This window comes from Globicephala melas, chromosome 4, assembly GCF_963455315.2.
Source record: "Globicephala melas chromosome 4, mGloMel1.2, whole genome shotgun sequence".
Lineage (NCBI taxonomy): Eukaryota > Metazoa > Chordata > Mammalia > Artiodactyla > Delphinidae > Globicephala > Globicephala melas.
The window spans coordinates 1,605,068-1,836,951 of record NC_083317.1 but is presented as its reverse complement, the minus strand read 5'-3'; the positions used below and the strand labels follow the sequence as shown (position 1 = coordinate 1,836,951).

General features: G+C 59.0%; 7 protein-coding genes, 1 long non-coding RNA gene, 1 other non-coding gene and 1 pseudogene across 14 annotated transcripts; 7 read left to right on the top strand and 3 right to left on the bottom strand.

Moving 5' to 3' along the window:
* Positions 1 to 1,480: 1,480 nt before the first annotated feature.
* AIRE (autoimmune regulator) lies at positions 1,481 to 11,528 on the top strand. Its single transcript, XM_030835707.1, has 14 exons — positions 1,481 to 1,627; positions 2,156 to 2,330; positions 2,687 to 2,842; positions 3,209 to 3,283; positions 3,832 to 3,945; positions 4,743 to 4,888; positions 5,060 to 5,140; positions 6,059 to 6,174; positions 7,191 to 7,290; positions 7,866 to 8,048; positions 8,669 to 8,790; positions 8,928 to 9,024; positions 10,374 to 10,442; positions 11,448 to 11,528. The coding sequence occupies exons 1-14, from the start codon at positions 1,481 to 1,483 to the stop codon at positions 11,526 to 11,528; spliced, it is 1,662 nt and encodes a 553-aa protein (XP_030691567.1).
* A 9,349-nt stretch (positions 11,529 to 20,877) lies between these two features.
* PFKL (phosphofructokinase, liver type) lies at positions 20,878 to 47,951 on the top strand. The gene is made up of 22 exons (XM_030835564.3): positions 20,878 to 21,036; positions 26,736 to 26,809; positions 29,823 to 29,900; positions 31,627 to 31,816; positions 32,469 to 32,634; positions 33,229 to 33,273; positions 33,529 to 33,637; positions 35,588 to 35,683; positions 36,511 to 36,603; positions 38,063 to 38,188; positions 39,240 to 39,304; positions 39,917 to 39,980; positions 41,381 to 41,527; positions 41,897 to 41,967; positions 42,440 to 42,527; positions 43,216 to 43,368; positions 44,874 to 45,038; positions 45,495 to 45,556; positions 45,712 to 45,823; positions 46,427 to 46,526; positions 46,613 to 46,718; positions 47,318 to 47,951. The coding sequence occupies exons 1-22, from the start codon at positions 20,952 to 20,954 to the stop codon at positions 47,463 to 47,465; spliced, it is 2,343 nt and encodes a 780-aa protein (XP_030691424.1). The 5' UTR covers positions 20,878 to 20,951; the 3' UTR covers positions 47,466 to 47,951.
* A 5,640-nt stretch (positions 47,952 to 53,591) lies between these two features.
* On the bottom strand, positions 53,592 to 64,818 carry CFAP410 (cilia and flagella associated protein 410). 2 transcript variants are annotated; one of them, XM_030835571.2, is made up of 7 exons: positions 64,641 to 64,818; positions 63,189 to 63,207; positions 61,771 to 61,817; positions 58,967 to 59,196; positions 57,823 to 57,991; positions 56,906 to 56,999; positions 53,592 to 54,056 (listed from the first exon to the last, which is right to left on the bottom strand). In XM_030835571.2, the coding sequence occupies exons 1-7, from the start codon at positions 64,715 to 64,717 to the stop codon at positions 53,925 to 53,927; spliced, it is 768 nt and encodes a 255-aa protein (XP_030691431.1). In that variant the 5' UTR covers positions 64,718 to 64,818; the 3' UTR covers positions 53,592 to 53,924. The 2 variants fall into 2 exon arrangements, with proteins under 2 accessions (XP_030691431.1, XP_060153686.1); XM_060297703.1 differs by lacking the exon at positions 61,771 to 61,817.
* A 5,889-nt stretch (positions 64,819 to 70,707) lies between these two features.
* TRPM2 (transient receptor potential cation channel subfamily M member 2) lies at positions 70,708 to 120,710 on the top strand. Of its 5 annotated transcripts, none has more exons than XM_030835576.2 (33): positions 70,708 to 70,921; positions 77,959 to 78,210; positions 78,982 to 79,070; positions 82,598 to 82,766; positions 83,980 to 84,160; positions 84,649 to 84,815; positions 86,353 to 86,533; positions 87,583 to 87,644; positions 88,734 to 88,934; positions 92,877 to 92,979; positions 95,314 to 95,435; positions 95,629 to 95,967; positions 98,044 to 98,181; positions 99,623 to 99,749; positions 99,938 to 100,083; positions 100,669 to 100,781; positions 101,194 to 101,407; positions 102,833 to 102,951; positions 103,549 to 103,681; positions 104,119 to 104,290; positions 108,310 to 108,493; positions 109,571 to 109,752; positions 109,987 to 110,119; positions 110,769 to 110,856; positions 112,452 to 112,539; positions 113,212 to 113,369; positions 113,972 to 114,048; positions 114,223 to 114,324; positions 115,570 to 115,656; positions 116,140 to 116,245; positions 117,768 to 117,869; positions 119,055 to 119,171; positions 119,818 to 120,709. In XM_030835576.2, exons 2-33 carry the CDS (start codon positions 78,037 to 78,039, stop codon positions 119,941 to 119,943), a joined length of 4,500 nt encoding a protein of 1,499 aa, XP_030691436.1. In that variant the 5' UTR covers positions 70,708 to 70,921; positions 77,959 to 78,036; the 3' UTR covers positions 119,944 to 120,709. The 5 variants fall into 5 exon arrangements, with proteins under 5 accessions (XP_030691436.1, XP_030691435.1, XP_069901510.1 ...); XM_030835575.2 differs by having other exon boundaries at positions 77,950 to 78,210; XM_070045409.1 differs by lacking the exon at positions 70,708 to 70,921 and adding an exon at positions 70,925 to 71,039 and having other exon boundaries at positions 77,950 to 78,210; positions 82,598 to 82,757; positions 119,818 to 120,710.
* Positions 117,735 to 117,811, top strand: LOC115841600 (Z6 small nucleolar RNA). The gene has a single exon (XR_004034901.1). It is a non-coding gene; the product is annotated as a Z6 small nucleolar RNA (small nucleolar RNA).
* Positions 120,711 to 131,122: 10,412 nt separating the features above from the next.
* LRRC3 (leucine rich repeat containing 3) lies at positions 131,123 to 133,647 on the top strand. The gene is made up of 2 exons (XM_030835580.2): positions 131,123 to 131,263; positions 132,066 to 133,647. Exon 2 carries the CDS (start codon positions 132,217 to 132,219, stop codon positions 132,988 to 132,990), a length of 774 nt encoding a protein of 257 aa, XP_030691440.2. The 5' UTR covers positions 131,123 to 131,263; positions 132,066 to 132,216; the 3' UTR covers positions 132,991 to 133,647.
* An 11,493-nt stretch (positions 133,648 to 145,140) lies between these two features.
* TSPEAR (thrombospondin type laminin G domain and EAR repeats) lies at positions 145,141 to 205,374 on the bottom strand. The gene is made up of 12 exons (XM_030835585.2): positions 204,734 to 205,374; positions 184,841 to 185,061; positions 169,357 to 169,595; positions 167,404 to 167,494; positions 166,222 to 166,378; positions 164,846 to 164,977; positions 163,950 to 164,176; positions 162,440 to 162,626; positions 161,278 to 161,507; positions 150,679 to 150,866; positions 148,202 to 148,303; positions 145,141 to 145,294 (listed from the first exon to the last, which is right to left on the bottom strand). Exons 1-12 carry the CDS (start codon positions 204,816 to 204,818, stop codon positions 145,141 to 145,143), a joined length of 2,013 nt encoding a protein of 670 aa, XP_030691445.1. The 5' UTR covers positions 204,819 to 205,374.
* On the bottom strand, positions 177,356 to 177,912 carry LOC132597218 (keratin-associated protein 10-3-like). Its single transcript, XM_070045399.1, is given in 2 exon segments — positions 177,356 to 177,856; positions 177,859 to 177,912. Coding segments are annotated over 2 exon segments (555 nt in total).
* On the top strand, positions 196,765 to 197,293 carry LOC115841548 (keratin-associated protein 10-3-like; annotated as a pseudogene).
* Positions 199,373 to 204,196, top strand: LOC132597234 (uncharacterized). Its single transcript, XR_009563636.1, has 3 exons — positions 199,373 to 200,424; positions 203,529 to 203,635; positions 203,883 to 204,196. It is a non-coding gene; the product is annotated as an uncharacterized lncRNA (long non-coding RNA).
* Positions 205,375 to 231,884: the final 26,510 nt, after the last annotated feature.

Below are 231,884 nucleotides of genomic sequence, written 5' to 3'. Positions count from 1 at the left end.
CTAGGAAGACTCCTGGGGCGCCCCTTCCTGGGCTGTGAGCCCCACAAAGACAGAGGTTCCCATGGCCCATACACAGGATGTCTGTCCATGGGGCCAGCTGCCTGCTAGAAGCCTTACTTTCTAACACACCTGGAGGAAGTAGAAGGTGGGTATCAGCTGGGGACTCCCAGTGGAGTGTGTTCATTTTAAAAATGAGAGGACTGGACGCAGCCTAAATGCCCACTGGCGGGTGAATGGATAAAGGAGACGGGGTGCATATACACAGTGGAATGTTACTCAACCATGGAAGGGAACGGAATTGGGTCATTTGCAGAGATGTGGACGGACCTAGAGACTGTCATACAGAGTGAAGTAGGTCAGAAAGAGAAAAACAAATATTGTGTATTAACTCATATATGTGGAAGCTAGAAAAATGGTACAGATGAAACTGTGTTTGCAAAGTGGAAATAGAGACACAGACATAGAGAATAAACGTATGGGCACCAAGGGGGGAAAGGGAGGGTGGGATGAATTGGGAGATTGGGACTGACATATATATACTACTGTGTATAAAATAGATAACTAATGAGAACGCGCTGTATAGCACAGGGAACTCCACTTCGCTGTACAGTAGAAACTAACACGACACTGCAGAACAACTATAGCCCAATAATAAAAAAATGAACAAACAGACCAAAAAATGAGAGGACTGAAGGTCAAGGAAGGAAAGCAACTTGCCCAGCAACACCAGCCTCCAGGCAATGCCCAGCTCTGAACCCACTGACATGCACTCGTCATACCCCATCAGGTGGGTACCTCCTCTTACAGCCCCAGGCTTGAGACCCTGAGCAGCTGCTGCGACGGTGGCAGCGGTGCCCACTCCCCACCAGGGACTCTGCCCCCGCGCAGCCCCGTGGAGGCTTCCCGTGCTGCCTCTCCCAGCTGCTGGGGCACCTGGATAGCCCCTGCTCGTGTCTGACACTGCGCCCCAGGTGAGGGGAAGACACCTGTCCTGGCTTTTCCCCATTCGAACAGGGCCCTGTGGGATGCTGGCTGCAACCGCATTTTGGGAATTGAGTCCAGAGGCTTCTTTAAAAAGGAAAGAAAAGCCAGCAGCCTGCTGGCGGGTGCACAAGGGGGCTGGCAGGTGTATGGGACCATCTAGCACTCGGGTTACAGGGAAGTTTCCGTTCCTGCCCCTGAGGAAGCTCCCTGGGCCCTGATTGGCTCGGGCTGAGCGGCTTCTGCTCTCTACAAGGAGAGCCCGGTATAATAGAAACCCGGGCCGTGAGCTCAGACCCGCGGAGGCCGGAGGAAGCACCTGGGGCTCCCTCTTCCCGGGCCAGGCGTGCCCACCCAGGTGCCCGGCGGCGCAGGGGGTGCGCCAGGGCCAGGAGGCTGACACGGCCTAGACACCCCACAAGTCCAGCGGCACCCCGAGGCCGCGGGACCCCAGGCGGGGAGAGCGGGACCCCAGTCCCGTGTCCCCGACCCTGCAATGATGGGCGAGGCCCGGGCCGGTGGGGACCCGGCGCTGCGCCGCCTCCTGAGGCTGCACCGCACGGAGATAGCCGTGGCCGTGGACAGCGCCTTCCCGCTGCTGCACGCGCTGGTCGACCACGACGTGGTCCCCGAGGACAAATTCCAGGTGGGCCCCTATCCAGACCAGCGACCCAGCAACACGCCCCAGCCTTCCCCACGCCCGCGCCCAGGAGCGGGCAAGGTCGCGGAAGACCCGTTCCAGAGGGACCCTCCCCAGCCCCGCCCCTCCCCACTCTCCCGCCCCCAAGCCCCTCCCGCCCCCAAGCCCCAGCGCCAGGGTAAGGTCCCTGCCGCTAACCCGCAGCCTGCCCCACGCCCCACCCGCCAGCGGAGCGAACGGTCTCCAAGACAAGTTCCGGTGCCCCCCCAGATCCCCAAAGCCCCCTCCCAGCCCTCCCCAAGCCTCCCTCCAAGTTGAGCCCAGTCTCCTAAGATGAATTCCAGGTGGCCCCCCACCTCACCCCAGCACCCCCCTGCCATCCCCACACCTGCCCCAAGCCAAGGGGGTGGACACAGGTGCCCAAGTCTCCAGCGGCCTCCTCGGGGTCAGCATCTGCCCTCTGGTCCCGCAGTGGAGGCGGCAGGAAGGGGCGTACCCGAGAAGGGCGGGGCCCCCATTACCGCTCTGCTTCAGGAGACGCTGCGTCTGAAGGAGAAGGAGGGCTGCCCACAGGCCTTCCACGCGCTTCTCTCGTGGCTCCTGACCCAGGACGCGGCCGTCATCCTGGACTTCTGGAGGGTCCTCTTCAAGGACTACAACCTGGAGAGATACCCCCGGCTGCAGCCCATCCTAGACGGCTTCCCCAAAGGTGGGGGCCCTGGGGGCTGGGTCCCGGCCGCAGCCCATCCTAGACGGCTTCCCCAAAGGTGGGGGCCCTGGGGGCTGGGTCCCGGCCGCAGCCCATCCTAGACGGCTTCCCCAAAGGTGGGGGCACTGGGGCTGGGTCCCGGCCGGCTCGGCCTCCCTCCCTGGGGCTGGCAGCAGGAGTCATCCTCTGAGCCCCAGCTGGACTGTGAGAGGGGAGGCGTGGGGCTGTTTAGGGAGCCCCGGACACCACCTAGACCATCTTGGCTTCTAAGAGCAAAGAGCTGAGGCCTCACCTGCCTGAACGGGGCGTCGGTTCTGGGCTTGAAGCTCAGCCTCCGGCCCTGCACACGCCCGCAGATGTGGACCTCAGCCAGCCCCGGAAGGGGAGGAGGCCCCCGGCTGGCCCCAAGGCCACCGTGCTGCTGCCCAGGCCTCCCACCAAGAGGAAGGCCCTGGAGGAACCGAGGGCCACCCCGCCGGCAGCTCTGTCCCCGAGGGGCACCTCCAGCCCAGGTACCCAGCTTGAGGAGCCGGTGGGCTCACAGATCCCCTCATGGAGCCCTACACCCCCTGACCACTCCCCCTCCCTGACCTGGTCCGGGAGCATCTGTCCCTCCTGCTTGGCCCAGAGTCAGCCTGGCAGAGGTCCCTCTGGGGACTTGGACGGACCCCCTGTATGAGCCCCGCAGCCTTGTTGACCCCCAGGCCCTGTGAGTAGGCAGGTGGGTGTACTTCCTGTCTCCTGATGTGGACACCAGAGCCTGGTAAAGCAAGGGGACACACCAGAGTCCAGGAGACCCCACCTGGCACTCTCCCACCTGCGCCCTGGCGTTGGCCCAGCAGCGGGAGGAGGGCCAGGCTGTCCCTGCTCCCCGACAGGCTCCCACATCAAGGCCAAGCCCTCCAAGAAGTCAGAGAGCAACGCAGAGCCACAGCGCCTCCCGCTGGGCAACGGTGAGCCAGGCCCCAGGTCTGGGGGTCAGGGGTCCGTCTTGGGAGCTGGGACCATGCTGGCCTGGGGTCACCCCACCTATGCCCCTCTGAGTGCCCCATCCTTCAGGGCCAGCTCCGACCCTGCTTCCTCCAGAGAATACCCCCTGTCCCTTGGCCAGATGCAACCTGGGACCTGGAGACCTCCCATGGGCCCCTGGTGCTGGCCTGAGGGCAGGCTCTGGGGACCCTGCCTCCCTCCCAGCCCAGCCCAGGGCCACATCCCAGCGTCTCTGTTCATTCCCGCCAGCTGGGTTCGGACGGCTCGTACACCACACACCAGACCACACCACATACGTGTACACGCACACGCACATGCACTCCATGGCCCGTCTCTGCACTTACGTGTGGGCTGGCTGTCTGTCTGTGGAGGGGCTGGACCCCCTCCCCAGCCTGCCCTGTGTGGAAAGAAGGAAGGATTCTGCTGCCCAGACGCCCCGCACTCCCCACTGCCCGTGCTCAGGAGCCATCGTCCCAACAGGTGACCCCCCATTTGGTGCTCCTTTCCCCAGGAATTCAGGCCATGTCCGCTTCAGTCCAGAGAGCCATGGCCGTGTCATCTGGGGACGTCCCAGGAGCCCGCGGGGCCGTGGAGGGGATCCTTATCCAGCAGGTGTTTGAGGCAGGTAGACGGCGCTTGGGGAGGGGCTGCCAGGGATCCACGTCCCGCTCAGCTCCCCGGTGGCTCCGGAGCATGGACAAGGCACCCCTACTCCCTGCAGTGGGTCTGCCGTCTCTGGAGCGGATGCTCTGGGCAGGGCTTGGGGAACTCCTGGACTCTAAGCTGGACAACCTGCGGCCCCAGCCCCGCCCGCCCCATCCTTGCAGCTCCTCCTTCCTCCACTCCCTGTGCCGCACACCCTCTGGGGACGCCGAGGACCCTGGGAGCTGGTGCGGGCTCCAGGCTCACCCACAAGGGACGGTCCCAAGTAGTTTCCTAGGGCTGTTATGACGAGTTGCCACAAACGGGGTGGCTTAAAGCAACAGAAACACCAAAATCAAGGTGTGGGCGGGGCCGGGCTTGCTCCCTCCGAGGCTCTAGGGCAGAGGCTTCTCTGCTTCCTCCAGCTCATGGCAACCCCCATGCCCCGGCTTGTGGTCACATCACTCCAGCTCCTCGCCACAGAGGCTCCTCCCTGTGTCTCTCTGCGTCCTCTCGTCTTCTCATAAGGATGCTGTCCTTGGACTTCGGTCCAGTGCAAGCCCATCTTAACATCTACAAAGACCCTACTTGCGAATAAGGCTGCATTCCGAGACTCCGAGTGGATGAGAATTTGGGAGACGTGCTTCCCCCCAGCAGAGAATCCCTGCTGTGTTCAGGACCCGGGGCCCAGAGCTGACTGGGGTGGGGTTTGTGGGGGGAGGAACAGCCAGCTGTAGAGCCTCCCTGCCAGGCCCCCCCCCCCGACCCGTCTCCTCCCAGGTGGCTCCAAGAAGTGCATCCAGGTTGGGGGGGAGTTTTACACTCCCAGCAAGTTTGAAGACCCCAGTGGGGCAAAGAACAAGACCCGAAGCGGCAGCAGCCTGAAGACGTTGGTCCGAGCCAAGGGGACCCAGGCTCCTGCCCCTGTGAGCGCTGCTGGGACCGCCCCTGGGGAGGCCTGGCCCTCCGCCCCCTCCCCCAGCACCCGGGGCAGCAGCGTCCTGTCACCTCTGGTGGGGAGCTCTGCTGGGGCTGGGGACTGCCCCTCCCGCCCGAATGCCTCCCCTGCTGGTGACCCTCTCTCTTCTCCCTGGCAGGGTGGAGGCGATTCGAGGGCAGGCCAGCGGGACAGGGCCCCGGGACCCCCTGCCCTTCCCAGTGAGCCCCAGCTGCACCAGGTAACGCTCAGAGCGCCCCCAGGATCCTGAGGGCGGGGCCTCCTGCCGATTTGCCGCTTGTCCAGGGCAGTCACTCCAGGGACCGGAGGACAGAGGTCTAAGCTTCTGTTCACAGGGTGGAACACTTTACTTTTAATAGCATTTTTTTCTGATAATACGCAATTGTAAAAATTCACATAAGTTAGAGCACGTGAGTCCTCCCAGGCTCTTAAAAGCACAGCGTTCGGTCCGGCTGCCAGCTGTCCCACGCCTCACAGTTGGGCCCTTGGTATGGCTGTGTCCCCTGCTAGGAGCCAGGAACCCAAGCGTCACGTACGCCCTTGGGCTCCCAGCACCGTTTCTGCCAGGGATCCCGACACCCCCGCCAGGCGCTGTGCTGGCCCCCGGGGAACGAGGAAATGAGAAGGACTCACGCCTGCCCCCAGGAGCTCCTGGGCTGCTGGGGCCTGGAGGGGGGTTGCTACAATGAGTGCGCTCATCACTGTGAGGGGCTGCCCAGCCCTGTAGTCCCCGGGGGGCTTCTGAAGGAAGTGGCGTCCAGGGGGGCACGGTGGGTGCTATCCAGGCAAGGGCGCAAGCAGGCCTCAGGCGGAGGGGACAGCGGGTGACCAGGGCCAACGGGAACACCGCTGGGCCTGCCCCTCCGTTGCCCCGTGGGTGTGGCCGTGTGGTCTTGGGGCCGCCTGCAGCACAGGCACCCGCGAGGAACCAGCCTTCCTTAAGGACCGTTCTTCCCAAGAGGGATGGGCCAGCAGGTGTTCGGGGCTAGAGTCTCAGAGGTGGGGGGGCCTTGGGGAGCCCTGGGGAGCAGGCAGTCAGGGCGGGATTTCAGCAGGGAGCCGGCGAGGGGCGTCTCTCGGGGAGGGCGCTGCCCCATCCCGGGTCTTCCAGACGCCGCGTGTCTCTCACCCGCGCCAGAAGAACGAGGATGAGTGTGCGGCGTGCAGGGACGGCGGGGAGCTCCTCTGCTGCGACGGCTGCCCCCGCGCCTTCCACCTGGCCTGCCTGACGCCCCCGCTCCACCAGATCCCCAGGTGGGCCTGGCCCCGCCCAGCCTCCTCACTGGCCCGCCCTGAGTGGGAGGCCGCCCAGCAGTGTCTCCACTCCAGGGATGGGCAGTGAGGCCAGCCTGGGAGGGGGCCTTGGCTCAGGTCGCCGGCCGGTGGGGCTGGGGCCCGGGATCCTCCCACCCATGTCCCCGCGTGGCCGCGCTGTCCCCCCCAGCCTGGCCAGCAGGCCGCTGAGGCCCAAGGCAAGGGACGGCCGTCCCGTCCCATCTCGCCCCATCTCCCCCAGCCCAGAGCGCCACAAGCAGCCGACCAGCGGCACTAAGCAGGGTCTGACTCCAAGTCGGGCTGGGGAGCACAGAGGCCGCAGAGCTGCCCCCCAAGGGCCGGTGGGGGCCCAGGCTAGGTCCAGCGCAAGGCCCCCTGCCCCGGCCCCCCGGGACAGCGCTGTCCGCTACCAGCAGCTTCCGCAGGTCAGGGCGGCCTGGGTGCGGGGCGGAGCGCTGGGCGGGCATTCTCGCCCCGACCCTGCCCCGCTCACCGCACGACCTTGACCAGGTCACATCTCTGGCCGGGTCATCCCTCAGCTCTGCTCAATGCTGCCCGCCTTCCATTCTCTTCCTTCCTGCCCTTGACCGGCCCCTGTTCTACTGGGCACCGTCCCCCCGTGGAATCGAGGGAGGCCAGCCTAGGGAGGCCCGACCTGCAAAGCAGGGCCCGTGAGAGCCAGGCACAGGCCAGGCCGCGGCAGGTTCGCGGGTGTCGGGAATGCTTGGGGCTCATCCGAGAAGCACTCGGGGGACGTGTCAGGCTGGCGAGGGCCGCCCCAGCAGGCTTAGCTACCCCAGCATCCCGGGCTCTCCTGCTCACCGGCCAGGCAGGCCCTTCCCCCGTGGCTCTGCCCGTTCCCCTTAGTTTTCCCATCGGGGAACGGAAAGGGTGACCTGGAGAAGCCCTCAGGCCTCCCCTGTGTTGTGGGCTTGGGAGTCCACTGTCCCCTCTGCCTCACCCTGCATGTCTCTGGCCGGTGACAACGCGACCAGCGGGACCTGGAGGTGCTCCAGCTGCCTCCAGGGAAGAGCCCAGCGGGACCTGCCCCGGGCTGAGGAGCCCCGGCCCCAGGAGCCGCCTGCAGAGACCCCGGTACACACAGGCCCACTCCCAGGCCCTCTGTCCGCCGGCTGCCCGCCTCCTGGCCACTCCTGTGGGTCGGGCCTGCCCCAGCCAGAGAGCCACGTGCCCCCCACCCTGGCCTGGCCCCGTCAATTCCGCTTTCTCCTGTGGGACCACGGGGGCGCAGGCCACCGGGAAGCGGCCCTTACAACGGCCCCGCTTCTCAGTCCTCTGCTTTGGGGCCTTCAGCTCTATCAGCCCAACACAGGGGACGCACCTCGACCACCGATAACATTCTCCAAAAATGTTCTAAGTGTTCTGTTACCGCAAAGTCACAACGGATACGATGCGTGCCCCAGCATATGCCGAGTGTGTACTCCGACAGCCCGTGAGGGCCACAGGGCCCCGCCTTTAGATGGGGAAAGGGTCAGGGAACTTGCTGGGACCACAGAGCCGGGAACGGCACCCGGGCCTTTCCCACCCAATGTGGCGCTCTTCCCCACGACGCCAGCCCCCGGTTCCCAGGGCCCCAGCGGTCACTAACTCCTGGGTGGTGCTGGGCAAGTCCCCTGCAACACCTCTCAGAACCGACCCTCCGGTTCCAGGTCCTCCTGGCACTGAGGTCAGCGGGAGAGGAGGCCAGGGGACCGCCCAGTGAGCGCCCCGCTGGAGTGGATGCTGCGGTCACCTACAAGCACCTGCTGGCCTCACCTCCTGCAGCCCCCCCGCTTGTGCTGGACCCCTCGGCCCTGCACCCCCTCTTGTGTGTGGGCCCTGAGGGGCAGCAGGTGAGCGGGGTGCTGGGGTCAGGGTGGCTGTCTTCAGGGAGCTCAGGGTCTACAGGGGCAGCCCGGTGAGCCTGAAACAGGACAGTGACAGGCGGGGGTAAGGAGGTAGGATTCAGATGGAGGTTGGGGTGGGGGCCGCGGGGAGGGCGGGCGGAGGAGGCTGGAGGGAGGCCCAGGGGCACTTGGGGTTGCTAGATTACCCAGAACGAGGTGCGGGCTCTGCGGGGGAGGGTGAAGGGAAGGGGGCTGCTGGAGGGATTCCAGAGGACGCGACCGTTCTCTCATCACTCTCGAAAGCCCCCTCACAAGGGCAGGACGATAAAGTGGGTAGAGTTCGCAGCCCCAGGTCTCCCAGGCCCTCCTGCCTCCTCTGGAACGGACGCCCTTCTGGGTTCCCTTGACTAGCCCTGAAGGGGGTCCGGGCCCACCAAGGGGGACCAAGACGGGACACCTAGTTTCACCAAGCTGCAGCCCAAAGGTGCTGGGGCGCCCTTGACCTCTCTAGGCCTCGATCCCGAAACCTCGGACTCGCCCCCCACCCCGTGCGCCCCTCCCGGAGGGGTCCCGGGGCCGTGCGCCCCTCCCCGGCCCCCGGTCACCCCGCCGTGGTCCGTCTGCAGGGCCCGGCGCCCGGCGCGAGGTGCGGGGTGTGCGGGGACGGCACGGACGCGCTTCGGTGCTCGCACTGCGCCGCCGCCTTCCACTGGCGCTGCCACTTCCCCGCCGGCGCTGCCCGGCCCGGGTGAGTACGGGGCCGGGACCGGGAGGGGGAGGGGGAGGGCCGGCGACCCCCCAACGGCTTTAAGATTGCGGGGTGCAGAGGGCACTCCCAGCCCTGCCCCAGCCCCGGCAGCCTGCAGCCTCTCCTCCGCTCGCCAGGGCCGCCCTGCGCTGCAAATCCTGCTCCGGAGACCCCGCCCCGGCCCCCGGGGAGGGGCCGCCCGCCGCGACTCCCGCCCTGAGCCCCGCCCGCCCGGCTCCCGGGACCCCCAAGCTCATCGCCAAAGCCGCCGCCGCCGGCCCTGGGGCGCAGGTGAGGGAGGACCCCGCATCTCCAGGGGAGGCCCCGGCCCGGGCGCCAGCTTCGCGGGTGTGCACCAAACCTGACCATGTGTTTATTCTGTACATACGATATATTTGTTTAAATCGACTCCCGTCTGATACCTTAAATCTGCAGAGAAAGGCAACCCTCCCAAGCCACAGCGGCTATGCAGCCGCCGGTTGGGGTTGGTTGCAGGCCCAGAGCTCCGCTAACCGCCCAGCTGCCCTGGCCCCTTCCGCACCCCCCGGAGTGCCCTGTGCAGGGAGCGCCACCCTCATCCTCGCGGTGGGGCGGGGCAGGGGAGAGCGGAAGGAGAGACGTGTGACTCCACCCGTGTCATCTCGCCTCCAATCCTCCAGCAGCCTTGGGCCCTGGGACCTTGGGGAGGAGGGACCAGCCTCACTGGACCTTCGCTTCCCAGGGCTCCCTCAGAGCCAGGGAGGCCCGTGTGTCTCCTCCTCAGAGGCCTGCGGAAGGTGGCGCATCTGCCCCAACTGCCCACAGCAGGGGCCTTCCTGACCACATCCCTGCCCCCGAAGAATCCTTGGGGGCCCGGGGTGGTGATGTCCTACCCCCGTCCATGGTCCGTCCTACCTCCCAGTCCCGCCTCGTAATCCCCTGCATGCATGGTGGGTGACAGGGCACCCCAGGCGCCGGGCACAAGAGGGCTCACACCTACTGGCGTTCCGCTCCTTCTGGAAGCCTCTCTCCGGATCCCCAGCCCTCTGCACTGTGTGTGCCAAGCCCTCACCCAGGGCTAGTGGCATCAAGGGCTGGAGAAGGTCCCGAGGTTTGGCTGATCTGAGCTACAGACTGGGCCATTGCATGTGGTTCCACTTAGCATGGCCTCGCTCCGCCTAGCCCACGAGCCAGGGGGGGTGTGCCACGTCCCCAGCTCTGGCCCTCGCCCCTCAGGGGCACGGTTGGCCCCGCAGGCTTGTTGGGTGGCTGAAGGGTGGCTGTGGGACCAGGCTCTTTCCTGTCTGGGCCTCACGTTTCCCATCGGTGACAGGGTCCCTTCCAGCTGGTCCTTGCCCCAGAGGGGTGGCAGGGACCTGGCCAAGCAGCCTCGAGCTTACCCGCACCCACTCTGCCTCCGGAGCCGGATGTTAGAATTCAGTTCCCGGGGTCCCGCCTGGAGGAGCGCGCAGCACCCCACTGCCCTGGCGCGGACACCGCCTCTAACCGCTGCTGCTGCCTCTGTAGGGAGTCCTGCTGCTGTGGGGATGAGCCCGGCAGGGGTGCGGAAGGTGGCTTGACCTCCTCCCTTTTCTGGGTTCCAGGCGGGGGACGATTCTGCTGTTCACGAGCCAGTTCTGCACAGGGATGACCTGGAGTCCCTCCTGAGTGAGGTAACACGTCACCTGGCTGGGGCCACACCCGCCCCCCTCCGCCTCCGCCTCCGCGGCCTCTGAAGCAGCCAGCTCTCAGGCCACGGGAGCAGCTGGACGCCACAGGCCCACGTCACCCCAGATGGCGCTGGCCCCTCCGCGCACAAACGAGCCAGAGCGGGCCCCAAGCTGCTCCCCTTTCTAGCTGCCCTGGAGGTCCCGGGGCCTGGACCCTGGAGAGCTGGCGGCTGCAGGAACCTGCGCCAGGGCCACTGAAGCCTGATGTGGAGGCCGTGACTTTCCCTGGGGCTAGGCACTCTGGGACCACGCCCCCTTGCACATCCCTCCCTCCCCCTCCTCAACCCAGGCCCCTCCACCCGACGATGAACAGCTAGAATCACTGGGAAGAAAAGGTGGCTTTTAGAAAAGGTTAAAGTCCTCCAGCCACCCCCAGACCCCAGGTGGCCAGTACGTGTCCTCAGGGGCCTGGCGTGGCACCTTGGGGATCCCAGCTGACCACGGGGGCCCTGCCTTGGGTGCTGGGCCAAGCACGGGCAGTCCCAGACACTGAAGCTGTCTCTAGAGGCCCCAAGAGGGCCAGGGGTGACCCGAGGTGCCAACATAGGTGGGCAGAGTGGGGCAGATTCACCAGCCCCTGTGGAGCAGGTCACCTCCATTCTGCTGGAATATCAGGCATTCCCACGGCGCCTCCAGTCCCGCTGGAGCGTCAGGCCCTGCGCAGAGCTGGGCAGAGTGAGGGAAGGAGCTGGTCCTGCCGAGACATCCGGGAAGAGGCCACCAGTTGACAGAACAGCCGTGGTGGCTGTGCCTGGGCTTACAGGAAGCTCGGAGGAGGAGTTTGGGATGAGGCGTGCCCCCTGTTTCCGCATCTCTGTATAGGAGGGCTGGGTTGGATAGCACCTTCCCACCACGATGTTTATGACGCAGGTGGCCCTGGAGGCCAGGGCAGGCACGCCTGTGCCCCGAGGTTCTGGCCCAAGCCCCGCTCTCTGCTCTGTCGTGCAGCACTCCTTCGATGGCATCCTGCAGTGGGCCATCCAGAGCATGTCCCGCCCGGTGGCCGAGGCGCCCACCTTCCCCTGCTGATCCAGGACCCCCGCCTTCAGGCAGCGTGGGAGGAGGCAGGCAGCACCTGAGGACGCTGCCAGCGCCAGAGCAGACCTCACACGCACGGCCACTGGCTTGGAAAGGGACCGAGGGGGAGGTTAGGACCAGGCGCTGCGACGTTCCGAGTGCCGTCGACAGCCAGCCTGTCAGCAGCCGTGCCTGTGGCGGCACAAAGCCGTCGTGTGCGCTGAAATTAAAGTCACTTCTGTGGGTTCGACATGCTCTCCAGTGCAGTGTGCTTGTTTCGGGGCGGGGGGGGGGGGTCTGTTCCCCTGTGTTTCTGGTGCCCGTCGTGTAGGCTGAGCTGGCTGGAACAGGAAGAGAATGCCCGGAGCAGGAGTCCCTCTGCTCCACCCTCTGCTGGAGCCCCAGGGGCTTGCCCTGCCCCCAGCACAGCCCCTGCCCCACGTGGCCTGGCCCCACCCACCGCGCGCTCCTAGCTCCTGTGCTCCTCGAAGGGCCAAGCTCGTCCCCACCCCAGGGCCTTTGCACGGGCTTCACCCTCTGCTCGGAGTTCCTCTGCCTTGGTGCTCCGCATGTCTGTTTTCTCACCTGTGAGATCTCACCTCGTTCATTCATTCAGAGTCATTTATTCGGGAAACCTTTACTGTGACTCTTCTATATGCTGAGCATTAGGGGTCGTGGAGGGACATGCCGGTGACAGGCTACTCACAAGAGGGGGTGACCTCACACAGAAGCAGGAAAGAGGACGGGGTCGGGGGCTGGAAGCTAGAGTGGTGTGTCCGGGACAGACATGAGGTCAGCTGATGGGAGCACCGTGGGCCGCCGTGGACAGCGCTGTGTTTATTTCGCTCGTGGCACCCACTGCTGGGAGACAGCCCGTCAGAATTGAGTCCTTTCCTAGTGGTGTCTGTCTGCCCTTAAAGAGGCCACTGTGGGACCTGGGACCCTGTCTGGCCCTCAGCCATGTCCCCAGGACCTGGCACAGATGCTGGCGCGGTGTTGCTTGAAGGAGATGCCAGGGCTGTCGCAGCCCCACCTGCAGAGCCCCCCGTGATAGAAGCCCTGATGGGGGTCAGAGCCCTGCGGAGGGAGGGGTGGCTGCAGGCCTCATGGGCGCTGGGGGCAGAGGTGGGACGTGTGCTGATTTGGCACCTGTGGCTTTTGTCCCCACCCCAGGTGGGGGGCCGGCAGGGAGTAGCAGCAGGAATGGGGGTCCCAGCTCAGGACACACAGCCCTTGGACTTCTGGGGGCCTCGTGGCTCACTGAGCCCCTCTGGAGCCCCTCTGTGCCGGGCACACATTAGGTGGCCTCTGCGGGGGCGGCACAGGGCGCGTCGGCCCACCCAGGACAGTACTGGGGAGGGGCTGGCCGATGCCCTCCAGCGGAGGGGGTAACTGCCCCAGGCCACAAGGTCGAGCCGTTTATTCAAACAGGGACGCACTGGTGAGGACACTAGCGTCATATGAATGAGTAGACAGCTGTTCCAGGCCGGGCCGGGCTAGGTGGGCAGCAGTGGGGCGGGGGAAGCGGGCAGTGACGGCAGGAGGGACACAGCAGCCGTGGCCGCACGTGGAGCGTCCCAGCTTGGAGGCCAGATCACATCTGTGGACAAGGGAAGGGCCAGAGCGGGGAGGAAACCAGAATTGAGGCTTGGTGGGGGTGGGGGGATGCCCTGAGCAGGGTCCTCCGGGGTTGGGGGGGGGATGCCCTGGGCAGGGTCCTCCGGGCTGGGGGGGTGGGGAAATGGAGCGGAGGCCCTTCCCGACGCGGCGGGGGTGGGGGGGGCCTGCTTACCTGAGAGCTGCTCTTCCCCACAGAGCCCAGCTGCTGTCTCTGCCCCCGGCAGCCACCCACCCACAGGACGAAGCAGGGCTGGATGAAGTTTGCAGAGGCCGGTGGGGACAACGTGGTGTGGGTACCATGGCAGTGGTGGAGGAGTATATCGGGGAGCTGACCAGGGTGAACACAGGTGTCACAGACACCCAGCCCATCGTTGTCACACCCTCCCAGGACCCCCACCGCTGCTGAGCACAGCCGCGGCCGGCCCTCCTCTGAGCCCCCTGCAGCCCGGCACCACTGGGTCTCACGCCAGGCTCTGGAGACCCGGCCTCGTCAGAATCCTTCTGTGGATGGGTCCATGGAGACCCTCCACCGGGGGCTCAGTGCTCCCTTTGGTGGCCTCCACTGCACCCGTGTCACTTTCCACAAGTTCAGGAAATGTCACTTTTGGGAGCTGAGCACGGGAGGCGGGGGGGGGGGGGGGGGGCGGGGCTCGCGGCAGTCCCGAGTCCCATCTGTCTGTCCGTCTGTGGTGTGCATGGAAGGAAGTGTGGGAAGCAGGAGGCACGCAGGGGCCGTGAGCTGCATCCTTCCCTGCCGTCAGCAGCCTGAGTTTGCTGATGCTGTGTTCGTCCTGCATTTTAAGCAAAGTGGACACAAGGACGAGACAACGACTGTCCAGAGCAGGCCCTGCCCTTCTGCAGACCCTGTGCTTTGCTTGCTCCTCAGGGGCCGACCGTCCGTCCACTGCTCCTGTCTGTCTGTCTGTGGGGCCGGAAGCTGGTTTGCACACCCAGCACCGAACGACTGCCGGCTACGTGACACCCTGAAGCGTGTGTCTGCCCAGTGGGTGAGGGGGCAGCAGCCAGCGGTTTCATGTGTACAGCCCATCCCCGGGCTCGTTTCTTGGGCTGCTGCGACAAAGTGCCACAGACCGGGGGGCTCAAATGACAGACGTTTATTCTCTCCCAGTCCTGGAGGCTGAATTCCCACATCCGGGTGCGGCAGGGCTGGTCCCTCGCAAAGCCCCCCTCCTGGGTGCGTGGACCACTGTCTCTTCCCTGGGTCCTCACATGGTTGTCCCTCTGTGCAGGTCAGTGTCCTGATCTCCTCTTCTCAGGGGGACACCGGGGCCCATCCTAACAACCCCGTTTACCTTGGCCACCTCCATGAGATCCTGCTTCCAAGTACGGCCACGTCCTGAGGTGCTGCAGGCTGAGGCTTCAGCATGTGAGCTGGGTGGGGGCACAGACGCTGCCCTTGACCAGACTCCACCCGGGCTCCTCTGAGCTGGCTCAGACTTGGCCTCTGTCCTTGGTCCTTAGTTTTGGCAAGAGTCTTGCCAAGTCAGTTTCGGGGAGATCCCCATCCTTGGACTCTGATGTCTCTCGATATCTGCTGCATTTCTCATCCCCACCCTCAACAGCTGGTCACCTGGCCCGCCCTCAGGAAGGGCCCCGTCGAGGGGCTTAGCCGCATCCCCTAACCTCAGTGTTTGCTCTTTGTAATTTCCATCCACTGGCCTCACCTTTGCTCCTTGGCCATAAATCCCCACTTTCCACGTTGTATTCAGAGTTGAGCCGGACCTCTCTCCCCTCCTGCAAACCCCAGTGCAGGGGTCCCCCTAGAACAAAGTTCCTTAACCACCTTAGCAAGGATCACGAGTACCTGTTTCTTTAACAGGGACAGGATTTGGCCGTGACACCAACGTCGCTCTTTTCATCTGCACGGGGCTGGCAAAGGTCTTATTTTCCCGCACTTGGTTGGAGGCTTAGCTGTCAGTGTTCTGAAGTTGTTAACAATCTGTGAACAAGGGGTGTGAATTTCATACCCTATCGTGCTGGACCCCTGGACGGGGTCGGGGGTCATCACTAACAAGCGGTGAAGAGCCCGGTGCAGGCGGACGTGTCGGGGGCTGGGTGGGCTTGGGAGCAGACAGCGCCCTGGACACGGTCAGAGTCGAGATAACCGAGCGGGGCTGAGCCCTTGGCGGGTGGTCTGAACTGGACTCGCCCTGTCACCCGAGCTCCGGTCATCTGACTGTCAACCTGAAGCTTCCAGGAGGGTCGCCTCACCTCTGTTAATTCTCTCAGGACGTGCAGTTCCTCTGGGAGGTTGGTGGCAGCACCGCAGGCAGGGGTCTCACAGGGGTCCCGGGGACAGGCACTCAGGGGGGACCAGGCCCCCGGGGGGGCTCTGACAGCCGCTCTGCTCCACCTGCGGCTTTTCCTGCAGCCTGGCTCTAAGCTGCCGGGTAACTGATGACCGCAATGGTGAGCTCCATGCAGCCCCGCTGAAGCCCCCCAGCCCTCCGACAGACACCACCCACCAGAGGACGCCCATCCCAAACATAACACACCCCAGTCTCAGGGAAGCCCCTCGTTCTCGCCACGGCCTCCTCTCCATGCCTTTAGGACACAGTCCCCTTTTCCTGGTCACTTGCTCTCTGACTGTCCCCTCCAGACGGTGCGTGCCTGGGGCAGGTTTGCACAGAGCCCAGGCTGGCCAGCGCCGCACAATTAGTGAATCCGACTCTGAAAATGAACTAAACGTTCAGTATCCAAGGAGAAATAATCCCAGAGGTTGGGATGTTATCCAGACAGACAATAAGAATGATAACCAAAGCCCGGTGGGTGAACAAGATACTTATTAAATTATATTTATATGTATGTAAAACCCATGTATACACACAGAGTGCATACGTGTGTACATACACTCTGTCCGTCCATCCCCTTATCTCTTTATATATAGAGCGTGTACGTGTGGACTTAGAAAGTGTCTATCTATCTACCTATCTTCCTATCTATCTACCTATCTATCTATGACAGAGTATGTACAGTTGACCCTTGAACAACTCAGGAGTGACCCCTGTACAGTTGAAAATCTGAGCATAACTTTTGACTCCCTTGAAACTTAATTACTAATAGTCTACTGTTGATCAGAAGTCTTACCGATAACATAAACAGTTGATTAACGTGTATTTTGTATGTTATATGTATATATATATATATTTTATGCATTCATGACGTACTTAACTTTTTCTTAACTTTTTGGATAATTCTAGGTTATGTGGCTCGTCTGCAAGTTTTTTTTAAATGATCACAAATTTCCAGAAGTTTTTCCAATATATTTATTGAAAAAAGTCTGCATATAAATGGACCCACAGTTCAGACCCATGTTTTCAAGGGTCCCCTGTATATGCATATACATTTAGAAAGTGTATATTTATATAGAGACAGAATGTATATAAAAAGAGAGCATATGTACATAGACGTGTGTATGAATATATGTGTGCACACGCATGTAGACATGCATACGTACATGTGTATGTATATGCGTGTATGTGTGTGTATATAGAGGGGAATACTGGAAGAAAACACTGAAAAGATGAGGACAGTTGTGTTGAAACAAGGATTATAGATGATTTTTCCTTTGTAAACTGTTCTGTCACTCTGGTTGATTTTTAAATAACTTAAAAAGTATGAATTCCAAAAGGCACAGCTGCTTGCCACCGTGTCCCTGCGTCCTGGCTGAGGCGGGCTGGTGCAGCAGGTGGCCAGGCTGTGCTCTCCGTGGCTGGGCAGTCGCCCCCCTTCTGCCCTGAGCCCCGGCTGCCTGGCTTCACGGATCCCTGCACGAGCGGATGTGGGAAAGCCAAGGGCGTCTTCCTCCCGTGTGTTGAAGGGCAGCGTTCCATCCCAAGGAGGCTGAACTCCCGGCACCCTGTTCTCTGTAAATGGCTCCCGTCATTCCAAGGGGGGTGGACGTTACTTTACGGGGCGATCAGGGGCAGCCCTGGGCATGGGGGTGGGACAGGTGCAGCAGCAGTGCTTCCAGAGCTAAAGGGGCGCCCGGGAGGGCAGGGTGTCAGGGGGAAGAGGATCTCCAGCCCCGACTGCCCCCCCAATCTCCCACGGCATGCAGTAGCCCCCCTCCCTCGTTCCCCACCTGCACGCCCAGACCCTCCTGCTGGGCCTCTTAGACACCTCACAGATCCGTCCCCTCTCCACCATCACCGCCCCAGAACAGCCATCACTGCTCACGGCCCCCAGATGCGCCACCCCTCCCTCCATCCTCCACTCAGAGCCGTCTTCCTGAAATTCCTACCCTGTCCTGAACGGAACATTCGGGGGGCTGGAGAGGGGGGCACGGGGCCATCGTACTGCTCTCTCTGCCTACGTGCATGCTTGAATCCTCCACGGCAAAATGGAAAAGCAAGCCAACAAACCCCAGACCACAGGCCTTCAAGGCTCTCCCGAGTTGCAGGGGGATGATCAAAACCCTTCTTCTGCTTTCAGCCAGGTCTGCCCTGCCTCTCTCCCGGAGGGGCCATCCTGGGCACTCACGGTCCCCCCGTCCCCCACCTCCCTGGGCAGGGTCCCCTCCCCGCGTCTCTGTCCAACTTTGTACCCCATGTGCAGCACCTGTGTCTCCTGGGCTCACAGACTATGAGCCTGGAGCAGGCAGACAAGGCTTGTGGTTGGAGCCCAGGAAAGGGTCGTCCCTGTGGTTGACGGGCTGGGATCTGAAGTGCTTCTGCAGCCGGTGCGAACAACCAGGCTGGGCCAGTACAAGGTCGGGGTCCCCCAGTATGCAAGCCGATCTACCCCTCACAGTCTTCCAGAAGAACGGCGGGCTTAAACACGGCCCCCCCGGCCAAGCGTTGAGTGGTCCTGAGGCTTCTGCCGATGAGCCTGGTGGGAGAGGAGGGGTCAGGCTGGCTGATAAATGGAGCCCCCATCCGTCCCTCTCCCCAGCAGAGGTCAGGAGCTCTACTCTGGAGGTCGGGCAGAGTGTCTGGACCTGGGAATGCCATAAACAACTGAGGCAAGGGGTCCACATGGAAAGTGAGTGGCCAGATCACCAGGCAGAAGGCTGCATGAGGGGCTCCAGCCCCTCTTCCAGCTCCTGATGCGATCTTCCCTCCAGACAAGAGGCTGGAAGATTCTTTTCTTGAATCTGACCAACCTAAAGGGACAACAGTTCTGGGGGTTACCCAAAAAATGGCCCAGAAAGCTCACCCTACAGCAAGACTCAACAACCAAAAGTCACATTCAGAGGTTCTGCCTCTTAATCACAGATAGCCAAGGATTCCCAGACATTGGAGAAGCCCCTAGGATGGCAGAGACCAAGACAAAAGGAAAGAAAGAAAGCAGCACAGATGAAAAGAGAGACTCAGAAGGGAGGAATGAATGTTAAAAAAACCAAATAAAACTGTAAGATTCTTAGAGAGATAGGCCCTGTATTCATGAAACAAGAACAAGACTCTGTTAAAAGGAACAGCTCTTGGAAATCAAAACTGTGACGGCAGAGACGGAGAACTTTACACCAGGTTGGCGTGGCAAGCTGAAGAAAGCTCTCTGAACATATAGCAGAATGAGTTATAAAATAGGAAAGTCAAGCTAAGACTTTCTAAAAATGGAAAGTAAAGGATAGGATATCAAAATGTAAATACCAGGAGTTCCAGAAAGAGTAAAGGGAAAACGCAGAGAGGAAAGAGTTGTCGGGGAAATGGTGCAGGAACTTGTCCTGGATAGAACACACGCACTGCTGCCGTGGAAGGACCGAGAACGTGCCCGGCCCCGCACTGGGAAGCAGACCCACACAAGGCATTTCCTGTGGAATTTCACAGCCCCTGGGAAAGGAAGGTCCTGCACGCTTCTAGGGAGGAAATATTGGGTCCTGTGCACACACAGAGGAGTCAGGCGGCTTTGAGCTCCCAGTTGCAACACTGGAGTCAAGGAATGATGGAAGCCACCTTCCAAGTTCTGTAGGACGATGATTTCTCATCCAAGATTCTACACACAGCCAAGTCTTCAATCAAGTAACAGGGTCGAGAAAGGCCAATTTCACACAGGCAGAATCTCAAAACGCCCTGAGCCCTTTCTCAGGAACCTCCTGGAAGATGTGTGCTCTGCCCAAACGAAGGAGGACGATTTGGGAGCTGGTGACCACGAAGTCCACAAGGGAAACTGATGGTGACAGAGACCCCAGGATGACAGCTGTGTGCCCAGTGGTGAGGCCACCATCCACACAAGGGCGGGGGGCCTCGGGGCACAGAGAGTTTGAGGGCTGCCTGTGAGACCCTGCCATTCTTCTATCTTCTTAACCTGAGGCCAGGAGGTCAGTCAAGTGGCCCAGATTCTTATCCGTGCCTGACTTGGCACAGCTGTGACTAATGAGGTCCCTCTTTCCCCTCTGTGATAATTTAACAAATATATGCTGTTACTCGTGATAAGAACACTTAACATACGTGTGCCCTCTGAGCCACGTTTTAAGTGTCCACTACAGAACGATTAACTGCCAGCACCAGGCTGGACAGTGAGCTCTGGGACACACTCGTCTTGCAGAACTGAAACTCTCTCCCTTTGACTCATACCTCCCCCTGCCCCAACAATGGAATATTTTTACGTAAACTTTGTATTAGAACATAACATATATAAAGAAAAAGGGACAAATCATAGGTGATCAGCTTGTTGAATTTTCATAAAGCAAACACACCTGTGTCACCACTCAGCTCAAGAAACAGAATGCTACCGGCACTGCCCTGGCCGTCCGGCAGTTAGGCCTCCGCACTCCCAAGGCAGCGGGCCTGGGTTCGATCCCTGGTCAGAGAAATAGATCCCGCATGCCGCAACTAAGGGTCCGCATGCCGTTACTAAAAAAAAAAAAGACCCTGCACACCACAGTGAAGATCCCGTGTGCCGCAACTAAGACCCAGCACAGCCAGATAAAAAAATAAATTAATTAATTCAAAGAAAGAAACAGAATGTTACCCACCCCCACCCCCAGCCCCCCACCCCACTGGGTGTCTTGGGCCCTGTCACGATGGATGCCTTTCCTCAAAGCCCCCGATTTGGTTCACGGGGACTCTCCCACCAGCGACCAGTCTTCCTGAGGGCAAGGGTCCAGTCTGTTTGGTGACTGGGCTGGAGTCCCACCTTTCGGGGGACCTGGATCCAGGGAGGGGCTTCATGGCTCCGAGTGACTGACCCACTGACCACCCAAGGTAGAGCCCCCTGTCCTGACCCAGGTGCCCACGCCACACGATGCCTGGTGTGCAGGTTTCCAAGGGTCCGGCAAACATTTACTGAAGTAAGGGATACATGAATAGATGGATGGATGCTGGCTGGTTTTCCTCTTAACTCTTTTCGCATCTTAATCATGCACCCCTCCGGGTGGGAGGGCCATCACCAGGGGTGCCCCGAGTCGGGGTGGAGCTTCTGTGGCTCCTGCAATGAACGAAGTTGAAACAGACCGGCGCCAGGAATAAGAAATTCCTGCGGGAAGCCGGGCAGGCAGCGATTGGCAATGGGACTCGTCTGGCCTCCCTTGGCTGGCCTTCCCTCAGGTCTGGTCACCGTGCTTGACCAACTTTGCCGCAGGGTGTGACTAACAGACCCAGACGGCCGCGATCCGCCCCCTCAATATACGCGCCCCTTGTTAGACTGAACAGGTTTAGAAACTTGAACAAAAAGGCCGGCGCTGCCGGGTCGAGCCCCAGTTCCGCCGCCCAGGTGCCGGGTGCACGTCGGCCCCGCCCCGGCGTGGACAGCGGTGACATCACACAGCGCGGGGCGGAGCGCAGGGCGCGGGGCGGGGCCAGCGACAGCGGCGGCGCGCGGCGGGAGAGCGAGTGCGGCCGAGTCGGCGCCACCATGGCCACCGTGGATCTGGAGAAGCTGCGGATGTCCGGGGCCGGCAAGGCCATCGGCGTGCTGACCAGCGGCGGCGATGCGCAAGGTGGGCGCGGGCACGCGGGGGCCGGTCGCCGGCGGGCGGGGGTGCTGCTGTCCCCGGGTCCCTGGGGCGCTCCCGCTCCCTCGGCGGCACCTGGGGCACGCGGTCAGCAGGTCCTCATCCCGGCCTGCGCCTCCCGCCTCCTCCTCCCCCTCCCAGCCCCGGTCCCCTTCCCGGTCCGCGTCCTGGACCCGCCCCCGCGCGCCGGGGGCCCGCGTACGTGCCGCCCACCACGGCCTCTGCGTCCGGCCCGCCGGGGGTGTGTCCGCGCTGCCGGCCGTGGCCGGACAGGGTGCTCTCGCCGGCCGCCGCTCCTGCCGACCCCAGGCCCTCCCCGCACCCCTTCCCGGTGGCGCGTCTCAGAAGCACCATTTCCTGGAGGCCAAGCTGAGCGGAGGCCAGTGAAGGATGGGCAGGTCCCCGCAGGCCCACAGAGCCCCGGCTCTAACCAGGTCGTTATGAAACACGACTCGGGGGCACCGTGCTTCCCCCAAACCACTGCCTCCAGGGCCGCTCTGGGGCATTTTCTTTAGTGCAGAGCTGTTCCCACCCCCCTTGTACAGGGGAGGCCAAAGGTGGTGGCCTTCCTGCTGACCTGCCCAGGGTCCTGCAGCTGGGACCTGGCAGAGCTAGATGAGTGCCCCTCCTGGGGTCTGTCCTGGTGCCCTGGACTTGTCCTGACTGCTGCTCTCCTCAGCGCCTCTGGCCTGGGATGGCCAGTGTCACACCTGTCGGGCTTGGCCGCATGGCCACACCACACACCTTGAACCTCAGGAGACACCTTAATTAGCCCAGGAAGCAGGCCTGGAAGGAGCCTAGCCGGCACTCTCAGGCTGCACAGGCGGGCCTGATCTGCCTCCTTCCAGATCAGAAAGTCCAGACGCAGAATTGCTCTCCCTGCCTCAGGCCCCCGACTCCCCGCTCCCCGCTCAGAAGCAGGGAAGAGCTAGAAGGAGCTTTCACAGGAGCAAGCCCAGGAAGGCAGAGACATCAGCCACTGTCTGCGTCCCGGCCTGTGTGGGTTTGGGCTGAGCCCTCCGGACCTGGTCTGGCGGGCGGACAGTGTGCTCCGCTGCACGTCCGCAGCCCCGCGTGGCCAGAGCGCTTGCCTGTTGCTGGGCAGCGGCGGCTCCCTCTTAGGGCACGGCCAGTGGGCCGGGGCCAGGTGGGAGGAGAGTGGTCTTGGGGAAGCATTGCCCTGTGAGATTGGACCACGGGAAGGGCCTGGTATGTGGGGGACAGACACTTCCTGAGAGGCTGGGCCCGCCTCTCCAGAGAGGCCCTTCCTCTGCGAGGCCCCAGCTCCCCGGCTCGAGCAGGCACAGGGGTCTCCACCCAGGCTCCTGTCTGCACCATGGAGACAACAGCACTGGAGGGAGGGCTGGGAAAGATAAATGCACGTTGAGGCAGGGGAGCCGAGCCGGTGGGTGGCACAGACTAAGCAGGACGAGGGATCAGTGGGGGCAGCTGAAGGGCCAGGGAGGAAGAGGCTGCCGGCCTGGGCCGGCGGGCCAGTGGAGGGCAAAGCCTGTATGACCTGTAGGTCTCCCCTTGGCCAGCCCGGCCCTGATGCCCCACATGGAACGAGCAGCGCTTCCTGGACACCCAGGAGTGTGGCCGTCAGCGCACTGTCAGCTGGGCCGGCCACCTCACCTCGCGCTGTGTCCTCGCTTCCCTAGACCCCTGGCTGTAACGTGGTTTTCTGATCGGGGCTGCGAGAGAGGAGGGCTCTGCAAGCTTCCCCAGTTTAGGGCTCGGGCTGATGCCTGGGGGAAGATGCCAGGGCCAGCTGGCTCTCTGGGGGGCAGGGAGCCTTTCTGTATTGTAAGTTCTGAAGGCCAGCCTGTGGGTGTCCGCGCCGGGCCTGCGCCCTCTCGCCGGCACTGCTCCGGGGAGCTGGCTCCAGGCGATGGGTTCTCGGTTTGCCCTCAGGGGCCCCCGGGGCCTTCCAAATAGAGGCCGACCTCTAGGGACCTGGTGGTGCCGGGCGGCCCTCCCCGCGGGCCCCCCCCGGGTGGGCGCGGGGCTGACAGCCGCCGTGGAGAACGGGCACCCACCCCGACCTGCAGTTGCCTCCCCGAGGCTCAGGTCTGCATTTGTTGGAGTGAGTGGAAACCAGCCAGCCTCGCGGCAGTGGGCGGCGGGGGAGCGGGCAGACCCTGTCCCGGTGGGGCCGGCCTCGACCAGCTCTCTGACTTGACCCGAGCACATCCCTCGGGCCTCAGTTTCCCCTTCTGTAAACAAGACAAGCCACCTGGCAGGTTCCTTCCAGCCAGCCTGAAAGTCACGTCCTCTGCCCTTCCCGTTGGCAGGGAGTAGGTGTCCGTGCGTTGAGGGAAGGTGGTCGTTACGGATGTTACTTTGTGCAAAAGTGACTAGAAGACTATAACACAGCCCCGCCGCCCACTGGTTCCGCGCCTCGGTCTCGCCCCTGGGGCGGACCCCACCCTGTCCCTCAGTAACGCGCAGGACCTGCCTTTTCTGGGTGGATCCGTGTGGACGTGGATGTCCTGTATTTGCGGGTGAGGACCGCCCCCATCTCGTTATGTCCCAGCCTGGCTCCAAGTCTTCACATCGACTGATGCTAAGTGTGACTCTGCGGGGCCCCGTGTCCTGCCAGGATCACCTCTTTCTTGTCCATTTTGTTTTCCCGGAAGCTAATTATGAACAAGGGCATCCGCCTTCGGACATCAGTCTGGCGGTGGTGTCGGTTTCCTCCAGCAGGAAGTCATCTGTTGCAGTGTCCCTGGCCCATCGGAGGCTGGAGGGTGGCGTGGAGGGTCCAGGGCTGCTCCTTCAGCGGGAGATGCAGCTGCTCTCCTCCCTGCTCCTCTGGCCCTGTGGGGCTTGTGGCTGCCGCCCTGGGTTTATTTTGAGAAAGAAAAGCAGATTAAAGGGCAATAAAAAAGGCCCTTTCAGGAAAGCAGCTTACAGTGAGGTTTACAGGGAAACCCACGCCCTCAGGCCTCCGTATCCATGGTAGCTGGCACAATTCCATTCTAAGATTGAAGAGTTTTCCTGTGATATGGTCATTTGTTCTTTTCTACAAGACTGAGCACACTACCCTAAGCCTGGGGCCCTTTGCAGTCCCTGGGTCTCCAGCCACTGCCCCCACCCCTCCCACCGCCCCATCCGGAACTGCTGGCCTCCCTCCAGTTGCCAGGGGGTGGGGCTTGGACTTGAGCCTGCAGTGAGCCCACAGTGGCCTCACCCCGGCGAGGGCAGCCGGGGAGGCAGATACCTGAGGGTGGAAAGCCTGGGCTGCCCAAGGCCCCAGAGGCGGCCGAATGCTTCTGCAGGACCAGGGCCTGCTGGGGGCCGGGGGGGCAGCTTTGCAGCTGTCTCATGTCCCTCCGTGCCCCTGCCCTGCCCCCCGCCAGCGAGGGCAGGCAGGGCAGGGAGCTTGCAGCTCGAGGCCCCTGACCTCAGGCAGCAGGACTGTAAGCCCTTCGGATCCGGTTCCTGGGGCAGCCGGGCTGTCTGGGGGTGGGGGTGGGGTACACTCTCTGGGCTCCTACCCCTAACTGCAGTCACTGAAACCCCACTTCCATTCGTTTTGGGGCCGTGAGACTTTTATGATTTCTTTAGAAATGGGGTTCTTTCGCTAAAGGCAGGTGTGTCAGCTGTGAGTGTGGCCATTTCAGGGCCCTTCTGGCCTCTGTGCTCTGCCAGCCGTGACATCTGGGCACCTCGGCCCCGGGAGTCCCTGGCTCTGGACGTCAGAGAGCAGGAGCCTCGGCTGCTGGCTGGGGACAGGGCAGCTTGCCGAGCCCAAGGAGGGTCCAGGGTACATCCTGGCACTGCCCTCACCTGCCGGGGTTCCAGCAGCTCCCCTGCCTTCCCTCTGGGACCTCGGTTTCTCATCTGGAAAATGGGGGCAGTGACAGTGGGCTGATTTCCTGGGAGCCCGGTGCCGTGAGCCTGCACTGGGGTAGGCTCTGCCCGCTGGGCTCTTCCTGAGGTGCCCATATGCTATATAGCCCTCCACGGTCCTCTGGGAGCTACGGGCTCCCCCTGGGCCCGCCTTCCAGGCTGGAGACGGGGTGAGACTAGTGTAAGTACGGTAAAGGTCGAGAGTCTTTACGTCAGGGTCACCCTGTGGACCACACAAGCTACGAGGGACCCTGGGGGTGACGGCACTCCCGCAGGACACCCAAGCTGATGGGCACTGCCCGTCCACCAGCTCAGAGCGCCCGGGGGTGGGCCAGGGCTCCTGGGGCCTCGGCCACCCTTGGCTGGGGCCCCGCCGCCTCCAGGGAAAGGCTTTCACAGCTTAGGGACAGGACCACCAGGAGGAAGCCGGGGGAGCAGGGGCGGTCCTGGGCCAGACCACGTGCAGGTCATGTCCGCGATCCAGCCTCCAGACCCAGGGTCAGAGGCTGGAGCCCAGGGCAGGTGACTGGCCAACTGTCTTCCTCTCTGAGTACGTGGGGGCCGCCCTGCCTGCCCCTTTGTATCGAACCACTGACATCTTTTGTGACGGGCAAGAAGGTTTGAGGCAAAGTGCCTGCAGCCACTGATTCCAGGCTCCTGCCCCCGCAACCCTTTGCCCCTCGCCCGTCCCTGGGCCCCAGCCAGGTGGCAGTCAGTGTGGAGGCTGGGCCCGCCCCAGGTGCCCGCACAGGGCCCCTGACCTGGCACTGTCCAGGCCCGCAGCAGCTGCAGCCCCGGGTGGGGCCGCGTCCCACCCACAGGCAGGGCCGGGCCACGGCGTGGGCCACTGCTGGTGCTCGAGTCTCTCGTGGGGCTGCCCACGTTGTGCCTTGTGAGCCTGACTGTGTGCGAGACCCCGGGGACGCAGCGGGACGGCCCCCCGTGGAGGGACACCTTTCCCTTCTCTGGGTCTCAGTCTCAGAACTGACCACAAGGGAAGGGGACTGAGGTTCCTCTGGGCTCTTCTGAGCATTTCCTGCCCCCTCGTCCTGCCCCACGAGTGTCCGTCTTTCCAGGAAGCCTATACTGCACGGTGGCTGCTGTAGACGGGGGCTGGGGGCTGGGGGGTCCCAGGGCTGGGGGACAGGGAAGAGAGGTGACCCGCTGAGCCTGGTGGCCCCGGCGTATGTTTGCAGGCTGGGGAGCAGGGGCGCCGGCCCACTCAGCTGCACTGGGGCCGTGCAACCCCCAGGAGCCTGAACTTGGCCCTAGGGGGTGCTGTCCTCCTCTCCTGTCTCGCGGAGCCCTGCAGGCCAAGGGGCAGGGGGCTCATGGCCCCAGGGCCACAGGCACCGACCTCAGGGTGCTCCCCAAGCTGCCCCCCAGGGTGGTGGCCCAAGAGTAGCAGCGGCTGCAGGCGCATTTGGGAGGCGGCTGCCCCCGCGTCCCACCTGCCCCGTTTTGCATCTTGGGGCCATGTGCCCGACCTGCTGCGATTCCCCCAGGGCCCTGGGGGCCGGGGCCGGGGGCTGTGCTGGGCAGCAGAGGCCGCAGGTGAGCGTGGTGGCGGGGATGCGGCCGGAAGCGATGTCGCACGTCTGCAGGTGCCTGTGCTCCGGGCTCAGGAGGAGTCGGGCCCTGGCGGGGACCTTCCCGGTTTAACTCTGGGGCGGCTTATTTCTGAGTGTGAAGCCGATACAATGCGGGGGGGCTCACCCCGTGCTGGACTCGGAGTCCTGGCTCGGCGCCCCCCGAGATGTGGGAGGGACGGTCCAAGGCGCCCACGCTCCGCGTCTCCACTGACGGGCGTCTCCCGGCCCCCTTCGCAGGCATGAATGCTGCCGTCCGAGCCGTGACGCGCATGGGCATTTACGTGGGAGCCAAAGTCTTCCTCATCTACGAGGTAAGGTGCGGGCAGGGCGGTCGTCGCCCCACGCTCTGGCAGGGAGCAGTGCGGGGAGAGGGGTGAGGAAGGCGGATGGGGCAGGGCTGCCAGGCTCTGGGGTGTGGATGGGGAGTCCGCCCTCAGCCTGGGCGCTCACGGGTGGGCGCGTCCCCTGAGAGAGAGGAGGGTGTGAAGCTGCTGTTCTCCTCAGAGGCCGGGACCTCAGCCCCACCCGTCCTCCGACGCCCAGCCCTCCTGTACCCTCATCACCTAACCTGAGCTCGAGCTACCCTCGTGACAGCAGAAAACGGGCTCCTTACGCAAAGCAGCAGAGAATCATGGTGCCACTTCGCTCCGGCTAAAGCGGGTGCGCCCTTCGCCTTAGCCCCCGTTCCTGTCCCCCCAGGTCACACGCGCGCACACACACACACACGCGCGCACACGCACACACACTCTCTCTCTCTCACACACACACACACACACACACAAGTCCTGGAGTTCTCTCCTCTCTCTCACACACACACACACTCTCTCACACACACACACGCACACACACTCTCTCTCTCTTACACACACACACACACACACACACACACACACACACACGTCCTGGAGTTCTCTCCCACTGTGTTACTTTGTTTTCACTCTTTGCTAAAGTGTAGCGCATCCCAACCTGCTCTGCTCTCCCCAGAGCTTCCCTCCTCCCACCTTGGGTGTGTCCACGTCCCGTCCCTTCACTCTGGTCCAGGTCCGGCCCTTCCTCCCCAGCCTTGTCTGTATGGGGCTGTTGAGTGAACAGATGGGCGGGCAGTTCTGCAGACCCCTCCCTCCTGCAGAGTCCAGACCCTCAGGCCAGGCTGGGACGACCAGGACCCTGCAGAGCCTTAGGTCATGTTTCAGGAGCACATCTCAGAGTCTCAGGACCTGTGGCCTCAGGAGCTGGGCAGGTGGAACCCATGCCCTGATAATGGTCTAGAACCTTCTGAAGGACAGGGTGAGATTCTTCAGGGAGTCGCCTAGTTTTGTGAACAAGTGGTCTCCAATCAGGGCGGGGTGGGTCCAGGGCGCGGCTCCTGGAGGTTGTACACATGTGACAGGGGCATCCCTTCACCTCCCTGACCCTTGGTTTCTTCTATGAAGTGGGGATGTTAGGGCGAAAAGCTAATGCAACACTGAGAGTTAAGGCACTTTTCACGGCCCCTGGCGCCGAGAAGGGCTCAGTGAACGGGGCTACCTTATTCACGTGACAGCCCAAACTGCACCTGCGGGCTCAGAGCTGCCACAAGGATGGCTGCTGGAAGTGCCCTGGGCCTGCGGCCAGTTCTGAGGCTGCCTGGGTGCCCAGCCAGGTGGGAGTGGAGAAGGCAGAGGAGTGGGGAGGGGAGAGGGGAGAGGTGACACAAAGTGGCTGGAGGTGTGCAAAGACATTCCAGAAGGTTCCCAGGCCAGGAAAGGAGGACTGTGTCTGTGAGACTTTGACTCCAGCCGGGAGCACCGTGGGGCTGGGGTCTTGCGGACTCAGGGTGGCCTCTTTTGTCACTTGCTCTGGACAGCGGCTGTGGGTTTTCAGGTTACTTTCCTGCTTCTCTGTGGGGAGGGGGTGGGCGCGGCGGGGGGGTGTCCTAGTGGCCAAATTCCTGACCGGACAGAGAGGGGGCGAGGGGGGGCCAGGCCTGGCCTGAGCTGGGGAGGGTAGCTTGGCGATCCCTTAGACGGGGGTCTCGTCCTGAGGCCCTTCTCCCAGCTGCTTCCCCCTCTATTCCCAGGGGTGGGAGCATTTGCCCCGCCCGCCCCCAGGCCCCGCTGCCCAGGACCCTGCAGGCCCCGGCTGATCTAATGCCAAGTGTGGGAACAGAGGAGGCGGGTCGCAGAGCCGAACTCAGGCAGGGGTGGTGGCTCGTGCTGCTTCGTTGGAGGTGCTGGGAGGGCTGCACGGAGGAGGTGGCCCCGCTCACTGCAGCTCGGCGGCGCCTCGTCTTCTCACCATTTGTGAAAGCACGTGTCCTCTCTGCAGACTCTATAAAGAGCTCCTGCTAATAAGAAGGGGTTGGCCACACGAGAACAGAAACAGGCAAGACGCTGGAATGGTCGCCCTCGCAGAGGCTGTCCAGGTGGCCTGTGGCTTACGTCATACCCGAAACAGCATGTGTCGTCAGGGAAACGCAGGGGAGAAGCCCTGCGGGGACCACATACAGCCTCCGGGATGGGAGACGCCCTGCAGGGACCACATCCAGCCTCCGGGATGGAGACCAGCAAGGGCCGGCACGGGGGTGGGGCGCTCTGAGGCCCTGGCCGCGTTGCTGATGGACGGGGTGGCCACAGGCGCCTCTGGGCACTGTGGCAGCGCTGTCGGTGGCTGCTTGCACACCCGGTGACCTGGGAGTCCTTTCCCGGGAGATACGGAGCGTTATTTCCAATAGCCCCAAACTGGATCCCTCCAGAGTCCATCAGCGGTGGACAGGTCACAGACTGTGGGAGTGCGCAGGGGACTCCCGCACGGCAGCGAGCGCAGACACAGTCGCACGTGACCTCGTGGGGCCTCGCAGATGCCCGGCCGCGCGAAGGGGGGACGCAGAGGGGACGCTGTGCTGTCATTTCCGCATCTAATCGGCACCCTTGGGAGGCAGGGCAGCGGGTGTCTCTGGCAGGGAGGGTCCTGGAAGGCAGAGGGGCTGCCGGGCGCTGGGCTGGATCTGGTTCTGACCCGGGCACGGTGACCCAGCTGCGGCTCGTGGGCATACGTCCAGGGCTGCCTGCGACAGGAGCGCTGCCGGGCAAGTCGTGCTCTGTCTGTAACGCGCTCCCTGCAGGCCCCACAGATCGTGCCTGGGAGGCGTCTGGGCACCCCGGCCTCTCCCCTGACACCCCTGACCCCAGCAGACCCTGGCTTCGTCCCCCAAGGCCCTGGGGGTGGAGGGGCCTCTGTGCTCAGGACCCCTGGGCCCACTTCCTGCCAGATGGGCTTTTGGCCGAGGTTCTACGTGTCCTGCTGCTGTGGGCGCCCGTCTCACGCCTGTCCCCTCACTTTCAGGGCTACGAGGGCCTCGTGGAAGGGGGCGAGAACATCAGACCAGCCAACTGGCTCAGCGTCTCCAACATCATCCAGCTGGTGAGGCCCGCGGCCCTTCCCGCCATGAGCACGCGTGTGCACCGGGGACATGCACACGGGCACATGGAGGGACGCACGGAGGGATGTGCAGGTGCACACACCACACGCACAGACACACAGGGACACACAGAGGACACAGAGACACACAGAGACACACACATAGAGATACACAGGCACACAGAGGGACACAGAGGGATACACAGGTGCACACACCAGACACACACAGAGACGCACACACAGGCACGCAGGCGTACACGCCATCCCGCAGGGGCTTGGCTCCCGGCTGACTGTCGTCCGACCGCCTTGGGGACGCGGGAGTGGGAGGTCGTGGGGGTGCGATGGCCCCGGAATGTCTCAGCTTCCAGCTGCGGGCTCTGGGAGGGGAGGACACCCTGGAAGAGGCATGCTTGGCCTCAGCGGCCTCTCTGCGCCTCCCCCGCCTTCCCCTTCGTCATCCTACTTACTGAGGGCGGGGCGCTGAGCGCCTCGCTGGGGCCAGGGGTTCCTGGGAGCGGGGATCTTTGAACCAGGTCTCTGTAGGGAGACCCGAGTCCTCCCACAGAGCAGGGCCCGCTGTGGGGCACCTGTCACCTGTGTATCTTAGACCCCCAGCTGATACCTGCTTATTTAAGAGACCTGTCGTCGTCACACGCTATGTATGGGTCAGCGGAGCAGTGGGCGGCGGGCCTGGACCCTGGGTCATCCAGGCACAGCCAACCCTGCCATGCCACCCACCCCTCCTGCCCAGGGTGGACGTCCCCAGGGGACCGCGCGCTCCAGGCGCTCGTGGGAGCGGCCCGTTTGCTGAGCCCTCAACGGTCCAGTGGGGCACAGACAACCCTGTTCTTCATCAGAGCCCCCCACCCCGTGTCCTTCTGCTCTGGTGCGGTGCTCCCTGACCCCGTCATGGGTGGGGCTGCAGCCTGGGTGCCTCGTCCTCCACCCCAGGGGTCCAGGGAGGGCGGCCATCACGCCTCAGGCCTGGATCCAGCCGTTGCTCTGCTCTGAGCCTGTGTCTGAGGACGGCTGTGGCCTCTGTCCTGAGAGACCGCCCGGGGAAGGAGCCTTAGGCGAAGTGTTAGCTGGGGTGTGAAGCTGCATGAAAGGTGGGCAGGTGAGGATGCGGGCTGGTGTTGAGACGGGTGGGGAGCGTAGAGCATGGGGGCAGCGGGGAGGGGCGCAGGGGAGGCTGGGCTGGGCCAGGGCCAGCTCTGATGTGCGTTTTCCGTGAAGCCCGGGGCCCAGCCCGGTGCTCTCGGTGGTCTGGGGAGCAGCACATTGTCCCCACCAGCTGGCCAAGCGCAGGGGCCGGCAGTGCTGCCTGTGGGCAGGGCCTGGGGAGCCTGGGCTGAGGCTGAGCTGGTGGCAGGGGAGGGGGGGCACGCGGACGACGGCATAAGCTGCCCAGGCACATCCCTGCGTTGGTGCCCGGCCGTGTGGGCCAGAGTGCGTGCATGTGTGCGTGTGTGCACGCCTTACAGACCTCAGAGCCTGCTCATCCCTTACCTGTCGAGCTCCCCGAGCCTGACGGTGGACAGTCTCCTCCTTGCACACGTGAGGAGAAAGTCCAGGGGGTTGGGGCAGGGGGAGGTGGACACCTGCCCAGGCTTCCGAGGAGCCCCTGGACTTGGCCCTCCGTTCCTTGGGGTCTCCCAGGCCGCCCCTGCCCAGTACCCGGGTCCCCCTGGCGCGCCCCGTTGGCCCAGGCTGCCCCTCCTCCGTGCAGGGCGGCACCGTCATTGGCAGCGCCCGCTGCAAGGCCTTCACCACGCGGGAGGGGCGCCGGGCGGCCGCCTACAACCTGGTCCAGCGTGGCATCACCAACCTGTGCGTCATCGGTGGGGACGGCAGCCTCACGGGCGCCAACATCTTCCGCAGCGAGTGGGGCAGCCTGCTGGAGGAGCTGGTGAGCGAAGGTGGGTCGGCGGCGGAGCAGCTGGGGCCGGGAACAGGCAGGACCAGAGGAAGCGAGCTGCTGCTTGGCTGCTGGCCGGGGGTGGGGGCCTGGCCTGAGACCAGGCGGACCCTCGGTGGCTCCAGGAGCCACGGGCCCGGGTTTGGCCGGTAGTGAGGCCTGTGGGGACCCAACGTCAGGGACCCCCAGGCAGTGCTGTCCTCCTGGTGCTGGATGGCAGTTCCCAGGCTGACTCACCTGCGCTGTGAGTGATTCATTCCCCAACGTGGCTTACGGCCTTGTCACAGGTTGCAGAAGTGTGATAGTTAAAATTTGGTAACGTAAGACACAGAGTCCTGGGGGGTCACCAGTCGGAAAGTGACCTGCTGGAGCTTCGTTGGTTCTGTGCTGCTCGTGGGGGACCTGGAAGTGAGGGGTGCACTCTCCAGGGCTCCCCTGGACGTCTCCCAGAGGGTGACAAGTCCGTAATCAGCGGTTCGGCCACGGCCGCCCGGCCCCAGGACCCCTGCTGCGGGCCCTGGGGACCTGACCAGGCCGCACTGCCGGGTGGGCTGGGGGAGGGGGTGGGGATCGGGGTCCGGGCCCCGTGTTGTGGCCAAGGGGGCCGGGTGGGGCTGCTGCGGCTGCAGCTGGGCTGGCCTCCTCCTTCTCAGGCAAGATCTCACAGAGCACGGCTCAGACCTACTCGCACCTGAGCATCGCCGGGCTGGTGGGTTCCATTGACAACGACTTCTGCGGCACCGACATGACCATCGGCACAGACTCGGCCCTGCACCGCATCATGGAGGTCATCGACGCCATCACCACCACCGCCCAGAGGTGAGTGAGGCCTGCGGCCCCCCGCCCAGCCAGGCCACCAGGCAAGAAAGCTTGGGATCCCGTCTCCCGACGAGGGCTGAGGCTGCCCTTCTGCAGGGTCAATGACTTGTCAGCGTAATTCCACCCCTAGGAGCCTGTACTGGCTGCCCCCAGCCCCCGTGTCGGGGGAGACTTACAGCGGGGTGAGCAGAGGGGCTTGGGGGTCTGGTCCCCACCCTGCCCTAGGTGGGCAGGGGCTCTGACAGGTCTCCGGCCCTGGGGCAATGGTGCACCCCACAGGGGGTCCTCAGGCTGCTGGCTGGTGACGGCCAGGCCCCAGCAGGGTGAATGGCCTTCAGCCTCAGGAGCAAAGATCGGTGAAAACCAGCGTGAAGCTGGCCGTGAGCCCGAGACAGAGGTGGCCCTTTGCCCAGGGCCTTGGCCGCCCTGGGAATGACAAGGCTGTCTGTTGCTCCCACATCCTCTGTCTCTCCTGGGCACGCCCTTGGCGGAGCTGGGGCCATGGGTGGTGTGGTACGAGAGGCCAGGCTTCGTGGCTCAGCTCCGCTCAGGGGGACTTTGCACTGATGCCATCTGCCCTTTCCACGTCCACAGCCACCAGAGGACCTTCGTGCTGGAGGTGATGGGGCGGCACTGCGGGTAAGAGGGCTGCCCGGGTCAGCCGGGGGGCCCGGGGCTTCGGGGCAGTGGGAGCAGGGGGCAGCGCCTCCAGGGCTCCTGGCACGTGGCAGGTGCTCACTTGACACTGTGGGTGTGAGAGCCGGGGTGTGGGGAGTCCTGACTGTGGGGCTGGGTGCCGCTCAGAGCTGTACCTCCCCTGTGACCCAGGGACCGGGGCCGTGGTGTCGGGTCGGGGCCCACCTACTGCAGCCCCTCCCCCTCCTGCCCCTCCAGATACCTGGCCCTGGTGTCCGCCCTGGCCTCCGGGGCCGACTGGCTGTTCATCCCTGAGGCGCCACCCGAGGACGGCTGGGAGAACTTCATGTGTGAGCGGCTGGGTGAGGTGAGGGCCAGGGGGTCTTCTCCCAGGGTCCCTGCCGTGAGCTGCGTGGCCTGTGTCCCCCACGAGAGTGTCCCTGGGGTCACGTGGCCAGCTTTGGCCGATTCACTTCTCTCTGGTTCAGCAAGCATCTGCACGTATCCCCCCCGGGGGCGCCAACGCCCATGGACACACCCGGGGGCTGCCCCGGAGCGCAGAGGGGCCTGAGGGGCACACTCACCACTGCCCCAGGCTGGGCTCTGCGTGGTCAGTGCTGACATGGGCGAGGGGTGGGAGCAGGGACATGGTCAAGCTGGCTCCCTCGGGCCCCGACCACTGAGCCTGGGCAAGGGGAGGTGGCTTTGTGAAGATGGGTGGACGGGAACCTGGGGCAGTGGCTGCAGCAGAAGAGGCTGTGGAGGCAGGAGCAGATGGGGGTCTGAGGCCTCATCCAGGAGAGATGAGCAGGAGTGCCTGAGACGGGGGGCCTGGAACGCGGCTGTCCAGGCCCTTCAAGGTGGAGCTGGGGGCTCTGGCACAGAACAGGCAGATACTCTGCCCCGGGCATCCCCGAGGCCCCCCAGCTAGGATAGGCTGGCCCCTCGGCTAGGCCAGTGGTGGACTGGAGGGCTGTGACAGGGGGGAGGCGCCTTCAGATCAGGGGTCGGGGGGCACTCGAGGGCTGCAGTCTGGATTCAAGGCAGGGGAGCCCCTGAGACTGTGCACCCCAGTTCGCACTCGGGCCCAGCCTGGGGCCCTAACGGGTGGTGTCTACCCCCCAAAGTCCTCTGCAACCTGGCCCAAGGGCAGGACGAGTGTGGAGGCTGCCCGGGGCCGGGCCTTTTGTTTGCTCTGTTGTCCTGGGAGGTCAGTGCCAGGCCCCGTTTCCTGAGGGAGAGGCGGCGGCTCGGGGCTGGCTCTGGAGCGTCCGTGTCCCCATGTGACCGAGGTGGTGGCATCACTCCCGTCCGCTGCCGGAGGCTGCTCTCCCCACCTCCCACTCACACCCCAGGGTTTTGTACCCCTGCCCAGGGCCGTGGGAGGGGCCGAGTGCCATGACTGGCCTCTGGAACCTTTCCCAGTGAAGACAAGGGTAAGGCCGAGCTGAGCCTGGCAGCGAAGCTGGCCAGAGGTCTCTGTCCTCTCCTTGGGGGAAGTCCTTGCACCCCAGGGTGGCCTTGTGGCCTCGCCTGGGTGAAGGGGGCCTCTGGTGGTGACGGTCTCTGGCTGACCTCGGCCTTGGCCTACTCGCTGAGAACTTGGGGCTGGGTCTTCCTGGAAGTGGCCTGGACTCAGGCCTGGCCTCACATTCTGGTTCTTTGCTGCTGTGTGTAAGGCCCTCGCCCCACCCCGCCCCGGGGTTCCCTGAGCTTCAGTTTCCCCACCTGTTACGTGCAGGTGTCACCCTCTGCCCTGCCCACCTCCTGGGCTGCAGCGAGTGAGGCTGAGGGAGGTGTGGGCTCTTCTGGCTGTCTCCCTTCACTGCACCGGCCCGCCTGCTCCAGGCAGCCCTCTGCTCCTGGCTCCCCCGCCCCTCTGTACCCGGGTTTGCAGGAGCTGCTCTGACCCTATCTTTCTCTCTAAGTCTCTCCGGGTGCTGTGGGGCAAACTTCTGAGGTTGGTGGATCAGAGTGAATCCCACAAACATTTGCTGAGGAAATACATAAACAAAAAGTACTTTCAAATCCCCAAAGAGCTTTGCCTTTGCGACAGTTAAGTGACGCTCATTCGTCCATCACCAGCCGATGGAGGGAATCTTCCCGCAGTCCGGGGAGGGGGAGGGGGAGGAGGAGTCCTCCAGTCACCCAGTCTCTACCCCCAGGAGGGGCAGCGGGGTCCTGGTTCACCCGCCTCAGCCCACCCATCGCCCACGTGAGCCCCGCGGCGTGGACCCGGGGAGGGCTTGCAGTCGCGGCCGTGTCTGGGGCGGGGTCTGCGGGCTGGCGGCTGAGCGCTGCCGCGTCTCTGACCCAGACTCGGAGCCGAGGGTCCCGATTGAACATCATCATCATCGCCGAGGGCGCCATCGACCGCAACGGGAAGCCCATCTCGTCCCGCTACGTGAAGGACGTGAGTGTGGGGGCCCTGGGGAGGGGGCTCCCCTTTATCTCCAGTCCCCGAGTGCTCTTGCTGGGGCCCCACCCCCAGCTCCTGGAGGGAGCTTTCTTGTCCCTAACGATTGCCAGATGTGGGGTGGGTGCAGCCGGGACCCCGAGAAGCCCCGGCCCCTCTGAAGCTGAGGTGTGGCTCCCGCCTGCTGGGAACCCCCAGCCCTCTGGTTTCCAGTCTTCATTCAGACCATCCCCCATCCTAGGGGCCCTGTCCAGCCCCCCACTGACAGGGGAGCCCACTGCCTATCCAGTGCCAGATTCATAACAGAACAACTTTGGGGGGAATCCTTCGTCCCTGTGAGCGGCACCCACCTGCCGGGTTCTGCCCAGGGCCCTGGGCCCCTGTCCCCCAGTGGGCCACAGCCCCTGGGAGCCTCCACGCTCCTCACTTTGGCCGCCCACCCTGTCCTTGAGTCCCAGCCAGGTGCTGCCAGGAGCTGGCCTCTCCGCCGACCCTGTGCGCTCTGCTTCCTGCCACAGTTCCTGGCAAGGCCTGACCCACAGGGGCTGGAGACCACGATGAGCTCCTGCAGCCGGCACGTGTGGGAGCACACGCCCACACACTCACATGGAAACACACACCCACACACACAGGAGCACACGTGCACACGCTCAGGCTGTAGGCGTGAACCCTGGGCTGGCTCTGTGGGGCCCCTGGGGAGCTGACACCCTGAAATCCCTGAGGCAGGGTTGGAGGGGGAGGGGAGAGGGCTGGGGGCCACAGGGTGGTGGGACAGGGGGGTAGAGTGGCAAACTCAGGAACCCCCTCTCTGTCCCCACGAGCAGCTAGTAGTCCAGAGGCTGGGCTTTGACACACGTGTGACCGTGCTGGGCCACGTGCAAAGGGGAGGGACCCCCTCGGCGTTCGACCGCATCCTGGTAGGTGGGGCGTCCCCCTGGTGCACGGGTGGCGTGGTGGGTGTGCATGCGTGGGTGTGCGTGAGCATTTCTTCACTGCTGCTGGTGCTTGTGGGTGAGACCACGGCCTGGCAGCCTAGGCCACACCCTCCTGGCGACGGCTTTGGCAGGACCTTGGGAAAGGAGGGCCGGGTGAGCGGCAGGTCGACGTCTGGTTGTTCTGAGTCTGGCCCAGGGCCTGGGTGCCCAGCTCCGGGGCCTGGGTGCCGAATCCTGATTACCGCTGGTCCCACCCCACCCTCTGCAGGGTGGGAGTCATGCTGCAGCCCCACAGGGCCAGGGCCCAGGGCCAGGGAGGCCCCGAGGTGGTGAAGCGCCTGCCTGTGAGGCACTGGTCACCGGGGCTGGGGGCTGGAGACTGCAGGGCTGGCCGGAGCTGTGCCTGGGCCACCGTGCTGGGTGAGGCCGGGTGGCCAGCGTGGGCCTGGGGGAGCCGCTGGACCAAACCTCTCCCAGGAGGCCTCAGTGCGTCCCCATCCCACACAGAGCAGTGGGGACACTGGCCTCAGAGGGGGTCTGGCCCCAGGGGTGCACTCGGGACGGGGGGTCAAGCACTGGCCCTCCACCAGGCCTGGCGCACAGAAGGGGCTGTCGAGTGCCAGCATGGGCCCCGGGGTCTCACCTGGTGGCAGGAGAATGGGCTCACCTGCTGCTTTTGCAGATGGTGGAGACACCGGAGGCCTGGGTCGGCGGCAAAGGGGCTCCAGAGGCACAGCTTACCGCTGGTCCCCGAGCCCAGGCCCTGCAGGGCGACACCTGCACACAGTGGGTTACAGGAGAGTGGCCGTCACACGGTTCCCGAGGGACACAGGAGCATTCTCCAGGGCTGCTCCCGACACCCACCTGGCCAGTGTGGGAGGCCAGGGGCGTGGTCTGGGGGCGCCAGTGTCTCGCCGAGCTGAGCCGCGGGCCTTGGTCTCTGGCGCGCCTGTCTGTTCCCGTTGGCCATGGCAGGACCCCTGTTTGTGATTTGTCTCCATGGAGGGCGGTCCTTACCTGACCAGTTGTAGCTGGTCCAGCCCACCAGCCCATGCCCAAGTTTGCGCACACACCGGGACAGCTGTGACAAAGGAGCCCCAAGCGAGCAACCTCGTCATAGTGGAGAGAACTCCAGAAACCCCAGTCCAGCCCTGGCCCTGCCACTGCAACCCCGGGGTGCAGGGGCCACGCCCTCCTAGCAGGGCCGGCTGAGACCCGGTGAAATGGTGCCGGGGGGCTGCTGTGAAACGTGGTCATGCTAAGTCACCGTTTCTAGAATAAACAGCATCGCTTACTCCAGAAGCTTCTAGTGTGTGCGTGCGTGTGCGTGTGTGTGTCCGTGTGCGTGTGGCTCTGAGAGCCAAGGGCGTGTGCGTGGCGTGGGGCCGGCTCCGTGCCGGCTGCGCCTGCCTGAGCCCCGCCCGCCCCTCTCTCCGCTCAGAGCAGCAAGATGGGCATGGAGGCGGTGATGGCCCTGCTGGAGGCCACGCCCGACACGCCGGCCTGCGTGGTCAGTCTCTCCGGGAACCAGTCCGTGCGGCTGCCCCTCATGGAGTGCGTGCAGATGGTGAGTACCCGCCGGCCCGGGCGCCGGCACGGGGGCTTCCCAGGGAGGTGCCTGGGGCTCTCGTGCCCCCTCCCCGCCACAGCCCCGGCGCTGCCTGTCCTTCCAGGCCCCTCAGGGCCCAGCCAGCAGGCCGGCTGCAAGCCCCCCGCCCTGTCCCCCTGGGCGCCCGGCTGCTGCTCCGTGCGTGTTACACGGAGCGAGGGGCAGGTGCGTCGCGCCTTCTGTTGTGGCCCCCCTTCCGAGTGTGTTGCTGTGCCCCCCAGCGGGCCTCAGGGTATACGAGGCCTGCAGTCCTCCAGGTGGGGGAGGGAGGTGTGAGCACATCCCCAAGGTGCCCCCAAGGTAAGACAAGCCCGAGACAGGTGTGGGAGCTGCAGGGAGCTGGGGAGCCCGTGGGGGGCCTGTGGGGGTAGCTGGGGGGAGCCCAGGACACTTAGCTTCCCAGAGCCAGTGGGACAGACTGGCTTTGCAAACTGGGCAGGGTGGGGCCCTGGGGCTAGGATGGGAGGGGGAGGGGGAGTGGGTGGCCAGAGCCCCCGGATGTCTCATGTGGTTGGAGCAGGGACCACGGGAGCGGGGAGTGGGGAGCAGAGAGAGGCTGGCTGTGGGGACACTGGGGCACGGGGCTCGGTAGGTTTGGGGGGCCCTGCAGCTGGGGGCAGAGCAGGGCCTGCCCAGGGGAGGTGGGCTGGCGCGGGAGAGGGGCCTCCCTGGCGCTCCTCCTGGAAGATCCTCCTGTGGCGACCTCCCCTGGGCCCCGCGTTCGGGCAGGCTGGTCGCCAGTGGGTGGTGGGTCTGGGGGCCAGAGCAGCCTCACCCTTCGTTCCTAGACCCCAGCTGCCCCCCACCCCCTTCCCAGGGCTGAGGGGGAGCGAGGCCCGGGTGCCCCTTCCAGGGAGGGGAGGACCTGGCAGGCCAGGTGGGGTCCCCTTGCCCCTCAGCCCTCTCGATTCCGACAGCTGCCCGGCGGGTCTGGGTCAGGCCCCCGCGTTGGGCTCAGACGCATGTGCCAGGCCTCCGCCTCCAGCCTGTGCGTCTTGTTTTCTTTAAGACCAAGGAGGTGCAGAAGGCCATGGATGAGAAGAGGTTTGAAGAGGCCATCCAGCTCCGAGGCAGGTGAGGGCCTGGAGGGCCTGGTGTTGGGCAGCTGTCTGCTCAGTGGGGCCACAGCAGACTCCGAGTGGCTCGCACACGGCCACCCCCCGACACGGGGACGTGCCCACTTGCAGAGGTGGCGCTCTGAGACCTTCCTCCTGGGGCGTGCATCGTGTAGGAGGGACAGGGCCCGACAGTGTCGGAGAAGTAGGCAGGCTGTGTGCATGCGCCCCGCGGGGCTGGCGGGGCCTGCAGGGCGCTGGGGGGATGGGGAGACACAGCACACGGAGGGTACCTGGGAAGGGGGAGGGGGGAACTACAGAAGGCAGCAGCGAGGCAGGCCCGGGGTGGCCAGGTCAACTGGCCCTGCAGGTCTGCTTCCTGTGGTTCCCGTGGCCACGCTTCCTGCCCCACTGCGGAGCTGCCGAGACCACACAGGCTGAAAGCGGGCGCTCGCTTTGCGGAGGGGGCTGTTGGGATCGCGTGTCCATGGGGGCCTCTGCCGCCCGGCGACGGCGCCCAGCCAGGGTCCGTGGCGACAAGAGTGGGGAGGTGGGCCGCACCCGTGTCCAGCTCCTCTGAGGCTGTGCTGCCGGCGCCGTGCTGTGCTGAGCTGTCCCGCTTTCTTTCCAGGAGCTTTGAGAACAACTGGAACATTTACAAGCTGCTTGCGCACCAGAAGATCTCCAAGGAGAAGGTGAGGGGCGAGCCGCAGAGCCCACACCTGGCTGCGCCCTCGGCCTCCTCCCGCCTGCCCTGCCACCCCGCCAGGGAGCGGGGAGCTGGCGCCTCTGAGCCAGGACCCGCCCTCCCGTCTGGGGTCTGAGCTGTGAGCTGAGAGGACCAGACCTGGCCTCTGCTTGACCAGCAGGTCCCAGACAGGCCTGGGGATTACGCTGGCCTGTTGCTTATCAAACAGCTGGAGGAATTTAAGTCAGGAGAGGAAGTTTAACTCAGGAGACGAGGGATACAGTGTTATGACACATTCCAAAATAGGTAAAACCCTCAGGAAATGGACTCTCTTCAAAATAAAGATGACAGCAGGCTTCGTTTCTGAAACCACAAGGGCAAGGAAAGGGTCCCACCGAGACAGTCTTGGACGGTGGGGTCCTGGCCCCCCATTCATCCCGGGAGCTGGTCAGGGCTGGGCATCAGCTTCTGGCAAGGCAGGGTGGTCCCCATATCCCCTTCCAGAACCGCCTGGGGCATGACCACCTCGGGCACGTCAGGCTGGTATTACCAGGACCCACTAGAGCCAGGCTGCCCAGCAGAGCCGGTGGCCACACGCGGCTGCGGAGTGCTGGCAACGTGGCTGTCCTAGTGAGGGGTCCCTGCATGCCACGCGGGCGCAGGTTCTGGGCAGCAGCGAGGGAAACGGCTGTGGAAGCGCCCGATAGCAAAATGTCTTACATTGATTCCGGGTTGAGGTGATGACGTGTTGGTTCTATCAGGTTCCAGTAACCCTAGGATTGAAAGAGCATCGCCTGCTTCTTTGCACTTTCTTACCGTGGCTGCGGTGGCCCCCTTCCCTCCACGCACCCGTGTTGCTCGCCAGGGACTTTCTGGGGTGCTGCTGCCCTGAGCCCTGAGCGTGGGGTGGTTGCCCAGGGCCTCCAGGCAGGCGCTGACTCTGGCCTGAGTCACTGCTGCCCCGTGAGCCGCGCTTGGCCGACAGCTGCCCGAGTCCCGCTCCTACCTTTGGCCGAGGACTTTGCGGTAGCGAGCGGGGCCTGCACCGCGGCTCATGTGGTCTCGGGCACAGCCTTGCGGTGTCAGGAGGACAGGCCTTTGTCGTGCCCAGGGGGGAGTCCCATCTCTGGGCCGTGTCCAGGCTGCCACGGGGACTGCGGGGAGGACAGGCCTTTGTTGTGCCCGGGGGAGTCCCATCTCTGGGCCGTGTGCAGGCTGCCACGGGGACTGGGGGGAGGACAGGCCTTTGTCGTGCCCAGGGGGGGTCCCATCTCTGGGCCGTGTCCAGGCTGCCACGGGGACTGGGGCCTCTTCTCCGGAAGCGGCTCTCTGCTGACTTCTGTCCGGGTCGGCGGTCCCCCGCCCCGCGCTGGGGCTCATGCTCTTGTCTCCCCACCTTCTCTGAAGACCAGCTTCTCCCTGGCCGTCCTGAACGTGGGGGCCCCAGCGGCTGGCATGAACGCGGCCGTGCGCTCGGCGGTGCGTACCGGCATCTCCCAGGGCCACACAGTGTACGTCGTGCACGACGGCTTTGAAGGCCTGGCCAAGGGGCAGGTAGGTGTAGCCGTGCCTGAGGCCGGGCGGGGGGCGGGGCCTGCGGGGGTGGGCCCGTGTGTCTTTGGTCAGTTTAGGACGTGTCCCCGGCTTGCTTACGAGCAAACAAGGACCAAGGGGCTCGCCATGTGGGTATAAGGGCCAGGCCAGGTCCTCTCCTTGGGGTGGAGGGGGAGCACCTGGGTCCACTTCAGCCCGGCCCAGGCCCCGAGACCCCGCTCTGACCTGTGGTAGGATGGTCAGTGCCAGGCACGGCCTCTGTCCCCCCTCCCCCGAGGACGTGCGCTCCCCGAGGACAGGTCCATCACCTGAGGGGGGTGGGCCAGCGCCCCTGGCCTGCCCCCCCTGAAGCCGCGCCTCGCCCTGCAGGTGCAAGAAGTGGGCTGGCATGACGTGGCTGGCTGGCTGGGGCGCGGTGGCTCCATGCTGGGGACCAAGAGGTGAGCACCTGGCTGCCGAGGGCAGCAGGGGGGTGGGATGCAGGCGAAACCAGCCCCGTGGCCCCGGGCTAGGTCTCCTCTGGCTGGTGGCCTGTCCAGAGCGGGACACAGACCCTCCTGCCTGGGGCTTCCTGGCCAAGAGCTCACTGGAAGTCACCTGCGTAGAGGAAGGCTGCTCCGGCGGCTCCGCACCTACAGAAGGGACCTCCTCGGGCAGGAAGTGGGGCTCACAGCCAGGCTGTCGGGAGGGCAGTGGCCAGTGCCCAGCAAGGGCGTTGAATAGGCGCCAGGCCGCTGGTGGGCCCTGCCGCCCCCGGGTGCCTCACCTTTGCGTCCACCTCTAATCGGGAATCCCACCGCCACGCCCCAGGCCTGCCTTCTCCCAAGGTCGGGCACGGTGCAGACGTGGGTCCTTCCAGCCTGGCGTTCTGTACAGATGCAGCACGTCCATCTGATTTATCTCCCACTGCAGGACACTGCCCAAGGGCTACATGGAGAAAATTGTGGAAAACGTCCGCATTCACAACATCCACGCCCTGCTGGTCATCGGGGGCTTCGAGGTGAGGGGGCAGCTGCCGGGGAGCAAGCGGGGGTGGAGGAGGCCCCAGGGTGTGGGCCGCCGAGGTGGCCCTTCCGGAAGCCCCATGTGCAGGAGGTTACCTTGAGCCAGCTGGACTGATGGGGCCACCAGGGTGAGTGTGGCAGGGCTGGTGAGGAGGGGGAGGGGGGCGGGGGGGAGGGGAGGGTGAGGAGAGGGAGGGGGAGGGGGAGGAGAAGGAGGGGAGAGGCAGGGGCAGCTCTGGCCGCAGGGGAGGGACAGTGGGGGTGAGACGGCCCAGGCAGGAGGGTCGCGTGGCCTCAGCCTCCCGCTGCCGAGGCGGTGGTCCAGAGTGTCTCTCGGCGGGTTCTGGGTGGTGGGGGCGCGTCGGAGTGACGCGGGGCTTGGTCAGCCCCGCAAGTGGCAGACATCCACTCTTGCCCTTTCCTGAAGGAGCCCAAGCCCCCGCAGACTGCATGGGGTGGGCTGGGGCCAAGGCAGGGTGGGCGGGCCTCCTTCCTGTCCTCCCTGGAGTCCAGTTTCCCCAGTGAAGGCGGCTGCAGAGCTCCAGGATGGGGCCCGCCTGGTCTCGGTCCTGGGTTGTGGCAGGTGGGCCCAGACGCCCATCGCCAGGCACACAGCCGGGAGCAGGACCCAGGGGCCCCTCCTCGTGCCTCGTCCGGCAGCCCGGCCCCCCCCGATTCCTGCAGGCCTACGAGGGGGTGCTGCAGCTGGTGGAGGCCCGCGAGCGCTACGAGGAGCTGTGCATCGTCATGTGTGTCATCCCCGCCACCATCAGCAACAACGTGCCGGGCACCGACTTCAGCCTGGGCTCGGACACCGCCGTCAACGCCGCCATGGAGGTGGGGCGTGGGGCCGCTGCCCCCACTTAGGCCGGCAGTGGGCGGACGGGGCGCCTGGGGGGGAGAGCGCCCAGAGGGTCTGCCGAGGGGTGGGATGGGGTGCGGGGCCCCCACCGAGGCTGGCGGCCTGCATGGGGAGTGGGCAGGACATGGCTGCCCCCGAGGTCTCAAGGATGGCAGAGAGGTTGTGACTCTGGGGTCACCAGGGTGTGATGATGACGGTGGTCAAGGCTACCACTGACCTAACTGAGCTACTGTACTGGTGTGGACGTCGGGCCACGGTTCTGTCCGGTGAAGCAGCCACACGTGGCTCTAGGGGAAACCCAGGGCTCCGGCTGGGACATGGGAGGGTGGGAGCTGGGAGCCCGGTTCCTGGAGGGGTCCCAGCAGGCTGGCGCCACCAGGGGCTCTCTGGGGGCATCCCCACCGCTGTCCCCACTCTCTAGACCTTTCCCACCTTCGACTCTAACCCCGCATGAGCCTAGCTTCCCCAGGGGTTCATTATCTCCGTTTTGGGGGGATCTGAAGCTGGAAGGGGGCGTGTTGCTCAATCAAGTGCTGCGTGTTTTTAGATGGAGGAGAAAATACAAGCGAAACAAGAGGCTAAAGGAGATCCCACCCCACCCCCATCTCCTGACCCAGAGTCCCATGATCCTCAGGGGTTTTCTTTGAATTTACCTCCCATCTGAACTGGCTGTGGGTCGCCCACGGCCCCTCTGAACCTTCTGGTGCCCCTGCCCCTCACCAGATGAGGGAGGACAGGGTTCGGTTTTCATTTGCAGCTCTGATTTCTGGTTGAATATTTTTCTATATGTTTATTGCCCAATTGTCAGGGGTTTTTTTTGAAATTATCTTTTTCCACCATTTGCCTATTTTTCTCTGGGCACGTTTTCTTTTTTATTTGTAAACGTTGTTTACATATGTAGGCTATAGACCCTTTGCCAAACATTGCAGCCGTTTCCTCCACTTTGCTCTTCATCTGTTATCTGGGGTCTATCCTCATAGTTCAGACACCAGTAACCTACATATCTGTTTTATTTCTTTCCTCAGTTCTTTATTTAATGCTTGAACTTCGTTGAACTGTTCAGTTAGGATTGTCATCACTTGTCGTGTTATCATTAGCGTCTGCAGAGCACTCACTTCACGTCGTCAGGGCCCCTATTTACGAAGACCCTGCCGTGGCAGACTGTCTTCCCCCATTGGCACATGAGCCGATTAAGGCCAATGTGTCCCTGGTCCAAGGTCAGGGAGAGCCTCCTAGAGTGTCCCTGGCCCCTACCCACTAGGTGCTGGTGACGCCCACCTTGTCCTGGGGGCACCAACGCCTGGGCTGAGGACCCAGTTCCGTGTGGCCGCGTGGAGGGCGTGTGCTGAGGGCTGCCAGTGCCCTGGGCACGTGGGGCAAGGGCTGTCCCAGCCGCATTGGGAGAGAGACCCGGGTCCCCGCAGCGTCGTGGGTCCCCGCGGTCCGAGGGGAGGGCTCTGACCCGCACCCTGGCCCTCAGAGCTGCGACCGCATCAAGCAGTCGGCCTCGGGGACCAAGCGCCGTGTGTTCATCGTGGAGACCATGGGGGGCTACTGTGGCTACCTGGCCACCGTGACCGGCATCGCTGTGGGGGCCGACGCCGCCTACGTCTTCGAGGACCCCTTCAACATCCAGGACTTAAAGGTGAGCCGAGCCCGTACCCTTCTCCCGGCCAGGCTGAAGGGGCCCCTCCCGAGACGCAGTGGAGCAGGCCTGCAGAGGAGGCGGGGCCCTGCCAAGCAGCCGCGGCCCGGCAGGCTGGGGCCTCGCTGCCTTCGAGGGGACACAGCCCGTGACCCTCTGCACCCCTTCCCCGACCGGGCAGTGCTCCTGCCTCCCTGTGGCCTCCGTGGCTGGCCCTGGCCCTCCCCCCGGGGCTTCACGGTCCAGCCACAGGCCCACACCTGCACCACCCACACAGCCCTCCAGCAACCGCAGCCTGGTCCCCGCGCCCCGCCCCCAGGCTGATCTGGGTCTTCTCAGCCCCACCTGTTGGCTAGTCCGGAATAGGCCCTCCCAGAGAGCCTCAGGCTGCGGGAAGGGGTGTGCAGTGCAGGCTGCTGCCCCCGACTCCGCTCAACCCAGGTCTTCACCCCACAGGCCAACGTGGAGCACATGACCGAGAAGATGAAGACGGACATCCAGAGGGGCCTGGTGCTCCGGTGAGGCTGCCGGCGAGCCCGCAGGGTCCAGCAGGGTGGCAGCTGGGTGGGGCAAGGCTGGGGGGCTTAGGAAGGAGTGGGTGGGGTCGGGCTTTCCTGAGAGCCTGTGGCCGAGCTGGAGGCCTCCCCGGCCGCCCCCACCCCCTTCTTCCCAGAAACGAGAAGTGCCACGAACACTACACCACGGAGTTTCTGTACAACCTGTACTCCTCCGAGGGGAAGGGCATTTTCGACTGCAGGACGAACGTCCTGGGCCACCTGCAGCAGGTACGGGTTCCGTGGAGGGCTGCTCCCTGGCCCCCGGCCCCCAGGAGGCCGTGGCAGGATGAGGACCCCTCTCTGTGCCCCTCCTCATGGGGCACCTGGCTGTAGGTGCCCCTTCGTCCTCACACCCCTGAGCAAGGCTCGCTCCTGCCCAGGCCTCAGCCTGAGGAAGGGGCGGGGCCGGGAGCCACTTCCACCCTGACAAGCCCCTCCCCTTCTGGCCCCCTGGAGGCCCTGCAGGAAGCCCGCGCTGTGGGTTCCAAGCAGACTGAGGGCCGTGTGCACCCCTAGGGCTCCCCTCTCCCGGCGGCCTTTGCTCACTGGTGGTGGGACCTGCCTGCTGGATGCAGGGGCCCACGGAGGCCCCCCAGTCAATGAGTAGGCAGCCCACTGCCCGGCCTCTGGAGGTGGCTTTTAGGGGTTTTTAGAGGTGGGACGGAGAAAGGGGCCGGAGTGCTGCAGGTCGAGGGGACGAGGTGTCAGCCCGGCAGGGCTCACCTGAGGTCACGGCAGGGCCTGGTTGCTGGGCTCGGGCCAGGGCTCGGCTGCCTGAGGCCCAGCTCCTCCCTGAGGGCCAACACCGGGCCTCACCCACTGTGTTTCCAGGGCGGGGCTCCCACCCCCTTCGACCGGAACTACGGCACCAAGCTGGGGGTGAAGGCTATACTCTGGATGTCGGAGAAGCTGCGGGCAGTCTACCGCAAGGGTGCGTGAGGGAGGTGGTGGCTAGCGCGACCTGTCCCCGCCGAGGGCCCTGGGTGTGGGGCTGCCGGCACGTGCCTGTGTCCACAGGGCGGGTCTTCGCCAACGCCCCCGACTCAGCTTGCGTGATCGGCCTGCAGAAGAAGGCGGTGGCCTTCAGCCCCGTCACCGAGCTCAAGAAGGACACCGACTTTGAGTGAGTCCCTCCGAAGAGAGGGGTGGACCGCCGGGCCCAGACCTGCCTGGACCCCTGATCCCACAGGGCCGCCCGGTCCCCACGCCCAGGGCTGACCCCGGGTCCCTGTTCCTCCCGACGGGGCAGAGAGTTGAGGGTGGGGTCAGCCACGGTCGGGTCTGCGGGCGCTCGCGGTCTGCCGACCCCTCCTGGGGGAGGGCCCCGGCACCTCTGAAGCGCAGGGGCCGGAGCTAGCCTCCACATGTCCCGGGTCCCGAGGTCCAGGTGTCCCGAGGGGGCGTGCGGGGCCCAGGTTGGGGCGGCGGCCCGGGAGCTGCCCCGCCCCGCCGCAGGCGCCGCAGGCCCCGCCCCCGCCCCTGACCGTGTCCCGGCCCCGCCGCTGGCACCGCCTGCCCCGCCCCTGGCACCGCCTGCCCCGCCCCCTGGCCCTGACTCCGCCCCGCCGCAGGCGCCGCCCCCGCCCCCTGGCCCTGACCCCGCCCCGCCGCAGGCGCCGCCCCCGCCCCTGACCGTGGCCCGGCCCCGCCGCAGGCCCCGCCTTCCCCGCCCCCTGGCCCTGACCCCGCCCCCGCCCCTGACCGTGTCCGGCCCCGCCGCAGGCACCGCATGCCCCTGGAGCAGTGGTGGCTGAACCTGCGACTCATGCTGAAGATGCTGGCGCACTACCGCATCAGCATGGCCGACTACGTGTCCGGGGAGCTGGAGCACGTCACCCGCCGCACCCTCAGCATCGAAACAGGCTTCTGAAGCCGCGTCCCTGCCCCGCCCCCGCCTGCGCCCGCCTCCTGCCGCCCCCCCCCCGCCCCCACTTTGGAGCCTGGGCTGCTGCCGCCTGGAGCCTGCGGGCAGGCGGGCGGGGGGTGCACCCTGGCTCCGGAACTCTCACGGCCCCAGTTCCAGCCTGCTGTCCGCTCGGCTCTTCCCCAGGACACAGCACCCTGGGCACCCACTTTCCATCCTAGGGGTATGTGGGGGCGTCCGCGCTTGGACACCGCCGCCCCTCTGCCTCGGTACCCATGTGGCCCGGAGCCTCTGCCCGAGCCGGCCCTGCACCCTCACCAGCCCTGGGGGCGCAGCAGCCTGGGTCTCCGTGCCGGAGGGTGGGGAAGTGCCCCGGCGCGCCTCACTGTGCCCCTCTCCCTGTGTGCACTGGCCGCCGGGGCTGAGTAGCGCTTGTCACCTTTTTTAGAAATAAAATCACCCCGACTGTGGGGTGCTGTCAGTCTCTGGAAAGCAGGGCCTCTGGAGCCTTCTAAAGAGGGTGGGCGGGCTGGTGGTTGGTAGCCCCCCACCTGCACACATGGGTCTGGGGGCCTCCTCTGGGCTCTGGGCTGAGCCCGGTCTCAGGGACACGGGCCCTCTGGGGCCGCACCCTCATCCCAGGACCAGCAGCCCCTGTCCATGTGATGAGCTGAGCCCCTCCATCCTGCGGGGTGACCTGGGGCAGGCGGCTGAGGGCAGGCGGCCCTCGCTCCGCAGTGGCGCCGGCGCCAGGGCCCTCGGGAGCACGAACTGGATGCTGACCTCGTGGTCTGTGCTTTGCAGGTCCCCGCCACCCCTGCACAGGTTGTCCATCCACGTGTGTTCCCACTGCAGTCACCTGGCCCTTCATCCAGGGCTGCTCTGCCTGCACTCCTGCCCTTGGCACCCTTAGAGGTCAGGACGAGGTTCTGGGACCCAGGAGGTTTTGTGGGGAGGCCCACAGGCCAAGTTGGGGGTCCCCGGGTGGGCGGGGGTCTCCCTGTCGGGCCCAGGCTGGGGCCCAGCGTCTCAGGCTGCCTTCGTGTGCCCACAGACCCCGGCAGGGAGCCTCGGTGACTCCTGGGCACCGCAGGCCTGGCTGGGCTGACCTGTGCTGGGGGCCCACGCCAGCCTCACTGTGTTGCCGAGAGCCTGGGGGCTCCTGGGTGCCCATTTCTGGAGCTGGGGCCCCTCCGGTCTGCTTTGCCAGCCCTGGGGCAGGCCAAGGGGGGACAGTCCCCTAGCGGTCTGAGCCTCTGTCTCAAAAGACCAGGGGCAAGTTTCCAGGGCCCAGAAACCTGAGTGTGCATGTGTGCGTGTGTGCGTGTGTGCATATGTGAGCGTGCCTGTGTGTGTGTGTGTGCACGTGCACACCTATGTGCCTACATGTACGTGTGCGTATGCGCCTATACACGAGCGGGAGGCTGGAGCTCAGGGGTGGCGTCTCCCTTGGGGGTGACCCTGGCTGGTGGCAGCCGTGTCCCCTCTGTCCTCACCACACGCCAGCCCCAGCCAGGATGCCACGCTGACCCAGGCACTGCCCAGTGCCAGCCTCGCCCTCGCCTGGCTCCGCTTGAGCCCTGTGGTGCTGGGGCCAGGCCCTCCCAGGGTGCCCAATGCCCAGCCTGGGGAAGGCGGGAGGAGCACTGGAAGGCTGCTTTTCCAGGGTTTCCGGGTTGGTTTGGCTGAAATGTGCATTGTTTGCGGATGCCTCAGCAGCCGTGAAGGACCTGGCCCCGTGCTGGCCTCCGACGCGCCCTCCAGGGCTGCCGCCTGCCTTCCGGGCACTCAGCCCTCCCCAGGGCGTCCCACGCGGGGCACACAGGAGGCTGCCTGCCAGGCTGGAAGGACGTCTGCGGCGCCACCGGCCGCCTGTCCAGCAGCTGGGAGGCCCAGGCAGAGGCTGCGGCAGCTGCAGAAGGGCCAAGGTGTCCGGGCCCAGTCCCTGCCCTGCTTCTCCCTCCCTGTCGCCCCCCTTCCTCTTCTCAGCCAGCGCCTGGGCTCCCCAAGCAAGAGGGGGCTCCCCGTTCGGCCGGGTTTGGTCTCAGCTGGATCTCGGCCCTTCTGAGCTGCCTGTTGGTAGAATCCCAGTGGCAGCAGGAGGGTGTCCGCTGCCCCTAGTCTCTGAGCTCAGGGAGGGAAGGCCCATGGCCTCCTTATCCCTGATCCGGGGATGCCTGGAGCGGGGTGAGGTGGGGCGCCGAGGTCACCGGATTAGAGCAGGCCCACCAGGACACTGCCTTCTGTTAACTCAGAGTCACCTGATTAGGGGCCTTAACTGCAGCTGTGCAGCCCCTGCACCTTGGCCATATATCCATCACGTTCACGACTGGCCCCCCATTTGGGGGTGAGGATCTGGTAGGGTGTACACGCCAGGGGACTGGGACCTGGGGCCACCTCAGAATCCTGCCTCCCGCCACAGACAACAAGACTGGGCCTCAACTGCAGGAAAGCATGTGTGCAACAGTTTCTCAGAACGGGATGGGGGTGGGGTGTGAGGCCAAGGGCGCGTTTCAGGGGACATGGCTGGGGAAGGAAGGTGCTGCAGGCCCAGGAACGGGGTGAGCCAGGGACCGGGCATCACTCTCGAGCTCCCTGAGACCAGGACAGGGCTCTGGGAGGGGCCGGGTGGGGTCTGCTGCGCACTGGGGTGTGGTCTGGAGAGCAGGGGTGATGACCCCCCTGCCTTGGGAAGCAGCCGGATCCCCATGATTCCTGCAACCCCCCCTCAGCCCCACTGGTCTAGGGCCACCCGACTGAGCAGGCTGGGGAGGGCTTGAACCCTGAGCCCCTCTCAACCCTAGCAGCACCCCCGAGGCCCAGGACGGTCCTGGAGGGCAGCTCCCCCGAGGCCATGGCCCCCTCCCTGAGCCTGGTGCCCACCGGGGAGGATGCCAGGCAGCCTCTGGGATGCAGGTGACCACAAACGCATCGTTTTTCTGTCTCAGCGTTCTTGCATTCTGTCTCGCTAGGCGGAGACTATAATTTTAGGCCCTGGCAAACACTGCAATTCCTGCGAGCTTTCCGGGGAACACAGCCCACGAGTCAGCCTTGCGGAGGTGATGGAACTTTGAGAGCGTCCACCAAAGTAGACGCTTGTGCAGCAGGTTCAGCTAGAGCCCTGCTCCGTAATTCTGCCGGTGGCAGGGCTCGGCACGTGCTGGAGAGCATCGAAGACCACCCCAGAGGCTCCTGCGCAGGTGCACTCACGACAGGACTGTGGGAGGGGCCTCCCCTGAGGGCCTAAATGCAGGGGGGTGGGGGAGGCCCTCGGACACTGTCCCAGACCCTGGACAGTCCGGCCAGGGGACATCAAGGCAACATGCAGTGTGTTTGTCTCAGTCTGATGGTTGAGTCGGGCCGCTCACCTGTCAGGGCTGCTCACCTGTCAGAGTGCTCACCTGGTGAGGTGCTCACCTGTCAGCAGTCCCGCCCATTGGGCACGTGGGGACGGTACAGTGACACCGCACTGGCTTGCCTACTTGTCATCCTGAGGAAGGGTTTACGCAGGTGCTACACCCCTGGCCTGGCTAAGGTTCATAAGTTTGTCTCTTCCAGCCCTGCCCTGCCCACCAGTCCCTGCAGAGGGGGCAGGGCACGTGTCAGGCCCCTCAGACGAGCTGTGGCCACCCCCCTCCCTCATGTGAGGCTGTGACGGGCAGCTGTGCCCTTTACGTAGAAATAGCAAAAAGTGACAGCCCTGCAAGAGGAGAAAGACGCCGACTTCCCAGGGACGAGGCCCCGTGTTGAACAGGGATGAAGACACTCAGGTCGGCGACAGCAGGACACAGACCAAGCTCGGGCTCCTGCGTGCCCACACCGTCCTGGCTGGCTGAGCGGCCGCAGGAGCGCAGGGCAGGCACAGCTCGTACTGGCGGCGCTGCTGGCCTCACTCAGCCAGGCCACTGTTCGCATCCACTCCTAGCCGGGCCAGCGCTCTTCCTCGGCCCGAGAAGATCCAATGCTCGCCACGGTGGCATCCCGCTCGGCGTCCCCAGGTGCTCCCACACCCTGGCGGGGCGTCTCAGGACCACAGGCTCCCCAGGAAGACAACGGAGCCCGTGTCCATTCACAGCGCCCTGGAGAACCACTGTCCTCAGGGGATGCTGGCAGCCAGGACCCCTTGTTTCTTGTCTAATTTCCCAACTGGTTTGACGGGGGCCCCGTGAGCATCCCAGAGGCCCCACGAACGCTTCCCGGAGGACATGACCAACAGAGGGAAGCCCCAGTGTCCTCCTGCAAACAGGGCAGCCCTGGGCTCAAGGACAGGGCGGGTAAGCGGCCCCTGCAAGGCTCCTCTCCACTCCCGCTCCTCCTGAAACTTGCCCCCAGTCAGCACGATCAGAGGGCGCCCCCACTGTGTCCTCCCCAGAACTCGGGGCTCACCTCCTGACCCACTGCGGGGTCGGGGGAGCAGGCTGAGGGAGGTGTCTGCAGCTCAGCAAACGGGGGGGCGCTCGGGGTCCCCACCCACCCAGCGGCCGGGAGACGGGGTGTCGCCTCCACGTGGGAGGCTCTGGCTGCGCTGCAGCCTGGCCCAGCGCCCCACGTCAGGTCAGGACCCAGATCTCGGCCTGTCCTGCCACGAGTGTTGGACGCTGCGTGCAGCACAGGGGCTGCTGGCGCAGGTGACCCAGTGGTGGGGTCCGAGATGCAGAGTGACCGCCCTCGTTCCTGGGCAGCAGCTCCGTGGGGAGCACACAGTGCGTCTGGCCCACCTCTGGCTGCACTGACCAGCGTTTCAGACGAGCGATGTGTCCTCTTGGGTCTCAGCCCTTTCCTCCTTAAACGGGGGCCAACAGGACAAACACACAGGCCGTAATGCCAGCACCTGCTTTGCTCCGAAACCCCACCTTCAGGGTTACCTGGGGCGAAGTTCAGAGCTGGGACTATGACGTGCCCAGAAAGACCGGCGGCCTGGGATCCAGGCCAGGGGTGGACGCGCTTCGTCCTCGGTCCAGATCGAGGGCTTCAGACGGGCACCGAGGAAGCAGGTGGCCGGGAGTGGGAGCCGGTGAGCTGACAGGAGGCTCTGACTAGGGGGTGGCGAAGGTGGGATGCGGGGGGAGCTGAAGAGTCAAGGGGCTGAGGCGGGCAGCTCACCCCGACCGGGGTCTGAGTCGAGGGTCCCTGACTTAGGCGAACCAGATCGTGGGGCAGGGGAAGTGGGTGTGAGCCGTGCCTCGCGGGTGAGGAGAGGGAGGGTGTTAATGCAACATGAGCACACACAGCTTGTTCTAACCAGGACGGGGCTTTATTGAAGACATCCAGCGTCCCGTAACACGAGAGAAGGCACATGCGCAGGCCACGGCCACCCGTCCTAGACGGCCCCGCGTGGCGAGTCCTCGCTTCCCGCGGCCAGACCTCACCCCCTGCCCTGAGAAGTACAGGGGGGCCCCAAGGTGAACCACCGCCTTCCCCGCGGCCCCCCATGAGGCCAGCGTGAGACGGCTGCACCACGAGTGCGGCTTCACCTTCCCGGAGCCGGTGGTCTTTCGGGCTGGTGTCTTGCACACGCTGTGGTCAGTCCCCCTTGGGTCTGTGCGGCGCTCATGCAACCTGACACACCCTCGGCTCCCACAGGGACGTGGACGTTCCTGTCCCAACAGGACACCAGTCCCTGTCATTTCAAGCCCAGCAAGAAGGGACCTCCCCTAACAGCTCGGAGAGCACGCTCCTCCCCTTGCACTGGGGGCACCAGGAAGGACCCCAGGGCTGTGGAGTCACCGCCCGCATCCTGGTCACCGCAGCAAGGCCTGCAACTCTTCCCAAAGGAAGAGAACATAAGACGCCGTTCCCAGAAGGCTGTCCGTTCCCACGCGGCTGCTTCAGGTCCCCGGACAGAAGCGGCAGGCCTGTTGTCCAGGTCTTCTCACTCGGGCAGCACAGACCCTGTGTGTTGTGCGGGGCTCTCAAGAAGGGACACAGTGCCCTGCAGACAAAACGTCCCTGGAGGCGGCGGCAGCCCACCCCTAAGGTTGCCACCGTTCTGGAAGTCTTCTATGGTCAACAGAAATCCATCCCATGACAGCGTCAGACAACTGGCTGAGAAAACGTGCGCGAGCGACTGCCCTCACCTTTAACAAGAGTGTCAAGGCCGTGCCTGTCATTCAGGAAACATCTGCTTCCAGGTCAGACTTTGGAAAAATATTTATTAGGGAGGACGGCTGCAAAGCCCACCTTCAGGAAGAGGCAAGTCGAGGTGGCCCTGCCATACAGGAGGGCATCTGGCTACGGCCCCTCACAGCAGAGGGCACAGGGGCAGGTCTGCCCAGCCAGCCCCTCCTGCCCTGGGTGCCCATCCACAGCGCAAGCTCGGCTTTCCTGGGTGGGCGAGGCTTCCTAAGGACGCAGCCCTGTGCGCCGAGGCTCAGCCTGGGGTCAAGCAGAGGCCGCAGCTGTGACCCCCACCCTCCCAGGTGTTCGGGAAGACGCCGGACTTCAGCTCGGGGTCCCCGCTGACAGTCACTCCATGGCCTCCTGCAGCTCCTGCTTCTGCAGGGCCTGGAGCCGGCTGACCACGCGCTGGTGGACGGCCTCCAGCCCCTCGCTGTCTAGTTCCCGCAGCAGCAGGAGGACGGCGGTCAGGACGTTGTTCTGGGGGCACAGAGAGTCACTGGGTGAGCGTTACGCCTGCGAGGCTGGGCCGCCCACACCGCGACACATGCGCACATCGCGGGAGCAGAGCCTGCAGGAGGGCGGCCCTGCAGGCAACAGGTGGAGACTCCGGCAGACGGAAGCCACAGTCGTGGCATGGGTGTGGCACTCACCGCCGGCGGGGACTTCCTACAAACTGACCTACCTCCTGTTCACAGCCCTGAGGCCCAGAGAGGCTGGGCGGCAATGGAGCAGAGGCCTGCCGCAGGCTCTCGGCAACACGCACTCAAATGCACACGTGCTTAGTGTGTGATGCACCCGTGTCCACATGGCTACACCTGGTTTCCATCTGCATTTGAGCAGGGCAACATTGCCATTTCTACTAGGAAAATTCTGGAAGGATTTTGCACAGGCGGCTACTTGAGCTGATCCGTCTTGTGGGATGAGCTGAGGCACAGCTGCAAGCCAGAGCGTGTGGCCCATGTGGACACGTGAGGACGTGGCTCAGGGGCTCACGCCTGGGGTGCCGATCCCTGGCTCTGCAACGCCCCAAGACTCCTGCTGCCCTCAAATCTCACCAGCCCTCCCCCGTGTCCCCAGGTCTTCCTGGCCACCGGCACCTTGCACTCAGAGGCTTGTGGGGGGCTTCATGCCCACAGGGACACCCAGCCTGGCCGGGACCCTCGGTGGCAGAGCCAGGCCCCTTCTCGTCTCTGCTTTCAGAGCAGGTGTCCTGTTTGAGCAGGTTTGATGGTCTTTCGTTTGCATTTAGGGCAGGCGCGGAGCTGAACCAGTGTCTTCAATCTCTGGTCCACTCTGCGCCGCAGAGGCCCTGGAGTGGGAGTGAGGGTGCGGGGAGCTTCAGGCCTTAGCCCACCTGCTGGGCAGACCTGCCACTGGGGACGGTACATGCCTCGGGCTCCTCCCAAAACATGTGGGAAGTGTGTGCAGGGACCCTGAGCTGCCCCACGCGGCCACCTCACTGAGGAGAGTGTTGCCACGAGGGGACAGTGACCTGCCGGGGTGGGGCAGGGCGGGGGCGACTGCTGCCTAGGTCGGCCTTCAGCCTGCGGCCACATCTGTCCACAGCCCTGGGGGCTGGTACTTCCAAGGGCGGGGCCTCAGTCCACCCACTTCTGTACCTCCTGTGAGCTCTGCATGCATTTCAAGTGGCCACTGCATGAATGAGAGAGGCCCAGCCCGTGGCTTCGGGCAGCCCCGCTCGGACTGTGGTGCCCCTCTTCACGATGCCACAGGGAGGTCACAGCGCCTGACAGCTCTGGTCAGGCCGAGCCAGGGGCTGGAGCAGGTGCTGGGGGGTCACGGGCCTCCCCACAGACCCTGGTTCAGACAGCTCCCCTTCCCACGTAAGCCGGTGGCGAGGCCCCTCTGGGCTGAGCTGACTGGTGACCCATTCCCCTGCCAACGACCGGCTCAGGGAACCGACAGCGAGCCTGCTGGGGGGCAGGGGGCACGTGGGGAAGATGCTGCACTGGTGAGAGGACACACGGCAAGAAACGGCCCCACCCTTCTGCCGGTCGCGAGCCTGGAGCAGGACATCCCTGTGAGCGCGGGACGAGCCCAAGCACAGGCCAGAGTGACACAAGAGGACTTGGAGGGACCCGGGTCCTCGCTGATGTCACTCAGCTGCCCACACGGCCTACTTATCGCTCAGCCAACAAGCCGTGGTCCATCAGGGGTGCCTGTGGGGCCGTGGGGCCCGCCGCCTGGTCACTGCACTTACAGGGATGCCTGTGGGGCCGTGGGGCTGCCGCCTGGTCACTGCACTTACAGGGGTGCCTGTGGGGCCTGCCGCCTGGTCACTGCACTTACAGGGGTGCCTGTGGGGCCGCGGGGCCCGCCGCCTGGTCACTGCACTTACAGGGGTGCCTGTGGGGCCTGCCGCCTGGTCACTGCACTTACAGGGGTGCCTGTGGGGCCGTGGGGCTGCCGCCTGGTCACTGCACTTACAGGGGTGCCTGTGGGGCCGTGGGGCCCGCCACCTGGTCACTGCACTTACAGGGGTGCCTGTGGGGCCGTGGGGCCCGCCGCCTGGTCACTGCACTTACAGGGGTGCCTGTGGGGCCGTGGGGCCCGCCACCTGGTCACTGCACTTACAGGGGTGCCTGTGGGGCCGTGGGGCCCGCCGCCTGGTCACTGCACTTACAGGGGTGCCTGTGGGGCCGTGGGGCCCGCCGCCTGGTCACTGCACTTACAGGGGTGCCTGTGGGGCCGTGGGGCCCGCCGCCTGGTCACTGCACTTACAGGGGTGCCTGTGGGGCCGTGGGGGCTGCCACCTGGTCACTGCACTTACAGGGGTGCCTGTGGGGCCGTGGGGCCCGCCACCTGGTCACTGCACTTACAGGGGTGCCTGTGGTGCCGTGGGGCCCGCCGCCTGGTCACTGCACTTACAGGGATGCCTGTGGGGCCGTGGGGGCTGCTGCCTGGTCACTGCACTTACAGGGGTGCCTGTGGGACCATGGGGCCCGCCGCCTGGTCACTGCACAGGGACACCGCCGCCGCCCTGGCCAGGAGGGGCCCTGCTTCTAACCGCAGGCGCGAGGCCTCTCCCCAGGCAGCAACCTTCCCGCCCCCAGACCACACTCGGCACAGCCCCAGGCGCGGGGGGGCCCCCCCGCTGCGCACTCAGGCGCCCCCTCCTCCGTCTGCCCCGCCCAACCAGCTTAGATGGAGACACAGACACTGGACCCGGATGGTCGGCTTCCTGCCCTCTAGGGCCTGGCTTCGCCCGTCCCTGTGGTGTCTCCAGCCCCTGCCCCCCGCCCCCCAGCCCCCAATCTCCACATTCCGGGGCCTCTTCCGGCCAGAGCAGCCTCCGTCACACTCACCCTGTTCTTGCGACCGCTTGTGGTAGCCTTCTGCGAGAAGGAAGGAAACGGGTCCCGGGAAAGGCGCTTCAGGCCGAGCTGCCCCTGGGTGCCGCTGGCGGGGGCGGGTGGGGGGAGGACAGCGGGGCGTGAGGCCCGAGGGGCGCGGAGCCCCGCCCGCACTGTTCACACAACATCTGTGGGTCCGGCGCCTCGGGGAACAGCGAGGAAGAGGCTCCTAAAAGTGGACCCCACCCCGTCCGCAGGGAAAGCCCCACTGCAGGACTCCGCTTCTGGGGGGACAGGAGCAGTGGACGGGGGGGCCGGGGCAGCTCTACTTCTCTGACCCCTGGGGTCACCTCCCTGCTCCTGGCGCTCCCCCCGGGGCCGGGGGTGGGGCACTAGCACAAATGCTGCACGAGCCCCGGCCACATGCCCTCCCCCTCCCGCCGCGGGACAGCAAGGCGCGTGGGCCGCATCTGTAAGCAGACGCCCGGCCTGGGCCCCGCTGTGAACAGTGGTCTCCACCACGTTCCCCAAGTCCAGTTTCTGCCCACAAACGTCTGTGACAATCATTCAATTTGAGGTGCCCTGTGGGTCAGGGAGGGAGGGCCCTCCCTCAGCCCACACGCCCCGCCGTCCCCTGGGCTCCTGAGGCCACACAGAGGCTTGGCCGGCCACGGCCATGGCCACGAGGCTTCCCTCCTGCCCAGGGGGCCCTGCACGCCCACCAGCCCACCGCCCTGAGTCCACCACTCCCTGCGGAGGGCTGGTCCCACACTCGCACGAGCTCCCTGCCCTGGGCCTTCTCCTGGCCACGTGGCTGACCCCAGGCTGGGGGCCCCTGAGAGCCAGCCCAGAAACAAACACCCGCAACCCCATCCAGCCCCAGAGGCGCAGCCGCGCGCGGGAGGACCGGGCAGGCCTGCGGGCCACACCTGCTCTCCTCGCCGAGGCTCAGCGGGTCCCGTGGCATCTCGGCGGCGGCGTCCTCGGCACTCAGGGTGTAGGACAGCTCGGGCGGGCCGTTCCCTGAGTGCTGTCTGCTGGGGGCCGTGACCTCCTCTCCCTCCACCAGCGCTCGGGACACCTCCTCCTCCGTCACAGCTTGGGAGGGGGAGGGGGAGGGGGCGAAAGCATCAGTGGCCTCACCGCAAGCGAGCCCCGCGAGCCGTGGCCCCGCCGTCCCCTCGGCGCTCAGCACGGCCTGCTTCAGGGATGAGGCGGCTGACTGTCCACCCCGACGGCCAGCACCCGGGAGCAGGGCTGGGCCCCCCACCATTGCATCCCGCCCTGGAGGTGCTGGAGAAATGACACATGGCCAATGACTGCTTGTGAATCTGAATTTCAGCATTTGCCAAAAGCAGATAGATACTCATAAAAAACCCTAAACTAAGACAGGTTTTTAAAAGGAATAGACCCCACTATATTTCTTCTATTTCACTCACACATGACAGTTTATCTGAAGCTTATTTATATTAAAGTCATTCATCTAGGAGAAAATAATCGTGCACATAAGGGTCAGGAACCAGCACAGAGAACGCCAGGGGATTCACAGGAAAAAGGCCTGGCCCTGGACACGAGCTGGAACCCCAGAGGCAGGAGCAGGAAAGGCCCACACACGTCGCCTCGTGCGTGATGGAGGAGATGCGGGTTGAAACGGCAGGAAGGCGCCCCCCAAACCCCCACCCCACCCCTCCAACAGCAGGGCAACCCGGGGTGGGAGGGGTCAAGGACCGATGGAGCACCCTCACCTGCTGGCATCACCACCTTGGGACCCTGTCGACCAGCAGTGACGCTGCCCGGCCACCCAGACCGTCACGCGCTCCCGGGGCAGGCGGGTGAGCATTTGGAGCAGAGGGTACTTAGCAGCATAAAAAGGAGCAGCAGCAGCTCAGCGCTTCGACGGCGGGACCGAGAAACAACGGTGCGGGTTCAGCTGAGCTCCTGCACTCCGCGAGGGGCCGCACCGGGCGGCAGACGGCACAACCTGGGGCACCCCGAGGAGGCCGGCCTCCCCGGCACCTGCGAGAGGGGAGGGGTGGAGCCTGCCCGCGTGCGACCCGGCCCGCGGGCACCTACCCTGGTTGTCCAGCTTCTGCAGGTGAGGCAGGTTGCGCAGGACGGTCATGCGGTAGAGGTGAGGGCAGGCGCCGCAGCAGGGGTTCTCCGCCAGCCACAGCACACGCAGGCACGGGAGGCCCTTCAGGTAGAAGAGCTCCGCCAGGCTGGAGATGCAGTTCTTGCGCAGGTAGAGCTCGCTCAGCTGCCGGCAGCGGCTCACGGGCTCCAGGGTGGAGATGCTGTTGACGCTGAAGGGAGACGGCCGTCAGTGCCCGCCGGGGCACCCCCGCCCCACGGAGACGAGAGCACTGCTGGTCCAGTGCCCACCTGCCCTTGCCTTAGAAGTAGGTCAGACCCGGCTGTGGCCAGTCAAGTGCAAGGGAGGGCTCGGGCCCAGGAGAAAGCCCTGGGGGCGGGGGAAGCTCCTCCAGCTGAAGGTGGGAGCGGCAGCCCCGGCTCTGTTGAGGCCGCGAGGAGTCAACCTTGGGGGTAGGAGGTCTCAGCCCCCTTACAGGACAGGAGACTGCGGCCTCCCCGGGACACACCAAGCCCAGAGCTGGCAGTGGCCAGGAAAACCCATGTGACCGAGAACCGAGCACTGAACTTCCAAACCCAGGTTCACCAAAGAAACAGCCACAGGTTTAAATGATGAGTGACCCAGAGACAGGACAGCAGCCAGGCGCCCGGCAGAGACCTACAGGCTTGAGCTGACGGGACGGGATCACTCCCTGCACACCCAGTCGGACCAGCCGGCTGAGCCCGAGGGGGGCAGCCGGCAACCTCACGCCCTGAGCCCCAGGCCGCAGGGGACCCTGCCCGACGTGCCAGACCAGTCTAGACCACCCTGTGCTGGACGCCGCATTTGTGCCGGGCAGGCTGTCCCAACTCCTGCCTTAGGGCCGCTGCTGCCCCACCCGACGCTCACTTGTCAACGTGGTTGCTGGTGTGCTCGGCACCACCTTGCCCGGCAGCCGGGATGAGGCTGACGCCGTCTCACCACGAGCAAACCCAGGCTTTGGAATCCTCACATCAGGGAAGCTGCGCAGGCCACGGGGTGAAGCGAGAACTTCAACCTGCAGCGGCCTGGAGCCCCTCCTCACCCACCAAGGCTGCCGCTGCTACAGACCGAACGTGTCCCCCAGATTCAGATGCTGGGATCCTGACCCCCAGTGCAGTGGTGTTAGGAGGTGGGGCCCCCGTGAGTGGGGTCAGTGCCCTTATAAAAGGGACCCCACAGAGCTCTCCGCCCTTCTGCCAGGTGTGAGCCAAGAGGCAGCCCCTCACTAGACCCTGACCTCAGGCTTGTGGCCTCAGAGCTGCGAGGAATCAATGTCTGTAAAATCCCACTAGAGCAGCCAGAATGGACTAAGCCTTCCTGCCCGTGGGCACCGAGACCAAAGCCAAACGCACTCATCTCACAGGACGGCCGACCCGCATCCAAGCAGCAGCCCCCACACGGCGGGGGTCCCACCAGCTCAAGCGGCCAGACAGCCCGGCGACAGCCCTGGGCACTGTCCTCCCCCGGCCGCGGCGGTGAGAACCCCTGCTGCACGACGAGGGAGGCCCGGCAACTTGCCCCAGATTCCTCAGACAGCGCTCGGCAGCGACGAGGTTAAGTCCGCAGCCCGCTGCAAGTTTCCTGCTACTTTTGGGTAATGAAAGTAAACACTTGTTTGTCAGGTAGGGCCTTCTGGGGCATGGGCTCAAATCCCAGCTCCACTGATAATCGTACCAGGTGAGTGACAGTGGACGGCTGGCGCCCCACGTGCCCCACTGCACGTGCTCCTCCTGCCTCCACCCCACCCCACCCCGGGGCCGCTGCTGCCTTCACCCCCGTCCCACGGGCCTTGCAGCCAGGGAAGCCAAGGCACACAGGCCCGAGCTGGGCCCCGGGCGGGAGACCGGTCCTGGGCCCACTCCTTCATTCATTCCTTCATCCCGCAAGAAGGTGCCGGCCTGAGCCTGTCGGGTCGGGACTGGGGGTGCGTGAGCACAAGGTGGGCGGCACGGCACCCACCAGGTGACCTCGGAAGGTGCAAAGGAGGCCGAGCAGAGGGCTAGGGAGGGACAAACAGGATGGCCGGCTGTGTGACGAGGAAGGTAAGTGACGGGATCTGCACGGGACCGAGGGCCTACGACCCCACATGCAGGGCGAGTCCTGCGACCTCTGAGCTGCCAAACAGGGAGTCTGCCTTCCTTACAGGGCTTAAATCTCCCTGAGGTTTTAGGTGTGGGGACCTGCAGAAAGCACCCACCCCGGCATCTGGCAGGGTCAGCTCCCTCCCGGGCCCAGAGCAGACAGGACAGAGCTCAGGGCTGGAGGGCGTTCCTTCCTCCGCCTGACCCTGCAAACTCCCCAGGTGCCTGAAGCCCCAAGGACAGTATTTGGTTCTTTCAAGGTTTCCTTTGTTAAACCGCTAATGATTCTGGAAGAGGTCAGCTATTACCAAGGACAGATCGTGTGATGCAGGGAAGCTGGCAGAGCTCCAGGCAGTGATGGAACCAGGAGGCCAGGAGAGGCTGGCGCGCTGGGGCAGACGTGGTCACCCTGGGGCAGCTGCTCACCACTAGGAGGGCGGCACCCACTGACCCCAGGATGGGCAGGGCGAGCTCAGGGGGAGGCCCGGTGCCCTCCAGGAAGGGGGGCGGAGCTGCAGAGCAGCCAGGGCCTCGTGCTGCCTAGGCCTGGCCTGCAGCAGCGGCCCTCCCACACCTTGGTTGGGAATTTTCAGGTTATCTAAGGGCCTGCAGGAGGGATCTGAACATTCTCCTCCTCTTCCAGCCCCGGTGACTTAAGAGTGGGGCGGGCCGGCATTTACTACCTGAGGGTGATCACTTCCAGGCTGGGCATTTCCCGGCATATGGAGATCTAGGAAGGAAAAGAATGTGATTTTGCAAAAGTCGCTGCACTGGCCCTGTGGCGTCACCCCTCTCCAGCAGCCAAGAGAACCAAGTTGGAGCTGCAGTCCACCCCACGCCAAGGGCCTAAGCGGAGGAGCCTCCCTCGCCCCAGGAGCACGCAGGGCTCTGCATCCCGCTCCCCTCTGCAGCCCAGACGTCCCCTCTACCTGATGGAGAAACGGGCACCCTCTCCACGACTTTAAACAGCATCTTTACTACCAGATGCTGCCAGTCGTCGAGACGGAGCATTCCTAATTTTAGATGCCCTCAAAGGACACCAGTAAGGGGAGCTGAATGGACAGAGGACCTTTCTTCCTGCTGCCCCTGACATCCAGGGAAAGGACAGAAGCCGCTTCTGGCCAACAGAGCTGTGCCGATAGGGAGACAGGCTTGAAACTGGATCTCAGACCATCTTAACACTGAGTGAGTGGAAGAGAGCAGCGGGGCTCAGGATGGACCACGCAGGGCCCCTGACCCGTGAGGCTGATGAACGGTGAAGCTGCAAATATCTGTGTGCCTGCCAGACCCCACGCACGGGCCAGACGGGGTCCCTCCGTCAACAAGCGCACAGTCCCGTCAGAATGCTTCACATCTGCGGTGGATCTGTTCTCTGTGACAGTGGTGTTTGGCTTCGTTTGTTTTTGCTGCTGAATAGGCAGCACTTCGGCCGCAGAATGAGGCGGAACTGGCTCTTCTGGGCAGCCCTGACAGCATCTCCAACTTTGTTTCTCAGAAAAGGTACAGTTCAAGGTACAAAACGGAAGTCAGCAAGAACCCGCTGACTAGCACCCACACTCTGTGCGAGCTGGAGACATTCATCCCAGAAACGGGCGGGCGGGGGCAGAAATCTATTCATGGACATACAGCTCAGCCCAGCGGCCCAGCTCCGTGCTCTGCCCCCACCCAGGCCCCATCTCTTCCTGCCATGGGAGTCGGGGTGAAGCTGGATCTGACCAAGGGGAGGAGCTGAAGTGAAGGGGCTCCTCGGGGACGTGAAGTCCAGGAACCTATACGAGGAACCTCCGGCTGAGTGCACTGCTCCCTCAAGCCAACCACCCAAGCCCCTGGGGCTCTTCCCCAGGTGGGAGCAGGTCTGTGCCCTGGACCTGCCCGCTCCTCCGTGAGGCCTGCCTTTCACCTGCAGGAGAATGGGTGCAGGAACACCACAGTGCACTTGGGTCCTGTAGAACTGTTTTTTCATGAGTGGTTCTGCCTTACAAGAACTGCTCAAGGAACAAAGTTACTGGTCGGTCGCCTGGACCGAATGGGAGCCGTCTGTCAATTTAACCAGCCTCCTGGGGACCAGGAATTGTCTGTAGACGATCAGCATGATACTTACATCAGTGAGGCGGCTGCCCCTGGGGAGAGAAAAAGACATACGCACCTTTATTTTGTTAAAGTTGAATTTAAAACATTAAAAACGAAAATTAATGACAAACGTCTACAGATTTCAAGAGTCTGTGATTTTAACGATAAAGTAAAAGAAATCTCTCCCAGATAACTGACAAAGGTGCCAAAAATCGTTTCCTGGTTGATTTTGGACAAAACTATTTGATACTGGCGGGCTCCTTCGCAGACTAAGGCACGGCAGAGGTTGCCCCATTTGAAGGACACCAAGAGGTACTCATTCTCAAGGCTGCTGCACTGAGGGGTAATTCCCTCACTAATGTGCATAAACAAGGGAGTCTTTGTAAGGGCCAAGTTCAAAGGCTAAACATGAGACTTATGAAACACACTTCAGAAAGCCTGGAATAGGGCTGTTGTGCCTCCCTGCTTAGGGGAAGAATGACCGCCCCATGCAGAACAAAGGCACGTATTATTGAAAACAATGACAGGGATGCCGTGGCCAAAATACCAGATGTGCAGCGCAAAGAGAAAGGCTTTTAATGAACAGGCAGAGCTCACTGCAGCCAGTCTGCCCGACACCAGTGGGAGGACGCTCTACTTCTGGCTGAGCGCCACCTGAACTGTCCAGTGTACAGGGCGCGTGGAGCCGTGCTCTGAACCCCCTGTGAACGCGTGCGGACCTTTCCGGAGTTTCAGAAGTACTTCTGGTCCTTCCTCGGCTCAGCTAGGCCTGGCCGCCCTGCCTTTGAGCCTGCACCTGTATCTCTTCCTGTCACCTCCCGGACAGTAAGTCCCCTGGGGACAACCCCTCTCCGTACCCCCCCGGAGCTCAATTACAAAAATGTTTACTGAAGCAGCACTTTAGAGTCTCAGTTTCCTTTCGTTCCCCAAGCAAGGGTGTCAATCACCTTGCTCTCCCACCTTATCAGCAGACCTGGCTCCCAGGGACTGCTGGCAATGTCAGAAATGAGACCTGTCCACAGCGGGAAACGTCTGCCCACTAAAACTACCTAGAAGTCCAAGAACAGTCTTCAAGGTAATTCCAACCGTTTCCAGCAAGGAGGGTTGCTTTGGAGCTGTGTGTGAAATACCACTGCTCAGGAGTGAAAATTCTGAAACGACCTTTCCCCAAAGGCCCCCTGAGCTTATAGCATCACCTCCCAGAGGCTGTGAGCCCCTGGGACCGGGCACACCAGCCTGGACAGGGGCCAGGAAGGTGAGGCCAGAGGTGCCCCCCCTCCATCCTGAACCCCTCTGCATCCTCCACAGGCCCTTCTCGGTCCCGCCCCAGAGCAGAGGGGGCGGGCTGGGGTCCCCGCTCCAGGGCCGAGGTGCTGGGCAGGGGTCTCCATTCCTAGACGGCTCTTCCCAGCCCTGTCCCAGGGAGGGGGTCCCGGGCAGCGGGCAGGACACGCGGGGACGGCCTCCGGCCTCTGGGCCTCACCAGCAGTTGAGCTTCCGCACGCTGTGCAGCTCCGAGGCCTTGGCCCGGGACAGGACCATCTTCCGCGTCAGCTTCATGACGGCGGGCAGCCCGAAGGCCTCAACCCGGCCCCGCTCTCAAACCGCCAGCTACCACTGAGGCCGTCCGCCAGGCCGCGGGGCTTCTCCAAGGGGCGGGGCCCGCGTTGTCAGGGGCGGGTGCTGAGAGCCCATTGGCCGGCAGCGAGGGGGCGGGCCGGCGCGAGCGCAGTGGGGCCGCCAGGGCCTCTGCTCCGCGCATTGGTTCCGCCGCGCATTGGTTCCGCCGCACATTGGCTCCGCCTCGCCGGCTCCGCTCTGCCCATGCGCATTGTGGGGGGACACCTCTACCCCCACCCCACCCCCACCCCACCCCGGCTCTGACGCGATTCTGGCGCGACTCTGGCGCGATTCTGAGGCGACAAGGTTGGAGACTGCGGCCAGACGCGGGACGCCGGTCGGGTCCCGAATCCCAACCCCCGGCCCCCAGCCCCCTCCCCGATCCCCGAACCATGGACACCAACCCCGGGCCCCAGTCCCCGCCCCGAGTCCCAAATCCCGAACCCCATCCCCTGGCCACAGCCCCCGCCCCCGCCCCGAACCCCAATCCCGGGCCCCAGTCCCCGCCCCGAGTCCCAAATCCCGAACCCCATCCCCTGGCCACAGCCCCTGGCCATAGCCCCCGCCCAGAACCCCAACCCCGGGCCCCAGTCCCCGCCCCGAGTCCCGTGCATTAGAAGTGATGGTCTCGTAACTGCCCTGAATTAGAAAGATTTGAAGTGTTGAGAGGAGAACTCCAGGACAGTCCCAGGGCTGCGTTGATCCTCTCCCTCTCAGCATTTAAGGAAAGGCGGCAGGTGCCAAAGGTACGGGCCAGCCCTAACAGAGACCTCGCCAGTACTTACACATTTTAGAAATCAAAGGTTACTTGGGCTGCAAAGTACATTAAGACAGGTACCGGGGATCTCAGACCCGTTAGAATTGACAAGACCAAGCTCAGCCTCCTCTGGGACCTCTTTCCCATTAGGCCCTGGTCCAGTCTTTGGCCTGCCCAGCCCAATCTCAGCAAAGATCCTGCTAGGTGACCCCCACCCTTGATCTCTGATCGCCCTCATTATCTGTTTAAGCGCCTCATCCCTCCCTCACAAGTGGTAGCTAATCTTCTTGGCCTGTAGTTTGCAAGATCCCCTGCCCTTGAAGTCTCTTAGTAACTTTCCATCCACTGGCCCCTCACCGCTCCTTGGCTGTAAATCCCCCTTTTCCTTGTTGAACTTGGAGTTGAGCACAATCTCTCTCCTCTAATTGCAATATTCTTGAATAAAGTCTTCCTTACTCTTTTAACAAGTGTCAGAATGATTTTTTCTTTCACAGGGGTCAGAGGTTGCTTTCCCAGGGTGTCACAGCCACATCCGAAGCCCAGGGCCCTGGAGAGTGGTGAAGGACCTGCATGTACGAGGGACCCCTGGCAGGACCAGGGGTTGCAATTCAGTGGGGGAGAGTGGAATTTTGCTATAGGATCTCCCATCCCATCCAAGCCCACCATTTTTATTGTAAAGACAATACAGAGAATTCCAAAAACAGAAAAGCATCTCCACCGTAGTTTAACAGCTGCTGCGTTTTCTGTATTTCATCCTGTGTGCTGTATTTTGCTGGGACACACCGTGTTGTGAGGGGTCTACCAGTCAGTTCTTGCCCTGAGCCCCCTCATCCATGCCTGGGTCCTACCGTATGGTGGATGGGCCCGGAAACAATCTTGAGTGAGTGGAACCGGGTGCGAGGGGCGTGGGGCCGAGGGCACAGCTAGCTGGAGCACAGGTGGCCCAGACCCCCAGGCGACCTCCACCGTTGTCCCAGTGCCTGTGGCTCCACAGGGGCTCCTCTGATCAGCTGGTGAGGGATGGCCGGCTCAGTGTGGGGCTGGAAACTGCAGGGAGCTGCAGGATGTCACCCTCGGGTGGCCCTGAAAGACTGGTGAAGGCTGATGCCCGCAACAGGCAGAGTTTCGAGCAGGGTGTCAGCCTGGGCTTTGGTTTGATCCCACTTGCAGGCTGGTAAGTCAGCCTGTTACTCCTTCGCGGGTGCCGGCAGGAGACGGCGGCTCCTGAGTCGGAGACAAAGGACGGTTTATTCCTCGTGGCGCTGGCACGTTTGCGTCAGCGACCCGACCCGAGCTCCACGGGAGCGACGTGAGGGGCTCAGTGGTTGCTCACTGCCCACGCTGTGGGTCCATGCGGCAGGTGCCAGGAGGGGTCAGGGAGCTCTGGATCCACTGCTTTTCCAGCCACAGTGAGCAAGCCTCATCCTGGTCCAGGGGCAACATCCCTCACGTCTCGCGGTTACCAGCTGTAGGAACAACCCAAGGAACCGGCCGTGCAGCCTTAGCAGCGAGACCTGTAGGTGAGCAGCGAGACCTGTAGGTGAGCACGAGGTCCAGGGAGTGCAGGCCCACCACGTGGAGCGCCTGTTCCTCCACTCTGGGGTGGGAAGGGCACTGACTTTGGGTCACGCGTGGACTCACAGGTGGGCAGGAATGGCCTGACCCTCTGGGTGGTGGTGGGACTGAAAGGAGAGAGACGGGAGAATCGGGGACCGGGAGGTCTGGCGGAGACACTGGGGGTGGGCCGCGGTGCAGAGATCCTCATACCCAGCAGTGAGGCCACCGGGCACCGCCCACGGACGAGGCGCTGGACGGCCAGAGAGGGCAATGCCTCGGCCAGATGATGGCCATCAGCCTCTGTCCTCAGCCAGCCCGGTGCTGGCTGGTGAGTCAGACGGGGCAAGGCCATGGTGGCCCAGACGGAGGCCACACACGGTACCATCCCTCGGAGAGACGGGACGGTGACGCACTCGGGCAGGATGGACACGTTCTGGGGCTGGCCTCGGCTTTCCCACCCGCAGGGCCTCAGGCAGAAAGCACCGTGGTCTGAAGGCTCGCTGTGGTTTGATCCACCAGCACGGGGTCCCACAACATCTCGTCAGATCAGGGGACCCACATCAGGGGCACGAAAACCCTGCGTGATCTGGCGCCTGGCCCCTCCCCTCATCTCGTGCCCCACTCCCCTGGCGCACTCCACGGCCACTATGGCCTTCCTGGTGGTCCTCAAACACACGACTTAAGTTCACCTCGGGGCCTTTGCACCTACTCTTCCCTGGGTCCAAATGGCTTTCATCGGATTGTTCTGGTTCGATCCATCACACTTCCTTAGAAAGTGGATCACTTCCTCAATGCACCCTGCTGAGAAAGGCCGTCCCAGCTTGCCTGACACTGACCCTGGGACCTCCAGCTCCTGCCGCGCTGAACTCTCAATGTTTTCCACGCCCTGGGGTGGTTTATGTCATTCTTCCCCTGGACTGCGGGTCTGGGCTCCTCTTTTCCCTAGAGCCCCAGCCCCTAGACAGGGTCTGCCCACGGTGAGGCTGGCTGACCAACGTGCATGCAGGGTGTGCAGGGGCCTTCGGATGCCAGCTCTGGCAGGTCCCTGAGTCACCGCTCCCTCCCCACCCACTGGGGGTGAGAAGGTTTCCTTCCACACTGGGTTTGAGGACTGCCAACGGACGTGGGGGTTAGCGTGCTGCTTGGCAAGGGACGGGAGCTGCAGGGTGGGGGGACCGGCCGAGCGATCAAGCCTCTCTGCCCTCATCCACCGACGGTGATGCCGGCCGCTGCAGAGAGCAGTCCGGACGGACAGACTCGGCTGCAGACCACAGAATGGACTTGTGGAAGAGAAGTGAGGCCTGTGTTTATTCATTTTATTCTGTGTCCTGACTGTCCGGGGCATTTCCATCTCCGTTCTCATCCTTGTCGCTGCAGAATGAATGGGCCACCTGGTAGAGCTTTCTGGGCGGGCACACAGCCACGAGGGTGTCCACGGTCTCTACCCTCCTGGGCAGCACCACCATGCCCACTTACTTCCATGGGCAGTCCCTTTGGATTAGACGTTTCTGGAATGCAGTTCATCCTTTGACCTCAGAAATGAAGTGATGGAGGTTGTCCCCCAGCATGAAGCCCACTCCTCTTGGTCCGCTCTCTAGACGAGGGTCAGCACCCCCCAGCCAACAGGCCAGATCCAGCCAGTGCCTGTTCTTGTAAATAAAGTTTTATTGGCACACAGCCAGACCCATCCGCTTATGTTTTGCCATCGGCTGCTCTCTCGCTGCGAGGGCAGAGTTGAGTAGTTCCAACCGAGACCATCGCCTGCAAAACCTGAACCATTAACCACCCGGCCCCGAACGGAAAAAGTCTGCGGCAGCTGCCCTAGGCTCTGGCCGTGTTGGCTCCCAGCCCCCAGCCCCTCCCCTCCTTCCTCTGCCCTTCTCCAAGGAGCCTGCAGCCTGGCCTCTCTTTGCTCCTGGGTATTATTCATGAGCAGGGCTCGCCACGCTAATCGCTTAGATCACTATCTTTTCAGTGATTGTGGTTTTTCTCTCGCTGCCAGACCAGGGGGCTTTATATCTCGGGCATGGCGTCCGCGCGGTAACGAAGTCTCCTGCGCTGCGTTTCCTTTTTCTGAGCTGGAAACAACCCTCGGTCAAGGTCAGTACTTGCTGCTCTCGCACTGTGCGGTCCCTGCTTCTTACTTTTATGGAAACGACATTTCATAATCGCTCTTGCAGCAGTGAGAAACGTGGGGAGACATGCTGGTCTCTGGGAGGGAAAGAGCCCCACAGGGAACGATGTGGGCACACACGCTTCGTCAGAAGCCTGATTCATGAGATACTTCACCTTAAGCGATGTTCCCACAGAGGCCCTGGGGTACCTGGAAACGAGAGCCAGCCCGTCTGCACCTGTCCATCGGATGATCCTGCAGTTACTTCTGTCTCATGAAATATGAACTTCCCCTCAGTGTGCTTTTAGTCATGATGGCTCTTGGGCCAGAGGGCATCAAGGGAGGAGCCCTGGGTGAGAGTATGGGCACAGCTGCTGACGAGCAGCTGCAGACGCGGGTGGGTCTCCTCTTCCTTTGCCTGTTAACTAGGGTCTGAGATGCCTGTCCGGGGTTGTGGCCGTCCTCGTAGCAGAATACGTCCCGTGGCGGCCACTCACTGAGCGCTTGCTACTTGCGGGCTCTGAGGATGCAGCAGTGATGTCTGGAAGGCTGTGCCCCCTGTAGCGTGCAGTCCTGCAGGCCAGAGCCGTCGGGTAACACCCACTGTTGCTGTTCTTTAACTCCGTGGTGCCAACCACCTTGGAGGAGTGGCTCCAGCTGCCTTTAAAGTGTCTGGAAAAAACGATCAAGTGCCGTACAAGGGGCTCTGCTGGGTTCCGACACGTTCCCCAAGCTGCTTAGGAACCTCCTGATGACCGGAGAGTGAGACAGGGGCCAGCCTTTGGCTGGTGGACCCGTGGCACTGCCGGCTGGCTGCTTTGTGGAGAGGCAGGGGCGGGTGGGGGTGAAGGGCCTTCCAGAGGAGGGTGCTCGGGGCAGGAGTCTGCACACTAGGTCAGCACGCCCAGGGGAGGAAATGAGGGTCAGCAGGCAGACCCTGGGCCCTGGGATCAGAGAGGCACAGGACCCTGTTCACTTCCCTGGACCCTGAGCAAGGGCCCGGGAGTGGCCGTGGGGCCTTGTGAGGTGGCAGCTGGGAGGGAGAGGGCAGAGGGCCTCTGTTGGCTAGGAGACTTGTGGCCGGGGAGTTTGGACCTTTAGGGAAAGTTGGGATCAGTCTTTCAGAATCCAGTCCCCTCTGCCCTCCAGCCAGGAGGACTGAGCGGGGCAGGGCAGCCAGGGTGGAAATCAGGCACCTGAGGGCCCAGGGGCCAGCACGTGGCAGGGTGGATACTGTGCGGTTGCATCTTTCCGGCTCCCTCGGTTCCTGCCTTCCCGGGAACGGTCTCCTGGCTTTGGGGCCCCCAGGAAGACAGGTGACGGCAGGGATAGGCCGGCAGGGGAAGTGGCTCACCCGGTGCGGTGCCGGGGCCCCCTGGGTCTCCAGCTCTGGCTGACACAATCCCCACCCAGCCCTGCGCGCCCCGCCTCCCAGTGCTCTTTGGACTTGGCCAGAATCGCTGCCTCCGGGTTTACACGTGCCGCCAGCCTCTCGGGAGGAGGTCTGGGGAGGCTGACCTCCCAGCTCGGGCGTCTGGGAGACCCCGCTCCTGCGGCTCTTCTCTCCTCTTCGGCTCTGGCCTCGGGCGCGGGACGGGGCGGGCTGCGCTCTCCGGAGCCGTGACGCAGAGCGCGCTGCGGGGGCCCCGCGGGGCCAGGGCTGCAGTCCTGCGCAGCGGCGCGCGAGTGACGCGGGGGCGCGGCCCTCCCCGAGCAGGTAGGCGCGCCGGCCGGGGTGGAGGACACCGGGGTGCGGCGAAGGCGCCGGTCGCGGGGAGGATGCGCAGGGGTCCAGGGGCGCCGTTCGGGCCGGCACAAGCGGAGCACAGGCTGGGGTGCGTGCGCCGCGGGGTGCGGGGACCCAGGCACCCGCCTGGGTGCAGGCGCGGCGGCGGGAGCTGGGGCGCGGCTGGGGTTCGGGGACGACTGCAGGCTCTGGGGTCTGAGTGAGCCGGGGCGCAGAGGGCTGGGCGCGGGCCCGGGCCCGGGCTGGGGAGCTGGTGCGGGGCTGCGGCGGGCGTGTGGGGACGGAGGCAGGGACCCAGGCAGCGCGGGTGCGGGCGTCCGCTGGGCTGCGGCGCGGGACGCAGGCGCTGCGACAGGGCTGGGCGCGGTCTGTCCGGGGGGAGAACAGGGACTTGGCCATCTCAGGCTCTTGCTCCGACACCCGCGCCCCCCGCCCCCGCCCGAGACCTCCCGGCCCAGTTCTGCGGCTGGTACTTCCTTTGCCCCTCACCCCGCGTGTGGCCATTTACAGCCTGGAAAGTGCTTTCACAGCCAGCATTTCAAAGGATGCTGGAGCCGAGCCGCTGGGAGCAGCTGCAGGGTTTAGAGAAGTGCAGAGGGGGGTGCACATAGGGCCGCAGCCAGTGTGCCCAGGCCCGCTTGCGGTTCTGTTTCCTGGTGAGTCTTCCGGGCTGGGGAGGGTGGAGTGCCAGCAGGAGCCCTGTCTCGGTCCCCGTGGTCTGGACCCGCGGTCTTGGGTGGGACATTCACCCCCTCAGTCCCCTCCACGGTAACAGCTTCACCTTCTTGTCAGTGTCCTGTGCTAGGTGACGTTTGCGGTGTGCGTGCTGTGTGGCCGTATATTCAGGCCCATGCAGTCAGATACTCTCTCTCTCTTCTTGGAAGTCATTTACTTTCAGCGTTTTCTCAACAACGCCTGTGCTAATTGCTTATGAAGAATTTTAGCTATAACACAGGGTGGCCAGATTTGCTTTTAGGTGATATGTGAAGAAAGCAACTGATGATAAGATTCTGGGGAGAAGAACCCCAGAGAAGGTTGGACGGGGGGCTCTGTAAGGTCACTGTCAGCCCTGGGTTTCCGGACTCTTCCAGGGCCTAGGCTGGTGGACGGGAAGCTGGGCATGGCGGGGCTGGGTTGGGGGGAGGGACAGGGGGAGGAGGGAGGAGAGGGTCAGGCCAGCATCCCCCCTGCAGCTGGGCATGGGGATGGTTACACACGGCCGGCTCTGTCCCGTGAAGTCTGATGGGGTGGTGGGTGGGAGGAGTGGCGTTTGACACGTTTCCCAGGGGCCTGTTGGCAGCTGGGGTTGGAGAAAATCCGCACAAGCCCCTGCGGGTGAGCTGAGATGGGCAGCTGTCATCTGAGCACACGCACTTGAGTTTCCTAAGACCAAGTCCTTTACGGCTCATCCTTTAGCTCCTTGTCCTGTACAGGACCGAGCCTTGGAGGGGGGCGGGAGCCGCCTCTAGTCCAGGACCGAGCCTTGCGGGGGGGGGCGGGAGCCGCCTCTAGTCCAGGACCGAGCCTTGGAGGGGGGCGGGAGCCGCCTCTAGTCCAGGACCGAGCCTTGCGGGGGGGGGGCGGGAGCCGCCTCTAGTCCAGGACCGAGCCTTGGAGGGGGGCGGGAGCCGCCTCTAGTCCAGGACCGAGCCTTGGAGGGGGGCGGGAGCCGCCTCTAGTCCAGGACCGAGCCTTGGAGGGGGGCGGGAGCCGCCTCTAGTCCAGGACCGAGCCTTGGAGGGGGGCGGGAGCCGCCTCTAGTCCAGGACCGAGCCTTGGGGGGGGGGGCGGGAGCCGCCTCTAGTCCAGGTCCCCTTACAGACTAGCGGCCCGGCTGTACGCTTTTCAGAGCCTCGTTCTCCTCTTTGGTCACCTGGAACATTTCCTGCTCATCTGCTTCCCTGAGAAGCTGGTTGTGAGGCCAGGTGAGCTGCCATATAGGACTGCAGATGGCCCTGTAAGGGCCACACAGGTATAAGGCCCCCTCCGCCATGAGTGCTGTGCCAGGAAGCCCTGGAGGGGCTGCAGAGCCAGCACTGCTGACTGCCGTGTCTCAGTCCATCCAGGCCACTATAACAAAATTCCACGTTCGGTGGTTTATGGACAGCAGGCATTTATTCCTCACAGCTCTGCAGGCTGGAAGTGCAAGATCAAGGTGCCTGCAGGGTTGGTGAGGGCCCCCTTTGGGTTGCAGGGAGATCTTGGGGGTTTCTTTTATAAGTACCCTGATCCCATCCACGAGGGCTCCACCCTCCTGACCTAACTACCACTCAGATGCCCCATCTCCAAATGCCATCGCATTTCGGGGGCCGGTTTCAACGCAGGAATTTTAGGGGAACACAGTCAGACCATAGCATTCTGACCCCCAAAATTCATGTCCTTCCCACATGCAAAATACATTCACTGCATCCCAACAGCCCCCAAATCTTAACTCATTCCGGCGTCCACTCCAAAGTCTGAGTCCAAAGTCTCCTCTAAATACTACCTAAGTCAGGTGTGGGGGGACTCGAGGTAGATTCATCCCGAGGCAGAGTCCTCGCTGGCTGTGAACCTGGGAAACCAGACAGTGTTACCCAGTGCAAGTTCGTGTGCCCGACGGACGCACAGTGAGGCCAAAACAAACCGAAACGTCAGAGTCTGGAGCAGAGAAAGGTTTATTGCAGGGCTGAGCAAGGAGATGGGTGGCTTGTGCCTCCCCAAACCCCAAACTCCCCAATGGCCTTCAGCAAAGCATTGTTAAAGGCCAAGTGATGGGGGGAGTCACAGGGTCTGTGATCAGCTCGTGCACAGCTCTCTGATTGGCTGATGATAAGGTAATGGGCGGGGTCACAGGGGCTCGCATGATCAATGCTCAGGCTCCAGTAGGTCTGGGGGCTACATGCTCACAGTCATCAAGTAGTTAGCGTCTTCCACTTGGTGGGGGAGGGGCCGGGTGGTTTCACAGTTGTGAAACAGTGCAGGAGATGTACAGCAGAGGATGTGGGGAAAGGGCCTGCCGCGGAAGACGCCGTAGGGTCCTGCCTGCCTGCAGCAAGCTGTGTGCCCCCAGGACACAGGGGACGCGCAGGCGTAGGGAGGACGTTCCCGTTCCCAAAGGGAGAGGTTGAAAAACAAGGCAGGGTGGCAAGTCCTGAGCAGGTCCAAAGCCTTGAGGCCCACTGGGGGGTGGTCCTGCCCCTCTGCTGTGCTGGGCACCGTCCGCTGTGCACGCTCCTGGCCCGGAATCACTGGCCGGGGGCTCCACCGGTCTGGGGCTGCCCTGCCCCACACACTGCCCTCGAGGCAGCCCTCTGCCGGGGTGCGTGCCTTGGGCTCTGGGCACCTCCATCCTTCAAATCCGGGGGCAGGTAGCCACGCCAACCCTGGGCCCCCAGGGCTGTGCACGCTTCCCATCGGCAGAGACAGCATCTTGCAGGCGCTGCCACAGCAGACTGGCCGGGGCCACACTCCTGCTGAGGAGTCCAGGACGGGAGGGGTGCAGGGCAGCTGGGCCCCCCTTTGAGATCATTCTGCCCCTCACGCCCTCCCACTCTGGGCCTGTGCTGGGAGGGCAGCCCCGTGAGCTCCAAAATGCCTTGGGGTCAATCTTCCATTGTCGTGGACGTGGGTCCCGGCTTCTGATGAGATGGCTGACCAGTCTCCCCAGCTGGAGGAAGACAAACAGGCCACCTACATCCTTAGAGACCTGGCCACACCCTCCATCTTCCTTCCTGGACAAGCTTTCTCATTCCTTTCCTTGTCTGTAGGCTGAGAATCTCCCAACTCTCTGAACTCCGAATCCTTTTTGATTAGAAGTCCATCTTTAGGTCATTTCTCTCGCCTCACAATTTGCTATAAGCATTCAAGAGAAGCCTTAGGGCTTCCCTGGGTTGCAGTGGTTGAGAGTCCGCCTGCCGACGCAGGGGACGCGGGTTGGTGCCCCGGTCCGGGAAGATCCCACATGCCGCGGAGCGGCTGGGCCCGTGAGCCATGGCCGCTGAGCCTGCGCGTCCGGAGCCTGTGTTCCGCAACGGGAGAGGCCACAACAGTGAGAGGCCCGCGTACCGGAAAAAAAAAAAAAAAAAAAAGAGAGAAGCCTTAGCTGTACTTTCAACACTTTGCCTCAATGCTTCCTCAGCCAGATTTTCAGTTTCATCACTTACGAGTTCTGTCTTCCACAAAACACCAGGAGAGAAGCAGTTCGGCCAAGCTCTTTGCCTCTTTATAACACGATCCCCCTCCTCCAGTTTCCAATAACATGGTCCTCGTTTCCATCTGAGACCTTGTCAGAATGGCCTTTACCAACCACCTTTCTACCAGCGCCTGCTCGCGAGCACTCAGGCTTCTCTAAGGAGGCTGAAGCCCTCTCTCCAGCTCTGCTCTCCTCTGAGCTGCCCTCCCCAGACTTGTCAGCGGTGGAGGCTTTTCCTGGCGCCCCTCCGAACTCTTCCGTTCTGCGCATGGCTCGGTTCCAGAGCTGCTTTTCCATTTGCAGGTGTTTGTACCAGCAGCCCCTACTCCTGGTACCAACGTTCTGTGTTATCCCGGTGCTTTCATGTGAGGGTTTGACTCCTTCTTCTGAGAAGGTGTGGGTGCCTCTGGGAGTGACCCTGGCCCAGGAGCAAGGGGGACGGGAGCCGCCCGGAGGAGGGAATGAGACTGCAGAGGTGAGGGTGGCCTGAGCCCTGCGCACCAGGGACTGGGTGGCTGAACCCCAAGTGCCCAGTGTTGAGCTGAGCGGCCCCGAAGAGGGTGGGCCAGATGAAGTCTGGATGGGTGCCTCACTCCCTGCAAATCCCCGCCCCTCCCCAGGGCACAGGGACCGCATGCTGTTGCTGGACGAAGGGTGTTAGGGAGGGGAAACTGCCTCCGCTGCCCCTCTAGGGTTCTTGTGGCTGGACTAACAGTAAAATTTGCACAAGACAGATTAGCAGGAGAGAAAGAAACTAATTTTAATTCAGAGAAACGGCACCTAAGAAGTGGCCAAAGCAGGCAGCTTTTATACTTTTTAGTATAAATGTGTAAAGAATTGACAGGACAAAGAAACTCAGGTTTTGGGTGCCCAACAAGTGAAGGATCTGAGCAGAGTTTGGGCGTTAGTCAATGAGAGAAGTCATGAGATTGGTTTATACAGTCTTCTCGGCCCCGAATTCCCCATCTTTGATGATAAGGGTGTCCTTCGACCTCCAGGTGCAGGGGTGCACCTTTCACATGACAGACTTATTTCCTGCCCTCAGGGAGACAGAAAGGAGGGTCAGAGTGTCTCTCTTGCATTGGTCGTTTCTTCAGAAACTCGAATTCAAAATAATCAATATACCTTTGAGGCATATTTGGGGCCACCTACACTGGACCTCAACAATGGGCAGAGAAAGGCCTGTCCATCAGTGACCGTGATGTGTGGGGGAAGGTGATGTGGCCAGAAAGGGCTTCAGGGCAGGAGACGGAGGGAGACCTTGTGACCTGCTCTCTGCCCCAGATGGCCCCCGTTCACACCCTTGGAGCAGCTGGGTGGGGGGTGCCTCCCTGGATGACACCCTGGGGTGATAGGGGGTGACATGATGGGATATCATCATGGGCATCATGGCTCCAGGGAAGACCTGTGGGGTTCACACACATTTGCTTTTCCTGTTTGTAAACTGAGGAAAATGGTCGGGCTGCTTACGGAGGTCTCGGTGATGGAGACCAGGTCAGAGCTGGAGCAAAGGGTTTGAGGAAATGAGATCTGTTCTATTTGGAGGACCTGTGTGATGGAGTGCAGAGCCGTGCCCCTCCCTGAAACCAGCTCTGTGGGCAGTGGGGGCTTTTTTCCTTTTTGGAAAACAAAAGAAGTGGATCCTGGGACTTCCCTGGTGGTGCAGTGGTTAAGACTCTGCACTCCCAATGCAGGGGACCCAGGTTCGATCCCTGGTCAGGGAACTAGAGCCCACATGCCTGCTGAAACTAACGAGCCAGAGAGCCACAACGAAGACCTTGCACAGTCAAAAAAAAAAAAGTGACCCATGTCTGGAAGCAGGAGGATGGGACCCCAGCGTGAGCACCACGTGTGATGACTGGGGGGTTTCCCCCCGGCTCTGGGGGCTCCTGGGCACCACCGGGCACACAAGGAGTGGTGGCGGGGGGATGGCGCTCTTCCTCTGGCCCTTCCCAGTGACCTGAGGTTATGAGTGGGGGGCTGGGCCCCAGGGATGCACATGTGCCTCCAGCCTGCCCAGGGCCCAATGGGGCTAGAGCTTGGGCAGCCGGGAAAACGTACAGACCGGCGAGCAGATGGGGCCCTGCATGAGGACACATCTGACTCGTTTCCCCCGATCCACTGCAGCAGCCCCCACGGGCCGCTTCTGACCTCGGGTGGCCGTGGGGTGTGGCAGCTTGAAGTGGGATCTCAGTTCCTTGACTGGGAATTGAACCTGGGCCAAGGTGGTGAGTGTGCCGAATCCTAACTGCCAGACCACCAGGGACTAGTGGCTAGTGTCAGCACCCTGGTTCCTGTCTGCTTTAAAGAAAGGAATCAGCAGACAGAAAGCAGTGAGGCAAGGAAAGAGTTCATGAAGAACAGAATACCTGCAGATAGACACACGGCTGGGCTCAGAGAGTCACGTGCAATGGGGTGGCTTAGATCACTTATATGGGGGCCGTTTTCTAGGTCTTTGTTTTCCTCTGGCCAATCATCTTGCTTTGTTCCCATATCTGGTCTGACTCGGGGCCCTTCCCTGTGTGCGCGCGCATCTTCTAGCCAAGATGGCTTCCGGTGCGAGGGTCTCTGGGAGGTTGACAGGACATATTAGGGGCTAATGCCCTCTCCCTTTCTGACCCCTGAGGAACTTTTCTGTGCATGTGCAGTTGGGGAGGTCTCCTTGATCTCAAGAACGAAAACCATGGTCGTCTTATCTTTTTACTGCATCAGCGCTTAGCTCCCCTCTGCTTCTGCTGTTAAGTTTTCCTTGAAATGTCTAATGGCTCGGACTGATAAGCTTCACCTGCTCAGCCTGGGTCCCCTCTACCGCCTACCTCACCTCCAGGCCCCTCAGCCTTGCAGGCTAGAGAAGAGCCCATTCTGAGGGAGCAGGACAGAGCCTGCTCTGCGGAGCCAAGGTGGGGCTGTCAGGATGGAGCCGGCCATGCTGAGGCGTCGAGATGGAGCCGGCTCCAGGCAGGAGGACGGCTTCGGGGTGCAGCCCAGGAGGGTGGCTGACCTGGGCATGGTCCCCAACCTCCGGCAAAGCAGCAGCAGTCTCTGCAGGAGCAGGAGGTCGCAGTACCCCTTCGGCAACTGTGAAAAGGTAGGTCTGGGGGTCACCGGGTCTGCCAGGGCCCTGGTGGGGTACAGTGAACACCCAGGGAGGGCAGAGACCCGGCTGAGCTGGGGGCTCCAGCCCAGAAAGGCCCTTTAGCGGAGGGGACTTGGAGAGAGCGCTGGGTGGCTGGGTCTGTGCCCGGGGACTGTTCCTGTCCTTGGTCTGCATGGGAAAGTGCTGGGTAGGCACTAGGGTCCCGGGCCGCCCTCACAGAAAGCCCTCCACCCACATCACTGTGCAGTGACTGCATGTCCTCTCCCAACAGGGAAGGTCCCGGGCTGGCTTCATGGAAAGCCCCGGCAGGCCTGTGTTGGAGACACTTGAATGTCACAGCCCCTGGTCGGGTGGGAGGAGGGTGTCTCACGTCTCAGCCCGCAGTCCCACGACACGTAGGCAGGTATCCTGACACTCATTGGCCGCCTTTGCACCACATCACGCTGTTCCTGAGGAAGGTCCCAACCTGGAAGCACAGTGCTTCCCAGTTTATAGGCAACATTGACCTATAAACTGTAAAGAGCTGTGGACATTCCCTGGGGCCCAGGAGGAAGCGATTCCTCAGGCTCACTCTTCCCTCCCCGATCTGCGCCTGAGGGCCTCCAGCAGGTGATGGGGAGAACTCGGTCTCCCATCTCTGCAGAAAGACCCCTGAAGTGTGCCAGGGCGCACAGGCAGGTCTGAGTGAGGTGTGGGATGGGGTCTTTGGAAGAGTGTTGATTTGACTGTCTCAGGATCTCAAAGTGCCCTTTTTACCCTCAGCAAGGAAACCTGAGTTCATGGATTCCTGAGAATATCAAGAAGAAAGAATGCATGTACTTTGTGGAAAGCTCCAGACTGTCCGATGCTGGGTGAGTGGCTTGTTCTGTGTTTACGGCCCCTTCCCTGTTGCCACGTGGAATGGCTGAGCAGAGCAGAGCCGACCGAGGGGCCTCAGTGGGGGACAGTCCCTGTGTCTGTACCGGCCTGGGATGCTCGGAGTGTTTCCAACCCCACAAACAGGGTTGATTCGTGTTTGCATTTCCCCTCCGGACACACCCTCGTCTGCGCTGTGCCACAAATGGGCCTCGCTCTTTCTTACTTCCACTCCTTTGTCACCTGGTGGCGCTGCCTCTGCCACGGAGCCCTCCCTGACCACACCCTGGGATGTAACCTCTCTCCCCCACTACACTCCGTGTTTCCCTTTTATGCCAGTTGCCGACGGCACTGCAATCGTGTGGCTTTGTGGTCCTCTCTGAGCTCTGACCGTGTCTGAGTTACTGTATTACTTCCCTGCTGGACAGATGGCCAGCATCCAGCTCAGACTGTGAACAGTACAGGGAGGAAGGGTGTCCTCTGCGGGGATGATAGAAGAGGACGATGATCTGGAACCAGACGCGCATGATCACCGACGGTGATGCTGTACCTGGGGTCCTGGGACGTGCCCAGGGTGTGATCACAAAAAGTGCCCCGTTTGGGAGTTCACGCTCCAGCTTGGCTCCGTTTCAGACGAGAGCCCTCCTTTCTCCCCGAGGGGTGGTAGGGGAGGACCCTTGCGTCAGAGGAAGTGGCCACCGTGCTCCAGATGACGGCCTCAAGGCTGGCAACCTCTAAAGTACTCGGTGGTAATCAGAGTTCAAGTTCACACCGATATCCCGACAGTATGCAGAGAGCGCTTTGCACTGAGGTCTCCAGTTTTAGTTTTTAAAAATAGGTTTCGGGCTTCCCTGGTGACGCAGTGGTTGAGAGTCTGCCTGCCGATGCAGGGGACACGGGTTCGTGCCCCGGTCCAGGAAGATACCACATGCCGCGGAGCGGCTGGGCCCGTGAGCCATGGCCGCTGAGCCTGCGCGTCCAGAGCCTGTGCTCCGCAACGGGAGAGGCCACAGCAGTGAGAGGCCCGCGTACCGCAAAAAAAAAAAAAAGAGAGAGAGAGAGAGGAGGGAAAGGGTCTGTTCTAGGCTAACTGTTAGAACCTATGAGAAAGTTTTGGGTAGCCTTGGGCCAAGCTGGAGCGTGAACTCCCACATGGGGCACTTTTTGTGATCACACCCTGGGCACATCCCAGGACCCCAGGAACAGCGTCACCGTCGGTCATAAATCATCATAAAAGTGGTCCTCGTCCTGACCCTCCTTCCCGCCTCGGACCCAGCTCTCTCCTCCGTAAATGGAGGAGCTGACACGAGGTGCTCAGAGAGAGCCCGGTGAGTCTGCGAGTGACTTGAGTCCCTAGGGGTCGTAGAGGAAGGTGTACGGGGCGTGCTGGGAGTTCCTTATGGCTGGCCCTGTGCTCCCAGCCCTGGGGGCCCCGGCCTAAGCAGTGGGACCAGGGGTAGCCAGGGACGTGCCTTGTGGGTGGAGAAAGGGCACCCAAGTGAGCCCAGGAGACTGAGGTACAGGGTGGGCCATGGCCGTCTTAACCCGTCCTTGGTTCTCTGCACGGTTAGTTAACCTACACGAATTTTATAAATTATTTCCCATCTAGGACCTCATTTGGCCCTCACGAGTTTTGCGAGCTCGAGGTCAGACAGTGTATTATTTTCCCCATTTAACGATGGAGAAGTTGAGAGTCAGAAGCCCCTACGGACAAGCCCTCCGGAAGCAGCAGGGAAACTTGTTTTCTCTCTCTGAGTCCAGTTGTGTTTCCCCCACGTCATCGGCTCAGCTTTCACCTGCTTTGGGACTTCTTTGCTTTGGTCTCATCTATATCTAGTCTTCCAGGTCGCTTGTTACTAGCAATAGCAGGACGCTAAAAGAAACGTATAGATTTCCGATTAAACAAGCTGTAAAGAACACGGTTGCTGTCTTCTCTCCCTCCTGCAACCCCAAAGAATAGCCGTAAAGGAATAAGACGATTTCAACCCACGAAGACAAGGCAAGAGAGGAGGTGACAGTTGAAAAGGGGTAGCCGGGCGTTCTCTTTGGGGGAACCACGTGTATCGTGCTAGCCCTGTGTCCAGAAGTTTCTGCTTGGAGCCTGCACTGTGTGCTTTTTAAACCTTTTTATTTTGAAATAACTATATATTTATAGGAAGTTGCAAAGATACTACAGGTAGATCCCATGGTTCCACCAGTGGTTACACGGTCACCTCCTCTTCCCCACCATCTGTAACCCCTGGCAACCACTCATCTGCTCTCATCCCTATAACTGCTTCCTTTCCAGAATGTCATATAAATGGAGCCATGCACAGTGTGATCTGTTGAGATTGGCTTTCTTCACTCAGCAGGGTGCCTTTGACATCCATTCGGGTGGTGTGTGTTGATAGTTGCCTCCTGTCTGCTGCTGAGGAGCAAAGTGGCCGCCATCACAATATTTATAGTGAGGTTTTTGTGGACGGCAAATGTTGGGTCTTATTATTTTTTTTACCTGCTCTGCCAGTCTCTGTTTTTTTTTGATCAGTGTATTTAGAATGTTACATTTAATGTGACTGTTGATATATTAGGACTTAAGTCTGCCACTGTATTTTCTTGTTTACATTTCTCTCTGTTTTTCTTTTCCTGCCTTGCTGTGAGTTACTTGGATCATTCTTAGAGTTCCATTTTGATTTATCTATGCTGTTTTTGACCGTATCTCTTTGCGTAGCTGTTTTTTTTTTTTAGTGGTTGTTCCAGGTATTACGTTATATATCCACAACTCATCGCGTGTTACTGACATCTACTTACCTACTGATGTATCCAAAACTCATCAGAGTCTCCTGGTGTTGACATTTACCACGTTGAATCAAGTGTAGAAACAGTCCCACCTTTTACAACACTTTGCCCTTCCCCGTTTATAATATAATTATTTACAAAATTTCGTCCGCATGCACTGAGAGTTATGTTTGATCATGGCGCAATTTTTCTTCAACAATCACACATACTTCAGAAAATTCAAGAGGAGGAAAATGTGCTATATTCACCCGTACTTTTATTCTTCCCATTGCTCTTTCTTCCTTTTTAATATTCCAAAATTCCTTCTTATAACGTTTTGTTTCTGTTTAGAGACCCTTCTCTGGCCAGCCTTTTTGGGGTAGTTCCCTGGTTTCCTCTCATCTGAGAATGTCCTGACGCCCCTTTCGTAGGTGAAGGATAGTTGTGCTGGGTGTAGAATTCTGGGTTGGTAGTTTTTGTCTTTTGAAAAATGTCGTGTCACTTCTTTCTGGCACTTGTTTCTGGCTCTGATTCAAAGTCGGTTGTTGGAATTATTTTCCCCTAATAGGTAAGGTGTCATTTCCGACTTTCAAGATTTTTGTCTTTAGTTTTTAGAAGTTTGACGATTGTGTGTCTCCACCGGCTCTCGGCTGGGGTGCCTCGTTCGCCCTGCTGGGCCGCCAGTCCTGACCCCTCTGGGCCTCCTCTGACGCTCGCAGTGGGGCGGGGGCAGGCGCTGGTCACCCCTGGTGACCGAGTGGCTTTGCAGGAAGGTGGTGTGTGAGTGCGGCTACATGCGTGAACAGCACTTGGAGGAGGCCACCAGGCCCCACGCCTTCCAGGGCAAGGAGTGGGACCCGAAAAAGCACGTCCAGGAGATGCCAACAGACGCCTTTGGTGACATCGTCTTCACGGGCTTGGGCCAGAAGGTGGGAAAGGTTGGTTTCCATGGTGACTCTGTTGCTCTTACTGTGGACCAGAGCCCACTGTGGGTGACCGAGGTGGCTGGGACTCCCTGGGGTAGGAGTGGGAGGCTGGCGGAAACCTGGGGCGGAGCCCACCTGCCCAGCACTGAGGGCGGAGTGGGTGGGGCTCGCATGGCGAATGGGAGACACGCGGTGCCCTCAGGGAGCAGGCAGGGCCACTGCTGGTGCTCTGCAGGGTGTGGGCAGGGTGGCCCGGATGGCTTTTGTCACTGCCAGGAGGGAGTGGGGGGGGGAGGGAGGGCAGTGGGGAGGACCTCGAGGATGGGGTGAGACCCAGGAGCAGAGGCGAGAGTCCTGCCAGTGGGGGGCGGGGTCCCAGGCCTGCCCGGGAGCACGAGGGCAGGGAGGGCGGCAGCAGCCGGAGGCCCAGGCCCCGCTGAGCTCCCAGCTGCTGCAGACTCAGAGGGATCGCTGGACCAGCAGTACCTCCAAGCAGAGTCTTGGACGCCCCCCCAGACCTGCTGAATCGGAGGCCCGGCCACCCTGGTCTCAAGCAGCCTTCCGGAGGATTCCGTGGCAGCTCTTGGGCCGCACTGTCCTGGAGGGTCTGGTGTGGCCACTTATTTCTGTGCTGGGGTTCTGGGACCTTGAGCTTCTTGTTAGCCGGGTGTGACCTTTTCCCTCGACGACTCTGAGTCGCGGACGCTGCCCACTTGGCCCAAGAGGCTGAAAAAGGAGGGTCGGGCTGGGGTGGGCACTGGCCCCAAGCCCTGCCCCTCGTGAGCCAGTGTCGGGGCAATGCCAGGCCCCCCCAGGCGCAGCTGGCTTAATCTGAGAGGGGCGTCCTCTGTGGAGCACTGGTGGGAGCGGGGAGGGGGGAGGTGGTCTTCTGCAGCATGGGGGCGGGGCAGGTGGGCAGCAGCCGGTCAGACCCTGTGGAGGTGATGGCGGGCGTGGCCTTCCAGGGAGACTGGACTCGGGCATGGGGCTCAGGCCGGGAGTGCTCCCAAAACAGGGGCCAGGGGCTGGTCTCCTCTGGGCAGCCTCCCCCTTCCCTCAATCAGTGTCCGCTCGGGTGTGGCCACTTTTACTCGCGGGGTCTGGACCCGGGTGTGAGCGTCCACCCGCCCAGCTGGGGCTCCAGACACTGCTGGTGCAGGACGGCTGGGCTCCGGGGCGGGGTGGCCGCTCCCTGACCCTCTGGGGTCTTCTGACCTCCCCGCAGTACGTCCGCCTGTCCCAGGACACGCCCTCCAGCCTGATCTACCACCTCATGACCCAGCACTGGGGCCTGGACGTCCCCAACCTTCTTATCTCCGTGACGGGCGGGGCCAAGGACTTCAACATGAAGCCCAGGCTGAAGAGCGTCTTCCGAAGAGGCCTGGTCAAGGTGGCCCAGACCACAGGTAGCACCAGACCACAGGAGGGGCTCAGGCCTGGGAGTGATGGGCGGGAGGGAGCGTCCCTGGGAGGCCAGGCCCGGGCCGGGGGCGGGTGTCCGGTCAGACTCACCCCCCCCCCGTCCGCCGCTGTGCTTGGCTTGCGCGTGGCGGCCGACGCAGCTCTCCACTAGTGATGCTTTGAAGTAGACACATTCAGAGACACTTCTGAGATGCCGTGCTCCCGAGAGCAGGACAGAGGGATGCAGCAGGGAGGTGGGGAGAGAGGGCAAGGCCTGCAGTCAGCGACGGGGGTCCTGTCCTGTCCCCGCCCCCGCCTGAGCAACGCGGGGAACCGCGGCTCCCAGCTGCCGCAGGAGGACGTGATCGTGGCGGGGCTTCCCTGAGGCCCTGGTTGGGGTAGAGGGTCTGCAGATGTGGGGCAGTGAGCACCGGAGACGCCCAGGGCGTAGGCGTCGGACGTGTGCGTGGCAGGGCCCTCTGCTCCTTCCCAGGGGCCTGGATCATCACCGGGGGGTCCCACACGGGCGTCATGAAGCAGGTGGGAGAGGCGGTGCGCGTCTTCAGCCTGAGCAGCAGCTACAGCGAAGGGGAGGTGGTCACCATCGGGATCGCCACATGGGGCACCTTGCACAAGCGGGAGAGCCTTATCCACCCCGCGGTGAGCTGGGGGCTGCTCCCGGGGCGGGCGGGGGCGGGGCGCAGCAGCGTGTAGGACCCTAGCGGGTGCTCTGCGGACAGGCCACCACCTGGGCAGCAGGGTGAACGCAGTGTGGAGGGGAGTGGCTGGACAGGGACACAGGAGGCCCAGGCTCAAGCCCCCACGCCATGGAGCCTGGTGACCCCAGGCGAGTAGCTACCTTGGTTGGATTCTGGTATCCTCCCTTGAGATCACGGGATGGGTCCACACAAGAGTCTCTGGAGCCGCCACTGGTCAGGGGCTCCTCCTGACGCCTCCCTGATGAGACATGGACTTTGCAGAAGGCGGAAGCTTGGCCGGGAGCACGCAGCCAGTGAGCATCCCAGGGCCTGGCCTTCTAGCCCCAGAATCGACAACACTCTGGTTCCCCCACTGAGGACAGAGCCTTCCTGCGTCCGTTCACCTGGGTGCAGCCCTGAGAAGCGATCGCTTAAATGTGGGGCTGTGAGTGGAAGAGATCATCCGATTCATTCAGTGAGATTTTGGAGGACGGTAGATGTGACATAATGAGCACATGTCCACCTACTTCATGGAGTCAGGAAAGTTTGGGGGAAACACTGGCCCCAAAGACAAGTCTCCTTGACTTGCTGAGGAGACGTGATTATAGCAGCCCCGTGAGGGGTGGTTTATGAATGAGCCCTTGCCCTTCCCGGCCGGCGGCGGCATGCCTTCACTTCCTGGGGAGGGCGTCCTCTGGCAGGTGATTCCTTGTGTCCGTCACAGACGCTTGTCATCGGGCCAGTCTGCCCCTCGGCCCTTGTCCTTTTGTGTCAGCGTCAGAGATGTGCTTAGTGGACGGGACCGGTTCTGTCTTGAAAGCTTGTCATACGGAGTGGAAATCTGAGGCCACGGGAGACTGGCTGACTTCCAAGATCACTCTGCACTTGTCTCCCCATTTCGAGTTCAGAAGACTTCCTGCGATACCACCTGCCATCCTCTGTGGACGCCAGGGGCCGTGTGCGCGGGTCCGGCAGCCACCCCTCCTGGATCTGGGTCCTGGGGCTGCTGGGACAAAGGACCACAGAGCTGGTGGCTTAAAGCAACAGAAATGTACTCTCTGACCTTTCTGGACACCAGAACTCCAAGACCAGTACCACCCGGCCAAAATCGGGATGTCGGCAGGGCCAGGCTCCCCCAGAGACGGTGGGGGAGGAGCTATTCCCTGCCTCTTCCAGCTGCTGGTTTGTGGCCGCATCACTCCAGTCTCTGCCTCTTGGTCACATGGCCCCCTCCTTCTCCTCTGCACCCTCTTCTGAGGACACCTGTCATGGCATTCAGGACCCACCTGGATGATCCAGGTTAATCTTCCCAGGCTCAGACCCTTAGCCTCATCACATCCGCAAAGACCCTTTCTCCAAATGAGGGAACGTTCACAGGTTCCAGGCATTAGAGCCTGACATCTTGGGGGGGGTCACTTATCCAGCCTGATGGAGCTCCTGTTCTTGGTGGGGAAGATGTAGAGCTTTCCGTCTGTCCGTGCCCACCTCTCCATCCCCAGGGCGGCTTCCCAGCTGAGTACATCATGGATGAGGACGGCCAAGGGCACTTGACCTGTCTGGACAGCAACCATTCCCACTTCATCCTTGTGGACGACGGGACCCACGGCCGCTACGGCGTCGAGATTCCCCTGAGGACGAAGCTAGAGAAGTTCATATCGGAGCAGACCAAGGAAAGGGGAGGTGAGCGAGGCACGCTTTCCAGGGTGCTCGGAGGGGAGAGGGGAGCAGGCTGGTCCAGGTGTCTGGGGCTCCGCTGGCCGTGACCAGGACATTCGGCAGGTGGGGTGCTGGGGGGGGCGTGGTCAGAACACACACTCGTTCAGGGGTTCATCTCCTTGCGTCCCTTTTAACCAGCAGAAGGAAAGTTCGGGCAGGCACTGAGGTCATAGCATCCTACGGTCACTTTACATCACAAACACGTCTCAGTTCAGAAATCAGAGCGTGCGGTAGTCAAAGCTTGGACCTTGACATCTCTTCCCTTGTGGGTGGGATGGGATGGATTCTGGGGTGTTGGGAGGTCAAATACATAGGATTTGCAGGTTGGTTGGACACCTTTGAGCCGAGGTTTTCAAGCTTCTTTGCACATCAGGGGTCCCCAGGGTATGGGTTCACCCCCAGGGTCTCTGATTCACAGGTCCGGGTAGTGAGGACTTGCATCTCCCAGCCCCCAGGGGACACGGATGCTGCTGGCCTTGGGACCACACCTGGAGAACTTGTTTTGACCAAGAGAAGCTGGGTGGGGAGTGTTGGGGGTGTGTGAGTGTGTGGGGACGGCGAGACCATGTGGGCTCTTGGAAAGAATGTTTGCTTCCCAGGGAAAGAAGTTTCTAGAATCGTCACAAGCCCTCCTGGTTGCCAGGCTGGATGAAAGGCTGAGGGTGGGGCTGGCTAACCAGAGGACGGAGTTGTGACGCCGTGCTCCTGCGCCATGCCTGGTGCCCGCTGGCTTGACATGTCCCCAGCCCTGCCCAGATTCGAGGCGCCACGGAAGGGCTGCAGGGAAAAGCAGGCTGGTTGCAGTGGCCAGCCGGGCAGAGCGGACCAGCTGAGGATGGTCTACAGCCCTCGCCGTCCCTCCACCCCAGAAAGCAGGCTGGTTGCGGTGGCCAGCCGGGCAGAGCGGACCAGCTAGGGGAGCCTTGGGTGCCTTCCCTCCACCCCAGAAAGGGGCTGCAGCGGGCAGGGGTGGGCGCCCACGATCCTAAACTGGGCTCTGTGCTTCGTCCTAGGTGTGGCCATCAAAATCCCCATCGTCTGCGTGGTGCTGGAGGGGGGACCCGGCACACTGCACGTGAGTCCAGCGGGGTGTGCTTTTGGGGGTCAAGTCCTGCTGCAGGTGGGACGACTGCCCCAAGTGCTGTCACCAGCCCCGCAGGGGGGGTCATCAGCAAGAGGGGACAGGGATCCTGTCCACTGGGTGGGGGGATCGGAGCCCTTTGAGTGGCCCTGCCGCAGGACGGGTGCTCTGGCTTTGGCCCTGGGGCTTGACCTGCACAGAAGAAAGAGGGGCTCCAGAGGGGCCTCGGGCAAGGGTGGAGTCCATGCCCCCCTCCCAGGACCCCCGGGCAGCCCATGGGGGGTTTCTGCAGCTCTGCACCCAGACTCCCGGGCGGGGCTCTCAAAGTACAGCCCTCGGCTGCCCCTCAGCCCCGTGGGACCAGCAGCTAGATGTCAAGCAGGATCCTCAGTGGCTGTGACATGCTGCCGTGGACCTTTGTTCAGAACCCACTCTCTGGCGTGGAATGGGCCTCCCTTGTGGAACGCGGGCCAACTTGACCTCTGCTGTAGTAACACACGACATTACAGCCTGCAGATTTGGGGCAAGAGCGTGACGTTCTGTTTATGGGATCATCGAAAGTGTCTGTTTATGTTTAGTAACCGCAGGAGGTCAGCGCAGGATCCTGGGGTCCCTGGGAGGACGGGATGCGTCTGGTCCCCACTCCCACCGTGGCTCTCCTGCAGCATCACCCAGACAGGGCGTCCTTCCTGCTGGGGTAGAACCCCTTCCTCAGGTTGCTCACCCTGGGTCTCCGGGGGTCTCCCTCGATGTCCTGGTTAACGAGGGGGCGGAACTCTGGCAGTGCCCCCTCCTTCTGGAGATGGTGCTTCCGTCCACACATCAAAGGGTGGAAATATACAAACCTTTCGTGACAGTGGTGTTGAGTGACAGGCCTGAAGGAGGTGGCGTATCGGGTGTGTATCCCACGTACATCAGGATTAGCCACTTTCCCCTCCGAGCGGTGGGATGCTACCAAGCAAATGCCTTCTGTAAACTTGCAGTAGCCAGACATCAACTCTGTTTGAGCATCTCTGTATTAGAAGGTGTCCGTGCGGGTGTGGAGTCAGGTCCCGGGCTCACGGTCAGCCCCTGTTGTTGCAGACCATCTACAATGCCATCACCAACGGCACCCCATGCGTGATCGTGGAGGGTTCGGGACGAGTGGCTGACGTCATTGCCCAGGTGGCCAGCCTGCCCATCTCCGAGATCACCATCTCCCTGATTCAGCAGAAGCTGGGCCTGTTCTTCCAGGAGATGTTCGAGACCTTCACCGAAAGCAGGATTGTGGAGTGGACCAAAAAGGTGAGGCACACGGGTGCATCAGTCACCAGGCGTGGACCTGCAGCCGGTAGGTTAGACGCTGTCAGCCTGGTAAGCGGGACCAGGGCACGCCAAAACCAGACACGGAGACCCCAGCGGGCCTGGGGCGGGCACGGGAGTGATCTGCAGAAGGTGGGGGGCTGTGAGCCCGGAAGGCAGTGGGCCCAGGGCAGGTGGGAAGCCCTCAGCTGAGGCAGCAGGCTGTCCTCAAGGGAGGACGTGCTCAGCCTCTAGCCTGCAGAACTCCGGGCCTGGGCCGGTACCGCAGGGCATGAGGACCCTGCTGCCCTGGGAGGGCAGGAGGCTGGCGCTGAGGCCCCGGGGGAGGCAGAGGGGTGGGGAGCCCTGATTCCGGTAGAGGGGCACTGCCAGGGACAGCAGTGGGTGGCAGGGTCCGGCCCAGCCTCCAGGCCTGGTGACCTCAACGCCACTGGGGAGATTAATGGAGACCTTCTGGGGTCGGCAAGGCGGGCAGACGTGCCAGATGGGGGCCCATGCGTGGTTCCGGGAACCATGTGGTGATCTGGGGGCTGCTTCACGTGCACCCTTAGATAGAGGCATCGGAGGCTGGGCCCATCCTGGGACCAGTGTTCTGGGGGACCCCCCCCATCTCCAGGGGGTTTGGAGACTTGAGACCTGGGAGGGAGCTAGTTACGCCCAAAACGGGCATCCTTTCTGCCCTGTGGGCAGGAGGTACTGAGTGGAAGCACAGGGAGTTGGGGACATGACCCTGCGGTGACAAGTGCAGAGAGAGACCGTCGGAAGGGCGGCCTCAGCTTTACGTCACGTGCCGGCCTGTCCTCTCTCTGTCTTTGTTTTGTAATAATTTTAGATTTGTGGAAAAGCAGCACAGGTAGTGGAGGGTTTCTGTCCGCCCTTCACCCAACTCTACTGCTGTCAACATCCGACATAAGCCCGGTGCGTTTATCAGAACCTAGAAGTGAACTCTGGTTCATCCCTGTTGACCAAACTCAGGCAGTTCGGATGTCATGTTCATCTACTAGTGGCCTTTTGCTGTGCCGGAGTCTGAACCATTAGCTTGGTCTCTTCATTGTCTTTTTTCTTTCTTTCTTTCTTTGGTTTTTTTTAAGTGTGGCATTTTCTAACTAGCCCACCGGATTCCAAAGGTTTTCTGGAACATCATCATATGAACTGGATAAAAGTGGGCTGCTCTGGTTGTGGGCTGGGCTGGGGGCTCTGGGGCCTCGCTTTCTGCCCATCCCCTCAGCTCCTGAGCCGTGAGCTTCGTGGGTGCTACCATCCCCAAGAGCTCTGGTTTGGTCCTTTCTCCTGACCCAGGGAGACCATGGCTGTTACGGCCCAGGACCATAATTGCCCTGCATTTCAGTATTTCTGCTTTAAAGTGCATTGGTATTTGCTCTTTCATAGCTACAGTGGGAGATAACACTGGTTACAGATGGGTGTAGACTTTGCTAGCATCCCTTATAGACGGGGTCCTCGGTGGACCGGGGGGAGAAATAGCGCAGGAATGTGCCTACGGAAGTCTCTCCAGGTCCTGAAAAGAAGGAATTTCTCTCTCACATCCTCCGAGGCTGTTTGGCTCAGTTGGGTGATCTGGGGCACTTGGAATGGACCTCAGAATTGGCCATCTCCCCAGTCCAGATTTCAGGGGCCCTGGTGAGCTCTGCAGAGGGACACTAACCCATGGCCCCCAGCCTCCAAGGGGGGTAGGTGTGAAGGAGAGCGCTGGCTGAGCCCTGATCACCCACGAAGCCCTTGGCCGGTGGAGAACCGCCGCACCTGTGGCCCCTGTGGTCCTGCTGTTCGGCCGCACTCTGGGCCCCGGGGGCAGGGGCTCACCCGCCCCGAGGTCACCTGACCTCTGTTTCCTGGCAGGATCCTTTGTGGGATGGGGGCAGTCAGTGCCTCTCTGACCCTCGGTTTCCCCAACAAGTTGGGGCTGACAAAGCAGTCAGGGTCTGTGACTTTCATCCAGCTCCGTGGATGCTAAAGCCAGGCTGTAAAAACTCATGGAAATTCAGTTTTAAGTGCCTGACACGTGCCTTTCAGGGCACGTCTGTGGAGCAGCTTAGCCCCCACCGCGTCCCATTTCAGGCCATGTGGACGGTCTGTGCCCAGCAGCCAAAGACCACGGGGAGGGCTGGGACCCCGGATGGGGGCTGGGGAGGGGGAGGGCAGCGGGCCTGCTCCGAGGGGAGCCAGGCGGTTTTTGTGGGCGGCACAGTGACCCTGCTCTTGTCTGTCTTATTGTGGCCTCAGAGGACCTCCTTAGAAGCCAATGTTCTGTGAGATTGTTTTCGCTGTTGGCGTCAGCTCGGCTGCCAATGGACATGGTGGGGATTGGCTGGCCGGCTCTGTGGCCTTTCCTCAGTTAGTCTGTAAATTATTCAGGCAGTTCTCAGAAGCGGATCTAACCTGCCTAGGTTTAAAGGGGCCTGTGTTTTCAATCCCTTGCCAAGTAGAGGCCTTAAAGTGGTGTTTCATACACACCAGTCTCAAGCCAGGGGCTTGCCCTCGGTGGTTGTTCTCGTTCAGTGGGGAGAGGACCCCCAGAGCCGTGATCGCTGATTCACTCCACAAACCTCAGGGCTGGTCTGCCCCATGGCAGGTACTTGGGTGTGGCCCTTGGCGGGTGTGGACATCTGCCATGGGGGTCTCATTGCCAGCCCGCGGCCAGCACCACATACCTGGGGTCGGAGGAGTTGCTGGCCCTCTCTCAGCAATCCCGTTTTCTTATTTGCAAAATAGGGGTAATTGGTACTTAAACGCAGAGGATGGAGCAAGGTCACCTGGGACAGTGCTAAGTGGTTGTCAACACATACACGCTGACGGTAGCTGCTTCATCCTGTGAATCAAAGCAAGGGTTAAATCCCGGAGCGATTTCAGCTGGAAGATGGAATTGGGGTTGGGAAGAGAGACCAGGGGTATTTTGGAGCTGACATGAAAGCTGGACCCCGAGGGGTTAGGGAGGTTGGGGTCTTAGAGGTGGAGGTGGGGTGTGCAAGGGGCCCTCTAGGTGGGAGCGGTCTGTACAGAGGCGGGAGCTGCATGGCCAGGCTGCGGAAGGAGGTGGGAAGGCAGGTGGGGCGGCCGGGAGCTGGGGGAGGAGCCTGAAGCTGTGGGGGTGTGGGGAGCTAGTGGATGGCTCCCCCCCGTCTCAGGGTGAAGGGTTCAAGGCAGGGCAGCTACTGGTGGCAGACACGGCAGCTGAGAGATGATAGATACGATAGGTGATAGCTAGCTAGACGGGTGATAGGCAATAGATGATAGGTAGATAGATAAAATAGATACATAATAGAAAGATAGATAGATAGATAGATTGGAAGGGTGGGTAGCTAGCTAGGTGTATAGAGAAGTAGGTAGATAGATACATAGGTAGATGGGGCGACTAGCTAAATAGATACATGGGGTGGGTAGGTAGATATATAGAAGGGTAGGTAGGTAGGTAGGGTAGGTAAGTAGGTAGACAAGTGGGTAGGGTGAACAGTAGGTACGTAGATACAGACACACACATACCTACATACATACATGCGTACACACACAGACTGATGGATAGCTAGGTGGGTAGGTAGATGATTGGATAGACGAGTGGATGGATGGAAGGACGGACAGGTAGGTGGGTAGGTCCTCCCCCAGGCAGGAGGACCCGGGGAGAAGTCTTCAGTTAAGTGATGCCGAGTGTTGGTCAGTGACCGATCAGTGAGGTGAAGATGCTTTACGCGTGGGCTGTGTTTTCCACCCCGCAGGCCACTCGCAAACACCGTGTGTTTGGTCCTCATGCATCTTTCATCTTCACCGTCTGGGGTGCGGGGGGCGGGGGGCCCTGGCTACACAAGCAGTTAGGACCCCTGCCTGGGGCTCTGGCTCCGTGTCCAGGGCCTTGGTTCTGAGGGTGCCTTTGGGGAGGCGGGAGGCACCTCACGTGGGGACCGTCTTTTGCAGATCCAAGACATCGTCCGGAGGCGGCAGCTGCTCACCGTGTTCCGGGAAGGCAAGGATGGCCAGCAGGACGTGGATGTGGCCATCCTGCAGGCCTTGTTGAAGGGTGAGGGGCAGGCAAAGTGGGGACAAGGGGGAGGAGCCGGCTGAGGGTTCGGGACCCTGAGTCCTGGCCTAGAGGAGCCAGAGATGCCACCCGTGGGCAGATGCGCTGGTCAGAGGGCAGCTGGTGGTGGACCTCGCCAGGCCTACCTCATGCTCCCCCTGGGCAGGTGGGCGCCCACCACCAGTGTTGGGGAACGGGCTCCTTTCTCAGCTTACCTCCTCCCCTGAAATCTGAGTGCCGCCTGCACTGATCTACCCCTTAGTGGTCATCAGTTTCTCATAAAATTCTAGCATAGAAAGAAAGAGCCTTGGAAGACTGCTCCTGTCTCCCCACCGTCTGTCTCATGGTTAACGCCTCTGCCCCCAGCGCAGGGCAGAGTCCAAACACAGGGGTCCTCAGGACCAACAGAGCTCTCGACCGACTTCTGCTCCGTAGTCTGACCTCTGCCCTCCAGCCCGTCCTCCCCGGGCCCACACTTCACTCTTCCCTCTTCTCCCACTTCTTGTGGGGGAGGGAAGCCAGTGCCACCCTGCCCTTCCCGCCGGTGTTGCCATGGCTGAGACATCCCTGGTGCCCAGAAGCCTTTGCTCTGCGCTGAGCAGCCCCTCACCCTGGCGGGACACCAGCCCCAGGCCAGCGCTGACGGCAGAGCAGGGGCTGTCGTAGCAGAGGATAGCTTTCGCTTCTCTGTGCCTCCGTCCACACGCCATGGATGCGGGGCTGGGCTCCTCTGCACCCTTGCCAGCACTTGGTACTGTCAGTCTTTGAAGCTACAGCCCTCCTGGTGGCCGTGAAGGGAGATCTCGGTGTGGTTTGGATTTGCGTCTCCCTGGGCTTCCTGGCCATCTGTATTTCATCTTGGGGAAATGTCTGTCAGATCTTGTGTCTGTGTTTATTTGTCTTCTTATTTTTGAGGTGTATGAGTTCTTGACATATTCTCATACAAATCCTGTGTCGGATCTATGTGTTGGGTATATTTTCTCTTGGTTCATCGTCTGATTTTTTTTTTTTTTTTTTTTTTGCGGTACGCGGGCCTCTCACTCTTGTGGCCTCTCCCGTTGCGGAGCACAGGCTCCGGACGCACAGGCTCAGAGGCCATGGCTCACAGGCCCAGCCGCTCTGCGGCATGTGGGATCTTCCCAGACCGGGGCATGAACCCGTGTCCCCTGCATCGGCAGGCGGATTCTCAACCACTGCGCCACCAGGGAAGCCCTGCTTTTTTTTTTTCCAATAAATTTATTTATTTTATTATTTTTGGCTGCGTTGGGTCTTTGTTGCTGCGTGCGGGCTTTCTCTAGTTGCTGCGAGTGGAGACTACTCTTTCTTGCAGTGCATGGGCTTCTCATTGTGGTGGCTTCTCTTGTGGTGGAGCATGGGCTCTAGGTACGTGGGCTTCAGTACTTGCGGCATGCGGGCTCGGTAGTTGTGGCTCTCGGGCTCCAGAGCACAGGCTCAGTAGTTGTGGCGCACGGGCTTAGTTGCTCCACGGCATGTGGGATCTTCCCGGACCAGGGCTCGAACCCGTGTCCCCTGCATTGGCAGGCGGATTCTTAACCACTGCGCCACCAGGGAAGCCCCTCGTGGTCTGCTTTTATACGTCCTTCGAGGTGTCTTTGGAGAGCAGAAGGCTTGTATTTTAACACATTTTAGTTTACTGATTGTTCTCTTTATGATTCACGTTCTTTGCATCCCAGGAAATCTTCTCCTTTCCCCCAGCTGCACATTTTCGTCTGTTTCACTGTGGAAGCTCTGCAGCCACAGCTTTTATATTAGGTTTATTTTCTGCCTCAGGTTACTTTTTCTGTGTGGTGTGAGGTAAGGGTCCAAGTTCTTTTTCCTTTTTCCCCAAATAACAACCCATGTTTTAAAATGTTAACCCAGCAAGAGCAGAAACTAGTTGGGCAAAATACTTGCACTGAGAACCTGGGTGAGGTGGTGGTTTTGCAAACAGGGCAAGGGAAGGAAACGTGATGGTCTTTGTGGTCCAACTTTTGAGTGTGAATCTGAAACGCCTGCCTTTCAGAGACCCGTGTCTAGTTTAAACTTAGGGTGGGGGCTTGACCAGGAGCTGGGGACAGAGTGGAGGGCTGGGGTGAGTGGGAGTGGTGACAGAAACCCAGAGATTCTCTGATTCTACCACTGAAAGGAAAAGGGATTTTATAAGGGTGCGTGCAGGGGAAGGGTGGGGGATGGCGGTGATTTTGTGACCTTATCTGTTCAATTAAAATGATGGAGACGGGTTGGTGACACACTCCTCCCTCTCTGACTTTGACAGATGGGGCGTGGCTTGGAGGCCCAGATCAGAGCCCCTGACGCATGTGCTTTAACCTGCAGCCTCTCGGAGCCACGACCACTTTGGCCACGAGAACTGGGACCACCAGCTGAAGTTAGCAGTGGCGTGGAACCGCGTGGACATCGCCCGGAGTGAGATCTTCACGGACGAGCGTCAGTGGAAGGTGAGGCTGTGGGGGGAGGGGCTTGCTGGGCCTCGGAACAAGGGCAGGCCCTGAGGTGGCCTCGTCCAGACCCCAGCTCTGCCCTCAGTGAGGGCGGCTGGCACGTCTCCTGGCATCCCCGTCTCGGGGGCACCGAGATAAGGGTTATGCGGGGCGATGACCACATGCACGGCCCCCCACGGCCCGCTCTCAGCCCTCAGAGCTGTACCCCATGATGACGGCCGCCCTCATCGCCAACAAGCCCGAGTTCGTAAAGCTCTTCCTGGAGAACGGGGTGCGGCTGAAGGAGTTCGTCACGTGGGACACGCTGCTCTACCTGTACGAGAACCTGGAGCCCACCTGCCTGTTCCACTACAAGCTGCAAAAGGCGCTGGCCGAGGAGCCCGAGCGCCCGGCGCCCCGTGTGCAGATGCACCACGTGGCCCAGGTGCTGCGGGAGCTCCTGGGGGACTCCACGCAGCCGCTGTACCCCCGGCCCCGCTCCAGCGACCGTCCGCGCCTCCTGCTCGCGGTGCCCAACATCAAGCTCAGTGTGAGTGCTGGCCGTGTGCCATGCGCACCGCTGTGTCCTCGGACCTTTGAAACACGGGCTTTATTTTCACTGGGAAAGTCAGCTTGGGCTGCCGTAACACAGGTGGGGTGGCTTACACAGCAGGCGTCTTTTTCTCCTTGCCCTGGAGCCTGGAGTCAAGGTCAATGTGTCGGCAGTGGGCTTCCGGTGAGGTCTCTCCTGACCTGCAGGGGACCAACCATCTTCTTACCCTGTCCTCACACGGCCTGTCCTCAGTGTGTCTGGTATCGTTGCCTCTTCTCCAAGGAACGCTGGTCCTGTTGGATGAGCACCCCACTCTCATGACCTCATTTAACCTTGATCACATGCTTGAAAGCCCATCTCCAAATTACAGTCACATTAGGGGATGGGGCTTCAACATATGAAATTTGGGGGACGCAGTTCCGTCCATAACTCTCCCTTTCTGAAGACCTCCAATGGTACCAAAAGTTATGTGGGGAGAATGCTCTCGCCTGTGCCCTGTACCCCGAGCCCTGCTCACAGGTGTAATCGGTGTCTGTGTAGCCAGGTCAGCATGTCCCACGCGTATCTCTGTGAGACGCATGTGTGTTGCAACAATAGGACAGGGGCTTTTCTCGTCTGCATCCTTATTTGATGGGAATCCCGCAGCCTCTCGACACGAAGTACGACGCTGGTGTTTGTATTTATGTGAGGGAGCCTCTTCTTCCGACTTATTAAGTTTTTACAAACGAAGCCTCAGTGCCGATCTTTGTCAGATGCCTTTCGAGGAGTTGAACTGCTCTTCTTTGACCTATGAATTTGGTGAATTATAGGTCGTTCTTATTTTTTGATTCCTGTTTTGAATCTCAACTCGACTGCAGGGTAACATGTATTCAATATGGTGTTGGATTCCCAATATTTTCAGGGTTTTGCAGCAGAATGTTTAAGTCTTTAATTGTAGTTTTATTTCGGGGGGGGGGTGTATTTGTCAGGTTCTGGTATCAATTTTATGTTAGCTCTGTAAAAACATTGGGAAGCCTTTCTTCTTTCTCTGCCCTGGAACAGTTTATGTGGCCGGAGTCCACTGCTTCTTACAAGCTTGGCAGACTCCCCTAGGAGTCCATCAGGGCCCGGTGCCTTTTTGGGTAGTAACTGATAACTTTCTCATTTTCTTTCCTGATGGTCCTGATGTTTAGGTTTTCTGTCTGTTCTAAGATCATATTTGATTTTGGTTTTTTCCTGCTAGAAAATTATCCACTTCCTTCAGGTTTGCAAATCTGTCCATTGTCCTGTGTGAGCTCTTCCTGACCCCTGAGAATGATGTGGCTGTGGCTTGGTTTTATATATTTACAGTTCTGCTTTTCTTGATTTCACTGTGTTTAAGATGTCCAGTTGGAATGTGCTCAAGTGGAAGCTTACACAGACCCATGTCTGTAATTTAAGAAGATGAACTAATTTTTCTTTTTTTATAAAGATGAGTCTTCAGGCGATTTCTAAAATCACTTAAGGAAAGTGCAATTTTGTGTGTGATGTGGGAAGTGTGTTGTTTGCTTCTGGGAATTGTTTCCAGACTGTCTGCGGATGTGTTTATTTACTGATGGGCCAGGAAGCCTGGGTTCTCATATCACTGTAGGTTGAGTGTGTCTGGGGTCAGGGCCTTCCCACTCACACATGGCTTTGTCTGTCTGGTGTTTCTTGCTGACCTTCTCTGCAGGAGACATGGTGTAGGTTCCCTTGAGGAGCTCACAGCATGAATCTATTAACAGACCGTGTTAGAATTTTACTTCATAGAAGAAGGCTTTGATGCCAGTAGATAAGAGTAGGAAATGTTGGGGTGCCTGGCTAGCCACAAAGGTCTACAGATATTGGTGTGGGAGGTAACTGGGTATTGCACTATTGGGGCGTGTCTTCACGTCTCCAGAGGGGTGCTTTAAAAACCCCGGTGTGCATGAGAAAGATTTGGGTGTTGCTGGAAATGCAGCTTGCAGGGCTCATCCCCCAGGGACGGTGGGGCTGAGCTCGGGACCCTCCATAGGCCCCGGGGTTCTGATGCTCGTGGGGCCCTAGGTGAGGCTCTAACTGTCCGCTGCTCCCCAGGTGCAGGGAGTGAGTCTCCGGTCCCTGTACAAGCGTTCCTCAGGCCACGTGGCCTTCACCGTGGACCCTGTCCGTGATCTGCTCATTTGGGCCATCATCCAGAACCGCCGGGAGCTGGCAGAAATCATCTGGGCTCAGGTACCCAGACCCGCTTCCTGGCACGCATGGCTATGGGGGGACCAGGGACAGGGCTCTAGCTGGGGCTCCTGGCCAGAGAGCCAACCGCAAGGGGTTGGTCCGCAGCACAGGGCCATGCAGGGAGGGCAGTGGGTGTCCACAACAGCAGAAGGAGCTCAGGGTGTCCAGGGTTGGAGGACAGAGAGCTTGGCCCTAGGCCCTAGGCAAGAAGAGAATTTTTAAAAAGGAGTGCCACGTAGTCTCCCCCTGTGGTCTGTCTGGGCCGCCCTCTGTGACCCACACGTTCTGGTGGTCAGCGCACGTGCTGGGCCCCCCACCCTGCCCCCCCGGTCTGTAGGCTCCGCAGGCAAATTCCATCCGCGGAGGGGCGGCCTCTCTTTCCATTGATGGTTGGGCGTCTCAGACACAATCTGTTACTGAGAGGGGCGCTTCCCAGGTGCCATTGCCCTGAGCTGTTGGCAGGCCGTCTGGGAACGCCTGCTGGCTGGCCTGCCGGGGTCCTAGTCCCTGGGCCTGTGTGCGGCCTCGTCACCCGCTGCGGGGGACTTGCCGGGGAGCTCCCTGAGAAACAGGGCACCGCAGGCCCAAGTCTTCCTGTGTGGCTTTCCTTTAGTTCGAGCTGACTCTCCTCGTAACGGGAAAGTAAAGTTCTGTCATTTTTTCTCAGAGAGGCCCCGCTTTTAGGTGCTGGCATTTCCAGGCTGCTCTCGAGAGCCCGCTCCCCCCAGGGTCCCAGCAAAGGCTCTGGTGGCTCCCCGCTTGTCCATAGTTCTGGGAGGTTTGCCCTCGCGCAAGGTGCTTGGGGGAGGGGTCGGCGACAGAGCTGGGCCCGACTGTGGCCTCACAGTCCTCCTGGGATCAGTGGCAGCAGTGAGGACCCCCGAGAGACCCCCTTGGGGCTCAGGGGACAGAAAAGCCAAACCCGGGTTTCCAGGCTCTGACACCAACCCCTCGCCCGGGCTGGCACTGCCCTCAGACCCAGCGCCTCCGGGCTGAGCTTTGAGACCCTCCATGAGATCTTCCGGGCCCCCACTCTGGTGCCTGGGACTGGCAGTGCCCCCGAGGCAGGGCACCCCGGCTTTGGACAGGGACGTGCGAGGGCCTGGTCCCCGCCTCTCCCCCTCAGGTGCTCCATGCATGAGGTTAGCCGGACCTCGTACTGGCAGGGCTGTGCTAGCACCAGTGTCCAGTCCACGTTCTGGGGAGGCAAGTGGGCTGCCTGGTAAGCAGACCACTCTGCCGGCCCGTGCAGGAAACTGGCCATCAGCAGGGCTTACCTGTGATGTGGGTGAGCCCAGTGGTTTATAGGGAAGGAGCCACAGTACTTGCTCCACAGCCTGTGCTGTCTCGGGGCCTCTGCTCTCATCGCCCTGGGCGGTGTGTCGGGGGCTCCCGGGGCTGGGCCATGCAGGTCCTCACGGTGGCTTCCCCTGGTGCCCAGAGCCAGGACTGCATCGCTGCGGCCTTGGCCTGCAGCAAGATCCTGAAGGAGCTGTCCAAGGAGGAGGACACGGACAGCTTGGAGGAGATGCTGCTGCTGGCTGACGAGTTTGAGCAGAGAGCCATCGGTGAGTTCCTGGGGCCGCGGCCTCGGGCCTGGGCTCAGCTCCTCATGGGTCCCCCTGGGGTCCTCGCCCCGAGTCTCAGCGCCATCCGTGTTCAGGCTGTGTCACCTGGAGAGGCCCTGCTCCGACACTGTCCTCGGCTGTCACTGCTGGGGACACGGCTGCTGTGACGCGGGCTTCCTCCCATCCAGGGGTCTTCACCGAGTGCTACCGCAAAGATGAGGAGAGAGCTCAGAAGCTGCTGGTCCGCGTGTCGGAGGCCTGGGGCAAGACCACCTGCCTGCAGCTGGCCCTGGAGGCCAAGGACATGAAGTTCGTGTCTCACGGGGGCATCCAGGTGACCTTCCAGAAACACCTGCCGCGCTGCTGCAGGGGCAGACGCGGCCTCCCGCTCACACAGACGGCACAGGAGGGCCCTATGTGGGAGCCCCCAGCAGGCCCCCAGGAGGTCCCAGGGACAGGACTCGGACGCCCACCCCCTCTGCCTGGGGCCTCGCGAGGGGCACGTGGGGGGCGGGGCATCCTCCCGGAGCACCGAGTGCAGGGCGCTCTGGCGTTTCCTTGGTGACGTGGCGTGCGTGGCACACAGTGGGTGTCCCTCGGAACCCTGGTGCTTCCTTGGAGCACAGCCTCCTGCTGTCACCACGTCCACAGCACTGTCGTGTGCCGTCCATGCTGGATCCCAGGGACGTGGCGGGGAGGGGGTCCTGTCCACACCCCCACCCCCGGAGAGAGCTCAGAAGCGCCAGCTGGTGGGAGACGGGGGGACGGAAATGCTGGGCTTGAGCCCTGCTCTCCGCCCCTTCTGTCTGGGAGAGCTGGCCCCGCCCTGCCCACAGGGAGCCTCTTCCTCGGCCTCAGGGAGCACGGGGTCAGGGGTGGTGGCCGCCCATCACGTTGACACCGGCGCCCGTGTCCGCAGGCCTTCCTGACCAAGGTGTGGTGGGGTCAGCTCTGCGTGGACAATGGGCTCTGGCAGCTGGCCCTGTGCATGCTGGCCTTCCCGCTGCTCTACACGGGCCTCATCTCCTTCAGGTGCCGGCCTGGCTGCGGGTGGGGGCCGGGGCTGGGGGCCCGGGGGTCCGGACCTTCCATCCCAAGCACCCTCTCTCGGGGGTCCTCACCGCTGCCACTGATCCCAGGACGGAGGGGAACCACGCTTGGGGGAGGGCCCCCCCGGGCCGAGACCTGCTGTCCCCCAGTACCCGCAGGGGGCCGAGCGCCGCCCTGCCCGCACCACCACCGTGGCCTGAGTATTTTGTTACAGCCCGAAAGGAACCCGAGGGCCCTCTGGGGACCCCTCGTGGGGCCGTCTGGCTGAGCCCCCGCTGAAGCCACGCGTGCAGGGGCAGAGCCGCATGCGGGTCCCGGGCCTCCCTTCTCTGCGCTGTGGCCTGTGTCGCCGTCAGGCGCCTCACGGCCGCGCCCCGCCCCGTGTCTGCCCCAGGGACAGGCGGCTGCAGGCCGAGGGGGGCCTGGCCCGCATCCGCGCCTTCTTCAGCGCGCCCGTGGTCGTCTTCCACCTGAACATCCTGTCGTACTTCGCCTTCCTCTGCCTCTTCGCCTACGTGCTCATGGTGGATTTCCAGCCCAGGCCCTCGGGCTGCGAGTGCCTCATCTACCTCTGGCTCTGCTCCCTGGTGTGCGAGGAGCTGCGGCAGGTGGGCCCTGCCCAGCCCCAGCCCCACCCACTGACCCTCCCGCCCCCGGGCAGCTCCCTGGGCTCGGGCACTTTCTCCCGGTGGTCCTTGGCCCAGTGCCGACCCCGGCGAGACTCACGGGGCCACTGAGAGCGGGCAGGGCCCCTTGGAAAGGGCGGCCTGCGGTCCAGCAGCCACACCGGCCCTTGCCCCTCCTCCACCTGGCCACCCCTCCCCAGGCGCTGCTTTTTGCTTGAAACCCTCCCTAATCACCCCAAACGGGGTGCCCTCACCACGCGGCCTCCTGGACTTGGGGGGCTGTGAGACCCCGGCCGCGCTGTGAAGGGCACTGCAAACTGTGGGGTCCCGAGACTGCTCTTGGGTTTGGTGATTCTCCAGAAGCACCCCCAGCGCCCTGAGCCAGCACAGGAGGCCACAGCTTAACATCGGCCGAGGGTCGAGGTGCACGGCAGCGTCCGTCCAAGGATTCTAGACACAGAGCTCCTGTTGCCCCTCCCCTCGGGGGGCAGGGTGTTTCCCGGGGGTCGGTCAGGTGCTGAGGGGTGGCCCACCACAGTGTCCAGCCCCCTGGAGGCCAAGCTGGCCCTGCGTGGCCCAGGCCCCATCCTGAGTCCCGCCGTGAGACGACCTGGTGAAGAAAGACCCCTTCCGGGCTCAGAGGCCTCCTCGGAGGCCCGGGGCAGAGGGAAAGGCTGATCCTCACGGCTCGTCCGCCCCCCCGTTCCCACACTGTCCCCACCTGCCAGTACCTGGAGGCAGCGGTGAACGTGAGCCTCAGCTGGCGTGGGGAGGGGCCGGCCCGCTGAGAGACGCTGCTCAGACGCGCCCCTGCTCTCTGCACTTGGCAGCCACGAGCCCCGAGATAAGGCCAGCTTAGCTCACAGGCATCAACGCCACCGCCTGCGGGGGACCCGAGGGCACCGTCAGGGTCCCCAGGAAGGAGGTGCAGGGCGGGCGGCCGGGCCTGGGGCCGCGCTGGCTCCGCGGGCCTCGCCTCGTCCCGCACGGCCTCCTGCAGCAGAAGCCCCCAGTCCCTGGGCCCCAGCCTCACCGCGGGCAGCCCCAGGACAGAGGGCAGACCCTTCTCCCGGAGTCTGCCCAGCGGTGCCAGGGAGGGGACCCGGTTGCTCCCGTGGGGCCGCCTGCCCCGCGCACCCAGCTGCTGGGGTCTGGGGTGGGGACTCCCGCGGGGCAGGCCAAGCAGGGCCACGGTCGCTCCACCGTCTCTCCCTCCTCTGGGGGCCGCTGCAGGGGTCGGGGAGCGCGCCCTGTGGGAGAGGAGCTGGCCCCTGACGCCTTCGCTTGAGGCTGGGGCGAGGGAGCCCACGTGTCCTGCCCGTGGCCCCTCCCCAGGAGGCCGTGGTTTGCTGGTTGCTGGGGCTGTGAGAGGCATAAGGCACTGGGCCCGCTGTGTCCCCCCCCCAGCTCTTCTACGACCCGGACGAGTGTGGCCTGATGAAGATGGCGCTCCTGTACTTCAGCGATTTCTGGAACAAGCTGGACATCTGTGCTATCCTGCTCTTCATGGCGGGGCTGATTTGCCGGTGAGGAGTCAGCCGCCCCACAGGGCTGGCTCTGGATGAGGCCACAGGCCAGGGACCCCCGCGAGGCTCAGCTCCTCTCTGGACGCATCTGTCCCGAGGGTGCCCTGCCCCCGCCCGGGGCCGGTGAGGGAAACAGGGCGGAGACTCGGGGCTCTGTCACTGCGGGTGGCTGCCGCGTGCGTGCGCCTGCATCCCAGCCTGGGGCTCTGACCTCTCCACTGCCCGTCAAGGCTGTGCGTGTCTGCCCTGCCGTGACCCGCTTTCTCCACCAGGCGAGACTGCCCGGCGCAGCCTCTGGTTCCCGGGACGCCCACGCGGCCTGGCTTCTCTGCCCGTGGCTGGGCTTCTAGACCCTCCTGGAGGCGCTGCCCCTGAGCTCACACCCAGCTTTAGTACTTTGGGGTCCCGGGGTTGCCCCTGGACTGGGGCAGGTGAGCAGGAGGCCGGGGCCAGGCCCTGGGGGCGGCTGGCTGAGGCCCCTGCTTCTGCCCGGCCAGGCTCGTCCCCTCGCTGCTGTACCCCGGGCGCATCGTCCTCTCCCTGGACCGGGGCAGGCCCTGGGGGCAGCCGGCTGAGGCCCTGCTTCTGCCCGGCCAGGCTCGTCCCCTCGCTGCTGTACCCTGGGCGCATCGTCCTCTCCCTGGACTTCATCATGTTCTGCTTGCGTCTGATGCATATTTTCACCATCAGCAAGACGCTGGGGCCCAAGATCATCATCGTGAAGCGGATGGTGAGGGGACAAGGGGCCCCTGACGCCAGTTGCAAGTGAGGTGCCCCAGGGCTTCGGCACACCCCGTGAGATCCCCAGTCCCGGCCTTGCCCCTCGGGCTCCCACCCCCGGGCACGCCCGTCTCGGGTCTTTGCCTGTATGTTGCCTCCTCCAGGCAGCCCTGCCTGATCTCCACAGCTCATTCCTGATCCTGGTTACAGCTCCTATCACTCCCCTCCTGGGTCATGGTGACGTTGGACCCTTCCCGCACTTCAGGGGTGCCCGGCGCACCTTTGAGGTGTTGGGGCAGCCCCAGGGCTGTTCCCCCGGAGCTCCTGGCTCTAGGCGTCCATGCCGTGGGCGTCGATGGAGCCCCCCTCCGCCGCAGGGCACACAGGAGCCCACCTGTGGGCAGTGAGGGTGTGGGGCTGCAGCCTGGTGTCTCCCTGTCCCCGCAGATGAAGGATGTCTTCTTTTTCCTCTTCCTGCTGGCCGTGTGGGTCGTGTCCTTCGGGGTGGCCAAGCAGGCCATCCTCATCCACAACGAGAGGCGGGCGGAGTGGATCTTCCGGGGGGTCGTCTACCACTCGTATCTCACCATCTTCGGGCAGATCCCGGCCTACATCGACGGTACAATGGGCCCTGACAGCCTGGGGAAAAGAGGGGCCAGCCCAGCGGGGGTCCTGCAAGCTCACAGAAGTGGGGCAGGGAGGGCCCGGGGGCCGTGGCCGAAAGAGACAGGTGCACGCTGGGTCCAGCTGAGCAGGGAGGGCGCCAGCTGGCGGAGCCTGAGCCGTACCTCGCAGCTTCGGGGAGGTGGGGCCCTGGGGCATCAGCTGACCCCCACCCCCCAGCATTAAATGCTGCCCTATTCCTTCTGTTCCTCCCACTGCAGTCAGAAATGAGTCCTCCTTCTCTGGACACAGAGAACTCGCTCTGTGTACTGAGCTTGTTCTCTTGAAGAGCTTCACTGAGATTTAATTCACATTACCGTAAGGCTCGGCGGTATGAAATGTTCGCTGCAGTGGTTTTTAGTATATTTACAGAACCTAATTTTAGAACATTTGCATCACCCCAAAGAGACACCCAGTGCCCATTAGTAGTCACTCCCCTTCCCCCTTCCCCTCAACCGTAGGTGACCTCTAATCGACTTTCTGTCTCTATAGAACTTGCCTTTTCTGGACGTTTCGTATAAAGTCGATCATGTAATACATAGTCTTTTGTGTCTTGCTGCTTTTATTTAGCATAATGTTTTCAAGAGTCGTCCGTATAGTGGTCTGTGTCAGCATTTAATTCCTTTCTGTTGCCAAATAATATTCCATTGGTTGGATTTGCCACGTTCTGTTTATCCATCCATAGGTTGGTGAACATTTGAGTGGTTTCTACTTTTTGGCTCTTATGACTAATGTGACTACGTTTTCTGTAAATTTTTGTGTGGACACGTTGTCATTTCTTTTGGATGTATGCCTGGGAGTGGAATGGCTGGGTCACATGGTAATTCTGTGTTTCACTTTTTGAGAAGCTGCCAGACTGTTTCCCACAGCAGCTGCACCAGCAATGTATGAGGTTCCAATCTCTCCGCATTCTCGCCAACACTTGTTATTATCTGTCTTTTTTGATTCGAGCCACCCTACTGGGCGGGAAGTTCTCTCACTGTGGTTTGATTTGCACTTCCCTGATGGCCAGTGATGTCGAGCATCTCCTCATGTGATTTCTGAGCCATCTTCTTTGGAAAAATATCTGTTTCTATCCTTTGCCCATTTTTCAAGTGGGTATTGGTCTTTTCATCGAGTTGTAAGAGTTCCTTACATACGGTTACCAGGCCCTTATCGTATATATGATGTGCAAGTTATTCGCCATTCTGTGGGTTGTCTCTTCACTTTCTTTATGTTGTCCTTTGAAACACAAAAGTTTTCAGTTGTGTTGAAACTCACCTTGTCAATCTCTTTGATCACGTGTGCTTTTGGGCTAGCCAAGGTCAGGAAGACTTATGCCTATGGTATTATTCTAAAAGTTTTATAGCTTTAGCACCTACTCTTGGCCTTTGATCTGTTTAGATTAATTTTGTATACAACGTGAGAGTCATTCTTTTACAGCAAGCATTCAGTTGTTCTAGCCCCCTTTGTTGAAAAGACCGTTCTTTCCCTGTTGAATTGTCTGGGCACCCTTGTCAAAAATCAACTGACCATGAATGAAAGCGTTGATCTCTAGGCTGTCAGTTCTATTCCGTTGATCTGTGTCTACCCTTGTGCCAACACCACAGTCCTGGCTAGTATAGCTTTGTAGTAAGTTTTCAAATCAGGAAGCGTGAGTCTTTCAACTTTGTTCTTTTTTTCAAGATCGTCTTGGCCTCTGGGTCCTTGGGTCCACATGAACTTCTGGGTCATCTTATCAATTTTTCCAAAAAGAGCATCTAGGATTTTGACTGTAAACATGTGATGTCTTCCACTTATTTAAATCTTTCATTTCTTTCCATAATATTTTTTTATTTTTCAGTGTGTAAGTTGCACTTCTTCTGTTAAATTTATTCCTAAGTGTTTTATTCTTTTTCATGCTGCTGTAAGTAGAATTGTTTTATTAATTGGATTGTTTACTGCTTGTGTGTGGAAATACACTATATTTTGTATATTGAACTTGTATCCTGAAACCTTGCTGAACTTCTTTATTAGTTCTAATAGTTTTTAAGTGCACTTTTTGGAGATTTGCTATGATGATGTCATCTGCAAATAGAGATAATTTTACTTGTTCCTTTCCAGTCTGGATGTCTTTTATTTCTTTTTCCTGCCTAATTATCCTGGTTAGAACCTCTGGTACAGTGTTGAAACGTATCAAGAACACATGTCTTTATCCTGTCCCTGATCGTCGGGGAAGCTTTCAGTCCTTCACTACTAAGTGCGATGTGAGCTATGGGTTTTTGTAAATATCCTTCATCAGGTTGACGAAGTTCCCCTCTATTCCTAGTTTCTTGAGTGCGTGTATTGTGGAAGGGTGTTCGGTTTGTCAGATGCTTTTCCTGCATCAATTGAAATGTTCATACGGTTTATTTTCTTTATATTATTAATATGGTGTTTTATATTAATTGATCTTCAGATGTTAAACGGACTTTGCATTCCTGGGATATATTTCGCTTAGTCACGGTGTGTAAATCTTTTCATACGTTGCAGCCTTCAGTTTGCTAGCATTTTGTTGAGCATTTTTGCATCTATATTCTTAAAGGGTGTTGGTCTGTAGTTTTCTTTTCTTGTAATGTTTTTGTCTGGTTCTGGTATGAGAGTAATACTGGCCTCATAGAATCACTTAGAAAGTAGTCCCTCCTCTCTTATATTTTGGAAAAGCTTATGAAGGATTGGTCTTCATTATTCTTTAAATATTTGGTCGAATTCACCAGAGAAGCCATCCAGGCCTGGACTTTTCTTTGTGTGAAGTCTTAAAATTACACATTCAATATCTTTACTTGTTATAGGTCTATTTATATTTTCTACTTCTTTTTCAGTCACTTTTGGTAGTTTGTGTCTTTCTAGGAATTTTTCCATTTTTTTTAAGTCATCTAATTTGTTAGCATAAATTTTTTGGTAGTATTTCCTTATAGATTTTTCTGTTTTTGTAAGGTTGGTTGCAATGTCCTCTCTTTCAGCTATGATTTAGCCATTTGAGTCTTTTTTTTTTTCTGCATCAGTCTAGCTAAAAGGTTGTAATTCTGTTCATCTTTTCCAAGAAAAAGATTTTGGTTGTGTTGATTTTCTTTATTGTTTTTGTCTCTATTTCATTTATTTGCATTCTGCTCTTAATTATTCCCTTCCTTCTGCTTGCTCTGGGTTTACTTTACTAAAATGGAAGGTTATTTTATTGATTTGATCTCTTTTTTAAAAAAATATAGGTATTTCTAGCTATTATAATGAGTTTCTATCTTAGAAAATTAGTAGCACTGTCAAAAATACATTTGATTACAGAACAGTGCATACTGATTGCTAAAAAAATTTTAAATTCAAGTTAAGTATAAAGAAGAATGTTCATAATCCCACCTCCCAGAGTTAACCACTATTAACTTAGTATATTTTCTCAGAGATTTTTAAATGCACAAACAGAATATATATTTATGTTTTGTAATATTATATTCCAAATATTATAATAGAGGATAAATATTATCCTTTACTTGTCTGCAGTTGTGTGGCTATATTTCGTTTTGTAATCGCTCGTTCCACATATAGGAATGCTGCCTCTGCAGCGTTTTTCCTTTCTTGTGTCTCCCTTCTCTTTTTGATGGTTGTTCATTTCCTCTTTGAATTCTTTCCCACCGCAATTTGCTCTCCCGGGTTGGGACCTGTGTCTTATGATGACACAGCACCTCCTGGTGCTGCCCCCGCCTGGGGCCCAGAAAGTGCCCTGGTGGGATGGCTGGATCTGGACAGGGGCACGTGCCCACCTGGAGTACAGGTCTGGCTCCCGGGCTTCCCTTGGCAGCCGCACTTCCTGCCCGCGAGGATGCCTGGGTGTAGATGGTTGCCCCTCTTTGGGCTGCCCTCACGCCTGAGCTGACAGCTGAGGTCACCCAGATGTGGGGGTGTCCAGGTCTGCGGGGTCATCGCCCGAGGACCCTTGTGCTTCCACTCGGCTTTCCTGGTTCACCTGGCCCCTCACTCCCGTCACAGGCGTGAACTTCAACCTGGACCAGTGCAGCCCCAATGGCACCGACCCCTACAAGCCCAAATGCCCCGAGATCGACGCGACCCAGCGGGAGCCCGCCTTCCCCGAGTGGCTGACGGTCACCCTGCTGTGCCTCTATCTTCTCTTCACCAACATCTTGCTGCTTAACCTCCTCATCGCCATGTTCAAGTAAGCGCCCTGTGCCAGCCTGGCCGGGGGCACGCCCCTTGCCCTCCCCCCATCCCCCTGGGGTGCGGGCGGGGTGGAGCGCAGGACCCGGGACCTGGCTCAGCCCAGGTGGACCGTGTGCGGCCACGCTCTCTGGTCACCGCCGAGTCCGTCAAGGCACTGCTGCTGCGGGACCAGTGCACGGGCCACTCGGAGTGCCCAGAGGCTGCGGGCTGGGGCACGTGGACGTCTGGCTCCTCCCACCTGGAGGGAGGGGGTGCGGGGCAGCGACCTGGCCGCCCGACTCTAGATGTGGAGGTGCGTGTCACACGTACTGAAAATCGGACGAGGCAGGATCACCTGTATTTGCCTTCCATGGCTCAGGGCATCGCCAGCCCCTCAGCGCCCCTTCCGGCCTCTGCAGGAGGGCCCCTGGGACCCGTGGTGACCCTGGTGAAAATCCCTTAATTCCTGGTTTGGGCACCGTTTCTCTTCCCTTTCATCAGCTAGCATGATGAGGTCGCCACTTTCTGATTTACCACGTGTTCTGAACAGTGAGAGACCCTGACCTGTGCTGGGCTGTGATAGAGACAGAGAGGTCAGAAGGCCGGCGGGCAGGGGCTGCATCGTGGCCCTGCCTGGCCTCCCTCCCTCCCTCCGAGGGCCTCTCTGGCAAGGATTCGGGTCAGTTGACGTCCATCCACAAGACACACACGTTGCAGAGAATAAATGTGTCAGGCTGTTGAAGACACCGTCCCTTCTGTTTGTCAGATCCAAGGGACGAGCCCCTCTTAGAGTCCAGTGCAGGACACTGTCCCTCTCCCAACACATGCATCTCTGTTTTACTCTCTAACGAGGTTTGTAGAACCTAAACTCTAGGTCTTCTTTCTTCCTTCTCCCCTTGGCTCCCAGGAAGCTCAGAATTCTGGGGCTGGCCGTTCAGCTGCCTTTCCCTGCATCTGGAGTTGCGCCCCTGGGTGATGTGTGTGCTCTTCATGGGCCGTCACGGCAGACACGCCGGGCAGGGACACGGATGTTTTCGTAACCGTGTTTGGGTGGCCCGTGCTCCCCTGTAACCAGTGCTTCCTGCCCCTGCAGCTACACGTTCCAGCAGGTCCAGGAGCGCACGGACCAGATCTGGAAGTTCCAGCGCCACGACCTGATCGAGGAGTACCAGGGCAGGCCCCCCGCGCCGCCCCCCTTCATCCTTCTCAACCACCTGCATCTCTTCATCAAGAGGGTCATCCTGAAGGTCCCCGCCAAGCGACACAAGCAGCTCAGTAAGCTGCCGTCTCTCTCATCCCAGAGCCGCGTCTGCGGCGGAGCCCGGGTGGGGTGGGGGCAGCAGCTCCTTGGAGAGTTCTGGAAGCTCGGTGGGCGTGCAGACCACTCAGGCCACCGACTTCCCACCCTGCCCACTGGAGGCGGGTGCGGACTGGCTCCTCCGGCCCCTCAGGGTCCCGGCCCCTCCCTGCGGGGCCCCGAGTGGGTCAGAGGCTCCCCTCCCCCGACAGAGAACAAGCTAGAGAAGAACGAGGAGGCGGCCCTCCTGTCCTGGGAGATCTACCTGAAGGAGAACTACCTGCAGGACCAGCAGATCCAGCAGAAGCAGAGGCCGGAGCAGAAGATCCAGGACATCAATGACAAGTACGGGACCAGGGCGGTCTCCTCGGGGTTCCTGAAACGTTTGCTCTTTGTCACACAGCACACGCGGCACTGGGCGGGGGGCGGGGGGGAAGACAGCTCAGGAATCCCCCTGCGCAAAAAAAAAGAGCGTTTGGAAGTATTTTTCGTATAAAAACAGAGGCCGCCTTGGGTGCAATTCCTATGTTGTAGCAAAAGAAGACAGAGACCAAACAATTATTCCCCAGACAACGGTGCTGCGTCCTCCTCCTTCCAAAGTCCCCAGTGGTGCCCAGCGGTAGCTTTCCCCATTGTGACTCGGCTGTGGAACTCGTGGCAAATCGAGGCAAGGAGCCAGGCGTGTGCGCGTCTGCACACCTGCGCCTCTCGCCCAGCCATGCTCCCCGCAAAGCCCGGGGCTGTTGGGGCAGCCCTGTGAGCCGGGGGCATCCGTTGGCTGCGAGATCTTCCCCTTGGGCCACTAGGCGGTGCTCATCCTATACGGAAACGTATGGTATAAATACTTTCAAATTAAGAGGAAGATGCGTGAAATTAAGGCCAACAGAGCCTGGGCTGCTGGATCTGACAGGTCACCCACCTGCAAAGAGGCGCCAGGCTTCCTTCACATCCCGCCCCTGGCTGGCCTGCGGGGCTCAGCTGTGTCCTCTTGCAGGGTGGACACCATGGTGGACCTGCTGGAAATGGCACATCTGAAGCAGTCGAGCTCCATGGAGCAGAGACTGGCCTCTCTAGAGGAGCAGGTGGGTTCCGGGCTGCGACCTCTGTTTCTGGGCACAGCTCCGAAGGACCTGGAAGGTCGCTCTGTGGTGTGGTGGCTTTGAGAGTGCACATACTGGGAAACCACCCAGGAGAAGGGGGCGGTGACATCAGGGCCATTGCTCCCAACTGGCAGGGGCACCTTCTCCGTCCTCTAGAGAATTCCACCAAACGCTCCCCTGCCTGAGCTCTGCCACGCCGCACTGTGTGGCGGCCACATCAGGGGCTCGTCTGAGGGAACAAACTCTTGACCTTCCCCTGGCCTCCTTGGAACTGTCCTCTGAGACGCCGCTGTCTCCAGACTGGGCACCTGGAACCTGGGAGGGGGCCGTGGAAATTACTAACAGCCCTTGGCTGCTTTCTCAGGCTGCCAGCTATGCTGGGAGGGAGGGAGGCCACGGGGCCAGCAAAGATGCGTATGGATGTCCGTGTGGACAGCTGGACTGAGGGGCAGCATCAGAAAGCAGCGTGTGGGTGTCTCAGAGCAGCTCCAGATGAGAGAGCGGTGGCCGGTGGGCAACAGGAGAGCAGCCTCCACCCGCCCCTCCCCCCTCAATGTCCACTGACAGCCCTCCCATCAGCTGGGCAGCCCTGAGTGGCCTCACATCCAAGAGTCATTGCCTCATAGGCCAGCTGGGCTCAGGTGCCTGAGTGATGCTGAGGGACAGTAATGTGTATTAGTTCATCCATCCGTCCATCCATCCATCCATCCACCCAACCATCCATCTGCCCCTCCATCCACCCAACCATCCATTGATCCATCTGCCCATCCATCCATCCATCCGTCCATCTATCCATCCATCCATTCATTCATCCATCCATCTATCCATTTATCTGTCCATCCATCCATCTATCTATCCATCCATCCATTCATCCATCCATCCATCCATCCATCCATCCATCCATCCATTCATTCATCCATCCATCCATCCTTCCAGTCATTCATCCATCTATCCATTTATCTGTCCATCCATCTGTCCATCCATCCATTCATCCATCCATCCATCCATTCATTCATCCATCCGTCCATCCTTCCAGTCATTCATCCATCCATCTATCCATTTAACTGTCCATCCATCCATCCCTCCCTCCCTCTATCCATCTGTGTGTCCATCCATCATCTATCCATCCATCCATCCATCCATCCCACGTCTCCTGTGTGCCTCCTCCGTGCCTGTCCAAAGCTGGCCTTGAGAATGTCAGGGTGGCAGGCATTATCTCATCCTTGAGGATTCCCAGTCAGGGGGAGGCACAGACATAAAGGTTCATTGTCACAATGTACTTCAGTAGGCACAGTGAAGGAGGTGGATGCAGGCGCTTTGGTCAGGGAGGCCTTGGGACTCCAGGACGAGGAGGGGTGGACAGGCAGAGGCCAGGTCCCCGCCCCTCCGTGCCCTCCTGCTGTGCCTTGACCCTGTGCCCCCCAACCCCATGGGCCTGCCCTGGGTTCCCCTCCTCACTCTGGGCGCTCTGGCCCCAGGCCTGTGCCTTGCGACACAGTGGAACAGGGTGGGTGGGAGCTGGGCATTCCGTGTGGGGGCAGGTGTTGACCAAATCTTGTTTGGGACGTGCCTTCCAGGTGGCCCAGACGGCCAGAGCGCTACACTGGATCGTGAAAGCCCTGAGGGACAGCGGCTTTGGCTCGGAGGAGGGCGTCCCCACCCTGGGTGAGTGGATGGCTGTACCAGCTGCTGGTCTCTACCACCTGTGCTCTTTTGCGTCCGGGGGTCCGTGGGGAGGAGATGCAGCAGGCCCAGTGCCTCGGGGAGCATGGCCCACCCCACAGATACATGTGCAGAGTGTGGCCAAGTCCCCTGCTTGACCAGGCTGGGGACTTCCAGAGGTCGCCTGGCCCACAGCCCCATCCTCCTGTGCATCAAGGTACAAAGTGGGGGCAGCTCCAGCAGATACCCGAGACCCAGTCACGTCGACTGGGTGACAGAAAGCAAGTTTTTGTTCCTACATTTGCAGTCGGCCAAGAAATGGGCATGAGTAACCCTCCTGGGGTGTTGCCGGCCCGGAAGGAGCAGTGTGCTCTCCTCAGCTGGCCAAGCTTCTGTAAGGGCCTGTGCGTCCAGCTAATTACTGAGAGCTCTGCTGGGAGCTGTCCAAGGTGGTGGTTGCCTGCCCCCAGGTCTCTGTCCTCCTGGGCCGCAGTGCTGGGGGCCCTGGGGAGGGTACCCTCTTTGGGGCTGGCATTCAATCCAGGCTTGGGGAGGTAGAGGCAGCCCAGAAGTTTGGGGGAAAGGACCATAGAGGATGGCCCCGTCCTGCGCGCCTGGAACCCAAGTCCGGGCCCAGCTTTGCCCACAGCTCCGTGGGGCTGTTCCCATTCCCAGCACCCCAGAAGGCCTCGGTGGGGCGGGACCCTGAGCTGGACGGCGAGCTGAAGGTGGAGGACCCGGGCGACGCCTACCACGTGGATGCCAGGCACCTCCTCTACCCCAACTGCCCCGTCCAGCGTTTCCCAGTGCCCAACGAGAAGGTGCCCTGGGAGGTGAGTGCCTGTTCTGCCGCGTCCACCAGGCTGCAGGGGCCTGGTGTCCTGGGGGGAAGCAGTCCAGCCCCCTGGGCGGGATGAGCCCGCTGAGGCCTCACAGGGACATGACAACAGATGAGAAAACAGAGGCACGCGGTCCACGTGGCCAGAGGGGATGGAGCTGGGGTTTGAGCCAGGACGCTGGTGGGCCTCCATCCACACACAGCCGACTGCCCTTCTTTTCCGACCCCCTGTCCCCAGTGAACGGTCCCTGCCCTGTTTCTGAGTGCCAGGGAGGCTGGAGGTGGAGAGAGAGAGGGAGAGATGGTTGAGGCATGTGGGTGCCCCCCCGGTCTTCTCTCTAGTTTTCCTTGGAACATTCCAGGCTGTTACTCTTCCCCAGTCTCTGCCACTGGGACCCCTTCTCCCCTCTAGAGCCCAGCCTAGCCCCTCACCCCCATCCTGGGGGCTGGGCCGGGTGTGTGTGTCCTCAGGTCTGCTGAGCTCGGGCTCCCAGGCCCTTTGGGCCGTCCCAGGGTCTTGGGCTCTGAGGTCAGCCGTCCTGGGTGCCAGCTGACCTGGGGTGGTGACCGACTGAGGGGAGCCCCCATGTCGTGCAGACGGAGTTCCTTATCTACAGCCCGCCCTTCTACACGGCCGACAGGAAAAACAAGGACCTGGTGGACCCTGTGGGGGAGTGAGTGCCCTGCTTCCCGCCTGGACGGGTGGCCCGTCCTCCCTGGGGGCTGGGCCATGCTGGGAGGGCTGCGGCCGGGGAGGGGCCCTCGTGGTGGACCCCCTGAGGGCTCACCACGGCCGCTCTGCATCCCACCATCTTTGTCGGGGATGCGACCTCTCCTCTCGCTCCCAGCGCCCTGGAGCCTCTGTCCAGGATCAACTACAACGCGGTGGATGGATGCTTGGACCGGCGCAGCTTCCATGGGGTCTACACTGTGCAGGATGGGCTCCCTCTGTGAGTGCAGCCTGGCCCTTCTCCGCGGCCTCTGGGGGTTTCCTTCTGGGGTCAGGTTTCCTCTCCGGCAATGTGGGCGCTTTTCTGATAAAAACAAACAAAATACGGAAGAAAAGAAACACCCACATAAGGCGTTTCCTTCGTGGGGAGGCGGGGGCCGTGGGCTGGTCCCGCTGGCCTGGGCGCTGCGCCCTCGTCCCCCGATGTAACCTTTACGGCTTCCGTTCCTGTGGTGTGGAAATGGGGTAAGACGTGGACCGCCCGGCTGCCAGCTGCACCGATCGTGAGAATGAAGCGGGGGAGCTGTTAAAGGGCCCCTGGGGTTACGTGTAGGGGACGGAGGTGTTTCCAGGTCTGTTCTCTGTAGGGACGGGCACTGAGCCCCACTGTACAGGTGAAGAATCAGCATAAAGATGTCAGGTGACCCATGGCGTCAGGCCCAGCAAGCACTTAGTGGACGCCTACTGTGAGCCAGCCTGGGGTTTGGAGGTCAGAGGGCCTCCTCTGATGGGGTTTGCTAGGGAAGCAGCACCACAGGGCGGAGGCCGAGGGAGGGGCAGTCAGCATCTGCGGAGGGACCACAGGTGGCCAGGACGTGGGGGCTCCATGAGCAGGCGGTCGTTGAGGGCACCTGGGGGAGGAGGTGTGTGGTGGGCCTCTGGGGAAGGTTCTGGAACAGGGAGCAGAGGCTGTGGAAGGAGGTGGTGGGAGATGGGTGGGGCAGGAGAACAGACGTGTCCAGGAGCGTCTCCAGCCCTGGACAGGGGAGGGGACTAGGGGGACGTGGTGTTCAGGACGAGAGCAGGACGGAGTGTCACGGCGGGGCTGGGGGAACCGTCGGGTGCCAGGTCACAGGCCGGCTGAGGCCCTCGGACGCAGCACGATGGTCGGTCAGGCGCTCTCTTGGGGGGTCTGCGGTGGGGCTGGGCTTCTGCTCCCAAGAAGACTCCTTTCCTTTCCAACTCACGCCAAGGTGACCTGAAGCCTTGGAGTCCCCCAGGGACAGGATTCGGGGTGGACAGCCCCAGTGGGTGATGCGGAGTCAGCCAGACCGGTCAAGGGGCCCGTGGGTGTCGGGGGTCCTCTCCAGGACTCTATACGGTGGCCTCCTCCCTGCTCCCGTCCATCCTGGGCCGGGGCAGGTGTGGGCGGCACCGGCACGTGCCCCGTCAGAGGCCCCGCCTGCTGCCGCGGCCTGGCTCTCCAGCTGCAGGCGGCAGGCTGAGCAGACCCCTGTCCGTCCAGGAACCCCATGGGCCGCACAGGGCTGCGCGGGCGCGGGGACCTCAGCTGCTTTGGCCCCAACCACACGCTGCAGCCCGTGGTCACCCGGTGAGTAGCCCCGGATGAGCACACAGCGTGCGCCACGCGCCCTACCCCGTAGTGGCCTGGATAAGCACGGGCGCGCCCCAAAACACAGGGCAGGAGTGTCTATGCCCCTAGGAAAGCCCAGGCCCTTCCTGCCCCCAGGCTGCCCTCCTTTCCCTGTGGGTCCCCCTCCCTCAGAGGCCCCTTGGGGGAGGGACAAAGCCAGGGCCAGGGCTCACTGCGCGGACAAAATGAAAGTGCATATCCATCTACCCGTCATTTCCAAAGAGTCCCGGGGTGGAAGGGCTGGGTCCAGGGCGCGTGCTGCGTTAAGGCTTTTGATAGAAAAATACGCTCCCAAAAGGCCTACCCGTTCTAGTCAGACCAGCAGTCATGGGAGCGGTGGTTACTATCTCTGTGCCCCTGGAGCAGGTGCTCAGGAGTGGGGGGTGCCTTGGCCTCCCCCGCAGCGGGGGAGGGGCTGACATCAGACCGTCCCTCCTGCAGCTGGAGGCGGAACCAGGACGGCGCCATCTGCAGGAAGGGCATAAAGAAGATGCTGGAGGTGCTGGTGGTGAAGCGCTCCCTCTCAGAGCACTGGGTGCTGCCCGGGGTGAGCCCGCGCCCGCCGTCCCGGGGCCCTGCGCGCCTTTGTGCGTTCCACCCAGCGAAGGAGCACCACCCGCCTGTGGTCGCTGCCCTGCACGGCTCAGACTCGATCCTTGGTTCTGAATGACAGAGGCCGGTCCTTGCCTTTTAGAGGGAATTCTCCCTCCTAGTACCTTGTTTTGCGGTTGTGAAAATGGGTTCAGGGGCTCTTCGGAGTGTAAGCACTAATTGAGCATGTACTGCATCCCGGGGGGCACCAGGCCCAGGGCTGGGGCTGCCTCGGAGGCTAGACTGGGTCTCCCTGCAGGGCTCAGGGGTTGGGGTCAGACGCGGCTCCCAGGTGGGTGTCTCAGGCGCGCACCTGCCCCTAGCCCTGGGGCCCGAGCTGAGCCTGGGGCTGGGGACGGGGGTGCACAGGCCCTCAGCTCAAGGGCAGCAGCTCCTTGCAGGACTGAAGGCCGGCGTGCACCCCAGAGGCCTTGTGGTGACAGAATTGGGGTATGGAAGGCCCTGGGCCTGTCCTATCCAAGCAGGCCCAACCGCTCAGATTCTGACCCGTCAATCTGCCCTCTGCCCCCCACGACCCTGTCACTGCTCTGGGGTTGGAGTAGGCTGACCCTGGCAGGAGGACCGTGTCGCCCACCAGGCCCCCGGCTGGTCTCTGGGTGCAGCTCTGTCCGGGGTCCCCTCCTCTGAGCCTGTACCCGGGAGTCCGTGATTCGCCCAGCTCAGCAAGAGGCCGTCGGGTTTCCCCACCACCCACCCAGTGGCCCAGCAGCTGCTCTGCTGTGACAGCAAGTTAATGGGTGTGTGGGGGGCAGTGGTGCCACTGAGGGTCTTCAGACCCCAACCAGGATTCCAGGGCCCTGGGCGGCTCTCGTTCCCGCAGCCATAGCCCCTGTGCCCTCGAGCTGAGGGAGCGCGGCTCTGAGCCCAGGCCCGGCCCTCTCCTCCCACGGGTTCTCTGGCAGCATTCAGCCTCCCTCTCTGGCACTTAGGTCTCTCCTGCCGACGGGCATCTTCTGAGCTGTGTCCCTGTGTCCCCGAGAGCCAGCCCCCACCCCCCCAGCGAGGGGCTAGGGCGTCTCCAGGGCCTACGTGGATGGACTTGATGTGGACTGAGAGAGTCCCCTAGATGGATGGAGAGGGGAGTGCGGGTGCAGGCCCGTGTCTGGGGTGTCGGGAGTGGCCGGGAGCCTGGTGTGCGAGAGCAGAGGCTGGACACGGGGACAGGGATGCACGCAGACAGGACACAGCCCAGCTGGTGCGCAGGGTGGTGGAGGTCAGGGGGCTGCCTCCCCACAGTGCCCTGCGCGCCTCAAGGCTGGGCCACCCTCCTGCCCCGCGGGCTGACGTGGACTCTGGGCTCTGGGCAATGTCACTCCAGCCCCGAGGCAGCTGCTGTCAGACACTCGTCCGCCTGTGGCTCCAGGGTGCTGGCCCGCTGCCCACGCTGGGCAGGTGGCCAGAGGAAGCAGGTCCCCAGACAGCCATGCTGACCCGTCCCTTCCTCCCTCTCTGCTCAGGGCTCCCGGGAACCAGGAGAGACGCTGCCCCGGAAGCTGAAGCAGGTCCTCCGGAGAGAGTTCTGGCCTTCCTTCGAGAGCCTGCTGACGCAGGGCATGGAGGTGAGGTCATCTTTCTGCTCTGCTCACACCTGTGCATCTGGGGCCCCAAGGTGCGGGTCGTGACAGCTGCAGGGCGGGCTGCGTGGAGCTAGGGAGCCTCCTGGAGGGACCCACGTGTCCGCGGCTCTGGGCCCCTCGCCTTCTCTCTCTGTCTGGGTTTGCTCCTCCCGAGATCAAGTGGGGGGCCACAGCCTCTGCCACCCTGGGGCCGGGGCACGCCTGGTGTCCGGCCCACACTCCCTCTTGCCCTGAGCACAGCTGGGCACAAAGACGTAACTCACTTTTCAGTTAATTTGCAAAGGCCATATTTTTAGGTCCACATTTCCGAATCCACCTCGCTCTTTTTCAGGACCACATAATATTTTGTGCCATGATTTCTTTAAACAGTCCTCCAAGTGGGCATCCGAGTCGTTGCTGGTTCTGTCTCTGCGGCGTCTCAGGACGCAATGGGCAATGGCTGATGTTTGCGGTTTTGCCCTACAAACCAAGCAGTTTCACAGGCTCATCCCCTGCAGCCCCACAGGGAGCACTGCCATCTCTCTTTTCTCTGCTCTGTAGAAATAAACTTCTTTATTTGTTGAGGTAAAATCCAAACAACAGAAAAGGAACCACTTTGAAGTGAGCAGTTCAGTGGTATTTAGTACACAGACGGCGTGGTGTGGTCACCACCTCTGTCTGGTTCCAGAACATTCCATCACCCCAAAAGGAAGCCCATACCCGTCGGCAGTCACTCCCTTCTCTCCCCCGCCCCGGGCACCCGCGAGGCTGCTTTCGGTCTCTGTGGGTTTGCCTGCTCTGGACGGTTATTATAGGTGGAATCACACAGCGTGCAGCCTCTGGTGTCTGGCTTCTTTCACTTTGCGTAATGTTTTGAGGTCCACTGACCCTTTTTAATCCTCCCAAAGACAGTCGAGGCAGGTCTGGGTAGCAGGCCAGAGACCAGAAGGGAGATGAGTGAGGCTGTGGGTCCCCACGATGTGTCAGTCAGGCTGAAGGTGGTGTTGGGGGCAGGTGGATGGGGTGAGGGAGAGCCAGGAGGGGCTTGGGTGCAGTGGACAGCTGTGCTCAGAGCATCCCAGACCCGGACCGGTTGCAGAGAAAGCATGGGGCCCCTTCCTCTGGGAGAAAGCCGGGGGCCTCAGGGGTCCATCAGGCGAAACAGCTCACACCTGTGCTGCCTCCCAGGTGTACAAAGGGTACGTGGATGACCCAAGGAACACGGACAACGCCTGGATCGAGACGGTGGCCGTGAGCGTCCACTTTCCAGACCAGAGCGACGTGGAGCTGAAGAGGCTGAACTCTGTATGTGGCCTGGGTCTCAGGCTCTGAGGAATGGGGGGACCGGGGGATCAGTGCTCCAGAGAGCCTCGGGGTCTATAGGGAGGGGTCTGAGGGGTTCCGGGGCCTGGGGCCAGAGCTGGCCAGGACCAGAGAGTGGGAGCTGCGTGGGTCAGAGTTGTGCCCAGAGGGTACCAAGGGGGCATCCGGGAGAGGCCAGAGGGCAGCAGAAGGTGGCTGGGGCACAGTCGGGGCTGGCCAGGAACGCTGGGGGCCTCCAGGCTCACACCCAGGGGAGGCTGGTTCCAGCACTTATGTGGGGTTGCCATCCCCAGTACTTAGATCAGTCCTACGTATCCCTAATCCAGAACTGGGACCAGGAAGTCCCAGGGAACAAAACCCGGGCTGTGTCTGCAGACAGAAAACCCCAGAACAAGGCTGCACCTCTTCTCTCTCCTCCTTCAAGGGTTTTTAAGGCTTTGTGGGCATTTTCTGATTCGTGCCTGTGCAGCAGAAGGATAAAGCACGCGGCCATTGGCCAGGCCTGTGGCAGGGCCAGGAGCCAGGCCGTGGGGCCCCCGTCACCCCCTGACGTCTGTAGTCTCGGGGTGTCTGGGTGGGGGCAGGGCCGGCTCAGGAGGGAGTCAGGATCTTACCCCTGTCCTCGCAGCACCTGTACTCCTGCGATGCGGGGGTGTCCATCCGGTGGCAGGTGGTGGACGAGCGCATCCCTCTGTACGCCAACCACAAGGCCATCCTCCAGAAGGTGGCCGCCTTGTTCGGGGCCTACTACTAGCCTGGGGACGCAGCCGGGCAGCTCTGCAGGGGCCGGCAGAGCTGCTCCACCCACGGCCCGCCCGGATCAGCAGCCCCTCTTGCCCAGCTGTTGAACTGGGAGGCTTCGGGGTGCCCTGGGAGGAGAGCTGAGCAGGGAGCAGGTGGACTCCGGCCACGAGGCAGGGCCTCAGGGTTGAGGTGGCCACGGGGACTCCACCAGCCAACACTGCTTCTCCCGAGCCTGCTGGCGGCCAGTGGACACCCTCCTGGCCACATCCTGTGAGCAGCATGTCCACCATCAGAGGCATCTCCACCCAAGCCTGGCACCTCCTGGAGAGTCGGGGTTCCCCTGTGGCCTCCTGCTCAGGCCCACACCCCCGAGAGGGCCTCCACCGGGACCTAACTCAGCCCCTTGCCTGGCCTGGGGCGGGGCACCATGGGACCCATCTCCCTTGGCTGTCAGGGCTGAGCCCCTTAGCAGCGCAGGACGTGCAGGCAAGCTCCGGCCTCCTCCCGAAATGCACACGTCTCTGCCTGTGTGCTGCCCCGGGACCCAGGCGGGGAGGACGCAGACGCCCCGTGCGGGCGGGGGCTCTCCTGCACATGGTGCCCCCAACCCCCACCCTGAGATCCCGGGAGGAGCGGGCGGTAGGTGTGGACTGAGGGGCCACCCAGTTCAGCATCAGCGACTCAGGCCATCAGGAGCCGTGGAATGTTGTGAAAACCCCACATTAAATCCGCTTTCCTACACCAGCCTCGCCCGCCTCTTCTGTGATTCCCTCAAATAAAGTTATAGACACAAGCAGTGGTCAAGGGCCTGTGTCTGGGTCACCAAGACCTCACCCAGCCCACAGCCAAGCTTCCTGGGGCCTGAGGGGGTCTCCTGTGGACAGCCTGCAGCCCCTCCGGTCCAAACTCATGATTTCTCCTCCAATCAACACCCCCCCCAACACACACACACACACACACACACACACACACACACACACTACCTCTTCCTCATTTCCTAGACCCCGGCTCTGGCCCCCAGCTTGGGACTCAGCCCCTTGCGCTTCCCCCCTGGCCCCCTACCCTGCAGGCGCTCAGCCACTGTGGGGGCCTTGGTTTTTTATCTAGAATCTCATATCCAGCCAAACTAGTGTTCACGTGGCAGCACCAAACAAAGACCTTTTAGAAGCATAAGGACCCAGAAAGTGTGTTCCTCATGCACCCTTTCTGAAAGAATTTCACAAAGATGAATTACAGAAAAGCAAAACACACTGTCTTGGTCAGCTTGGGCTGCAGAACAAGGCACCACAGATGGAACATTCACTTTCTCACAGTTCTGGAGGCTGGGAGTGGGGGGTCAAGGTGTGGGCAGGGTGGTTCCTGGTGAGGGCTCTCCCCTGCTTGGCCACAGCCACCTTGAACTCTGTCCTCAGGTGACCTTTCCTTGGAGTGTGCAGGAGAGAGGTGGGGAGCTCTGGTTCTTCTCTTATAGGGGCACTAATTCTATCAAGTCAGGGCCCCACCCTTATGACCTCATTTAACCCTACTTCCTTAGAGGTCCTCCCTCCAAATGCAGTCACACTGGGGATTATGGCTTCAATGTAGGAATTTTGGGGAGGGACAAAAACATTTAGTCCAACACACACACACACACACACACACACACATGCATGCATGCACAGACTGAGCTCTGTGGAAGCAAAGGAACCAGTAAATGTAGGGCCAAGTCCTGCCATTGTTGAGGCATAATATAAAAAGAAAATTTAATGATAGCTTCTTGTTGAAACCCCAGCTGGTCTCCCTGGGAGCCGGCAGGAGAACAAACGCAGAGAATCCAAGTGCAGCGCAGGTCTCCTCTTGCTCATGAGGAAGAAATAGATACTGACCGGGCATAGCGCTGGGAGAGAAACGCAGGCGGTGGGACCTGTAAGTGTATCTATCACAGGCCCAGGGTGACCTCCAGAGGATAGAAAGAGAGGAATAATGTCAAACCACCGGAGGAAACAAAAGGAACGACCAAATCAAGGAAAGAAAAAATATCAATAGAAGATGGTTCACATAGAATAAAATGGCAGGAAGCAATTATGGCACAAATTGTGAGTCATATTGGGATAAAAACTAAATTAAAAAATTTCTTTTCTTTACTATATGTTTTTCTCTATCACCCAAAAGACACATGTACTAGATGACAGCACAAGGGATGCATCCTAGCAAACACTCCCAGAAGGAACACTGGGGAGACAGGTCCAGCAGAGGACAGAGCCCAAGGCTCGAGTTTGTCCTTTTAAGGACAAAGGGGAATATTTGAGTGGGAAAAGGTATAAGTCCTTTAAGAAGGTAGCACTTCTGTGAACTGCTCTCCACCTAGAACAATACCTTTTTAAATATATAATACAAAATTGATAGAAATTCATGGAGAAATGGGCAAATTCACAGTAATGTTTGAGACTTTTCTCTCAGAAATCAAGGAATCAAGGAGTAAAAGAAAAATAGGGCGGAATTTGAATAACGCAGTCAACAGGATTGAGGTCACTCTGTGTGGCGTGTGTGTGCATGTTTACCTACGTACTATGCGTGTGTGTATTTCTCTATAAATACATATTATATACACATATATTATGCATAACTTGCACATACATGTGTTTATGTGTAAGTCGTGTGCAATGTTTCTAGGTACAATGTGTGTAATGTATATGCATATTGGCAGAGTAAATGACGTGTAATACGCACATATATGTACACACAGTCTATGGCGTGTGTGTCATTCTGTACCCACCACCACAACAACATGGCCCGGAAGAGACACATGGTTCTCAGACACGGAACATTCACAGAAGTGGGCGTGCATCACACCCAGCAAGTGTGTGGATCTCGGCAAGTCTCCAAGGGAGCTCCATCGCTGAGGCCACGCTCGGCTCACAGCTTCCGAAGCGTTATGTTAGAACGCAGCTGTGCCCCGGAAGAGGACGTGGTTCCAGGTGCCTTCCCGGGACGTGAGTGACCAGTCCCCTGACCACTGGAAGGGAGCTGAGGCGGCGTCGGGCAAGGCCACTGCGGCGCCCCACCCTCTGCCCTCCCTGGTGGGGGGCTTCCGTCCTCACTCCGGAGCCTCTAGTTTCAGGGCAGGAGGACCAATGGGGAGCGGCAGTGTCTCTGTGGGGAGAGCAGTTGCTGTCCCCGAGCCTCTGGTTGGCAGTAGGTCCAGGGCCACCCCTGCCGCTCGGGATTTGGGGCAAGTGAGGCCTGCGGGCTGGGTGCCGCATGTGATTCCACGCCGTCCACCTCCCGCCCGAGACCTGCACCCTCCTGGGGAGCAGCCAGAGCCAGACAGTGAGAGTCCCAGGTCCCAGCCCAGGGCTGGGGCTGAAAGTCTCGGGAGGGAACAGCTAAGACCCTAAATGCACTTATCTGAAAATGAAAAGAGTGAAAGTAGGGCTTCCCCGGTGGCGCAGTGGTTGAGAGTCCGCCTGCCGATGCAGGGGACACGGGTTCGTGCCCCGGTCCGGGAGCATCCCACATGCCGCGGAGAGGCTGGGCCCGTGAGCCATGGCCGCTGAGCCTGCGCGTCCGGAGCCTGTGCTCCGCAACGGGAGAGGCCACAACAGTGAGAGGCCCATGTACCACAAAAAAAAAAAAAAGTGAAAGTAAATTATCTGAGATTATGACTCAAGAAGCTCAAAAAATAGCTACAGCATCAATCTAGGGGCTCAGGCAGGGACCAAGTCAGCATTTAATGAGCGGGAAAAAGTGAGAACTGGCATGTGGTGAATATATTCAGAACTCGGCTCTTGAAAAAGGGCAACAAAGTGGACAAAACTTGGAGAAGAGGAAGAGTGAGAGACCTGGGCGGGGGACTGTGTGCTGGGGCGGGGGGGGGGGGGCGGGGGCGAGGGAGACTGCCCTGGAACCCAGAACTACTAGATAAGGTGCAGGTGGCCTCCACTTCCCTGGGAAATGGGCCGCCCTCTGCTCCCACACTGAGGCGTGAGGCCCTTTGGTTCCGAAGGGCTTCGGGAAGGGCGCGGGGGGCTGGGCCCTAGCTGCTCAGGCCCAGTGCTCGGGAAACCCTCGAGGGGAACCAACGTCAGGGCTTTTCGATCCAGGAATTCCGGGAGATCCAGGGAGTGTAGGAGGAGGCCGAGTCTGTCCCAAGCTGCTGCGGGTAACGTTGCCCAAGGCAATCCATCCATCAAGGCTCGTTGGTGAGCTCAGGCCCTGCTTTTGTGGTGCTGGGCAGCGAGCGGGCTCTGTCAGGTGCTCTGGGTCCAGCCCCTACCCACGAGCTGGCTGCAGTCAGCAGAGCCTGGCCGGCCTGGGGTTCTGTCTGAGGGTCCCCACGGCTGCACGAGGGCAGGAGGCAGGGCGGCTGAGGGCCACGCTGCTGACTGTGGACGGGCAGGTGGGGGAGCAGGGCGGTGAGCACACAGCTAGACGGCCGGCCACGCCGCAAGGATGGCCCGGTCCCAGGCTTCTCTGAGGTGTCTTTGTGGGCAGGCAAGGTTTCGGCCTTGCCAGGATGTTTTATTCATCCCCACCATAGTGGCTGCAGCAGGCTCTGCTCCCTCCCACCCCCTCCCCAGGGAGGTGCACGCAGACCTTGCTAGCAAAGCAGCCTGCCTGATGGGAAGCAATTAACCAGCGGGAGCATCGTGCTTTCTCCCTGGAGTCAGAAGGCCTGGGTTCTAGGTGGATAAATGGGTGATGCAATCAGCACGGAGCCCAGTCACATCTATAAGGGCAGCTAAGTGGGCAGACCACGTGGCCAGGATGGCATTAGAAGGTTTCTGGTATTTCTGAGAGCAGGCTCGTGGTCTGGAGTAGACAGTGAGCCAGGCTCTCGCGTGGCCCTGCGGCCTGGACCCGGCCGGCTGCCAGCACCTTCAGTGGAGACGCCGACGTCATCAGCTAGTGAGGCCACGGACCAGTGAGGTGCAGGAGGGCAACACTGCACCTGAACGGACCCAGCCATCATTCTATCCATCACCTACACGCGCAACCACCTGGGAACGCACACGTGGCCAGCACACCATTGTTTTCTTTTATTGAGGAGTTACACGCCCTCAGTCGCCCGCCCACATCTGAAGTGTGAGCAGCTTGGTGGGTTTTTTACTTATGTTGACGACCAGCACCCAGATCAAGACACAGAACGTGCAGCCCCAGCAGCCCCCTCGCACCTCCTCCCCGTCCCTGCCTCCACCACCTGATCTTGACCTTTCCATAAACAGAAGCCACAGCATGAACTCGAGTGTCTGTCCCTCCCCCCACTGCATAATGTCTGTACTTTTGGGTGGTGACCACATTCATGTGTTTAACTTAAATATTAAAAATATTCCATAATTTGGGGCTCCCCCTTCAATCTACTCTACAATAACATAGCGGCAGCTGCACGGCTCGTCTTATTTATATCCCTTTAAAAGACTGTTGATGGTAAGATTGGAGGGGCTCCTACCCACGTGGATGTCCACTGCACGGCCGGGGACGGGCACACCCTGCAGGGCTCCCACCCTACGCGGCAGGTGGTCTGATGTGACCTGACGCGGTCTGTGATGAGAAGTGACAGCTGACACCACCCCCTAAAGTGGCCACTGGCATAGCAGTGAAGAGTCCCAGCTAGGAGTCAACTAGAGGGAGAAAATGGGCTCAAAAAGGACTCAGTCCGGAAGAAGGCAGGAAAAGAGGAAAAGGAAACAGAGCAGAGGGACAAATGGGGCAGAAACAGAGGACAGACGGGAGCTCACGGTTCCCGTCACCCTGTGGATGTGGGTTACCAAGCCATCACCTGCACCACCAGCCTTATTGTGCGCCCCGTTTCCCCACTGTGCCCGGGGATATTCCAGGATCCCACATCCCATTTAGTTGCCATTTCTTGTCTTTTACGATCTCTCCATTTTGGAAGAGTACTGATCAGTCACTTTGTAAAAAGTGCCTTTCAATTTGGGTATGTCTGACGTGTTCCCACGATTGGAAAGAGATCGTGCGTTTTGGGCAAGAATACCATGGCAGTGATGCTGTGTCTTTCTCAGCCCGTGGTGTCAAGGGCTACATGATGTCAGTCTGTATTATTACTGATGATATTAACCTTGGACACATATGTAAGGTAGTTTCTGCTGGGTTTCTTCACTGTAAAGCTATTATTTTTTCCCTTTGCAGTTAATATATGGAGGATGAAACTTTGATGCCATGGAAATCCTGAAGGAAACTAAAGACATAGGAGGGGGGAGGGGTAAATGGGGAGATTGGGACTGACATATACACACTACTATATATAAAACGGGTAACTAATAAGAACCTGCTCTGGGCTTCCCTGGTGGCACAGTGGTTGAGAATCTGCCTGCTAATGCAGGGGACACGGGTTTGAGCCCTGGTCTGGGAAGATCACACATGCCGCGGAGCAGCTAGGCCCGCAAGCCACAACTACTGAGACTGCGCGTCTGGAGCCTGTGCTCCGCAACAAGAGAGGCCGAGATAGTGAGAGGCCCGCGCACCGCGATGAAGAGTGGCCCCCGCTTGCCACAACTAGAGAAATCTCTCGCACAGAAATGAAGACCCAACACAGCCAAAAATAAATAAATAAACAAACGTGGGGTTTAAAAAAAAAAGAAAAAGAAAGAAAAAAGAATATTATTAGAAAAAAAGAAAAAAAGAACCTGCTCTATAGCACAGGGAACTCTACTCAATACTCTGTAATGCCCTATATGGGAAAAGATTTGATATACGTATATGTATAACTGATTCACTTTGCTGTACACCTGAAACTAACACAACATTGTAAATCAACTATACTCCAATAAAAATATTTTTTAAAAAGACATAGGAGGTTAAAAGCAAAAGGATGGAGGAAGATATCCCATATCTTATCCCATATCTTATCCCATACGCTAACCCATCAGAACAGAGAGCTGGAGTGGCTGTTAGTGTCAGAAAAGTAGAATTCAAGGCAAAGAATCTGGGGATAAGGAGGCTCTTTTCATAATGATAAAGTGGTTGATTAATCAAGAGGACATACTAATTCGAATATAAGCCTTCAAAATGCGTGAAACAAAAAATGATAGAACTGCAAGGAGTGACAGACAGATCTCAGGAACCTCAACACACCTCTGTCGATAATTAAGAAGCAAGTAGATGGAAAATCGGTAATCATACCGTCAGCAGACTTGACTTCACCAATATTTATAGAATATTCCTCTGAGCAACAGAACACATATTTAAGTACACACATAACAATTTTTAACATGGGCCATATTCTGGTCCTTAAAATGAGTCTAAATAAGTTTAAAAGGATCTGACACATACAGTGTATGTTCTCTAACAACAATGGATCTAAATTAATAATCAAATGCAGAATAATCTCTGCAAAATCCTCAAATATCTGGAAATGAAATAACGTCCTTCCAAACCCATGGGTCAAAAAGATATCAAAAGGTGTATTTGCAAATATTTCAAACTTAATGAATATGAAAATACAACATAGAGTTTTTGGGACACAGCTAGAGCAAGACTTGGAAATTCATACGCCTACGCAGGCATAACTTGTCTTACTGCGCTTTGCTTTATTGCACTTTGCAGATATTGTGTCTCTTACAAATTGAAGGTTTGTGGCAACCCTGAGTCGAGCAAGTCTATTGGCACCATTTTTTCCAACAGCATTTGTTCACTTCGTATCTCTCCGTAACATTTTGGTAATTCTTTTGATATTTCAAACTTTTTCATTGTTATTACATCTGTTATGGTGATCAGCGATCAGTAATCTTTGGTGCTACTACTAGACGATGGTTAACGTTTTTTTTAGCAATAAAACATTTTAAAATTAAGTTATATAAATTTTTTTAGACATAATGCTATTGCACACTTCATAGACTACAGTATAGTGTAAACATAAGTTTTATATGTACTGGGAAACCAAAACTTTAAGCGACTCGTTTTATCTTGATATTCACTTTATTGCAGTAGTCTGGACCTGAACCTGCAATATCTCCAAGATATGCCTATACTAGAGAATAAGAAAGCTCTCAAATCAGTGAGCTCATCTTCCTCCTTAAGATACTAGAAAAAGAAAAGAAAATTAATGTAAGTAAAAGATTAGAGTAGAAGTCAATGGAAAAAAGAAAAGGAAAAAAATAGAGAAATCTATGAAACTAAGAACTGGTTCTTTGAGATTATCAATAAAATTGACACACTTCCATACTGACTGGTCAGTAAAAGGAAAGAGAGAAGACACAAAGCACCAACATCAGGAATGAAAGAGGTGACATCACTTCATACTCTATATTGAAAGGATGAGCAATTTTATGCTGATAAATTCAACAGATTTGATGAAATGGGCAATTCCTTGAGAGATGCAAGCTATAACATTCAGTCAAAGAAAAAAATAACCTCAGCAACTCTGTATCTATTAAATAATTCCACAGCATGTAAAAATAATAATACATCATGAGCCAGTGAGATTTATTTCAAGGACACAAGGTTGATTTAACACTTGAAAGTCAATCAGTATAATCCGTCATATTAATAGACTAATAAAAATATTCTTCATAGATGTAGAAAAAAAGTTTGACAAAATCCAACATCCATTCCTGTTAAAAACTCTCAGCAAACTAGTAATCGAAGGATGCTTTCTTATACTGATAAGGACAGCTGCAAAACCCTACAGTCAACATTATTCTTAATGTGAAAGACTGAATGTTTCCCCTTAAGGTCAAGAGGAACAAGGTTATCTGCTGTCACTCCTCCTATTCGGTATTGAACTAGGGCTCTAGCCAGCACAGTTAGGTATGAAAATGAAGTAAAAGACATTCAGGCTGGAAGAAAGCAGTAACACTCTTTTTATTTGCAGATAACGTGACTGTAAATGTAGAAAATCCTAAGGCTTCTATTAAAAAGTTACTAGAACTAATAAGTGAGTTTAGCAAAGTTCAGATCAGTATATAAAAATCTATTTTATTTCTATATATTAGCATTTAACAAAGATAAATTGAACTTAAAATACCATTTACAATAGCATTAAAAAATCAGAGCTAAATCTGACAAAAGATGTGTGAGATCTGTAAACCAAAAACTACAAAACACAAATGAAAGAAATAAAAGAAGCTCTAAATAAATGAGAAGATATACCATGTTCATGGATTGGAATACTCAATATTGTCAAGATGTTAATTCTCTTAAACTGATCTGTAGATTCAATGCAATCCCACACAAAAGCCCACTAGGCTTTTTTGTTTTTGTTTTTAATTTTTGGCTGCACCCCGAGGCATGTGGGATCTTAGCTCCCCGACCAGGTATTGAACCCACACACCCTGCATTGGAAGACACAGTCTTAAACATGGGACTGCTGGGGAAGTCCCCACTAAGCTTTTTGGGTAGAAGTTGTCAAGCTGATTCTAAAATTCATGAGGAAATACAAAGAATCTTGGATGACCAGAAGAACTTTATAGAAAAACAAAGTTGGAAGAATCGTACCTCACACTGTACACCAAAACTAACTCAAAATGGATAATAGACCCAAATGCAAAATATAAGTGCAATATGTAAGATTTCTTACATATGACACCAGAAGAAACACTGATAAATTGGACTTCATCAAAATTAAAAATTTCTCTTTGAAAAACTTTAAAGAGAATGAAAAGACAACCCACAGAATCAGAGAAAATATATACATATCACATATCTGAGAAATATATACATATCACATATCTGGTACAAATCACAAGGAATTCTCAAAACTCAAAATAAGAAAACAACTCAATTAAAAGTGGGTAAAAGATTTGAACAGAACACTTCCTTAAAGATAGACAGCAAATAAACAGATGAAAAGACACTTAAGTCATGAGTGAAGTACAAATTAAAACCACAATGAGATATACCCTTACACACCTATTAGAATATGTAAAATTAAAAAGAGGGACCATACCAAGTGCTGGTGAAGATGTGCAGCATACGCAGCACAGGAATGTAAAATCGTACTGTCACTTGGGCAGTTTCTTAGAAGTTAAAAATAAGCTACTGTATGATCCAGTCATTCCACTCCTAGATATTTACCTAAGAGAAATGAGTATTTCAAACAAAGATTGTACACAATTTTCATATCAGCTCTCTTTGTAATAGCCAACAACTGGAAACAACCCAAATCTCCATGAGCAGGTGAGTGGATATACAAATGGTGGAACATTCCTGCAATGTCTCATTACTCAGCTCCAGAAGGAATAACCATTGATAAACGCATCAGCACCTGGTGAACCAAAATGAATTATGCTGAGTGAGAGAAGCTAGACAAAACGTACACACCCACGATTCCATTTATATAAATTACAGGAAATGCAAACTGATCTAGTGATAGAGCAGATGAGTGCTTGCCTGGTGATGGGGATCAGAGGGGATGGATTGCAAACGGGAAACTCTGGGGTATTTACTATCAATACTTTAAGGTGGTGATGGTTTCACGGGTGTATACAAATGTCAAAATGTATCAAATTTGAATATGTGGTTTACTGTATATCAATTACACCACAGTAAAGCTGTTATAAAAACCCTAAGGTTGGCTCAATCCCCACATTGCCTACGCGCCTTGGACGCCCATGCATGGACCCTAAGACACGAGGTGGAGGAGTGGGGGTGGGGATATGGAGGGTGGGCAGGAAGAGACCCAGGTGGGCGGAGACCTAACTCCATTAACGCTTTGGCAGCCACTGGCACCATACCTGAGACAGACGCTCTGGGGTTTCGCGCTGACCCGAGGGTCTCCAACTTCCCCGCCCCCGCCTCCCACATCCTGGAGCCAGAGCCAGGGGTGGGGCTGGACACGGGCAGGGGCGGGGCTCGGGGGGGGGTCCCCCCACGACCCCGCCCACAGCTCAGGAGACACACTCCTGTCTAAAATCCTGATCCCAGGCCCGACTCACGCCTTCCCACAAGCTAGGCTCCCAGGCCCCGCCCCGTGTAGGCCCCGCCCAAGGCCACACCCTTCGTCCTCAGGACCCCCTCCCCCCATCGTCCAGGCCCCGCCCCACTCAAGACTCCGGCCAGACCTCGCCCTGGCCCCACGGCCCATCTTTAGGCCCCGCGATGTCCTGGCCGCGTCCTGCCATACAAGCTCCGCCCATGCCCCGCCCCTAATTCTCAGGTCCTGCTGTCGTTCAGGCCCCGCCCCGCTCCGGACTCCGCCCCGCCCCACAGCTCCGCCCCAGACTCCGCCCAGGCCCCGCCCCGGGAGCGCAGGCCGAGCCGCGTGTGTACCCAGCGGCCGCGGACTTGGGCGTAGGCCTTCGGGTCGCCGCCGCCCTCCAGGCGTGGCGCCGGCTCGGACTCCAAGCGGCAGAGAGCCTCATGCACAGCAGCCTCCGGACGCGGCCGCGCAGGTAAAGCTCCCGTCTCATCCCGGAGCGTGGACACCCCCGCCCCCGTCCATCCCCCAGCCGGGAGTCCCGGGGGTCCTTAGGGTCCGGAGCCTGGGGATCCCGAGGTCCGAGGTCTGGGGTCCCCCTGGGGCCCGAGCCCCGCCCGCCCAGGCCCCGCGCGGCCCCGCCACTCCACGCCCAGCGCGGGCCGCGCGCCCAGGGCTTGGCTTTTCTCTTTTCTCGTTTCCCTTTTTCAAACATAATTGAAATAAAAGGCGCCGACCGCGATGCCGGTGCGGGTGGCTGTTCCCATTAGGGCCGACAGAGAAGAGCTTTAATGTTATAATTGTCAAAGGGATTGTCACAATTAGCAAAGCGCTGAGCTTCTGACAGCAGCCTAGCCCCGCGGGGATGAGGGTGCCGGCTCGGCTCCCAGCGGTGGCCGGCGGTCGCCCTTGCATTCCAGTTTCTTATGAAAACCCTGCAGCCCAGTCTTCCTGCTTTCCAGCCCTGAGTAGCTAGGAGGGGTGGACTCCCATCACCCCGTGCTGTCCAAGCCCCTGACCCCCAAGGTGTGCAGTGGGTGTGTCCAGGGCAGGGTGGCAGTGTTCTCGGTCGGCTTTGCTGGGCACAACCCCCAGCCAGCAGTCAGCACAGCCTTACTCTTCTGGGTGGCAGTGGGAATATCCAGGAGTAAGTCACAGAGACCCCCCCCCCGGTCAAGTGTGTCCGTTTGGCTGTGATATCTCCCCCAAAGTCAAAGTGTGCCCCCGGGTCCCCAGCCAGGCCACCGCCGGTGACGCTGACTGCTCCTCTCTTTTAGGACCGAAAGAGAACACCGTTCTTCCTGGCACGTGAGGAAGCAGAGTTTCTGTCTGTGTGGGATGGTCCCTTCCGCAGCGGCACCGGGGAGCGGGGAAGCGTGTAGACCGCAGCACTGAGAGCAGCGTGCCATCTGTCCGCAGGTGGTCAGGATGGGCCCCATGGGCAGACAGGGCCCGTCCTCCCTGCCGGTCCCCACGGGAGGCTCTTGCCTCCTGCTTCTCTTCTGCCTGCGGTTGGGTGCCTCTTGCCCGCAGAGCTGCCAGTGCCCTGACCATGCCGGGGCCGTGGCCGTCCATTGCAGTGGGAGGGGCCTGCAGGAGATCCCCAAGGACATCCCCACTGACGCTGTGCTCCTGAAGCTTGATGCCAACAAGATCGCCCGCATCCCCAACGGAGCCTTCCAGCACCTGAACCAGCTGAGAGAGCTGGACTTGTCTCAGAACGCCATCGAGACCATCGGCCCCGCCGCCTTCTCGGGCCTGGCCGGGGGCCTGCGGCTGCTGGACCTGTCTCACAATCACATCCGCAGGATTCCTAAGGACGCGCTGGGCAAGCTCAGCGCCAAGATACGCCTGTCCCACAACCCCCTGCACTGCGAGTGCGCCCTGCAGGAGGCCCTGTGGGAGCTGAAGCTGGACCCTGACTCGGTGGACGAGATCGCCTGCCACACCGCGGTGCAGGAGGAGTACGTGGGGAAGCCGCTCATCCAGGCCCTCGACTCTGGCGTCAGCTTCTGCAGCGTCCACCACAAGACCACCGATGTGGCCATGCTGCTCACCATGTTCGGCTGGTTCGCCATGGTGATCGCCTACGTCGTGTACTACGTGCGCCAGAACCAGGAGGACGCCAGGAGGCACCTGGAGTACCTGAAGTCCCTGCCCAGCACTCCTGTGTCCAAGGACCCCATCAGCCCTGCGCCCTAGCGCCCGATGGCTCGAGCAGGCCGAGGCCCACCTGTCTCCCGTCACTCTTGTAGTAGATGGTGACTGAGTCCCGCCTTCGATGTTCCCCCAGGGAGGGTGACACGGCTGCTTCTGTCCAGCGTTTCACTCTGACAGAGCACTTTCCACAGGACACCTTCAGGTCAGGCAGTTCTGCCATCAGACCCAATGACAGATGGGGACACGGGCTCAGAGAAATGGAAGTGATCCAGCTGGGATGTAAAACCGGGCCGTCCATCCTGAGACGTCCCTTCCGCGCTGGGAGCCTGCCCCGCGGGGCGCCCGCCTCTAAGCCCCCAGCATTCAGAGGAGAAAGGGTGCGTGCCCATGAGTGAGGCTCCCCAAGGAGGTTGGGTGCATTTTGTTGGTTGTAGGCACAGGTCGTCCTGCCCCGTGGAACTGGTTTGCCTTTGCTTCCCCAGTATTTCCTGAACACCTCTAACCACCGGGCTCTTTCCACAGCCAAGTGGTAGAGACCGGATTTTTCTCGGGAGATAAGTGGAACATGTAACCTTTGAACAACTCTGTCAACTTTGTTTATTCTCAGAATGTTTGTTAAGAGTAACACTTGTACCAAAATTTCAGTCCAGTGAGAAGGGAAAAAAAAAAAATAACAACCCAAAACCAAAAAAATTAAACCATGGAGAGAAACCTGAGGAAGGTCCATAGTAGCTCCTCAGGGGGCCGTGTTAGCAGCCTGAGAAGTGTGGCCGGTCCCCGATTCCTGCTCCTGCGGCTGTGGCCCGCCCCAGGGAGCCTGTCATCTTGGGTCGCTCCATGCCTTGCTTTTCTACTCACTAAGCAGCTCCTTTGCAGTGGATGGGAGGACCGACCTCTGTTTCAGGGCTGTTGGACAGGTTGCTTCGTTTCCTCCAGCGACGGGAACTCTGTCTCCTTTTCAGCTTTGCTGACGGGACTCTCAGTGCTACGTTACTGCTCAGTTTTCTTACCTAATTCATGTTCAGGGTAGACTTTACCTCCACCTGTGTAACCCTGATCTGTCTTTCCAGTTTTATTTTTCACGGTCTTTTTGTATGAGTGTTTATATTTTAAACTACTTCAAATATTTTGGGGGGAAGCAAGTCAGGGGTACATTGCTCATGGATCTAAGGTATAAAGGACAGATGCTTAGAAAGGGTAAAGGTCGAGGGAGGTTTGTACTCGGAAAGTGTCACGGGACTGGCAGTGGGGGACACATTTACGCGTTGGCGCAGCGCGTCGCGATTTTTCAGTTGTGGTGCGTTAAAAAACAACCAACAGGGCTTCCCTGGTGGCGCAGTGGTTGACAGTCCGCCTGCCGATGCAGGGGACGCGGGTTCGTGCCCCGATCCGGGAAGATCCCACATGCCGCAGAGCGGCTAGGCCCGTGAGCCATGGCCGCTGAGCCTGCGCTTCCGGAGCCTGTGCTCCGCAACGGGAGAGACCACAGCAGTGAGAGGCCCGTGTACCGCAAAAAAAAAAAAAAAAAAAAAAAACAACCAACAGATGCCGCTGCCCTCCCACACCCCAGCGCCGTGCCTGCGGTCACCGGGGGCACAGCACGCACAGTGTGAACCGGGGGCTCTGTGCTCTGAGTGTGGGGTGGGCCCTTTTCTGCCCACCGCCCAGACCAGGGTGCAGGAGTGGGGGGCAGGGCTCAGATGAGGCTGCGAATGGTGCCGGGGTCCTCAGGAAACCAGCGGCCCACCCACCCTTCCAGTGGGAACTAAAAACGCCGAGCAGCCGGCCTGGGTGCCGGTCCACTCGTGGGACAAACGCCACGGGAGCAGGTACGTGTGGCCGCCGGCTGACCAGCGGGACACGGGCTCTGTGGGTGAATGGGGTCCCCCTTCCCCATGCATCCCGGGGAGCACACAGTGGGGAGAGGGGTCAAGCCGCACAAGGAGCCGTCACCTGGCGGGTTTGCCCGATGGACGTGACCCTGAGTCCCTGGGTCAGGGGAAGAGAGCAGACTGAGGCCTGGATGGAGGGGGGGGCAGATGTCAGGGTCTTGCCGTTGCGGCTCGTGTCCCATAGGTGCCAGCCAGCCTGGGCACTTTGGGGGGCCCTTTCCTTGCTGCCAGGGAACTCTTCATTTGCTCTTACACAGAACCAGCCCAGAGCCTGATGCCAGCCAGATGCTCTTCTGGGGGCGCATGGGGCTTCTTTCCCCCCAGCCTTTGCTGGTACCCAGCGCCCAGCCAGCCTTCCCCCTGGTGTGGGCCTGCCGGGCTCCTGTTCTGCCCTGCTGGGAAGAGGAAGTGGGCCCAGGAGCCCAGAGCACACCCGAGGGCCCACCCCCTCTCATCCCGGGTCCAGAGTCAGGGCGCTGCCGGGCCCCCTGGCCTTTCTGGCCTCCTCGCCCCTCGTGGGGTCTCCCCGGAGAGCATACCTCTCTCCCAAGCCCAGCAGGACCCGGAAGCTCCTTCCTGCTCATGGCAGCTCCCGGCCCTGGTGTCTGGGAGCCCAGCCCTCCCCTTGCCCTTTTCCCCCTCCTCCTCTCCTCTGTCTTCCTCTCCCTTCCCCTAAGGGACTGCTGAAGGCAACGCCCTGCCTGGGCCCACCCGGTTCCTTGCTGCCCTGTGGGAGTGCAGACGCCCATCCCCAGACCCGTGGGCCCTCGGGCTGACCCTCCACCTCCAGCCCAGCACCGATGGGCCGGCATGAACCGGCATCTGCTGTCTTCTAGTTATGTGGAGGCCGGGGTCAAGCCGGGCCCATAGAGGGGGCCCTTGTTGACAGTGGTGGGGACACAGCAAAGGGGGTGCCTCAGTCGGGGGACATGGGTGGCCCCTGGCTGTCATCGCAGTCTAGGTGAGAGGCCTCAAAGAGCTTCGTGCGCACAGCCCCGCTTCTGCAAAGCCCCTCCTGCGTGCGGAGGTAGCACTTCACAGGGTCTGGGGGTCAGGGTGGGATGACTTTGGGGCTGCTTATGGGGCAGAGGGGCGGAGTGAGTGGACCGTCCTGACAGCCACCCAGCTGGGCCTCTCATCCTTCCCATGGGGGCCAGAGGGGAAGGGAGGGACAGTGAGGGGCTCATGGGCCACTTGGGAGCCCGGTCCCCCTGCCCAGCCGCTCTGGGCCGGCGTGAGACTGCTTGCTCTCTTGGTCCCTGCCCTCACCATGGACAGTCCCCTTGGAAACCAGAGCCCCATCCCCGATCCTGACCCTAGGAGGGGACATCCTACATTCACGGCCTCCTGACACCCCACCTCCCTTCCTCTTTGGACTTTGGGGCCCCCAGACACCCACAGTTGCTCCCTTGGGTGGTCCAGCATTGGAGGATGAGCAGGCATACTGCTGAGCCCCCAGCAGAGCCATCCTGACACACACAGGCTGTCCCTGGTGGGCTGGGCTCCCAGCTCTGCTCCAGAAGCACCCCAGGCCCCTCCTCGAGGTCGGCTGCAAGGCCGTAGGAGGGCCTCGAGGCTGGGGCTGGGAGAATGCCTGAAATGGTTCCTCTCCGGGAAGGGCCCCGGTGCAGGAACCAGGGGCTGCCCCCCACCTCGGGGACCCAGTCCCTCAGTCCCCCTGCAGGGAGGGTGGACGACAGTTTTAAATTAGACGCGGGACTGGCGTTAAACCTGGTTGTGTTTTTCTTAGAGGAAAGTTGCTCCAGGGAGGAGGTGGGGCGGAGGGGCGGGGATAAAGGCGGGGGGTGGGGCGGAGGGGCGGGGATAAAGGCGGGAGGTGGGGCGGAGGGGCGGGGATAAAGGCGGGGGTAGACAGCCCTGTGCCGGGTGCTTCCCAGCCTCCCTTGCAGCCCGCTGTCCAAGATGCGTTTGCACGAGACTTGGGTCCTGGACTAAGTTCCCTGGGGAGGAGGCACTGCAGACTGTGGAGGAGATGGAATGTTCTGGACTCGTGGCAGCCCCCCCCCCACCCCATGGCAGGAGCCTGGGGCGGTTTCTGGAGTCGCCTTTCCTGGAGGCTTGGCCCCAAACCCCATTCTACTGTCCTCCCCACCTACCGACTGCGAATCCTCAATAAACGTTTGTGCTTAAGTCCACTGCGGAGGGGCTCTGTTATCTGTGGCTCTGCGACCCGACCCGGGCCGGACCTGCCCTCGCTGCCTACCCTGCCGTGTTGTGGAGCCGCCAGCACTGCAAACCCACAGCTAGAAGAGCCGGGCCAGGGCTGGGGTGCAGGGGGTGCTGGGCCTGCCTGGAGTGGCTCCAACAGGCTCGTGATGGCCGATTGTCAGGTTTTGAGGAATTTTGTGAGTCAGTCGACACCGTGATGACAGCTTGAGGTTGTCCATGGGAGAGTCTTTACTTCAAGGCCATTGACAGCAGCTACAATCGAGACGCCCTCTCCTGCCCCGAGAAGGCTGTTGGCCGTTTGGAGGTTGTTAGCACTGATGCTGGGGTCCCTCAGGGGCACCGCCTGGCACCCGGTGAGCCAGTTCTGCTTTCACATCACCTCGCCCTTCAGGTCAGTTCTGGGGGCAGAGCAGTGGCCCCCCAGGATGTCCAGGTGCTAATCCCGGGAGCCTGTGAAGATTGGAAATGGGCCACCAGCCAAGGAACGCAGGAAGGAACGCAGGAAGGAGCGCAGGAAGGAACGCAGGAAGGAGCGCGGGAAGGAACGCGGGAAGGGACGCGGGAAGGGACGCGGGAAGGAACGCGGGAAGGGACGCGGGAAGGAACGCGGGAAGGAACGCGGGAAGCCCCTAGAAGCTGGAAGAGGCAGGGAATGGATTCTCTTTCGGAGCCTCTGGAAGGAAACAGCCCTGCATACCTTGGTTTTAGCCCAGTGAGACCCGTTTTGGACTCCTGACCTCTAGCATTTTAAGAAAATAAATTGGGGGCTTCCCTGGTGGTGCAGTGGTTGACAGTCCGCCTGCCGATGCAGGGGACACGGGTTCGTGCCCCGGTCCGGGAAGATCCCACATGCCGCGGAGCGGCTGGGCCCGTGAGCCATGGCCGCTGAGTCTGCGCGTCCGGAGCCTGTGCTCCGCAACGGGAGAGGCCACAGCAGTGAGAGGCCCGCGTACCACAAAAAAAATTAAAAATAAAAATAAATAAATAAATAAATTGGTATTGTTTAGGCCACTAAGTGTGTGGTCCTTTGGTACAGCAGCTTCAGGGGACTAACAGTCTCCCCACTGTGAGAGCGGCTGCTGTGCTAGGAGCAGGTGGCCATCTGAGCTCCACGGCTGCCCTGCTCGTTCTCACTGAGTCCAGTTCTGGGGTCAGTACGTGTTTAATGCCTTGGCTGAATGACCAAGAGTGACCCCAGGAGCTCACTTCACCTGTTGGCCTTAGTCCCTTCCCTGCAAGATGGGAGCTACCCTCCCAGACAAAGGGCCATAGTGCGGGGGCCACAGCAGGGCGGGAACTCCGAGCCCGCCGGCTTCCATGGTCCCCACACACACGCATACTACACACCTGCAGTGGGCACACACGTGCACCACACACTCATACACATGTACGCACGTGCTCACCCAGACACACACGCTCACCACACATGCACGCACACCCACCAGGCAAGCCCACAGGTGCATGCATTCACGCTCACACAGGGCCATACACTGGACACTCGCCCCTGCCAGCAGACGTGCCCACAAAGTGTGTACGCACACACACGCACACATGCGCTCATTTCTCCTTTGCCCAGGGGACATCTGGGGGTCCCGCTCAGCCTCGCCCCCCACAGGCTAGGGTGAGAGGCGAGGCCTTGCCGATCCCTAACCGGGGGCCCCGAGGGCAGGTGTTGGGGGACCCCCGAGTGCCAGGCTGGGCGCAGCATCTTGAGGAGGCCACGTGTCAGGAGGGACAGCTCTTCAGGGACAGCAGCTTGGACCCGGCCTGGAGGAAGGGCTTCTGGGTGGGTGCCCGGGCCCGGAGTTGGTGAGGGTGGGCCGGGGGGCGGGCTGCACACGGGGGACCCCACGGAGGCCGTGCCGACTGATGGGGATGAGGTCGGTCCCAGCGGCGGCCAAGCTGCACGGTCTTGTAGGAAGCGGGCGTGGAAATGAGCGCTCAGGCCCCTGGTGGGCCCAGGGCAGGCTGCCCGCTGGGAAAGAGCAGTGGCCACGAGGGCACGTGGACGGCACGTGACGCCGGGCAGGGCACCTCAGCGGGCTCTCACGGGGGCCTGGCTCGGTCGGGAATGTTTTTATTTTCAGACAAGAAACCCAAGATTCCGAGGTCCAGGGGGAGAAATGGCGGATTCAGGAGTTGGCTTGTTGCGGGCAGAGTGGGGCTGGAATCCGGGCCTTCTGACACCCAGGCCTGGGAGTCCTCATCTGGGCCCTGGAGTGTTGTCAAAACAAAGAGGCAAGTCCCGGGCTTAGCCCCAGATTGAAGAATGGCCAGAGCTGGAGGCAGCGCAGAGCCCGGCCTCCCGGGTCCCGCCCTGCATGCGGCCGTGCCAGCCAGGAGCGGGGATGCCCTCACTGGGACCCAGGTGTGCCAAGGTCTGCATCTGTAACCACGGCAACAACACTGGCCAGAAAGAGGGCAGGCGCGCGGTTGACTCAGCTGTCAGAAGCAGCCACACCTGCCTGAGTTCTGTGCAAAGCGAGACGGAGAGACAAGCCCACCGGCCGACCTTCCCTGTGCGCCCAACTGCTCTTGGGGAGGAGGGGGCCTTTGAAGGAAGGGCTACAGAAGCAGCAGAGACAGAAGCAGCCTGGGAGTAGATGGAGAGTGGCCACCGGGCTAGGACGCTGACCCCAGAGCCCATGTTGACAGCTGACCCTTACTTATGAACGGGGAAACTGAGGCACCGAGTGCTGAGAGCACTTGCCCAAGGTCGTGCGAGATGCCGCGCTCCCAGCTGGGGCGTGACCAGGCTGCCGGGCAGCGGTGGGCGGCAGAGAGACGTCCGGCAGCGGCCCATGAAGCCTCCGCAGCCGGGCAGTGACATCAGGGCAGTTAAGATACGGAGAAAATCCCCAAAGAGCACATTTGTGTAAACATATGACCACAGTCACTGGATTTGTAGCTGTGGCAGGTGTGGCTCTCAGAGCAATCAGGACACTGAGCTGTCACCTGTTCAAAGTCCCTTATCTCATCAAGTCGCACCCGACTCCCAGCGCCCAGCCAGCCCGGGGCAGGGACCCCACAGGAACGTTCACCATGGCTCTGCGCCCTCCTCCCCCTTCCACCTGCCCTGCCGCACACACGCACACGCAGACCTTTGGAAGGGCGGCGATGAGGGCCTGGAGGCCTCTCTGGGTGGGGTCACCTCTACGCTGGAATTCTCTGAGGGGCCTGTTGTCTGAGGCGGTGTGCAGAGTGGGCACCCGGGCCCTGACCCAGGTGCCCCGGCACAGCTCTGAGCGGCTGCCCCTGCCAGGCCCCACCAGGGCGGCTCCTCCGCCCGCACAGGTGAGCTGGAAGCGGCCCCCTTGGGCCGTCCTGCTCCCCAGAGCCCTCGGCACCCCACTGTCTTGGCTCAGCTGGCATTTCCCCTGTGCCCACCGCAGGGCAGCAGCCAGGGCGGGCCTTGCTTGGCCAGAAGGACCGGGTCCTGCTGTCTCTCTGGGGGGTGGTTATCACTGGGGTTAGTGGTGTTGCCAGGGGATAGCCCAGCTTATGTTCAGCAGGACCTAGTTCCCCTCCAGGCTCCCCTGGGCTTAGCGGTCTCGCAGGGGTCACTGGATCAAGGGCACGAGTGGACACCAACCTCCTGTCCTTGTCCTGGGCTGAGAAGTCGCCTTGGAGTCAGAGCCTGTCAGTCTGGGCGTCACAGTAATGGGGACACCAAGACTGAGGTTTTCCAAGCCAGTAACTTACAAACAGAAGAGCTGCTTTGCTCAGTTTTCAACTGTAGAGCAGCCCCAAGAGAAGGACTCGGGCAGGTCCTGGTCACCGCGCCGGCCCCGGAGCACCTGGGGTTGTGACGTTCGCTCCATGACCTGTGGGCGTAGCTCACCAGTTTAGTCTGTTTTGCACCGTTTGGATTTGTCCTGCTGGCAATGTTTGCCCTTGTCCGTGTGGGGCGTCGGGTCTGTACTGGTTTGTAGAGCCTCCTCACACGTTCAAAGTACCGACCGTCCGAGTGACTCCAGTCCTGATGTTTCCTCAGTTTGTGGTGGCATTTCTACTTATTTATATTTTTAAAAGACACAACATTATGTGTTTGACAAAGATATAAACTGTGTCTCTTTACCTCTACCTTCCCTTTTCATTGGCTTCGTTTACTTCCATTGTTTTTACCTTTAGAAAATTTCCCTCCAAAGAGCAAAAGAAATTCTATTCCAGACTTTCTATTTCCAACATCCATAACTTTAACTTTTCCATATTATGCTAAGACCAGGTTGAATTGTTTAATTTGAGTGTAATTCTTACTGGACTCCAAGCTTTCCCTCACTTTTTCAAAGTATTTTTGCCAATTGATTCTTCGAGATGTTCAGTGGGGCTTCATTGATTAAAAAGGGCAGCTTTGGGATTTGATTGGCATCGCATAAAAACTGCATTGGAACTTGGGAAATTTTGACAATGTTGGGATAGCAATTTGAAGATTTGTCCAAATCTTCATCTATCTCCCACAGTCTGATTTTTTTTTTGGGGGGGCCACGCCACGCGGCTTGCGGGATCTTAGTTCCAAATCTTCATCTATCTCCCACAGTCTGATTTTTTTTGGGGGGGGCGTGGGCCACGCCATGCGGCTTGCAGGATCTTAGTTCCCTGACCAGGGACTGAACCGGTGCACCCTGCAGTGGAAGCACGGAGTTCTAACCACTGGACCGCCAGGGAATTCCATCCTGTGGTCTGATTTTTATGGTTTCCTTAGAGTTTATTTCTTTTAATAAACGAGATAATTTTGCCAGCAACACGGCACTGACACACCTGGCAGATGGGGAAGTAGGGGGGCATAGCTGGTGGAAGAGGTGCGATTCGCACATCTGGTCATCCTCCCCCTGGATCGGGTTTCAGGGAAGGGAGCCCCGGAGGTAAGGAAACGCGAACACTGCCGCAGAGTGTTCTCCAGTGTTCTCCAGGAAACCATGACCCTGAAGAAGAAACTGCAAAGAAACGCAGTTTGTGCAAAGATGTGCTTGAAGTGTTGTTTATCACAGAAAAGGCCGTTGCATCTCTGTGGATTAACAAAGGATGACCAGCCCAGCAATCCCCAGGACGTGGCTGTGAAGAAACATGACATGGGTGTCAAAGGGACAAGAATGTGGTCACGTCACACTGCGTGCAAACTTCCGGGAGCCGCACGCGCCTTGGGAGTGTTTATCAACAGGACAGAAGCCCGAAAGCTGACTTGGAAAGATGTAGATAGTGCCATGCTTTCTGCGTTGTTCCCCCTCTGATTTGCATTCATAACTTACGCACATCTGATTTATGTTTTTTGTTTCCGCCCAGTGGAGCAGAGCTCGGACACTGTGCAGGGACGCAGTGGCATCACTTGGTCAGGACGAAGCCCCGGGCAGGGACAGGAGGCGGTCGCTCCCTCTGTCGCTACTGCGCTGGTGGCACTGGTGTCCGTCGTCTGCCTTCTACCTCCCTGGGCACCAGCTGGACAACCGGGTCAGCCGAGGGAGAGAGAAGCCGCGTAGGATGGGTGCTTGGGGAGCACAGACAGCGCCCAGTTGACCCCTCCTTCATGGGTACGTGGGGGCACTGAGGCTCGGCCACGGACTAGACGCAGCCGTCCTGACTCCCGGGCACCTTTGCCCGTTTGAGCACTGTGTCCTCGGGGGCTGGGGCTGGAGGACTCCCCAGGAAAACAGTGTGTAGAGAGGAGACATTATCAGAATTGGCTCGGGGCATTGTGGAGGCTGCGAGCCCCAAACCTGCAGGGAGGTGGGCCTGGGGAAGAGCCAGGAGGGCCGACGCACAGTGCCGGGCCCAGGGCGGTCTGCTGGGGAACCCCTCCCACTGATTGCGCGAGGTCCCACACATCACAGAGGGCGATCTCTCTACCCAGAGTCCACTGATGTAAGTGCTCATCTCGTCCAGACACACAAAAGGCAACCATCCCAGGCGTGGAGACAGGGGTCTGGGAGGCCCTGCTGTGTTCCTGGCCCGGAAGGCTGCCCTCTCCTGTGTGGGTGCCTTGCCTCTGGGGGCCCTTCCGGGGGCCCACCTGTGCAAAGAGCCCCGAGGTGACGTGGCACCCCAGCCCCCAGCCAACCCTGACTGAGGCTGCCTCCCTGCAGGCCCCCTGGCCCGTGACCCTCCTTCTGTCCCTCTCACGGGCTGCTCAGGCCGTGCCTCAAATCCCGGTTAAAATCAGAGCCCCCAGCCGACCAAACATCCCTCTCAGGGAGGGTGGGCAGTTGAGCAAATCAAAGTCGAAACGGGAAGCCTGCTTGAATCTGAACCTCAGATAAGCACCAAGAACTCCTTTAGTATATATTCTATGCAACACTGGGCTATGTATTTTTTTAAAAAGCATTCATTGTTTCTCTGTAATTCAAGTTTAACTAGGGACCCTGCATTTTTCTCTAGCACCCTTGGCCCACCCTCCCTGCACCAGCAGATCCATGACCCTCCGGGCCAGGCCCACTGGCGCCCCCTGCTGCCCAGGGCAGGGACTCAGCCAGGCCTAGGGACGACGACAGCAAGGATATGTGGGTCCAGGAGGGATGCGGGACCGCGGCAGCAGAACCTGACTTGGAGGGAGGGGGCACCTCCTCTTTCCCCAAAGTACGCAGCGTATACAAGGGCAGGGAACTGCCCCGGGGGCGTCCTAGGCCCGGGCCGCCTCTCTCACACGGGTGCCCCGGCCTGGTGGCCCCAGAGCCCCCCTCCCCACCCCCCATTCTTTGCCTGAAGGAGGCAAAGCTACTGGCCTGAAGGAGGCTCTAGAAAATTCTCCACTTTGGGAATTCAAGAGGGCCCTGGTCACAGTTCTCGAGACCCCAAGCCTGGTCAGGATGGCCTGGGAGCAGGCTCACATCGCTTTCCTTCCTGGGCAGTTGGGCCTCCCCAGTTCTCACGTGGAGCCGACACGGAGAGCCAGGACTGTGGTTGCAGCTGCTACCGTGCCCCTGGCTGTGTGATCCTGGGCAAACGTCAGCCAGGATTTCGAGACGGAAAGAGCAGAACATTAGCCCAAGCATGGGGCCTTCCTGCCGCTGAGGTCCTGGCTCCTATATCCCATCCTAGAGCAGGCGGGGCCTGGGTAGTGGAACAGGCCTGGCTTAGCTACTGCCCCGTGGTCTCCTGGCTGGATGGGCACCCCACAGGGTCTTCCCAGCAAAGCTCCTGGCATGGAGAAGTCCCCTTCCACCGGGGAGGCTTCCCGGTGGTGATGGCATCTCCCCTAGGCTCCTGGGGGGGTGTCACGTCGCACCTAGCAGCCGCCCCAGGGAGGCAGAAGGCCCAGGCCTGGTGTAGGCTCAGGCATGGACCTGGGAGGAGCTGGGCGAGCACTGGCACTGCAAGTCCACCCGGTACACCCACAAGGCCAGCCACGATGACCGGGGATACCAGCCTGGGTGCAGAGGCAACAGGGTCCCGTCGACCCGGGGTCTCCCACGGGTGTGGCTCCGGGAGGAGACAAGACGCGTGCCAGGCATCCTTGGGATTCCTGACCTGACCCTACCCCCCCGCATTCATGGGTAAACTGAGGCTGGAGGAAAAAGCTCCTGCTAGGAGAGGCGTGCTGGTGACCAGGGACCCAAGGGCACGTCGGGCTGTGGTGGCAGAGTGCGTGCTACGGCCCGGTGACTGCTATCCATGAGGGTCGAGTCCCCGCCAGAAACACAGACGCAGCAGTGCTTTTTGTAGAGAGCACATAAATACAGTTCAGTCTAGACAGAACACAATAATTAGCTGGCACAGAGACGTCAGACAGCATCAGCCGGTTCCCGTGTCTGGGCTCCCCGAGCAGAGCTGAGCATCTGGCCATGTGGTGGGCACCGCGGGAAGGTGACCAGGCTCCGCTGTTTTTGAGGTAAAACTTCGTATGAACTTTTCCTTTAAAGCGAAATCCCTGCAGGACACCAGACGTGCAGGGGCAGCTCTGGCCTTCCACGTGGACACCCACAGAGCCACATGAGTCCGGCCACCATGGTTACCGGGGTGGAAGTGAAAACATCCTCGGCTAGACAAGAGCCAGGGGCGGCGAGGTGGTGGCTCTGGAAGCCACAGCTTCTCCCAGGCTCTTCCCCGTCCCCGGAGGTTCTTCTCAGGTGAGGTTCTGGGGTGCGGCCAGGTGGGTCCCATTCCTGGGTCCCTGGGCCCATCACCCTGTCCTCAGCTTCAGCACCCGGGACAGCGGCTCCTTGGCGCTGGAGTAGACCAGGTAGGAGCCGGCAGCCGTGCGGAAGGTCTCCCAGTCCCTGCAGCCGAAGGTCGGGAGGCTGTGCACGGCCACGAAGCCTTCATACCCCTGCCACCTGTGGGGAGAGACTGTCAGCCTCGGGACAGGGGCGCCGGCGCCAGGCTGCCCTCAGGGAGAGGAGAAGGTGCCTGGGCGTTGGGGCTCCCACTGTATCCCCCCTGCCGTGATCCTCGCCAGGCCTTCTTCACCTGCTTCTCCCACCGGGCACAGCATGGAGGGGCCCAGCATCCCAGCCTCACAATCCCCCCAGGTTACAATCGCGGGGAGCTGGGCCAGGAGGGGCCTTCTCAGCCTGCAAAGAGGAAACTGAGACCCGGAAGGGGGGACCTGCCCTGTCCGAGACCCCACGGCTGCTCTGATCCACCCAGGGTCCTGCTCCCATCCTAGATTGCCTTCGGATTTCTCCGTCGGGCGGGGGATGGGGAGGGCCTCCTGGTGGGTTAATAGTGGGGTCCGAGCTGAAGCCCCCTCCTCACTGCTGGGGTTGGCAGTGAGGCACGGCCCTCAGACACACACCTGGCACCCATCTTTGGATGCGGGAACCCCACTGCCGGCACACGGCCCTGTGACCCCCGCTCCCACATGAGGATGCTGTACCTAGCCCTTCATCCTGCCCCAGTCAGCGGTTTCTAGGTTTTGCCCTTCAAAAGGGATTTATCGACAGGTAGCTCTGTTTCCATTGGGTGGAGGCCCCAGAGTGGGCCGCATCAAAAGCAGTCATAGTTTTAATTTAAATGTTTTTCCAGATGACTTTCTGGAAAGGTTGGGGTGATTCCTGTCCTGGTGGGGAAGGGCCAGCCCTCCCCACCGAACACACACACACACTCAGCACTGTGGGTCTTTAAACAGCGTCCAAACCGATGGGAGATATGCGTCATCCTCGCGCTCTGAAACAACAATTTCTAACATGTTTATTCACATTGTCCATTTTTAGTTCTGAAGACCCTATTTATATCTTTTGCCCATTTTTCCAGATTCAAAACAAATCTTTTATTAATTTGTGGGGTTCCTGTTCTGCCATATGTGTTGTGGACAGTTTGTCCTTTGATTTTGAATGGGACGCCCTTTCCATAGAAAACGTTTAAATGTAGGTGGTCGGCCTGGCGGCCTCTTTCCAGCCTAGGGAAGGTCTCACATCTTCTCTGCAGAACTTTGAGGTTTTACAAAGTCATCTTAGCTTTTCTTCTAATATTTCTGTTGTTGAATTTTTAACATTTAAGTGTTTTCTCCTTATAAAATTTACTTTGAGTATAATATGAAGCAGAGGTATAGGTGTGTTTTCTTCCAGATGGACAGAAAATTACAGGGAATTATTTTATTAATTCGTCTTTTTCTCACTGAGCTGAATATAGCATTATCACACTAGATGATTGTGAAAGATCGGCTCTTTTCTGGACTGTATTCTACTCCTTCTACATATTTGTTTATGTTTAGCAAAAATCATACTGCTTTATTTGCACGCTGTCAGGACCTCCTTCACTATTCTCCTTTTCAACATTTTCTTGGCCATCTTTGAAAATTTTTTCTTCCATATGAATTTTTAAATTACTTAAATTTTTAAATTACTTAAAATTTAAAATTACTTAAAATTTAAAAATTAATTAAAACTTAAAAATTACTTAAAATTAATATTTTTTTATTACTTAAAATTTTTTTAAATTTTAAATTACTTAAAATTTTAAAGTTTTAAATTACTTAAAATTTTAAAAAGTTTAAAATTACTTAAAATTTTAAAATTACTTTGTCTTGTTGAAAACAGCAATTAATTAGAAAGTCTAAAGAAAATTGATGATTTTTCTAATAAAGTATAGATAAGCAAACTTGTCTCAGGAAGAGACGTAGAACCTGATTAAACCAGTAGCCACGGGGGAGACTGGACGAGCTGCTCCACAAACACTATTGAAAAGGAACCAGGCCGCCGGCTTTGTAACTGAATTTAACCACGTCGTAAAGAAAACAGATTAGTCCTACTGTTCAAACCATCCCAGCCCACAGGTGTAGGTGGTGTGCCTGTTAAGTTAGGTTCCACATCAAGTGTCCAGAAGAAATCACAGAGCCATTTCATTTCCTATTATAGATACAAGAACCTGAAATCGATCATAATGATTGGTAGCCAGTGACATGTTAAATAATTGCACATCCTCGTTAAGTGACGCTCGGACCAGAGTGCAAGGTCACCTCTCATAAATCATTATGTCAACAGATTGACCGGGAAGATGCGCGCCAAGCACTGAAGAATGCCCGCGGGGCGAGACTGCTCACGTCCTGTCAAACTGTGTAACGCCCAGACCGTTTCCATCACATCAGTCAGACGGAACGGCGGTCACTGCTCCTACGATTCCAAATCATCCTGGAATTTCTAGCTAATTGAGAAAACTAGATAAGCAGTAAAAGCATTAGGAAATACAGAGGCAAAGTTGCTTTTATTTGTAGGTGTTCTTATACTTCTAGAGCTCCCACAGACATTTCTTCGGGAAACCATTAGAACTGAAAGAGATAACGTGGCTGGATGGCCAGACACAACAATTAATTGTCAGGATACGCAGATGGAAATGGACATGTGCTTACAACTAGGAAAACTCCCAGAAGTGAAGGTATTGCGAACACCACAGTGCCTCTAGGACGAAGTGTAAAATTTTATTGAAGGACACGTGAAAAACAGAGGGGTCTACCGTAGGCCTGGATGGAAACGTTTAAAGGATAATATACGAATAACTCTCTAATTAGTGTATCCACACACGCATCTCTGGCCAAATCCAAAGTCGTGAGCCTCAGCGAGACTAGTGGTCACCTGGCTAACCCAGGGGCATCATCCAGACTCAGCCTGCACTCCGGTGCGCTGGGTGCCAGGTGACCCACAAAGCCCACTAACCTGTGACTCGCTCTGAGCCTGTGGTCACCAGTGGGGAAGGCAAGCACACGCCACGTGAACCGAGGTGGTGAGGAGGGGCACGGCCTTTACCTGTAAATAATACTGTTTACTGAGAAGGTATTTCCGTCGAAGGAGTTTGCAACCACCAGGAAATAATCTTCTCCCACTGAGAAGAACTCCCAGTCCAGAGCACTGCAAAAGCAAGGAGCAGACGTTAGGACACGGGACTCGGACATGTTGCCATGGAACTCGGGGGGCTGGAGTTCAGCCAGTTCTCCCCCTAATCTCAGAATTCAGGGCGGTAGGTCCCACTTCCAAAATCCACAGAAGGGGGAGCGATTTTCTCAGTCACACAGCCAGTTGGTCTATTCCCGGGAAGTGCAAATTAATTGTTCACTTTTTTAAATAAAAAAATGTAATTGTACTAAAATACACAAAACTGTCTGTTTCACCCATTCTTAAGTGCACAGCTCAGTGGCATTAAGCGCAGTCATACTGTTGTGCGACCGTCACCACCGTCCACCTCCAGACTTTTTCCATCTTGCCAAACTGAAACTCCGCCCCCGTGAAACACTGCCTCCCATCCCCTCCCCCAGCCCCCGGCCCCCGCCGTCCTGCTGTGTGTCCCTATGAATCTGGCTCATCCAGGGAGGGCATATCAGTGGATTCTACTGCATTTGTCCTTTTCTGACTGGCTTACGTCACTGAGCATCATGTCCTCAAGGTTCATCCGTGTTTTCACAGTTGTCAGAATGTCCTTCCTTTTCGAGGCTGAACAATATTCCATTGTAAGAATGGACCCCATTCTATCCATTCCTCTGTCGATGGACACTTGGGTTACAAGTGTCAATGCTGATGCTATGAACATGGGTGCAAAGGTCACTCACTTAGAAGAGGCTGAAATAGAGGAACAGTCTCAAGCTCGTGGTCACTCCATGAAGGCCTGCAGCACCCCCTGGAGGCGGGAACTTGAGGACACTGGCCGTGAGCTCACCCACTCACCCGCTCCTTCCCTGACAGCCGTTCAGGTGCCAGCAGGGTCTGCTGACACAGAGACATTCCCCACATTTGCAAGCTGTGGTTCTTACTGCAAACAGACCACTGCATCCTGCCTTCAGCAAATGCCTCCTGAACTTGCTAAGGGTGAGTCTGTGCTCAGAGATGGCTCAGTTCCCAGGGGTCTGACAGAGGGCTTCCAGGAAGGACATCCCAGAGCCCTGTCTATCCAAGGAGGCCAACCTGGGCATCAGCCATGGTCCCCAGTCACCACTCTGATTACTGCATTACTGTCCTGTGTCCACTTTACAGATAAGGAAACTGAGGCCACAGCCTTGCAGCAAGTGGGAGTCACTTGGATGCCAAAGGTCAGGCCGGTGCGTCTGCCTCCAGTGGCCTCCGGGTTACGGCTTATTCAGGCAGTAGAGGGCCCTTCTCTCTTGGTCGATACTCACCCTGGGTTCCTTCTCAGTGGGGCACTGAGGGCGCTAGCCTAGAGCTCCTACAGGACCCTAGATGTGAGAGGGCCCATGGGGGTCCCTGGGGACATGCAGGGGGGCTGAGGCCAGTGGGGGCCCTGGGGCTCCTCACTGCTTCCTTCTTCTACTGTTTGGAAGCCTGTCTCAGGCCACTTCCAGGCATGGCCAGTCACGATTCGGTCATTAAAGAAGTCGTGGCCGTGACCATGCTCATTGAGGGGCAGCAGGGCAGCCGTGTGGTCCCCGTGCAGCATCCTGCCAGTCGCAGCTGGGTTCTAAAACCGAGGCCGTGGAAAAGACGCCAACAGCAAAGTGCTGACTTACACTGTCTGCGCCACAGCTCACGTCAGGGGCTGCGTTGCTTTAATCCAGGAGGAAGCGAACGTCTGGCGTGACTTCCCGCTCTCCCTCCAGAGCAGCGGGACAGTAAAGCCACTGACGGTAATGGGAGGCACATCTTTATCCTTCAGAACCACACCGTTTGGACAAAAGGTGGAGACGGACAGATATCCACCAACCGACGAGGGACGAACAAAGTGTGGTAAATAACTACAGTGGAACATTCCTCAGTCATTAAAAGGGGTGAAGCACTGACGTACAGCGTAGGTGAGCCTTGAACACATGCCGAGTGAGAGAAGCCACACACAACAGACCACACCCTATGTATTCCATTCACAGGCAGCGTCCAGAATGGGAAAACCCAGAGGGACGGAAAGCAGACTGGTGGGTGCCGGAGGCTGGGGAGGTGGGGGGAGGGGCAAAGGTAGCTGAAGGGCGGGGTTTCTTTTTGAGGCGATGAAAATATTCTAAAGTCACTGTGGTGATGGCTGCACACACCCGTGAATTTAGTTTAAAAACACACACACAAGCCACATCGTTTGAAAGCAGAGTCCAGGTTACAACAGGAGCCACTATCACTCACCTGGCCCTGGAGAAAGGTCTGCAGGGAGTGGGGAGTGAGACCACGTCACGCCTCCAGGAAGCGGGTGGGGCACCCGTGGCTTCCGGGAGGCACAGGCGCGCTGCCGTCTGTGGGCTACCGGGCGGGAAGCGGGTCCCCCTGGATCCCTGCCCCCCACCGCACCCCGGTACCTGCAGGTGCGGATCTCCTGGAACCTGACGAACGTCTGCGCGGTGACGTTCAGCTCGTAGATGACGGAGTCGATGACGTAGGAGTCGTTTTGCACTTGCATTTCCACGTCGTAGCGGTGACTATTCGCGACGGCAAGAAACACCCTCTCCCCGATGTGGAAAACCTCCCAGTCTGCAGCGCCAAACGTCTGGAACGGTGAGAAGGGGGCCAAGAGCACGCGTGAATGGAGACCCTCGGAATGGCCACCCACGCGCTCCAGCCCCTGCGTGCTCCAGGCGCCGGGTCGGGGCCCTCCCGCCAGCACGGCTCTTCCCAGCCTCACTGCACGTGAGTCAGGGGACCATCTGCATAGAGTGCTTCTTACCACCTGTGCCGCCCACTCCCCCATGCCCCAGTGTGCCCATCCAGGAGGTCCAGCTGCTACAACATCTCTGCCAGGGAGCCCTCCCTGCTCCCCCCAGTCAGGCTCTGAACTCCAAAGCAAACTCTAGGGACCTCTGGAGTTTCTCACTACAGGCTGTCCCTAGCCTGAGGCTCTCCTTTGGCTCTAGGGACCACCCCATCTCTGGGTTCCTGTGCCGTCCCTCTGAAATCACTTATCACCCTCGAGGGTGAGGTGTGTGGGGGGCAACAGGGCTGGACCTTTATGTGAATAGCCGGCTGCCAAGCCTTGGTCCCAGACCTCGAGCTGCATGAGCTGATTTGCGGGTGGGACCCAGGAGGAAGTTACGGCCAGCATCTCGGGGGTGCTGCGGTGAGGGTGCATGGGGAAGGGGAGGACCAGAGGGGTCCAGATCCAGGCCCTGGTCTGGGCCCTGAAGAGAGAAGGTGGGGCAGAAACAAAAGGAGTGACCACCCCTGAAGACAGCAAGCGGCAGGGGCTTAAGTGGAGGCAGGGAAGATGTGGCAGCTCCCGCAGCAGTGAGCGGCCTGTGGCTGGTGGAACAGCGGCCAAAGCTCCTGGGGACCCCGAACCACAGCCTGAGGAGGCCGCTGGGGTCTGAGATCCCACGTCAGCAGAAAGGGGTTGACTCTGTTCCCATGGGCTGGCGAGGGCTGCAGAAGCGCCGATGGGACACTTGGCACGAAATTGGCTTTAAATGTTTTGCCTCTTGGCTTCCGGCTTCTCATCCTGGTGGAGACACTTACACTAGACTGAGCCTCCTGCTGATAATAATCGTGAACTCTGGATGCGATGCCTAAAAAGCACACAGTTGTTTGAAGGCGCTGGACAAGGGCCGAGGCAGGTGGAGAGTGGAGGGGACGCGACCCCCGGATGCACGTTTATCTGACGTTTTCTCTGAGGGCACTCCCCATCCTGGGGCGCGTGGGCACGGCACTCGAATGGCGGCAGCAGGCTGGTTGGACATGGGAGTCCAAGGTGAGAGTTTGGGGCTTGCAGAGTCTCTAGCTCTAGGAAGGAGGGAACCCCAGAAGGGGGAGCCCCAATGTCTCCTTAGTAACTTCTTTCAAGTCCTGTCCAGCTCCTGAGGTGTACACACAGGGGACAAGATCCCAGGGACCCAGAGACAAACAACAACTGAGAGGCTGAAGGAACTGACCAGAGAGTTAAGCACCTGGGGAAACAGGCAGGCGAATGTGACCCATAATCAAGAGAAGAAACAGCAAGTAGAAATAGGTGGACACTGCAAATACTGGAGTTAACAGATGCAAACTTTACAGTAGCTACGATCAGAATCTATAGGGAAATATGTGTGTGCTGACCAATGAGATGGGGAGATTTGGGAAGCTAGGAAAACTCTAAACGGAGCCAAATAGAAATCCTACCTGAAGAGGAAAATATCTGTGTTCACAAATCTATTGCATGGGATCAAGAGCTATCAGGACCATCCAGAAGAAAGAACCAGTGAACTAGAAGAGAGACTGATAGACATTGCCTGAATTGAAGCACAGAAAGGGGGAAAAACGTTTACAATAGGGATTTCCCTGGTGGCGCAGTGGTTAAGAAACCGCCTACCAATGCAGGGGACACGGGTGCGAGCCCTGGTTCAGAAAGATCCCACATGCTGCAGAGCAGCTAAGCCTGTGTGCCACACCACTGAGCCTGCGCTCTAGAGCCCGCGAGCCACAACATGAGAAGCCAGCACAACGAGAAGCCCGTGCACCACAAAGAAGAGCAGCCCCCACTCGCCGCAACTAGAGAAAGCCTGTGTGCAGCAACGGAGACCCAATGCAGCCATACATAAATAAATAAATATGTAAAAAAAACATTTATAATAAAGGTGAACAGAGGCTCTATGACTGAGGAATAATATAATGCAGTCTAACGTGCGTGTAATTGCGTCACAGAAGGAAAAGAAAAGAGAATGAGGCAGAAGAAACATTTAAATAAATGATGGCTAATATTTTTCCAAATTTGATTAAAAACCACAGATCCAAGAAGATCGGAGACCCCAACCAGAATAAAGACAAAAAAACCCCCACACCTTGACACATCATATTTAAATATCCGAGAATAGATGGAGAAGATTGCAAAAGCCACCAGAGGAAGACGACACATTCGATATAGGGAAACAGTGGTACCAATGGTACCCGACGTCTCATCAGAAACAGTGGAAGCTTGACATCAACAGAAAACCATCTTTAATGTACACGAAAGAAAAAACGTGAACCCAGAATTCTACAACCAGTGAAAATATCCTTCCAGGTAGAATAAAGTCATTTTCAGATAAAAGTGGTCGAATGAGTTGCCAGCAGACCTGCTCTACGAGAAGTACCGGAGGAAGCTGTGAAGCTGAAGGGTGGTTACACCACAGGGAGAGTCGTGTCTGTGGAAGGGATGCAGAGGGCGTTGGGAATGGTGAGCCTGTGGGTGTAAAGACAACCGACAGCAAAAATGATAAATTGTGGAGCTTATAACCTAAGTAGACGTGTGAGTCTATACATGCTCACAGTAGCCGGACAGACGGGTGGGGGTAAATGAAATCATGTTGTTGTAAGGTTATTACATTAGATGTAAGGTATAATATTAATTCAAAATAGATTGTACACCTGAAACGAACACAACATTGTTAATCAGCTATACTCCGATATAAAATAAAAAATTTTTAATTTGAATTGTACATATTAACAGGGACTCACGGTTAATAAAAAATAGACCATAGGAAGTTGGATACGTATGCCGTAATTACTGGAGCACACAATTACACAACGCACTGAATCAATACGAAACAGAGGAGATAGATGGAAGACTACGTATGTGACAGAGGGCTTGTATCCAGAATATAGAAGGAACTCCTACCTATCAGTAATGAAAGGCAGAAAATAAAATAAAATATGGGTAAAAGACTTGAATAGGCATTTCGCAAGGGGGCTCTAGCAAGCCAGCAGGTGGATGGAAACCCGCCATCTAGTCACCAGGGGATTTCGACTTAAAACCCACACTGCGGGGCCGCTTCACACCCAACAAGTAAAACTGCAAATACAGACAAAACCCGGTGTTGGCAAGAGCGCGGGGCGGCTGGAGCTCATGCTGTGCGGGGGAGTGTGTGAAATGGTAGAATCGTCTCGGAAAACTGCTTGGCGATGTCTGCAAAGTTAAACATCCGCCTACCTTATGGCCCAGAATTCCACTCAAGAGAAATAAAAACAATTTGCCCACGGAAAGCCTTGATGAGATGCCTGTAGGAGCTTTACTCATGACAGTGAAAAGCTGGGAACAGCTCAGGTTGGACGGACAAGGAACCGAGCCTGGAAGCCACGCAGCGCACAGGCTCGGGACCGGGCTGCTTCCTGGGGACACCGTGCGTCCCCAGACGCAGGTGGTCGTGGCGGGGGCAGAGCCAGTCACCCGACGCCCAGCGATGCTGGAGGAACACTCGCATCCCCACCCCACGTGGGAAGCGGCTCCGTTTTTCTTTACCCGGACCGGGCAGGGCGGGTCTGATGACTGCCCCTCCTCGGAGGTCCCTTCCCCGCTTGTAGATGGGTCCGCGCCGCCCAGCGCGCCCTCTGGCCCCGGCGGGTCCGGTACCCGGCCAGGTCGCCCGGCTTGGTGTTTTCTCCACGCCCAGCAGAGGGCGTCGCCGCCCGGTTCGCGGAGCCCCGATCCCGGGCAGAGCCGCTGCCCTTGAAACAGGCCTGGGCCCGTCCTGAGGAGCCGAAACAAGGGAGCCCAAGCTAAAAGTGACACACGAGGACAAGGACAGGGGCCAGGACACCTGGCGTTGCCAACCGCTTCCGGGCCAGGAGCTGGGCTGAGGCCTTTGTGCATTGGCGTCCTCTCCTCACCGCTGCTCCGGAGGTGGCACTATGTCCCCTGGGGTCACCCGGAAACTTCCGAGCTGGTGGGGACACTCGGGCCCGCGGGGCCGCCAGCCTCATCTGCTGTGTGGCCGCTTCATAGTCGACCGACGTTAAAGACCCGCACGAGTGTGCAGTGACACGCGCGCCAGCTCTGGCAGGTCGCAGAAACCACCAGAGAGGCCGGTGGGTGAGATCGCCAGCTCCTCCCACCCCGGTGCTGATGAGACCACGTCAGTGGGAAACGCCCACACCCGCACACACACCTGCACACACGTGCACGTGTGCAGACACACAAGACACCTGCATGCACACACCTGTGTACACACGTGCACACACCTGCATGGACACGACTTTACACACAATCCTGCATGCATACAAGTGTATACATGTGCACATACCTGCAGGCACACAAGCTTTTATGTACACACCCACCTGTATACACCTGTATGCCCTTATACCTGATGCACACACATGCATTGTGTATATACATGCACACGCTTGCAAGCACGCACGTGTACACACCCACACAGGACAAGGGGCCAGGGCTTGTATGAAGAGGGGGTATCCCACAGATTGCCAGGGCTGCCTTCCAGCTCCGACTCACTCCACCCTCCGCTCACTTGCCTTGAGCCCCAGCGCGGAGGGGGAGAGGCGTGCAGATGGGGGTCGGTGAAGGGGCTGTCAGGGCCTGGGAAACGGGGAGAAGGGCCAGGAACCCAGGAGGAAGGACGGGGGCGTGGCCAGCGGCAGGGAGGTGGGGAGGAGCATCCAGGTGGGCGTGGCTTAGCGCGGGCGGGGCGGGGAGGGGAGGTGTGTTCTCACCCTACCTCTGCTGTCCGCGCAGCTGCGTCAGGCGCCAGATACAGCAAGTACGCGGCGCCTCGTTCAATTTGAATTTCAGATAAGCAATGGTTCTTCAGTGTATGTGTATGGACACGCTTTTACTAAACAATGATTCGTTGTTTATCTGGAATTCACATTGAACTGGGTGTCCGGTATTTTATCCGCCAGAGGCTGGCACAGGCCAGCATGGGGCCCCCGGCTCACAGTCACCGGCTAGCGATGAGCTCTCCTCGCAGGGTGGGACCAGCACCTGCGCCCTCAGCCAGAGGCTGCGCTGCCCCCGCTCGGAAGCGAATGGGGGACCGTCCCCACCCAGGGCTGCTCCAGCCTGGGCAGGGCATGAGCGGGCCTGAGGCCCCGCTGTCAGGCCGCTCCTGGACTCTAAGCACATTAGGGACTCATCAGGGAGAGAAGAACCCTGCCTGGCGCCGGATCAAGGAGGCCAGGCACCTGCTGGGCTGGTGGGCCCTTCCCGCCCTCCTGAGCGGAATTCCCCCGGAGCTCTGCCCTGGAGTCCCCTGGCTGCGGGCCTGGCAGGCTCTGGAACACCTCGAGGGACGATGGTGCTTCCAGGACTTGGCAGCCGGGAGCACCTGGAACCCCTGACGGCCTCCCTTGAGGGTGGGTGGGCTCCCGGTAACCAGCGGATCCCTTGCTGGGGAGGAGGCCCTCAGGTTCCGGCTCTGATGGAGCAAAGACCCAAGGTCTGGGAGTGCCTGGGGAGGGAGGGGCGGGGCGCGCTGCCTGGGGAAGGCAGGCAGCCCCCCAGAGGGCCCTGGGGGGACGCTGCCATTCCCACTGTGGGCAGCTGGCTAAGGTGGGTGAGGGTCCCATCCTAGGAGGCTTCAGGGGGTGCCCCTCCCAGCTCTCCCCTGGCCCAGCAGCCCCTCCAAACCTTGCTCCTCCCCAGGCCGCCTGGTCCACTGCCCGCTCCTGCCTCACAGAGCAGACCCGAGGCACAGGAGGAAGCGCCAGGGCCCTTGCCAGCACCTGAGCCCGGCCCCTCCCGGCGCTGACTGCTGAGGGCGCTCTCACACCACCCTCCTTACAGACGTGCCTCCTTTTCCTTCGTTTCTGGACGTCTACATTCCCGGTGGAGACTACGTTTCTGACAAGCCCACAGCTCCACCCTCATCCCCAGACACCCACTGATAGCTCTGGGCAGCGCCTCTGCCCGTCCCCTCCACCTGCCCTGACGCACGGCTTCCTGGGGTTCACTGGCCCTCTCCACTGGGGCCCCTGTCAGCCCTCAGCTGCGCCCCCCCCCCCAGTCTCCCACTGCCCTCGGTTCTCTTTTCTGCCAGCGGCACCTCCATCAGCCCCGCCTCCCAGGCAATAAAGCCCGCCATCTTGGCCCACCATTCCCCTCCCCGCTCCCCCGGCCCCTCCGTTCTGGGTCTACACGTGATGACTGTGACCACAGGCCCCACAGCCAGACAGCTCAGGGAGCAGAAACCCCAGGGGCTGGAGGCTGGATTTCTGTGGCCAGAGCCCATTCCTTCCTGCACACACCCCGCTCGGACCTCCTTTGGTCCAAGATGGTGAGGCCAAGTGGTTGGAGCTGTGGTCTCTGCCACCTGAGGAAGGTTCCAGGATTCCTGGTGGGAGAGGCGGGGAGGTCTGGAGGGCGGGGCTGAGGAATTCGTCCAGGGTGGGCAGCCAGCCTCTCACGTACACCTGAGCCACAGACCTGGCGTGGGCATGGCCCGGGCCCTCCCGGTGAGCTGAACTCACCCCGCAGCCCTGGGACCCCGCCCAGCGCCCCTCCCAGCACCGTCCGTGTGCACAGCTTCGCAAACACCTGCGTGCGCCCTTGCCTGGCCGTCCCTCCACAAAGGTTTCCCTGCGGTGTGGGCACCTCTCCACCCACACATGCTTTCAAAGCACCGGCCTCTCCTGCTTCAAAGCCCATGGCCGTGAGAGAGGGTGCAAAGCTCCAAATCAAGTGGAAACACATGAAGACATCGCCAGGACCTGAGAGGATTAAAACACAGTATGAAAAATGCTGGCAGAACATGAAAGTGGGACCTCGTGGGTTCTGAGGACTCGAGTGTGAAGAAACACGGGTCATAAGAGAAGGCAGCCTTCAGGCAGGGCTCCGCAGTCGTTTGCGGGCTCAGGTGGCAGCAGTGCCCCCTCACAGCCCCCACAGTCACTCTGCCCACTGGCCAGAGACACGCTCTCTCACAGCCACTGTGGTCCTGCTCTCGCCCGCCCTTGTGGGTGATTCTTCCCACTGACGTCCCACCCCTCAGCTGGTTCTCCTTTAGGTCCTGTAACCCGGATGGCCCCCGCCCTGGCTCAGCTGGCGCCGTCGCTGCCCCTTGGCCCCGGCCTCCCTTCTGTGTCTGAGGCCTACGGCAGGGCTGGGTGCAGACTGGAGCTGGATCCAGATGCAGCCTGAAATGCAGAGTTTCCGGGTCTCACGTACCTGGAGCCGGCACACTGGGGGGCGTTCAAGGAGACTGGCCAGAATCCCCTTGGGATTTGGAACATACCGCACGGGGGACAATGGCAGGAACTGAAGACTATTCTGAGAGATCTGCGGTGACTGTTTCCAAATATCTAGCAGACAAGCCGGCGGAGCAGGGGAGCAGACTCCTGCGGTGTCCAGAGAGCACAGTCCTGCAGCCTGGCACAGAGGCCCGGCAAGCGGCCTTCTGGTCAACCACACAGGTCCCTAGCAGGGCTGTCACACCAAGCATGTGATATGAGGAGGGTTCCTGCAGCTGTTTGGGGAGTGCCTCTTGGAGATTATCATCCTGTAGCTGCCAACACTGTGATCCAGCCTCACCTACATCTGAGCAAGAGGCCAGTTTAGGAAGGTCTTCATCAAGGGCCTCAACCAGGTCCCCAGCTCCCCGGGGCACAGCGACCAGTGACAACGCCACCCACTGCCAGGCTCAATGTTAAACATAAACAGAAAACTAAGGGTCCTCCAGATGTTTTATAAAAGACCTAGAACGTGAGAGTCAGGCTACAACATATACATACACTCATACTGGAAGAAACTGAGCTGGTTCTAGGAACAGAATAGAATTTTAAAAAATTATAATTATCAGACTTCCCTGGTGGTGCAGTGGTTAAGAATCCACCTGCCAATGCAGGGGACACAGGTTCGAGCCCTGGTCCAGGAAGATCCTACATGCCGCGGAGCAACTAAGCCGTGAGCCACAACTACTGAGCCTGTGCTCTACAGCCCGTGAGCCACAGCTACTGAAGCCCGCGTGCCTAGAGCCCCTGCTCCACCACAAGAGAAGCCACCACGATAAGAAGTCCGTGCACCGCAATGAAGAGTAGCCCCCGCTTGCCGCAACTAGAGAAAGCCTGCATGCAGCAACGAAGACCCAGTGCAGCCAAAAATAAATATAAATAAAATAAATAAACTTAAAAAGAAAAGAAATTACACAAACTCTTAAAAAAATAAAATTATAATTATCTTCAGAAGTATTCAAGAAGATACCGCATTTATAGAGTAAATACAGAATGCCGTTAAAGGGAAGAGTTCTTGGATATTAAAAACACGATTCCTAGCATTACAAGAAGATGCTCATCAACAGGATTAGAGAATAAAGGTAAGGAAAGCGTCTAGGTTGTAGAAAAAGAAAAGATAGATTCAATCCAGGAGATCCGAAAGCTGGCTAACCGTTCTAGAGAGAGGGGAGCGTGAGACGATCAAGAAAAACTAAGAAAATCTCCCAGGCCTGGGGATGCACGCCTTCAGGTTGAAAGGGCACTGAGACCAATCAGACAGGAAGCACAGGAAACCACTGCGAAGAAACCTGTGGGCACTGAGGGCAGAGAAGGTCATAGGAAAGGCACCTGGGGAGGCAGGGGCTGCCCTCAGTGTTTCCAAGGAAACTTCCCCCCTAAAATCCTGCATGCGGTACATGAGGCAGGGTAAGGGATGCAGCCACCATGAGTGTCCACACTTCCCGCCACAGAAGGTCGCCCTCACTGGGATGAAGCCGGCGAGGTCACGGCTCCCCCAGCCTGTGGCTGTGCTGTCGGGGCACGTGGCCCACGTGGCTGTGGAGGGCGAGGGGTGAGCTCTCACCCTCAGCCCAGGATTGACGTGGCCTCACTCTGCTCAACACCCATTGGCTGGTCCTGGTCACATAACCTGGCTGAGCTGCAGGGACGCTGGGGAGTGTCGGGGAGCACCTGGAAGGCGGGGTGTCCTTGAGGTCAACCAGAACACCGGACATCAGAATTGGACACGGTGGCTCCAGCCAAAGATGGCAGTAAAGGAAAGTTCCAGAAAGGGGACCATTGTCAGTTCTAGAGACAGTCAGCCCGGACAGCACAGGCAGGAGGGCCCAGGAGGGGGGTTATGGGAAAAGAGGGAGGGGTCTTCACGGGCGCACACCGGCCAGAGGCCTTGCAGACGCGATGAGAGCACCAACACGCGGGTGGAAACTCAGGAGGCGCTGAAGACGCAGTGTTCACAGGGGCTCTCGGGGACAGGGATGGCCAGCAAGAAGCTGGGGCACGTTACCATGTGCAGAGACGGGGGTTTTCTTCCCCAAAAAGAAAAGGAGAGGGAGGGAGGGACTTCAGAAAAAGCAATTAGGAGCTTGTTGAAAAACATTATGTGCAGCACATGGGGTCCACGTATGAAGTGAGCCACGTGTGGTGGGCTTGTGGCATGAAAGGAGAGTCTGAACCGCATTCAGAGACTGTCCCCTGGGGTGGCACGAAGGTCATCCCACCACTGAAGCCACTGAGAAGGGAGTGATCGCAGCCGCGCCCTTGGCTCTGCGCGAACGACATTGGGACGCGGCCAGGACGACGCAAATGCCGACAGTGGCTCTCGATTTTAGAATCATCCGTGGGGGCTCGGCCTGGGGTCTGACACTGAGAGGGACAAGCTGGGCGGCTTGGAGGGAGGAGGGCGAGGGAAGGTGGGAGGAGGGTTGGGGCCCCACATCGTCACCCTAGACCACGGTGGGCGTGAAGCGGGGATGCCAACGCCGCCCGCTAGCCCGGGGCCCAGCGGCCCATGCGTGGTTCAGCCGGGCATCTGGGGTCACGCCACGTAATAAAGGCTTCTCGCTGCCTCAGTCAGAGGTCCCTCCAGGCAGCCCACGACAGTGGGGACCAGCTGAGGGACACTCAAGGTCTGCAGGGAAGGTGGACAGTGCTGCCACCACAGCTGACCAGGTCAGAGGCCAGCTGCCTGCTGCTCCAGGGCAAGAGCCTGGCGCCCACATAAAGGTGGGTCAGACCGTGAGGGCCCCCAGGGGCCAGGGGACCCGGCTGAGCAGCCGGGCTGCCGGAAACTCCGTGCCAGGGCAGCCTCCCGCCTCATTTAGGGCTCCCAGGCTATATTCGGGGTCCCAGGGGCTCGGCCTGAGCCTTATTCTGGGGAGGCGCCTGGGTGCGGAGGCCCGGGCTGGGCCCCTGGTCCTGGCTCATGCGGCCTGTGTCCTGCGTCGCCCAGGTGCCAGGCAGAGGTGCGGGGCCGGCGGGGAGTGCAGGGTCCTTACCAGGAAGGACTGGAAGAGCTGGAAGCTGCCGCCCAGCCGCACGTACAGATGGGACTGCAGCTGCGTGGATGTGCCATTGAAGGCGTTGGCCACGGCCAGGAAGGCGTAGGGCCCCACCGTGAAGAACTCCCAGTCGCAGGCACCCGACGTGGCGACGGTCTGGTTGGCCTCGAAGAGCCGGGCCCCTGGGCTCCACTTGTAGATGACACTGTAGATGTTGTGGTCGCTGCCTGGAAGCCGAGCGCCATGGAGGGAGGGAGACGGGCCGCCGTGGCCTCGCGCCGGCCTTGGCAAGACCCTGCCCGCCCGGACCCTGCCCCAGGCCCTGCAGCCCGTCCAGTCCAGCCAGGCCCTGCTCTCCTGCACCCTCCCCAGGCCCCCAGCAGTGGCAACGCCCTTCACGTGACCTTCCTGCCTCTGTGCCCCGATGAGAACCCTCGGGGGTCCCGGCTTCGGATGGCTCCAGAGCCCCCGAGGCCTTGCAGCACGCTGGAGGCGGGACCCCCGCCCTCCCCAGCCTCACCCCTCACGCTGTCCACCATCCCCTTCGCGCTCCCCGCCGCCGGTCAGGCCTGCCCGGAACGTGCTCCCTGGAGCTCCTCACCCACCCCCAGGGCTGGGCCAGCCTCTCCCGGGACACTCACTCCCATGGGGGGTATTGGGTGGCGGGCTCCTGGGGTCCTCTCTGCCCATGAGCGGTGGTGGGGTCTCCTCCCTGGCCCCCCGCCTGCCGCCAGAGTTCCCCGGCGGGTGTAGACTCAGGTGATCGCTGAGCCGCAGAGCCTGCCGAGGCCAGAGGTGCCCTGCAGGGCCGACTGCCCCCCGGGGCCCTGTCCCCCAAGAGCTACAAGGCAGGGAAGGGCTCACTGTGGCCACGCAGGGCAGTCACCTGGCCCAGAGCCAGGTTTCCCAGGCCCTCCCAGGACTGTCCCCCACTGCACCCACTGCATCCCACAGAGTCTGTGCCCAGAATGGAGAAGGGCAGGGACGCCCTTCCCTGGACAGATGAGGGGTGCGCAGGTGCGTCCTCCCTCAGACGCCCCCGTCAGATTGCCAAGCCCGAGGACACGGCCACGTGTGGTTATTACACATTTTTAATGAGATACACTGAACCCTGCAGGCGACCCTGCCCTGGCCCTGGAGTCCAGGCCATAGCCCCTACCTTCCCGGTGGTTGGCCACGGCCAGGAAGTGCTCCCCGGACACCTCGAAGGCCTCCCAGTCCCGGGCGCCGTGGGTGAGGACCCTCTGGTACGGTGCGAACCTCCGCCTTCTCTGGCTCCATTTGTAAATGACAGAGAACTCCTGACCCTTTTCATTCGGTTCAAAATTAGCCACAGCCAGGAAGATCTGGGGAGAGGACCGGGACAGCGTTCTCGTGATCTGTGCGAGGGGTCCGGCACTCGAGGCTTCTGAACACCGGCCTCGGGACAGGGGCTGAGCCGGGACTGATGGCCTGGGGCGGGCCCAAGCGCCCACGACTGACTCTCCGGATCTTCATCACATTAAGACCCGCAGCCGCATCCACATGTAGCAGCCCATGAGCTCCGTTCCTGTCTCCCAAGCCCAGGAAAAGCTTCACGCACGGAAATGTTCTCCAGCACCGGGTGAAGAGGAAAACTCTTAACGCCCTGCTGTCTCAGGAAGCATGTGTTTGTCACGCAGTCGAGGACAACATGGCAACGCCCCACGTGTGACGTGAGCTGGAGGCCAGATGGTGGGTCATGTGATGAGGCAGGAGCCGGAAGCCCGGGGGTGGGGCACACTCACGGCGGCTGAAGCAGCCCCAGGTACACTCCGCCGCTGCTTAGGGGACGGGGCAGACTTTTTTCTTAGTTTTCTAAAGTTCCCAATTTTTCTTTGATATCAGGTTGTTTTTTATAATGAAAAAATATAAACCTTTAAAATGTCATCAACCATAAAACCAGAGGGCTAGTCACTCCTTCACCAGGCTGGCTGGGAGCGCAGGACCCTGAGGGCTGGCAGCGACGGGGAACAGAGGTCTGTCTGTTTCACTCAGTTTTGTCCCCCGTTGGGGGGGATACCTGCCCAGGTGAGGGCAGGGCTGCACCTGGCACACGTGTTAGTGAGCAAGTGACTTGGGGGCGGGCTCGGGGAGGTAAAGAGAAAACTCTCACAAGGGGATGACCCTCTTAGCCACGACCCGTGGGCCACTGCTCAACGCAGCCCTGGTGGAAGGAAGGGGAGGCTGCCCACGAGGCTTCCCACCCAAGGCCTCCGGGCCAAGCTCACCATCCTCACCTGTCCCTCCATTAGGACATCACGTGTCCCCAGTGTGTATGGAGTGAGTAAAGGAAGGCTGGGAATGGAGGCCTATTTTCATTCTGACGTGACGTCCGCCCTGCTGACTGGTTTAGGTCAGATTACCTCCAAGGTTTAAGGAGGCAGTGGTGGGTCTGCACGGAGCTGGGGAGCATCTCAGACATGGGCTGATCTCTATTTTGCGGAAGCCAAACAGACTTTCTCAGTCACATTCTGGACACAGAGACGCAGCCGCGCCTGACTTTAAAAGACACTTAGAACCTGCACGAGGCTTCGAAACCAGTAGAAGTGCCTTTCCCCATAAAATCTACGTAAGGAGCCCCAACCTTTGGGCTCTGTGGGGTTTCCCAAGGGAAAAAGGATCGAGAAAGACTCCGAATGCAGACTTGCCTTTTTTCCAATGGTGAAATGTCTCCAGGACTGCGCTTGGTGCGTGGGAATGTCCTGGTACGAGGAGAACTTCCCGTCGGCCCATTTGTAGATGGCGGACGTGGTTTTCCGGTTGGCAGTGGCCACGAAGAGCCCGGCCCCAGGGATGACGAAGACCTCGATACCCAGTGTCTCCGAGTTCGTGAACAGGCTCTGATGCTCCTCCACGTACTCCAGCCTTTCTTTGGCTTGTGATAGAGACACAGAGACCCAGTTAATGCTTCCCAGGACAGAAGCCTGGACGGACGTCCAGGGGTGCAACCCCAGGGACCTGGGCCATGACCCGGAGCACTGTGGCCTTGAGCGCCGTGCCGCCCTCACCAGGAGGCCCGGCAAAGGAGCCTCTCATCCCCGCACAGGTTTTAGGGTCTGCAGAGCCCCCAGGGATACTAGTTGGGTGGAACTGACACGTCAGGTCCCTACTAGATGTTTCCCACGGCTCGCGGCTTCCACGAAAGGCTGTGCCCTGATGGGAACTAGAGAGTAGAGGCCACGGCTCGGGGACTTTCCCCCGGAGCCAGTTCCCGTTTCCCGAGGACCCCCTTGGGGAGCATCACGGAACCTCTCCTCACCTCCCCGCCAACAGAACCACTCCCGGGCTCCTGGCACCATCGCGTCCAATGTTGACCCGAGTGGGCGGAGAGGGTAGGAGAGCAGGTGGGGCTCCTGGAGCGGGGCTGGCCCCCTCGGGGAGGTTCGAGAGCTGAGAGCCGGCCAGCCTACCCGTAGGGCCCAGGGGGGCACACGTTTCCAGGTGAGGCACGCGGGCTCACTGCTCCGTGGGGGGGTCGTCCCTGCCCCTAAGTATCGCTGGCTCTGAGAAGACCCCGAGGTCCCCAGAGCCCCACCCACCTCACCTGCTAACACGGAGACCCACTCGCTGCCCACGCACAGGTATAGCCCCTTGCGGCCGGCGTCAAACCAGAACTGGGCGTCCTCCGCTTTGGTACACGGCGGCCGGGATCCCAGCGTCACCTTCATGTCGGTTTCTGCAGGGAGGCAGGAAGATGGGTGTCCAGTGGGCACGTGCTACCCGGAGGAGGGCAGAGGCGGGAGTGTCAGGTGACCCCTGCTTTCGCCTTCAGCTCCACCCCCTGAGCTGCCAGGAGCCACTCAGGGTCTCGGGGAGGGAGGGAGACCCGAGAGCCCATGGCCTGCCTGGGGCGTCCGCACGCAGGACGGCCTCCCTCCCACCTAGCTCTTCCCCGTGGCCTCAGCTCTGCTGAGAGCCCTGAGCCATCACGCCGCACGGCTCCCCGTGGCCTCAGCTCTGCTGAGAGCCCTGGGCCATCACGCCGCACGGCTCTCCGCTTCCACCTGAGACTCGCTGGTACGCGTCCACCCAGCTTCCATTCTGCGTAGTTCTGAGGCCCCTGACCCCTGACCCCGGGGCTCACGGCTTCATCCCAGGTCCAGCCCTCACCCCGATGGTGCCACTTGGCCCCTTTACAGCAACGTCCGCGATGTGGCCCCGGCGGCCAGTCTGTGGCACTGAGCGCATCCTCGACCTCTTGAACTGCCCGGCAGAGGCCTGGGGCCAGACTCCTGCCCGAGGCCCGGCAAACAGCCCAGAGGCCGTGTGCCTCTGGGAATCTGGGGACACGGGTCCAGGATTGGGCCTAAGGGCCAGCTTGCTCAGGGGGCTCCCCTGACTCGTGAGGCTCGAGAGGGTCGGGCTGTCTCCCCGCCTCCCTAGTAGGGATGAGGGGTTTCAGACCCTCCATGGCAGGGGATGTGGCTTAAATAAACCGTCAACACCAACTTTACACTGGGGAGGTGCAAACACAAACTAAAGACGGCAAAGCTGGGGACACTCTAGGCTGGGGGATCCCAGAAAACAGCAATGAACTCATGAAGGTCGGGGTCCCCGCGGGGGTGGGGTGCTGACGCTTGATGTCTGTTGGAGAGGAAGGGGGGAAAGGGCCCCAACGCTGCTCTGGAGGCAAAGCAGGGACGCAAGATTGTAGGCTCAGCCCCAGGTCCCAGGCGGGACGAGCAGTTAATCGAGGGCATGGTCCAGGCGGGGGTTAAACAGCCATGGGGGGCGCCCTTGGGAGGGAGGCGGGTCTGGCGGCACCATCTGCCTTCCCTGCGGGGCCGTCTGCGTCAGGCCCGGCGTTCCCTTCATGCATGTGCCAAGCGCCCTCCTGTCTTGTGCCCGGGGAGGTTGGCAGTGCCAAGGCTCCCAGGGTCTACCGTCGGCGTGGGGAGCGGGTGGCTGCGGCCTACTAACCATAGGGGTACTTCAGCACCTCACTATCTTCCAGCTTCCCCGCGAGTCCCCGCAGGATAGGGGGGATGGACAGCAGGGCGAGCTCAGGATTCCTGCAGGGACAGAGCCTCAGGGTGGCGTCTGAGCCGGGCAGCAGGACCAGCTGCCTCACCAGGCCCTGCAGAGAGAGGGACAGCGCGCTGAGACCTGCACTGCTGGAGCGGGCCCCTCCCACTGGGCTCAGTCCCCCCAGCCCCCGAGGGAGGGGTGGAAATGCGGGTGCGGGTCTAAGCTCTAAAGCCAGGAGAGAGGAGTCAGCCCGTTGGGTAAGGGGGGCATTGGGAGCAGTGGTGGAGAGCTGTGCACCATTCGAAGGTGATTACACCACGGAAGGGACCTTTCCTGTGGACGCCCTACAGTGACCAGGTACAATGCTCATCCATCTGTATGTCCATCCACTCGTCTCTCTGTCTACCTATCTGTCCATCCATCCATCCATCCATTTGTCCATCTCTGTCCATCCATCCATCCCTTTGTCCATCCATCCATCCATCCATCCACCCACCCAAATACCCATTCATTCATCCATCCATCTATACATCTGTTCATCTATCTGCCCACCTATCTGTCCATCCATCTGTCCATCCACCATTCATCCATCTATCCATTAGTCCATCCATCCACCCATCCATCCAAGCATGCCATCGGTAAATATTCAGAGCGTGGTTCTTTACACGGGACACGGCAAGAAACAAAAGCCCTAACCCTCATGGAGCAAGGTCCCCCCCGCTCCCCTGCACTCTAAGGGAAAGACAGGCAATGAGCAAACACACAGCTGGTCTGAAGGTGGTCAGGGCTACAAAGACAATCTGGGGAAGGGGGTGAGAGAGCTGGGTGTGGGTGTCGTCTCCTCAGAGTGCAAGGGAAGGCCTCCATGGTATGAGGGCACAGGGCAGGGCCCCAAAGTCACAGGGAGTGTGCCATGGCAGGTGTGGGACAAATGTTCCAGGAGGAGGGCACAGCAGGTGCAAAGGCCCTGTGGTGGGAGTGTGCCCGGCATGCATGGGACTCCACGGAACCTTTATGCTCCCCATTCCCAACTGCACGTACAACAGTGTCAAACTGGGGTGCCAGACCAGTGGTGACAGCCCCCCAGGAGCACTGGTGTTGGGAGGTCCAGGCAGGCAGCTCCTCCGTAGTTACCGTGAACTGGCCTTTGGTCCTCCTCCGGCTGCCGACGAAGAACCGGGCTCCTTGCACCGATAGGGTGGCCGGGAAGGGCACATCAGCCATTCTGAAAACATTGGAGGATGGTTTTAGGGCCATGGGAGAGCAGGGTCGTGGCCTATTTACGTAGAAAAGGATGGGGGCAGCCCCGCCTGAGGCTGTATCAGTATCCGGGGTCAGCCATAACGAGAACCACAGGCTGGGCGCCTCAAACCACAGAAGTGTGTTCTCTCGCAGTGCTGGAGGCCAGAGGTCTGAGATCGGGGTGTGCCCCCTCTGAAGACTCCAGGGGAAGGTCCTGCCGCCTCTTCCGGTTGCTGGGAGCTCCTGGAGTTTCCGGGATTGTGGCTGAATCATGTGGCCTTCTCCTCCACGCCTCCTTGTAAGGTCACTGTGTCAGGGCCAACCTACTGCTCAGCTTAGCTCGGTTATGCCTGCAGAGATGCTGTTTCCAAACGAGGTCCCATTCTCCGGTTCTAGCGGATGTGAATTTGGGGGGAAGCTCTTTGCCCCAGGACAAGGATCTTCTACAAAACCGTGTGCTGCGGAGGTGTTCAGTGGCCCCTCTCCATGTCACGGGCGTCTCCAGTGGCTCCTCCCGGCACGGGGTCCCCAGCCTGCCCCCGTCCTCTGAGCCCAGGGCCGTGAGACAGATGATGTCGGGGCCAGACGGGGTTCACCTCGGTGAGCCGGGATGTGTGGGAAGATGTGGCTGGAGTTGGGTCTTGAGATGCAAGTGGAGGCCCAACTCGGGATGGGGAAGACGTGGGACCTCCTGGAGGGGACTGCGTGGCTGGAGCCTCTGGGGGAAGAGCCAGGTGTGTGCTTCCTCTCCACTGTCCAGCACCTCCCGGACCATGATGCCACGTCCTCTAGTCAAAGCACCTGCTCCGTCCAGGGTCTGCCGTCTGGCTGCCGCCGGCCGTGGCAAGGTCCCAGAACGCCTGCGCTCCGAGCACAGCTCCCAGGCTTCCTGGGTCCAGGTGTGAGCCCTCCGCGGCACCGCAATGATCTCCAGCACCCGCACCGCCAGCCTTGTCCTCCTGCACATGGCCCCCATCACAGAACTGCCCCGCCGCCGGCTCTCCCACCTGAGCCGCCGTCTCCCTATAAAGGCCCCAGTGTATTCGGGGCATGGTGGGGCGGAGTTGTGATAAAGGCATGTTTAAACAGTGTGTACGTGTTAAGGAGAATCTTTTATTCCAACAAGTTTCATAATGACAAAGCAGAGTGAGAGTCTACCTTTGAAAGAAATATTTGTCATAAGGATAGATCTAGTGTAAATGGACCATTTGTGATTAAGAAAGAAAGGGTGGCGAGCCCCAGCCAGCGAGGAGGGACGCTGAGGTCCGGTGGGGGCCGTCCCCGCCCAGCTTACCCGGGAGCCAGGCCATGGGGACCAGGCCACGGCCAGGACAAGAGATGGGCTCGGGCTCTCGAGTGCCCGGGGTTGCGTCAAAGCTATAAGGCGATTCCGCACGTTTATTTGGTGTTCTGGTGAATATTTTCTCCCTCGTCCCAGAAAAGGAAACTGAGTCAGAGAGGTTAAGTGATGGGTTGAAAGTCACAAAGCAAGACCTGGGCCTCATCGGGCGGCAGCTCCTTTTGGGCTCCTGGTGCCCGAGCTCACCCTGACCTTCCTCTGGGCCTTGCCTCGATGCTACCGACTCCGCAGCCCCGTAGATGGGTCGAGTCCCATCCCCCAGCCCCAGCGGGCAGGCTGCGGCCCCTCCCCGCCCGGGCGCTCCCGCCCATCGCCGCCTCTCTGGGGGCCGGGGCCGTTCCACGTCCACCAGCCAATGAGCCTGGCGCTCCTCCTCCAGCCTGACCCCAGCGGCCTTCGGCGGAGCCCCGCGGGCCAGCGTGCGCCGTGCGAGCTCTGCTGGCAGCACCCGGCCCCTGCCACCCCTCCGGCGCCGCGGTACCTACATGCCCACGGGGAGGCCGCAGTCCCTGGTGAGGGAGAAGGAGCCTTCGGACACGGCCAAGACCAGCGTGTGCCACTGGCCGTCCGTCAGAGCCGGGCCGCGGAAGGACACACGGACCTGCCAGGCGCGCGCCCCGTCCTCCCTGAGGAAGAGGAAGTGCAGCTGGGTGGGCGAGTAGCGCAGGCCGAGCAGCAGCGAGTCCCGCTCCTCCGCCACCACCGTGAACAGGTACTCGTTCTTCTGCAAGAGAGGGGCCAGCGGGGGCGGGGCAGGGAGGGGGCAGGTGAGGGGGGGCAGGTGAGGGCGGGCGGCAGGTGAAGGGGGCAGGTGAGGGGGGGCAGGTGAGGGGGCAGGTGAAGGGAGGCAGGTGAAGGGGGGCAGGTGAGGGTGGCAGGTGAAGGGCAGGTGAGGGGGCAGGTGAAGGGGGGCAGGTGAGGGGGCAGGTGAGGGGGGCAGGTGAGGGTGGCAGGTGAAGAGGGGCAGGTGAAGGGGGGCAGGTGAGGGTGGCAGGTGAAGGGTGGCAGGTAAGGGGGGCAGGTGAGGGGGGCAGATGAAGGGGAGCAGGTGAGGGCGGCAGGTGAAGGGGGGCAGGTGAATGGGGGCAGGTGAGGACGGCAGGTGAAGAGGCAGGTGAAGGGGGCAGGTGAGGGCGGCAGGTGAAGGGGGGCAGGTGAGGGCGGCAGGTGAAGGGGGCAGGTGCAGGGGGGCAGGTGAAGGGTGGCAGGTGAGGGGGGCAGGTGAGGGGGCCGGTGAAGGGGGGCAGGTGAAGGTGGCAGGTGAAGAGGGGCAGGTGAAGGGGGGCAGGTGAGGGGGGGCAGGTGAGGGGGCAGGTGAGGGCGGCAGGTGAAGGGGGGCAGGTGAAGGGGGGCAGGTGAGGGGGGCAGGTGAAGGGGGGCAGGTGAAGGGGGGCAGGTGAGGGCGGCAGGTGCAGGGGGGCAGGTGAGGGCGGGTCTCTGGGCCGCAGCGCCTGAGACAGTAACCAGGGTCTGTGATGAAACCAAATGCACCACTCACACCCATGAGGACAGCTACTGTCAGTAAAACAGAAAATTGCAAGTGTTGCTGAGGATGTGGAGAAATTGGAGCCCTTGTGCACTGCTGGGGGGGAAGGCAGCAATAAAATGGTGCAGCTGTTATAGGAAACAGTGTGGAGGTTCCCCAAAAAATTAGTGTGGAATTACCATCTGACCTAGCAATTCCACTTCTGGGTATATCCCAGAAGGACTGGCAGCAGCCTCCTGAAGAGGTACTTGTACACCCGTGTTCACGCGAGCATCGCTCTCAATAGCTAAAATGTCAAGGCAGCCAGTGTCCATCGATGGAGAAATGGATAACTAAGATGTGGTCCATTCATGCAATGGGATATTGCTCAGCCTTAAAAAGGAAGTTCTGACGTCAGCGTGGATGAACCTTGAGGACCTGATGCTCAGTGACGTAAGCCAGTAACAAAAGGACAGGTAGTGTGCGGTCCACTGATGTGAGGTCCCTGGGGGACCCGGATGCACAGGGGCCAAAGGTGGGCAGTGGGGCCGGGACTGGGGGCAGTCGTGGGGAGCTGTTATTTAATGCGTGTAGAGTTCCAGTTTGGGGAAGAGGAAAGGTTCTGGAGATGGACGGTGCTGATGGCTGCACAACAGCGTGACTGTCCTTAATGCCCCTGAGCTGGATACTTAAAAAGGGTTAAAATGGGAAATTTCACGTCACGTGTATTTTACCACAATTTAACGAACCTCGCGCCACCCACCATTGTCGCGATCTCCAAACGCCAGCAACCCCAGCTCGGACCAGGGAGAGACCATATATACTTGACTGTACGTAAGTGCAATTTACAGTCTGTTCATTTCTAGCCTAACACAATAAAAAGCGTAAAGAAATGAAAGTGATTAAACCTGAATGCTAAGCAGATACGTTAAATATAGAATATAGTTTTTTAGCAAGTCTTTGCCCATGTAAAACTATCAGTGAATTCCACGCAACTGTTACACTAAAGAAGTGGAAAAACTCCATGGTCCTCATGGTTAATTTAACACCTAATTTAGCAAAATCAATTTGCACAGCTTGGGTCACATGGCCTCTGGCCACTCCGGGCGCTGAGGGGACACGTGTGGCCCCTGCACTTATCTTCCATGTGAAGGGCGCCTTCCCGTGAGCCAAGTCTCAGGAAGTGCACGGAATGGGTGGAAATGACACAGCAGGACAAAATGCTCACAGTGGTGGCTGGGCCCGTGGGCGGGTGGCTGGGAAGGACGGTGACGTCACAGCCAGGGCCTCCGGGTGGACAGGCGTCTTTACTCCCCCATGTTCACGTCCCAGGACCCCGGAGCCTGAGCAGGCGCTGACCTTCTTGGAGAGGGCAGGGGCCCCACCCAGAGGGGTCAGGCCACTGACCTTTGGGGTTCTCAGTCCCTCACCTCTAGGAATACTCCTGGCTGGAGGAGACCAGTGTCTGGTCAGAACACTGTGTTTCCCCCCAGTGAAGGTGAGAGACAGGAATTGGGTCATGTGATGAAGTAAGTTTATTTATCCGGGTGCCTGAGGAGGTGCTGACAGGATGGAAGTGGAAGCCAAGTGACGCAGGCAGAGGAACTGGGAGGGGGACAGGTGACCCAGAGGCAGGTGGAGGTGCAGCAAGGTCGGGGTTCCCGGGGCAGGATCAGAGGTCAGTCAGACCAGGACAGTGGGGACGAAGGGGACCCTGTCCCGAGTGGGGGCAGCCGCCCAACCCAGGTCAGGACTGAGGGAGGCTGGGAGGACCGAGTCACGGGGGGACCTGAGCCCGGCTGGCCCTGGGGGGACGTGCCCGGTCAGCAGCAGGACGTGCCTGAGGCGGGGACGCAGCAGGCGGGGCAGCAGAGCAGGGCTGCGGAGGAGGAGGGTCTGCGGCAGGACAAGGGGCAGGGGGTGGGCTGGCAGCACGAGGGGGCTGAGCAGGGGGCGGCCTCACAGCACACGGGCTCGCAGCACGCAGGTGTGTAACAGACGGGCTTGCAGCAGACAGGTGTGCAGCAGACAGGTTTGCAACAGACAGGCACACAGCAGGCCTGCTGGCAGGGGGAGCAGGTGCGGCAGGGGGGCTCCCACACTCGCCCTTCCTCCTTGGGGTTGAGAGCTGGCTGCAGGAGCCCCTCATTAGTGCTGGCGTAGTTTCTGCAATAGTTTTCCCTCGTTAAACTTGTGAGTGTAAATATCCTGAGTTGCAGGATGTTTTCCCTTCGCTCCTTTGTTTGGCTCCAGAAAGTCATGGAAACTATTGAGGCAAGATTATGCTGAGTGTGGTTTAGAGGTGAACACCTCTCTACATTGATGCATTCTGTTCCATCTCTCCTGTGTTTGGGGTACTTTTAATATCAGTTTAACTTTTAAGCATTTTAAAATTTAAGTGTAGCCTGCGTCCCACCACTACTGAGCCCGCGCGCCTAGAGCCCGTGCTCCGCAACAAGAGAAGCCGCTGCAGTGAGAAGCCCGCGTGCAGCAACGAAGAGCAGCCCCTGCTCGCCGCAACTAGAGAAAGCCCGCACGCAGCAATGAAGACCCAACGCAGCCAAAAAAAAAAAAAAAAGAAGAAGAAGAATCTTAAGTGTAAACTGACATTGGCACATCTTATAAAATGCAAGTGGTTCAGAAGATTGGACCATAGAGTGGGTCTAGGGTCACGTTCCAGCAGGGCCTGGTGTGAGACCCAGGCTCTGCCAGCAGGAGGTGAGGGATGCCCAGAGCCCTCGCAGCCCAGCCTAGCGTGCCCGAGAGGAGCGTTAATGGGACACGGTCGGACGTGGACTCTGCAATGAAACTTTCTCCAGGAGCAGTGCTCACAGGTGTCTGAGTGAGTCTGGGGCCATGAAAGGGACGCAGGACTGCAGGGTAAATCGGGAGCCGTTTTCATCAACATTTCACCCAAACTCAAGTGCCTTTCGGCACAGGCTGTGCGCCCCACACTCCTCGGCTGGGCAAATTGCCCTTCTTGACCCGAGGTTGCCTCCCTCAGAGGTGATGCCCTGAAGGACTCAGGGACAGGGAGAGGGTCTCCCCCTGGAGACCCCGCGTGCGAGCAGTGGAGACGTGCGGACCCCAGGTAACACCCAAAGTCAAGCCCAGGCAACAGTCAGTTTCCCTCGTGGATGAAGAAGATGTGGTCCTGGGGAGCCCGGAACTGAAAGTCAGCATGGGCTGACTCTGGTGAGGAGGTCGACGCCTGGAGCAGGGATGGTCACGACGGCCCTGGCCACAGCTGTGGGGTTAGACAGCACTGTCTGAGCACCTGTTCTAGGCCAGGCGGGGATCCTCCAAATCACAGAGATAAAAGAGAAAACCCCAAATATGATGAGAGAAAATGTAATCAACGGACCGTGTGTTTCGCCGACGCCAAACATGACAGTCCGTTTGCTAGGGAGGGAGGAGGCACAGCTAGGATACAACAGTAGAGACAAAACTGAGCGTGAAGCGCTCTGAGCTGAGCGCACGAAGGTGTGTGTGTGTGGACTGGAAGGGCTCCATGAATTTCAGGAGCCTCAGGGCTTCAGAGCCCACCCACCCTAGACACGTGCTGGCAGTTTTTAAATGAACAGAATTAATAGCAGCCCCTTCGCCGTGCAGGAAGAAACAGCACGTAGTCCGGAAATGAACCCCCCCAGGGCTGACTCCGGACCCCTCTCCCACCAAACAGTGAAAGACACAGAGCTTCTGGGGGAACATCCGGGATTAAGGCTGATTTGATCTTCTTTCAAGTTATTACATCTTTCTCAAGTAAAGAGAACAGCGGTGTATTTTCATATAAGCAAGAGCTTAGAAAGTACTCCACTCACACTTCCCTCTTGAAAAAAAACACTTAAAGAAATAAGACAAATGACCAAGTGATGAAGCAGACAGGAGCACCTGGGGGGCTGGGCTGGCGTCGGTGCAAAGAAGGGGAAACAAGTCGAAATAGCCAGCGAGATGGGTTGTATGTGCAGAGTCTGATCCTTCCTAGGCAGTGACCCCGGTGAGGTTCTAACACTTTATTAATATCAGATGCTCTGTCTGTGTGAGAGCCACCTGGCTGCCGAGCCCTTGAAAAGTGGCCAGTACCCCATGTTCACTTTTGGGGGGTTTTTTGTTTGTTTTTTTAAGAGAAGAAATTGTTTTGTTCACTGTTGTATCTCTGGTGCCTAGAACAATTCTTAGTATTGGTACAGAGAAGGGCCCATTTTTATGAAAGAATAACAGAGCATCTTACCACAAGTCATATTCCGAAGTAAACAAAAATGTCCACAGACAAAAGGATCTAAAGCTTGTTGAAAACCCGACGTGTGGACGCATAAGAAATGCAAAGTGGATTATTTTTCTATCCCCACTTTGCTCTGTACAGGCAGGAGTGAATTACTATACAATTCTTCAAGGCCCTCACAACTCAATCAAAATTTACTGCAAAACTCATTTAATCAAAATTTACCGTTTAATCAAAATAAAACTCACTTAAGTCATTTTTTTTTCAAATTTACTTTTCAGAACAGTTGGTCACAATCCCTGAATACAAATGCCTTGATCATTTGGAATATGCTACAAAGGCCGGTGGATGAGCTACAGAAGGAACAATGGGAAAATCAAGAGTCTGGACCACCTCCTACTTGGACCAGCAGTGATGAAGCAACAGATGATGACTGTATGCAAATGGAGACAGGATTACTCTCAATTTGATCTTCAACTTGCTGGCCATGCACAACTGATTCTCTTCTTTCAATATAACTGATACGATAAGGATATGGCTACATTAACTTACTAAAAGCAACAAGGTACAAAGATAAAGGTATTAATCTCTGGAAGTATTTTGAAAACACTGATAAACACTAAATATTTAATACTAAAACACTGCAAGATCCCCTCAACAATCTCTACCCATTTTCCCAACTTTTTAAAATTTTTGCATTATTTATTATTGATTGTCACCTCCCCCACCTAGGATGTAAACTCCGTTAGAGAAGAATTTTTCCTGTTGTGTTCAGCCTTCTATCCCCGGTGCCTGAAACAGTGCTTGGTACATAGAAGGTGCTCAATAAATTTGTTAAATCAGGACTTCCCTGGTGGCACAGTGGTTAAGAATCCACCTACCAATGCAGGGGACACGGGTTCAAGCCCTGGTCCAGGGAGATCCCACGTGCCATGGATCAACTAATCCGTGCACCACAACTACTGAGCCTGCGCTCTAGAGCCCACGAGCCACAACTACTGAAGCCCACGCGCCTAGAGCCCGTGCTCCGCAACAAGAGAAGCCACCGCGATGAGAAGCCCGCGCACCGCAACGAAGAGTAGCCCCCGCTCGCCGCAACTAGAGAGAGCCCGCGCGCAGCAACGAAGACCCAACGCAGCCAAAAGTAAATACATAAATTTATTTTTTTTAATATGTTAAATCATTAAACAGGAATATTAACTGGGCTTTTAAATTTTAACTAAGATTGAACAAAATGCCTGGACCTCTCTTTTCCTTCCAAAAATCACTTTAGAAAAATATTGAACAAATAGTGACGCTATAAGCATGTTAAAAGCAGCTTTTAGTAACACGTATTGAAATGGTAACTTTTTGGATATATTGGGTTAAATGAAATATGTTATTAATCTCACCTGTTTCTTGTTTCACTTTTAAATGGAGCTATTATAATAGTTAACAGTTACATTTGAGGTCCCCGGCCAAGGCCCTTCTCGCTGGGGAACACCCATGTCCTCCAGGCGATTGCCTGCCCAGCACCGTCCCTGCAGGGCCAGGGTGACTCCCTCCTCCCTGTATTTCCCAAGAGGGCAACCTGCCTTAACATTTGAATTCCTGAGGGGATCGTCCAGTGAGCACCTGCCACTTCCAAATATCCCTCCGCCCCCTTGGCTGTTGGTCCCTGTGATGGTGAGTTTCATGTGTCAACTTGACCAGGTCGTGGTGCCCAGTGGTTTGGGTAAACATGTCTGGATGTCATGACAAGCTCATTTCTTAGGTGAGAGCAATAGTGAAATCAGTGGACTCTGAGGAAAGCAGATTGCCCTCCAAAACATGGGTGGGCCTCACCCAATCAGTTGAAGGCCTTGAGAAAAGACTGAGGTCCCCAGAGGAGGAAGAGACTCCGCCAGCAGACCATCTCTACACTCGAGCTGCAACACCAGCTCTTCCCTGGGAAGCCCGCCCTGCAGATTCTGGACTTGCCAGTCTCCACAATCACGTGAGACGGCTCCTCAAAATAAACCTCTCTGCATGTGTACACACACGTCTCATTGGTTGTTTCTCTGGAGAACCCTGACTAACACAGGCTCCATCGTCACCGCACATGGCTCTCTCCCTCCTGGCCTCTTCACACAGACAGAAGCACTCACCCTCGTGCCCAGGGCACTGGAGAGCAGCTGGCCCCAGCCTGTCTGAAGCTGTTTCTGGAGTGGGCTTTATGCCTTCAAGGCAGATGCTTTATTAAACGGAGTGTCCCTTGTCTCTAGTAAAGCTCCAAGTCCCCAGTGTGTGAGACCCAGGGCCTGGTTACCTGCCCGCTGCCGTCCTTCACTGGTGGAGGCTGCAGGGGTCTCCAGGTGAGCAGGAATCTCTGGGCTGGAGGCTGCAGGGGACCTGCTAGCACAGGACGCCCAGGCAGAGTGTGGGAGGGCCTGTCTGGCCCTGCCCAGTGGTCCTACTGCCCTGGACGCAGCTCAAGGCCACACTCCACATCAAAGCTCTTCCCTAGGGTTTGCACAGATATGCACTCGGTCTCGGAGAGGGCCTGACAATGACTTTATTTGTTAACGGACCGGCCCCTCACATAGGGCAGAACAAAGTCCACGATCTGACAAGGATGGAGAGGAGGACGCTGCTGAGACCTAGGGTCTAGAGGAAGCCAGGAGCCAGTCCAGGGAGCCAGCTGGGCAGTGAGGACTCAGCCCAGGCTGTGGAAGTGGGTGGTTCTGGGGCAGAAGGAGATCCCAGACTGGGCTCAACGCTGCAGAGATTTCAGATGGAATTCAGGGTTGGCCCTAGGAGTAGCTGGCAATGTGCCCAGTCAGCAGCAGACTGAGGCAGGGATGCAGCAGGCAGGGCGGGAGCACACGGGACGGCAGAGCAGGTACACGGAGGAGGAGGGTCTGCGGCAGGACGAGGGGTAGGGGGTGGGCTGGCAGCACGAGGGGGCTGAGCAGGGGGCGGCCTCACAGCACACGGGCTTGCAGCACACAGGTGTGCAGCAGACAGGCTTGCAGCAAACAGGTGTGCAGCACGCAGGCTTGCAGCAGACAGGCACACGGCAGGCCTGCTGGCAGGGGGAGCAGGTGTGGCAGGGGGGCTCGCAGCTAGACTGCCGGCAGCACGAGGCCGTGCAGGGGCCGGTGCAGGCTGGTTGGCAGCAGGGGCTGGACACGCAGCTCACTGGGGTGCAGACGAGGTTCAGGCAGGGGGCCGGGGTGCAGCCGCTGGGGGCATGGCAGGGGGGCTCGCAGCAGCTCTCTGGGCAGTCATCCACCTGCCAGCAGGAGCCGGTGCAGGAGTCACAGGGACCAGGCAGGCAGAGCCGCTGCCGTAGCTCAGGGCGCTGGAGCAGATGGACAGGGTGGACACGGCCATGGTGGGGGCGGTGGCTGGAGGAGGGTGAGAGAGAGAGAGAGAGAGAGAGAGAGAGAGAGTGTGTGTGTGTGTGTGTGTGAGTGAGGTGCTCAGGGCTGTCCAGCTTTATAGCCGTCCTCTGTGTTGTGTGTTGGCATGGCAGCAACTTGGTGAAGCCTTTCCTTCCTTGTTAGTGTCCTGCTCTGTTTTGCAGCTGTCTGTAAATGCCTTTCCTTCTGTGTTAGTGTCCTGCTCTGTTTTGCAGCTGTCTGTTCTTTCCTTCCTTGTCTGTGTCCTGCCCTGTTCTGGCAGCTGTCTGTAAATGCCTTTCCTTCCTTGTTTGTGTCCTGCTCTGTTCTGGCAGCTGGCAGCTGTCTGTAAATGCCTTTGGCTGGTGAGGCTCCTGGGTGGAGGTGGGGCTCTCCGGACCTGCGTCTGTCTCCAGAGGATAGACAGTAGGAATCTTTTTGATGTTTTTGCAGGGACAGTAGCAGTCAGGTGACTCTCGTTAGTGACAGCCCTCTGCTGCACTGGGGGCAGGGGCTGTTCTTGTAAACAAAACTCCTGCTCCAAAGGAAGGGACAAGCAGGAACAATCCCAGAATCTGGGCTTTGAGGCGAGGGAGGTGTTTTCAGGTGTGGACAGGTCTGGCCATGCCCCCACTGGCCTGGCCACAGGGTGGGATGCACTTGGTGAGCAGATGCTGCTGATTGTGGAGGGAGGTGAGGGGGCCTGTGTCCACAAGGAGTGAGCCCTGGGGCAGGTGTGAGGACAGGTGTCCTCCTGGGGCAGAGACTGGCTCACAGAGAGGGGCAGGGATGCAGACGCAGGCTAGCGCAAAGAGAATGACCGTGGGGGCAAATGCCTTTCGCTTCATTGCGGCTTGAACGTCTATAGAACCTCCCCTGATAGAGTCTTAATGCTCACACCTTCCTCCTATTCTACAATATCAGGGGCTCCAGACAACATCAGGGGTTCCTACAGCCCCTGGGTGCAAATTAGGACAAGATCTCCTCCCTCAAGCACTCCCCCTCACAGGCAGAAGGATGTGGTGGCTGTGACCTGACCCTCTGTTGTCAGTTCCTGGAGTCTCTGTCATAATATACGTTCAGTAGCAGAGCCTTGTTGTCCATGGGGCCTTGTCCACAGACACCTGCACCGTGTGTAGCAGCCCATGCCCCAGTGCTCGGTCTGCACCTGGGACCTAGTGACCTCTGGCCGTGGTCCCTCGTGTCCTCACTCTTCAGCCACTGTACTGTCCCAGGTCTCTGAGGGGCAAGGGCAGGGCCCTTGGTGATGTGCTCAGCTGTAGGCCTCTGCAAGAGTAGCCAGGGCTCCATCGGGGACTTGTTGGGGGTCAGTGGGCTTCAGGGTGAGGCTGATGGGTGGGGCTGGGAACTCTGCTGGAGGACCACATGGCAGTCAGACTGCAATGGAAAGATATTACCTCAAAGAAATAACAGCTTAAAACTGTCAAAGTGAAAAACTCCAATCTACAGATCCAGGAAGCTTGATGAACTTCAATCTTTTCAACACAAAAGATTCACAAACAGGCATGTCATACTGAATATGCTAAACGTCAAAGACAAGGAGGAAATATCAAAAGCAGCAGGAGAAAAATGCTGAGTCACTCACAAGGGAAGCCCAGTAAGATTAACGGCTGACTTTCCATCAGAAACGGTGGAGACCAGAGGCAGTGGGACCATGTACTCAAAATGCTCAAAGTAAAAATTGTCAATCAAGAATCCTATATGCAAAAAAGCTATTTTTCAAAATGGAGGAAAAATATATTCTCAGATAAATAAAAACTGAGAGAATCTGATATTAGGAGACTCATCGTATTAGACATACTAAATGGAGTTCTTCAGGCTAAAAGCAAGTAACCCCAGACAGAAATTCCAACCCACAGGGGAAAAAAAGATGCCAGTAAAGTTAATTATGTAATTAGAAAAGACAATACAAATGCATATTTTTTTCTTGTTTCTTCTCTTACTTGATTTAACACAATTTATAAAACAATATATTATAAAGCATATTGTATAAAACAATATGTATACAATGTATTTTGGGACCTATAGTCTAGAAATTCAATATATTTGACAACATCAGCACAAAGGAGGTACATGGGAGCAAAACTGTACTGGGCAAAGGAAATTACAGCAGATGAGAACTCAGATCCACAGGAAAAAGTGAAGAGAACCAGAAATGATAAAAAGGCTAGGATAACAAAGGTTTTGCATTCCTTTCTTCTCTAAGCTTCTTAAAAATCATAAAAGTATACTAAGTAATAATTATAACAATATATTCTTGGAATTTTAACATTTTAAGACGAAATATTGTAACAGGAAGGACAAAAAAGACAGGAAGGGATAGAGTTACATATAAAAATGAGCAGTGTTTTTATATATACCTGGAATTGAATTGGTATAAATTGGAAGTTGATTCTGATAAGTTAACATAAGTACATGATAGACCCTAGAGCAAAGGGAAACTTAAAAATATATGATGAAAAAATCATTAAAGAAATAATATTGCTACATTGGAAAGTATTTACTAAAAGCAAAAGAAAGCAGTAGAAAAGGAATAAAGGAACACAATTACAAGAAAGACATGAGAAATAGGAAACGGAAAAGTGAAATAGCAGACATCAATCCGACCACAGTTGATGCTCATTATTGTTATAGAAAGTCACTGTGAACACTGGATTAGCAAGTACTCAGCCATTGCTTCTAGGGGAAATAAAGATTTAGGTTCCTGTGAGCCTCTAGCCTCATTTTCATCAGCTAATCAATACATAACCTTGTGTTATGTGAGTTTTCCTTTACTCTCATGAAGAAGCTTCTGACACCAGGTGTGTGGGTCTTCACCCACCCCAACAAGTTCTCTGACACCATAGGAGTGTCCTACAAGTCAGTTCAGTTCTGACCCTAACCAGAGTCAACACAGACCCCACAGGTTAGGTTTCAGTTGCACAATACTGCCCCCGGCTTCAGATGCCAATTACAAGTAGCAGGCACCCGGGTGACCCACAACTTCTGTCTGACTTGGCTACAGATTGGAGGTTCCCATGACTCCTTGAATAAGTTGCTAGAGCAGAACCCAGAAAAACAGTTTACTTATTATTGCTGATTTTTTACAAAGGATATTTTAAAGGATGCAGACCAACAGCCACATGAAGATACAGAGGGTGAGTTCTGGAAGGGTTCTGAGTGCAGGAGCTTCTGTTTCCATGGAGTTGGTGTGTTTCACCCTCCTGGCATGTGGACGTGTTCAACAACCCAGGTGTTCTCCAAGCCCTGTACTTTGGGGATTTTTATGGAGGCTTCATCTTGTAGGCATTGATTAACTCAATTTCTAGCCCCTCTCCCCTTTCTGGAGAATAGGAGATGGGGCTGAAAGTACCAAGCTACAAATCAAGGCTTGGTCTTTCTGGTGACCCTCTCCCATCCAGGAGCCCACCAAGAGTTGCCTTATTAGAATAAAAGACAACTCCTATCCCAGGAAATTCCAAGGGATTAGGAGATCTGTGTCAGAAACCAGGGTCAAATACCAAATATTAGCCAGGGTTAGATAGAGAGATAGATAGATTTAGATAGATATGGTATTATTTCACAGTGTATGTTTAATATTTATTGTTGATTCATTATCACTGAACTCACTTCCAACAGCAACATAATTCATGCCTGAATGGCACTTACCTGATGCACGTATTTTCTTCCTAATGCACATCACAGCCTTCTTGCACTTAGGAACACTAGACAGCACTTCAGCACTATGTTTGGGAGCCATTTCAAGCAGCAAGGTCACCAGTGAAAAGCACAAAAATGTGAAGAACGTAGCTCTAAATGACAGCAAAAGGGCACTTGTTTACAGTATGAGCTGAAGCAAGAAGGCAGAGCATTGCCTTGTCATCCTCAGCTGGAACACGCATGTTGTTCCCATGACATCAAATGTTTTGCAGCTCTATGCATGTCCATGAATGACTTGGGAAGTGCCAAAAGTATTGATTTGGGGGTTACAAATCAATTTTAGAAAGTAGGTGAATTTTCAAATACAAAATCTGTGAATAATGAGGATATATCAGTAATAACATAAAAGCAAATAACGCAATCAAAAGGCAGAGATTGTTAGACTGCATAAACAAACATGATTCAACTATATGCTCTCTGCATGAGACATACTTTAGATTCAAAGATAGAAATAGATTGACAGTAAAAGGATAGAAAAAGATACATCATGCAAACAGCAACCACAAGGAGATATTAATATTTTACTAATATCAGATAAAATAGACTTTAAACAAAAATTGTAACTAGAGACAGGCATTTTATAATAATAAAAAGTCAATCCATCAGGAATATATAACAATTATAAACATACATGCAAATAATAACAGAGCTTCAAAATACATAAAGTTAAAACTGACAGAAACGAAGGGAAAAATAGTTCAACAATATTAGTTGAAAACTGTAAAATACCAATTTCAATAATGTATAGAACAACTAGAGAGAAGATCAAAATGGAAACATCAGACTTGAACAGCACAATAAGCCAACAAGACCTAACAGACATCTGTAGAACGCCCTACCCAACAGCAGCAGAATATACATTCTACAGAAACACACATGGAACATTCTCTAGGGGAGAACATATGCTAGGACAGACAACAAACCTCAATAAGTTAAAAAGACAGAAATAACACAAAGTATGTTTTCTGACCACAATGGAGTGAAATTAGAAATTAATAATTGAAGAAAGTGGGACGTTCATGAATATGTGGAAACTAAACAATACACACCTAAATAATCAAAGGGTCAAAGAAGAAACCAAAAAGGAAATAATAAAATACTTTAAGATGAGTGAAAACAAAGATCAAAATACCAAAACTTATGGGATGCAGCTAAAGCACTTCTTAGAGGGAAATTTATAGCTGTAAGTACCTATATTAAGAAAGAAGAAAGATCTCAACTCAAACCTAACCTTCCACTCTAATTAATGGATCAAAGACCTAAATATAAGAGCTAATTCTATAAAGCTCTTGGAAGAAAACTTTGGGATAAATCTTTATGACCTCAGATTTGGCACTGGATTCTAAGATATGGCACTAAAAGTATAAGCAAGAAAAGAAAACGTAGGTAAATATGACTTCATCAAAATTAAAAAGTTTTGTGCTTCAAAGGACACCATCAAGAAAGTGAAAAGACAACCCATATAATGGGAGAAAATATTTGAAAATCCTATATATGATAGGGCACTTATATCTAGAATACATAAGGAACTCATAACAACAATTAAAAAGGCAAATAATCCAATTAAAAACTAGGCAGAGGACTTGATTAGACATTTCTCCAAAGAAGAGACATAAGTGGCCAATACACACATGAAAAAATACACACCATCATTATTCATCGGGGAAATGCAAATCAAAGCCACAATGAAATACTGCTTCAGGCCCACATGGGTCGCTAGAATCGAGAAGTCAGATAATAACAAGTGTCAGTGAGGCTGTGGAGAAGTTGCAACCCTCATCCAGTGCTGCTGGGAATATCAGATGGTGCAGCTACCTTGGGGAAACAGTCTGGCAGTTTCTAAAAAGTTAATCATAAAGTTACCCTAAGACTCAGCAATTCCACTCCTAAGTATATACCCAAGAGAAATGAAAACACATGCCCCTACAAAAATGGGTACATGAATGTTTATAGCAGCATTATTCATAATAACCAAAAGGTAGAAACAAGCCAAATGTCCACCAACGATGAATGGGGTGATCAAAATGTGCTATATACACACAGTAAAACATGACGTGGCCATAAAAAGGAACGAAGCGCTGATACACGCTACATCACGGGTGAACCCTGAACACGTACTACGTAAGCTAGTTACAAAGATCATATATTACAGTATATGATTCCATTTATATGAAATGTCCACAGTAGGCAAACCCGCAGATACAGAAAGTCAATGAGTTGCTGCTTAGTGCTGGGGGTAGGGAGTGGGGTCGTCGGGGGGGAGCCAGAGGGCTTGGGGCTTCTCTCCGAGGTGATGAGCGTGAGTTACAACGTGCTGTGGTGAGGGCTGCACTGAGCCGCTGACTGCACCGTACACCACTGAATCGCGTACCTCAGACGTGTGAATCATATCTCAGAGAGCCTGTTAGAAAGTTACTGAGCATGACAGTAAATAAAGAGATGGAGCTGACGGCGAGCCAGCCCGCCAGGGGACCCACAGGTTGGAGGCTTGTTCAAGAAAGCAGGTGACAAGCCAGACTTTCACCTGAGAACTGGAATTCACATGAAAAACAAGAGGAAAGTGGAAATCACAGAACTGAAAATGCAATGGCTGCAGCTGAAAGCCCAGCAGCTGTGGGTTTGACAGCAGATTGTTCAGAACGACGAGCCCCCGGGGGGTATCAGGATGGAATCACAGTCGACAGAAAACCAGCTGGGAGAACCTTGGCTGTGAGAGAATCGGGGATGCTGACTCGGAATGGGAAGGATTGGTCACACGCCCAGGAAGTGCCTTGTCCTGGGCCCTGGGGAAACCTCCGGGGGCGCTTCCACCCTAGCCGGGGACGATGGGAATGTTAGCTGGATCTGCGGAGGATGGGACTGCAAGTCACAGGTAAACAGACGCCAAAAGGGTATGTTTTTGTTATTTTGTTTACATTTCCTGCTAAAGGATGTCAAACTAAAAACTCCGAGCCTTATCCCTAGCCTTTGACAGCTTAGCACACCAGAAAATTATAATTGCTGTACAGACTCCTAACAAATGGTCACACAGGCTCTGCTTGCATACTCACAGTGATGGGGACCTCACTACCTATCAAGGCCGGCCACTCTTGACCTCTTGACCGGATCAGTCATGCCCTTCGCACGCTCTGGCGTTGAGAACGTGCAAAGGTACTGGAGGGGGGGGTCATTCTACAGGAAGAGTGGGAAGTGTCACTGACCTTAGCGGGGAGACTGGGAACTTTCAAGGTTACGACGATGGAAAATTCTTCCGGGAAGAGGTCGCATCTGAAGAAAATCCTTGACGCAGGAAAGCTCAGGTCGTGGGGGGCAGCGGCTGAGAGCTGAAGTCCTCGCGCACCTTGGACCTGTGTCACCGTGACCCCGACCGCAGCGCCATCAGGAGGGACCGCCTCTGCCAGGATGTCCAGGGGCCGCAGGTCTGTGTCAAGGAAATCACACGTGGGTTATGCCAGCGCGTTTATGGGCGCGCCCAGGTGTGGGTGTCCGGGCTCTGGTCTCAGTGTCCTGCAGGGTCCTCGAAGGAGCCCTGTGAGCAGGACGTCATGATTATCCCGTGTGGACTGAGAATGTCTCCTGACACATCGGAAAACAAAGGATGTTTCAGCCGTCAAGCCATCACATTACAGCCGCCCCCGGCATGCACCCTGAGGAGACTCAGGACGGGAAAACACGGGATGCTGGCCCCAGGTAGCTGAGGTGCACATCAAAGGAATGATTTCAGGGCTTCCCTGGTGGCGCCGTGGTTGGGAGTCCGCCTGCCGATGCAGGGGACACGGGTTCGTGCCCCGGTCCGGGAAGATCCCACATGCCGCGGAGCGGCTGGGCCCGTGAGCCATGGCCGCTGAGCCTGCGCGTCTGGAGCCTGTGCTCCGCAACGGGAGGGGCCACAACAGTGAGAGGCCCGCGTACCGCAAAAAACAAAAGGAATGATTTCAGTGAGCCCAGACTCTTGCATCTTCCCATACACAGAAACACACTGAATTCCTTAACTTGAGATGTCTGGTTTTCTTTCATTAACAGCATTCTTTTGATGGTCTGACTACCTGGTTTTTTTACAAAACTCCTCTGTACCCTGGCTCCGCCCTGACCTCGGAGCCGTCCCTCAGACCCACCTGAGATGCTGTGTCCTGGTTAAGTCCTCAGTTTTGTCCGCTGAATAAACCATAACTCTCAACTTCTAGGTTGTGCATTTTTTTCAGTCGACGCCCGTCCATCCCGTGAGCAAGCGGGGGCACCAGGGGTTCACGACCCGCCCGGGTCCGCCGTGGCCCCTCCTCCCCACCCTTCCACCCCGGCCCCCAGGGTTTTGCTGCCATTACCAAGTCAACCACCAGGCGCTGTGCTGGTTGTGCTGGGGCACAGGGAAGCCCCCACCCGGCCCCAGGGAGCCCGTGGTCCTGGGAGACAGGCTCGCGCACGGAAAGCGTCCAGGGTCTGAGACAAGGCAGGCACGGCATCCCCGAGCCCCCGGCTGAGCCGTCTGCGACACGGCCCCGGTGGTGCCGTCGGAGGGCAGGGCCCCCGACAGGACCCAGACGCCGCCCTGGCCTGGGCACTGCCTTCCGCACACGTTGTAGAGGAGCAGACCGGCTCCTGCTCCGCAGTTCAAGGTCATCAGAAACAAAACGCACCTGGGCCCAGATGATAGGAAGGGAGAGCGGGCAGTGCAGGGAGCACCTGTGACTAGAGGCGGAAACGCACCTGAGCCCAGATGATAGGAAAGGAGAGCGGGCAGCGCAGGGAGCACCTGTGACCAGAGGCGGAAACGCACCTGAGCCCAGATGATAGGAAAGGAGAGCGGGGAGCACAGGGAGCACCTGTGACTAGAGGCGGGGTTCCAGACGGCCCACCCGGCCCCGCAGTGGAGGGAAGTGCTGGCTCGGAGCAGAGCCCATGGCTGCCCCTTGGACCCTTCCAGACTCGGCCAGCATGTGTCAGGCCGTGGCCTGGGACAGATGGCAGACACATGCGAATGAAACAGCCGTTCCCCAGAGCCGTCCCCCTCGGGGTCTGGCGGTCCTGCTAAAGGGTCTGAGCCTGACACAGGGGTGCTGGCCCTGGAGCCAGCGGTCAGTGCACCACGGGGATCGGTCAGCAAGTCAGCAGGGCTGCGGCCATGAGAGCAGAGGACGCCCCCTCTGCGCTCCCCCCGCGCTCGGGCCTGGCCCCCACCCTCGCCGGGGCTGCCCCTTCCCCCGTCCAGGGACTCACAGCGGCCAGAGGGCGACCAGTGCGGCACCGAGGGGAGAGTGCGGGGGGAGCAGGGGCGTCACAGACGGGGGCCGTCACAGACGGGAGAGTGCGGGGGGAGCAGGGGCGTCACAGATGGGGGCAGGTGAGCTGGAAGACAGGAGCTCATCTTCTCCATTAGTCAAGGGAATTTAGGAAACAAGAGGTCTCTCCGAACCCGTTCAGAGGAAAGACACCGAGCTCACAGAAGAGAGGAGGAGAAAGCAATTCAAAGTGAGAGCGTGAAACCTGGAAGGAGAGGTCAGTGACGAGAGGGGCCAGAGCAACACACTGCGGGGGGAGGGGCGAGAGGACAGGGGGCTCGTATCCAGGACACCGGGGATTCTTACCAACACGGGAAAGAGGATGCACTGTGCACGCAAGGAACTGGGCTCCTGAACCCAGACCACACTCGCTGCCCCGCCCCAGCACTCAACATGGTACAGAGTTTGGGGCCATCAAGCCGGGACACAGTCAGGGACGCTGACGTCCTCCTGCAAAGGGGCATCCTCATGTGCCCGGAGGCACCCACGGGGTGTGGACACGCCCGAGAGTGCGGGGACCAAGGGCAGGCTGGACGGCGGTGGGCGGCCCGGCTGCGTGCAGACCTGGACTCCGGCCCGAGGCTCATGCCAGCCTGGGGGGACAGCGAGACCGAGGGATGTGGCAGCCTGAGCAGTGTCTGGGAGGACGGGCGTGCGAGGCCCTCTGGGGGACGTGGGGAGGGAGGGTCAGCAGCTGCTCTGTGACGGGAGGGCAGGGCACTGTTGTCATTTACGCCACTGAAAGCGAGAAGCAGCCTGGGAGGAAAGAGCATCGTTCCTGGGAAAGCACCTGTGTGTAAACTGAGACGCTCGCAGCTCGGCGCTCTGATGTACTCCAACATCAAGGGCGGCGGCCACCCCGAGGCTGCTGTGTGTGTCGGGGACGGGGTCCCAGAGAGACGCCAGGGAGGAGTCTGGCATCTCAGGGGTGGAGGGGTGTCCGTGTTCTGGGGGACGGACCCTGACCCAGCCTCGGGCTGCCCAGGCCGGGGGTCAGATTCCACATCCTGTGTGGTTGTGCCTGGCTGGGGTCCCTGGGGAGCACGGGGCTCTAAGTAAACACTGTGCATGCTAAATTTACCCACAAACTGAGACACAGGGTACGTGGGCCCTGTCTGGCAGTGGCCCGCCGTCGTGGTTTTAGCTGTGGCCCCACCAGCGTCTGGCCCCTTCTTCAGGAAACGTGGGCCCTCCACCAGGCAGGCCGTTCGGCTTCCAGGACATGCCTCAGCCCGGCCAAGCCCCAGGCACCGGCAACTGGGGGGACCCGAACACGGCTAATCTCAGTGCGAGTCTGTCCCTCCATTGTTTAACTGAAACAGCCTCTTCCTGGTCCCCCCCCCACCCCCCAGAACCCATGCAGGCCCGAGCGGCCTGTGGCCTGGCAGGTACTCATCCACACGGGCTCTCTCCACCTGAGCCTGGTCCACACACCCACACACCTGCCGAGGGTTCTCCAGGTTAACAGAGACAGTGCATTCGTGCCTTCCTGGGAAAGCCCCGCTGGACGCAGGAATGAGTGAGTGACCGAGTTCACAAAGGTCAGTGCCACCTCGGGACGTCCAGATGCCTGAGTGATAGACTCCAGCAAGTTAACCGACGGGACATGTACACTGGCACCTGCTGGACTCATGCTGACGGGCTGGACAGACAGACAGACAATGGCCGAGCCGTAGACGCCTGGCCACAGAAGCCTGACCCACAACCTCGGTCGCTGCTGCCCGGAATGGCCAGAATGTGGCCGGTGACCAGCAGCTTCCCTAACTTTTGTCCCCACGTCCAGTTCAGGACCCCACGGAGAAAACCGGATCTGCTCCCTAACCAGGCACATGGGGCGCCGCTGCTGGTCCAGCCCCAGCGTCCCTCGCCGACAGCCTCCATCAGGCCGCACCCGGGCCTCCCTCTCTCCACTCTGCCACGCCCAGGTGACGCTGGTGGGCCCCTGCCAGAGCCGGCGGGATAAACAGCCGGGCTTGCACTCATTTGCATGGTCTTCGTCTGTTCCACAAAGGCTTCTTGAAATGCCAGTTTCCAAAATAAAGAGTCGTTGCCCTGTGGTGCCTATAATTTAGCAGAGAGACTGTGGCGGCCACAGGGAGATGAACTGAAAGCTGGCTACCAGCAGGGCCCTGACCTAGACCTCAGCATCGTAAGATCTGGCCCACGACTGACCCGCTGCACCTCTCCGAGCCTCAGTTTCCTCATCTGTAAAATGGGAGGGTGGCGACTGTCCATGTCAGGGGCTCAGCTGAGATGGAGAAAGAGCTGAGCCGCCAGGTGTCGGAGGAGCCGATCACAGCAACAGGCAAAGCGGGAGGAGAGTGAAGACTTTAACCCTGTACTGCGACAGTGTCAGCAAGACCCCCCCACCCCCCGGAAGGGCACCAACGGGCGTGCCAGGGAGCCCAGGACAAAGCCACCTGCAGTCTGATGAGCCCTGGGGCCAGGGAGGGAGCGGGAGGAAGGGCCACGAGTGGGAAAGCACTGGGGCGTGGGCCAGAGTGGGCAAAGTGTCTTCACAGGAGGCCTGAAAGGAGGCAGGGGGTGCAGATGTGCCTGTGAGTGTGGCCGTGGCCATGGCCGTGGCCGGTGAGGCTGTGCCCCAGGTCTGGGGGGAGTGGGCAGCGTCCTTGCGAGGCCTGTGGTTGGCCTGCGAGATCTCTCAAAGAAGTTCTGGCCAGAAGCCAGGCTCCTCGTGCCCTGGAAAAGTCCCCCGGGGAGGCCCCCCGTGCTGGGGGCCGTGAAGACCGGGGTTATTTGGTGAAGGGGCAACTGCCTTATGCTGGATGCACAGGTATGAGCCACAGGCCTGCAGCCAGGTGGACACCTGGCCAGCTTCAGACAGTCTCTGAGATGGGCCCCTCCACTGGGGGTGGGGAGGGAGGGAACGAGATGACCAATAAGATCCTCTTTCCTCTGTGGATTTCGTTCCGTTCATTGGGTGCCCAGGGACCAGGACAATTCATTTCCAAGAACTTAGGTGAGGCTACTATTAGGTGTGCCCTGCGGGACAGTGGGACTGATGACACTGCCATAGTGACAGAAGAGTCCAGTTTGGGCCCAAGAAGAGGCAGATGGACCAGTGATGGGGAGGTCCAAGGACTCAGAGACCCACGCAAGCGGGGATGACTCACGGTCCGGGCTCCACGCAGATCCGCGGAGGGTGGACTGATCAGTGGGTGGTGGTGGGAAAGCTGGGCTTTGGTGGGGGGAGAAGCCAGGCCCGATTCCTCCCTGAACAGGACACAGGTCATCAACTCCAGGTGGGGTGGAAAGTGGGACTTCCATATCAGAGGGAGAAGTTGAGGGCTCTCTTTGCGACCTGGGGTTAAGGAGGATTTCTCAACACTGCACACAAACCATCAGAAAGAAGCTGGTCCGTTTGCTCACATCAAAACAAGGATTTCCGCTCGATAAAGGACACCACGGGCCATGCTGTTGTCACGGGACAGAGCAGGAAGGGGGTTTGCCGTTCTTAAAACAGACAAGGGGTGAACACACAGAAGGAACAAGGCACCCAGGACACCAGCAAGGAAAACATAAGAACAATCCTTACCCCAAAGGCAGGCAACCTAAGAAAGAAACAACTCAAATATGATGAAATCTAAGTCAATATAGTCAGTGTAAATTAAACAGTGGCAAGGTATCACTTTTCTCCTATTACACTGGTTAAAAAAGGAAACAGGAAAAAATATAAAGATGGAGCACAGAAGCAACCTAAATGTCCATCGACAGGTGAGTGGATAAAAAAGCTGTGGTATGAAAAAATATACACAATGGAATACTACTCAGCCATAAAAAAGGATGAAATAATGCCATTTGCAGCAACATGGATGGACCTAGAGAGTATTACACTAAGTGAAGTCAGTCACACAGAGAAAGACAAATATCATGTGATATCACTTATATGTGGAATCTAAAATATGACACAGATGAACTTATCTACAAAACGAAACAGACTCAGACATAGAGAACAGACTTGTGGTTGCCATGGGGGAGGGGGTGGGGGAGGGAGGGATTGGCAGTTTGGGCTCAGCAGATGCAAACTAGTATATATAGAATGGATACACACCAAGGTCCTACGGTAGAGCACAGGGAACTCTATTCTATATCCTGTGATAAACTGTAATGGAGAATAATATGAGGAAGAATATATATATGTATATAACCGACTCACTTTGCTGTACAGCAGAAATTAACACATTGTAAATCAACTAGGCTCCAATTTAAAAAAAAGATGGAGCACAAAGGGGCAATTGGCCCGTCCCTGTTGTGTGTTTAAATCTGCTTTTCTTCACTTGCTTTAAAGGACGTCAAGGAACGTGGAGTGAGGCAGGGCTGCTGGGCTTCGAACGGGACCTGGGCTCTCTAGGCTGGAGCGTGAGATGTCCCTGGGGTATCCAGAGCCTAGAAAGCCAAAGGCCACATAGTGACCAGGCCATGGAAGCTACAGGGGAGGCACCGAAAGAGCAGGACACCGGCGATGAGCAGTAGACGTGACACAGCCCCCTGGGCGGGCTCAGGCCGCACACACATCCACGCTTCCAAATCCACACACGTCCCCTCCCTCAGTCATCCTCCAGAGTCTGTGTTAGCCCCCGGGAATGCCTGTCCTTGTCCAGCGGGCCAAGCAGAGTGCAGAGCGACAGCCGCTGCCTTTGCACCCAGCTCCCCCGGGACCCGCTGTTTCCCACGGCAGCCTCTGTGTTGACCTCTCGGAGGCTGGTCTCCCCTTTCTTGGGGATCTGTGGGAGGGGTTGGGGATATTGCCGGGCAGACAGGAGCTGCTCCCTGAATGGGATTGCCTCACAGGGACTGGGAGAGGGACTGCCCACCCCTCATGGTGCGGTCAGCCCTGCGCCGGGCCACTTTGTGGGTCAGTTTGTAACTTCCCCCCTGAATTTGTGAGAGCATCTGTGTCTGCCTGCAAGAGGGCAGCTGCCAGGGTTGCCAAGTAGGTCTCCTGAGTGAGATCCACGCGGCTGGTAAACAGCTGACGTGAATTCACTTCACATAAACAGGCAACAGTGCGTCCAGGACGCCTTAGTCAGCTGACGCAGAGAAGTCCGCACGCGGAGCAGAACCAGTCCATCTCCAGGCCCAAGCTTGCCAGCTCCAAACCCGAACCTTCCTCAAATGTTCTCCATTGGGTCCAGCAACTGCATGGCCTCACCAGGCACATGGACATTCAGGAGGCGAAGATAGCGCGCGCGCCACGCAGGCGGCAGGGCTGGCACAGGGACGAGGGGGTTTGGACAGGATGCTCATCTGCCCGCAGGGTCCCGCCCACAGAGGCATCTCCACTGATCTGAAGAGCCTCCTCCCCGTCTTCTCCTACCAGGAGCCGAGGTGGGCGAGGCGAGGATGAGGGGGCAGCCCCGACTTCAGAGACCTTTGCAATAAAAACAATGCTCACTCCCGCTGGGCGCGATCATTCTTTGATCCAGCCAGCTTTCCGTGTTCCCTTATCGCACGTCCTCCAGGCGAGGGAAAACGTGAACAGCCATGATGAATCCGGATGCGGTGGCCTCGGGCTGCAGAAAGTGGAAGTCCAAACACTGAGCACCCAGAGGCTCAGCTGCCCCCAGATCCTGCTGCGCGTGAGTCCCCCTGATTCTACTGTCCTTAAAACTTGTGTATGAATCAGCAATTATGGAATCAGAGTGAAAGGGGCCATGGAGATCAGCTCGTTCAACGCCTCAGATTATAGACCAGGATGGTCCGCACGGAAAGGATGTGTGGGTGCAGCTGAAGAAGAGGAAGGTGTGTGGTCCTAAGTGCTTCCATGAGAAAAGAATAAAGGTACCAAACCGACCATCGAGGCTTCCACTGAAGAAACTTGAACAAGAAGAGCAAGTGGAACCCCCAGTGAGGAGAAGGGCAGAAATCAATGTGATTGAAACAAAAGAAAAGTTCATTGAAACCAAAGCTGGTTCTTCAAGAAGATCAATAAAATTGACAAACTTCTAGCCAGACTGACAGGGAAAAACAAGAAGGAACAATGTATCAGTGTCAAGAACAAAAAATGAGATATCACTAAACATTTTTCAAAAATTAAAAGGAAGCAGAAATAGACTCAGGGACATAGAGAACAGACTTGTGGTTGCCAAAGCGGGGTGGGCAGGGTAGGGATGGATTGGGAATTTGGGATTAGCAGATGCAAACTGTTATATACAGGATGGATAAACAACAAGGTCCTACTGTACAGCACAGGAAACTGTATTCAATATCCTGTGATAAATCATAACGGAAAAGAATATGAAAAAGAATGTATGTATATGTGTACAACTGAATCACTTTGCTGAGCAGCAGAAATTAACACAACATTGTAAATCAACTATACTTCAATAAAATCAATTTTTAAAAAAGAAATTAAAAGGATAACGCAGAGACTCTACAAACAACATTAGGCCTATATATTCAAAACCTTAGATGAAATGGACCAACTCCTTGATAGGCACAAACTGTAACCAAGCAGGACCCTGTGGGGCCTTCCTGGGACAGATCGCCCCCATGTCCTCCACCTGCCTCTCATTGGTAGAAAAACTTTAGCCTCCTAGGCCTTCCCTGAGTTCCAAAGAATACATTTAATCAGAGAAGTGAGAAAATGTAGAAAATTCAGTCAAGCAAGACAAAGTAATAATAGTTTAGTCATTAAACAAAGTCAAAGAACTTTAGTTCCTCCTCAAGGGCTGTAGGTAATATCCTGAGTCACACCACCGAGTTGTTTCACAGATACTGAAACCCCACCAGGTGGAGGAAGTTAACTGCATGCTGACCACAAGCATGTGGACTGCAGACTGGTTGGAACCAGTAGGCTGAAGATGCTGACTCCCGATGACCTCACCACCAACGAATCACGAGATGATCACACACCAAGCTCTTTCCCTCACCCCGTCTTTAGAAACCTTTCCTGAAAGCCTTTGGGGAGTTCAGGTCTTTTGAGCGTTAGCGACCCGAACTCCTTCCTTGGCGCGTGCAGTAAACACTGCGCTTTCCTTCACCACAATTCGGCATCAGTGGATTGGCTTTACTGTGCCTGCGCAAGCGGACCCAAGTTTGGTTCAGTAACGAAACTACCGAAACTCATGAAAGAAGAAACGGATAACTGGCATTTCCATATCTATTAAGAAAACTCCAGTTTCTTAGAAATTCCTACTAAGTATCTGAAGAAGACAAAATGCCAACTCTACACCATCTCTTGTAGAAAATGGAAAAGGAGCTTGCCAGCTCCCACGATGAAAACCGTGTTATCAAAGCCAAAGATGTTACAGTGAAAGAGAACTACAGACCAATACCCTCACGAATACGGATATGAAAATCCTGAACAAGCTATTAGCTAGTCAAATCCAGCAACATGCCAGAAAGACAATACATCACAACCAAGTGGGGTTTATCTAGCAACTCAAGACTTCTTCAGTATTCAAACATCAATCGATGTGGGTACACAGCACCTCTCTATACTAGTTTCCCAATTTCCTGTGAATCTGTAACTATTTCAAAATAAAAAGTTTTAAAAAATCAGTTAATGTAATTCACCATGTTAACAGACTTACAAAGAAAACAATATGATCATCTCAGCAGATGCATAAAAAGCATTTCATGAAACCCAACATCCATTCATGATAAAATCTCTCAGCAACAGAAGAGAACGTTCAGCCTGAGAAAGCTAATCTGCAAAAAACTACAGCTAACATGATCCTTAACGGTGGAAGACTGAAGGCGTTCCCCCAAGTTCAGGCATGTGTTAGTTGACATACATGCACCTCCTTGCTCTCTCCACCAGGGGGCATGGGGGAAGCGACACCCAGCGGCAGTGAGCACACCTAGCTCCAGGCCTTGGTTTCTAAACGCCACCATCCACTGCAAGGGACCTGGGCTCCTTGGAGAAGCGCTTGACTCCAGGGGTGCTGGAAGGGTCCAAGGGACAAATGAAAGAGCTCCAGTGGTCAAAATGTCAGAGAGGGGTCATGGTCCCAAACGTGAAGCAATTCGAACAAGAAAATAATGATAATATTGTAGTAGAACTCAATAAAATTAACATTCTTTAGTCCATAACAGGACAAATAAACATATTGGGGGGGAACAACTCTTCCTTAGAGAAGAATTTTAATTACTAATTGGAGATGGGCCGTAGAAGTAGAAAATGCCATTAGCACACGGTAGTCACCATGCTGTAGGCCTGATCCCCAGAGGGTGCGGAACCACAGGGCAAATGCTTCAGCAGAAGGAGGATATCCGCAACGTCTCAAAGCATCTCCCCCAGATATTCATTAATTACAAAGGGAGAAATAGTCACATCTTCAGTGATTAGACATAACAACACCAAGTCACCCCTGCTTCACTGGACACATTAGTTCTGTGGATTCTTCCCCTAAATGTGACAGTCCAAGTCCAATCATAAGAAAATGTCAGACAAACCCAACTTGAGGGACAGCCCACAACACACCTGATCACTGCTCTTCAAAAGTGTCATAGTCACAAAGGATAAGGAAACTGTGAGCCATTGTCCCAGACTAGAGCCAACTGAGGAGACCTGATGAATGCACCGTGGGGTCCTGGAACAGAGGGAGGACACTCCTGGGAAGCTGGTGAATCCGAAAAGTCTGTCCTTAGTGAACAGTAATGTCCCAGTGCTGGTTTCTAAGACTTGGTAATTGATCTACAGTTCTGTGCGACGTTATCACTAGAGAAACCTGGGAGACGGGCATATGTGAATTCTCTGTACTCCTTTTAGGATTATTCCATAAAATAAACTAAAAAAAAATCAGCCCATGAGCTCAAACCACGCCTGGACTGACAGAAATTTTGGGTGTGCTCCAAACCTGTCAGGCCACCTGCTGCCTGCACCCCGCCCTTCACTACTGTCCCTGAGAAAGAAGAAAGTCAACACCTGCTCAGCTTCTCCTTCCATCCCAGACTCTGGCCAAGCGTCAGCCTCAGAGCAGGGACAGCACTCATGAGGGGCTGAATTGTGTCCCAACGGGATGCTGCAGCCTCAGCGCCCGGCACCTGTGAATCTGACCTTATTTGGAAATAGGGTCTTTGCAGATACAATCAAGATAAAATGAGGTCTTGGGGGCGGCCCCTCATCCAACCTGATTGGTGTCCCTACGAAAGGGGGAACTTTGGACGCAGACAGGCACACACGGAAAAAGCCCTGTGAAGGTGAAGGTAAAGATCAGGGTGGCGCTTCTACAAGCCAAGAAGCCCCAAGAATTGTCAGAAAAGCCCCGGAAGCTAGGAGACAGCCTGGGGCAGGCTCTCCCCGACAGCCTTGGAAGGAAACAGCCCTTCCGGCACCTTGACCTCCGACGTCGGACGTCCAGACTATGAGATACATTTCTGTTGTGTGAGCCGACCCATCTGCTGTGCTGTTACTGCTGCCTACAAAGCATGACTCACGTTATCTTTATTTAGAACCCAGATACACCTCCTCTCTAACCTTCCAACCACAGAGGCGCATGACCTCATTCAGCCAGCTGGGCGACCCCAGCAGCGCTCACCCTGACCAGGGGCCAGGACCCAGTGCCCACAGACACCGGCCCCGACTTGCAGCACCGCCTAAAATGGCAAGGTGACTTACACTCCACCCTGGGGTTTCTTTCTAGGACAAAAACGAGTAAAGGCGTCCCAAGCCAATTTCAAGAGTTTTGTGAGCTGAGCAATGACTCCTGGAACGACAAAGCTGCCGCTTTTTCTGTGGACCTGCTCTCAACAGCAACCAGGAAGGGAGGGTGTGGAGCCTCCCCAGGACAGCACACACACCCAGGAGGGGGTGAAGCCGACAGCCGAGCACATCACACACACACACACACTCACACCCTCCTCCAGCCACCGCCCCCACCATGGCCGTGTCCACCCTGTCCGTCTGCTCCAGCGCCCTGAGCTACGGCAGCGGCTCTGCCTGCCTGGTCCCTGTGACTCCTGCACCGGCTCCTGCTGGCAGGTGGACGACTGCCCAGAGAGCTGCTGCGAGCCCCCCTGCCGCACCCCCAGCGGCTGCGCCCCGGCCCCCTGCCTGACCCTCGTCTGCGCCCCAGTGAGCTGCGTGTCCAGCCCCTGCTGCCAACCAGCCTGCACCGGCCCCTGCACAGCCTCGTGCTGCTGGCAGTCTAGCTGCCAGCCCCCTGCTGCACCTGCTCCCCCTGCCAGCAGGCCTGCCGTGTGCCCGTCTGCTGCACACCTGTCTGCTGCACACCTGCGTGCTGTGAGCCCGTGTGCTGTGAGGCCGCCCCCGGCTCAGCCCCCTCGTGCTGCCAGCCCACCCCCTGCCCCTCGTCCTGCCGCAGACCCTCCTCCTCCGCAGCCCTGCTCTGCCGCCCCACCTGCTGCCCCGCCTGCTGCGTCCCCGCCTCGGGCACGTCCCACAGCTGACCGGCACGTCCCCCCAGGGCCTGCCAGGTGCTATGGGCCACCCCCACCTCTGCCATTGCCAGCCACCAGCCACCCTCAGGATTTAACCCAGCACGAGCTGTGGTCTACACCTCTACATGAGTGTGAGCTGACCTAGGACCCCAACAAGCAGGGCTTAGCCCATCCGTAGCCTCCAGATCAGGCCCAGATGAACCTGAAACAGCCCTCCCCTGTTACTGCGGGTCCCCAGGTTTCTCCTGAAAGCGATGGACACCGCTCTCCCCCCGAGTCTTTGGGGGTCTTGCTCTGCTCCGTCTCTGCCCCTCCTGCTGCTGTGTGGCCTCCGCTCCCCTCAAGGGGTCTTGAGCTGAGTGGACAAACTCTCCGTCCTCCCCAGCTGGCTGCATGTTTCATTGCTTCCGGCCTGGGGCTGACGTAAATAACTCCGGCCTCAGCAGCCTTGGAGCCAAGCCATGCCCTGGGAGCATCTCCAAGGGTGCTGAGCTTGGAGGCCCACCCCGTCGGCCCCAAGGCCCTCGACTCCTGCGTCTGTACCTCCGGGCAGCTCTGGGTGGCTGTGCTGTGTGTCTGAGATTGTGGTGGCCAATGCCGCCTGGCCAGCGGCCCCTTGGCGAGAGGGACCCTTGCCCCCGGCCTGGCTCTCCCTGGTCAGCCTGAGGACGCGCGGAAGGCGGGGCCCCACTGGCTCCTGGCCTCCTGGGACGCAGCCGGAGTGGAGCATTCCTGCTGACCACCAGCTGCGCCTGTCCCTCCAGCCCTCCTCGAACTGTGAGCTTTATTCAATCTTCAAACGTCCCAACCTGCTTTGTCTGTGCCACATAGACGAGTGACGATGCCCCCTCCCCAGCCCCGGCTCCCGGCTGGGTGGGGAAGAGGCCAGCAGGTAGGTGACTTCCAGGGCCCACACTCTGGGGCCTGAGGGTGACCCTTGGGGCCGGTCTGGATGGGGCCCCCATGTTTCCTGGAGCCCCAAGCTTCCCATGGCCAGCCCTCATTCCTAACCAGCCTTCCCCCCACCTCCACCCTCCCCCCAGTGCCACCTCTAGCTCTTAACCCTACCCTGCTATTGACGTGACCCCTCCCTCCCTCCCAGGAGGACATGAAATCCAGCAAGACTTTCCCCAGAAGGAGGGGGGTCAGCAGTGAATGCCCCCTTAGCGCAGGTCTGAGAGATCACCTGACCCTCCGGTGGGCTCCCCTGGAGAACCGGGTCCAGACTCCCTGACTGGCTTCTCCAGTGCCACTATCCCCCAAACGGGGGTCCTCAGGGAATCTGTCGGTGGAAGTAGGGGCCTCCTGCAACTAGAACTGGGTGGTGGAAATGGGTACAGACAGACTAGCGCCCTACGGCCCTCCTCCTACATTCTGGGGCTGCAGAGGGAGGTGGGAGTCCTGAACCCAGCCTCCCCTGGGGCCCCGCCCCTCCCCACCACTCTCTAGGGGACCCTGCCCCTGCCTCCTGGGACCCTCGTATGGAGGAGAAGGTGTGAGAAATCAATTCCCCCAGCTATTACAGGGGCCAGAAGATTCACTGGGGCTCTGCCCACCAGGGCCTCTTCTATGCCAACCCCACCAGCACCCCCATCCCAGAGACCAGTGAACTGTGGTGCCCCAGCTTCCTGTACGCCTTGGCTCCTCTGCCAGCTAGTGAAACCCACAGGCCCCTTCTCAGAAGCACGAATTTAACTGCATAAAATATGATACTCCGGATTTCAGGGGGAGCCCATTATCATTACCAATTACAAAAAAATAAAATGAAATAAACAATTGTAATGATGTAGTGGGGCGTGGGCTCTTTTATTAAGGCATTAACACGGGAGCGGCGGGCCTCGGCGGATGGGGACAGAACGTTGTAGTGGGGCGTGGGCTCTTTTATTAAGGCATTAACACGGGGGGCGGCGGGCCTCGGCGGATGGGGACAGAACGTTGTAGTGAGGCGCGGGCCCTTTTATTAAGGCATTAACACGGGGAGCGGCGGGCCTCGGCGGATGGGGACAGAACGTTGTAGTGGGGCGCGGGCCCTTTTATTAAGGCATTAACACGGGGAGCGGCGGGCCTCGGCGGATGGGGACAGAACGTTGTAGTGGGGCGCGGGCTCTTTTATGAAGGCATTAGCACGGGGAGCGGCGGGCCTCGGCGGATGGGGACAGAACGTTTGTGCTTATTTCTGCGGGGCCGGAGGATGCCGGTGGCGCAGCTGGTGACAGTCCCGGGTGTGGCCAAAAGCAGGCACGCCCCTCACTGGGAGCTGCTGCGTCGGGGTTAGTTATGGAGACGAAGGTGCAGCGCGTCCTGCCCAAGTGCACGGCCACTGAATTGCAGCCCCCGACCCTGGATGGAGCCAGCTGCGTCGGGGACAGAGCGCACGCGGACGGCGGCGGCGGCCAGTCGCCAACGACGGGTGACCCTTCCCTGGGGCGCCCCAAGCTCAGCGCTCGACACCCCCACCGACGCGCGACACGCGGAGCGAGGCATCCCGGGGAGGGCCGTTCACCAGCGCAGGGGGCCCCGGAGCGCCCACCTGAGCTCCGTCCCCATGCGGCGGCACCCAAGCCCGGCCACCGCTGACCCCGAGAGCCCCAGCCCGGAGCCACCGTACCGCCCGCCTGCGCCACGTGGAGCTGCCGAGCCGCCGCGCCCGCGGCCTGGAAGAATTTCCCGTCTCCCTCGGTTACCCGCTGCAGCAACCGCGGAAAAGCGCGGGGCCAGAAAGACAACCGAATTTCACCACCTGGGTAGATGTCCTCCGGCTTCTTCCCAGCGGCGAGCGGGCGCGCACACGCACTCACACTAATACACGTGTTCACGCACCCGTGCACACTCACATATCCACGCGCGCGCGCGCACACACCCCGCCTTCCCCTCGTCGTAGGAAGACACCCACACCCGGTCCACGCGCTCCCCTAGGTCCCGCCGGGCAGGGGCGACAGCGAGGCCCGTGCTGTGGCCCCAACACCGCCCCGCCCAGAGGTGGGCAGCTCCCGCCTTCGGGGTCACCTCCCTTCCCCCTTCCGTCACCTGAGGCCCTACCGGGGGCGGAGGGAGCGCTCTCCGGGCTGCAAACCGACCGTGGGGTCACCGTGGAGGCGGGGTGGGCATCCTCCTTTTCCTCTCGCACCTCCCAGCGGCGGGTAAGTACCCCCTGGCAGTGCCAGACATGCTCACTAGAGTGGATTCGCCGGAGACCCCCACAAAGTCCCCAAAGCACCATGCCCCGACCTGGGGGTGGGATGAAAAGTGAGCTCCCCACCCCGAGCCCCAGCCCCTCCGAGGACCGACACCCGCGGGAAGGAACCGGCTTTCAGGCTTTCTGCTCGGGGCTGGGGGTGGGGTCACGTGGGGGTGTTAGCGTGAGCATGGCTGCTGGGTGAGGAGGGGTCTGCGAGAGGCTCGGGGAGCCCCCAGCCCCCGGCCCGGACCCTCCTAAAGGCAGAGATGTGTGGTTGGGACGCCGAGGGTGACAGCCAGGGGCCACGTCCCCGTCGCTCCCCAGACTCTCAAGATGGGGAGACAAGTGGGTGCCCTCCCATCCCCACCCCACACAGACGTAGAGGTCCCTGTAAGCCCAGAGCTCAGAATCCACCCGGGGTGGGGGGGAGGAGGATTGCCGGGGGTGGGGGAGGGAGAGATGGGGGAGTCCGGCTGCAAACACAGCCCAGACCCCGAGAAGCGTGCGTTGGTGGCTTCCTAGACCTTATCCTGGAAAAAGACCTCCTGGAAATCTATGATTTACTCTTAAAAATCAAAACCAAAGAACCAGCATATAGTGTATGAGGTTGCATTATAAAAATGAATATTCTTGGGCTTCCCTGGTGGCGCAGTGGTTGAGAGTCCGCCTGCCGATGCAGGGGACGCGGGTTCGTGCCCCGGTCCAGGAGGATCCCACATGCCGCGGAGCGGCTGGGCCCGTGAGCCATGGCCGCTGAGCCTGCGCGTCCGGAGCCTGTGCTCCGCAACGGGAGAGGCTGCAGCAGTGAGAGGCCCGCGTACCGCAAAAAAAACAAACAAAAAAAAGAATATTCTTGGTTTCCTAATTTCTGTGCAAACAACGCCCTGGTTTAACGGTTGAGAATTCTTTAAAAGGAAATGGGCGTCAGGCTGACAGTGTGTCTCCAGTTGCCAGCCACACTCCAGCCCTGCAAAACTGTCAAGCAGCCCAGGTGGGCCTTTCAGCCTTGGTCCCCACATGACCCGCCCCTTGGCGGCCTCTCCTTCCTGTGGCCCACGCAGAGTGGCTCCAGGGGCCACCTGGGGTGTGGAGCGCAGATGAAGCTGGTGTTGAACAGGGCGCCGGCCTGGGGCTGGGGCAGCTGGGACGCAGCCTCGGGGGCCCCCAGCACCGAGGGCGGGGTGGGAAGCCACACGTGGACAGAGGACAGCTGACTGGGGATCCAGCAGCAGCTCCCTAACTGCAAACTGCTCATCGGCTTTGCTCACGGCCCTGCTGGCGGCTGCTGGAGCCCAGAAGGGGGCGTCATGCCCACACAGGACTCCCAGCAACCGGCATGCAGGCCTCTCCAGGTGGCCAGGATTCCCCAACTCCCTGGGCAGCACTGCCCTTCCTGCAGCGTTTCCATTAACAGAGTCCAAAGGACAGGGTTGGAGACTTCCTGGGAGGCGCCAGCAAGGGAGGAGAAGGGCTTCCTCCCCCGGCAGCCCCATGCCCCTCAGTGGCCACCTGCCTGCAGCCTTCACACCCCAACTAGCTTGTGTAATGCAGATCTGTGCCCCTCGTTTCCTGGGCACTTCCTCTAGCTCCAGGGATGCACTCCACCCCAGACCCCAGGTGTGACCACCTGACCGCCCCGGGGTCCCCCACACCTGCCAAGATCCTTGCCCACGCACGGGCCAGGCTGCAGTGTGACCGTGCGGGCGCAGCGCCTTCCCTGCAGGGGCGTCAAGCAGGTGAAGGAAGGAAGGGGGTGCTGAGGGTGCTACGTTCGCCAGGTTCCCACGCCTCAGCACGGCCTTGAGCCCCGACTGCGGAGCTGCCTCTGACTTTCCCGGGGTGACAGAGGACACTGTTCTGACACCCCACGGCAGGTCACCCCGCTCCAAGCGCCCACCCCCTCCACCCCGCCAGTGACCCAGCCTTGGGGTCCAGCTGCCCCCGCTACGGCTTCCACAGAACCCCTCCGCCTTGGCCTCCTGCCCACGTGGAGAAAATGCTGGGTCGGGCCAGGCTGGGTCGGGGGTGGACGGCAGGCTCTCTGGCCACAGCGGCTGGTCACTCCCTGACCAAGAGCCCAGGTCTAGAATTCAGGCCACCAAGCTGTCCCCTGGCAGGACACCCCCAGCCACTTTCCTGGCACCACGCACATCACACCCCCCAGAGTCGTGGACTTTGTGTGGGAGCTGAAGGTCTTCCACTCCTGGCTCAGCCTCTGTCCCGGGGCAGCCGGCCCGGCTTGCGGGAGCCGCGGAGGGGTCCGAGTATCAGAAGACCCAGGCTGGCTCTGGGGTCAGCGAGGCCCCAGGATCCTGCCTGCCACAGTCACCCCAGGGGAACCCGCCCCACACACCTGCTGCGCGCCCGGAGCCCCGGCCTCTCTGCTGCAGACCTCCTCACCCTCCCGCCCTGAGGCTGGCCCAGCAGCTGCGGCTGGTTTCCCAGCCTGCGCCTCCCACCTGCCCCCCGCAGCCTCTTCGTGCTGACAGCCTGCCAGGGTCAGCTGAGGCTGTCTGAGACTTGACCCGTCCTCAGATGCCCCTGTGCAGAAGGGCCAGCCCCAGGCCCCAGCCCTTATCAGAGGGTCTGCACCAGACCCGGGGCAGAGATGTAACCTCAACTTCCTCAGCGGCAAAACTGTCCACACGACCTCCTGTAGGGGCTGCTGGACGGGCTTGGGGAAGGGGGACAGGACTTCAAAACCCAAGGTCGTCACAGCCAAGGTCCAGACACTTCACACACAGCACCACAGACCCAGGAGCAGGGCTAAGGGAGAGTGAAATCCAAACCCGCACAAACCCTGCGGTGTAACCTCCTGTGCTTTTCAAAACCAAATGCGATCCAAGTGACCTCTAACTCTTTGAGTCCTGACTAGCCGTTATCGAGGGTCCTGGGAGCTTCCACATTTAGTTCAATATTATTTACTTGGCTTTTATCTTTTCCCCCTGGTTGTCGGTATTGATAACCGGGTCATCTTTTAACTATTTGCAACATACCTTCAGGGAAGAGGGGGCGGGCTTTATAAATAACCTTTATTATTACTATGCAAGTTGATTCTCTTCCCAGTGCTGAAGGGAACATGAAGATACACGTCTGTGACTCACCCCACCTGGGAGACACCGAGTGCTCAGGACGACGCAGGTCGGGTGCTGCGCCCCAGACCCCGTGTGCAGGTGTGTCCTCCACGCTCAAAGCCGGGTGGGGGGCAGCGGTGTTTCAGGGCTACCGGTGGCCTTGGCTTCTGTGTGGCTCGCACATCACGCATCCCAAGGCTGTGACCGCAGCAGGTGCAGGGGCCTTGGGGCCCTGGTGTTCCTTCCCAGCACACACCCGGGGGCTGCTCCCCTCCACCCGCACGGCCTGGCTGTTCCCTGGGGGGCTGGGGATTTTTAGGGAGCCCCCCTTCCGGTGTGAACACAGGTCAGCGTTCCAAACCTGGGTCACCATGGTCCACCTCCTGATCACATCGTTGGGAACCAAGTGCCGTCAGAGCAAAGAGCCATAACACGCGGGGACCCGGGAGGATTCCCGGAGCCCAGAATGAGAGATTTGCAAGTAAAAAAGTGCAAAAGCGGGGGCCACGCACAAAGCCGTCCCAGCGCCACCACCCTCGGCGAGGCCCACACGCGCATCGCTCACTCCCATCCCGGAGCTCAGCTTCTAGCTTCCGGGTCTCATTTCCCCTTTACTCTGTTTGTCAGCGTTAGGTCGGATAAATAAAGTCTCTTGGTAGAAGCTGCAGAGAGACATGATGTCGTGGTCACTGGCGGGTCAACTCGGCCTTTCTAAGGAGAAGGGGATGGGATCTCCCCTCCGACTCCGCTCTCCGCTGGAGGGGGTCTGCGTGCCTGGGGCCGGCCCCACGTGCCCCTCTTCTCGCAGGACACGACTGCCCGGCCCCAGCGGCGGGTCTGCACTGTGCCAAGTGCAGCCCTGGCTTCTCTGTCCACGGCGGGCGAGTGACCCGCCAGCCGCTGGGCCTCATTCCTCCGGCAGGTGTAAGGCCTTCCTAGAGGCCCAGCAGGTAAGTACTGTGAAGGGCCTGGGATGGGGGAGGGTAACCCTTTGCAAGGAGTCCCCACCCTGTTGGCATTCCTCTCGTGAGCGCCCTGCTGCCCCCTTTAACCTTCTGTCCCTCCTCCTGGTCCAGCTGCCGCTGCTCCCGTGGCCACTCAGCACCGTGACCTGGACTCGGCCTGAGAAAGTGGCACCGCACGCCCGGCGCCCCTCCCGGCCCCCCGCGCGTGCTCCGCCCCGTGTCCCCCACTTACCCGTGCAGGGCTCCCATCGCCCAGCGCCTCGGCCCGGGGTCGCCAGGGCCAGGAGCACGACGCACAGAGTCAGCAGGACAGACATGAGGGGCCCTGGCTCCCAAGCTCCATCCAGGGGCTCCACACACGCCCGCACCGGGAGGCACCCGCTCCTCGCACGCCTGGCTCGGCCCTTCCAGGGCGGCCTCGCCCCGGCGGTCACTGCAGTGGCCACATCCCCGGGGCCTGCGCAGGGACAGCGGCGCCCGGTGGGGACGGGACTCAGGTGGTGCTGGCAGGTCGGGCTGCAGCCTCACTCTATCTCATTTACACCTGGGCTGTGGTCCTGCCCTGCAGGTGACAGCTGATAACATCTCGGCGGGGCCGAGATTAGTCATTGGCAAAGCGCATTTTTCCCAAAGGAAAGACAGAAATAGATCATCGGGAGAGCTGAGAGCAAACCAGAAAACTCCCGCTGGTGTTCCCTGGGTGCAGACCCCGCGCCCACCGCGGGCAAAGCACGGGAGCTCCGGCCACCCGCCGGGAGGAGGGAGCAGAGCCGGTGGGCGGTCCTGAGCTGGCCGCGGTCCCCACGCGGCCGCCCAGGGCTTTTATCTGGTGCCCAGCCCTCCCCAGGGCGTGTGGGTTTGTCAGCCATTGGGTTTCAGGAATTTCCCTCGGGAGGGAAGTCAGTCCTTCAGGGCAACAGCTAATGAGGAGACAGGAGCGTCCGGGGAGAGGCGTGGCCGCGAGGCGGGTGGTTCGTTTCCTTGGCAACCGGCCACTGGGCTCTGGCCTCCCCAAACCGCGGTCCACGTGCAACGCTGCTCCAGGCCGGGCAGTTACTAAGTGTGATTATTCTTTTTTAAAACCCCTCCGCTGAGTGTGCAAGGACAGACCAGGGAGAGGGGACAGAGAGAGAACTCACAGGCCCCCAAAGGGCACCCTTTCCTCGTTTCAGAGGCAGCGTTATGAACCCCAAGCTGTCCCCGGGAAGCCCCAGCTCCAAGGTGTGGGCAGAGGCCGCTCTGACACAGAAGGGGCTTGTGGAGGACACAGACCCTGGGGTTAGGGCTTGGGGGGAGGGGGAGGGAGAGGGAGGGAGAGACAGAGACAGGAGACAGAGAGAAGGGGGCTGTAGGCACAGAAAGCATATGTGAAAGGCTCTTCCTGTGAAACAGCCGCTGTGACTCCAGAGAGTCTTTCTGTCTGTCTCTCCGTCTGTCTGTCCACACGCAGGTGTTTTACATCCTAGTCAGAGGATCTCTTTTTCTGGGGTCACATGAAGAAACTCTGTGACCCCCCCCACTTACACCTGCCCCCTCAGAGCGCCAGGGATCCCTGGGGGGGCCTCCCTCACCCCTGCCCCAGGGCCCCTGCCCACCCGGGTCCGGCCAGACCCACAGGGTAGGGAAGGAGACTCTGACCCCGCGGGACCCCAGGAGCTGTGAGATGCTCACACACGGTACAGATACGGGCACCGTTTGATGAGAGGAAGGACGTAGTCCCCCCAGAGAGGGAAGGCCTGGTCTTTGGAGAAGGGACAGGAATTTAAATTGAACAAATTGAGCTCTTCTCTCGCAATTGATGAGAACTTCGGGGTCACGGTGGCCCTGGGTGGGGCAGGGCAGGTCAGAAGGACAGGTGACTTCCCACAGGATGGGCAGGTGGCCCCTCGGGCAGGGCCACCAACCCAGGCAGCGTCCCTGTGACTCCTGCTGACCTCGCCACATGACCGATAACCTCTGACCCCCAAGTCTCTTGCTGACCTTTAACTGGTTGATAAAAATAAAATCATGTATTGTTTTTTAACAACCAGATTTGAAAAATCAAAATTATGTTACCTGGAACCCTTCCAAAAAGGTTTTCCTTCTATTACATTTGACCCAGTAATACTAGTCAGACTCCTGACGGTCAACAAGGGTCTTTAGTGAAAATTTATTCGTTTTTAAAGCTACAGAAATATGTGCCTGAACGCAGAGAAAGCTCAGAATCCCCTTCTCTAGACTGGTTCCCGTGTGACCTTGGACAAGTCACATGAATGCTCTGAATTGTTTCCCCATCTGTAGAACGTGCCTCTTAAGCCCTGCACGGCAGGGACGTCCTGTGAGCTACGTGCTGGGTTTAGTTTACATGAAGCAGCATTTCTGCAAACGCGTCCCAGTCACACGGCTCTGAGGGACTCAGCCAGGGTAGAGGGATTCCACGTCCCTCCCCGGGGACACACAAGCGCCCAGGAGTGGAAGCCTCTGAGCCTTTGGCAACAAAGAAAGCTGCTTACAGCTTTCTATCCCAGTTTTCCCCAGGCTCATCTGCCGTGGAAATCGCTTTTCCCCACATCACAGGCACGAAAGTCACAGAGATGCGTCCCCAGAACCCACTAAGACAAATGCGTGTGAGAAGAACAGAGCACGACCCTGCCCCTATCTGTGTGGCTGTTCAGAAGCTGCGCGAACTTTTCATAGATGGGATTTCCCTCTTGGGAAGTCCCAGGAAGAGCAAGCCGGAATGCCAGCGCATCCTGGGCCGGCTAACTGCCTCCGAATGAAAGCATAGGAAACCTCCCGAGAAGGTCCCCGAACACATGCTGCCTAACTGGTGCTGACTGCCCCTCTCCACCGTGTGTCCACTTCTCTGGAGCTGTTCAGCCCAGAAGAGAGGCTTGTATGCCAGCCAGGGGCGCTGCTTCCTCCAGGGAAACGGGGAGAAGGGACAGGTAAGGGAGAAATTTGAAATGGTAACTTTAGGTTAGAAAAACATATCACCTAATCCCCTGGTCTTTCTATTAAACTAACCTGTCACTTCTGCAGACTGTGGAACCTCAGTGGTTTTTAGTCATTTAAAGGCACAAACACTCCTCTGAAATCTGCCATAATTTGGTATTTAATGACCATTGTTCTAAGGATGTTTGGAAATGTCTCTGGGGAACAGAAGAGAACACTTGGCATGTGACCGTGAGTGAGTCTCGATGGACTTGGGAGGACCCAGCAAGCTTGGACAGTGAGGACAGCCGACCCCAGGCTAACTGCTCCTGGGCCAGGCCCCCTCCCAGGGCTGGGCTCCCACCTGGCACCCAGCCGTGCTCCCATCAATCGCTGACTCACCTGGCGAGGAGCACGTGACACCCACTGTCTGCAGGAAATGCAGGCTAGAATTCCATTTTGAAAGTGATCTAATAAGGGAGGTCTCACTAGGTTATTGAGTAAGAGAATAGAGCTTGCTTTTCTTATCACAAGAAGCTTCTGTAGATAACTAGGGCTAGTAACCCTTTGTCTGCTAAGGGGTTACTGCAGATATTTTCTCCCTGTCACTTCTTTTATGATGCTTTGGTTTAAATGCTTTTTTTTGATACTTTTTGATGCTTTTGTCTTTTGCCAGGTACTTAAATTTTTTATTTAATCAGCAACAGTTTCCTTAAGACTTCTGGGTCTTGAAGGACTTTCGAATTTTCTGCGGTTGTGTTTGTGTAACTCTCTATCCTTCTGGAGTGTGGTCTTGCATATTTGGAATGCAGTGAGTTGAACTCTATTTCCAGAAAGCTGCTACGCACGCGCAACTTATTAAATACCTCTCCTTTCCCACCACCTTGAAATGTCACATTTATGGTGGATTCCGCTCCTACGTGTACTTGGATCCATTCCACTAATCTCTGTTCTACTAACCTCTGTCTCTTTTCTTTCCCAGCATATTATTTTGACAACAGCATTTATACTAAGTGTTCATACAGACAGATAAAGGATATAAGCACTAGTTTTCACTTTTCAAGAATGTATTAGCAATTCTCACGTATTGTCCCATATGACCTTAAAAACGATTGGTTCTCATCTCTGCCTTTCAAATGAAATTTGAACAAATGAGCAAAAAGCATTACAGGAATACCTATTGGAATGGCAATAAGTTTATAGATTAATCTCAGAATACTGGATATTTTTATGATATGATGTCTTCCCACTCAGGGATATGTGTATCTCTCTGTTTATTCCAACCTTGAATTAAGTTCATCAAAAAAATTATAGTTTTGACTGTAGAGATCCTGTACTTTTTCTATAAAGTCATTCCTGTAAATATCCTATAAATTTATTTATGATTTTATCATCATCATGAACATAATCCCCCCATTTCCACTTGTCGTTGGTTATTGCTAGTATAAAGAAAATTGGGGGAATTCCCTGGCCGTCCAGTGGTTAGGACTCTGTGCTTTCACTGCCGAGGGCCCAGGTTCGATCCCTGGTCGGGGAACTAAGATCCCACAAGCTGCGTGGGACACAGCCAAAAAAATTAATTAAAAAAAAGAAAAGAAAACTGGTTCATTTTTGTACAGTTATCTTGTATCTAACAACTTTAAATTTACTAAGTGATTTTAGAATCTCTCGTTTTTCTAGACAAACATTGTCTACAACTAAAACTAATGTTGGCCCTTCTGTTTTAATATGTGTGCCAGCCTGTCTTCTTATTTTATGGCATGAACTAGAGCCTTCAAAACAATGTTGGAGGGCTTCCCTGGTGGCGCAGTGGTTGAGAGTCCGCCTGCCGATGCAGGGGACATGGATTCGTGCCCCGGTCCGGGAAGATCCCACATGCCGCGGAGTGGCTGGGTCCGTGAGCCATGGCTGCTGGGTCTGCGCGTCCAGAGCCTGTGTTCTGCAACGGGAGAGGCCACAACAGTGAGAGGCCCGCGTACCGCAAAAAACAAAAACAAAAACAAAAACACAATGTTGGAAACAGTGACAATGACGAGCTTTTCTCATTCCTGAGTTCAGTGGGAATCACAGTAGCGTTTGGAAGCACTATCATATTAAAGGATTTTTTCTCTTTTCCTCTTTTCCTTAGAGGAGGAAGGGCTGCTGCCTTTTCTCAAATGCTTTTGCACCTCGATTGATATGATTTCACATATTGTCTATTGAATTTGTCAATGGAATTAATCACAAGATCTCTTCCTAATGCTGAACCGTCCTTCCATTCCTGGGGTAAGCACACGGGGTCGTGGTGTATCCTTCTAACACACTGCCGAGTCCACCCAGCGTTGCAATTGGAATGCTTGCTTTCATACTCACATCCTTCTCTTCTCCTCGCTCTTCCCAGACAGGCCCCTGGGGCTCAGTCTTACCGCCAGACTCAGGGGACACAGCCTGTACCTCTGTGCTGAGCATCGGGCCGTATCTGCAGCTACTCGCCTGACATCCCCCACCCGCCGGCATCTCAAAGGCACTGTCCCAACGCTCCCCGCTCAGAGCAGACCCCGTCCTGGGTGCAGGCTAGAAACCCAGGACTCATCCTTGGCACCCTCCTCAGGAAGTCCCATTGAGTTTACCCCCCAATACTCCTGCCTCCTGCCCCCCACACTCCTGGTCCAGCCACCCCCGTCCCGCACTGCCTCTGCTCAGCCATCTCCCACGCCCTCTGGGCCTCTGCACCTGCCAGTAGCCACCTCTGCAGACTCCAGACCTGGCCTGGCTGGTCTCTCTTCAGTGGCTCCCAGAATAAAGACAACATCCAGGGTGTGGCCTGGGGGCCGGCCCTGCCTGCCCCCCAGCTGCAGTCTCACCTGTCCACACACACGCCACGTCCAGGCTGTGCCTCTTCCTGCCCTGGGCTGTTCCAGGTGGGGCGGCTCCCCAGCACCCTCCACCTCCCTGGCCTGATTAACTCCTGCGGGGAAGCCTCCCTGCAGGAGCTCCCTTGTTCAGGTGACCCTTTGAATAACGTCTGAAGCCCCGACGCCCAGGCCACACCTTGTAGGCCTCAGCCTTGTATCCTGGCATTCAAAAACATGTCGTCAATGGGTGAACTTACTATCTTGATCGTGGGGTGATGCTAAGGTTCTCCCAGCTTTATAAAACTAACCAGGGGGCTTTCCAGGCTTTCCCATGGTCTAGAATCCTTTGACTATGGTAAGAATTTGTTTTCTGGTGATAAACTGGGCCTCATTTGTGAAAACGTTTGAGGCTTCTTCTTCTTGCAACATTTTAAAAAACTTTTCAAGTCTACAGAAAATTGACGATAAATGTGCTTTAATGCAGCAGTTGTTAACACTCCGTCATATTTGCTTCTCTCTTATGCCTGTATGTGCCTATAGAAACTCTTTTTTCTGTTGAACCATTTGGACATAACTGTTAACATGACCTTCACCCCAGATATTTCTGCATGTGTTTCCTAAGATAAGGACACACTCCAATGTTTCTACAATAAGATTATCATACCTAAGAAAAATACCATTAATCCAATGAGACCATAGTTAAGTCCCAGATTGGGACTCTTTCAATGATGTATGTTTCAAACAAACTCACAATTTCTTTTATGTTTAGTTGTTGACTCTTTATACTTCATGCGTTAATATCGATGACTTATTTGATGAGCGATCAGCGAAGCAGCCTGCGAGCTGACTGTCGTGCAGGCCAGCGCGCACGAGGAATCTGCTGCAGCCCCAGAAGCATCGAGAACAGATCTCTGGGCTTGGAAAGCGTGGGAAACGATGGAAAACCTGAGTCCTCTTCTCACCCTTCAGCTGTGGAAGAGGAACTTCACAGAAGAACTGGAATGAGCCGTGCAGTAGAGATCCTCGTCCTGCCTTGGGATTAAAGGTGTTTATAGGGGGGTCAATGGCGTCTTTTCTTTGCCCTTAAGAAAAGTTTCACTCTATAACAACTACTTTACCCATAAAACATTACTCATTTTCATTGTATAAAAATATAATTAAGCAAAAGAGGGGAAAGGGTGTCTCTAATTCTAGACAATCACTTTTAAAATTTTAGTCTAGATCTTTCCATAAGCCTATATGTAAATATATAGCTGATGCGGTTTCACAATGTGATATTATGTCATACATCTTCGCCTAGACAGAGGCGACGCAGAACGGTGGTTAAAACACAGACTCTTAAGCCAGAATTCCTGGCTTTGAATGCTGGCTCTGTTAATTATTAGCTGTGCAGATCCTAGGCAGATAACTTAACTCCTCTGTGCCTCTGTTAATTCCTGGGTGAGATGGGCATAATGACAGCCCCTGCCTTGCCAGTTTGTTGGGAGGGTTACATGAGGTGGTACATACAGTAAGCGCTTACAATAGCCCCTGAAGTACTGGGAGCACGAGACACAGAGCCACTGCTGCTTCCGTTGTTCGCTTATCGTACTGTGAACAACTTCCCAATAAATACACACCAGTCTCGTCATTCTAACGGCTGCTCCCCGATTCTCCGTGATGACACTCCTGCTGGTTAAATAAGGAGAGTTGCATCACATGGCATTTTACAACGTATGCCTTGAACGGTACATAGATTTTGGAATTAGAAATGAGAATTAGAATTGAATGCTTGATAACAAACTGTCAGGAGACACTTCTCCCTGGGTCTCTGGCTTATCTTATTTCTGCTTATCTTGTGAGCCTCATGGGCACCAAGGGTCCTTAGTTCTGAAATATCTTTTCAAGGGTATTTGTAGAGGGAATGGCCTGAAATTCAGAGACAGTGTCTGTCTTGGGAGCAATAAGCCAACATGCTTGCCGTCCGGTAGATTAGAGACACTGTCCCGTGGATTAGAGACACTGTCCCATAGATTAGAGACACTGTCCCGTAGATTAGAGACACTGTCCCGTAGATTAGAGACACTGTCCCGTGGATTAGAGACACTGTCCCGTAGATTAGAGACACTGTCCCGTGGATTAGAGACACTGTCCCGTAGATTAGAGACACTGTCCCGTAGATTAGAGACACTGTCCCGTGGATTAGAGACACTGTCCCGTAGATTAGAGACACTGTCCCGTGGATTAGAGACACTGTCCCGTGGATTAGAGACACTGTCCCGTAGATTAGAGACACTGTCCCGTGGATTAGAGACACTGTCCCGTAGATTAGAGACACTGTCCCGTAGATTAGAGACACTGTCCCATGGATTAGAGACACTGTCCCGTGGATTAGAGACACTGTCCCGTAGATTAGAGACACTGTCCCCTCCAGAGACAAAGGTTCATGCTTGCCACCTGTTATGGGCTGAGTTGTGTCTCCCTAAAATTCACAGGTTGAAATCCCAACCCCCGCACCTTGGAATGTGAGGTGTCCTTGCAGATGTCATTGGTTAAGCTGGAGTCATTCTAGAACAGGGGCTCCCTAATCCAATACGACTGTGCCCTTATATAAAGGGGACATTTGGACACAGACGTACACACAGAGAGATGCCACGTGAAGATGAAGAGATCGGGGTGACGCTCCTACAAACCCAGGGACACTGAACATGGCCAGCAAAGCCCCAGCAGCTAAGGGACAGCCTGGACCCTCAGAAGGAAGCAGCAGTGGTGACACCCTGGTATCAGGCCTCTGGCCTCCGAAACAGTGAAACAGTAAACTTCTAAGCCCCTGGGTTTGCGGAGCTTTGTCACAGCAGTGCTAGCAAACGAATACACTGCACGTTAGACAACGTCCATGTTCCTAAGCTCGGGCTCCTACAAGGCAACCCACTGCGTGTGCGCGTGTCGCCTGGGCCTTCGCGTCACCCTGTGGGGCCGGTACAGATGCTGCCTGCTGCCATCATGGGAGGGACACACTGCCTCTGTCTCTGGCCCAGGAGCCTCACGTCCTCTGCCAGAATCCCCGATACTGTGTCCGGCCGACCTGACCATATGCAGGTGGGGTCACACCTCAGCCCTTAAGAGTTCTTGATGTAAACCTCTAGAAGGGCCCAGAGGGATTTTACTTTGACATGAGCCAGATGAGGTGGATGGAGAAACACACACGTGCACACACACACACGTGCACACACACACACACACAGATGTCCCAGGAACCTGTCTGGCTGTTTCTCCTTTTTTTTTGGGGGGGGGGGGCGGTTGAATATTAATGGCATCTGTGACATCCCAGTATTGATTTCAATTATTTTTAAAATCTCAAATCTATACACAAAATGCTGCCTTTGACTTGAACATTTTCACTGGTACGGCGTCATTTCTTACAGTGGAGAAAAGGTAGAACAATCTAAATGTCTAAAAATAGAATTAGTGTGATTAAAAAATATATCACATAAATTTCAATAACTCTAATACATTTCTCCTTCTTAACAAGACAAATGCCCTTCCCTCCCCCTCCTCCAGGTGCCTCTCATTCCCAAATCCTTGCTTTTGCTCTCCTGGGTGTCTTTGGCCCTTGAGGTCCTCCTATCAGTAGAGACACCCGAAGCCCAGGTGTCCCTCAAAGCTCCCCCAGGGTCCCTGAAGCTCTCCCGGCAGTGTCAGCCTGGGCCCTTCTGCTCCACCAGCACGCAGCGCTTTCAACACCCCTGTCGCTGGTCTCTGCTTTCACACACTAGACCTCACCACACAGACAACAAAAGTACAGGGAGAACCTACAGGAGGGCTCTCCCTTTGGGGACTTGGGGACAGAGTCACAGGAAGGAGACATTTGAGCCCGTCCTGAAATTAAACAAAGCCCCATCGCGAGGAGCTCAGAGTTTACTAATGAACTTCACATCAGATGAGGCCTGAAGCCCAGTTTGTCCCTACCCTTTGCTTTTCCTCGTAAACACCCATTTACCGCTGACTGACGGGAGGTACTGCCCACTGGCGCCCACGACACACACACAGTCAGGAAGGAAAGGGCTGACGGCCGAGTCCCACACTGTCAGGAAGGCCCCCAGGCTCCCGGGGGCTGGGACTGCCCGCTCAGAGCCCACAGGAAATGTCCTGGGAGCAGGTGCACCATTTGGGAAATGAACGATGCTCTGAAGTTCGCTGGTGCGACGGTTGCTTTTAGGTGTCAACTGGGCCACGGTACTCAGATACTTGGTCAGACATGTCCGCTGTTGCTGTGAAGGTGTTTTCTAGATGAGATGAACACATAAATCAGTAGATTTTGAAAAAAGCAGATTACCTGCCATAAGGCCTCCTCCAACCAGTTAAGAGCTTCAGGAAAAAGACTGGTGTTCTTTCAAGGAGGAAGGAATTCTGCCCGGAATCTGTATTCAGACTGGAGCTGCAATGTCAGCTCTTCCCTGGGTCTCCAGCCTGCCAGCCTGCCCTGCAGGTCGGGGCCACCTCCTCAAAACCAGCCTCTCTCTCTCTCTCCTGTTGCTTCAGTTTCTCTGGCGAACCCTGACGACTACAGCTAAGGCAGTGCTTCATAAGTTATCTTCAGGACACACCCTAGGGTGCAGAGGGGAGAGCAGAGGGGCAGGGGAAGGAGGCAGACGCGCTGAGAAGGTGAGGCTCCTCGACACTGACCCCTCTGCCAGCAGAGCTCTGCTCCTACTCTGCTTACAGACTGGAGCTCCATGTAACGTCACTTTAGGGGGACAGGGTCTCCCACGTTAAGATTTAAGTCTAGAAACCGCGGCGGTCGGGAAGTTCCATGTGATCCATCTACGTGGAGCCAGATGGCCGGATCTGTCCCGGGGGGGGCACCTCTGCTCCTTGAGTGGGTTACCGCATGCCTTAGGCACGCACTGACTGCTTCCCACAATATTCTGCCCTCTGATGACACCCCAGGAGCTTCTAAGGGACTCTCTGCTATAGACTCCACTAGACGAACCCTGTCCAAGAGCTCAGCATTATGTCACATTTAGGGTTCAAGGAGGCCCTGTCAGTTTTCCTTTGAAGGTCCTGGGCTCAGCCAGGTTTGCCGCAAATGTGGCCCAGGGAAGCCCATCCCAGAAAGAGGGAAGGCAGCTCGCTGTCACCAGGAGCCTGCCTGGAGGAGGAAGCCATGCTGAATTTCCAACACCACAACCCCCCTCCCAACCCCACGTAATTGTTTCTAGAAGCATGCTTACTGCTGGAGTGGTCATCTCTAAAGGCTCCACCCATTACGTTGGGACCAAATGTGAGATGGGGGAGTGGAGTTGGGTAGAAGAGAGTATGACCCTGCTTTTCCCCCACTAACAGGCTTTTGGCTTATTTTAAATACCAAAAGCCGGCTTCCCTGGTGGCGCAGTGGTTAAGAATCTGCCTGCCAATGCAGGGGATACGGGTTCAAGCCCTGGTCCAGGAAGATCCCACGTGCTGCAGAATAACTAAGCCCGTGCGCCACAACTCCTGAGCCCATGTGCCACAACTGCTGAAGCCCGTGCACCTAGAGCCCGTGATCCGAAACAAGAGAAGCCACCACAATGAGAAGCCCGTGCACCGCAACGAAGAGCAGCCCCCGCTCGCCGCAACTAGAGAAAGCCCACGCGCAGTGACGAAGACCCAACGCGGCCAAAAATAAATAACTAAAATAAATAAAATTTTAAAATAAGTAACTAAATACCAAAAGCTGCATTAGTGTAATCACCCAAGTTAGTTTTCTTAGCTGGTTATAAGAAGGGAGCGGACGCGAAGTGGCCAGGCGGCCACAGGGCATTCTGCTTTGTGCTAGTTCTGTGACTGCTGTGTCCCGAAGGCAGGACAAGGGACGTCGCACATCCGCCCTGTGGAGGGCAGGCCGCACCCCTCAGCCTCGGTGCCAAGGCCACCAGGCTGCTTCCTCCCCCTGGCCCACCAGGCCGTCATTTCCAGCTGGCCGGGGGCACCTGTTCCCACCTCCAGGCCAAGCCCATCCTTGCCACAGAAAGCCTGTTCTTAAAATTCTTGACAGATTAACCCATGTTAATCTAAGCCCGATAAAAGCATAGGTTTTACCTTCCACTCGGAGCTGCACTGTCATTTCCCCCAACAACCTGGTGAAAAAACCAATAAAACCAGCAGCAGGGCCTGGAGGGAAGCTGCAATTACAGGGGTACGAGGCTGGCGGGGCAGCACCCACTTCAAAGGCCAGGATGGGGCGGAGCAGGCAGAGGTGTAATTAGCGCCGCTGGGGAGCAAGAAAGCCTTGCGCTCAGAGCGGCAGGAACAAAGGCCCCACTGCTTGATGTGAGTCCACCGGAGTCCGGGAGGGGAGGCGTGCACCCCCACCCTGCACCCTGCACCGGGGGCCCCGCCAGCCGCCCTCCCTCTGCCCAGTCCGTGCAAACGCAGGGATGCAACAGGCCAGGCTTTGGGGAGACCAACGGGACTCACCGGCTCCCTATCGGTGCTGGCCTGGGTGCCCCAAAGCAGGATGGAGATGGGCGTGGTCTGCCTCCCACCCTGGTGGGCATCTGCCGGGACAGGGCTAGGTCTGTGCCCTGGCCTGCGCCCTCTCGGTACCCCAGCTGCCCTTGGCAGGCAGAGGTCGAGCCTCCCTGGGGCTGGGTGTCCTGGGCACCTGAAGAGCAGGGGCCCCGCCCTCCCTGCCACGAGGACCTTGGGATCTGGGGAGGGAAGCCAGGCTTGGGGGGCCTCCAGAAGGACCTACCAGAGAGAAGAAAGCTCGGGGTCCAGGGTGACCATCCACAGGCCACTTGCCTGATGGCCAGCTGGCCCCAGACCGGCCCCACATCAGAGTATTTTGGCCTCCATGTTGGTGTCCTATCCTTGTTACCTTAAGACATTTTTAAAACCGTGTCTTCCGAAGACACAGGCTGTGCGAATGCCGCCCTGGGGCGCTGCGTGCTCAGTTCTAAACGGGCTTCGGGGGAGTGGCGGTGAGCGCGTAGTTTTCTGGCTTAAATAGAACCGGACTTCGGGGCATTTGTGAACTCTCAGTCCTGCATCGAGATCTTCTCTCGCGATGTCTTCTTGCACAGGCAGGCGTGGGTGTCACTCTGCCCGGTCAGTGAGGTGGGGGGGGCCGGGACCCAGCCCGCCTGGCGGCGGCGGGCGTGCGCCAGGGTGCACGCGGTCTCTCCGTTATTCCCACAAACGGCGCCCCGGCCTCGGCCTCCTTGCTGCGTGGGGGACCGTGGGGTCAGAGGCTGTGTGTCCTCCCCAGGCTCCCTGCACAACCCCCCTTCTTCCTCAGCTGAGCTGCCTCACTCCTTCCTGACCAGGCCCACACACCTGCCCCCTTGCCCTGCAGGTGAGGCCGAGTCCCTGGTCGCTGCAGCCCCATTCCTGAGGGCGCCCTTCCCTCCGACCCCCTCCCCCCCAACCCAGGGCCATTCACTCCACCTGCTAAGGGAGGCTCGGGACAGCAGTTCTGAAAGCCCGGTGCCCTGACCCGGGGCTCAGGCTCCTTCCCCGCCCTGGAGAGCCTCGTGCCCGCCCTGGGCCCCTCCTCACCCGCCCCCTCCTGTTCCCCCCCCCGCCCCCCGCTCTCCCCGAAGTCTGCGGAGCGGCACCTCCCAAGCGGAAGGGCTGCGTGCGCCCTGGAGCGGCAGGCCAGGCCAGGTGGCCGCGGGATGCCTGACCCTCAGAGACAGAGAGGAAACTTGCGCCTGTCTCGAGTAGCTAAGTTTGGGTGACATGTCATAGAGCAGGTACTCAGGCAGGTATCCTCTTCTGTTCAGACACAGCCTTTCCTCCTGTCGCCTGACTGCCACCCTCACTTCTCCATCCAGCCCCATCATCTACTGAGATTGGATGTGGATCAAACTAACCGCAATGCAATGTCAACCCCAACTCACATGAGACACTCAGCCAGTCGTCAAAGTACTCGCGTGAGCCCCCGACTTCTGAGTGGCCTATGACGTGGTCATCAATTCAGTGTTAATGTCCACTGAGGCTTGTTTGATCCTATCGATCAATGATACATGAACCACAGGAAAACCCAAATGGCCATCTAAGCAAGAGGTGCATTTCCCCCAAAAATGCCTACTGTGGTTTTAAATATTTTATCAAAAGATAGAATTAGGACTTCCCTGGTGGCGCAGTGCTTAAGAATCCGCCTGTCAATGCAGGGGACACGGGTTCGAGCCCTGGTCCGGGAAGATCCCACGTGCCACGGAGCAACGAAGCCCATGTGGCACAACTACTGAGCCTGCGCTCGAGAGCCCGCAAGCCACAACTACTGAGCCCACATGCCACAACTACTGAGCCTGCTTGCCTAGAGCCCTTGTTTTGCAACAAGAGAAGCCGCCGCAGTGAGAAGCCCGTGCACCACAACGAAGAGTAGCCCCCGCTCACCGCAACTAGAGAAAGCCCGTGTGCAGCAACGAAGAAGCAACACAGCCAAAACATATATAATTACATTGTTTATGCAGAGTTATGCATTTTGTACTAAGATTAATTTAAGGGAAAATCCAGAAAAATCCAAAAGAAATTATTGAGCACCGTGAGCCTGATGTTCACAGAACTTCTTAAACGCTCGTTTCGATTGGCACACCGACTTCCGTTGCAGAGAAGTGTGGTAGGATGAACCACAAAAGCCTTTCCCAGCAAAACAACGGGACTCTGGTTAAACTGTGAGTGTGGGCAGTGCGGGGCCCTTTGCTGAGTAACCAGCTCCCCGGGCTCCGTGCTGTCCCCTGGGTGTCAGTTAGACAAGCCTGCTCTCGGCGTGCCACGTGCAGACCCCCGCTCTGCCGGGCCGGCCAGACCTGAGTCAGACCTGCGTCAGAGGAGGGGCAGCACCTCTCCTGCAGGTGGGCATCCCCTGGGTACTCCTTCGAAATGCACATTCTCAGGTCCCAGCCGGGCTGGGGGCCCAGGCCTCCGGGTGACTCGGCTGCTGTGGGGTTTTGTATCTGTGGCAGAAAGGCCGACTACCCAGACCCTCAGGTGCGGGGAGGCGGGGCCAGGACGGGCTGCGCTGCAGGAGGCGCCAGGGCGCCGGGAGGGAAGGTCAGAAAGGAGGCGGGGCCCCGGTTCCCCGCGCCCTCCCCCCACAGCCCCAGCGGAAGGCCCCGCCAGGCACGGATTTCCCCTCCAGGCCGCCAGGCGGCCGGACCTCAAAACCCCAGGCTCAGCGAAAGCAGCCGGGCCCCAGGAGCACGTGTGCGACTCCGTCGCTGTGAAGTGCTCAGAGAGCAGCTCTGCAACAGCAGAGAGCGGAGTCTGGGGTGCCAGCCGGGAGAGGGGAGGGAGTGCCGGCTGATGGGTGCGGGGTTCACCTTTGGGGACCAGACAGAGGTGATGTCTGTACGGTAATGTGAACGTGCTAAATGCCGCTGAACGGTCACTTTAAAACTGGTAATTTTATGTTATATGAATTTTCTCTAAAGAACAGTCCGCTGGGGACCACAGCGTGATTCCGTCCGTCCGTCACCCGCCCGCACTTCCATTGTCACTTAGGTCACGAGCTGTCTGAGATCCTTTCCCGTCCACAGCTGCGCCACTACCAGAGACCAAAGGCCTCGTTGATCAGCGGGTCAGTGATGCTGCTGGGCTCTGCCCGGCCCCGTGGCCCCAGGAGGGTCCCAGACGGGAAGAACCTCTTAAGGCCTTGGCGGGGGGATGGCACTCCAGGGCCGGATGGAACCAGTGTTCAGGCTGCCTCTTCCCAGGGACTCCCCAGGATGGCAACGGTGCCGCTTCCCCACGGGGCTGCCCCGAGGCCGAGGGCGCCCGGTGCCGCTTGGCCGGGGCTCTGGGCCAGGCGCCATCACCACTGATAGCTGTCACCCGATGCCGTGTCCCAGATCACTGCCTGCAGCCCCTAGACGGGGACATCAGGAACAGGAAAGGCAGGCGCAGCACTCAGGCTCAGATGCCGCCCAGGTCTGGGGGAGCAGGGTGATTGCGGTCCCCTTCAGGGTGGGTGGCTCTCGTTCTCCCCACGCGGCCGAGCCTGACCAGGCGTCTCCAGACACAGGATGCTTGCCGCTGACCCAGCCGACCCCTGACTCCTCTCAGGCTGGTCCCAGGAGTTCCCACCCGGCCAGGGCAGCCTGCGCCGTGCTGGCCCTGCCCCCAGTCACCTGCCAGGGACCCCACGTGAAGCAAGGCTGCCTGAGCCAGCACCACGTTGGGGGCCGCATCCTGCGGTGTCCGTGCTTACAGGGCCCTTCCACCAACCAGAGCCCACCTGAGCCTCGAGTGAACAAGTCCAGAGGCCTGGCGCTGGGTCGCTGGAGCCTGTGTCTAGAGATAACGTGGGCCACCCAGCCCCTGCCCAAAGCCGTGAAGCACTTGGCCAAGTCTTTCCAACATCTGTGCAACAATCTCACAGTTCATCCCCCCTGCACCACCGGGCTGAGCAGGACACACCGTTCGTACCAAATGAATGAGTGAATGATGTCCCTGCCCCACTGACATGTCACTGAGGAGATGGCGGATTCCTGGGGCTCCCCCAAGCCCCACGAGGCCTGGCTGTAGCCCTGCTGCCCCCCTGCATTCCCCCCAGGACTCAGACCCTGGTCTGGGGCGCCAGCCGGCTCTCACTGGCTCTGGACGGCAGGAGGGGCCCCGCTGGAAGCTCTTACGTTTCTGGCGATGGACACAGACGCTGGGCTGTGAACAGAGGCTGAGCCGTGTCCCCTCTGTGCTCTGCTCTCTGTGCACCCAGGTGACAAGCATCTGCCCAGATGCTCTTACTCACAAATCAACACAACGTCCCGCTGGTTTCTTGCACTCTGAAACTAGAGTGGTTTTAGGCAGGGTTAACCCCTCGCTCCCGGTGGCGGGTATCGGCGTATAATAGGCAGAATTAAACGCCAGGCGTGCGTGTGCCAGACGGTCGAGCCAGGGCCATGACCCGCAAGTGGAGCGAGGGCAGTGCCCCCACAGAATCTACCAGAACGCGCAGACCAATTACAGGTGAGCACCGCCGACAGGAACATCCCCGTGGAAGCTCCGGCCCTTTCTAACACTCTGAGCGGTTTCACTCCCTGGGATTTGTGCCTCTGACCTGCCGTGGTCCCCTGAGCTCAGGCAGGACACGTGTGTCACACACTCTCGTGTTGAACTTGCAGAGGCCCCAGAGACGGGTTCCTCGGGTTGCAAAGAACAAAATCTGCCCCTGGGGGCAGAAGTGGATGGAGGGCTCCAGGGTCACAGGGCCACAGGACGTCTGTCCCGAGGGGCAGGTGCTTGGGGTGTGTCTGTTCTGGGACCCTCGGCTCAGGGCTCCAGCCCCTGAGGCACGGCCCTAGTGGCTGAGGCGTGGATTGCAGGCTCCCTGTCCCACCGACGGCAGCCATGGAGGAAGGCGATACCCAAAAGGCGCTGGTGGCGGGGGGGTGGGGGCATTGCCAAAATAGGGGAGAAGGGGCCCAGGGCCCAAGCAAGCAGCTCACACGTCACACTGCCCCAGCTGCCCCCGCACCCCCGGCCGCCCGGCCGCTCCAGCCAGCAGCCTTACTCCCTTGCCTCTGCTCCTCCGCGGATCCATTGGCAAATCCCGTGGATTCTCCAAAAACCAGCCTCGAGTGCCTCCAGTCTCCATCTTCTCCACCCCCAACCCCCTAGCACAGCCTCCAGCTGACCCGGCTTCCTTGCCCCCTGCCCCACCCGTCCCCCACCAGCAGGAGGGGACTTTGAAGACGCCACTCCACGTGGGTGGCTCCTGGGACCTCGAGGGCCCCACCACCTGTGGAGGGACACGCCGCCCACGAGGCCGCGTCCGGGCCACTCCGTCCAGCCTCACCGGGGTGCCCCGTTCCCAGCCATCTCTGTGCACGTTTGCGTGTGGGCATGTATGTGTGCATGTGCCTGTGCACGCGCGTGTGGCCGTCTAACCAGTAAGGACAGGGCCCCACGAGATTCCGAGGTCTGTGCGTCTCCTCCAGCCGCAGGTGATGAGCGCTGGGAGCAGGCCCAGCTTTGATAGGATCTGGGCAGACCAGGTGCGCAGGGCAGCTGCAGGTGAGGGAGGGAGCTGGACAGGTTCCGCGCACGACTGACTCCTGGAGGGTCATCGCTAATGAGGGGCTGGTGACTGGTCTGGACATGCGGTGAGCCCGCGTGTGTGTGTGTGTGTGTGTGTGTGTGTGTGTGTGTGTGTGTGTGTGTGTGTGTGTGTGTGTGTGTGTGTGTGTGTGTGTGTGTGTGTGTACATATGCACACGAGGGTGAGGGTGGGCCTCCCCATGCCGGCGCTCTGGACAGAGGTGGCGGTGGGGGCGTCCTGGAAGGCAGCTTAGTAGAAAGTACCTGTAACTCAAGGCCCCCTGCCCTCGAGGGCCCCGGGGAGGTCAGCCCCCTGAGCCATAGTGGGCGACGACGCTGACAAATGACAATAACAACGGTCACGGGGCCTGTTTACGTCGAGCCCCTGAGCGCCAGGCTCTAGCTCCAGCGAGAAGGATCCAGGCCCAAACCCAGGTCTGGCTGCTCCTGAGCTAAGTTCTCAGCCACCCCTGGGCAGCTCTGCGAGGCCCTCATGGGGCCTCCACGGTCCGACCTCAGGACAAGTCCTCCTGGGGTCAGTTTCAGTCACTACCTCACGGCCAGCCGGGCGGCTCCTCAGGGAATGAGACGCGGGAGGCCCTGCAGCAGCAGACGCGGCTCCACCTTGAGGACAAAGGCTCTGGACTTGAAGCTGGGCCGAGGGAAACAGGGGAGGAGCCGCTGAGAAGGACGCCCCTCCCTAGGACCCCCGGTGCAGGAGGCTCCCGAAACTGGGTCATTCACGCCATCAAGGAGGCACCAGGCCACTGGGCATTGCAGGGCCCAGACGCCAGGGAGCAGGAGGGGGCTGGGAGCCTCTACCGCAGCGTGCTGGGAAAGGGGACCGCTCGTTCCATGAACACTTACGGGGCAGGGAATCCAAGCCAGGCCCGGCTCTCTGCACGGGGCGGGAGGCCGGCATGTCCCCCAGATTCACACACTGAAGCCCCAGTGTGATGGTGTTTGGAGGTGGGAGCTTTGGGATGTAGCTAGGCCAACCGAGGTCATGAGGGTGGGGCCCCAGCGGGATTTGTGTCCTTGAGAGAAGAGGGGGAGACCAGAGCTTCTGTTCCTGCTCTGAGAGGACACGGCAAGGAGGCTGCAGGCCAGGAAGAGGCTTCTCACCAGACCCGACCGTGCAGGCACCTGGCCTCGGCCTCCCGGCACCAACCCAGGAGAAGTGAACGTCCGTTGCTCAAGCGGCCGCCCGTGCGTTTCACGTGGCAGTGCCATGCCTTCCCCATGTGTCTCCATAGAGACAGACAAGAGACTAGACGGAAGGGTGGGATGCTGGGGCAGACAGTGGTGGGGGTACGAAAAACACCCCCCAGTGCATTCAGGGCCGAGTGACAGCAGGAGCCTGCGGGTGGGGGCGGGGGGAGGAAGGGACCAGTAAGTCGCCCGGACCTGGGAACCCGGGCTCGGCTGGACCTGGGAACCTGGGCGTCGGCTGTCCAGCCTGGCTGAGCCCTCACGTTGGAAGGCAGGACCCCGGGCTCCTGAGAAGAGGCAGGACACCCCGCAAAGGGCTGCACTCTCTGGGTGACCAGAGTCCTGAACGCAGGGAGCCTAGGAAGGTGGCCCTCAATGCAGCAGAGCCAGGGACCCCGTCCTGGAGGAGCGGCAGGCACGGCATGCTGGGACGGGAGTCAGGACTTACTCACGTGCATTTGCAAACTGTACAAGGAAACAGAGTTCAAAAACACGCATACAGCTGAGTGAAATCCTGGCTGGCCCGCTCCTCCCCAGCAGACATCACAAGCCCCAGGTGAGCCCACGGTCAAGTGCAGGGAGAGGCTCCGGGGGAGGGAGGGGGTGAGAGGAGAGTCCTGACCTAAGACCGGCCACCCCCAATCCTTCCAGGCCCGGGAGGCCCCATCCTTGTCCCGAGCCCTGTGGGTGACTGCTTCTAGCCAGTGGGCTGTGAGCGAGGTGACCGCAGCCCAGAAGGGTAGGCGGCGGTGGTGGTCCCGGCCCACGTGTCAGGCACCTGCAGGTCACACTCCCTGAAGACGGGGAGGGGACACCCGCGAGGGACCCAGCACTGCCTGGTGCAGCCAGCACACCCGGCACACCCAGGCCCCGGGCTCAGGCCCTCATCCCGGGAAGGGCTGGCCTGTGGCTAGTGCGGCTGCAGAGCTGGGCCTGGGCCCTGGAGGGACGAGGGGAAGCTCCGGGCGTGAGAGGACCAGGTGAGTTCACCTGTCCAGCCCTGGCCACAGAGCAGTGCGGGTCTGGCTGCCCGGCGCGTCCTCTCGTTCTGATGGGCGACAGGTCTCGGCGTGCTCGGGGCTTCGCGGATTTGCAGCCTTTGCTGCTGAGGCTCAGGGACGTTCCTCGTGAGGAAGCGCCTCTCCATGCAGGCCCGGAAGGACCCCGGCTCCTCCTTCTACTTCATATTCAGATGGCAGGTTGCTCCTTTAAAGCACCTTCAGTAAGATTTAGCTGCATTTTCAAAAGAATTCGATTTTCAAGAGCTTAATTTTAATAACTTTGATTTCCATGTTATAATCATTAATTATATTTGTATTTTGCAAATCATCCGTTATAATTTGCATTCACTTTTAATAGGTACCTCTGAATACCTCAGAAGAGAACTTTTTAAACACTGAAAAGTGCTTTGCGTTTTATCTTTCTATTTACTTATCTGATGGAAATGTATTCAAGTTTTGTACTCTGAATATAATCACAGCTTTTAAGAATATTTTAGAGCAACACTGTTAATAGATATTAATTTAGTGAAAATCTTGAGTATGACGTGATTAGTGATTCTGTTTAAATGAGGGAAAGAATATACATTTTATGGGATAAATGCACAACGAGGGAATAAACCGTGCCTGTGTTGATTACACATCCGACGTCACCAGCTCATCAACAGAGGCCCCAGACATAAGCGGCCACAACTAAACTGTGTTTTCGTACTTTGCCGTCAACACCTCCCGGTCGGGATGGGGACAGACGTGTCTTACTTCACGGTTTATTGTCTCCCCTTAGCCCTTCCCATGCGCAGACCCTTCCCCCCATCCCCGCCCCCTGCTGGCTCTGAGCCCCTCCCTTCCTGAAGGGGCCCGTGCAGGGGAGGAGCCCGCAGCTGAGAGCCCCTGCAGACCCCCCCCCCACCCCGGACCGGGATGGACAGCGAGGGTCAGGCCCGCCCCCGCGGCCGTCCTGGAGCCCCGCAGCCACCTGGCCGCAGCACGAGTGGCCACCCAGGCCACATCTGGAGACCCCGCAGGCTCCTGCGTCAGAGGACGCCCCTCCCTGGAGCGCTGGGCTGAGGGGTCGGCCACTGCCCAGGCAAGCCCACGGGGCTCCGGGCGGGGGCCTGGCATGTGCCGATGCACCGCGGACCTCGTCTGCCACCTACGGTCAGCAGGGACGCAGCCGGTGGGCAGGGGCTTTGGCGGGCCCCTCCCCCCGCGGCGGGCAGCTGTCTCCCGGGCGACCGCGAGCACCTGGAGCCCGGCGTGCGCGGGCTGGCAAATCGCAGGCGATTCATGCGGCTAATTTCTTTATGACAATCAGGCTAAATTAGGTTAATTATTTGTTAATCATTCTCTCGAGGGTACATGAAGGTACTTGAAGCCAGTCCACGAACGTGGAGCGCTGCCGGGTACGGGGCGCTATCTGATGGACGGGATGCCAGCGGCAGGGAGCGCCAGGGGCGGGGGGCGGGGGGCGGCGCTGGGGCCAGGCCTCTGCCCTGCTCCCGGAGGGGACTGAGGGCCCCTTGCGGGGTGTCCAGGCACTTAGATGTGAGTGTGTGCTCCGGGCACTGTCTGCTTGCCAGCCCTGCGGCCCCTCCCTCGATAAGCCAGGACGCCAAGACCTGGGTCACCAGCGGGCCCCGGGTGTCGTCACCATAGTGGGGTCCCCACCCCAGCTCCTCCGTCCTGGCCCCCTCGTCCCACCCACCCTCTTCCATTCAGCAGCACAACTGAACTTTCTAGATCAATCTAGAAACTGTGGGATGCAGGGCCCCCCCGCCTGGCTCCTCCCCTGAGACGTCAGCCTCCTCGACCCCCACCCCCGATCAGAGCCCCGCTCCGGGCCACCTGCCGACTCAGCCATCCCTCGGGAATGGTGTGGCTCCCCAGCTGCCCCTGCAGGGGAGCTCGGCAGGCTGCGCACAGCCAGACAGAGCACCGGCCACGGCTGGCTCCTCCCACCATCAACGCAGAACCTCTGGCAGCCAAGGTAGCCCCGCTGCCCCACGGCTGCCCCGTGAAACGCCCCCTTGCTCACCACTCCATCACTGTGGCGGGAAACCCTGCCCTGCTCCCACGGCCCGTACCTCCTGGGCGGGCTGCCCCACGGACGCTGGGCGCCCTCCACGCACTAGTCGCTGACCACACCCGCCACAGTCCCCGGGCCAGGCACGCCTGCATGGTGGCCTTGCCGCGTCGGGGGTTCTGGTTCTCGCTGCTTTGGGTCTTTGGATGGGCCTGACACCAAGGTCTGTGTGAGGCCCCAAAACAGAGTGTGGGTTCATACAGAGGACGGTCGGTCAAAGCCAAAAACTAATGTGAAGCACACTTTAAAAGTAACCTCCAGGCGTCCAGGGTGAGAGAGAAGATGGTGCAGCAAAGTGCCTCGGAGCAAGGATGACTGACAACCGCTCAAATCTGCAGACACACAGATCTACACACGCGCAAAGCTCCATGACACCCAAACGGGACAAACTCAGAGGGGCCCAGGGCCAGACTCATCCCATTAAGAGAAACGGAGACGGAGGCCGGAGCCTGGAAGCCGTCGGAGGGACGGAGTGTTCAAGGGACGGCAAGTCCAGCCACGCCACACACGCCTCCACATCCTCGCCAGATGTGGAGGCCAAGAGGCAGCGGGGACGGCGAGTCTAGTCCGAATCCTGCATGGGGTGCAGCATCTCCAGGAACAGAGGCAAAACCAACAGGCTGGGAGGAAAGAAACGAGGAGGATGTTCTCGAGGCAGAAAATGTCACCAGGGGGACGAGGCCCCAGAGGCAGGTGCAGAAAACAGAAATAGTGAACACCTCAACAAGGATAATACGTTATTTGTCTCCTTGAAAGTCTTTAAAATAACTAAATCCTGAAAGCAAAAACCAGAACATCGTCTGGGTGACTCCCCCCCCACCACCGTGTGCACACGTGACACGGATGACAAATGGGGGGCGTCCTGCACGGCTGTGTGGGTTCTGGGTGTCACTTAAAGTGGTAAATTATTAACATAGACTGTGCAAAATCAGGTATGTCTACTGTAACCCCTAGAGCAATCGTTAGAAGATTAATACAAATAAATATATTTTAAAGCTAACAAACTAAATAGAATACTAAAAAAGATTCAAATAACCTAAAAGAGGGCAGGAAAACAGGAACAAATGCCCCAACCAGAGGAGCAGACAAAGCAAATGAAGCTATAGACCAGATCCAAGCACCTCGATGACTTTACTAAACAAAAATATACTAATTAAAAGAGAGACCGTCACATCGGATAGAAATAATAAAAACATAGAAACAACACCCCAATACATGCTATATATAAGAAATCCACTTTAAATAGATTGCTATATATGGCTTTAATGTTAAAAAAAAATTCCCCAAAGAAACCAGTAAGTCCAGATAGTTTAACAGGTAAGTTCTACCAGACTTTCAAGAAACAGGTAATCCAGTAAGAAAAAAGAACAGAGACTCCCCAAACCATCCTTGAGGCCAGTCTGACTCTGATGCCAAAACCAAGACACAGAGAGAAGCCAACCCACTCCCTCGTGAGTGTAGCCAGAAACCCCTCAGCCAGACGCTGCCCATCAAGTGGAACAGACGATTTCAGGAAGAACACACCGGATTACCCCACAAACACAGGATGGTGCAATTATAGAGAAATCCGGAAACGCAACTCACTTTACGGATTAACAGGAAAAGGGTGCTCATGGGTGCAGGTGGGCGGCAGGGGCAGGGCAGGCATCATCAGAGCAAGTGAAGTCTTGAGCAGCGCCCCGAAAACTCCCCGGAGGGAGGGCTGCATCTCAGCATGGGGAGGGGGTCGGGGGGCAGGCTCTCCGGGCCAACCTGTCCTCGGTGACCGGGAGCCCTCCGGTTTCATAGCACAGGGGCTGCACGACTCAGCTTCTGCTTTGAAAGACGAGTGATCTGGGGGGAGCTTTTCTTTCCCTGCGCTGACTGGCAGCCCCACTCCGTGGTCCCCTCGGCCCTGGGCAGCAGCGTGAACACCCAGCCGGCACCTCACCGTGCTCGTCCACCCTGACTGCACGTCCACAGCGACGAGTGCTGATGCGACGGGGTGGCCCCGGCCGATGGGGGTTAGGAGGAGACACAGCTCTGCGCTGAAGGGCAGGCTCCGTTCTCCCCAGAGGTGCTCCAAAGACCCCCAGGGGCCCTGGCCCAAGGACGCATTGTGACCACGCTCTCGACCACCCACGGGCCCCAGCCCAGAAGAAGGCCGGCCCCGAGGCCGCCCTGCGGGCCCCACCTGCAGGGTGCTCTGAGCCCCGGGGCCCGGCCCACCCCTCCTCCCTCCGCTACCCTGGCTCAGGCTCTGCCCTCGGGGTCCTTGGGCCAGCTTTGGCCGAGGGAAGCTCCAGCATGTCCCTGTGGCCCGGAGGAGAGTGGACAGATGGAGGATTCACTCCCACCCTCCCCCGTTGCTGGGCTCTGGTTGGCAGGGGCTGGTCACAACCCGGTGACCTCAGCTCCGGCGCAGCAGGGCTAGGATGCCCTCCATCTCCCGCCCAGGCCTCAGGGTCCCTGTAAGACTGCCGGGCTCCCGGCGGTGCCCAGGGGTGCAGGGGCGGGACGTGAAGGCCAAGCTCCATCCCGCCCCGCACGGCCGGACCTCGGGTGGTCTCATCCTCCCTGGATACCGAGGCTCCAGTGCGGGCACACGTGGGGTCGGGGCACCGGCCTCAAGCAGGCAGGGCCGGCTGGGCGAGGGGGTGCCCAGGTCTGCGGGTGGGACCTCCCTGCCACCCGTCGCCCCAGGGAGCTGCTTCCTGGGCAGGAACTAGTCCAGGAGGGAGAACCCGGTGAGAGCCCCCGAGTCTGCTCTGCCCTGAAGCTGCAAGTGTTTCCTGTGGTTCCAACTCGTTCAGTACATCACCCAGGATTTCCAAAAGCCACCGGCAAAAGACAATATCCTCGGTCTCTCATCTCCACCGAGTCGGTTCCAGCGTCAGGTCCTCTGCCGGGAAGGTAAGTCCACACGCGCGCACGCGCTCACGCCCGCTTGAAAGGGACGTGTCGTGTCGCCACGTTCCCGGGAGCGAGCACGAGTCACAGGGACGTCCAGTCGCTCACACACAGCCCCGCCGAGCCGCGTGGGGGGGGGACAGGCCCAGCCCACGGCCCCCACTCAGCAGGCCCGGGCACCCTCCCGCTGCTGCTGCCAGGGCCCAGCGGGAGCCGCTCAGACAGGGCAGCCCACAGCCGCAACGCGGCGACGTGCGTGGAGCGACGGAGGTGATGCGGCCTCACTGCCCCCCACCGCCATCCCCACCGGCCCGTCCCCCGCAGCCTGCGCCCCTCCAGGGGCCGAGCTCAGCTCCTTGCAGGGCTGGATGCCCAGGCCTGGGGCCCATGAACACGTCCACCCTTGTCTGGGCCCCTGAAAGGAGCTCACACCACCAAGACGCGCTGGGACTCAAGGGAGGACCTCCACGGCGCAGCTGCACCCCTGCTGGCTCCGCGAGTGCCCCTCGGGGTCACAGCAGACACTCCCCAGGTACCTCTCCCTTCCATGCTCTGTGCGTTCTACACGTCGTCCTTCACTTGACAAGTGTAGTCAGCAGAGAAGGTGAGGCTGAGGACGCGCCACGTGCCGTGTCCGAAGGGCTGCAGGTCGACTTGCCCCAGCAACGCTGCGTCCGTGGGGACACAGCGGAACACACCCCACGGGAGCCGCGGCCGTTCAGATGAGGACTCCGGGGCGGCGGGGCCTGCCAGCTCACCGGGCTCATGAGGGCCCCTGGGACGCAGGCAGCAGTGGGCTCCGGGGCCCCACCCTAGGACGGAAGGAGGGGTGCAGCCAGACGGGGGACAGAGCACTGCTCCCCCGAGGCTGGCGGCGCAGACAGCTGCGGGGAGTCTGCGCCCAGCGCACACGCGGCGGCCCCCAGCAGGGCGGGCACTGTGGAGAGAGAGGCTCAGGGTGACAGGGCTGGGGGCCCAAGCCGATGGTGCTGAGGGGAGGCTGGAGGGGCGGCCTTGGTGACCTGGCCGGGCTGGCAACCTCAGGAGCTGGGCTTCGCTCGAGCAGGGAGGTGGTGGGCCCGGGGTGAGACCACACCCAGGACACAGGCCAGATGCCGCGGGGCCCGCGCAGCGGGGGCCGGGCCCGGGGACTCGGTCAGGGGTGGGGAAGGCAGACTTCTGCCTCTGCGGGGACTGGACCGTGGCTCTCTGCCCTCTACAGAGGCCAGTCCAGTGTCCTGCTGTGCTGAGCTGACTTCCAGGGCCGGGGCATAGCCTTCTGGCCACATGGCCTGCGGTCAGGCCTCGGGGGCGCAGGGGGAGTGGCAGCAGGAGATCCTGAGCCGCCCCCATGTAACCAGGGTGGGTTCTGTACTCCACCCAGGAGCCCTGACTGGTGCACAGGACGAATGCATCACACCAGCACGACCTCTGAAAAACCAGCAACCTGACCTGTACAAAAACCAGACGGAAGGCAGCCACAGCCCGCGCACGGGAGGGAAGGGCAGGGTGGACCCTGCGGGCTCCGTGTGTCCAGTCCTCCGGGGCCACAGAGCTGGCAGGGACGTGCCCCTCCCCCAGGACACGCCCAGGACAACGCAGTGGGGCTCCCACACCCAGACGATAAAACCCCGGAACTCCCCTCTTTGTGCCCAGAACCAGACTGGCAAACAGGAAAACAAGGGTGGACATTCGCCTCAAATATCCAAACATCTGCAGAAGACCAATGCCATGGAGGAGGGGCACTAAACACAACACATGAAAAATGAACCACAAAGAAACCTAACAGAGCAAACCAACCTTTTCAATTAAATCTAATTAAAATCCCCAAAGGGGAGAAGTTCAGGATCCTGAGCAGGAAAGAGCACAGCTGGCCTGGGACGGCCATCCTCAGGCAGCTGGGGACGTGCGCTCGGGGAGGGGGTCCCATGTGGTGGGACAGGAGTGCCTCACTGGCCTAAACGATCTGCACCCCGGTATGGCGTGCGCTGCACACCTGCTCTCCCTCGGGGGGCTGGAGTCTTGGTGCCAGGCAGAGGGTGCCCACATGACCAGCCCCGGATAAAAACCCTGGGCGCTGGTCCCCCAGGAGCTCCCTGCCGGGGAGTCAAGCGCACGCCCTGTGGCTCCGCTGGGGGGTGCCCGGGAGGTCTGTGCCTGGTGCCCCCGACCCCTCCCCACGCCACATTCCCTGTGGCGCTCGAGTCCCTGGGCCTTTGGCTGTAACGGATCTCAGCCGTGAGGCCTCCCAGGGAACCACGGAACCTGGGGGTGGTATCGGGGACCCCAACTCACGATCACGTCAGAGATCTTCAATAGTAAGAAGTACGCTGGAAACCCCTGGGCAAAAGGCAGAATGAAGGCTGCTGGAGGGCGGGCCGAGCCCCTGGCCTGGACGCGGCGCAGAGGGCGTTGGGGGAGAGGAGGCCGAGGGACATAAGCAGACTCA

What these genes read in the sequence shown, in the direction of transcription:
- AIRE (XM_030835707.1), top strand. Translation starts at nt 1,481, where the DNA reads ATGGGCGAGGCCCGGGCCGGTGGGGACCCGGCGCTGCGCCGCCTCCTG. An exon ending in TCCCCGAGGACAAATTCCAG is followed by an intron (nt 1,628 to 2,155) that starts GTGGGCCCCTAT and finishes GCTCTGCTTCAG; the next exon opens with GAGACGCTGCGTCTGAAGGA. An exon ending in CCTAGACGGCTTCCCCAAAG is followed by an intron (nt 2,331 to 2,686) that starts GTGGGGGCCCTG and finishes ACACGCCCGCAG; the next exon opens with ATGTGGACCTCAGCCAGCCC.
- PFKL (XM_030835564.3), top strand. Translation starts at nt 20,952, where the DNA reads ATGGCCACCGTGGATCTGGAGAAGCTGCGGATGTCCGGGGCCGGCAAG. An exon ending in GGAGGAGCTGGTGAGCGAAG is followed by an intron (nt 31,817 to 32,468) that starts GTGGGTCGGCGG and finishes CCTCCTTCTCAG; the next exon opens with GCAAGATCTCACAGAGCACG. An exon ending in GCCATCCAGCTCCGAGGCAG is followed by an intron (nt 39,305 to 39,916) that starts GTGAGGGCCTGG and finishes CTTTCTTTCCAG; the next exon opens with GAGCTTTGAGAACAACTGGA.
- CFAP410 (XM_060297703.1), bottom strand. Translation starts at nt 64,717, where the DNA reads ATGAAGCTGACGCGGAAGATGGTCCTGTCCCGGGCCAAGGCCTCGGAG. An exon ending in AGCCTCGGCGAGGAGAGCAG is followed by an intron (nt 57,000 to 57,822) that starts GTGTGGCCCGCA and finishes CGCCCCCGCCAG; the next exon opens with CGGCACCCAGGGGCAGCTCG. An exon ending in CAAGCGGTCGCAAGAACAGG is followed by an intron (nt 54,057 to 56,905) that starts GTGAGTGTGACG and finishes CTGTGCCCCCAG; the next exon opens with AACAACGTCCTGACCGCCGT.
- TRPM2 (XM_030835576.2), top strand. Translation starts at nt 78,037, where the DNA reads ATGGAGCCGGCCATGCTGAGGCGTCGAGATGGAGCCGGCTCCAGGCAG. An exon ending in CAGAAATCATCTGGGCTCAG is followed by an intron (nt 98,182 to 99,622) that starts GTACCCAGACCC and finishes CCTGGTGCCCAG; the next exon opens with AGCCAGGACTGCATCGCTGC. An exon ending in GGAGGGCGTCCCCACCCTGG is followed by an intron (nt 112,540 to 113,211) that starts GTGAGTGGATGG and finishes TCCCATTCCCAG; the next exon opens with CACCCCAGAAGGCCTCGGTG.
- LRRC3 (XM_030835580.2), top strand. Translation starts at nt 132,217, where the DNA reads ATGGGCCCCATGGGCAGACAGGGCCCGTCCTCCCTGCCGGTCCCCACG.
- TSPEAR (XM_030835585.2), bottom strand. Translation starts at nt 204,818, where the DNA reads ATGTCTGTCCTGCTGACTCTGTGCGTCGTGCTCCTGGCCCTGGCGACC. An exon ending in TGCGGCCTCCCCGTGGGCAT is followed by an intron (nt 167,495 to 169,356) that starts GTAGGTACCGCG and finishes CAATGTTTTCAG; the next exon opens with AATGGCTGATGTGCCCTTCC. An exon ending in ATTTCACCATTGGAAAAAAG is followed by an intron (nt 162,627 to 163,949) that starts GCAAGTCTGCAT and finishes TCCTCTCCCCAG; the next exon opens with ATCTTCCTGGCTGTGGCTAA.